At 47.5% G+C, this 226,130-nt stretch overlaps 5 protein-coding genes, 1 long non-coding RNA gene and 1 other non-coding gene across 18 annotated transcripts; 4 read left to right on the plus strand and 3 right to left on the minus strand.

Moving 5' to 3' along the window:
• The first annotated feature begins 528 nt into the window (after nt 1-528).
• On the plus strand, nt 529-22,237 carry PLCB2 (phospholipase C beta 2). 3 transcript variants are annotated; one of them, XM_043920559.1, is made up of 32 exons: nt 529-906; nt 4,495-4,572; nt 5,200-5,268; nt 5,845-5,982; nt 6,110-6,189; nt 6,274-6,327; nt 6,636-6,711; nt 11,035-11,135; nt 11,305-11,471; nt 11,560-11,706; nt 11,851-12,008; nt 12,294-12,376; nt 12,650-12,734; nt 13,305-13,467; nt 13,612-13,721; nt 13,810-13,906; nt 14,817-14,901; nt 15,011-15,135; nt 15,675-15,829; nt 16,370-16,534; nt 17,113-17,212; nt 17,933-18,037; nt 18,206-18,300; nt 18,424-18,499; nt 18,772-18,816; nt 18,927-19,158; nt 19,248-19,413; nt 19,612-19,688; nt 19,781-19,876; nt 20,416-20,473; nt 20,709-20,795; nt 21,159-22,237. In XM_043920559.1, the coding sequence occupies exons 1-32, from the start codon at nt 823-825 to the stop codon at nt 21,360-21,362; spliced, it is 3,561 nt and encodes a 1,186-aa protein (XP_043776494.1). In that variant the 5' UTR covers nt 529-822; the 3' UTR covers nt 21,363-22,237. The 3 variants fall into 3 exon arrangements, with proteins under 3 accessions (XP_043776494.1, XP_043776495.1, XP_043776496.1); XM_043920560.1 differs by having other exon boundaries at nt 18,775-18,816; XM_043920561.1 differs by lacking the exon at nt 18,772-18,816.
• Nucleotides 10,217-10,319, minus strand: LOC122706003. Its single transcript, XR_006344266.1, has one exon. It is a non-coding gene; the product is annotated as a U6 spliceosomal RNA (small nuclear RNA).
• Nucleotides 22,238-26,127: 3,890 nt separating the features above from the next.
• Nucleotides 26,128-31,718, plus strand: ANKRD63 (ankyrin repeat domain 63). The gene is given in 2 exon segments (XM_043920562.1): nt 26,128-28,126; nt 28,128-31,718. Coding segments are annotated over 2 exon segments (1,149 nt in total). The 5' UTR covers nt 26,128-27,547; the 3' UTR covers nt 28,698-31,718.
• An 842-nt stretch (nt 31,719-32,560) lies between these two features.
• Nucleotides 32,561-71,070, minus strand: PAK6 (p21 (RAC1) activated kinase 6). 7 transcript variants are annotated; one of them, XM_043920914.1, is made up of 11 exons: nt 70,374-71,070; nt 69,517-69,596; nt 59,709-59,826; nt 45,328-45,540; nt 43,785-44,438; nt 37,962-38,459; nt 37,722-37,855; nt 37,230-37,356; nt 37,015-37,140; nt 36,404-36,538; nt 32,561-34,108 (listed from the first exon to the last, which is right to left on the minus strand). In XM_043920914.1, exons 4-11 carry the CDS (start codon nt 45,529-45,531, stop codon nt 33,941-33,943), a joined length of 2,046 nt encoding a protein of 681 aa, XP_043776849.1. In that variant the 5' UTR covers nt 45,532-45,540; nt 59,709-59,826; nt 69,517-69,596; nt 70,374-71,070; the 3' UTR covers nt 32,561-33,940. The 7 variants fall into 7 exon arrangements, with proteins under 7 accessions (XP_043776849.1, XP_043776844.1, XP_043776843.1 ...); XM_043920909.1 differs by having other exon boundaries at nt 45,328-45,536; nt 70,558-71,068; XM_043920908.1 differs by having other exon boundaries at nt 45,328-45,536; nt 70,374-71,068.
• Nucleotides 71,071-82,946: 11,876 nt separating this feature from the next.
• On the plus strand, nt 82,947-86,566 carry LOC122705197. The gene is made up of 3 exons (XR_006344057.1): nt 82,947-83,063; nt 83,140-83,323; nt 86,426-86,566. It is a non-coding gene; the product is annotated as an uncharacterized LOC122705197 (long non-coding RNA).
• Nucleotides 84,617-135,758, minus strand: BUB1B (BUB1 mitotic checkpoint serine/threonine kinase B). Its single transcript, XM_043920431.1, has 23 exons — nt 135,514-135,758; nt 132,283-132,429; nt 127,250-127,309; nt 126,718-126,862; nt 122,751-122,947; nt 114,026-114,195; nt 112,660-112,874; nt 112,396-112,487; nt 110,496-110,725; nt 105,498-105,610; nt 104,858-104,973; nt 104,224-104,273; nt 103,008-103,068; nt 102,769-102,874; nt 98,560-98,834; nt 95,341-95,474; nt 94,907-95,047; nt 94,454-94,554; nt 91,942-92,091; nt 90,183-90,325; nt 87,473-87,644; nt 86,576-86,682; nt 84,617-85,167 (listed from the first exon to the last, which is right to left on the minus strand). The coding sequence occupies exons 1-23, from the start codon at nt 135,546-135,548 to the stop codon at nt 84,939-84,941; spliced, it is 3,189 nt and encodes a 1,062-aa protein (XP_043776366.1). The 5' UTR covers nt 135,549-135,758; the 3' UTR covers nt 84,617-84,938.
• A 26,612-nt stretch (nt 135,759-162,370) lies between these two features.
• BMF (Bcl2 modifying factor) lies at nt 162,371-183,155 on the plus strand. Of its 4 annotated transcripts, XM_043920101.1 has the most exons (6): nt 162,371-162,509; nt 162,892-163,021; nt 164,501-164,586; nt 165,139-165,435; nt 166,918-167,078; nt 179,266-183,155. In XM_043920101.1, the coding sequence occupies exons 4-6, from the start codon at nt 165,144-165,146 to the stop codon at nt 179,365-179,367; spliced, it is 555 nt and encodes a 184-aa protein (XP_043776036.1). In that variant the 5' UTR covers nt 162,371-162,509; nt 162,892-163,021; nt 164,501-164,586; nt 165,139-165,143; the 3' UTR covers nt 179,368-183,155. The 4 variants fall into 4 exon arrangements, with proteins under 4 accessions (XP_043776036.1, XP_043776035.1, XP_043776037.1 ...); XM_043920100.1 differs by lacking the exon at nt 164,501-164,586; XM_043920102.1 differs by lacking the exon at nt 164,501-164,586 and having other exon boundaries at nt 162,388-162,509; nt 162,923-163,021.
• The last annotated feature ends 42,975 nt before the right edge of the window (nt 183,156-226,130 follow it).

The raw sequence follows: 226,130 nt of genomic DNA on the forward strand, positions 1-226,130 counted from the left end.
GCAGAGGAGGGAGCCTGCAGGAGATCACAGTTGGGGGGTGGTGGCTGAAGGGTGCTCAGGGCAGCTGTGTGCCGAGTGGCGGCTGGTCAGTAAGGGTCCAGGCCTCGGCCACTCTGGAGGGCTGAGAGGAGGGAGTCATGTGACAGGTGAGGGGTGCCGTTGCCTCACTTGCACCTCATTTTCATGGGGAGGAAGGGTTGAGAAAGAGGAGCTGGGTGTTCAGCAAACTTTGCTTATTCAAAGCACTCAATCCCAGCTGGACCCTGCCCCACCCTCAACTCCCATCTTCAGGGGGGTCCCAGCCTCCTCCTCAGCCTCTGAGAGAGAGTCTCTGGTGCTCAGGACCCCACCTCTGTGGGGGTCCCTTCCCCCTCAGTGTCCACCTGGGGAAGAGTACCCCTAGCGTATGCCCCTGCCGCATCTGATCTGGGACTGAGAGGCCCCTGCTCCGAGGCGACCAGACCTCATGACCTGCCTCTCAGGGCCGAGCAGCACCGAGAAGGAAGCCCTGAGCAGGAAGTGCCGAGGCGCCGGGTGAGGGCGGGGGCTTTGGGGAGGGGAGTCCGGCCTCCAGGGGCAGGAGCAGTGACCACAGCCCCCCACTGCAGGCTGGCGGGAGGAGGCTGATTTAAAAGGCAGATGGGCCTCTGGCCGAAGCGCTCAGTCCTGCACCCTGCGGGCTGCAGGAGCACCCAGACTTCCGGACTAGCTGGGGCGGGTGCCATGTGAGCCCGGCTAGGCTCCCCTCCTGCCCGCCCTCCTTCCTCCCCTCCTCCCGGGCACTCTGCCTGCCCAGCCTCTCCAAGAGGGACGCCTGGCAACATGTCTCTTCTGAACCCCGTCCTGCTGCCCCCCAAGGTGAAGGCCTATCTGAGCCAAGGGGAGCGCTTCATCAAATGGGATGATGTGAGTGGGGCTGGAGAGGGCTGCTGCGGGGATGGGGTGGCGGATGGGCTGCTGCGGGCTTTGCCAGGGGGACTGGGTTGGTTTATGTCTGCCAGGATTCAGGCGCCCATGTGGCTTGGCCAGGCAGCTGATACAGCTGTCCAGATAAACAAACCTAGGGGTGAGGGTGCGTGCCCAAGCCCGTGTTCCTGGGCGGCCAGGGGCTAAGGTTCTGTGAGAGGAGGATAGCTGCTCGAGTGGTCGCAGGAGGAAGCCTCTTTGGGTCTGGGTCTTCCTTTCCCCCAAGCCCCCAAGAAGAGCAGGGTGTGTTTCTCCTGGTCTCATTGCGGGAGGGAGGAAAGGTGCCCCAGAGCCAAGGCCGGACCAGAAGCCGAGGTGAGCCAGGCCCTTGCTCCCAGCACAAGCACCGGCTCCTCCCCACCCACCCTGGGCTGTCCCGGGGAGGTCCCACTCCCTGCCAGCGGCTGTGGGGTGACCCTGAGCAAGTGAGACCTGGAGGCTCTGCTCCCCGGGGCCTGGGAGGGAACTGATAGACTTCTGCTTTTGCCAGCTGCTCTCTGCCTGGCTCCCTGACGCCTGCCTGTCTGCAGGGAATGGGGAAACCACGCTGTGTCCTGCACCTCTGTCTCCAGGGTGTCTGCTCCTTCTCAAACTGGGCTTGCTTCCTAGCCTCTGGTTCTCCTGGACCCTGAAAATGTGTGTGTCGCCACAGGCCAGGAGTTCTCCAGGAGGCAGGGGCAAGGGCTTGGGGTCCTCCTCAGGGAGTGGAGGCTGCTGGGCTGGCCTGGTGTGAGAGTCAGAGCTGGCTGGTCTCAGGGAGGGAACCTGAAGGCTGGGTGGTGGGGCAGGAAGGGTGGGCCCTTAGGGCTGGTTCCTCCTCCTCACAGGTGGGATGAGGGAGCTCAGTGTCCATGAGTTAAGGCTCTCAGGCCTTAGGGACTGGGCTCGGCTGAGGAATCTGGTTGCTATGACTAGGGAGAGGGGCCCATGGTAAGGGGTTTTCTGCTTTGACAGGAGTGGTGTGGGCACTGCGGCATGGTGGAGGTATATCCCAGGAGTCTGCGGGACAAGGGAAGTGGCTCAGAATGAAAAGTGAAGTGGCCTCTCTCAGTTCCTCTGGGAAATGTGTGTAACCTTAGCATCATTATGGATGGGGATGTGCCATGTGGCCTTCTCTGCAAGCCAGCCTCCGTGTACCCAGCGGGCCCGCTGCCCTCCCTGAGGCAGGGCACTGCAGGGTCCTGGACCCTGCCTCCCACAAGCAGGAAGCTCCCTGTCTCAGGGCACATGCACCTGCCAGATGAGGCTCTGGTCTCAGACTGCCTTTGGTCCAGTTGGCAGATGACCTGGGTATTGGATAAGCACAGTGCATGGGATGTAATGAGCTCCCAACTTAATTTTGTGTCCCAGAGCCCGTTTACAATGTATTCTGTGGGAGAAGCTCCCCTATGACCCCGGGAAGGACAATCAGTCAGTCATGAGACATTCCACTTGCTCGCTCTTGGGGAATAGACAAGCCTATGGACTCTTTTCCTCACAAAGCCCAGTCTAACTTCAGAGACTAGTTACCTCAAAACTCCAACCTGACTTAGAATGCCATCTTTTACCCCACCTCCAAGAGTAGTTTCAGGTGGGCTGCAGACCCTCTGCAAAGGCCTGTGGGGGGATCCCCTGCTCCTCCTCTATGCCTACTAGGAGTAGGGTGCACAGAGGGAGGGAGCAAAGAGGTACTGAAGCTCTTAACTGAGCAGCTGCTATCATGGACTGGGCCTGGCAAAAGGGTAAGACTTCTTTTTATTCTCATGATATTTTTGAGGATTCTTAGGAGACCCACCAACCCCCTTCCCAGAACTGGGGAATCTCTTTTTTTCCTTAATTAAAAAAAATTTTTTTGGCCCGTACCACACAGCATGTGGGGGTCTTAATTCCTTGAGCAAGGATGGAACCTCCGCACCCCACCCTGCAATGAAAGTGCAGAATCTTAATCACCAGACCTTCCAGGGAAGCCCCTGGGGATCTCTTACTTAGGGTCCTCCTGGGTTTGTGCTAAGTACTTCCGTTGTGAATGACTCTTTGCGACCTCATGGACTGTAGCCTGCCAGGCTTCTTTGTCCATGGGATTCTCCAGGCAAGAATGCTGAAATGGGTTACCATACCCTCCTCTAGGGAATCTTCCCCACTCAGGAATTGAACCCGTTGTCTCCTGCAGCTTTTTCATTGCAGACGGATTCTTTATCCTTGAGCCACTGGGGAAGCCCAGGGTCCTCCTATCATTTCTATTTCAGGAGGTCACTTGAAATTACTTCTTCAGCCCCTCTGAATCCAGTTACCACTTTCAGTTTCTTGCAACTTTGGCTTTGCCCCTCTCTCCCACAGGCCCATTTTGGACCCAGAAAATACGGATTCATTGCCCTACAGACTCTGGGGGTTTGGGCTAGCCATCACACCACTATGACTCTCTCTCCCCAATAGTCAGCCCATCTGTCACCCATTCGTTTTCCCAGGCAGGTGTCAGACCCCACAACCTTAGGGGGTGACAAAAGCTTTCCAAGTGCAGGAAGTTTAAGGTGAGGGCTCAGGCACCTCAACCCTCCCTTGGGGAGGGAAGGGAACGGAGTTCACAACATAGCTTTTTCCAGAATTAGCAGTGTTCTCTTCCCTCTCATATCCTAACCACCCCGGATTTGAGAAACTTTTTCTGGACCATTTCCTTTGTAAATTCTGCATTTGTTCTGGTTTGGTACGTAGCGACTACTGTGCCTTGTTGGAAACTTCATCTTTAGTATCTTGTTATTTGTGCATACAAAGACCATTAAGATAAAAGGTAACCTGTGTGCTCTGTGAGTGGAACAGGAGTTCAGAAGTGAGTTCATTCCTCATTCTCTCGCTCCTTCAGCAAACATGGTGCACAGAACTCATGGTCTAGTAGAGGCTTGTTTCCTGGCAGTCTGTGAGCCCTGGGGGATTTCTTAGACAGGCTTCTAGGTCTGAGAACTGGCTCTTACCCTGTTTTTGCAGCATGTCTCAGGAAAGGCTTTCCAGAAGCTAGTCTTTGATGATATTTTAGGCAAGAAAGTTTGGGTGCTTGTGCTGGGAGGTGGGAAGGCATGTGGGACAGTTGGGTGGTTGGGATCCATGGATGAGAGGACTGGGCAGCAAGGAAGCGAGGCTGCTTTGCAGGGATTGGGTTCTCGGCTCTCACTGTGTTTAGCTCTCCTGGAGGTTGCATGGAGTCTTGGTGAGGAACATTCTACCCCCTTGGTTGAGTTGTGGGCCTTGAACACAGGGTAAGGTGGGGACCAAGACTCTTGCTTGGGGTCTAAAGGGAGAACTTCTATTTGGGATTTAGAGGGGAAACCCTCTTCTCTTCCAGAAATGTCATTTCCAACCCTCTACCCCTTCCCACCCCTGGTTCAGAGCTTTTAAGGCTTATACCCTGCCCTTAGCTCTGGAGAACAAAGAGAAATACCCACAGACCCCTGAGACAGCCACCTCCTAGGCAGACAGTGAGCTCTGAAACCCCTGGCTGGGGCCAGGAGCACTCAGCCTGAAGTTTCAGAGCAGGGGGCTGACTCTTTCTCTCTGCAGGAAACGACGATAGCCTCTCCGGTTATCCTTCGAGTGGATCCCAAGGGCTACTACTTGTACTGGACCTATCAGAGTAAGGTGAGGCAGCCCCTGTCTACCATGGCCCTGAGCTGCTGCCGATCCATCGAATCCAAGCAGCTTCTTGATGACACAGGGGTGAAGGTGTGGATGCCAGCAGTATACAGTGACATGGAAGGGTGGCTCCACGCGACCTCCTGTGGGCAGGGTCTGGCTGTTTTGGGAGGGAGGACCCCAAGGAGGACCATGACTACCTCGGCCCTGATGCTCCACCCTTAGCATCCCTTGGAGAGACAGAATAGAATTAGAATTGCTGCCAAAGGCTGATTCCCTGTCTGGTTCTGGGTAACCTTGAGGGTCCAGAGAGATCAGAGAAGTCTCAGCACCTGGGCAGAAAGAAGGCGGGGGGACTCTGGGGAGAGTGCATCTGGGATGGAGGTGGGGAGATGAGGTCACAGCTCCCCAGTAATTTGAGTGGCCAGGGGAGGCATGGCTGTAGAGGAAGGGAGGAGGGTCACATGAGGAAGGCGAGCCTGCTTGCTGAGAAGGGAAGTTTGCAGTCTGGGAGACCCCACAGTCTTGGCATCCAGAAAAGGCAGTTGGCCAAGATGTGAAGGGGTGCAAAGCTTCCTGCCCTTCATCCTCGATCTGATGTCTCGGTCCACATCCCATCTTTGCTGCTACCAGGAGATGGAGCTTCTGGATATCACCAGCATCCGGGACACCCGCTTTGGGAAGTTTGCCAAGATGCCCAAGGTAAATGGGCCCGGAGGAGACCAGGTTCAGCACGGCCACCAGCTCCACGGGGCAGGGGTCCTTGTGGGGGCGGGGAGCCTGATCTCTGGAGCGAGCAGAGGGTCTCTTCCTGAGCCATGAAGGGGTGTGGCTGCCCCCTGGCTTGCTGGGGCTTTGGTATCAGGACACAGTGAATGGAGACATTGCATGGCCAGCTCTCCCTAGAGCACCCCAGGCTGTCTGAGAGATGTGGCTTGCCCTCTCTCCCCTCCCCTCTAAATGCTTTCCTGTTTTTGCCTAATGCTGGTAGGGAAGTTGGAAGAAGGGATTGGTGGGAAGCAAGATTCCCTGAATCTGGGGACTAAGAATCTGTCTTCAAATGAGAAATGGCAAACAAAATACACAGAACTTGCAGGCCCCACGGCCTTGGTTTGTCTCTTCCTGTGGGCCTCTCCTTCCGTGGCTCCCACGATGGGCACAGATGAGATGCCCTCCAGTGGGCCAGATTTCACGACTGAGAAGGAGAGACAGGGAGAGCCACGGTGCGGAAAGCCGGGGGTGCACTGCTGATCCCCACCGCGTCACCACCCACTGCAGAGCCAGAAGCTCCGGGAAGTCTTCAACATGAACATCCCCGACAACTTCCTGCTGAAGACGCTCACAGTGGTATCCGGTCCTGACATGGTGGACCTCACCTTCCATAACTTCGTCTCCTACAAGGAGAACGTGGGCAAGGTGTGTGGGGGGGCACAGATCTGGGTCCTGGGGGCTGCCCAGAAATCCCGAGGGACAGGCCTGGCTGTGGGGTGTGGTGGCACCTCTGGGGTCAGGGACCTGACCGCTGTGCTCTGGGGTCCTGCAGGACTGGGCTGAAGATGTACTGGCTCTGGCCAAGCATCCGCTGACGGCCAACGCCTCCCGCAGCACCTTCCTGGACAAGATGTAAGTGCCCCCTCGCCTGGCCTTAGTGCATGCAGGGCTAAGTGTGCGGGACTGGGCCTTAACAGGTTGCTTTCTGCCCACCAGCCTTGTGAAGCTCAAGATGCAGCTTAACCCTGAGGGCAAGATTCCCGTGAAGAAGTGAGTCTCCCCTATTCCCTCCCCATGCGTCCTCCCCTCCCCTCCCCCAAGCTCTCCAAAGCCTTCCCTCTCCAGGCCTGACACCCCTTCTTTGCCTGATGCCTTTCTCAGCTGGTAAAGAATCTGCCTGCAATTCAGAAGACCTGGGTTCGATCCCTGGGTTGGGAAGATCCCCTAGAGAAGGAAAAGGCTACCCACTCCAGTATTCTGGCCTGGAGAATTCCATGGACTGTAGTCCATGGCGTAGCAAAGAGTCGGACATGACTGAGCGACTTTCACTTTTCACTTTCACTTTCTCTGCTCCTCAGTTTTTTCCAGATGTTCCCTGCTGACCGCAAGCGGGTGGAAGCTGCCCTCAGTGCCTGCCACCTCCCCAAAGGCAAGGTGAGTGGTTCTCCTTCCCCAACCCACTCCCAGCATTCTCCTTCTCACCTGAGTTGCCTCTGGCTAGAGGGTAACTTGGGCAGACCTCATGGGGATGGGGAGGGCAGAAATGATGGTACAGCCCTGGCCAACAGCCCCAAAAGCCAGGTAACTCCAGAGCCACTGATTCCTGACATCAGGAGCAGTGACAGAATCAGGGCAGGCAGCTGAGGTGCCCGGATTCAGAGTAGGTTGGTCTACACTCCTTCAGCTCAGCACATGAAAGTTTCTTTCTTTCTACTGGTATGCTTGCGTGCTCAGTCGTGTCTGACTCTGCGACCCCGTGGACCATAGCCCATCAGGTTCCTCTGTCCATGGGATTTTTCAGGCAAGAATACTGGCGTGAGTAGCCATTTCCTCCTTCAAGGGATCTTTCCAAACCAGTGATTGAATCCAGGTCTTCTGTGTCTCCTGCATTGTAGGCAGATGCTTTACCACTTGAGCCATCGGGGAAGCCCCTTCTTTTTACTTAAGTAATTAATTTTGAATTACAAGTTGTATGTGGGGTCACCCATGAGGTACCTTACATGACTTACAAAAAGGAGCTGTCTGGGCAGACGTAGCCCTGAGCCAGGGTTCCTGCCTGGCAGGGTGAATCAGGCTCCCATCCTCCCTTGACTGGTGCCTCAGTATAGAGTACCACCTGGAATCCATGGAGTCTTTTCTCCTGATAAGAATTTGGAACGTTATAAATAAATAAAACTGAGGCCTCATTGATTACCTGTCCACATGAATTCCAGGAGGAATCCTTCCCTGTGATCAGCTCTATGGAGCTGGGAACCCCTTGGTGCCATGAGTCACAGAGGAAGCAAGCTGGAGGTTGGGGAGAGGGTTCGAGTGAGCTCCTGCTAGGGCATCACTGGCTGCTGTCAGCAACATCCACGCTTCTTTACTCTTACCTCCTGAGCTCCCACCTTGGCCACGTCCTCCTTATTGGTCAATTCTCCAGCATCATAGTAGGAGCCCCTGAGCCAGCTTTGCTTGTAGTTGATGGCTCCAAGATTCAGTCTAGCTCGTCTGCTCAGAGCCTCTACTCCAAACTGAGACCGATATTGGCTTTCCAGAGTGAACCTGGAAAACAACTGATGGGGTTTTTTTGGAATGAAATGCAAAGGCACAGAATTCTTGAATGCCACCAAAGCTACTTTCTGTTTCTATAGATTTGTCTATTCTGGACAATTCATGTAAATGGAATCATACAATATGTGGTTTTTGATCTTAAGCTTCATTCATTTAGCACAATGTTTTCAAGCTTTATCCATGTTGTAGCATCTAGCAGTACTTCATTCCTCTTTATGTGGAATAATATTCCATGGTGTAGATATACCACATTTTACCTACCTGTTCACCAGTTGATGGGCATTTGGGTCATTTTCACTTTTTGGCAATTATGAATAATGCTTCTATGAACGATTTTGTCTGGACATATGTTTTCAAGTCACTTGGGTACATACCTAGGGATGGAATTTTTGGGTCATATAGTAACTCTATATTTAACATTTTGAGGAAATGCTAGACTATTTTCCAAAATGACCATACCATTTTACAATCCCACTAGCATTGTACAAGTGTTCCAATTTCTCCACGTCTTCACCTTACTCTCTTTTTTATTTCTTACTTTACTTTAGTCATTCTGTGTGATATAGTATCTCACTGTGGTTTTATGCTCTTTTTCCATTTGGCTCCACCCCCTGGCTTGTGGGATCTTAGTTCCCTGACCAGGGATAGAACCTGTGCTCCCTGCAGTGGAAGGGTGGAGTCTTAACCATTGGACTGCCAGGGAATTCCCCTCACTGTGGTTTTGATTTGCAATTACTTCCCCGGTGGCTCAGAGGTTAAAGCGTCTGCCTGCAATGCAGGAGACTTGGGGTCGATCCCTGGGTTGGGAAGATCCCCTGGAGAAGGAAATGGCAACCCACTCCAGTATTCTTGCCTGGAGAATCCCATGGACGGAGGAGCCTGGTGGGCTACAGTCCACGGGGTCGCAAAGAGTCGGACATGACTGAGCGATTTCACTTCACTTCACTTCAAGGCTAAAGAGAAGGCATTAGCTTGGAGAAGGCAATGGCTACCCACGCCAGTATTCTTACCGGGAAAATCCCATGGACAAAGGGACCTGGCGGGCTACAGTCCACGGGGGTCGCAGAGTCAGGCACGACTGAGCGACTAAGCACAGACACACACAGTTTATCCAGATTTTCTTCAGAATGTTTTTTAAAAGTGCAAAACCCTTTAACATGTTTACTAGTTGTATTGGTTTCCCTGGCCGCTGTAATAAATTACCACAAACTAGGTGACCTGACATATCAGAAATTTATTCTCTCATGGTTGTTGTGGCCAGATGTCCAAAATCAAGGGCCACGCTCCTTCCAGAGGCTCTAGAGGAAAATATTCCCTTGCCTCTTCCAGCTTTGGGCGGCTATTGGCATTCTTGGGTTATGACCACATCTCTCTGTCTGCTCTGTCTTCACATTACTTTCTGCTCTATGTACTTAATCTTCCTATGCCTCTCTCTTGTAAGGACACTTTTGTTGTAATTTCAAGCCCACTGAGATAATCCAGGATAATTTCACATGAAGAGCCGAAACTTAATTACATCTGTAAGACCCTTTTTCCAAATAAGGAGACATTAAAAGGTTCTGGGGATTAAGATATGGACATATTTTTTTTGGAGGTGGCCTTTAGCCAACTCCAGTCTGCCTTCTGGATCCCCAAATTTATGTCTGTCCCCTGTGCAAAATATATTCACCCTACCCTAATATTCCCCAAAGTCTCAAGCCTAAAGTTTAAACTCTCATCCAAACATCATCAGTTCAAAATCTAGATCTCATCTAGATCATCTAAATCAGCAACAGGTCAAAACCCTGGGGCAAAATTCCATTACATCTGTGAATCAGTGAAAAAGACAACAGGGCTTCTGCTTCCAAAATGCAGTGGTGTGATAGGCATATGATAATAGTTATAAACATTCCTATTCCAGAAGGAAGAAAATGGAACATAGAAAGGAGTTCCTTGTCCTGATGATTTTCAGAATTTGGCCCAGCAGAATCCCCTTCTCTGGTGGCTCAAATGGCAAATACAGGAGACCTGGGTTTGATCCCTGGGTTAGAAAGATCTTCTGGAGGAGGTCATGGCAACCCACTCCAGTATTCTTGCCTAGAGAATCCCATGGGCAGAGGAGCCTGCAGGGCTGCAGTCCATGGTGTCGCAAAGAGTCGGACACAACTGAGTCACTAAGCCCAGCACACAAGGCTAATGACGTTGAGCATCTCTTCATGTGCTTATTGGTCATTTTCATATCGTCTCTGGAGAAATATCTATTCAAATCCATTGCCCATCTTTCAATTGGACTGTCTTTTACTGTGGCATGATCAATTATTGGATATCTGATTTGCAAATATTTTCTCCCATTCTGTGGTTTGTCTTTTTACTTTATTGACAGTGTCCTTTGGAATACAATTTTTAAAACAATATGGAGCACTTCATGAATTTACATGTCATCCTTGCACAGGGGTCATGCTAACCTTCTCTGAAAGAATATAAACATTTTAAATTTGGATGATGTCCAATCTGTCTATGTTTTGTTATCATTCCTTGTGCTTTTTGGTGTCTCCAACTATTGTTGTTGAACCGTCTATTTCTCCCTTCAATTCTGTCCATTTTGCTTCATGCATTTTGAGGTTCTGTTGTTAGGTGCATTGTTTGTATGCAAATTGCTTTCTTTTGAAAATTTATCCTTCACTTAAAAAGAAAAAGATAGCCCACAGCTTTGACAAACAGCCCTACTTGCTTCTCACCTCTTTCCTTCCCTGTTCTGGTCATTCTTAGTTCAAATTCTGTCTTAGCCAAGAGACTCATGCTCATTCACTCAATCGTGTTTGACTCTTTATGACCCCACGGACTATAGCCCTCCAGGCTTCTCTGTCCATGGGATTTTTCAGGCAAGAATACTGGAGTGGGTTGCCATTTCCTCCTCCAGGGGATCTTCCTGACCCAGGGATTGAACCTGCATTTCCCCGCATTGCAGGCGATTCTTTTACCACTGAGCCACCTGGGGAGTGACTAGCTGAGGTCAATTCAGGGGCAAAGCAAACCAGCTAAGATGCTGTCTGCTCAGCAACAAGGGCCTTGCAAAGCAGGGGCTCAGGGTGCCCTTGATGCTCTTCTGTCTGTCCCCTGAGCCGTCCCTCTCCCCAGGTCCCCGTGCACAGGGCTGGGCCTAGTCTGAGGTTCTTAGTGTTGGGAGGTGGACCCAGGAGTCATCAGTGACTCTCTATCTCCCAGAACGATGCCATCAATCCCGAGGACTTCCCAGAGTCCGTGTACAAGAGCTTCCTCATGAGCCTCTGTCCTCGGCCAGAAATAGATGAGATCTTCACTTCCTAGTGAGCGTCTTGGGCTGGGCTGGGCTTGGGGAAGGGGTGGTGGCTGAAATTCCCACCTGCCATGCTGATAATTAGGTGGTGTTGATGGAGAAGGGGGTTGTTTGAGCCCCCTCTCACCCCAGCCCAGGGGATCTAGAGGGGGACCCGTGCTCCTCTGTCTGGCCTGCAGCCACTCCAAGGCCAAACCCTATATGACTAAGGAGCACCTGGCCAAATTCATCAACCAGAAACAGCGCGACTCCAGGCTCAATTCCCTGCTGTTTCCGCCAGCGCGTCCTGACCAAGTGCAGGGCCTCATCGACAAGTACGAGCCCAGCGGCATCAACGTGCAGCGGGGTGAGGACGGAGGGAAACTTGGGCCCCCTGTGGACCTTTCCCGTTCCGGGGGCTAGGCTGCAGCCCTGACAACCACCCCGTCCCCCAGGCCAGCTGTCCCCCGAGGGCATGGTGTGGTTTCTCTGCGGGCCGGAGAACAGTGTGCTGGCCCAGGACAAGCTGCTGCTGCACCAGGACATGACCCAGCCGCTCAACCATTACTTCATCAACTCCTCCCACAACACCTACCTGACAGGTGGGCCCCGGCAACCTCACAGCCAACCTCTCTTCTTCTGGGCCCTGTCCCTGTCCCCTGAATCCCCTGCAGGGGGAGTGGGGCGGGGCGGAGCCGGACTGCCCTTGAGTGAAGCCCCTGCCCCTCACCCCTCCTCCGGCTCAGCCGGCCAGTTCTCAGGCCTTTCCTCTGCTGAGATGTACCGCCAAGTGCTGCTGGCAGGCTGCCGCTGCGTGGAGCTGGACTGCTGGAAGGGGAAGCCCCCCGACGAGGAGCCCATCATCACCCACGGTTTCACCATGACCACAGACATCTATTTCAAGGTGAGACTCGGTGTGCAGAGGCTGGTGGCAGTGGCACTAATGAAGGGCCCTGGGCCAAGAGCCTTTGTGGGTTGGGGGTGGTGAAGCAGGAGAGGAGGGATGGCTGGCAGGCCTTGGACCAGCGTGGGGACTAGAGGGGACCAGAAGGGACAGGGGCCAAGAGTCGCCCTCCAGTTCTGTATGTGTGTTGAAACTGGAGAGTGGACAATGGTGCCTTTGGGGGAGTGGAAGCCTGTAACACAGCACTGACTTCCTTCTTCCCCATGGGGTCCTCTTCTTCTCCAGGAAGCAATCGAAGCCATTGCAGAAAGTGCCTTTAAGACCTCCCCTTATCCGGTCATCCTGTCATTTGAAAACCACGTGGACTCGTGTGTATCCAGGCCACCCAGCCTTGTTCTCTACCCTGGCCCCATCTCCCACCTGCTGCTACCCTCCCCACAGTCATTCCCCCGCCTCTTAGCCATGCCTTCCAGCTCCCTCCCAGGTCTCCTCACAATCTCCTTGGGACTGAGGGCTCTCCTGCCTGTGTCCCTGACTCCCCAAATTCCTGAGCCTCTGATCTGGGTCATCGGGGAGCACAAAAAGATGGATAAGAGGGTAGAGAGGAGCAGCTGAACACCACCTACGTCTGCTCCCTGCAGACCCCGCCAACAGGCTAAGATGGCCGAGTACTGCCGGACGATGTTTGGGGATATGCTGCTCACAGAACCCCTGGAGAAGTTCCCGGTGAGCAGACTTCACTGTGGGGCATCTGGGGCTGAGGGCTGTGGACCCAGCGCAGGGTGCCAGGATGCTGAGGCTCACCTGGGAGGATTGTTGGGTCCTACTGTCTACCACATGTCAGACACAATGCTGGGCTTGAGGGACATGTTAGTGGCAAAGGGGCCAGTCCCAGCGCTCAGATTGCTTACTCTCTAGTTGGGAGGCAGACAAGTAACCATGCCATTACAACCAGTGGCTGCTTTAGGAGCACGTGGGGCTCCAGATCTGGTCCTGGGGATTAGGGAAGGCTTCCTGGAGAAGGTGATGATTAAGTTGTAACCTGAGGGAGATAATGGATTCATCTTGATGACAGTGGGCAAGGGTGTTCCAGGCAGACTGAATAAGGTGAGAAAACATCACTGAGGAGCTACAGTAAGTTGGGTCAGACAGAGGACTGGGGCACTAGGTGAAGTGAGGAGACACGAGGCTGGAGAAGTAGGCAGGGGGCAAGTGGAACGCAGCCTGGCCTGAAGGAGCTTAGGCTATACCCTGAAGGTAAGGAGATGGCTGAGGCCTCTCTCTCTTCTCCCACAGCTGAAACCTGGCATCCCCCTGCCCAGCCCTGAGGATCTCCGAGGCAAGATCCTAATCAAGAACAAGAAGAACCAGTTTTCTGGCCCTGCATCCTCCGGCAAGGAGCCGGATGGGGAGGCTGAGGGTAGCAGCCCACCCAATGCCCCTGTGGGTGAGGATACAGGTGAGTCAGCCTGGGAGGAGTGGGGGTGGGCGTGGGCATGGGGAAGCATCTGGAATGGGAGAGAGGGGCTGGGCCTGGAGGGGAGAGCCAGCCTGGTGTAGGGTCTCCTGGTGCCCCCAGCACTGACAGAGCTGTATGTTGCAGTGTGGGCTGGTGAGGAAGGGGCTGAGCTGGAGGAGGAGGAGGTAGAAGAAGAAGAGGAGGAGTCGGGAAACCTGGATGAAGAAGGGATAAAGAAGATGCAATCAGATGAGGTGTGTGCGGAGTCCTCCCGGCGGGGGTGTGGGGCCAGGTCCCTGGGCCCTCTGCTGGCCTCTCCTCTACCCTCCCCCTCCTCCCTAGGGCACAGCGGGCCTGGAGGTGACGGCCTATGAGGAGATGTCCAGCCTAGTCAATTACATCCAGCCCACCAAGTTCATCTCCTTCGAGCTCTCTGCCCGTGAGTTAGCACGGGGTGGTGGGAAGCTGGAAGTCACGATTCGATGCAGAAGAAGGCCCTTAGGAAGTGTGTCCTGACACCAGAGCAGCCTGATGGGTGGGGCTGAGAGCCAGGCAGGTCCTCCCCTCCCTTGGGCTGGGAGCCTTGTCTATAAATACCCAGCAGAGGAGCCAGGCAAAGGGCATGTTTAAGTGGCAGTGGCTGCCAGTGTGCTGTCACTGTACGGGAACTTGGCAGCACGCAGAATGCTCTGGAATGTGTCGGTGACAGGCAGGTCATTTACAACAGGCCACCTCAGCTGGGCGTCCGGGGCTCCTGCGGCCTCCAGGGCCCGAGAACTCCTGGGAGGGGGTGGTCGGCAAAGACACCAGCCAGAGCACAGTGCCCTGTCCCCTTCCCTCTCTGAGTGCACCCGTGCTGTTTACCTTTATCTTCTCCAGACATGCTCACAGTGAGTTCCTCTCACCCTCTATGCATGTCCCCATCACCAACACCTGTTTCTGTGTCCACTCTGCGATGCTTCTCATCCCTGAACCTCCAGCCTGCGCCCTTTCCTGGGCACCACTCTTGCTGTGGGCCTCTAACCCCTGCGCCCTGTACTTCATGGAGTGTTCCTGATCCCTGGGGTCATCTCTGTGTGTTCCCCACACCCCTCTGTGTGTGCCCAGGGCATGCACCCCACCCTCCAGGACTCTGGCACTCACAATCCACCCCTGTGTATATCCACTGTGCATACCCTTTACCCCAGGACACACTGCTACCCACAGAGATCTGCACATTTCCTACCCTGGGCCTGGCCCCTCAACCCTCAGGCCTCAGTGGTGAAGTGAAGTGTTAGCTGTACCAAAGTGGGGGGCAGGCCTGTGGGAGGGGACATCCTGATGTGGACTCTCGGTCATTCTCTATGCAGAGAAGAACCGAAGTTATGTTATCTCCTCCTTCACGGAGCTCAAGGCTTACGATCTGCTCTCCAAGTCCTCAGTGCAGTTTGTGGAGTATCCTTGAGACCTCTGTAGCCAGGGTCCCTGGTGGGGTGGAGGGGCGGGGGGCCTGGGATGAGGCTCGTGGGTCTGTGGTCCTCCCGGTTCCTATACTCCATGGCAGCTACAACAAGCGCCAGATGAGCCGCATCTACCCCAAGGGGACCCGCATGGACTCCTCCAACTACATGCCCCAGATGTTCTGGAACGCTGGTTGTCAGATGGTTGCCCTCAACTTCCAGACGATGGGTAAGAGCATGATCAGGCCCTTAAGAACATTCCCTTGCTCCTCCCACTTTTACCCCTTCCCTGGGGAGGGGGAGGTCTTTGGAACAGACTTGGGGGAGCTGATGTTGGGGGAGCTAACTTAGGCTGATGCAGTTAGGTGGGTGCACGTGCAGGTGTGTGAGTGTTGAGTGCATCAGCTCACACCTGTGTGACTGCAGGTACACCAGTGTGTATGTGGTGATGCCAGGGTGCTGGCAAGGGTTCTGGCGTTCTGGCTGCTCAGACTGAGCGGGTCTGTGGGAACCCCTGCTCCACTGGTCTCAGCTCCCACTCTGAGTGTGAGGTCCGGTCATGGCTTTTGCTCCTGCTGACTTCAGGCTGGGGGCCCTTCCTGAGAGATGAGACCCTAAGGAACCAATATGGGACATGAGAAACCCTCATCCTCACGGCCGTCCCAACCTCCCTGCTCACAAGATGGGAAAGGCGGGGAAATGTGGAAAGAGAGGCTGTGTGCAGACTCAGAGCTGGGGCTCCCTGCCTGACTGCCCCTGTCCCCCCAGACCTGCCCATGCAGCAGAACATGGCGCTTTTCGAGTTCAACGGGCAGAGTGGCTACCTCCTCAAGCATGAGTTCATGCGTCGGTCGGACAAGCAGTTCAATCCCTTCTCAGTGGACCGCATCGACGTGGTGGTAGCCACCACCCTTTCCATTACGGCAAGGCCCTGAGGTGGACAAGTAGCTGGGAGGGCTGGGGTCTTGAGGAAAAAGACACAGGAGCCCCACCCCTCCATTCCCAACCCCCTCCCCTGATATCCTGAAAACTTCAGCCCCAGCCAGTTTCGTGCAGTAGCAAGTTGCCTTGGAAACTGCCTCCTCCTCGGCACTGGAGGCTGCCTCTTGGTCCCCATGGAAACCAAGGGGAAGGGCTGAGGCCAGGTTGGGGGAGGGGAGAAGAGTGGGCAGAGTGGGGCAGCAGGAGCCCCAGGCCCTGGGGGAGGGCCCTGCTCCTTCCTCACTGGAGAGGGAGGTGGGGAAGCCCACACCTCTTCCCTGAAGGCTGGAAACACCCTGGATTCAGAGCTTAGCTGTAATCCTTGAGCCACACAGCCTCTATTCTGTGGCCAGAATTGAACGGGGCTCTTCCCAGTACCCAAGAATGGATGTTTCAGCCAGGGGGCTGGAGGACTTAGGTTCCGGGCATGGCCTGAGTGGGAAACTGATACTGATCTCCAGTGCCACACCCCACCCCTCCAGGTGATCTCTGGGCAGTTCCTGTCAGAACGCAGTGTGCGCACTTATGTGGAAGTGGAGCTGTTTGGCCTTCCGGGAGATCCCAAGAGGCGCTATCGCACCAAGCTGTCACCCAATACCAACTCCATCAATCCGGTCTGGAAGGAGGAGCCCTTTGTCTTTGAGAAGGTGGGGCGGGGCCCATGGCAAACAGGGGCTGGGACCTGCCCCTCCTTCTTGGTCTCTACTTGTAGAAGAGGAAATACATAAAGGGAGTTCTTTGAACCTCCTCCTCTCCCCACCCCTCACCTGTGCCCTCCTGAGTTTCAAGAGTTCAAAAACCAAGTTTACAGAAATTTACTTGGTGGGCAGGTTTTGTGTGTGTGCACAGGTGTGTATGCATATGCTTGTTCATGTTAGGATTAGAGGCAGAAATGTGCATTCCCAGACCAGGGTGCAGGGGCCCAATGAATCATGGGGGTCTTTTGCCTCCACTGGATACTTGCTGACAAAGCTGCCAAGGGCTGTCTGCAGCAGGCCCCTGGAGCCCCAGGCCACATATCCAGCTCTCTGCCCCGTGTGGACCAGCTATGACATGAGTTGTTAGGATGGCTATGTGTGTGGCTTAGACTGGGCCTTTTGTCCTCACCAAATCTGGTAACACCTGCCATGTTCTCACACTGACCCTAGATTTCTGGAGCCAGGAAGGGGGAAAGCCTGGCTGCCCCCTCCCCACTCCAGCTTGCCCTGTCCTGAACTCTCACCAGATCTTGATGCCTGAGCTGGCTTCCCTCAGAGTCGCTGTGATGGAGGAAGGCAATAAGTTTCTTGGACACCGCATCATCCCCATCAGTGCCCTGAATTCTGGTAAGGACAGGGGTCCTTCTTTGCTGTTCCCAGTGGGTCTGAGACCAAGACCAGTATCAGGATCCCATCCACAGATGGCAGCTTCAGGAAGGTAGCCCTATCATGTTATCAGCCTGAGAAAGTGCGGCAGGAATAGCACCTCTCCAGGAAACTGACAGAGGTTGAGGCCTCTGCCCACCCAACAGAATGTCTCTAATTTTCCAGAATTACTGGGGCAGTTTCCCAAGCAGCTGACGCTCACTGGGCACTTAAAATGCTTTAACAGCTTATAACACATTCTCACTTTATTTAGAGAATAACTACATGAAGTGGGCTTCCCCAGGGGCTCAGTAGTAAAGAATCTGCTTGCAATGCAGGAGCTGCAGGAAACACAGGTTCGATCCCTAGGTCGGGAAGATCCCCTGGAGGAGGGCATCGCAATCCACTCCAGTAGTCTTGCCTGGGAGTATCCCAGGGACAGAGGAGCCTGATGGACTACCGTCCATAGGGTCGCAAAGTCGGACACGACTGACTCCACTTAGCATGCACACAACCACATGAGGTAGACACTGTTACCCCCATTTCACAGATGTGGAAAGTCTCAGAGATTTAAAGTAATCTACTCAAGATCACACAGCCAGGAACCAGACTAAAGGCAGGAGTGTTGAGTACTGGGCTGCTGGTGAGCAGCGCTGGAAGCAGTGGGCTCTGGCTCACTGGTCACCTGGTCATGTCCCACAGGATACCACCATCTCTGTCTGCACAATGAGAGCAACATGCCGCTCACCATGCCCGCGCTGTTTGTCTTCCTGGAGATGAAGGACTATGTGCCTGACACCTGGGCAGGTAGGAGGTCCTTGGAATGCTGGGAGCCCCAGGCTGTCCATCCTCTCTCCTTTCTCCTCAAGCCAGCCTCCAGAGGAAGGCAGAACAGGGCATCCTGGGGCAGGTGAGGATGGGAGAGGCTCCGAAGGACATCTCCTCACCAGGTCCACCATGTCCCTGTGCACCCAGATCTCACGGTGGCCCTCGCTAACCCTATCAAGTTCTTCAGTGCCCATGATAAGAAGTCTGTGAAGCTCAAGGAAGCCATGGGAGGCCAGCCCGAGGTCTGTGTTGTCAGGGCTCCTGCCAGCGCCCCGCACAGGCCTGCCCCATCTGCAGGAAGATGAGGGTGGGGGCGACTCCCGGCTCAGGGCAAGAGGCACCTTCCCAATCCGCTCTTCCTACAGAGTCCCTTCCCTCTTGGGAATCACCCTGCCAACCAGGTCAATGGGGCATCGGCTCCAACAAGCAATGGGTCAGCAGGTACGCACTCGGGGTCCTCCCACCTATCCGAAGGGTCTTGACCTTGCCGCTGCACGCATAGGCACATCCCAGCCTGGCAGCAGCTTTTCATAAAAAATAATAATAATAATAAAAAAGCAAAGACTTTCACCTGGGGAGGGAACAGCTGCGTGTGAAGCCTCGGGCTGGGCAGTGCTCAGCAGGCGGCCCACATTGTCGCGGGACTGGGCGGGGAGCAGCCGAGCCCAGGGGCCCGCAGGGCACCCCAAGAGCCTCGCCTTTGGCTCTTGCAGCAGCCGGGGCCAAGGCCAGGGAGGAGGCCACGAAAGAAGCTGCGGGTAAGGCCTGCTGAGTCCGAGAAACGTGGGGGTCCAGTTTGGGGAGGGTCGGGGACTCTGTGGCGGGGGGAGGCTCCCGGGGGGCGCACGCCTCACCCTGGCCCCCACAGAACCGCAGACCGCCAGCCTGGAGGAGCTGCGGGAGCTGAAGGGCGTCGTGAAGCTGCAGCGGCGCCAGGAGAAGGAGCTGCGGGAACTGGGGCGGCGCGGCGTGCGGCGCTGGGAGGAGCTGCTGCAGAGGGGCGCGGCGCAGCTGGCCGGGCTCGGGCCTCCGAGCGCGGGGGGCGGCGGCGGGTGTCGGGGCCGCAAGCTCGGCCCGGGCAAGGGATCCCGCAAAAAGAGGTAAGGGCGGTGGCGACGGCGGCGGCATTCTGCCCTCGGCGGCGCGGGCGGCCTGGGGCTCACGGCGTGTTCCCACGTGGCCGTCTCAGGACCCTGCCCGGCGAGGACACCGCCGGGGCGGCATCGGCCGAAGGCCCGGAGGGCGAGGACGTGCGCCTGCGAGAGCTGAGGGACAGTCTGGAGCTGGAGCTGCTGCAGCTGGGCGAAGAGCAGTGCGAGTGTGTCCTGAAGCTCAAGGAGCAGCACGCGGCCCAGGTGCCAGGGGGAGGAGAGGGGAGGGGGAGGGGGAAGGGAGGGGGAGGGAGGGGGAGGGAGGGGAGGGGGAGGGGAGGGAGGGGAGGGGCGGGGAGGGGAGGGGAGGGGAGGAAGCGACGGCCCGACCCCACCTTCGGCACATTGCGCATCGAAGGGCTTCTCTTCTGCTTGGCTTAGCCGGTTCTTCCTTTCCCTCAGCAAATGACCAAGATGATGGAGCTGGCCAGGGAGAAACAGGCTGCAGAGCGGAAGACCCTCAAGGAGACCTTGGAGACGTACGGCCTGCCCTCCCTTCTACTCCTGACTCTTACCTTCCAGGAAGTCCCAGGCGGAAGGAAACTTCTTCCTGATGCCTGTTTCTCTGCAGTGACACCAAAGAGATGAAGAAGAAGCTGGAGGCCAAGAGGCTGGAGCGGATCCAGGCCATGATGAAGGTCACCACAGACAAGATGGCTCAGGAGAGGTGAGTCCTGGAGGGGAGGCACAGGACTCATCCTCCAGGCCCCCTACTGAGCAGGAACCACTCGGGTGGGAAGGGGCCTCCCTACAAGGGGGTCCTGACTTGTTTCCCGGAGTCTGCTGGTTCTTGAAAGGTGATTCCACTTCTGTCACCTCTGAATCAGAGAATGTCCTCCTTAGGCAAAACACAGATGCCACCACTATTTGAGCAGAGAGGAGAATTTAAGGGAAAATTAAACATGCCAAGAGGGAAGCAAAACCTTGGGACAGCTGATCTGCACCTACACTTTCCCATGCATACCTTAAGGAACAATGCATTTTAGTGAGGAAGCCCCTTCCCTCAGAAGGCCCCCAGGGCTCCCAAAGGCTCCTCAGGTCCTCTGCTTACCCCTCTGGCTGGTTCCCAGACCAGACATAGATGTGCCAGCCACAGATGATTCTATGACGAAGTTCTCATTTTGCCTACACACTGTGGAGACTTTGTCCCACCCAGCTCTCCTCAGCAGCCTCTTATCCCATCTGAAACTCTGATCACTCCAACAGGTTGAAGAGAGAGATTAACAACTCCCACATCCAGGAGGTGGTGCAGGTGATCAAGCAGGTGTGTGAGAGCTATGTTCTTCCCAAACACACTCTCTCTGAGGGAAGAGGTGGTCCCAGGCCTTTACTTTGCCCTTAGGAGCTGCACTGTCTCAGTTGGCCCATGCAGCTAGGGATGGGGCAGGTGGCAGTGCAGGGGTGGGGCTACCCCTTGGGCCATCCAGGGTTCTAGTATTTGTGCAGAGGTTGGGACACCAGCCTAAAGGGGTCTGTATCTGCCACTTACTCCTGCCCAGATGACGGAGAACCTGGAGAGGCACCAGGAGAAGTTGGAGGAGAAGCAGGCAGCCTGCCTGGAACAGATCCAGGAGATGGAAAAACAGGTGGGGGTGGAGGGGTGTGGACCACTACCCAGGCCCACAGCAGAGCTGGCCTGGCTCCAGGGTGCAAAGGGACCGGGCTCTGGGGAGCTGCCAGTCAGGAGGTGGGAGGAAAGGGATTGGCCCCTCTCCTGGGGGGGTCAGGGCTGTGGTTCCCAGGGGGTCATGAGGCATCTCTGCAGATGTCTTCGCTTGGTTGGCAGACCCTCCCCTGAGAAACCCCCTGATGGGCTCCACTTCCCACCCTGATTTTCTGGGCAGTCTAAACAAACCAGGCATCTCCCTGTTAGGTTCCACTGTCCTGGGGAGGGAGGCGGGGCAGGTGGCCCATCCTGAGCCAGGGGGTGGTCTTCACTGTCCCTACAGTTCCAGCAGGAGGCGATGGCAGAGTACGAGGCCAAGATGAAGGGCCTGGAGATGGAAGTGAAGGAGTCAGTGAGGACCTGCCTCCAGGCCTGCTTCCCCTCTGAGGAGGAGGACAAGCCTGAGAGACCCTGCGTGGTCTCCAGGGAGCTGTGTGAGCAGGACACACTCGCAGAGCAGGCAGAGACCCAGGAGAGCCACCTCTGATGCCCCCATCCCATGGGGACATCCTGCAAGGACATTCACTCTTTTCTGGGATATGGCTCCAACCCCTGGAGGAGAGGGCCCCTTGCGTTCTGAGGTGCAGGAAGCTGGGGCTCCCTCGGACACTGGAGCCCCTCCCTCAGCTGCAGGCTAAGGTGGAGGCTGGAACCATGTGGGACCCCTCTGAGGCCTTGAGGCCCTCTCCAAGCCAACATCCTGCTCCTCCTCCCCTCCTCTCTGAACAAGTGTCACATATTTGTTGAGGGAAAAAATATGACCTGTGAGGCAGAAAATGGGGTCCTGGCCCCCCACTCTTGCCTTTCCTAGTGAGCCACTCTGGACTCGGTTTCCTCTCCTGGAGGGTTAGACCTGGCCGCCTGGAACCTCCACTCCTGCCCCTGTAGTTCAAGCAGGGCCAAACTCCAAAAACTCCTGCCCTAAGGCAGGCGACTCAGCCTGGCTCATAGGCCCCATCTCCGGCTTGCCCTGAGTTGACCTCATTGTCAGTTCCCGGATACAGAGTTTGGCACTTCCTTCCAGTTCTTTGGGGATGGATGGCTGCTCCCAGGATCCCAGGCTGAGATGCCTTTCCTGCCTCCTGCCTGTGGGGGATGGGAGGCTGATGTGGAAAAGCTGCCTCAGCTGTATGACCCTCAGGCCGCTGAGACAACTGGGGCTGGGGGAGAGGGGAGAAAGACTGCCTTTTGTGCTCTCTCCCACCCAAAGCCTGATCACCCCTTTTCTGAGACCTGGGGGCACTTCCCAGCATGTGCCCCCGACTGTGGCTGTCTGATAAGGTCAGCACTATTTTCTCTCCTGACTGTATGAGGTTTATTTATTTTTCTTTCTAACTCCTACTAAAGAACCCTGTCCCAAGATTTTCTGCCTATGCCTGGCCTCTGTTCTCTGAGAAATGGGGGGCAGCAGAGTAGAGTGCCCCTCAACTGAAATGCGCTGGGGAAAAAGCCCTTAAGAGTTGAACTGGGCGCCAGGTTCCTTCCAGAGCACAGTGGAAAAGCCCTGCCTCTTGGTTTGAAGAGGATTCACTTCCCCTTCTGCCAGCCCTGATGCCATAACCACTGGAAAATGACATCACCCTTCTGTTCCACTCCCCACCCAAATGTGGCCATTCCTTGCCTCCGCCCTCAGGGCTGGGGCAAAAGAACAAAGGTGTCCCCTACCCTCTTGGGGAGTCAGAATCTTTCAGGCCAACTGGGCCCCTTGAGGCACACTTAGAGTGGTCACTTAGGGTTGACCTGTGGCAGTTAGGGTTGACCCCACCATATGCTGTAGGAGGCTTCTATGCAGCTATTCACTGCACCTATTGTGCTTGCATCTGTGCCAAGTTGCTCAGTCATCTCCGACTCTTTGCGACCCTATGGACTGTAGCTCGCCAGGCTCCTCTGTCCATGGGGATTCATGGGGATTCTCCACGCAAGAATACTGGAGTGGGTTGCCATGCCTTTCTCCAGGGGATCTTCCACACCCAGGGATTGAACCTGAGTCTCTGAGGCTCCTGAGGCTCTTGCATTTTGCTGGCAGATTCTTTACCACTGAGCCACCGGGGAAGCCTAACACCTATGACACAGTCTCAAATCCCACATGAAGACAGGCCCTGGCTTGGGAGAAGCAGGGTGGGAGGTAGATTCTGGGAAGAGGTTGTTTTCTTATCAGAGAATTATAGCAAATGCCATTAGCTATGAGCACCTGTGCCTTCGGAAAATAAACAGGAGCCCCCATCCCTCTGGGGGCTGATCTCTGAGATGCTAGCAGTCTCTGGTGGCAGGATGAGGCTGGGGCCCTGCTCATTCACAAGAGTAAGGCCTGTCATTGATCAGCCTGCATACACGCTGGAGGCAGCTAAGCCTGGGACATCTACATCCCAGGCTAGTGTCCCGTCTTCAGCCCTCCAGCTGAGCACTCAGCTGCCCCCTCTCCTCCTCAACCCAGGGGTAGAACTTCACAGGAATGAGCATCCAGGCCTAAAGGAACTCACTGACCTAGCCAGAGTCAGTGCCAAATAGGGCCCACTGGGCAGTTCCCAGTTTTGTCAATGGCCACTCACTGGAAGAAGACTTCCTTCTCTCTGCCTCTCAGTCACTTTTGGGCAGCATCCCTAAGCCTCCAGCCTGGGGCTAACATGCCCAGGAATGGGGGAGAGGATGCAATCCTGCTTCCTGGAGAGGCTGGGGGCTTCCCAGAAGGACGGGGCAAATATCCACCTTCCTGCTTTCTATCCTCTGGAAAAACAGCAGGTTGCCCCTGGGAACATGCCATATTCCTTGGACCCTAGGGGTGCATTAATCTCTGGCCCCCCAGAGATGTGCAGAGGAAGAACTGATGCCCTCTCTCAGGGCTCTGGGCCAGGGAAGGGCACCTGAGTTCCACTCCTGCTGCAGATCTAGGGGGCTGCGGCCAGATTCCCCATCAGCAGCATGCCTCAGTTTCACCTTTTTCAGAAAAAGAAAGGTCCCTGCCCCCTTCCCAGTCCCACTGCTGACTCACTGCCAGAGTCCCCTGCTGACTCACCCCGTCCCCTACACCCCCCTCCCCCCAGCTCTCTGGATCTCCCAGCCACGTGCCACCAGGCCCAACCCTGCTGAGCTGGTGCAACGTGACTGGATGAGGGGGCTGGTGACACTTGAGGAAGAAAGAAGGGAGCCTTCGGAGTGGGGGCAGCTGCAGACAGAGTGACAGACTGCAGACCCCAGCCGCCTCTGGGAGGAAGCCCTTTGCCAGCCTGGGGCCTGCAGTGGGGGAGGCTCAGCAGGTGGGAGGGGAGGGGAGTGTGGCATGCCTGCCTGCCCCCTGCCTGCCTCAGCTCCATCGCCTGTCAGCCTTCAGCTCCCTAAGCGACAGCTTCTAATTCCGGCTGTTGGTGCCTCTGTGCTCCAAAGCAAAGTCTCGGCTTTTTTTCATCGTTGCTATTTCTTTTCTGCTCAGAACATGCTGAGCCCACAGGGAAGTCAGAGCAAAGGCTTTAGGGCATGAGACCTGGCATCGCCCTCCCCCCCATCCCACCCCCCTCCACCCCATCCTAGCCCACCTCTACACCATCCCGCCATAGGCCTCGCTGGGCTGGAGCAACGGAACTGCTGCTCCTCCCGTAGTGTACCCAGCACAGCACACCCTGACAGGCCAGAGAGAGGCCTTGCCTCAACTCCCCTTCTTCCTTCGAACTCTCTTCATCTACCACAGAGAAAAAGGACGGAAATGAGGCTGGGTGGCCCAGGGAGGAGAGGCATGGCTCTTTGGGACCAGGGCCCCTTCTGTGTTCTAGCTGCTTCTCTCCTCCACCTGGGGGTGTCAGGGCCTGGCTTGTCAGGCCGGCCTGCCACACAGACTTCTGGGATACCTCCTCCCTTAGTCCTGGAAACAGAGAAAGAAGAGAAGACAGCAATTTCCTTCATGCCGAAGAAAAGGGAAATTGAGTCATGAAGAGAGGAACACCTTTCTTCTGCAGCCTGAGAAAACAGGGAGATCATTCCTGTGTTCTTGCTAGGGTTAGAGAGTCTATTCCTACCACCGCCCCCCAACCCCGCGCCCCGGTCTGGGGGTGGGATTGGACTTTCTGCCCTCTAACTGAACAGTTCTTTCCCTGACACTCTCTAGCTTGCTGTTGCTTGCAGGCAGGGCTGGTGTTGCAGATGAGAGTATTGGGCCTGGAGCCACACTGCTAGTGAATGCCTTCAAGCTGGGACAACTCTACTGTCAAATACTGTGCCCTTTCTGTGACGCCTTGAGAGAAAATCAGCAGATCCCAGAGTAGGGGGATTAAAAAATGCGAAAAGTAAAAGGGGAGGTTTCATGGTGTGTGCAGGCATACATCACATGCTCCCCCCAGGCAAGAGGGGAGTTGGGAGCCCCTGCTCCATGACTGGCCCCGATACCAGGTGGACATCTCAGAAGTCTGGGAGCTGGAGAGAGGTGAGATGCTTAGGGGGGTTCAGGGCCAGGCATCCACTTTGCCACTCTGCCATCTGGGACCATTGGCTTTTCCTAGAGACAAATCTTCTCCCTGCCCATACCTTTCCCCAGGCAGGTTCTGCTGCAAAGCTTCTAGTCACTGCTTTGCCCAGGCTGAGGACAAAGCAGTCTTCAGCCTGGACTTCATTCTTCCTTTATTTTCCTGTCTTTCATATAAAAGGACCCTGTAAAACAGCCCTCAACACTGTCCCCTAAAGGTGTTTTTCCTGTCTCCATGCCCTGGCCTCAGCAACCCCATCCGGATGTCTACCTCGCTTCTTAGCAGCCAGATTCCATCTCAGAAGGCCTATCCTGGGAAGACCCTAGGGCCTGCCCCTTCTCCACAACTCCCTTTTTTCCCTCAGGGACTGTCTCAGTTTTGTATTTTACCTGCCTATTCAGCCCCGGGGCCATAAACTCGACTTTTTATGTTCTGGTCGTGTCTTCCAGCTTGAGAGGGGAGGTCTCTTCTATCCGGGACCAAATTTCCGCCTCTGTATTTCCCACACCTGGGAACACACAATACTTGGCTCACTAAAAGTCTCAGTGAATTCTGTAGTGGATTCCTGACTCACTTCTTACCTCACAAATATTCATTCCACCCTACACACCTCCACCCCCAGCAGATCTTAGGCGCTCGGACTCCCCACCGCCGAGGCCTGCACACCCCTCCCTGGATGCCCAGGGTGGAGCAGCGGGCCAGAGGGAGAGAGGGAATGGTGGTTTCCCCACACTCTGACTCGTGCTCTCTTCCTCTCGGAAGAGGTCAGCTAGTGGTAAAGGTCAGAGTCCTGTGGTCTGGGGGTGGTTTTGTGCTCAAGAGGGAGACGGGGACCCTGGGACGAGGCTTGCATGTCCCTTGCACTTTCCCGGGTAGCGACGGGTCCTGAAGCAGCGGGGAGGCTGTGCCGAGGAGCTGCTAACGCGGTTGCCGCACTCTGGGATCTTAAGACGCCCGCTCCGGTCGCCGCGTCTCCGCTCCACCAGCTTCTCAGCCGCCGGGAGCTGGCGGGCGGGCGCTTTGTCGGGGTTGAAACGTCTGAGATTGGAGAGCGCACTCCCCCTCCCACCCCCGCGCCGAATGAGCGTGTGCAGGAGGAACGATTGTGTGCGTGCGCGCGTGATTCGCTACACTTCCAGTGGCCGTTCCCAGCCAGACCTAGCGGCCCCAGCCCCGCGCAGCGCAGGTACCCCCTCACCGGATTTGGAGAGTGATTTACTCCCAGTCCGCCTTTCGCCTCCACCCCCAGCTCGCTTATGGTCGAGTTCTGCTCTCATGGGGCTCCATTTTCTTCCACCCACACCGCTGGGGGTAGCTCTCTTCTTCCCCGACGGGCTCAGGGTCCCGCCAGTTTCTAAGGAGCCCAGGGAACCAACTCTGGTGGGGGCGGAGGGTGGGGATAGCAGACTGTGACACTGAGATTGGCCAGGTTGGGTGCACATAGCCCCCGACGAGCTGCCCCCGCCCCATCCCCGCTGCCGCAGTCCTGGGGAAGCGCGGAGGAGGTACTGCTCCCCGACATCGTGGCCCACGAAGGGGTGGGTGGCGGTCAGAGGCGGTCTCCCCCGTCGAGTCCGTTTCGGACCAGAGAGCTCAGCCCGCTTCCAGAGCAGCCATTGTCATGGACACCCCCAAGGCTATAAAACCAGGTATCCAGGCGGGCGGTAGCTCCCGCGCCGCCGAGCCCCCCAAGTAAGGAGCAAGCGCCCTGGCGTGGCCCGGCCCCCGCGAGAGGGGAGGAGGCGGAGGAGCGGCGCCAGCAGATGAGGAGCGGCGCGCCCCGCCAGGGCTAGAGGCAGGCGCGCACGGCGGGCGCCACCGTCTCTTCGGGGGAGCGGGGCTGCCCCGGGTGCGGGTGAGTGGCGCGGCTCCCAGCCACGAGGGACTGAGAGGCGCCGGACACCGGGAAAGCAGCGGGAGAGTCAGGAGGGGCCTGAGTTTCGGTTCCCGTCGTCTCGTGGCGGGCCAGGTGCGGAGCCCGGAGTAGCAAGCAATCTACACCTTCAGGCGGGAAGCTCAAGAAAGGAGCAGCGAGACACCAGGGGTGCAGCCCAGGAGCGGCGGGGCAACTGGGGACCGAGCCGGAACCTCAGGACCCTCGGCTGCAGCCGCCCACGCAAGGAGGGGGCTATACCGGAGCGCCCGGGAGCCCGGCGGGGCGCGGGAGCAGGGGCGCCCCCGCGCGGAGCTGCCGGGCCGCCTGGGCGCGGCGGCCGAGGCCATGCTTAAGCCCAAGGACCTGTGCCCCCGAGCGGGTACGCGCACCTTCCTGGAGGCCATGCAGGCGGGCAAAGTGCACCTGGCTCGCTTTGTCCTGGATGCGCTGGACCGTAGCATCATCGACTGCCGCGCGGAGCAGGGCCGCACGCCGCTCATGGTGGCCGTGGGCTTACCAGACCCCGCGCTGCGCGCGCGCTTTGTGCGACTACTGCTGGAGCAGGGTGCGGCAGTGAACCTGCGGGACGAGCGCGGCCGCACAGCGCTCAGCCTGGCGTGCGAGCGCGGCCACCTGGACGCCGTGCAACTGCTGGTGCAGTTCAGCGGCGACCCCGAGGCGGCCGACTCGGCAGGCAACAGCCCGGTGATGTGGGCGGCCGCGTGCGGCCACGGGGCGGTGCTCGAGTTCCTGGTGCGCTCCTTCCGCCGCCTAGGCCTACGCCTCGACCGCACTAATCGGGCGGGCCTCACGGCCCTGCAGCTGGCAGCCGCCCGCGGCCACGGGACCTGTGTGCAGGCCCTCACAGGGCCGTGGGGCCGCGCAGCCGCCGCTGCCGCGGCCCGGGGCTCCAACTCTGACAGCCCCCCCTGGCCGTCCGGTCCCCGCGCCCAGCCCTGAGCGCCGACGACCCAGCCCCCGCCGCCTACCGCGGCCTCTCCTGGCGCGCTTTGCCCGAGCGGCGGGCGGCCATGGTCACGGCGGCGAGGCTGGCTCGGGGGGTAAGGGCTTCGGTCGGCATCGGGCACAGGGCTGCGAGCGGCCGGAGCTGGGCCGGAGCATGAGCCTGGCGCTTGGTGCCGTGACCGAGGAGGAGGCGGCGCGACTGCGAGCGGGAGCCCTGATGACCCTACCGCACTCGCCCCAGTCCTCGGGGGCTGGGCGGTGGCGGTCGCAGGAGGTGCTGGAGGGAGCACCCCCAACCTTAGTGCAAGCCCCCATTGGTCTTAGCCCCCACCCCGAAGGCGATCCCGGCTCTGGCCGCTTGGGTTTGCGCCGACGCTCCACAGCTCCAGACATCCCCAGCCTGGTCGGGGAGGCATCTGGGCCAGAGAGCGGCCAAGAATTAGAGCCCAATGCTCTGCCACATTCGGTGCCCGGGCCTCAGCCTTGGCAGGGGGGCACGGAGGCCGTGGTGCTGCACGCTCAGCGGTAAACAGCCTCGAGGCTGAGTCCTGCTCCCCCCACCTCCCAATCTCTGCTCTACTGGGATTTCTTCTTCCCAGGCCCCTCACTTTCCTGGCAGTTTCTTACCCACAGAGCCTAGAACTTGTCCCTACTGCTGAGATGAGACCTCCCTCCCTCAGCCCTCTCTCTGAAAGGGACCCCATCTTATTTCTTTTTCGTGCTTGTTGATACTCCCTAAGTCTCACATTCTCTGAAGGCTTGCTGTTCCTGTTGTGAAAGCAAGGAGTAGAAGACTGGATCCATAGGCTACAACCTTCCAGCTGGACTTCCTTCCCTCCTTGCTAAGGTGCAGTCCAGAGTCCTTCTGGCTCCGGCAGGGTTTCCTTCCCCTTGGAGGGTTTTCTTACACCCGCGTCAGCCAGGCAGAGATAAGAGTTGACCTGTAGAACAAAGGCCTAGTCTCCCCACTCCAACTCCAATGATGCTGACAATAATGCCCCACACCACCTAAATCTCCCTTCCCCTTAAGTGCTGGAGTGTTGGAGAAGGGGAGCCCTTCTGGACAGAAGGGAAGGAATCTGAAAGTTTAGTTTTTCTGGGGAGAAACTCCTGCCTCAAGACACTGAAAGCAGCTTTTGAGGGTGGCAGGAATGCCAGGTGTCCCTTGAACCAGCAGCTGAGTAATTTTAGCTCCCTCTGCCTGAGCCAGATCCAAAGATTCAGCTTCATTGACAATGTGGGGTCTTCCGCCCTCTCCCCTTGCCCAGCCCAGTTCTGGGCTCTTGAGTTATTTCCTCTCACTTTCAGAGACCTGAAATGAAAAGAACGTAGCCCTTCCCCCGTCCCCACCGCCTCCCAGCTCCCCCGTCCCGCACGTGGGTGCTCCCGCAGGGTGGAACGGTTGCGAAGGCTTTGCTTAATTGTATTGCTTCCAATCCTCAAAGAACTCATGTTTTGAGTCTTTGTATGTGAAGCAGAAAGCAGCGGGTCTGATCCGAGGCTTAAGAACCTGACAATGTCTCTTTAAATAGAAGCTCCGCGAGGGGGATAATTGACTGAAGTGTTTGCCACGGTAAACGGCTGCGGCGCGAGGGAGTCTGAAGCCCACACGAGCCTCGGGTCCGGGTTTAAATTATATCAAACTGGCGAGAGCTAGAAGGAGGCTGTTAAACGGTTCCTGCTTCTTGCTGGGCCGTTAATGGAGGGCAGGGCAGATGATGGATGCTAGAGGTCGAGACCAAGGACCTCTGCCTCTGCCCCAACGCGTGGGACGCAGGCTCGGCCCAGCTTCAATACTGGGCAGATTAGTGAGTCAGAGGCAACTGTGGAGAGGTGGTTAAAGGCCTTTTCCTGGCCTGGCCCTTGGTCCCCTACATCCTCGCCCCCGCCCTCTTTGTGTCAGCCACGTGGGAGGGGTCCGGAGGATCTGGCGAATAGCGTGCCCTGCGGAAGCGCCAACACACGAACCCGCGCGCCCAGCGGTTCGTGGTAGCGGGGGCGTGGGGGAGTTTTTTGTGAATCCCTGAGGTTGAGTTTGCAGCCACTCACCCGCCGGCAGTGGGGGTCCTTTCAAGACGTCTATCTGTTCATCTTTGCAGAACGGAAGGGTTATCGCCAGTAACTCTAAGGAAACTGCCCAGAGCGAGAATAACCTGTGATGAGAAATTGGGCCTGCGGTGAGGGGTGGGTGATCAGAGGCCCGCCTCGTGTAGGTGTCAGACGCTTCCGCAGGGCTTCCACCCCTCCAGGGTCCGCGAGGCTGCCCGGGCCCAGACTCTGGACGTGATCTCTGGTGCCCCCTGGTGGCAACACTGCGCTCTAGTTGCCCCCTGGCTCGGAGTTCAGACTTCTGGTTTTGTTTGAAAGCAACGCTGTGTACTTCTCCGTTCCTGTGCACTTACCCGTGGAATCCTCTTCCTCTTGTAGTATGTTAAATCCGGATACTTGAAGTCATTTCACAGGGACAATGAACAAAAAACTCGCATGTGGAGTAGCAGGAGCCCAGACCCTTCACTTAGGACCCCAAGATCTTCCAAGGCTGCATGTGGAGAGCTCCTGCTGACTTCTGAGAGACTGAGAGCTTCCAAGCGGTCCCTTGTGATTTCTGAACCTACTGTTAAGAATCAGTGGGGCCTACTGATTCTGTACTGTTTTCTTCTGATAAGATTTGCTTTCGTTTCTGGGGTGTTTTGCCCTTTCCCCCACTCTTCTCTCCCTGAATATCTGCCTCTCCTCAGTCCCACTGTCTGAGTGGTGGGTTAGCTGAAAAGTTCTGAAAAAGCGCCTGAAAAGCCAGAGGGAGAGGATCTGGGGTGGGATGGGGGGGTGGTAACTGGATGTGCCAAGTGCAAACTCCTTTTTTCCCCTGATCCTTGCTTGCTCACTTATCCTTTTCCAACTGTGTTTAATTTTTATGAAGTTTTTAATGGTGTAAGAATATAAGTATTTTGGCTTCTTCAAAACACCACATTGAAGACGTGGGTCTGCGTTGCATGTTGTGTTGAAGGTGCTGTCGTGTTTTAAGTGTCGCTGACGCGGGGATTTCTGGTTGAAAGTCACCCTAGGCCCTCTCTATTGGGTAAACAACTTCGAGGGCTTCTCTCTGTGGAGTTGCCAAGGGTTTGATGGTTGAAAGTGCTGTTTCTAAAAAACCACAGCAGATCTTTCCTGTCTGAACTAAATTGTGTATTTTGACTGCCTTGCTGTTCTTGCAGACTTCTTACCTGGCCCAGCTCTGTGCAAAACTTTGACGTTTCACCACAATTCGCTCTCCTGAACTTCCTCTCATTGTCAGCCCCAGAGCATTGAGGCTGGGGTCCTCTTGAGCTCACTCTGGTCTAGCAGAGACTTTTTGAAACATTTTGCTTTTCCAATTCTTGTTGCTTTCATCGTTGTGAAGTCACCTGTGCCCCTGGAGCTGATGTAAGCTCAGAACTGGTCTGTGTGTGAGGCTAAATGACACAATGCACATGCTTTGGGAATGACACTGCAGTGGAAGGACTCTTAGAACTCAAAAGAACAGTTAATAAATCCAGTGTTCTTCAGTTAAGAGGACTGGTGTCTTTTTGCCTTGTCAACCACTCCTGACTGTGGGCACCCGTTGGGAGGGGGAAGGTCCTGCCTTCTCTCAGCCTCCTTCTCTGCCCAGCCCACTGTGGCTGCCTCCTGGAGGTAACAATCAGGTGCTGCTGAGCTGGTGGGACTGGGACCCTCAGACCAGGGCAGCTGTCTACGTGGGGTTGTGGTAGGGAGCTGTGGGGAGAAAGTCTGTGGGACTCCTTGCTCCTCCTAGGTAAGAGGTTTCAGTGACCCTGACAGAGGGTAGGATGAGACCTCAGGAAGGAAGTGCTAGAATCAGTGTCAGAGCTAGAAGTTTAAAGACCCAGGTTTCTTGATTTCCCGTTGTGTTCTTCACAGCTCCTCACGGTCTCCTTCCTCTCTGAGAACCAAAACAGAGACTGCTTTCTCACTAGAGGCATTTCCAGGCCACTTCCTGTAGACATCTTGAGGAGAGCCGCAACTGACTTGGGAGAAGCAAACGGGGAAACGGAGATGCTGCTCCAGAAAGTGGTCACTATCCCTGGTGGCTGCCCCAGAGCCCCCGTGGTGGCAAGCACGGCCCATGGCCCTGGCTTTCTGGGTTGAGTTCTTCTCCCCTGGGAAGGAGCCTTGTCTATTTTTCAGCTCATTCAGCCCCAAGGGCCTTTCACTTCCTGTTTCCCTCCTTCTCGGCCCTCGTTGCCACCAGAGAGTTGGATTTTCTGTGAATCAGAATGACCATTGGGGAACTCACATCAGGGAGGAGGGGGGACCACCCTGGACACCCATTATAGTGTGTCTAGTTTGAAGACAGCTTGGCTACACTCCCAGAGACAACAGGGAGGCCAGAGGTTTTGAACACTCAGTTTAATTTAAAACAGGCACAAGTGCAAACAATTCACAAAAGGGGAGATGCTTTTGTTTTTTAAAACTCTGACCCTTAAAAAAAAGTTCTTGCAATTTTTTCTTTTTGCCCCAAAGCAGGGCTCTAGGGACAGAGGAATCTAAAAATATTGTCTAGATAGGGTCCGGACACCTGGAGTTCTTCCCTGGGATTCCCTGTCTCACAACAGCCCTGAAGGCTGGGAGGACAAGGAGACAGGTGTATGAGGAGGAGTTAGGGGTGGGTGGTCTGCACAGGTGGGGTGCCCACTCCAGTGACATGATGGCCCCTGGGAGCTGGTTCACCTCCCCCAGACCAGGATTTTAAAATGAACCGGTCCCCTAAGCACACACAAAAAGGAGCGGGTCCCTGATGACCTGGTTGTTGAGATGAAGCTCACAAAGTCTGTTCTCTCACCATTCTGGTCCCTGGCTCTCAGACTCCACAGTACAGGAGAAAACTGCCAAGCACCTGGGTTATGTTCGACTCAATATAGACCTCTTCATTGGTCAGGTAGAAACCCGGGACTTAAGTGATAGGAGGCCAGGCAGGTCGCCTTCAGAGCAGAATTTAGTGGGGAGAAGATGGAGAAGCCCAACCGAAGCCAGCCGTGGGTGACCTTCCTCCCCGCCCACACGCACACCCTGTAAAGTGAGACCACCTTTACTGCCAGTTGCCTCCTTCCTCTTTCACCCAGAAAATTCCCCTCCCTCACCCATGTCCTCTGAGCAGGCTGTTCACACCCGGGCGCTAGCTGTGCTAGGGGTGTGTTGTCATCACAGGTGGGTCAGGAAGCCAGTGGCAGGTGAAACTGCAACTTCAGGAAGTCAGACACAAAGGGAGGAAGATGGATTCGGGCAATAAACGCCTTCCCGGTGGCCCTCTCAGACCCCAGGGTTTGGAGCTGGAGCTGAGAACAGCAAGCATCCTAGTGAAGACAGGCAGTCTGCCTCTTGGGTGACCTGGGATGCTCGATTACAACTACCGTTATATATATATAAAAAAGAACCACAGCAGCCTTTTCTGCTGTGTTGGCCACCATGGCCAGAAACGCTGGTCTCCATGTTTCATAGAAATATCCCTGTGCAAATAACAAAGGGTCATCCCGCAGAAGGGGTCTCCATCATCCCAAAGGCAACTGGGCACTCCTGGGAGGGAGAGTGACCGAGGGGCAGGTCCGGCCTGGCCCAGTGGGCTGAGGGGCAGGAGGGTAGGGTGGGGGCTTCACATTCAATCTTTGGAGAGAATACTGAGAGTGAGGCAGGCAGGCAGGCAGGCCTGTTGGCAAGCTGGCGGCCCAGTGTCTCCTGCCTGTGGGCACAGGTGGCAGGCGCACTCTGGGGCTGGGCTCAGCAGTTGGAGGTCTGCTTGCGGTAGAGCTGGATCAAGGGCACCAGGCACTCGGGCAGCCCGGTCTGTAGCAGGAAGGGGTGGTCCAGGAGTTCCTGGGCCGTGGCTCTCTCCTGGGGGTCCCGCACCAGCATCCGCTCCAGGAAGTCTCGCAGCACTGGGGAGACCTGTGGAGGCAGGGCAATGAGAGGAAGCCACAGCTGGTAGCCACTTGGGGGTGACCCAATTTGCCTGGCTCCACCACCATATGAAAGCCTTATATTCTCTTGTTTCTTACTTCCTGGTTCCTCCCAGGCTCAGCACTTTTTGGATTATCAGGTAGGTAAGCCTGGCAAGCTACAGTCCATGGGATCGCAAGAGTGGGACATGACCTAGTGACTAAACAACAACAAAAGAAAATCAGCATCCGTCCAGGAAAAGTGGCCAGTTCACCTACAGGGGTGCTGTTGAGCAATGGAATTAGGGTACCTGGAGAGCTGGGCTCCCAATACAGCCCATCTACCACGCTGCTTCTCAGGGCTCTCAGTGTTCAGACTCTGTGGAAAGGTACCAGTGATCCAGTTCTGGGTCTATCCCTGATCCCTTGACAAGTTGTACTTTTCTCTACAGCTCAGTTTTCTCATCTGTAGAATGGGCTAATGATAATATCTGCTTGCCTTGTCTTTCACATAGGGCTTTAGTGAAGATTAAAGAAAAAAACGTCAGGGATGAAGAAGTGTTTTGAAAACTAGAAAAGAACAAAGTGAGACCTGGAAAGAAGATGCCTTAGAGTCTAAGTCAAGGGCTTGCCTCAGTTTATTCTGAGAAATATTTTAGGATAAGGCTGAGTCTTAGGCTGCTTATTTAACTTATATGCAGAGTACATCATGAGAAGCCCTGGGCTGGAAGAAGCACAAGCTGGAATCAAGATTGCCGGGAGAAATATCAATAACCTCAGATATGCAGATGACACCACCCTTATGGCAGAAAGTGAAGAGGAACTAAAAAGCCTCTTGATGAAAGTGAAAGAGGAAAGTGAAAAAGTTGGCTTAAAGCTCAACATTCAGAAAACTGAGATCATGGCATCTGGTCCCATCACCTCATGGGAAATAGATGGGGAGACAGTGGAAACAGTGTCAGACTTTATTTTTTTGGGCTCCAAAATCACTGCAGATGGTGACTGCAGCCATGAAATTAAAAGACGCTTACTCCTTGGAAGGAAAGTTATGACCAACCTAGATAGCATATTAAAAAACAGAGACATTACTTTGCCAACAAAGGTCCGTCTAGTCAAGGCTATGGTTTTTCCAGTGGTCATGTATGGATGTGAGAGTTGGACTGTGAAGAAAGCTGAGCACCGAAAAATTGATGCTTTTGAACTGTGGTGTTGGAGAAGACTCTTGAGAGTCCCTTGGACTGCAAGGAGATCCAACCAGTCCATCCTAAAGGAGATCAGTGCTGGGTGTTCATTGGAAGGACTAATGCTGAAGCTGAAACTCCAATCCTTTGGCCACCTCATGCAAAGAGTTGACTCGTTGGAAAAGACCCTGATGCTGGGAGGGACTGGGGGCAGGAGGAGAAGGGGACGACAGAGGATGAGATGGCTAGATGGCATCACCAACTCGATGGGCATGAGTCTGGGTAAACTCCGGGAGTTTGTGATGGACAGGGAGGCCTGGTGTGCTGCGATTCATGGGGTCGCAAAGAATCAGACACGACTGAGCGACTGAACTGAAACTGAGTCTTAGGCTGTTACAGAAAGCTGTATCCTCTGGGGAATTAGCTAATTAGAACTATCCGCTAGTTTAGGGGTCAGGAGTGCAGGCTCTAAGGACCATTTGTCTCAAAGTATTTCCTGTCTGTCCTCTCATCCAGCTGGGCTATGAAACCATTTTGCCATTTAGGCACCCGGCTTCAACCCTCTGGGACATTTCTTACTCGGGCCACCAGAGGGCAGTGCCATTTTGCAGCTCTGTGTTGAGCTGGCCACCAGCAGGGGGTACCCACAGGTAAGGACTGGGGGTTGGGGTGGATTAGGCAGAAAAAGGTTCAACAGGCGCACGCGCGCGCGCACACACACACACACACACACACGCACACACACACACACACATGAACATTGGTTTGAAGGGGAAACTGGCTTAGATGTGGTTAGGATATACACTGACGGGGAGGGCAAGCCAATTCTCTGTGATGGACTGGGAACATGTGCTGTGGTATGGCTCCCCAACACATGGGATAGAGGGGGTTCCTGCTCAGTTAGCTTCTCTAGATTCTTTTCCAGGACATCAGGGTTTCCCACAGCCTTGCTTCTTTTTCTTCGGCCCCTGTCATTGCCTGCAGGTGGAAACTTGTCAGAGTGACTGTAAGAGGTTGTGACTAGGCTCCACACCCAGGTACAGCTGGTCCTGAGAGCCAGGCTCTGGTCCTTGAAGCCTCAGGAAGAACAGGGCCTGCAGGCTCACACCTGTGTGCTGACTGACCTTGTGAGAGTTCTTCAGCTTGGGTGGGGGGCTGTCCCGGAGCCTCTTCATGGCTTGCACCGGGGAGTCACTGAAGTAGGGGGGCTCTCCATCCACCATCTCAATCACCATGATGCCCAGAGACCAGATATCTACCTGCAAGAGGAGAATGTCCCTGATTCCACTGGCCGGAGTCTGGCCCCTTGGTAGTGAGCAGCGTGCTACAGGCGGAGAGGAGCGGCTGGTCCCAGGTCTACCTGTTGAGTTGCCTTCCTTCCTGGCCACCCACCCAGTGCCCTGCTTCAGTGACCACTGACTGTTAGGGTCAAGCTGTCAGCCACTCTCTTAGAAAGGCCATCACACACAGGGAAGCCTGGCCTGCCCTTGAGCTTCGGGCACACCCCGACCTGCCCTTGAGCTTGGGGGAGAGCATTTGGGGGGCCAGCTTGTGGCAGCAAAGTCATAGAACAGAGAAGAACCAACCAAAAGGGGCCAGTGGACAGCACTGACCAAGCGGGAACCTAAGAACCGGGGGCAATCTTTGGTGGGAGGCTTTGGGGAGGACCACAAGTAGAAGAACCATGTGTCTCCAAGCCCTTCTGGGAGGACTGGGGGCTGGAGAGAGTGGTTACCTCAGTTGCATACAGAGACCTGGAGATCACTTCCGGAGCCATCCAGTAGGGGGTTCCCACCAGGGACTTCCTCTTAGGGACATCTTTGCTGATCTGTGCACAGAACCCGAAGTCCGAGAGTTTCACCTGGAGTTAGGGTGACAGGCAGGAAAGGGAGTGAGAGGTGAGGGAGCCGGGAGGGGGGTGGTGGGTGTGCCAGGGTGGGCAGGGCTTACCCTGCCGTCGAGAGTCAGCAGGATGGAGTCGCTCTTGATGTCCCGGTGGATGACACCCTGGGCGTGCAGGTAAGCCAGGGCCTGTAGCACAGCCTCGCACACGGTGGCGATCTGCTCCTCATTCAGCCTGGATGTACAAGGCATGGCCACCAGCAAAAGAGAATGTTAGCTTTGGCAGGGCGACCGGGCAGAGGGGCTGGGCAGAGTGGGTGCCCCAATACTGGGCCCCATAGCTCCTGGGCAATGTGTGGGGGAGCCGAGTCAGGCCAGAGCCCTGGTGGAAATGGGCCTGGGCCCAGGCTGGAGACCCAGTGTCTTCCCCACTCCCCTAAGACCCCCCAGGTTGGTTTACCCAGGCTGATGGTCGTGGGGAGGGTGGCTCGGGACAACGTGACAGGTACCTCAATCATCTGGGACTCAGGCTACCTGACGGCCCTGCCAGGGCAGTAGTGGGGCAGCCAGTGCCGGGGTCCCGCCCTCCCAGCTGCCCACCTGACTTGGGAGACGATGTCCGTGAGGGCCCCGCCCTGCAGGAACTCCATAAGCACCCACAGCTCCTCGCCCACCAGGTAGCTCTTGTACATCTCCACCACGTTGAGGTGCTGGTAGTCCCGCATGATCACCACCTGGAGCCAGGAGGGGATGCCTGAGTGCCAGCACTCTCCCCAGAGCCCCTGCTCCGGGAGGTCCATCACTGACCCGCCACACGCCCGCCACACCCTCTCCTCCCACCTCGTTAAAGAGCAGCTCCCTGCGCTGCTGCTTCCTGAGGTCCATCATCTTGACGGCCACCTGGCGGCCCGAGTGCTTCTCCCGGGCTAGGCAGACGATGCCCGTGGAGCCCTCGCCAATCTTCACGTAGCTGTCCAGCAGCAGCCGCGGGTCACCCTGGTCCACCACCATCCTGAGCGCAGCCTTGAACTGCTCGTGCGTCACAACGCCTGTGTCCTCGCCTGCTAGGGCACCCTTGGCCACTGCGGGGTCTTGGGGCAGGTACAGGTTGCTGGTGCTGATCTGGGCATGCCGGGTGCGGGGGGACCCCGCCGGGGAAGAGCGGCCTGGAGGAGGGCCGGCGGCTGGGGCCGCGCGGAGGGACTTCTGGGGGCTGCTGGTATCCAAGGTGGTCAGAGGGCTGAAAGGCCCCACGGGCTGGTCTGAGGGCAAGGACTGGGCCTTGGCTACCAGGCTGGGGGGGCCGCCTTTCAGTGCCGGTCTGAAGGAGGAGCTGGGCTGTAGAAAGAAACAGAAAGAAATGTTGGCTGTGAGAGCACTTGGCGCACCGTTCCCAGGGACAGGGGGTGACCGCTGTGACCTCTGGACAAGTGTAGGGTCAGGCAGGGCATCAGATGAATATGGGAGGGTGCCTCAAGCAAAGATTTTCAAATGGAACTGCAATCAAACCATAGTCCTGCTTGAGAAGCCAACCTCCAGTGTTCCCAGGTGAGCAGAAAAAATAACAGCTGTTTATATCCACTTTACCCCTCCTGGGAAGACAAAGTCAGGTCCCTGGAGTGTCCTGGGCTGGGTGTTTCTTCCCTGGGTGATGGACAGTCAGACCCCAGGGAGGCCACCAGGAGGCCATCCCTGCTGTGTGCTATGGGGCTGCACAGGGAATCTGGGTCAGAGGCATCCACAGCTGTGTCTCTCCCACCCAAGGGCTCAGGTGGGCAGAAGAGGCCCTGGGCATCGGGTGGGGGACGCAGCAGTGCAGCTGTGACTGACTCCCAGGGCAGGGAAGGAAAGTCCCAGTCGAGGTCTGATAGTCCTGCTCATTCCTGACCATGCGGAGTCTGCGTGTCTGTGCTGTGAGACACACAGCACATGTTACCTGGGGGCGGGGGGTCCTTGGGTGTCCCCTGGACTGGGGATTTGGTGCTAGAGAGATGTGGAGTCAGGAGGGTAGGTCCGGCCAAACACAAGCCTTGGGGCCGGGGTGAGAGGTTTCCTAAGGGCCCCCTGGAGCAGCCCCTCTGGGTGATCTATACCCCTAAAAGGAAGAGAGGTCAGGGGGCCCATGTTTCTGATCTCTGGCGGGGAGGTAGGGAGAGAAGGTGGAACTGAGTGCAGACTGGGCCCCCAGTGAGCCCTTCACAGTTCCAGCCCTCCTGGCAGCCCCAGCAAGAAAGGGTCCCATCCTTGGGTTTTCCCAAGAAGCTGGTAAGGTACAACACAACACCTCCCAGGGGCACCTGGGAGGGTCATCCCCCAAAGTGACCTATTGGGGGACACTTGAGGAGCTGCAAAGGGACCTTCCAAGAACATCTCATAGTCCATCTCATAGACAGTTTGTCTAGGTGCCTAGAGGGTGCTGGCCCTCCCTCATCCTCACAACTGAGTCAGCGTCCAGAGAATCGACTTAAGCACTCAGCTTGAGCTGGGCTGTGTCAATCTGGGCCTTGGGTCCTATCAGGCTCAGCCAGAGCCTTCTCAACCTCTTCAGCCCCCACCCCAATCCCTAGCTTGGCCTGGCCTAGGGTTGAGCAAGTGCGCGATGCCACTGCTGCGGCTGCTCTGCCAGCCCCAGCCCCACGTGCCCACTGGGTGTGCTCCAGCCTCCGGCAGGCCATGCCTGGCTTCAGCTCAGTCCTTGAGGTGAAGGAGCAGTCCCTCCTGGGACTGCTGAGACCACTCCACCCCGGCCTGGGGAGCACGTAGGTAGACTGTCCCATGTCCCTGCCAGTACCCAACCCTCAGCTGCCTTTCCCTAGCCTGTTGTGGTGAAGCAGTGGGACCTCCAGCTGAGTTCAGGAAAGGACCCGGATTCTGGGCTTGCTCTGCTCTAACCTGCATGAATCCTAGGCCGGTCCCCCTCTCTGAGCCCCTGTTTCCTTCGATCTGGGGAGCTGGATAAAATGCAGAATCCTGGGCCTTGGGAATGGCCTCAGTAGGTTCCAAGAGCAGGGACTCTGCATTTTAACAAGGCCCCGGAGACCTGGGTTCAATCCCTGGGTAAGGAAGATCTCCTGGAGGAGGAAATGGCAACCCACTCCAGTATTCTGGCCTGGAGAATTCCACGGACAGAGAAGCCTGGTCCATGGGGTCTCGTTGAGTCAGACATGACTGAGCAGCTAACACACTAGAACTGGGTTTTGAGGTGGGAGGAACCTTGAACCGCAATTTGAGGTGCTCTGTGATTCCATGGCTGCAGGGAGCCCATGGGGGTGCTGGGACTCGGGGAGGGGAGGGCGTGGCCACCACTGAAGCTGTGGGGCCACAACCAGGAACAGAACTACCACACGCTGTCACCCAGAAGCAACGCCCAAGGCTCTGTAAAAAGGCTGCCTGCTGGCCAAGGCGGATTTAATATAGAAAATGAGCAGCATTGGTGTGGGGCTGGGCAGAGCTTGGGGACATGAAAAGCTCCTCAAGTTGCCCTCAACGTTATCTTCTCAGCCTTTGACCTCTCTCCACCCTGGATCTCTAAGGAAGGCAGTGAGACAGTTTCCCATTCCTTCCGGCCTCTCAGCCTCCTGCACAAGCTCTCTGCTCTGAGGATGTGTGGACACGGGGAGGGTGGGGACAGGCCACGCAGAGGGGCTGAGGAGGGGGTCCCAAGTGTCCCTTTGTGGGCTTTGCTGCCGGTCTCCACAAGGAGGGAGCTTCTACCTCACAGAGCCACCAGAAAGGACGGAGTGAAGCTTGTTAAAGCACTCCAAGAAAGCGAAAGGGCAACAAAACGTGGAATTAATTAAGGTCTCTGGATTAATTCTGGAATTACTTGTGTGAGGCCTCTCGCAGGGCAGGAAGCCACTAGAAAGAAGAGTCGTTCGTGGAGTTACAACACTGCTGCACGTTCCCTTCCCAGGCTGTGGTGACGGGGTCGGGCTCTCCAGCTGTGGGCTCAGGAGGCTGTTCTGTCAGGGCTGCACAGGCAGAGGCCATCTCATAATATTTAAGAAATAATAAAGCCATTTACAGAGGGCTTACCACTTTAACAAGGGCATTAAGTGCCTTATCTCATTTAATGCTCATGGCCCTGTGGATTGTTTTATTAAGCCATGGGTAATATTATTATCTACATTTGTAGATGAGGAAATAGGCTCAGAGAGGTTAAGTAACTTGCTTAGAGTCACTCAGTAGGAAGCCGACTTCAGCCCTGTGCAGTGGTGTGACTGGGGGACTTGGCATATAATGGAGTACATGATACACAGCAGCTATTTAAGCCAGGTTTGCTGATTGCTGAGGTCTTTCTGACTCGGCCTTTCTGCCACTAAGTGGGACCACTGCTAAATCGCTCAAGCTCTGTCTTACCTCCTTGGCCTCCCTGTCCCTTCTTGGGGTCCTCTTTTGCTCTCTGGTCAAAGTGAGTGACTGCAGGCCAAGTGTACAAGAGCTGAGGGCAGTAGTTCTCAACTGGGGGTGATTTTTTTCCCTTGAGGAACACTTGGCAATGTCTAGAGGAATTTGAGGTTGTCCCATCTGAGGGATGCCACTAGCATCCAGAGGGTAGAGACTGGAGATGCTCCTGAATATCCTTCAATACACAGGAGAGTCCCTACCACAAAGGATTATCTGATACAAACGTCAGCGGTACAAGGTTGAGAAGCCTGGACCCAGAGTGGCTCAGGGGCAGTCTTGGCCCTGCCTTTTAGGGGCCTGGCTTGAGAACATCTGTCCAGAAGGGTGTGCCCAGGGGGCCAGATTGAGAACTGTGGTGTCTCTGAGTGCCAGACAAGCGCCACCTGCCTCCACAGGTACAGGGGAGACCCTGCACCCCCTGCAGCAGCAGCCCACAGTAGGTGCCTGGTGAAGTGTGCAGAGATGGGGGATGGCCTGGCCCCCTGCTGTGGGGTGCGGGAGCGAGCCCTGGGCCATACATGCCAGTTTTGACACCCCCATTCTCCACATCCCTGAAACCATCCCCCTGCTCCATCAGGACCCTCTAAGTGCATTTTCTGGTGGTATGCACTGTCCTGCTCCTTCCTTAGTTTTCTGGGGAATGTCTCTCCTGGGACACAGCCTTCCACACCCCTCTACCCGCTCACAGGCACTCATGTTTTCTCACACAACATATCAAGCCACATCTCATCTGTTTCTCCCCAAAACAGAACCCTGCAGAGGATCCCAGCCCACTGTCCTTTGTCCCGGGGGGGGGGGGGGGGCCGGCTGGAGGGCACAAAGCCCAGATCGCCTCTGGCTGGCAGTGACTGAGAAGGGGTTGAGGGTCCAGGTCACTCCCAACCCCGCTGTCCCCCATGCTCAGGCGGGACACACAGGCGCCCTCTGGGAGGGGAGACTCTGTCACTCATGCTGCTGTGGTGGTTATTTCTTAGATCTGAACTACAACCCTCGTGGGCTTTGCTAGTGACTCAGGGCTAAAGAACCTGCCTGCCAAGCAGGAGACACGTTGATCCCTGGGTCTGGAAGATCCCCTGGAGAAGGAAATGGCAACCCACTCCAGTATTCTTGTCTGGGAAATCCCATGGACAGAAGAGCCTGGTGGGCTGCAGTCCACAAGGTTGCAAAGAGTCAGACATGACTGGGTGACTAAACAACAACAAGCTTGTGCTGCAGCCTAAGCTCATTTCTGTCTGTCCCTCAGGAAGGAGCTAAAAGATGCCTTCGTGAAAAGGCCTTCATGAGCAGGAGGTGTGAGCCCAGTGGGCCCCCCACCCCTGGCTGACTCTTTGAGTCAGTCTTCTCATCTGCCAAATGGGAAAGGATGTTACTGTCACCACGGACGGGGTGTCACTGGGTATGGAAGAAGCCAAAGCATTCTCCTCTGCCTGCCAAGAAATGTCACCATTAGGGCTTCCTTCACTGTTTCCTTTTTAACAAGAAAAATGTGTGCATTTGATACTGTCACACATGCTGAATGTTGGTTTTCCCGATGCTCCCAGACCCAGGCAAATTCAATCCTCTAGCTTTTCATATGGCACACAATATGAGAAAAAAATAATTATAGAAATGTTAAACAGAGCAACAACCACTAGAAAAAGGGTAGGCAGGAAGGAGGGGAGGAAGGGAGGGAGTGAGGAGGAAGAAATCCTCACTAGGGAAGGGCTAACGCGAGCATTTCTGAATGCCTATGGGAGAAGCAGCACAGGGAGGCTGTGCCTGACCTCAGGAGAGCCCTGGGACAAGCAGGGGGTTGAGGCCAAAAGAAGATCTGAGAAGAGAGAGCCAGAGAGACCCTGCCCCCTAAGTCCTAGAGCACCTACTTCTGCTGGGGCCTGGGTGGGGGGTGCTGAGCACTGGGGACAGGGGAGGGTCTGGGCTTGTGGTTAAAAATGCTGCTTTTTCAGGGGGCGTACCTGCCTCCCTGTGCGGTTTGCCTAGACACACCCCAGAGGGCAGGAGTGTCATTTGGGGCATCCTGGAGCCCCTCAGAAGCCTCTGCAAGGTGACCTGGCTTGCAACCTCTGACCCACACGTGCTAAGCCTTTGGAGGAGGAGCGCTCAGCTGGTTCAGGGTAGAATCCTCAGCTGACGATCTGTTGCCTTCCCCCAACCCGACCATGTAAGCAGGAAAGGCGGGCAGGGTCTGTGTCCCCAGTGGATGCAGTGGGCCCAGCTGCCTACCCTGGTGAGAGTGGGCGCCCCGGCCTGACCTACCTTGCTCTGCGCTGGAGGGCCTGGCTTGCTGCTGCTTGGAGGGGCCGTGGCAGGAGCAGACAGGAACATGCTTCGGAACAGCCTGCGCTTCAGGCTGCTCTCCTGGGTCTTAGGGCTGGGGCTGCCCTCCCCACCAGGCCTGCCCGTGGCTGAGGCCACCAGGCAGGACTGCGGCCGGGCCTCCTCGGGGCCACGCCTGGCAGTCTTGGTCCCACGCCTGCCCGTGGCCGTTGGGGGTGAGGTCCCAGTGGGGGAACTCTGCATACAGGTAGCCAGCTGCAGGCAGCGCTGTGTGGCACCCTGGAACTCAGCAGGGCCCAGGGACTGTGCTTTGGCGGCCAGTCCGTTGGGAAGGACCCGTGGGCTCTGCAGCTCGGGCCACGGCACCTGCCTGCGTCCTGCTGGTGCGCCCCCGTTGCAACTGAGGTAGAGTCCGTGGGGGTCGCTGCGCTCAGACTGGGGGCTCTGAAGGTACATGTCCGGGTCAGCAGCCCACTGCTCATCCCCCAGCAGCCCCAGGGACTGTGCCCGCCGCCGGCTGGTGGGGCTGCGGCCACGCAGGGTGTTGGAACTGATGACCGACAACTTTTGGATGTCGTTAAGCAGCCCAGAGATGTAGCCATCTGTGGGCACCGAGCTGCCCCGCACCACCGTCTGCAGGAGGGGTGGAGAAAGAGTGTGGTGAGCCTCCTGTTCATGGTGGAGGGTGGGGGTCAGGTTAGAGAGGGGGGTCTGGAGGAGGAGGAACACCTGAGGACCTTGCTTGCTGCATCATCTACCTGCTCCTTAATTTTTCAGTCCCTTACCAGGGCTCACAGAGGGCCAGGCCGGTGCTGGGGTGGGCATACAGGAAGAAAGTTCATTCTCATGGGCTCAAGAGCGCTGCAGTCTGGCAGGGCAGACAGGTGAGTAACCATAGTGTTTAATCCAGAATGCCTGATGGTGTGGGTGGCTGAGCCTGGGGAGCTGGTGGGACTTCAGACCCTGCCTGGGGCCCGCTGCCATTCTCCAGCTCTATCTGTGGTCTTCTGGGGGAGGCACACAGAGGTCTCCGGGGGGACAGGCTCCAGGCTAGGGCTCTCCTCCACACACATGGGCTTCGTGGCCTCCAAACCCCGCCAGGGCCCTGACCCCAACCCCCATCAGGCTCTTCATCACGTTATGTCCTGACCTACACAACGCAATAATCCCCTTGGCCTGTGAGAGCCCCAGGTCCAAACATTGCTTTGGGACATACTTAAAGATTGTTCATTGTTATCTGAAACTCAAATTTTATTGGGCCTCCTGTATCTTTATTTGCTAAATCTGGCACCCCTCCCACCCTGTGGGTAGGGATACCCCTCCCCCTTCAAACCAGACTCCTTTTCCCTAGGGAGAAGAGAAGAGGCTGATTAGCAGGGAAAGAAAACAAGGTAACTAACTGATAGCTGGTCATCAGGTGTTTCCTCAGGTGCCTGGGTGGTCCTGCCAGCTACCCTCAGTGGAGAGGGATGGTCTGAACCCCACCCTCCGCACTCACCCCCCCCCCACACACACACCTCACCTTCATGGGCTGGAGCTGCACCCGGGTGATGCGTGAAGGGTCTACCACGGGCTTGGGTCGCCGCAGTGTGTCCAGGATGTTCTGCCATTGTGGGGGGAGGCCCACGAACTTGCCTTCTTTGGGGTCGAAGGAGGTGTGCACGCGGTGCTGGAAGTTCTGTGGGGCTGAGATCTCAGGGCGTTTCTTCTTTTTCTTGCGGAACATGGTGCCTGCCTGGGGAGGATCAGGCTGAGTTCCGGCTTCACAGGGGCCTGGCCCCAGTGTGCTGGGGCCCCAGGCTCCCTTCCCGGGCACAGCCCCCCTGCACCGGCCCAGGCTCCCCCTACCCCACCTCGCAGGCCTCTTCCTCGGGGGAATGGGCTAGCTCCCCACAGAGCAGTCCCAGAAGTAGCAAGAGCCCCATAAATAAGCCAACACAGACTACAAACATGGAAAAGAGGTGTCTGTTTTCTTGTCTGCGCCAAGTCCCCTGCCAAGCACGCAGACTCTGGGGGTGTGTTTTTATAAGATCCAAAGCCCATGACAAATATCATTCCACCATCAAAGAGCTAAAAGAGGGGTGAGGAAGAAGGAGGAAAACCGGGAAACTCATCGTATGAAGTGAGCATGATCTTGATTCTTAAAGCAGATAAGACTAGCACAAGAAAAGGAAAATGTGAACCAAGTTCATTTATGAACAATGAAAGAAAATCCTAAATAAAATTAGCAAATTGAATCCAACTATGCATCAAAGGTTTTTTTTTTTTTTTCCTTTTATATCACAGTCAACTCGGGTTTGTCCCAGGATGGTTCTAAAACAAAAGCTGTCAATGTGACATGCACCTTCACAAAAAGGCAAGCTGCTGATTCACAGGCATGCTGCCCAGTCAGGGACCAAACTAAAAGGACCCTCGTGGTCCCCAGGTGCTTGGCCCTAATTCTGGAAAGGCCCTGAGCCAAAGGCACTGCTTGGGGAGGGTGAGGGCCACTATCTTAGGAGGGGGAAAAGACAGCCCACCTCAGCTTGGGCTCCTTTCTCTCTGGTCTCAGAACTCTGACTATACAAAACGTCCCCTACAGTCAAACCTCCATCCCTTACTTTGCAGTTGGGGGTTTGCCTAAGGCCCTAAGGGCCTTCCCTCATAGCTCAGTCAGTAAAGAATCTGCCTGCAATGCAGGAGATCTGGGTTCGATTCCTGCGTCGGGAAGATGCTCTGGAGAAGGAAATGGCAACCCACTCCAGTATTCTCACCTGGTAAATCCCATAGACAGAGAAGCCTGGCAGGCTACAGTTCATGGGATTGCAAGAGTCAGACACAACTTAGCAACTAAACCACCACCACCTAAGGCCCTACTTAGCTCCATCAACAGCTCTGAGTGACATGGGCATGCAGATGTGAGAGAGGGAGACTGGAGACCCAAGAGGCAAACTGCTGACCCTTCCAAGTGCTGCTCTGGCCTTGCCTTCAGGGAGCCCTAGGCTGGGACCACATGTGATGGAAGATACCGCTGGGGTACCCACTCAAATACTTTTATATCTGATGTGGCTCAAAACAGCTCAATGGGTTTGTGTGTATATGTGGGTGGGGGTGTATGTGTGCAAAAGACACTCAGTAGGCTCTAGTGTCAGATAGAAAGGTCACTTTCAACAAGACATGTTTTGTTTCTTGAATTGAATGCTTGGATCATTCATCTATCCACAGAATTGAATATGTTCATGGCATGCTCTTTTTGCTTCTGCTCTGGAGGCAGAATTTTCCTGGTGACTTTCACAGGTTCTGGAGTAGGTCACAGATCTAGGAGGGAGCTGGTGCCCACTTGGAGGGCAGGGGGCCCAAACAGCCATAGCCTCTCCACATTCACCAAGCATGAATCAGTCTGAATCCAGGTCATACCTCTTAGAATGGCCATTACTTTTGGGACCTTGAAATTCAGGAATCTATCAAACATTCCCACCAGGCAAAGCCACATGTGCAGAAGCTCCAAGAACCAAGGGCTTTAGAATGAAATATACCTTTGAGTTATAGGAGAGCAGCAGGAAGTCTGCCACTAATTTGGGGAGATTCTGAGTGAGTTATATAAATGCTGTGACCCTCAGCACTCTTCATCTATAAAGTGGGGTTAATAAAAGATAAGACACAGGTTTAGGGAATGTTAAGTGAGCAGATTCCCATGAAACAGAGGCTTTTTCTCTTGCTCTGTTACCTCTCTGAGCATCCTCTCAGTTCAGGGTCCTGCAGACAGCAGAACATGAGCAGATACAAGTCTGGAAGTGATGCTCAACCCCTGTCCTCTCCGAGTCACCTGGCAGGGGTTATGCGTGATTTCCGGTACTGGGGAGGCCCTTGCTACCTCTCCACATGGTAGACTCTTCATAGTTTGGTAAAACTTGACCTTCTCCTGGTGGTCTTTGGCTGCAGAAGAATCTCAGTTCTGCAATTCTGTTCTCAGAGCCTCTCAGACCCCCTGGATCTGTCCAGACACCTCTGAATTAGCTCAGCTGATGGCTTCACTCTCCTCTCCACTCTGTGAACTCTTCTAGATGTACAGGGAGCAGCCTAGAGTTGAAAAAGAGCTGGCTAATACTCCCTCCTGCAAGGAGATCAAATCAGTCAGTCCTAAAGGAAATTAACTGAATATTTATTGGAAGGATTGATGCTGAAGCTCCAATACTATGGCCACCTGATGGGAAGAGCTGACTCATTAGAAAAGGCCCTGATGCTGGGAAAGATTGAAGGCAGGAGGAGAAGGGGACGACAGAGGACAAGATGGTTGGATGGCATCACCAACTTGATGGATATGAGTTTGAGCAAGCTCCAGGAGATGGTGAAGGACAGGGAAGCCTGGTGTGCTGCAGTCCATGGGGTCGCAAAGAGTCGGACAACGACTTAACAACAACAATTTTCCCCCCAACCTCACCCAGAACACGCCCCGCCCTAACTTCTTGACCCCACTCATGGGCCCAGCATTTGCTGCAGGAATGTGCGGAGACAGCATCTTTAGTAAATGGTCTATGTGACTCTGAGATCACCCTAACAACGATTCCAGAATAAAGTTCTTCCCACAGGTATCAGGAAGGGCCTGAGGAGAAAGGAAGACAGTGTAGGGTCCTAGGGCCCAGGAGTTGGGGTGGGAGGTCAGGAGCTGACAGAAGTAATGAACTGAGCTCAGGCTTCAGGGGAGGGGAAGTAGAGATTTAGAAATTGGAGCCAGTCCCTTAGCTAGTGGGAAATCCACACCTAAAGGGAAGCTGCCAGGACTCATCCAAAATGATAGAAAGGCCAACACTGCTTGAGACAACACAACTGTGCACACAGAAAAATCTACACACAATCTTTTGGGATTAAACGTGAATTTTAAAAGTCCCCAAATCAAGATCAAAATTTTAAAAAATCAATTGTATTTTTGCATATCTGCAACAAACAAATAGAAAATGAAATTAAAAAAAAAATTCTATGGGACAATGGGAAATAGACCTTTGGGCTTTGTACCCCAACCCTCCCACCCTGCCCCCATGTCTGGTAAAGAGCTCTTAAAACTCTTGGAATCACACTGTTGGTGGGAATGCAAACTAGTACAGCCGCTATGGAGAACAGTGTGGAGATTTCTTAAAAAACTGGAAATAGAACTGCCATATGACCCAGCAATCCCACTTCTGGGCATACACACTGAGGAAACCAGATCTGAAAGAGACACGTGCACCCCAATGTTCATCGCAGCACTGTTTATAATAGCCAGGACATGGAAGCAACCTAGATGCCCATCAGCAGATGAATGGATAAGGAAGCTGTGGTACATACACACCATGGAATATTACTCAGCCGTTAAAAAGAATTCATTTGAACCAGTTCTAATGAGATGGATGAAACTGGAGCCCATTATACAGAGTGAAGTAAGCCAGAAAGATGAAGAACATTACAGCATACTAACACATATATATGGAATTTAGAAAGATGGTAATGATAACCCTATATGCAAAACAGAAAAAGAGACACAGAAGTACAGAACAGACTTTTGAACTCTGTGGGAGAAGGTGAGGGTGGGATGTTGTGAAAGAACAGCATGTATATTATCTATGGTGAAACAGGTCACCAGCCCAGATGGGATGCATGAGACAAGTGCTCGAGCCTGGTGCACTGGGAAGACCCAGAGGAATCGGGTGGAGAGGGAGGTAGGAGGGGGGATCGGGATGGGGAATACGTGTAAATCCATGGCTGATTCATGTCAATGTATGACAAAACCCACTGAAAAAATAAATTAATTAATTAATTAATTAAAAAAAAAAAAACTCTTGGAATCCCCAGAGTGATAAGACTGTTGAAACTTTTAGCCTCCCCCACTCCTACTTCCGCAAAGGGAAGAGGGGGCTGGAGACTGAGTTAATCATCAGGTCCAGTGGTAAAGAATCTGCCCTCCAATATAGGGGATGTGGGTTTGAGCCCTGGTAGGGAAAACAAGATCCCACATGCCACAGGGCAACTAGTCACAACTGGAAAGTGCACACCGCAAGGAAGACCTAGCACAGACCCCCCCCCCAAAGTCATCAATAGCCAATGATTTAATCAATTGTGCCTACTTAATGAAACCTCCATAAAACCCCTCCAGGATAGGTTTCAGGGCTGGTGAACCCAGGTGCTGAAAGGGTGTCTGGGGAGAGCATGGAAGCTCTATGCCCTTCCCCTTTCCTGCCCAGAATCTCTTCTTCCCTTTAGCTGTTCCTGAGTTGTCTCTTTTCTAGTGAACTAGTCATAGTAAAGTGCCTTCCTGACTTCCACCAGCCATCTCAGCAAATTATCAAATGTGAGAAGAGGTTGTGGGAAACTTAATTTATAGCCAGCTGGTCAGAAGTACTGGCTTTGGAGTGGGAGTCCAAAAGAGGGGGCAGTTTGTAGGGCTGAGCCTGAGGGGTCTGTGCTATTCTAGGTAGTTAGTGTCAGAATCAAACTGCATTGTGGAACACCCAGTTGATGCCAGAGAGTTGGAGAAGTTATCTTAGGAGAAAAAACTTCTCATTTGATGTCAGAAGTGTTATTAGGTAAAACCCTTCAGACATCCTTTCCCATTATACGTTAAAAATATCAGATTTTTATGAATAAATCTGATTGAAGAGGTACAAGGTCTCTACATGGAAAAATATCAAACATTAAAGATAATAAAGAATGTTCATAGGTTGTAAAACTCAATATTATAAAATTATCAATTATTCCCAAATTAACCTACAGAGTTATTGCAATATCAATCAAAATCACAGCATAATTCTGTTGATAGAAATTTATAAACTGTTCTATATTCTAACAATGAAAAATCAGAAAGAGAAATTAAGGAATCAATGTCATTCACCATTGCAACAAAAACAATTAAATATCTAGGAATAAACTTACGTAAGGAGACAAAAGAACTGTACACTGAAAATTATAAGATACTAATGAAAGAAATCAAAGATGACATAAACAGATGGAGAGATATTCTATGTTCCTGGGTAGGAAGAATCAATATTGTGAAAATGACTATACTACCAAATGCAATCTACAGATTCAATGTGATCCTTATCAAATTACCAATGGTGTTTTTCACAGAACTAGAACAAAAAATTCCACAATTCATATGGAAACACAAAAGACCCCGAATAGCCAAAGCAGTCTTGAGAAAGAAGGATGGAGCTGGAGGAATCAACCTTCCTGACTTCAGATTATACTACAAAGCTACAGTCATCAAGATACTATGGTACTAGCAAAAAAAAAAACAGAAACATAGACCAATGGAACAAGATAGGAAGCCCAGAAATAAACCCATGCACCTATGGGTACCTTATATTTGACAAAGGAGGCAAGAATATACAATGGGGCAAAAACAGTCTTTTCAATAAATGGTGCTGGGAAAACTGGACAGCTACATGTAAAAGAATGAAATTAGAACACTTCCTAACACCATACACAAAAATAAACTCAGAATGGATTAAAGACCTAACTGTAAGACCAGAAACTATAAAACCCTTAGAGGAAGACATAGGCAGAACACTCAGTGACATAAATCAAAGCAAGATCCTCTATGATCCACCTCCTAGAGTAATGGAAATAAAAACAAAAGTAAACAAGTGGGACCTCATTAAACTTAAAAGCTTTTGCACAGCAAAGGAAACTATAAGTAAGGTGAAAAGACAACCCTCAGGATGGGAGAAAATAACAGCGAATGAAACAACTGACAAAGGTTTAATTTCCAAAATACACAAACAGCTCATACAACTCAATACCAGAAAAACAAACAACCCAATCAAAAAGTGGGAAAAAGGCCTAAACAGACATTTCTCCAAAGAAGACATACAGATGGCTAACAAACACATGAAAAGATGCTCAACATTGCTCATTATTAGAGAAATGCAAATCAAAAATACAATGAGTTATCATCTCACACTGGTCAGAATGGCCATCATCAGAAAGTCTACAAACAATAAATTCTGGAGAGGATGTGGAGAAAAGGGAATGCTCTTGCACTGTTGGTGGGAATGTAAATTGATACAGCCACTGTGGAAGACAGTATGGGGATTCCCTAAAAAAACTAGGAATAAAATCATCTTATGACCCAGCAATCCCACTCCTAGGCATATACTCTGAGAAAACCAAAATTGAAAAAGACACACATATCCCATTGTTCCTTGCAGCACTATTTACAATTGCTGAAGAACATGGAAGCAACCCAGATGTTCATCGACAAATGAATGGATAAAGAAGTTGGTACATATACACAATGGAATATTACTCAGCCATAAAAAGGAACACCTTTGAGTCAGTTCTAATGGGGTGGATGAACCCAGAACCTATTAAACAGAGTGAAGTAAATCAGAAACAGAAAGACAAATATTGGATTCTAATGCATATATACGGAATCTAGAAAAATGGTACTGAAGAATTTACTTACAGAGCAGCAATGGAGAAACAGACATAGAGAATAGACTTGTGGACATGGGGAGAGGGGAGGAGAGGGTGAGATGTATGGAAAGAGTAACATGGAAACTTACATTACCATATGTAAAATAGACAGCCAAGGGGAATTTGCAGTATGGCTAAGAAATTCAAACAGGGGCTCTGTAGAGGGGTGGGATGGGGAGGGAGATGGGAGGGAAGTCCAAAGGGAAGGGCTATATGTATGCCTATGGCTGATTCAGGTTGAGGTTTGACAGAAAACAACAAAGTTCTGTAAAGTAATTATCCTTCAATAAAAAAACAAATTAAAAAAAAAAGAAATTGACAAACTGATTCTAAAATGTACAGAGAAACATAAAGAATCAGGAATAGCCAAGACAGTCTTGAAGAACACAGTTGGAGAGTTATGTTACTAGATATCAAGACTGATTATAAAGCTACCATAATTAATGCACTGTGGAACTGGCACACAGATTGATGAGCAGACCAATGGAACAGAAGAGAGAATCCAGAAATAGACTCACTCACATAAGGTCATTTAACTTATGACAAAGGTGACACTGCAATATGGTAGGGAACGATGATCTTTTCCATAAATGTAGCTGAAGCAATTAGATGTTCATATGAAAAAAAAAAAGAATCCAGAAAAATGAATTCCTATCATATCCCCAAACTAATTGGCTCTAAATGTGAAAGGTAAAATAATAAAGTGATGGTGAGGGGCTGGAGAGGGAAACCCATAGTCTGGCCATCCCTTGCCCTAGGTCTGCTCTGAGTGACTATGGGGGCCTCTCCTGGAGGCCCTGACATGCTGGGGCCCAAACCTGTCCATACCCATGGGTCCCAAGGACAAGTTAAACTACCTAGGTTTTCTTTGTCCAAAGCAGGCCTAGATTAGCAGTAGTAATTTCTTTCTAAAGATTTCACAAATATTTTTATAAAGATTTTACAAAGATTAATTTGTAAATGCAGCATGAACACAATGACTATCTGAAGGGAAATACAGCAAAATATTCATTATTGTGTTTGACTGGTGGGGCCCCAGGTGATTTCCTCCTACTCCATCTTTGTACTCTTCTGAATTTTCCTTAAAGACATTGGGCTGCTTTTCTAAAGAAAACAACATATTTTTAAATAAAGAAAAGAGTGATCCATGAGGACTGAGTACCTAAGAGATATGCACCCACTTAAGTCTCTGATGTTGCTAGGTCACTGGGTATCAATCACCTGAGTGCCTCTCTCCAGCTCCGTGTCCTGGACACACACACGAATGCCCAGACAGGGGCCCTCCCTTGCCATTCCTAGGTCTCCATCTTCCACCCAGTTTCCCACCTTCTGACAAGCCCAGGAGTCCCAGGGCTGAGGGAGAACTGGTGCTGAGTCAGCCTTGAGGTTAAATCAAATCAGTTTAAAATTGTCACCCAGAAGCTCCAGCTCTTTGCATCTATACTCCATTCACTTAGTGGAAGAGCTCTGCTTAAAGAAGATACTCTGGAGTGGGAAGCAGGAAGAGGGATGCTGTCCCCTCAGAGAGCCAGTCCCGGCCTTGCCTTCTGCCCAGCCTGACAGAAAATATGTGGGCTTAAGTCACAGAAGAAAGTGGGCAGAGGCAGGGCTCCCGCTCTGGTTCAGGGTGAACTCCATCTGACACCTCGCCAGACCAGGGGAGGGAGGGGTGAGGAGTCTTCCTTAGGCTGGGATGCATCTCTACGCCTGAGGAATGCTTTGAACATTCCTCTTCTGAATGGCCAAGTCACCTTCCAGCCAGCAGGCTGGCCCATGACTGGGTGGGAGAAGAATGCCCATCGCCAGGGAGGGGAGGGAAGGGGAGAGAAAGGGAGGGGAGGGGAGAGCCCTGCCCCAACCAGTCTGAGAAGGAAGCTCTGGGCACAGCTCCTGCCGAGGCTGCTCCCTCCAGTGGAGCCGAGCCTGGCACTTGGGGAGCCGGTCAGCTCCTGGCAGAGCCTTCTGGAGGAAGAGCTGCCACACCCAGTAACACTGAGGGTGGAGTTGGCGGGAGAGTTCAGGGAGCCACAAGCCCGGGGTCACTGAGGGGTGAGACTCTCATGTCAGAGGAGCAGGAGACTCCAGAGAGAAAGGGAAGTAACTTTTCTTGAACACCTATGTGTTAGGCACTTTCCAAGCACCAGCTAATTTAATCCTCACAACGACCCTGGGAGGTAGGCATATTATTATCATCTGCAACTCCAAATGGGGTTCAGGGAGGCTGAATAACTTGTCCAGGGTCACAGAACCAGGAAATGACCGAGTTGGGGTTTGAACCCAGACCTGATTCCCAAGTCCTGCTCCATCCACCATGCCCACCCAGAATGACTCGGGCTGTTGTTAGTCTCCTTCCCAGAGGCCTCTGTGAACAGGGAGGGGCTGCGCAGCCTGAGTAGAAGGGGGTGGGCCAGGGCCCGCTCCCTCAACCAAGATTGCTGGGTTCTTTCCTGTTCTGATCTGTGAGTCAGAGGCCAAGGGAGACGGGTGCTGTCCTGACTTGTAAGCTGACCCTTACTTTGGAACCAGGATTTGTTTTTGTTTTGCCTTGTAATGGTGGTGGTGCGGGTATTCTAAAGAGCTTGCCTTGGCAGCTGTGATGCAGGGCCTGGCACACGCGGAAAGACTGCAGAAATAGCAGGAGAGTATTTTCTCCAGCACAGGTCACGTCCCCTCGTAGGGTCTCAGCCTAAAGTCAGGCAACTGGCAAGCCTGGCTCAAGGAGGGTAGGCAGAGCTTTGTGGCTGATGCTGGGGTTCTATGGTGATGGGTGTTGGGGGCGGGGTTTGGGTGGTGGAGCCCCCAGACTAGGCACTGTGGCTCAGCTGGTCCAGGGTCCATAATAGGGATGGCAGACAGCTGCGCTGGGTGGGTCACTCCCTCAAACTGCTCTTCCTCTGAGTAAGGAGACATCCGTCTGCCAGGCCTGGGTGCCAGGACCATCCAGTTGTTGGGACCCCACCAACCCAAGGCAGAGCCATGAAGGCATGAATCTGCGCTAAACCTCAAAGCAGAGCACAGGCTTCCCAGTGAACACTGCCATTTGAGGCAGACCCTGGGGAATGAAACTGCCCGCTCCAGACGTGCTCCAAGACTGCCTTCCTGCCAGAAGTCCTCTTGGGACGTAACTCTGGGGCCCGTCTAGAGCCAGCGTCAACTGTTTTCTTAACCTGTGGTCTCTGCTTTTCACCAGAAAAGCTGGTGTCCAATGTGGCTGCCTCACCCCCAGACCTGGCTTCCAGTGGGCTCTGGTTGTTCCCACATGTTGAATTCTTTTCAAGGAAAGGACACTACTCCACTGAAGGGATTCACAAGAGCACACTACAGGCTGGGGAGGTGCTTTCCAGAAAGTGAGCCTGAAGGAGTTTGCAGCCACTCGTAGGGAACAGGATTTGGTTGGCTGTATAAGCTCTGGGATGTTGTAAGCTGTCTGTTAGGATGAGGCTGGTGGGATTCCCCTCCACCTCCAGACTACTGGGAAAAGAGATGGCAACTGCCCCCGGGGCCCCACTCCATCCGAGGGCTAGGGAGTGAGAGTGGGGTGCACACCTAGACACCCCCTGAGGGAGGCCCAGGGCCGGTCTGTCAGGGCTGTGTGCTGGCTCAGCGGGGACTGGGGTATGCGATCCCTAAGTTCCGCTTGTGATCCTGGCCCCCTCTTCCTTTCTAGGACTCAGCGTTTCTGGGGGCAACAGGGGAATGGATTTATTCACATCTGCCAGCTTCTCTAGGTACAGAGAGGCGAGAAACACCATCTGTCCCAGCTGGAGGGGCCGTTTGGGGTATTTTTAGTAATCATCCCTCAGGGAGTGCCTCGTGTAAGCACCAGGCTCTGGGCTGAGCATTTCACACACAGAATCCTCTCCACAAGCCCGTGAGGTGGGCCTATTATTGTACCCATTATGCAGATGAGGAAGCCCTTGCTCAGAGATTGATCTGGCCCAGTGAAGCAGCCGAGAAGGGAAAGCTCTCTGTCAACTGGACCCAGACCCTGATGTGAACGCAGCTGCAGTCAGCTGTCACCTCCGACCACCCCACCCATGTCATCTCAGAGTCACGCAAGAGGCTCTGTGACATCGAGGAGAGGTAAGCCCCTGAGTCCCAGAGCATGTACAAAGGTGCCCGACTGCTGCCACCGTCCAGTCACAGAAGGGCCTACGGGGGACCCTGGTACCTCCAGAGCTGGGCCCTTTCACCCCGAGATCTGCAGCCTGACCTCTTCATCACGGTCTGTGGGAACTGTCACCCCCCAACCCTTCCATGACAAGGAATGTGCCTCACCAGCCCCCTGGTTAAGAATACCCTGGACAGAAGCCAGTCTTTCACTGGAGTATTCTCATCCGCCAGCAAGATTATTCTCAAAATTTTACGTCTTGGAGTTTGTTTAAATATAAAATTGCATTATTTGTTCATTTATTCAATAAATTTCATTTGTTGTGCATCTGCTCTGCTCAAGGCTCTGGGGATCGTGGTGAACAAAACAGAATCCTTGCTCTTGTGCGGTTTAGCTGGCTTTTCCAAATAGATGATGCTAGTCCCCTGACCTGCATTGCCTGCCTGTAGGACTTGCTGGGGTCTGGCTTCCCCTGAGCCCCTGCCTCATTTTCCATCCCTTGGTGGCATTCTCTGTAGGAGCTCGCCCACACCCTGCTGGCCTGTGCCAATGCATTCAGTGATGGGGATGTCCCCCTTCCTAAGGCCCCTGCCCTCTGCCCCCTCAGAGCTCGTCATCCTTCGTGTACGGCTGAGCTCTATCCTCCCTCAGCTCACCAGGGGCCTGGGCCTCAAACGGCCCTCTTCACGTGACAAGAGAGGTGGCACCCCAGCACCCTTCCTGGCCCCTAGAAATGCACCAGGCAAAGGGCCTGAAGAGAATTTCATTTGCTCTTCTGCCCAATTGTCCCCTGCAGTGTAGGTGGGTCCTAGACCCAGGCTGTGCCCCTTACTGCCCCTGCCCGCAGGCTCTGTAAGATCTGCCCAGGGCGCTGTGCGGAAATGTGGACGGAGCATCCCCAGGATGCAAAGCAGTACCCTGAGGTTCTTCTGCTCCACCAGAGAGGCCCAGGGAGAAGCCCAGTGTGCAGGACAAAGGGCCTGTGCACAGAATGCACCAGAATGTCTGGGTTCCCCACCCCTGGCATCCTACCCACACTACAGGTCTTAGTGAATCCCCAAGGGAAAGATAATGGGGCTGCTGTTGAAAAGAATATGATAATAAGTCTCATTCAATCACTTGTGTCAACACTCCAGCTGAATGAGAGGCCGAAGAGTCAGGCTGGTCAGCCAGGGAAGGTCAATATTGACTCAGGCCTGCCTCCTGGGCCCAGCTCCAGCCTGCAAGTGCCGTGCTGCGGTCCAGCCACAGCTCAAGCCAGAGCGGCCCTCTGACCTCTGTTCACCATACTTAGAATCTCAACTGCTTCCCCAGTCGGCAGCGCTGGGATTTCATGGGCACAGGATTATCTCCAAGGGCAGAGGGAAGCATGGCAGGGCTCCAGGCCTGGCCCCTCTTTGCTATTCGATTTTCACCAGCTTCCACATAGATAGAGAGGCCCAAAACCTCATCACAGAGCCCTCGGGGCCTCGCCCAAAGAACCTCCAGGGTTCCCTAGTCACAGAAAGATTGTTTTTACAGTTATCGTTTTTTAACTTTATCTCTATGCTGTTCCCCTCCTCACTCCAAATTCACAAAACTGCAGTGAGATGGGCCAAACCTGTCTGACTGAGTGTATTTTTTAGGACAACCAGTGACCAAGGAGAGGAAGGCAGAGTGGAGAAAGGGAACCTACACATACACGTGTATTAAGTGCCCAGCACGTGTCAGACACCGTGGTCATGACGGTGACGACTCTACAAGGTAGATTTTAAGAGCTTAAATCTACAGGTGGAGAAACTGAGGCTCAGAGGGAAGTCACTGTCTGAGGTGGTGAGAGAGCAGCTAGGATTCAAGGCCAACTCCCAAGCTCTTCCATGATGCCTGGTTTACCCGGAGAAGCCAACTGACCTGCCCCAGATCACACAGCTCCTCTGGGCAGAGGTAGGACCAGAAGGCTCAAGCCAGAGTTTCTCTCTGGCCCAATCTGCACTGGTGGTAACAGCGTGTCCAGGGTCACCTATGAACAGGTGAAGCCCTGCAAAGTGTTTAGAGCATGCTATTGTTTCTGCCTCCAAAGCCAATTCCCTTCCAGAAATGGCCCCTGCCCAGGGTCGCCTCACTATCCACCCTCCACAGACCCTCGGCCTTGACTTTATTCCCACTGCTTGGCTCTAACATCCTCTACAATCTCTTGCCACATAGCCAGACCATTCTTCATGTTCTCCCAGAGAGGGCTCAGGTGGCTTAACCTTTTCCAAAACTAGAGGCAAGGCAGGTAGGCTCCTGCTGGGGCTGTCCTCCTTTATCAGTTATTATTGTCACTTCACCAGCTGCCTTATGAGGAAGGCACGATCACCCCCATGTTATAGATAACTACATTAAAGTTAGGAGAGAAACAAAGCAACTTGCCTAAGGAATCAAAGGCAAACAGAATTCGAACCCAGCTCTTTCTGGGTTCCAAATGCTGTGCCCGCCACCACTGTGTCCTACGTGTGACTGGGAAGAGCTCCCAGCAGAACTGACACCGTGGGCTTCCCTGGTGGTCCAGTGGCTGGGAATCCACCGTGCAATGCAGGTTCAATCCCTGATCTGGGGAGATCCCACATGTCACGGAGAAACTAAGCCCATGTGTCACAACCTCGAAACCCACATTCTAGAGCCCTCAAGACACAACTACTGAAGCCCGCACACCCTTGAACCTGTGCTTGGCGACAAGAGAAGCCACTGCAGTGAGAAACGCTCACACCACGATGGAGAGTAGCCCCTGCTCTAACTAGAAAAAGCCTGAGTGCAGCAACAAAGTCAACAAATAAATACATACATCTTAAAAAAAAAAAAAAAATAGCACACACCAGAATGGGGCAAGGTAGAGAAAATGCAGCCTACACACCGGAAATCTTCATGTCCTGGCCCGTGGTGTTCTCAGGGGCATCTCCCTCCCAATTGGAATCCACTCACTGGGTGTGGGTGAAGTTGGAGAGATTTTAGCAGGTTGGAGAGCTGGGGAGTGAGCTGGCAGGCTGGGATATACGGAGCAGCACCTCTGGCTGGGGCTCTTTCCTGACCTGCTCAGCCCAAAGGCTGGGCCTGCTTCACTCCTCCTGTTTGGGAACGTCAGTGCACTGGCCTTGGTGACATTGCCTCACCCTAGACAGGCATCAGACCTGGGCAGGAACAAGGGCGGGCCATGTGAAGCCCTGCGCCGCCGGCTGTGGGTGCAGGCGGTTAAGTAAAATGCACGCCCACTAAGGACCTGGAGGACCACTGCCTAACAGTACCGAAAATGGGCCAGCATAGGGGACTACCTGCCTGCCCACTGTCCCAGCCTGTGCCTCACGCAGGTCCCGAGAAGTCCCCTGGACACCCTCCCGGGGCTCACTCACCTCTGGGCCGCCTTCCCGGCCTCTTCTTTCTCCCGACTCCTCACTCTTTAGAGGGCAGAGCTCTCAGGCACCGAGGAAAGGGAAGGCCTGGTACCTTCCAGGGCCAGTCCTCCGAGGCCTGGGTGGAAACAGATCAGAAACTCATTGTGACTAAGGTAGTAAGTATCCCCGCGGATTTTGCGACTGGCCGGAATCCAAAGGCTTCGGAACCGCCCCTCATCCCCCTCCGCCCGGCCTCCGACCGAGCCACCTTCTCAGGTGCGAGGGGAGGCGGCGTGCTCCCCGCGGGGCGCACGGGGACAGGGGGCCGTACGCTCAGCGCTCCCTCTGACTGCCTCGCTCCGACCCAGCGCGGCCGCCGGCCCCGCCTCGGCCGCCCGAGCTGGGCGCTCTCTGGACGAAGCCCAGCCCCGCCAGCCTGGGAGCGAGCGCCGGGCGCACACGCGGAGGGAGGTCGGCTCCCGGCGCAGCCGAGTCCCCTCTGCCCGCGCCGGCGGCCCCGCACTTCGGGGAAGGAAAACCCGGGGAGCCGCGCGCGCGGGGAGGCCGGTCCCCGCCCCGGCGGAGCTCACAGCCCCTCGGCGGTCAGGACACCCACCTGCCGAGCGGGAAGCCCCCGGAGCTCTCCGAGAGGCCGCGGCAGCCCGGCCCACCCTCCGCCGGGAGGCGCCGGGAACGACGAGGAGAGGCCGCGCTTACATGTTTGTGCCGCGCCGGCTTCACCTGCCCCGAGTTTGATTTCGGGGTGTGGCCTCAGGTAGGACGCGGCGAACGCCGAGCCCTGGAAAAGTCGCCGAGGCGCGCCGGGGCCGCGGCCAGGGTCCTCTTCTCCTGAGGAGCGCCCTTTTCTCAACCCTTTTTCTCTGACCGCTCGGCTCCAGCGGCGGCCAACCCTTTGCCTTCGGGTGCTGGTCCCGGCCGCTGCCTGCCGTGACCTACACGTGGCCCCTCGGACCCTGGGCTGCCGCATAGAGGCCTGACCTGGACTGTCCGCCTAGCGCCTCTCTGTAATTAACTCCCTAATTTGCATTGAAGACGCATGCTCGGGCGGTGTGTGCCCACCGGCCCACCCTGGGGAGCCCAGCTGGAGTCCTGAAACTTGCCACCTTGGCCTGTCCTGTCCCATTGGGACGAGGTCCCACGACTGCCTTGGGGTAGCCCCCTTGTGTGGGCAGGAAAGTGGAAATTATAGAGATCCCAATGCCTTTGTCAGATCTTGCTCAGTTTTGAGAACCCTCTGGTCTCAGGATTGTAGGGGATCTCTGGGGAAAGAAAGCTTCTGGGAGCCCTGGACCCCCACCCCAACCCCCACCAAACAGAGGAGAATATATGGTTCTAAAGCCAGTATCTCCTAGCTGTCCCCAGCAGTGCCCTGGCTGAAGGTTAGGATGGCTATCCCAAGTGGCTCACTCTGGGCTGCCCTTTGCCCTGCCTCTGGATTGGATTTGTCCTGTGTTTATATGTGTAGGAGAGGAGCAGGGGCCATCTGTCTCTTCCCCAAACAAGGAAGTGAGAAGACTCCTCCTGTCCTTGGCTCCAGAGAGAGGGCTGTGTCCAACTGAGTATCCAGGGGATTCTAGCCTACAAATTCAGTATATCTGGACCCCAGATGGCTGCCCTCAAAGTAGTGGCAGGCACTGGGGACAATGCAGGGATTTTCATCACTTTGAGCACCTCAAACTTTATCATTGAGGTCACTGTTGCCATGTACATTTTTGCTCACGGATTCTTTAGACATTTGTGCAATTTATGGATAAAGAATTTGCATTTTAGGCTCAGTTGCTTATGCACAGTTTACTGTAGGCTCCCACCAAACAGAGCTGAGATGGCCAGTGGGACTTCATCACCCCAAACAGGCCTGCACCCTGTCTGGCTGCATCTCAAGGCCCCGATGTCCGTCCTCAGCCTCCCTGGGGAAGGCATGGTGGTGCCAGGTGGACAGGCTGGCTATGGGAAGCCGGTTGTGCTGGGTGGGAGGAGGAGGGAGAAGGGAAGATGGTTGTTGAGGATTTGAAACGAAGTAGGAACCAAAGCTAAAATGAAATGCATTACACTATAGAATCTAGAATCAACACCCTAAATTATTTTTTTAATTGACACACATGAATTATTTTCTTTTAATTCAAATACCTTATATTCCAAAACCACAGTTCCAAGCAGAACTTTTGAACTGTTAAGCTACACTAAAGTGTGAACATTATAGTATTATCAGAAATGAACTGGTATTTAATTTGGTTGGATACAGGTTTGGGTATCCCAGAAAGGCTACAAGCCAAGTCCAATCCTTACCCCATAGGGAGAAAGTCTAGGGAAACTTGGGGGGCCTTTCATCTTTGATAGCTGCAGTGGGGTTTGGGGCCTTAAGAGAGACTGGACTCCTACCTAAGTAAGACTGACTGAGGAAGTAATGAATCCCCCATCTATGGAGGTATTCAAGAAGCAGATAAGTGTCTGTCAGATGTGCTAGAGTAAAGGTTCCCATAGTGAATACCAGACTAGACCAGGGGGCCTCTTGGGCCCATCACAGCTCCACCTTTCTGCACTTCCAGGTGGGGTACAGATGGGTCAGCTGCAGTGGGTTGGATGACCCTCTGCATATCTGGATGGGGGAGGTGCAGAATGGATCCTGAGTGAGTCACTTGTGTGTGTGACTCTGTCCCCTTCCCCATCTTCCTCTCATCCACTCCCAACTCAGCCCTGCCCAGGAGGAGGAGGCAGAACAACAGTGCCGGAAGTGGTGGGAACAGTCTAGGGACAGCTTCTCCAGCATCTACAAGCCTCCTTCTGGCCTATTTCCAGGTTGCCACCCCAAGCACAGGGAGCAGGACCAGGCACACCCTCCTTTGAAGAGCCTTGGCAGCTGGCATAGGCCTTCCGGTCGAGGGAGTTGTCCATGCACTGCCATTCCACAGATTGGGCAGGAGTGCTGGACTGGGGCACTGGAAGCTGGCATTTCACCGTGGGCTGTGGCTCTCAGAGCCCTACCAGCTCTGGGGCACTGGTCAACCAGCCTGGTCTGGGAGGGTGTCAGGGAGGGCACATGGGCAGGGCAGGCACTCCCTGGCTCTCAGCCTGTGGCTGTTGGGGCCTGTTGTAACATCTGAGCTGAGAGCCCGGGTTAGGGCCAAGGAGGAGAGATACTGATCGACTTGTGGTTTGGAAACACAAACACATTATCCTTTCCCGGCACCTTTCTGCTCCGTGACTTGAAAAGCTTCCTCAGGGTCCTTTCTCTGGATGACTGCCCTTCTCTAATAATAGTAATAATAATGCCTACCGATTATTGAATGCTTCCGATGGGCCAGGCCCCATGCTAAGCTATTTACACATATCATCACTCAAGTCTTCACAACAGCCCTGAGACAGAAGGACTATACTGTTGTTATTCTCATTTTACGGATGAGGAAACAAATGAGGCCCAGACTGGTTAAGCAGCCGGCTCAGGGTCTTGTAGTTACTGAGTGGTGGAGCCAGAATTTCAACCCAAGAGTATCTGTCCCCGGCCCATTCTTATAACTCGGTACTGCTCGGAGTTCCCTGGTTGCAGAGACTGTCAGATATGATTGACCATGCGGATCAGGTCCATGGCAGCGGTTGGTGGGGGAGGCACTGGTAATTTGCCTCTTGGTGCCGGCCCTGACTACCACCCAGGAAGGGTAAGTCATGTGACACAGAGAAGTGTGTGGGGTAATCCCTCCTCCATTTCTGGTGAGGGGATGAGGAACCCCACATGGCCCTGGGTACAAGGGGCAGAGAGGGCCTCAGTTTCTGCCGTCTCTCACTGAGTCATGAGCTAGCACTCTGCCTGAAATCCCTGCATCAAGTCGTCTGTCCTTCACAGACCCAGAATGTGCCAGGTACCCCCAGGCCACATGGGGAGGTGGGGCCTTGCACCTGCTTGCTACCTGGCTGGAGAAACCCCTTGGGGCCGGGCTCTAGGAGGAGTAGTGGCCTGTTCACCCTGAGCCCCTAGTCTGAGGAGAGGAGGCATTCTTTGGAGAAGATCCCTTCCTTCCCATCTCTTGCAGGCTGCCCACTCCTGTCCCTTCCTGCTCTTGGGGTGGCCTGGATCAGTGCCCCTCAGCCTGATAGAACTATCCATCTCTCTCCTGATGGGCCTGGGAGGCAACCTCTGAGGGTCTGGGAGGATGAATTGAGAAAGTTGAGGTTGCCAAACCCTTGGGGTCTTCAGGCAGGAGGGAGGTTGAATCTAGCCACAGAGATCATGAGTTCCTACAGGATCGGAGCCCTTCTGCCTTTCTAGACTTCCAGCTAGTCTCAGCGTTAGTCTTGATATGTATAATGGGGGAGAGGGTTCCCTTCTTAGGGGGGATTCCCTGATGGCTCAGTGGGTAAAGAATATGTTTGCAATGCAGGAGACGTGGGTTCGATCCCTGGGTCAGGAAGATCCCCTGAAGTAGGAAATGGCCACCCACTGCAGTATTCTTGCCTGGGAAATGCCATGGACAGAGAAGTCTGAAGGCCTATAGTCCATAGGGGAGCAAAGAGTCTGACATAGCTGAGCAACTGAGCGTGCATACATGTGCCCTTCTTCCTTGGGAAGATGGTGGAATGATGAGGGCTAGAGCATTGGGGAAGAGGGGCCCCAAAGGACCAGCACTCCCAAGCAGGGTGAGAGTTCTTGGCTCTTGGCCCTCACAGCTGCTGATGGGTCCAAGGAGGAAACGCCCCCCCACACATCATGTATGCACAAGCTGCCACTGGGAGCAATGGAGCCCAGTTTGGTGCGCCACCAGGGCAGAATCCCAGGGTTCTTCCAGGAGACCTCGATACTAAATTGCTCCAAATCCCAGAGAAAGAACCCCAGCCCCCTCTGGCAGCACGATCTGGGCCCAGTTAGGTTTGGGGAAAGTCCATAGGACTCCCCAGCCTGGTCACTGTCACTCTGAACCTCAGCTGAAGGAAATGATCACACCTTGCCTTTTTATCAAGCATGCATCTGTACTGGGCTTCCTTTACCAACTAGAATACATAGGCCCGTCTTCTCTAAAAGAAAATTGACACTGAGGCTGAGCTTGCCTGAAAGTCCCAAAGGGACCTGGTGACCTGAACGAACCACCCGGATGCAGGGACCACTGTCCACCCAGCTCAAGGGGCTGAAGTAGGGGAAGGGCAGACTGCAGCACCCTTCCTGGGTACTTGGGGGCATGAGCTACGCTGGGGAGGGTGGCACCGGAAAGGGCCACCTCTGTGCTAAGGACACTCATGTTAGAGACATGATGAATTCCTTTAATATCTTCTCACTATGATCACTTTGCAGCCCCTGCTCTTAATGGGCTCCAAAGTTCCATCCAAATGTCTGTTGTTGGCAGTTTAGCTCTCTAGCTGGCATTTTTGCTGGCAGAACTAACAGCTGGAAGCTTCCTGAATGGAAACCCTTCATTGTCTTTTCATCTCTCCTAGGAACCTCCAGCAGCTGCCCCCAGTCTAAGGTCTGGGCAGGGTTCTGATGGGCACCCATGTCCTGGAGCCCAGGGCCTGACTTTTAGGAAGGACAAGTGAGTTGGAGCAGCAGAAAGCTTGTGCCCAGAGTAGGTATGAACTCCGGCCAGAGCCCAGGGAAGGAAAGAGTGAGGAAGCATGATGTTGGCTGCCTAAGCCACACCTACAACCCTCTGGGGGACACCTTAGCTCTAAATGCACGAAGTTCACAGACTCTGGCCCATGTGGCCTCTTGGGAGCATTAACCATCTTGCTATAAAGCTTGTGGCACTCCACCTTCTGCATCCGCCTTGGGTCAGTGTGAGAAGACATGACTTGCCACTTGGCTGGGCTGGGCTATGCTTAGAGGGTGCTAGGATGGGGGGTGGGCAGACAGCTACCATCATCTGTTCTCAGGGTGTTTCATTCTTTAGTCTCCGGACCACACCTCAACTGTCCTGGGTGGGCCTGTGGGACCTTTATGTGAACACTGAAATGAAGGGTCCTGGTGTGCACTGCCCTACCCGCCTCTCCTCCTAGCGGTTCTTGCTGACAGGCAGCTCCACCTCCTGTCTGACCAACCTCTCCTCTGTAGGAGGCCTGCATGCTTGTTAACTCCTGGCCTTGCATTCATGTCCCTGGGTCTGGTTCCATCCCTCCTCAGGGTCTGAGACCTCCACCTTTCCTGATCCCTGACATACCATCTCCCAGAAAAACCCACTATCGTGGGATATAAAAGCTAGCTTGGGCCTGGTGTCAGGGAGACAAATGACAGATGACAGGCCGCCTGCTCCTGGAATCTGACCTTTGATGGTGGCCACTTAAATTCCTGCCCGGGGTCATGGCATATAACCAGGGGAAAGACCACCTGAGGCAGAGGATCTCCTGTGTGCCTCCTGGTCACGGAGTCAGCTCCAGAATCTCTTTCCTTCCTAGATGCTATCACCATTACCCCGTCCTTTGGCTTTAGACATTAACAGGCTTATGTTTAAAATAGAAAATGCTTCCTGGAACAAGTAGAGCTGAGTCTGTCTATTTACAAATTAGCTGGATCTGTTTATCAGAGAGTGGCTTGGTCCCAGGAGGGGGTCAAGCCTGTCTCCTTGTGGGGAGCTGGCGAAAGAGCACAGGCTGAGCTGGGGCTCCAGGTCAAATGAGAAGTAGGGGCTGGGGAAGGGCAGGGCCCAGCCCTGATAGGGCAGGAAGCACAGAGGAGCAAGGGAACCGGTCCAGCCTCCTACTGTATCAGGCCGACTGCCTCTCCCAACCATTGTGTTACCTGGCAGCTCTCATCTGGCCCTGCTTGGGGGTGCTTGACCAATGCTCCTAATGTAAAGGCTGGGACCCCCAGGCCAGAAACTGACTCTGCTGCCAGTCAGTTCTGTGATCTCAGGACCCCGCTTTCCTTCTCTGGGTTCTGTTTCACTCTGAAATGATGAGGGCTGCGTTACTCTGAAATGATGAGGGAAGTCTTGGGGCTTCCCTTTGGCTTGATACTCTCCAGCGATCCATCCAGGGCGGCCAGCTCCTGCCTGGGGCAGCCCTTCCCTCCTCCACGCTCCTCCCCACTGACCTGGGATTGTGCTCTACATGCACAGCTGGTCCCTGTCTCCCTGCACCCTCCATGCCTTCTTGCACAACTCCCTAGGGAACCTCATTCGAAGCTGAAAGAAAATGGAGGTTGGAGGCGCCAGGCCAGGACTGAACCAGAGAACTAGTCCTCCCGGTTTTAAGGTTTTAACCCTGCCACAGCAGCAGCACTCAGGGGCGGGGTGGCGGGCAGGCAGTGGGGGCCTTGAGCAAGGTGACCGGTTCCTTGCTATTTGCCCTGCAGTGGGTGAGCGGGCTGGGTTCCTGCTGCATGGGATTCAGAGACCAGAATTGGGAACCAGCAGACCTGAGCTTCCTGGTCAGGCTTCTCTGAGCACGCGGAGCCCCTCCCCGTCCCCAGTCCTGGGCAGCCTGAGTGTGCAGGAGAACACAGCCCTGCCTCCCCCCACCATTAGCCAGAGGCCTGAGGCCCCCCAAGTCTTGGTGAACTTGGGAAAACCAGAGCCAAACAGAAAGGTGTCAGCATCGCTGACCGAGCACTTCAAGGGTGAAAAGTCACCACAGAGAACCCATGGGTGTACAAAAAGCCATCATTGTCCCTCTGTAAAGTCTCTGCCCTGCCTGGTGAGTCGTGATGAGGTTTTATAGAAAATGCTGGCCAGCATGAGTGTCCCTTTGTTGGGGTGGGTATGGTGCCATGGAGTTCTAAGGGAACGTGTCCCCTGCCCCACCCTCCACCCGCCTGTGCTAACTACCCCCAGGATGTGAAAATCCATCATGTTCAGCTTTCCTTTCCCCTGTCTGTTGAAGGGCTGTAAGCTCCCCAGGGCAAGGGTTCTGTCCTGCTCACTCTTCAGCACTCCCATCCCTCTCCCCATCCAGAATTTGGCTCCTCGCAGTCAGGCCATTGCTCCTCACTGCCGGTGATCCAGTGAGCCAGCACAAGGGGCCAGTGGCCATCACCCAGTGCCGCCTGCAGCCCACACCCCGCCCACCCCTCACACCTCTCACCTTAGCCCCCGTGGGCTCTCGGACTGAGCTTGGAAAGGGCGGCTCCCAGGACCAGTGGGCCTGTTAATCCCAGACAGGAGGGCCAGACCGCCTTGAAGAAGTCAGAGCTCTTCCGGCTTCCGAAGCTTCCATTTTCCATGATCTAGTCCAACCTGTCAGCTAGTTCTTCTTTTAGGGACAGGCTGCAGAGGGCCCGTTGTGAGGTTTACTAGCACGCTTCCTACAGCCTGAGTCTCCTTCCCACTCGGATGTGGGGGGCATCCAGCAGGAAGGACTCTGCTTCCGGCCACAGGTCAGCTTCCCCCAAGTCCTTCTGGCCTTGTGAACCCAGGACTGAGTGCACAGAGGGCCTCTGGGGCCATTTGTGTGATCAGTGTGGTCTCTCAGGGTCTCTGCCTCCTGCCTATCCGGCCCTCCCACCCGGCCCAGCCAGCTACCACCCTGCTGGCCTGCTGTTTGTCTGGTGCTCCCCCGCTGCTGCCACTCTGCCCCCAGCCGGACACCAGCTGCTGCTCAGCTCTGCATACGTGGGGCACTGCCAGGTGTGGAGTGGTCTTTTCCCAGGCAGTGGGAATACCCCTCAGCTGGTAATGCCACAGCTAGTAAAGACTCCCTTTTTCCTTGCCCTGGAGCCAGGTGTGGGGATTAAATGAGTGGGAGACACTTGTGTTCATCCTGACTCTGGTCCCGTGAGCTCCTCCAGGATAGGATCATTCCTGGTCATTTTGGGGGATTATGTGCAGCGTGGGTTTGCCCTGGTTGGAGGCCGCTGACCTGCCTGCCCCTCTGTCTGTGCCTTGCATGTTCCAGATTGCTCAGCTCACCAAGAATGTCTGTCCTTGGGGGGCTGAAATGTCCATGCAGACCCTATCTTCCTCCCTTGTAGCCACTGCAAGGTGCACAGAGCTTTCCACCCAAATCAGGGGCTCCCAGGCCTGCTACTGGGGCCAACTCCTCTTCACAAGGCACCCTGCTCACCAGGGCTCCCAGGTTTGTCACTCCTGAGCTGCAAAGGGGACCCCTTGCTTAGCCCAAAGGCCTTGTTCTTGGCTAGGTGAGCTTCTGTGAGGCTGAGTCCCAGGCCCACCAGGCCTGGGGACCATGCAGTCCAGAGCTCATCTTCTACTTCAGAAACCTGGTTCCCACGAAAATTACTTAAGGAGAGACCCCAAGCAGGACCCTCTGACCTTGGTGTGTGATATTAGGGAAAAAGCAAACTACACCATGTGAGCCTTGCTTCTTGCGGGGCGGGGCGGGGTGGGGGGCCTAGTGCTTTATAAACGAGCTCAGTGGGCCTGGTGTCCCTGAGCCGACTAGGTCATTAACCCTGCAGGGGGTCTGGGGCCTGCTCTCAGCCCAGCAGTCCCCTGAACTGGGCTGATGCCGAGTTTCAGAGTCAGAATCTGTGCCAAGTCAAGCTCAGCATGAGGGTGTGACTTGGATCCCAGGCCCCAGTGGATGCTCCATAAATATTTGTGGGATGAACACATGAGGGGAGTGTCCCAGAGGTGGTGGGGCCTCCCGCAGGGGCGTCCTGGTGGCAGTGAGCTGCCCAGCAGGAAGGGGAGGTGAAGGCAGGAGTAGCGGAAACAAGCATTTCTCTCTCTGGCTGGGGAGCCACAGGCCAGCTTGGAGAGGGTTGCTTCCAAATCCATCTGGGAAGCGGGGCAGATGGGGTGGGGTATGGGCGTGGGGCTCCTGAGCCCAGAAACCCACAGCTGCCGCTCCTGTCCCAGATGGTGGGCAACCCGAACACCTCGGCACCCCCACCCTGCCCGGGGGGCCCGAGCCACAGGGATCTTACCTGAGCTGTTCTTGGGCAGCTGGGCCCCGAGCTCCCCACTGCAGGCCACCGCTTGTCTCTAGCTCAGGAAGCGGCACTCCCTTCAGGCGAAAAAAAAAAGGAAAAGAAAAAGAAAACCTCAGTGCTTTTCTCACTCAGCTGCTTCTCCCTAAGGCTCCTGGTTGGTGTCGTCCTGCCTCTGTGGGCACACAGCCTCCTCCCTCCCAGCGGCTTACTCACCGGTGTGCCTGCGAGGCTGCCAGCCGTGTGGGGGAGGCAGAGGCCCCACGCCCCTCGGCCTGACACACACCGGAGCGTGCCGCGTGGGGTCGAGGGCCCGAGGGGCTGGCCCTCTGGGTCCTGAGTATGGCGGACCGGAGCCCTGGGCAACATCTTCCCCAGGGATGTTCCCAAACGAGCTCGGTGGGAGACACACGTGGGTGCTGACTGGCACTGCTGGAGAGGGACTGAATTCCTCTAGGAAGCTGAGTGCCCAGGGCTGCCAGAAGAGAGGGCAGCCCAAGCGCTGTCCGGCGCTCTGGGGTGTTGGCTTCCAACCTGGGACCACTCCCTACCCTGGCCCCCTGTGTGTCTCTGTCCTGTGGACTCAGTGGGTCCTGGGCCCATCTGAGCTGGAACTGCACCTCACCTGCTCAGGCCAGGTGCCTGGCATCCTTTTCAACACCACCCATCTTGGGCAGGCCCAGCATCGGTCAGGGTGAATGGATGCTGGATCCCCCACCCCCAACTCTCACTGGCCCCGCTGTGGTCTGCTCTCACACACTTGCTCCTCTCTCTCTCTCTCTCTCTCTCTCACACACACACACACACACACACACACACACACACGTGGGGCCACACCCAGCAGAGCCACCTACCTTCCCCAGGCCAGCCTAAGCCAATCCAGCCTCGATCTCCAAGTGCCACTCTGACCCTAGGAGCCGCTCATTTATAGAAATATCTCGTAGGAGGTGTGTTCAAAGCCGGGCGGGAGGACTCCGGTCGGCTGGACCAGACTCCCCTTCTCTCCCGACACATCCAGAGGACAGGCCGCCTCATCACCTTATCTGCTATTGCACTTTGCCGACTGACGTCTCTCCCCGGGCACCTTGGGCCCCCACAGCATCTTCCATATCCTTATGGGGTGGCGGCAGGCTTGTGGCAGGTCCCATCTTCCGTGGAGCCCCAGGTAGGGAGGGGAGAGCTGGAAGGGGCGGGACCCAGGTGCAGCTCCAAGTTTCCAGATTCCAAAATAATCAGATGCAAAAGGGAAGGAAGAAATCTCCAGGCCAGCGGGTGACTCAGTGCCCGTGGGCTGGCTTAGTCACCTGGATGGCTGCTCCTGGCTCCCAGCACCTCAGGCTGGGAGCGATGCCCTGCCCCCTGCAGCCAGCAGCAGCAGGCTGTCAAAGGCAGTGCGGCCACAGAGCCCCAGCTGGCCCAGGGCTCCTGGCAGGCGGGCTCCGGCTTCCTCCCCGGCCGCCTGTCCCTCCTCCACCGAGCACCCCGGCTCACTTTGGGATTTCTCCATTAAATCCTCAGGCAGCGACCTGCTCGTTTGGGGTGCTGAGCTGCTCCAACGTTGCTTGGCAATTTTGATATCGTCGGGGGTTGCCATGGGGAGGAGGGTGATGTCATTGACACAAAAAAACCCACTGAATTTACAAATCAGCTGGGGCTGGAGCTATTTATAAAAACACGTTTTTTCCTGCCTTCCTTTACTGAGGGGGAGGCGGGGGGAAGGGCTGCCTGTGCTCTCAGAGCGAGCCTCCCCTCCGCAGCCCCGGACCTCCCAGGCTCCCCGCCCCCAGGGCCGCAAGACCTGGCTGCCTGGCCACAGCTGGCTGAGCCCTGCTTTAGGGGTTTCGGTTGGTTTTGCTGTGAAGAGTGAGAAAGCGGCACATAGAGGGTGCTGGGCATCATGGGCATCAGCTTCAGGGCTTGGCAAGGACCCTTTGTTTCCCAGCCCCTGATCTGAAGTATCGGCCTTTGCAGGTGGGTGCTTAATCTCCCCTGGGGCCAGGGAGAGCTCAATCTTGCACAATGTCCTCCGGGTCCCCGAACCCACCCCATCTCCTCACTGGTTCTTTATCTTCTCCCAATGTCCAAGCCCAGTCTCGGGCCCCTGCTCCTCTCTCCCACACTCGCCCATGGTCCTGTTGGAAAACTATCCTATCCATGGTTTTGACCATCAGCCTGGAAATGCTCACTCCAGAGCCCAAGTCACAGCTGCCAAGGTGGGCACCACCCTCACCAGCCAGTTCCCACCCCAGTGCCCACTGCTGCTGATGGCCAGATGGAAACCCACCATTCCCCTCGATGCTTCCCCGCCCCCGCCCCCTACATCCAAGGCGGCACTAGGCTGCTCATGTTATTTTTGAAAACTCCTTCATGAATTTTCTTCCATAAAGAAACAATGTGGTGTTTGGTTAAAAGCCCAGGTTCTGAGTTTTCCATCCTGAGTTCACATCCCAGCTTTACCGTTCATCAGCTGAGTGACTTTTGGCATGTTATGTAACACCTGGACCTTGATTTCCTCATCTGTAAAATGGGGATGATTTCACCTGCCTACAGGGTTGTGGGAAATAAGTGAACAAAGCTCCTGGCACAGGAACTGCTCATCCTGAGAACTCAGAAAACATGAATGTTCTCAGCTTTCTGCTTCATGACTGTGCTGTTTGGGGCTCACTCTTATCCACCCGCCAAACAGCGGCAGGTTAATCTTCGAAACGATGACCCCAGTCTCCTCCCGTGTGAAGCTCTCAGGCTGCACACAGACATTTTGATTGAGCTGTGCAGTAGGGGACCACGTGGCCTGTATAGTCATAAAAACTCAATTAGGGTTTCTAATTACTAGTCATCTTGAGCAGAAAAGGGATTTTTTTGGGCAGCCATCAGGTAACTAGTTCCCAGCACTGATAAGAAATGTGGAGAATCAAGTCCGGGACAGAAGCCAGGCAGTACACTAGGCATCAGACCTGACTGCAGATTCCGTGCCTCCCCCACCTGGATGGAAGGTGCTCCCACCACGTGCTCCCCCTGCTGCACCTCTGGTCTGGTAGAGCAGAGGGCAGCCTAGTCACGGGCTCCCATTACCCACATGAGGTGGGAAAGAAGATTAGGGTGCAGGTGCTGAAGGAAAGGGTGCATGCATGAGTGCTCAGTTATTCAGTTGTGTCTGACTGTCTGCGACCCCCTGGACTGTAGCCCACCAGGCTCCTCTGGGATTCTCCAGGCAAGAATACTGAAGTGAGTTGCCATTTCCTCCTCCAGGGAGTCTTCCTGACCCAGGGATCGAACCCACATCTCCTGCAGCTCCTGCATTGGCAGGTGGATTCTTTACCACTGAGCCACCTGGGAAGCCCCAAAGGAAAGGGTGCTGGAGGTCAGAAATTAGTCAAGGGTCACCATGGGTCTTGGCCACTTTTGCTCATTCTTCCAAATTCCTGAGAGTAATAATCAGACATTGTTGATTCTGTTAGTCTTGTCTTCAGGGACTTTGGGAAGCTGATGCATGCACAGGCTAGAACTCATTCATTCCTCTACGTAATGTTGCATGGATTCTTTTTTTTTTTTTTTTTTGACAGAGATTCTTGATTTGGTGAGAATTGCTGCCAACCGAGACCCCTTTCCTCACAGGTTGTAGAAAAGGGGAAATCTGTCAGCCATTGGAAGAAACCCTACAAAGGCTTGGCTGCCTCTTGTAGGGGGCAGCCAGGCAGATGCCTGCATTCTTGGGCCACTGCCTGGGTACTCTGCACCCTTTGTTACCCCAGCGGGTCACCTCTGCTGATCCCAGCAGGCTGAGCTCTTGGGGGCAGGAACCCCAGCATGGTGCTCGGCACACAGGAGATGCTGAGGCACACTCGGTTGAGTGAACGAAAGCGTGAGGAGGTTCTGTGCTCTGGCCCCCCGTATACTTGGAACACAGTGAGTCATGGAGTTGCCCGGGACTCTAAAATCATCAGCCCTGCCCCACCTTCCGCAGGTGAGGAAACTGCAGCCCCCAGAGATGAAGTGACTCAGCAAAGCCACACAGGAAATTAGAGGCAGAGTCAGGACTGGAACTCAGCCTTCCTCCTCACAGGCCGGTGATGCTCCTTTTGCTGCCCACGCAGGCCCGTTCTGCTGAAGCCCCAAGAGTGAGGTATCTGCCGTTTAGTCCGAGGCAGCAGCGGGGCTGTCACTGTGCGTTTTTCTGCCTTTTACTCTTGGCTCCCAGGGAGTGGCAGTGTGTGAATCGGCCTAGATGGTATCCTTACAACTAATTATTACAGTCTTCCACTGTTCTCCATTTTACTGTTGAAAATGGTGATATTCTTAAAGCCTGAAAAGTAACTTGTCTGGTCGGCACCATTTTGGTGAGTCAGGTTCCACTGGATTGAAAGCTTACACTGAAATATCCCACCGACTGGCTTTAAACAGATCATCTGGGGATTGGTTTGGAAAGGCCCTGTAATAGCGAAGTCCTCACATTTTCATCGATGAATGCTTCCCAGGCTTTTCTTAAGAATAACAAGTTTCAGAAACAAAGTCTAGGGTTCTAACGTGTGGGAAAAAATGCCCTTTTACTGCCAGCTTTTTCTAGATCTTTAGCTTCTTTCCTACACTTCCCACCTCCTTTGTGCTGTGTGTATAGAGGGTTGCTTCACGTAGGCCTTTCTGACGGCTGTGTGGGCCTGTCTCCACCTGCCTACACTCGTCAGTACCTCTTGCCAAAGGGCCAGGAAGCGAGGAACAAATCTGCCTGCCTTCACCTCCACTGCTGTCCCAAGCCGGGGCAGGTTCCGGAAAGAAAGGGCTGGGACTAACGAGCCGGTGTTGTCATTGGAGGTCTGTATCCTCCATTCCAGGGCTGGTGTTACCTCAGAGGTGGCCCTCAGCCTGCAGCCTCCATGTCAGAGGTAGAGGCCCCACCTTTAAGAGATTTTCCCAAATGGCTTCCCACGGGGCGGGTGGGGTTCCCATAGCAGATGCCTCCAGAGCCCCCACTCACCCTCCAAGGTGCTGGTAGGGAGAAGGGCAAGCAGAGTCCTGGGGGTCCTGACTGGAAAGGAGCTTAAAAGGCCTTGTCATATAAGGGGGCCCTTCTGTGCCTCTCCCCCTGCCCTGCCCCGTTTCCCCCCTGTGGGGGTGGAGTGGGGCGAGGAGCCCAGGGTAACGGGCACGCCCTGGTGGTGGAGCAAGGTGTGTGGAGAAGGCCTGGCCGGGGGCTGTAAGCGTGACTGGTGGGACTCCCCACCATGCTCCTGGAGTAGGAGTGCCTGCTGGGCTGCTGTTAGGGACTTTCTCTAGGAATGCTTCTTCAACAAAAGCAAATTGGAACAACTCAATTTGACTCCAATAGGAATTACTATCGCTGCTGGCCAACGGCCTTGCTGCACGGCCACTGCCCTTCTGGCCTTGATAGAGGGCTCCGCAGCGGCCCTCTGACTAGAAGTAGAGAGGGGATGACGAGGCCTTCCAGAAGCCCAGTTTGGGCTGCAGAACCCGTCCTGGACACCGATGGGCAGGGCAGGTGGGGAGGAGGCTGGGGGGCCACGGCGCAGACTGAGGGAGACAGGTATTCATTCCCTGAGAAGCTGGTGTAACAGCTCTCAAGCTAGGAGCCTGGTGGCCACAGTCCGTGGGGTTGCAAAGAGTCAGACAGGACAGAGTGACTGAGCACACATGCCTCTACCACCGCCCCGCCCCTCCCAGCCCCTCTGCTCCTGGGAAAAGCAAGTGGGGAAAGCAAGAAGAAAGGGTGACAGGATCGTGGCCAGTCGGGAGACAGACCCAGAGCAGACTGCAGTGTTAGCACACGGCCTGGGAAGGCAGAAGGCAGACATCACTTTGTATGGCCTTCCCTTCTGGCCCCGCCTGTCACAGTGCTACTGGGGACACAAGGGAGGATTTGGAGTGAGTCTGGCAAGGGTGCCTGCTCTTGACCTCCAGGAGAGGTTTCCTCTCAGGAGAAATGGGATTTTTCAAGTAGGTGAATAGGGAATGGAATTTCTTTTTCTAGAATCAAGTTTGTGAAAATTCCTGGTTTCGTGAGATGGAGGTGGCCACAGAAGAGAACATGTTAATCAAGTATATACCATGTTCCAGGATAGGAAGGCTTGGCTCTCCCTGCTTGTTAGATCACTGAATCCTTAAAACACCAAGGGGTAGGTATTATTATCCCAATTCATATAGATGAGCAGTCTGCAGCTCAGAGTGTTTCAATAACTTTCCCTGAATCAGCTAGGAGGTGGCAGAGCCAGGATCAGCGTGCAAGCCCTGGCTCCTGCTGTAACGCCCTGTGCCAAGGCAGGAAGCTTTGGCGTGACTGTTTCTGGGGGACACTGCACCCTTCGGCTGAAGGGAGCCACTCAGTCAAGGTCTGGCCACAACCTGCTCTGACCGGGCTGAGTGCTGCCTTTGGCTGACTTTCATTGCTATGTGACAAGGACACAGACTTTAACTTAGAATTCAGGAGGGGGTCAGCCCCCAGTTCCCAGTTCAGTGGCTAGCAGTAGGTCCAGCAGATTCGGTTGCTGGCATTTCCCAGAGATGAGACTTCCTGGGAGCAGCCTTAATAGGAGGGGCTGGACCCCTTCTGTCAGAGAAGGGAAAAGGAGGGACTAGAGGAAACTTCACTTGAGACACAGCTGAAAAGAAAAGCCTTCTGTGGGTGATGTGGGTGCCCCTTCTCCACTCTGGCACATACAGCTTTAGAGGTGAGCAAGGCTGGTCTCCGGAGGCTTTAGGGGATTAACCCTGAAGTGTTAATGGTAATGTGGGGGCTGGCTCAGAAACTGGTCAGAGCAAAGTTGCAAACTGCAGAGTCCCAAGTGCACAGGCCCCTGCCATCCCAGGCCCATTGCCCCAGGAGAGCCTTCCAGACACACCTGAGCTTCTGCTCAATGAGCAAGGGCGAGTGATAAGCCTGGCAGCACAGGAGAAAGCGCAGCAGCAGCAGCACATGCATGGAGGGTTCCCACTGCATCAGTGACTGGCCAAAAAACCCATTTTCTTGAGCAGACATTAGAGACTATGCACAGTGCTAAGCCCTTGCCACACATTAACTCATTAAATCCTCCCAACAATCCGATTAACGAGTCCATTCAATAAATAGCTATTGAATACTTACTAGGTGCTAAGCTCTGTGCTAGGCGCTAGGGGTAACTTTGTGGACAAGTCCCTGTCCTCATGAAATTTATAATCTAGGTGGGAACTATTAACTATCTCATTTTAGAGGTGATGAACCTAAGGCCTCCTGAAGTTCTTGCTCAGGTCACTAAGTGACAGGGCAGGGGTTTGAACCCAGGCAACGTTTCAGAGTCCAGGGTGGTGTTTTCCTACCAAATTCTGCCTTTTTTTCCTTCCCAACACCACCCATGTGCAAGACACTACCAGTCGCCTCTCTAAATCTGTCTCATATCCCCTTTCTGACTTGCTGGAAGAAGCCCAGCTTATTTGCATGTATCCTTTTCCCCTTCCTGTGTGCTCACGGAAGGGCTCCTCCCTGGCACCAGCCCTGGGGGTAATCTCAATTAGTTTGAACCAATCTTGGTAATTCCCTTCTTTTTGCCAGGGACTGGTTTAGACCCTAGGCATGTGACAATCCAGACAGGAGTGCAAGTTTGCCTAAGAGTTTTTGGGAAGAATTTCCTTGCACTGCTCCAAGCTGTTTGGCTTGCTGAGGGAGCCAACTGGGTTCCAGAGGGGGACCAGCCTGAGGACAAAAGCCAGCATGCTGAGAATGGGGAAATCGGGAGCATGGGTCTTCTGTGAATTGCTGGGCTTCAGACTGTTATGTGAGATGACAGATATTCTTACCCATTATGCTAGTTCAGATTTTCTGATTTTCGCAGCTGAAAACTACCTGATACAGACAAGCTCCAAACCCTGCCATGCCCTGATGAACCCCCAGGACACTGTAACCCATGCTGGCCCTCACTTCTTCAAAGTGTCCTAACACATCTGCTCAACTCCTTAGCTCTTGGTCAAGCCTTACCTTGAGATGTTATAGAGATTCCCCTCTATATTCTCTTAGCCTTTAACCTATAATATCCTGTCCCAGTAACTAAAATATAAACTCTCTGAAGGGAGAGAGCATGCCTCATATTCTTTATATCCTTCATGGTGCCTGACATTAAAAGTGGATCCCCAGTAGAGTTTATATTTATTGGCTAATCATTTTTGCCACATCTCAAGAGATTATTTGCTGTCCTGAAGGGGGTAAATGAACATGTTCCAACAAAGAGTAGAACAGGATTCAACAGGTTGCAACTAGAAGCCTGAGTGAATAGGAATGTCAGGTATCTCCACTGTACTGTAGATTCCACGATGGGTTACACTGGCTCTGGCTGCCTCCTGTACCCAGCTCTGGGCTGACTGCTGGGCAGACAGAGATGAATCCACTGCTTGCCAGGAACCATGGAACTTTCAAGTTTAGCAACCATATTGTGTTAATTCTCACAACTGCCCTTAGCACTAGTTTATAGATGGCAGATTGACCCACCCTGATCAAGCAGCCAGCGTGGAGCAGACCTGGGGTTGCAGCCCAGGTTTTCCAGTTCATGAATCAAACTCATAGGACTTCTTGCATTCTGTTTCCTTCTTCCTATCAAGCAAGTGGTCACTTTTCATCCACTGGCTCAGGGGAGGGATGCAGCAGAAGGTGATATAGAAGTGGTTCTGAAAGCCTAAGCTTAGCAGCAAGAGTCTCAGGAAGACACTAAATATCTTGGCCTTAAATGGGGTGAGTAAGTCCTGTGCCTAAGCCAGAAGGGGTTTCCCCTGGTGAAGGAGAGAAGAGAGGGCAGAAGAGTGAGATACATCTACAGATGGCGAGAGGAGAGGGAATCCGCATCCTGCTTCCCACCAGTGCAGGCAGCAAGACCCTATCTGATATGTATCATCAGGGCAAACAGGACCCGAGGCAACATTTAAGATTCCTGTGCTCTGAACATGGCCAAGGAGCAGCAGAGAGCTGCAAGCCAGGACTGAAACAGCCTTGTGGGGTGAAGATGGGACTAGATGGACCTTCCTGATAGCTTAGAACTTGGCTGATCTTGAGATTGTTTAAGTACAACTATTTGGTTTCCTGAATGTCACTCCCAATAGAAGTAACTATTTCCCCTTTAGAATACAGAACATCATGTTTCTTTCAACTGCCTTTATTATATTACAGATTTAGCTGTACTCTGTGCAGTAAATTATAGTAAGGCCCTAATCTAGCTGAGGTTCCAATTTACTCGAGAAGTTTCCAGAGGACTTTAGACCACATTAGAACTAAACCAATACAAACATCTATAAACATCTGTACTAAAAGCTTCATTTAGTTCTAAATACTCTATAAAGTAACCTATCTTCACCTTAGAGGACAACACCGGCTTCAGAGAGGATAAGTAACTTGTTCATTGCCACACAGCCAGGATTTAAACCCAGGCATTCTGGCCATAGAGGCAGCATCTTTAAACGCCAAGCTAGTGGCACCATAGGCAGGGGGCCACCTCAATACTGAGGAGATTCTGGTAGGCCTTAGGCCTGTGAAGCTGACCCGCTATAATGTGAGCACCACATATAAGTTGTAACTCTACTATAAAAAGACACATGTACATGCACCTATCCAAGGCAACTATAATGGTATAATGCAGCCAGGAGCTATGGGGCCACCCCAGTGGCCTATACCACTTGTCGACATGCTAGGTAGGGTACTGGATGTGCCTGCTTGGGTGAGTTCTGAGTGAGTGGCTTCCTTATCTGTTCAGTGACAGTGTAGGTGATCTGGACGGTCTCTCCTAGCAATGCCAGCTAACTTCTGTCTGCTCTGCCTAGCTCATATTTCTGCCTGCCTGATTCCTTCAATTCGCTGGGACTCCTTGACTTGCTGTACCACACACTCACTCACCTTCAGCTGTCTCATTTCCTGGAATGAGCGTCTCATTGAAGCTTCATGTGTCATCCTTTTCAGTATTTTTATCACTTCATTCTAGAGTTACCAGATTTTTTCCAATTCTGTTTTAAAAATGCAAAGGCAAATGTATATTCATCTTTTTGTTCACAGATTTTAATGGGTATTTGTTTTTATGAAATGCCATCCTCACTTTGCTAATTATAGGACTGAAGCAATTAAATGTATCAGAGGAACAGGCCGGTAAGATTAAAGAAACATACCCAAAGGGACACACTAGAAATGAAAGTGAGGCAATTCCAGACACATCTGCAGCCTAGGAGAGATTTTTCCTCCTCACCAAGACTCTGATGTAACTAGCTTTTGAACTTGTGGCCACATTTTTCACATTTTAATTCACTATTTTTTTTTTAAACTCACTACATATTTAATTCACTCCTAATTTCTAGGACTATATAAAGTTAATAGACAGTCCTTTGTTCACAAGGGGTTTGAGAACTAGCAGTGTGATTGGGCAACCACTACTTCCCATGGAGAAGTCAATTTGAATTAGGGGACAACACTGCTCGGCAGCTGAGACTTTGCTATAGGAACCTCTAAAGAGCAAGACTGTTGGAAGTAGTATGCTTTGATGGAAAAAAGTATGCTTACAGACATTTAGCCTGAGTTTATTAGTTTGTTCTTTTCTTAATCATACTATGTCAGTTTGTGGAAACTCAATGAGCTTTTATATAAAACCTGTAAAATGCTTTTTGTCTTGAAAAAAGTCAAATTTTGTCATTCAAACCCCAGGTCAGACATAGGAAGTTGTAATCGTAGGAAGATGATAATTTTAGAAAGAGTATTTTGAATAGAAACATTATAAAATATTTGAACATGTATGGATTTTTAACATACCAAAGATGGAAGTTTAGATATATTATCTTCAATAATGTAAAATTGTTTTTACTCTCTCATTTTAATTCCAAATTAACCTTGTTTTTATATTTGGATGATAAAGTCTCCTAAATTTCCTGCTTAAAAAACAGAAACCCAATATTTATTAGGGCTTTTGTTTTTTTAATGTGGAGAAGGGAAAAGATGACAAAACCACAGCCCATAATTTTTTAGCCTAGATTATCCCATAGACATAAAAGAAGTGATCAGAATGTTCAAAGTGCTCAGAAATGCACAATTGAAAAGTAAAAGCCTTTTTTCATTCCTCTCGCTGCCCCTCTCCTCAAAGACAACCACTTTTTCCCCTTCAGTTTTTTTTTTTTTAAACATAAGCTGAAATGTGTGGAATTCTACTTTCAAAGTCTAACTCAGGTTCTGCCATCTCTACAGGCTCATGCCAAATTGGAAGACTTGGGCTTCAGCACCAATGCCCAAGCGCCACTGCCATCTACAGAAATGGTCTGATTTTACCTCTGCATTCGTTTCAGGCTCCTCTTCTCCCAGGGTTGGTTGCACTGATTACCCCTGTGGGACTCATGAGACTTGGAGGCAGGAAGGACAACTATTACAAACAGTGCTTGATCTTTGAGTATCTGTGCCAATGCTTCTTTAAGATAAAATCTTAGGAAAAATTTCTCAGATTTAAATTAAATAAATATTGCCAAATCACCTCCTAGTAGTGTACCAATCTGCACTCCCACTAATAACATCTGAGTGTTTATTTCCACTCACCCTCACAAATACAATGTTCAACCATTTACTATGTGAATGATGAAAATTTCACATTTATTTTGCATTTTATTTAATTAGGAATGAGAGTGAACAACTCACATGTTGGCCACTGAAATGTTTTTAGTGAATTGTTCATACCCCCTTTGTCTATTTCTACTGGTTTTCATTTTTTAAAGAGTTCTTTGTACCTTAGGTATAAAATAGTGCTTTGACTGTGCTCTAGGCACTGGGGTTAAAACAAAGTAAATCCCTGCCCTTAAGGAGTTTAAATTCTAGTAGTGGGATACAGGGGAAAAGGATAAAATATATTTCTAGATATGCTATGGAAAAAATAGATGATAGGTATGGAAAAAATAAAGCGGGGTAAAGAACTATAGAGAGTAACAGCAGTGTGTATAAGGGTAGGCATGGTATTTTGTACAGAACAGCCAGGAAAGGCCTCTGATAAGGTGGCGATCTGAGAAGACACCTGAAGAGGAGGAGGGGAGTAACGCATGTGAAGTAATGGGAAAGAATATTCCACGCAGAAGAAATGGAAAGCTAAAAGTTCATAAAAAAGGAAACTAGTTGGCATGTTTCAGGAAGAGAAAGGAGGTGGGCATGCTACAGTGGAGTGAGGAAGGAAAAGGAGTCAGGGAAGAGGCGAGGGAATAGCCACGTTAGACCTGGTAGGGTCTTGCAGGCTGTGAGAAGTCTTCCCATTTTGAGCTATGTGAGACTGGAAGCCACTGGAGGGTTCTGCTTTGACTGGAGGTGGGTGGGGGAATCAGAGAGACTAGTTGTAAGACCTTGAGATAATGCAAATGAAAAATGATGCAAACATGTGGCAAGTGATTATTCCTAGTTTGAGCTTAGAGTTTTTTTTTGGTGGGGGTGAGGGGAGATAGGTGACTATGTTAGATTTTGTTTTTTTATCTATTATAGTGATAAATAGCAATCTTCTTGGTTTATTCTTGGTTTTATGTCACAAACAAAAAATTACAAAGTCATCTAGTACATTTTCAGCTTTTTACATTAATGTTTTTGATCTTTTTTTTTTTTTTTTTTTAGGTAGTTGTGAAACAGGAGAGACTACTGCATATAGCAGTGCAATTTATTCATTGCACAAGGGTACCAGGTTGAGAGGATAAGTGGGGACTGAAATCCAGTCAAGCTATGGTGCTTAGGAAGGTACTGAATCCACTAGGAGGAGCCTTTTTCTAATGTGCACAAGGGTGCTGTGAGTTAGGGATTCCCAGGTGACTCAGTGGTAAAGAATCCACCTGGCCAAGGAGATCTGAGTTTGATCCTGGCTGGGGTCAGGAAGATTTCCGGGAGGAGGAGATGGCAACCCACTCTGGTATTCTTATTTGGGAAATGCCAGGGACAGAGAAGCCTGGCGGGCTACAGTCTGTGGGGTCGCAAAGAGTAGGACACAGCTGAGCTTGCATGCATGCTGTATGAACTAGCGCTGGTACTGGTTCATCCTCTAATTAAGTTCAAACTCTAATCCATGCTTCAATACCAGCTACCTGAACTGCCACCTTTATCCTATTAAATATTTGTAGCTTCTTATGTCTTTGGTGGAATCAAGAACCTCATTAAAATTGAAGTTTGCCATACTAAATTTTTTTTTTTTTTAATGCATTTTCCTCACTAGGGAAGTCTTAATTTTAGGGGCCAGTTTGGAAGCAAATTTGGTGTAAGAGTTAGTGAGGCTGGAGGAAGAATTCTTTTTCCAAAGCAATAGAAAAGAAGCATTTCTTTGCTGTCTTTGCTTAAAGATTTTAGCCTAAATACAAGAGTCATTTCAAAGAGCTTTCTGCTAACCCTCTGAAAGGCTTTCTTATCTATCTTGAGATAACAGCCCAACTAACAGCCTGAAGTCCTAATGCTATAGGAGCTCTTTTTATTTCCAGATTCAGGTTTGGCAGCAGAGCACTGAGACTTGGGTGGAAGCTTTGTTGTAGAGCTGTCCCAGGGGGTGAAGACTCGAACAGTGGTAGAAGATTAGTGGATGCACACTTTGTGAATGGTGAGGCACTATATTTCCATGGTTTCTTTTCAAACAAAAGTGAAAATCCTCTTTTCAACTGTGTTCTTTTCCTCAGGTCCATCGTTACACTATCACTGCCTTAGTGAGACAAGAAATAACCATTTGAAGGAAGCCAAAGAGAGGCTTCTTTCTCCCAAGACAAGCAACATAAACTATAAGGATGAGGCAAACGCGCCCACTTTATAGTTTTATGCTCAGGCTAAGAGAAAATGAAGACATCATAGGTCCTAACTGATCAGGTACTATTTTCTTCCCTCTACAAAGAAAGGATTAGAAGGGATGGGGAATGCAGGAAGAGGCGGCAAAACAGTTGCAAGTTCCCTAATAAATTAACTTCCTCAGATTTTCCTCCCTCTCCTCAGAGCAGACTTTCAGAAATAAAGCTTTATCCATAAAGCAGTGGTTTGTCAGTCATGCTGTCAAGGCTGCTGAAAAATTCACTAGATGGAAGCTAAGCCTATGTTAAGAAAGAAGCTAAATTTACCATCCAGCCTCAGAGTAATGACTTTACATGTCAAAGCGGTGGATTGAGAAATGAGAGAACAGCAGAGGGATAGATGGGTTCAGTTACATAAAAGATACAGTATATAATTTTATATCTTTAGTTGTACAAGAAACAAACATGAAAATGTATCAAAAGTCATATTTTGGTTAAGAGCAAAAATTTCTAAGTTGATTATCCTTCAGATGCAAGTCATGCTTCAGTGCTTCAAGTATATATGCTTAACTATTTTTATTTAAGATATACTTAGAATCTTCTGCTTTCCAGCAATTTTAGAGCAGTAACAGTGACAACTAGAGTAAAAAAAAAAAAAAATCAGGCGCCAACATAAGAGGAACATTTTGATAATTTTGATATTTAGATATGAAATAGTTAGTTTTCACTGTCCTTTTCTACTGATTTTCTTCCCTATCTCCAAACCTGATGTAATTCAAGCTTCTGTTTAGTGGTCTAATGCTTCATCTAGACCTATGTACTCCCAAATGATTCCATGTGTCAAAGTCATCTTTTTATTCTAACATTCTGCCTCTTCAAATTTTTCAAATGAAAAACCTTCTTCTAATCCTTCATTAACCTTGCCCCTAACAAGTCATTTTGCATGTAGCAGAATGATGATCATTCCACTTCTGAAAGGTTGCTAAAGTCCATTCAAAACCTTTTTTCCCCTAACTCACACAGCCCTTATCAAGAGGCCCAGCAGCAGCACCACTAGATTATATAAGGAGACCAAGGGGCGTGGTGGATAAAAAAATGAAAACATTAAGACATAATAAAAACAACTTTACCACTTGAAACTTAAGAAAATTCGGCCTTGTATAAACCATTTTATCTACTTTTCAATCTAGACCATTTAGTGGAAAGTCAGGAACACCTACAGGAATGGTTGGCTATTCTGTATTGTTATGATCCTATAATAATAGTTGTAAGTCTAGAATACACAAATTTCCATGGTAAAGTAGCTCCTGTCTGCATAATCAGGCTATTTATTATCTTAGTTGGCAAAAAGTAGATGAGATGTTAGAAGCACAAATTTAACAAATACTATTTTATTATTTACAAAATACATAGTGATCATAAGGATACATGTAACAAATTACAAATGGGAAAAGTACAGGGAAAAGTTGAGGCGAATGTGTTAAATGACAGCAAGGTACCCATTAATATTGAATCCATTTAGAATAAAACTGTTCTTTGTTCAACTTAGTCAAGGCCAAGAGTAGGTACATTGTTGAGCAGAAAATGCCAGTTACCTAGAAATATACTTCTACCAAAAAGTAGAAAAGTATTAGTAGTGTACCTAAATTAAATCGCAGCATATACAGATCCAGTGTTCCACAGTACAACCATTGGTTTTAGGCAGGAATCTGTGAGCTTGACTGCCTATCTTGCTGGAAGAGGAAAGCCCCAGGACTGATTAACTTCCCCACTTTCCAAAAAGCTTTGTTCAGGTGACTTTGGAATGTGGTGTCAAACACCCCATTCATTTCTGCTGCAAGTTCCCCCAGAACAGACACTGTGGACTCATCACTGGCATTCAGAATCCGCAAAAAGAATTTATTCCACAATTCACCATCTTTTAGCCTAAAAATATATAAAACCATTTTCATCAGGATTAGGCATATAGGAGTCTGAATTCTTTCTGTGTTTAACTCAATGGTACATTTATGCACCAACATGGTTTAAGGTAATACCTAACTCTAGGGTTAGAGATCACTCAAGTAGTGCCCTTTGAAAGTGCAAGGTGAAACTACAAAAAAAAAAAAAAAAAAGACTACCACAGTGGGAAACATTATAATACAATGAACATACATAAAGGGAAAGAAAATCTTTCATTTGAATCTATAAATTTCCTCCATGTACTGAGATGCAGCACTTCTCTTCTACAACTAGAAGAAAAACAAAATTTGTCTCCTCTCCTCTAACTTTCTTAACATCTAGGTCATTAGAAAGATGACAGCTTCCTCTCTCCCCTTGCCCAGTAGTTTATTATCTTTACAACCTTCTCAGAATCTCAAGCTCGACTGCAGTAACTACTGCTTAAGTCTATAATGTTTGTATTTAAAATTTTTTTTTTTAAAAAAAATCAGATAAGCTTCTATTATTGTATAAGGCAAGGTTGTTAGAAAATCCCATCTGCCCCTACCTGCTTCCGCTCATCTAGGACCATAACCAACTGGAGATACCTAACTCTTCTACATTATGCCTTAATTATATTTCAAACCTATTTTGAAAGTAAATGTTAGAGACAAATAAGACTGGCCAAATTCTGAGTAAAGAAAAATTGCTGGGAGGGGAAAATGGAAGTAAAGTGGTGTTAAAGTATCAATACTGATTTTTCTTTTAACTAAAGAATCTATTAGTAGGTGATAGATTGTTATACTTATTCTGGGAAGTTAACAGCTATGATAAGGTAAGATGGAACATGGGATATTTAGTAAGTATTACGAGCAGGCTGGAGGGAATACTAAGGTTCTGAGACCAAGCAACTCTTATTAAGAGAGCATTTACTTCCTCACCAAGGAGATTCAATTCTCTGCTTTGGTTTTATCCATTCATTAAATAAATAATAGCCTAAAATTAGTATGTAATTTAGAAATTTAACTCTCTTCAAGAGATGCTTATTACCTTTTCATAAAAGCAATTAAACAGGGGTATAAGACTAACACCAATTGGCTAGAAAATTATTCTCACAAAATGTTTCTATAAGACTTCTAAACTGAGAGACTTCCATACTCTAGTCAACCTATATGTCATATTTATATATCTAGGTTCAAAATAATGTCCTGAAGCTGAATCATTTGATTCCCTTTTTATTAATAATTCCTTTGTCCTGCACAAGGTACTCCACTGAAGAGCTAATGAAAACTGGTTAAAATGAATGAAAGCATGGCATTTGGATTAAGAAACAAGCTGTCAAGGCAGAGAGCGCACCGGAGACAAAGAGAAGATCATTTGGACAGGTAAAGACCCTGAAATCACCAGTACTTACTCAGAAATATTTTGGCTAAGTTTCCAGAGGGACCCATCCCAGAAGACCTGTAGGTGCTCCTTGAACAATAATAAATGTGCTAAATCTGCTATACCAAACAGATCTACCTGAAATCACAAAAAGCACTATCAGCTAAAATCATTCTCTGCTACTATGATGCCAACTTATTTATATAGGACGTTGACAGGCATTATAGTGCTTAGCTAAGTTTATTTTATGACATACATTTTAGTAGACTGTTCCTTATCCTTACAGTAAAGGGAGAAACTCCCCAAAGAAGTGAGCAGCAGAGCCAACTCTAGGAATTATCCTTAAGAACAAAAGATGACAAAAATACCTGGACTGTCAAATTGAAATTTGTATACCTACTAAATATGCATGGACTCCAGCTGTGATCTAAATGTGTTGCACATGACTAGTTCACGGTTATGCTATATATTGAATCAGCAAATGCCATATATCCAGAGCTGAGTCAGATGGGACTTTTGCATATAATGCCACCATATAAAACACTTTACATTTGTCCTAATGTTCTTTTTATATACATTATTTCATTTATTCCTCACAAGAATTCTGATGTACATACAGCAAACTATTGTCTTTATTTTACAGAGAAGATCACAGAAAATGATTTACAAAATACAACACAGATAAGTAGTAGAAATGGCCCTGACACTTAGGTTACTGAGTTAGTCATGTGTCTGCACGTGTGTGTGTATATTCTTCAGTGTTGTGACAGAAAAATGGTACATTTTGCTTGAGTTGGTGATATATGAAAACTAGGTCATCTGTTTCAGGAGAGATCGTATCAGTAAACACTAGCTTTCATGGCTTACTTAGGTAAGAAAGAGATTAAGAAACCCTCTCCATATTTGCTCTGGCTTATTTTACACTTACCTGGTAGGGAGAAGAACAGTTAGCCAGGATCTTTTGTCCTTCCAGGGTCTGCACAGTCCGAAAGCCACTGAGGTTAAAAACGTCTAGCTGTACCCTAAGGTCAACACTGTAGGAAAAGTCCACTATCTTCAAAGCTTGATTGTTCTTATTAAAATCATAGGGATCGTGGATTCTAAGCCCAGATTTAAGAGAAGGAGATAAAAAAAACAGGCCATGAAAGAAGCTGCATAGCTGGTCTTTTTTAAAAAAAAAAAAAAGCAAAGAAAAAAAGGAGGTACTGCAGGTGTGCTTTAGCTATGCCAATAGCTCCCTCAAGTGGTTAGTTATGAAAATGCACCTATAAGAGAAGTGCCTGTATCCACCCAACTGGGGAATGTCAAGAGTACTTTACCCGCATAAGCTGTATCGAAGCCAAAGTGCATGGTCACAGCAGAACATTTATCAAGTTTCCATATTATATAAACTAAGTACTAGAAGCAGAATGCAGGCCTCGGCCTTGTACTATAGATATTTTTTTTTTTTTGGTACTATAGATATTAACATATATACTAGCAATAATTCATACACTAACAAGGATTATGATGGAGGAAATGAAGCTTTTATAGGTGGCATAGCATTTCTTGTTTACTATCATAGATTAGGCTTTCTGAGTGTCATTCAGACTCCTTCCTTGAGTTTAATTAAAAACGTAAGACTGTTTTTTGGTAAAGTGACACCTTTACAAAATACTGTAAACTATCCTGTTTACATTAAACTAATACCATACTCTATCTTACTCTTATCTGTAATTCCAATCCTTATTTCCTCAAAAAATACACACACACACAACTTTATAGCACTAATCCACTACTGATTTTCCTTGGAATTACCTACTCCATGTAATAAAGCTGTTCTCCAAAGAGATAATAGGAACTATTTATATGAGGAAAAAATGGATTATTTTTTATGTGTTCCTTTTCTTTCTCTGCTTTCTCAGTTCCTGATTGATATCAATGGCAGGTCCTATATTTCTGAATAGAGGCTTTGATTAATCCTATCACATCTCCACAGCACCAGATTATCTATTTTACTTTAAAATTTACAACTGTTCCCATTTTTCATTACATTTTGGCCATAAAACTGTAATTCCCAAATATTTTCAAAACTTGGGAAAGGTAGGAAAATGTTTCTTAGAATAATGAAAAGCAGAAAGGTCTCCTAACTCTCTAATCATCCATTCACTGTTACCCTGGGCAAGACATTCCACTTTCTTGGATCTCATTTTACACACACACAATGTAGAAACTGCATTAAATGATTTCAAAAGGCTCCTTCAATTCCTTGTGAATCTACACAAACTTTCCTATCAAATTTGAAAAGCTGTGACGTATTAAAAGGCAATGTCCCTTGAACACTATGTGGTTTTCTGGAGTCCTCTGGGGACTGAGAGGATATCTAAATATACAGAATACAAACGCCCAATCCTAAAAAGGCTTAAAAAATCTCTTTGCCTATAATTCCTGAGAAAAGCTAGAAAAACTCCAGTACTATCCCTCTGAAATTTCAGTGCTGTGAAACAGAGTCAAAATAAAAACTATACCAGGGGTTTTCACATTTAGAAACATATGGGGAGATTTTTGGTGATCACAATGACTGGTTGACTGTAACTGGTATTTAATTGGGTGGGAGGTAATTACAGGGGAATAGCTATAAAAATCCTGAAATGCTTGGACTAGACCTGCACTAAGTACCTAAGGTACTCTGGATGAGAAATGCTGCTGTATTATGCTGGGGGAAGCCTTTAAGACTCCACCATCTCAGGAAGGAAGGTAGGATGCTCTAGTTCTTTTGGTTATGATTGCAGGAATACATTGGAGATTCTTTTAATTAATTTCCATGCCAACTATGATCTGGAGTCTAATTCAGTTTCTTCTTACAGAATAAGTAGTCAGAAGAAATGGAGAGAATGATTCCAGCTTTTAGTGTACACCAAAGACCTCAAAGAGAAAGTTAACTGCTTACCCAAGTCACAAGCTTGGGACAGAAAAAGCATCTTTAAACTACACTGCTTACTCAAATACCATAAGAACAATGACCACTAGAAGGGTGTGCTGGTCCTCTAGTCCTTTCCGTAAAACAAAAATTGTTGACCATCTTTGCCTTGTTTATGTCTCAATGTTTTCTATATTTTCTTAAGAGTATCTGGGCTTCATCTCTTATTTCCTGCTCTGTGCTCACCCTTGAACTTGATGGCTAAACTGGATTTCAACACTAAGCCCCTTTTCTTGGCATGGTTTGCATTCGCACTCTGGTTTTACTTACTTCTCTCGGCAATTACCTCAGCGTGGTATGATTTAAACTTTGGTCTCTGAAACTGAGCAGTGCCTCAACTTTGCTAGCAATCTACCTGGTTCTGCGCTGGTCCCACACAAAGAAACACTAGACAATCTACTTCACATTCCCCAGATATTTATCTTTTACATCTCTCTTAACAGGAATCATCACAATAGAGTTAATTCTTTTTTTCTGGATTATTTCCTCAATGTGTGTCTTTTTTTCCTTTGAATACTTTTAATCTATTCTCAGTGACTACTGACTTTTAGGAAGCAAATATCCTCTTAACATACAGTATTCTTTAATATGGTATTTATCAAAAGGCAAAAGAAAAGGGAAACTACCCATGTTTTAAGCTAAAGCTGACAGAATTATAAGGGAATGAAAAGGGACCAACCTGTTTCTAAGAATCAGACTCCTTGGGCTCAAGTCACCATGGACTATTTCTGCTTTGTGTAGTTTCTCCACCATTGTCAAAAGGTTATAAATAATCAATACTGTCATTTCATGGGTGATAAATTCACTGTGTTGAAGAAGATCCTGGAAATAGAAGGACAGAAAATTATTTAAATTGGGGTGACATATTCAATACCTTGCTTACTGCTGCTCTGTACTCTTCCTGGTTCTCTATTAGAATGTGGGCTCCTTTGTAGGTTGGTTTTTGTCCCATTTTTGACAATGCTGCTCTCCAGTAAGACTGTTCATACAGGGTAAGGCTAACCCATAGTAGGATCTCTATATAAATGGCAGTTTAAAATTATCTTCATGCCAAAAATTTTGGAGAATTCATATTACCATCAAAATTGCAGCAAAACCATCATTATGTTGTGTACCTGAAACTAATATAACATTGTATATCAACTATACTTCAACTTAAAAAAAGAGAGATGAGAAATGAAATAATCTCAGAAACATTAAAAAAATAATAAAAATTAAAAATAATAGGAGAAATAATCTCAAAAATACTTAAAAAAAAAAAAGCCGTAAAATTGTCTTAAGAACATTCCAAAGAATAAAATCACATATCGTAGGGAGTTCTCTGGTGGCCTAGTGGTTAGGATTCCAGGCTTTCACTCCCAAGGGTCCTGGTTCAATCCCTGGCTGGGGAACTGAGATTCCCACAAGCCCTGCAGCATGGTCAAAAAAAAAGATATCTTGTGTTTGGGTTCTAAAAATAATCCAGAGGGGTAGTACAGATAAAACAAGAGTGGCAAAAATAGACTCTGGTTTCCATTCCTCATGTAAGGAACTTGGAAGTTGCTACTCTGTCCGAACATGTAAAAAGCTGAACAAACTAAAACGTCAACAACTCTCCTAGGATCTGTAAGTATAGGGGCAGCATCCACATTTTTGTGAATTTTACCTCTAGGAGCAGATCAGGTTTTCACAGTAAATATCCTAGAAAACCCCCCCCTACTGTTTCCAGCAGGGGGAGGGGAAAAAGAAACATTTGAAATAGGCCAGAGCACTCTGTTCTTTTTAATAAGGCCTGCCTTCAGGGGACACTAGTTAACCAGAGCCTAACATACTGGGATATTATCAGAGTCTACTTGACCTTGGATAAGAGAAATACCCAATTCCAGCCCACTCCAGCTATTTTGTCCCACCTAAGCTGGGCAGGTGGGAGGTATGCGGGGTGGTTTAGGAAGCTAAGAAAGTTGTGAAGTTCCCAGTCCAAAGGCATATGCGCATTACAAAAGACGATGAATAATAGCACTGTACAACACTTTCCTTCCCCTCACATGTTATCATCAAATTACTAAAGGGCAATTCCTTTTACCTAGTACATCATGTCTGGCTATCAAGAAAAAATTACAAGGCATACTAAGACACAAAAAACACAATTTTAACAAGTATCAAAGCCAGACATGGCAGGGATATTGGAATTATCAGACCAGGAATTTAAAACAAAAGTGGCCATGAGCTGGTGATGATCATAAATGACCGGGTCATTACACAATTCTGTCTCCTTTTATGTTTGAAAACTGACACAATAAAGAGTTAAAAGGTGTTGGTCAAAATAACTTCGGAAAATAAATTAATTAGCCTATTTCTAGAAGATTAACAGGAATTGTATACTAAATTCCTTTGCCAAATGGCATACAAATCTCTCTACTTGAGGATTTCAAATGGTATGTTTCCATATTATTGCAAACCTGAAGGGTGAAGCAGTTTATATATTGATGCCAAACGATACAGCCATCTTGGTATTGATAACAGGTACACAAATTATCACACTCCTCATTTAAACGTTCCTTTAACTTGAAGTTGATATAAAAGTCCCACGGGACAGGTTGAGAAGACACCTGTAAGAAAATATATTTTTTTAAAAAAAGACATTAGAATCTATGGTAATGGTTGGCAGATTGAAAACATTCCCTCCAGCCCTTCTGATATCCTGACAGAAATAGTAGAAAAGGGATATTTTGAAAAGGCATAAACCTTTAGTAAAGAACAGAGCAGCAGGATATTCTGGAAGCTGGAAACAGAATATTAAGAGGTAATATTAATCCACTTAACAGACACAAGAAAGCTGATTCTAGCAGTGGAGAAAGCTGACAGCAACCAAATTTATATTACAAGACCATCTTTCTGTAATATAAAACTGGTAGCACTAATTATCTATAGAGGTAAGGGTGAATGTGGAGCTAAAACTGGAGCTGTTGAACTCTGTTAAAGAGAAAGTTAGACCCCTGACTACCCCTCCAGCTCCTGTAGCCCAGCCTAACAACTGCCTCTCTTTCATTCTTGAAGACTATTTTTTTCCCTAGAGAATATAAAACAGAAGGTCTCTAGACTAAAGGACACTTATGCACTGTTGAGGGTGGGAATACCATATGGAAAAGAAGAAAAAGTTTATTATATGTCAAATGTTAAGATGTATCTTCCTGCCCTTCTACTTTCCAGACTAATTTCCCCATGAACCTTTTAGGAGACTAGCAGCCAGGATTATATACCTTAGGTAAGAAACCAGAAGCTTTCTCTGAGGTATCTGATAAGCTCAAGAGAAAAGACCTAAAGATTGGGGGTTTTCCAACATGAAGGTCAAATGAGATCATTGTACAGTGAGGCCTACAGCTGTCAAGGTCCCTCAACATACATAGTTTTAACTGGTTTTCTACAGTCCCGTACTTAAATATGAAGAGAGAGCCAAAGACTTGAAGAAAGCCTCAAATATAAAAGATGGAGATCAAAACAGACAAAAGAAAATAGATGAAGAAGGGAGAAAGCAAAATTAAAGCACTGTTAATATACTCAGAGAGGTAAGGACTATTTCATCTCTGAAATGAAGAACAGAATTCTACAAAGAAGAAAAGTTTGAGAATAAAAAAGAACGTTTACAAATACATGATAAAAGAAATGAAAAACCCAGTAAAAAGGCTGAAAATAAAGTTGACGAAACATTCCAGAAAGTAAAGCAAAAATATAAAGAGAAAACAGGGGAAAAAAAGATAAGATTTTTAAAGAAATCTGTTCAGGAAACCCTTAATCCTAACAAAAGGAATTCTAGGAAATGAGGACAGCAAAGACTGAGAGAAGAAATAATCTTTTCTTTGAAGATAACTTCTCAGAACTGAAGGAGTTTCCAGATTGAAATGGCCATCAAGTGCCTAAGATTATGGGTGAAAACAGACTTTTACCAAAGCATGTAACTGTGAAATTTCAGAATCCTGGGGACAAACATAAGATCCTACAAGGATCTGGGGAGCAGGGGTGGGGCAAGTGGAAATCAGAGAATGGCAAAAGATTTTAAAAGCAAGGTTACAAGCCAAAAGCTAGTGGAGCTCATCTTCAAAATTCTAAGGAAAAAAGTCTTGAACCAAGAATTCTGATATCCACCTAAACTACCAATCAAGTAAAAATGTGGAATAAGAAATTTTCTGACATACAAGGTTTCAAAAATTTTACATCCTATGCATCCTTTCTCAGGGAGCTACTGAATTATGAGGACTTAAATCAAGAAAGAAAAAAAAAAAACAACAAGAGGGATCCAAGGTAACTAGGCAGTATAAAAAAGAGGTAATATGAATCCCTGGGATGATGGTGAATGGAAATTTCAAAGTAACATAGTGTGTGTGTGTGTGTGTGTGTGTGTGTGTGTGTGTGTGTGTGTGTGTGTGTGTGTGATGATGGTGAATGGAAATTTCAAAGTAACATAGTGTGTGTGTGTGTGTGTGTGTGTGTGTGTGTGTGTGTGATGATGGTGAATGGAAATTTCAAAGTAACATAGTGTGTGTGTGTGTGTGTGTGTGTGTGTGTGTGTGTGTGTGTGTGATGATGGTGAATGGAAATTTCAAAGTAACATAGTGTGTGTGTGTGTGTGTGTGTGTGTGTGTGTGTGTGTGTGTGTGTGTGTGTGTGTGAATCCTAGAATGTAACTTGTCCAGACTGAAGGAAGCCAGGAAATTTCAGAATATGTCCTCAAGGAGATAAAACTGATAGAATACCTAACATGTTTGAACACATTAAGAGATTTACACAATACCCTCTCATTTTTCACATCAGATCTTGGCATATAATGGTGAGTAATTTCTTGATACATCACTGACTTTCATATAAGGCAGCTCCTAGACTATCAGAGGGATTTGATGGTACCATGGAATCACAATTACTGCTTCAACTGACATTATTTATGAACTATATGAAATGACAAAGAATCAGTCCTACCTTTATTATGGTTAACTCGGCAGTGTTTCTTGGTGTCACCCAGAATAATTTGTAATCTTCACATACCAGGTATTCTTGTCTAATGTAATATTCCTCATTATCTGTTGAGAAGGTTTGATTCCATTTAAAAATCACTGTGAATGTGTATAGCCCCCTAGGTTTTATTTCCTGGTTTAAGGGCTAAAGGCACTTTATATTTGCCAGTTAGTAGCATCTAAAATACTTTTCAATATCATTTGTTAAAAATTGAAAGAGGGGGGAAAAAAATTGAAAAAGGGGAAGATATAATTCCTATTATTACTGGGACACAAACTTATCAATGTGTCAACTTCTATAATGCTGTTTCTAACATTCTAGAAATATTGATTGTGTTTAAGCATCAAATTGAAGTATAGTCAGTCACTTATTCATATACTGTCACACACAAAAGGCCATGCATTTGCTAATACTTACCTAATTCAATTTCCTTCTCTATTTCCAAATTAGGCATTGGTCTATCTTCTACAAAAAACTCTGTAGAGACACTCAGCTCTGGCAGGGACTTCACTAGTTGTCTGCGATACTGTGAACACCAGGGTGACTGAGTAGGGCTGTCTGGGTGAAAAAAGTTGAGAAAAAAATTACCTTAAGACCAAAATGGGTATTTTAACAGAGGAGGGCAAAAAAACCCCAAGACTGCATGATCAAACCTGTTAATCTAACAACACTCATCTATCTCAGGTCTTTATGATACTGAATCCAGTTTGTACTCATTTAGTCTAGTGATTTCACAGTTTATGGCAACTTCTCTAGAGAAGAAATACATATACCTCAGTTTGCTCTGATAAGTAAGTGCTCACTGGATGCAGATGTAGATATTTCCTCACAAATGGTATATATGAACCTACCTGCAGTCTCACTAGTGAGCTCCAGTTTCTCAGGAATTTGAAGACTTTTGATGGAGGAGGTGCTTGTAACTGAGGCAGAAGATCCAGAGAACCCAGAGGAGTGTGTGGCTTCACGGCTATCTTCAATAATTGGGCTGAAAGAACCACAAATGAATCAGTCTTCAAAGGGATAATTTATATCAACTTATTTTTGTTTTAATTTTATTTGCTCTTTTCAGGTAAGTGACCTGCATGCATGCTCAATCAAATTCAATTCTTTGTGACCCCTGTATCCCTCCAGGCTCCTCGGCCCATGGAATTTTCCAGGCAAGAATACTGGAGTGGGTTGCCATTTCCTATTCCAGGAAATCTTCCTGACCCAGGGACCAAACCCAAGTCTCTTGGGTCTTCTGCACTGGCAGGCAGATTCTTTACCACTGAACCACCTGGGAAGCATAAGTGGCCTGAGGTGACCTCTAAAAATTGTGTGCTATTCCTTTGACCCAGAAAACCCCACAAAATCATGCAAATCAAGAGGCTCAAATCTTCCAGGTCACTTTAGGAACATTCCTGAAACTGCCCAGGCCATTAAGGGTATGCATATCCAAAAGGCAACCAAGTATCTAAAGGATGTCACCTTAAAGAAACAATGTGTACCATTCTGTCAGTACAATGGTAGAGTTGGTAATGTGGGCTCAGGCTAAATAGTGGGGCTGGATGCAGGGTCAGTGGCCCAAAAAGAGTGCTGAATTTTTACTGCACATGCTCAAAAATGCAGAGAGTAATTCTGAACTTAAGGGCTTAGTTCATTCCAGGTGAGCACATTCCAGGTGAACAAGGTCCCCAAGATGCGGCACAGGACTTAAGAGAGGTCATGGTCAGATCAACCTATATGAGCTCTCCTTGCCACATTGAGATGATTGATTCTACTAAAAAAGAACAAATCATTCCTAAACCAGAAGAGGAGGTTGCATAGAAGAAAAAGATACCCTAGAAGAAACCAAAGAAACAAAAACTTATGGCCTGAGAATAAACGCTGCAAAAAGTAAATGTAAACAAAAGTAAAAAAAAAAAAAATGTATCCACTATTCAAATCACACTTTAAAGTCTACTATTTTCCTGGAAAAAAAAAAGGTTCATAATCAGAATCTAAGTAACTTTATCTACCTTGGTTGATGAGCAACACCAACTATCAAATTTGTGCTTTATCAACCTAATCTATCATGGAGAAGGAAATGGCAACTCATTCCAGTATTTTTGCCTGGGAAATCCTATGGACAGAGGTGTTTGGCCGGGCACAAGAGATCCATGGGATCACAAGAGAGTTGAACACAACTTAGCAACTAAACAACAATCTAATCTATAGCAAATGCCTTATTCTACACCTATTCTAAACTAGATTGAGAAAAACTGCTTAAGACACTAGCTTTCTTCCTCTTTATCTCTTCTTTGGACTTTTTAATTCTTCAATAAGCAAAGGTCAGGAAAGAAAATGGGAAATTAATCAAGGTGACTATGTGCTAGAAACTGAGAAAAGTTTGTTAGGGAGAAAGTTTGAAAATACAGCTTTAAAAGCAGTTTGAAAATACAGCTTTAAAAGCACAAACTGGCAAATTAAAGAATATTCCTAAAACTGGAATATGTTTAAATTAGGTGACTTTTAAATATGGATAGATCACAAGGCTATTTTATTAGTCCCTGGCTCTTGATGCCATTCCCGTTATTACTTTATTCATTTCTATCTATCACAAGATACTTTTGAAAAGTATATCTCTAACAGCCTATTTAAAATTAGCATCACCAGTCAGAATGGCTGCTATCCAAAAGTCTACAAGCAATAAATGCTGGAGAGGGTGTGGAGAAAAGGGAACCCTCTTACACTGTTGGTGGGAATGCAAACTAGTACAGCCGCTATGGAGAACAGTGTGGAGATTCCTTAAAAAACTGGAAATAGAACTGCCATATGACCCAGCAATCCCACTCCTGGGCATACACACCGAGGAAACCAGATCTGAAAGAGACACGTGCACCCCAATGTTCATTGCAGCACTGTTTATAATTGCCAGGACATGGAAGCAACCTAGATGCCCATCAGCAGACAAATGGATAAGGAAGCTGTGGTACATATACACCATGGAATATTACTCAGCCATTAAAAAGAATTCATTTGAATCAGTTCTAATGAGATGGAGGAACCTGGAGCCCATTATACAGAGTGAAGTAAGCCAGAAAGATAAAGACCAATACAGTATACTAATGCATATATATGGAATTTAAAAAGATGGTAATGATAACCCTATATGCAAAACAGAAAAAGAGACACAGATGTACAGAACAGACTTTTAGACTCTGGGGAGAAGGTGAGGGTGGGATGTTCACAGAGAACAGCATTGAAACAAGTATACTATCAAGGGTGAAACAGATCACCAGCCCAGGTTGGATGCATGAGACAAGTGCTCAGGGCTGGTGCACTGGGAAGACCCAGAGGGATGGGGTGGGGAGGGAGGCGGGAGGGGGGATCGGGATGGGGAACACATGTAAATCCATGGCTGATTCATGTCAATGTATGGCAAAAACCACTACAATATTGTAAAGTAATTAGCCTCCAACTAATAAAAATAAATGTGAAAAAATAAATTAATTAATTAAATAAAAAAATAAAATTAGCATCAAGCTACTCTGTCATTATTTTAAACTCAATATTAAAGGACAAATAAATGCCTCTTCTCTACCAATCAGGTACCCTTTCTGAGTTTCCTCAAAGATACCATAATCATCCCAATTTACTTCTTCCATGGGACTTCCCTGGTGGTCTAGTGGCTAAGATTCCATGCTCTCAATGTAGGGGGCCTGGGTTTGATCCCTGGTCAGGGAACTAGGTTCCATCTGCTGCAACTAAGAGTTCTCATGCCACAACTAAAAGATCCTGCCTGCTGTAACTACAGATCCCACATGCAGCAACAAAGATGGAAGATCCTACATGATTCAACTAAGACCTGGAGCAGCTAAATAAATAAATAAATAAATATTTTTTAAAAATTTACTTCTAACCCTCATATTCAAATAAATTACTAAATCCCATTAACACTTTTCTGAAGGAGCTTAATTGTCATGTAAAGCACTTAGCACAGTACTCGGCAGGTAGTAAAAGCTTGATAATTGATGGCTATAATTGACAAGCACACACAGAATAAGAGCCCTCAAACAATTTGGTTTGTGCGACCTATAATCACCATTCACCTCAGCTTCTTGATGCTGAGAGGTGGATTGTAGATAGTGCCACAAGCAGTTTGCTGGTCCTCAGAGGTCTTCACATCTAGATCCTCTTCCTGCAACAGTCTCTCAGGATCAGAAGGGAGATCCTTCAAGGATATTATTTCATGAAAAGGAGTGGATGCAAAACGAGCTGCTCTAGCAAAGTCACAAGTGTCTTCTGGGTTAGGACAAATAGTTACATTCCTGAAATCTGTGATAATAGCATCCTCACTCAAGGGCTCAATTCCTGTAAATTCATCCTGAAATAAAAACCACATAAAATTTAGCTGAAACATTTCAATGAGCATATGAATGGCCTATCTTTTTTATCGAAAGAGATGTTAGATAAGTGATTTTTAACACAGAATCTCTAGAGAAAGACAATTTTTAAAAGTACATCTTTACATCTGAGGAAAAAGGTTCTGTATTATGAAAACAGCAAACTATATTTCATCAAAAATACACTGTGAAGCTTCTCCACACAAAGGAAAAATACTGGACAATGTTTTCATTTTCAATTTCAATGAAATTGATTCCTCGATCAATTTCACCTAGGAGCCAAAGAACCACTACCATTTTTCTTCTGGCTTTGGCCTAGAATACATTCTGGTAATCGACTATCCTCCTAGCTTTTAAGTCTTATTCTGTAACAAATAATTAATTTTTATTTCTTAAAGGTAAACTCATGATCATGAGCTTCACTGGTGGCTCAATGGTAAGGAATCTGCCTGCCAATGCAGGAAACATCGATTTGATCTCTGGGCCAGAAAGATCCCCTGGAAAAAGAAATGGCAACCCACTCCAGTATTCTTGCCAGGAAAATCTCATGGACAGAGGCACCTGGTGGGCTACAGTTCATGGAGTCACAAAGAGTCAGACATGAATTAGCAACTAAATAATTCATGATGATAGAAAATAAGGGGAAAAAAAGTATAAAATAATGGAAAACACTTAAAATATGCCTTTGTCTTTAAAAGTAACACAAGTATATAGTTTTAAAAAGTCAACTAGTTTAAAAGAATCTGTAGCAAAAAAAATCTCCCTCCCACACTTGATCCTCCCACTTCTCCACTCCAGTTACTACTGTGTGTGTGCGTGCTAAGCCACTTCAGTTGTGTTGACTCTTTGCGACCCTATGGACTGTAGCTCACCAGGCTTCTCTGTCCATGGGATTCTCCAGGCAAGAATACTGGAGTGGGTTGCCATGCCCTCCTCCAGGGGGTCTTCTGGACCCAGGGATCAAACCCGCATCTCTTTTATCTCCTGTATGGCAGACAGGTTCTTTACCACTCGTGCTACCTGGAAAGTCCCCAGATGCTACTAACCAGAGACAGATGCTATGACCATGTACATCTGGTAGGAAACACGCACAAGCACATTTTATGCATTTTAAAAAGAGGTTTTAAAACAAGTGAAATTACAGCATATATGCTAGTCTATATTATTTGTTACCATTATATTTTTTACTTTATTTTCTGTGCTATTAAAAATTCTTTAAAAACATGTTGGTAACCCTGTGGGTCTATCAGAAGTTGACCAACTGTTTTAGGCTATTCCCTGTTTTTTGCTATCATGAAACTATTTTAAATATTCTTGTAGATTTAAATCTTTAGGAATATGTTAGTTTTCTCAAAATAATTCATAAAAATAGAACTATCAGGTCAAAAAGGTAATGGGACATTAAGGCTATTTATTCATACTGCCCAACTTCCCTCAGAAATATTGTACCACTTTATACATTTACCTGAAGTACACAAAAGTGCCTATTTCATTTAACCCTCATTGATACTAGATATTAATTTTCTAGATCATTACCAATGTGACATATACTATGAATTTCTGGCTAAACATAATTAAGTAGAGGGGGCAGGAGGAGAAGGGGACAACAGAGGATGAGATGGCTGGATGGTATCACCGACTCGATGGACATGGGTTTGAGTAAACTCCGGGAGTTGGTGATGGACAGGGAGGCCTGGCGTGCTGCGATTCATGGGCTCGCAAAAAGTCGGACACGACTGAGCGACTGAAGTGAACTGAACTGAACTGAACTGAGAGATACATCTAGAAGAAACAATAGATGAAACTAAAGAATTGTAAGATTAGAGTAAAATAGATGTCTGTAGTCTAAGGATACATTTTATGCAAATACTACTTATGGTCCTATTAGTTTAGACACTTTAAATATGATTTTTTTTTAGGGAAAAAAATGCTGGTAAGTACCTATTAACAAAATTCAAGTAAAAGTTTAAGACAAAAAAACCTAAGATATCCTTTTAATAATTTAGTCCATCCTTGAACATCTGAACCTAGAACTACTACCTCCAAATCCAGCCTATTCTCTGGTGGTATTCTCCAGAATACAATATGTAAAAATTACTCTTCTACATCATCATCTTTATTACCTACATTAGGATTACCTGGGCAAGTATTTAAAACAGACAAAAATACATGCTTGGATTTTATCTCTGGAAATTCCAATTCAGTATAGTTGGAATGGGGCCTCAGCACCTTCAGTCATACATGGCTCCCGAGGTTCTTCTGGGTTGCTGCAAATTTTCTGTATCTTGATATATGCGAAGACTGCATGGATATTCACATATTTAAAATTTTACCTAGCTGTACAATTAATATTTGTGTAATGTATCAATATAAGAGCTCTCTCTCTCTTTAGTTGCTAAGTCGTGTCCAACTCTTGCAACCCCATGAACTGTAGCCCGCCAGGCTGCTCTGTCCATGGGATTCTCCAGGCAAGAATACTGGAGTGAGTTGCCATGCCCTCCTCCAGGGGATCTTCCCAACTTAGGGATCAAACCTAAGTCTCCTGCATTGCAGGCTGATTCTTTACCAACTGAGCTACTGAGGGAGGTCCATTGGGTATAAGATATACCTCAATAAATAAGTAAACAAAAAGAAAAACATGTTTGATTCATTGGAATACACTGATTTAATACTGTTTTAAATCATTATAGATACTGATCATGTCTCCCCTTATAAGCTTCAGATTAAACATACTCAGTTCTCTTTAATATTAAGACAAGTTTCCAGATGCTGGCTTAAAACTTCAATGAAATGTCATTGATAAAGTTTATTTACTTTGACTTGAATGTCTGCAGGGTCACTAGTACACAGTGGTTAAAACAGAACATTACTAAAAAAAAAAAAAGGTTCGTTCACATAACTTTCATTGCTACAAAAATTTTTTTATGAAAGAAAAGATCCTGGGCTTTGAAGACAGTGATTTTTTTTTCCCTACTTAAAAAAATCGAGATATAATTAACATACAAGAAAATCCACTCTTTTATAATGTGCATTTCAGTGGTTTTTAGTATTATACCTTCATAAGGCTTTGCAACCATCACCACTATCTCACTTGCAACCATCACCACTACCTAACTCCAGAACATTTTCATCATCTTAAAAAGAAACACTATATCAATTTGTGGTCACTTTCCAATTCACTCTCCCTAATCCCCTGGAAATCCTAATCTATTTTCTGCCTTTATGAAAAGACTTCTGTTTATTTCACATAAACAGAATACAATATGTGTTCTTTTAGGTGTGCTTTCATTTTAGCAAAGTATTTTAAAGATTCACCCATGTTGTAGGATATGTCAATATTCCATTCCTTCTTATGGCTGAACACTATTCCACTTTACAGATACACATTTTGTTTATCTAAGCATCAGGTGATGAATGTTTGGTTGTTTCCTGTTATTGGCTATTATGAACAATGCTGCTATGAACATTTATGTAGTTTTTGTGTGATGATAATTCTTTTGGTTATCCTTCAATTAAAAATAAATTAATTAAATTAAAAATTCTTTTGGACATATTTACCTAGGAGGGAACTGCTGGATCATGTGGTAACCCTATTGTCAACATTTTGAGGAATTGCCAAATTGTTTTCCAAGCAGGTAGTACCACTGTACACCCTCATCAGCAACGTATGAGGGTTCTAGTTACTTCACATCCTTACCAACAGTTGTTATTTTGTCTTTTCGATTATAGTCATCCAAGTGCATGTGTATAGTATTTCACCATGATTTTGATTTGCATTTTCTGACAACAGTGTTGAGCATCTTTTCATGTGCTTATTTCAAGCCAATGATTTTCATTTTAACTCTAAACTTCCATGACAAATGAATGAACTATCCACTAGCCCATTTATATAAACTTAGGGATACTATTTCTTACACAAACATCTGGAGATACATCCTCATTTGAGGTGATGCTTTCTGAAGTTTTGAGAATTGCAAGAGGTCTTCGTTGGGCTAAAACCCGTGAGGGAGCTGCAGAAGGACTAGAAAAAGACATGTCCCATTTAGCAATTTTTCTCTTAGCATAGATAACAGTAACCTCCTATTTCACCCTTATTTACAATAATAGAAAACTTTTAATTTTTGAAACAAAATAAATTAAAAAACCCCTCAAACCTGACAGGCTTTTTTTCTGAAAGAAGAGACTCATCAAAAATGGAGAAAGGTACACTGGAACCTATAGAAAGAGAGACTAAATTTACACTCTTTAGAGTAAATGCCCTACTCTTCAAGACAAGTAAGTCAATTAACATTTTTGCTGTTTGAAAGCAGAAAAACAATTTTATCTTTTATAATAAATAATTTCAAAAGTACAAAAGATCATTTAATAACAATGATCTAAACATGGATGATCATATTTCATCTTTATTCCCCATCACTACTCCCCAAATCTAACTCAAATCTGAATTATTTTTGAAGCAAATACAAAACACCATATCATTGCATATGTAAATATTTCAGTACACATTTCTTAGAGATAGCATCTTTTTAAAAAGCATAATCTCAAAACATGATCATTATCTACAGAATTAACCAGTTCTGAATTCACACATCCAGTCAGAAGTATCACATTTTACCAAAACTTTTTAGAAAGTTTGAATCAGGAATGCAAAGTAGATTCAAACACTGTGACCAGTTGAAATAGACTCTTAAATTGCTTTTATTTTATAGGGTTTTTGTTTTTGCTATTAATTTTTTATTTTGGAAACAGGGTTGTTTACCCCATAATGCTGGATTTTTGGCCAATTATATTCTTGTTTCATATGTTCTTCTATGCCCTGCATTTCCTATAAACTGGTGGTTAGACTTAAAGGTTTATTTATTTATTTATTTTTTTAGACTTAAAGTTTAATCAGATTCTACTGAATTTTTTAAATTACTAGCTGGATATTCATGTTTCTACCACTTTTAACATGTTTCTGAAAAGAACAAATTTGAATATAAAATAGCTTTAATTTTAAGCTTATCCCCACTCTTTCTATCAAAAAAACCACTTTCTAGTCTTGGCTCCCGGGTGCTACCACTATGCTTAGCTAGAGTGTACTAACTAAAGTGAAATATTATTTTACAGTTAGTATAAATTTAAATTACATTTAAAATCAAATATTTTTAAGCAATGAGTTATTTTACAAAAATATTCTTTCAAATGTCTATCCTATCTTGAATTATATGCTAATAAATTGAATTCCATGATTCAAAGATTATAATACCTGAGTCCCCCTCTTTGCTTTCTTTTGCCTCCTTTTACTACAATCAGTAAAATTATTTATACTTGTTACATAATGCATTTGTTATCAGTAAGGTCTTCATGAGCTTGTCAAATACAACTCACTTTTAGAATGAGGTTGTTCTTGCCAAACGTTTTCTGCAAGTGATGTTTCCCTGTGAAGAAACTTGTTTTTAAACATGTGGCTTACTACCCACAGAACAAATAATTTAATTCTCAGAAGTCCAAGAGGCTTTTTAAAAAATTAAATATAATAAAAAAATTAAATATAATTTTCATTCTAAGATAAAGAAAATATTCTAGTACCATTAAACCAAATTCTTTAAGATAGAACATTCAGTCATTAGAATTGTTATAGAAATATACTTGATAGCAGACATCAAGTTACATTAACAATATAAGCAGATTACAGAATGATACCTTCATTTTTATAAACAAATCCAAAACAACACATAGAAAAGTAATAAAGCAATGTTAATACTAGTCATCTTTTGGTGGTAGAAATGAGTGGTTTTATCATTTAAAAAATTATTTGGTTGTTATCATAAGAAATACGTTATTTTTTTTAAATGGGAAAAAAACCTCCTTCATTAGCATCAAAGCTGATATTGTGACAAAGACTTGCAAAAATCTTGTCTCAATACTATAAAAGTTAAAGAAACAAGTCTAGAGAGTCAAAGGCTGGTTCTAAACACCCTCCTTCCTATAAGCATCATTCCTTCCACCAATGTGGTCCTACCTGGCAAAAGAGTTTACTGGGCAAACAAAATTGGACCCAGCTATTCCTGCTATTTCCTGAGACTCTGAAGCAATTCGCAGTTCAGCTGTCTCCTTTGTAGACATCTTCTCTTCTTGCTATTTGCATTAAATAAACAAAATTAGTACGTCCCTATCTAGAAAATGCTACCTATTTTCAAGTTTTAGTGCCAAAATTAGCTTCACTATACACTTTCCCAAGATATTTACTAACCATATAGAATGTCTGTCCCACAGAAGTTCTTTCCAGTAATTTATGTTCCCAGTATAAACTGGTACTGCTGTACTTAACTAAGTAGTGGCAAGCAAATACACACTAAATTTCTTTAGCTAATCTCATTTTAATGGAACATGACTAGAATGAAAAACTAAAGTCAGAAGTAACAGAATAGTAATTTAGAGTATAATTAAGATGTCAATAAATTGTATCACTTATATGCCACAAATTCCATTTGAAGTCACCTGTTAAAATTACTTTTCTGCTCAACGTCGCTGATACTAATAGCTAGGAAACTGCCAAAAACTGAGTGGGCACGGGCAGGACTTTCACCTTCTGTATTTTCATGCTGTTTACATTTGTTTCAATAAGCATTAGTTGTTATGTATTGAAAAGAGAAAATGACCTGCTCACTCGCTCTTTCTTGCTGAGTGGTTTGGATTTCTTTTAGCTTCTTCTCCATCTCTTCAATCTGTTTCTGCATTTCTGCTCTCTTCTCTGCACTGGTCAGTAGTTCAGCTAGAAATAGTAAAGTTGGCTGAGGCATTACTCCTCATAGCAATTTATCCTGTCAAAGACTGTCTTTGGGACAGTCAATATTACAGATAAGAATGATACAAATGGAGCAAAGTCCTCAACTTGAGGTCTCAGCCTCTATTATTTATTCAGTCAATAAAAAATAGAAATCTATTATGTGCCAAGCACAACAAGGTATTTAGGTTTTAGTGGCACATAATACAAAGTCCTTGGTCATGTGATGCTAATGTTCAATTTGGCAGAGACAAACACACAGAAATTAAAAGATAATCAGTACTAAAAATAAAAATTAGGTGATGTGAAAATGTGTCATTGGGTAGGGGAATGGAGGTCAGGAGCTACTAAACCAGTGATCAGGGGAGATCATCTAAGGCAGATACATTATAAAGCTGTAACCTGGATAACAAGAGGCCAGTCATATAAAGATCTGAGGAAAGTTTCTAGAGCAAGGGATTAGATGGCATAAAGGCCCTAATGGGGGAACAAGATCATTGGTACAAGGATTCAAAAGAAGGCCAACATGGTTGTAGCATAGAAATAGGGAGCAAAGTAAAAGATGACGTTGGAAAGGTAAGCAAGGGCCAAATCATGTAGGGTTTGTACGAGTTTGTACTGCATTCTAAGACAATGAAAAAACACGGGAGAATTTTTAAATAAAGGAGGGACATGACCTGACTTTCTAAAAATGATAATGTGCTGTGAACACAATGAATTGTGGGAAGGCCAGAAAGAGGGCAGAAAGTCTAACTGCAGCAGTCCAACTAAAAGACTGTGGTTTGGACTGAGGTAATAATGGGAATGGTGATAAATGAAGATGCATGAAACTTTTTGGTGGCAAAGTTGGTTTATTCATTTGATGTGGGGGAATGGTAAGGAAAGAGGGACAAAACATGCCTTTCAGAGTTTTCTGGGGGGACTTTGAACCAACTTGGTGCATGGTGATGCCTTTTGTTGAAATAGGGAAGCCTGTGGTACATTTGCATATTGGGGTGTGGTTTGTGATAGAAATCAGTAACTGTTTTTGGTTATGTAGAGCTTAAAATGTCTATTGGAGGGATTTCACTGGTGGTCCAGTGGCTAAGACTCTGAGCTCCCAAAGAAGGGGGCCTGAGTTCAATCCCAGGTCAGGGAACTAGATTCCGTATGCCTCAACTCAAGACCCCCAAAATGCTCAATGAAGATTGAAGATGCTGTGTGCCGCAACTAAGACCCTGCACAGCCAAATAAATACATATAAATTTTAAAAGAGGCCTATTAGGACAGCCAATGAATGCAGGCAACTAAATATCAGTCTGGGGATAAGGTGAAATGTCAGGGATGCGGATATGAATTTGAGAGTCGATAGCTTGTAAACAGTATTAAATACATTACTTAAAGATGGCTGTTGAAAGAAGAGATAATTGGGATATTTCAGAACTCTCCCGGGCCTCAGGAAGAGGCCCTGGATGAGAAGAACAGTAAAGGAAATGGTGCAAGAATACACCATCAAGGAAGAAGCCAAAGAGAAGCATTTCATAAAGCATTTCAACTGTACTCAATGAAGCCAAGAGGTCAATAAAGATCAGGACTCAGAAACAGCCATTGGATTCGGCAAAAAGGAGGTTTCGGGTCACTGTGATCATTGGAATAGAAAAGACACTTGAGGAAATGTTCAGTTGGTAAGTCATGTCTGACTCTTGGCGACCTCATGGGCTGCAGCATGCCACACTTCCCTGTCCTTCACTATCTTCCAAAGTTTGCTCAAACTCATGTCCACTGAGTTGATGATGTTATCCAATCATTTCATCCTCTGTTGCCCCCTTCTCCTCCTGCCCTCAATCTTCAGGGTCTTTCCAATGAGTTGACTCCTCGCATCAGGTGGCCAAAGTATTGGAGCTTCAGCATCAGTCCTTCCAATGAATATTCACAGTTGATTTCCTTTAGGATGGACTGGTTTGATATTCTTGCTGTCCAAGGGACTCTAAAGAGTCTTCTCCAATACCACAACTCAAAAGGATCAATTCTTTGGCACTCAGATTTCTGTATGGTTCAACTCACTTCTGTAGATGACTACTGGAAAAACCACAATTTTGACTATATGGACCATTGTTGGCAAAATAATGTCTCTGCTTTTTAATATGTTATCTAAGTTTGTTATAGCTTTTCTTTCAAGGAGCAAACATCTTTTAATTTTGTGGCAGCAATCTGCAGTGATATTGGAGCCCAAGAAAATAAAATCTGCCACTGTCTTCACTTTTCCCGCATCTATTTGACATGAAGTGATGGGACCAGATGACATATCTTTGTTTTTTAATATTGAGTCTTAAGCCAGCTTTTTCAGTCAAGGAAATAATAGGCATCAAGATTACAATTCCCCTCAAATCTTGCTGTGAAAGGGAGTATAAAAATGGGGTTGTAGTTGGGAGACGAATAAGGATAATGGAGATTTCCTTTCTTTATTTCTTTCTTTTTAAAAAATGGAGACATTATATTTGCCTAAATTAGTGAGAATGGCTTAGTAAAAAGGGAAAATGCTAGCGGGGGAAGAAATAAGGAACATTTCTTTGATAGGAACAGAGAAATGCTAATTTTAACAAAAAGAATGAGTGTCCAGATAGCTTGGCAGATTTGATGGAAGAAAATGGAGTTACCATTACATTCCTTCTATTTTCTCAATGAGGTTACAAAGGAGATTGTAGGTCAGGAGGGACAGGGATGTATATTTGAAAATGAAAGAAAATTAAATTAGTTGTTTAGCAGAAAGAAGAAATTCCCTATCAGGTAACTAGTAAGACTGTTGCCGCTGCTACTAAGTCACTTCAGTCGTGTCTAACTCTGTGCGACCCCATAGACGGCAGCCCGCCAGGCTTTCCTGTCTCTGGGATTCTCCAGGCAAGAACACTGGAGTGGGTTGCCATTTCCTTCTCCAAGTAAGACTGTTAGACACTGGTAAATGTTGTGGTCAAGAATTTAAAATGAGAACTTCCTAGGTGGTTCAGTGGTTAAGAATCCACCTGCCAATGCAGGGGACACAAGTTCGATCCCTGGTCCAGGAAAGCTCATGTGCCCTAGAGCCCACGCTCTGCAACAAGAGAAGCCACCACAATGAGAAGCTGGTGCAACACAACTAGAGAAAGCCCATGCACAGCAACGAAGATCCAGCAGAGCCAAAATAAAAAATAAAAAGGATTTAAGATGAGACCAAGTCATAGTTGCATTTTTCTCCAGCCACATTTAAACTATTATACTTGGATGCAGGTACAGAGTGTGAGGCGATAGCTCGATTTAACTAGGGTTGAGGTTTTGCCAGGTGAATACAATAGAGTGGATGGTGTAGGGATAGAAATAAGAAATGAGCCAGGTATGTAGAATACTAAGGAGGTTCAATGGGTAGGGAAAAAACTGGAAGACATGAATTGGAAAGAAACTTTTTGAAGGAGAAGGGGGAAAATGCTTTAGAAGTAGCAATGGGAAGAAAGGATAACCTGTGGCTTCCTCATTTCTCATATCCCTGAGAGTTGAATGTCAGCAATAATCTTTGAAGCTAGTTTTGAATATAACAAGAAACCACTTTCTTATAGGCATGAGGATTTCTTAAGAGTACAAACTAGATTCAGAGACAAGATTAGGGAAAGAGTATTACAGTATCCTCAGAGGTCAATACTTCTTTCAGAACTCAAATCCCAACTAACCCTAGCTCAGGTTCTTCTTTAGCTAGTTGAGAATAAATTGTACTATTTTACTTTTATACATTTGGTGTAGCTAGAGCCTTCCCTTTAGGAAGCAGTAGTTTCAACCTAAGTGCCTTGTTCCTTTCCCAGCTCATATTTGGATATCCTGCTAGCCTACTCTTTGTTGTGGCGATTTCCACTTTTAAAAAGCTTCACACAACTAGTTCCTTATCTTTTAAGCATTCCCTCTCTCCTACCTAGACACATAGATTCCATTTTTCCATATATTATTGAGGCCAGAGCACTTCTGTCAGTCTTGGAAGGCACTAGTTGATGTAACAAATAAGGCAATTCCAAACTTACTAACAGGCTGCTTTACAGACCTTTGCTTCTAACTTGTCACTTGAAACTCTGAAATGATTTTTTTTCTCAAACAAATTATAAGTGACAGTTAAGTTTCCCAGCTAGCCCTATGAATGTCACATCTCTTTAGGTGAGCTGAGCTGCAGGTTACTCTGGATGATTGCGTTTAAAAAAAAAAAAAATTTCTTCATTCTTGGTATAGATCCTAGTCAAAATGCCTAAATGGATAAAATTTATTTTTGGATTCCCCCCCACCCCCAAACCTCCTTTTCTATACTCGCACTCATCTTCTAATGCCTTAAATTCCAAATGCTAAACTTCCCTACTTTCCGCCTATTTGGGGCACCTTTTGCCCCCAGGTACTTCTAGGCTTCAGAATCAGAACCACTTCCTACTGTTCCCAAATTTCCAGTTTTTCAATGTATAAGCCTCCCTTAAATCAGAAAGAACACAGTGTCTCTAATAAACAGGACATACAACTATCATCTAAATGACAGAGTTTGTTAACCTAAATTAGCCCTGGGAGAAATTTCAGGCACAGTATCAAAAGTAAAGTGAAATATTTAGGAAATATTAGAAAAAGCACTTTTCTGTCTGCCTATTGCAGGGAAATATGAATTGGTCCAACAGTTTCTTTACTTCTGAACACAAACTTAGTTGTTTAAAATTTTCCCTCATGGGTTTCATAGAAAGCAGCAATGGAAGTTCAGCTTAAATAGAGAAACACAGAAGCCAGAGAAGCGTCACACAAAGGTACACACAACAGCAGTTACTTTCCTCAGGCTTAAAATAGCAACTCAGTCTTCCTACAACTAAGTTATCTTTACAAACTTGAGCTAGATAAATACACATACCTTCTCTTCGCTCTTTTAATTTCTTCCGGAAAACCTCAGCCCGGATCTCTTCAAAGGAGAACTCCCCCACTCCTGCATAAATCTTCTCCTTACAATACATCATCTTCTCCTTCTTCTCAGACTCTTCTTGCTGAAGACTTTGAACTCTCTTCAGGAGATCTCCTTCTTCCTTCCCAGGCTTTCTTGTGCTTAGAATGTGGTTTATACTGGGTTCAATTTTACATGGTGTCCTAAAAGAAGGAAGATAATTATTATTTATCATAGAGATCAAACGAGCTGTTTCTTACGTTTTGACAAAACACAGGGATGATGTCAGTTGTGAGGCTATATATGATGGATTCCAAAAAACAAAAACGATTAAGAGGCTAAAAATAATTTACATGGTCCATCAACAATTATGTTCTGAGTACTACTATGATGAGGAAGGAATTAGCTATAAGTTAAGAGTCATCAAATAGCTTATATTACTTATAGGTAAAAATAAATCTGAATAACATATCTTTTTTTCAAAGGAGGTAATATTTTTATTGAAGGGTAGTTGATTTATAATGTGCTAGTTTCACATGTACAGCAGTGATTCAGTTATATATTATATATATATTCCTTTTCAGATTTTTTTCCCTTATAGGTTATTACAAAATACTGAATAGAATTCTCTGTGCTATACAGTAGGTCCTTGTTGGTTATCCATTTTATATATAGTTATGTGTATATGTTAATCCCAATCCCCTAATTTATCCCATACCCTTCCCCTTTGGTGGGTTTCCCTGGTGGCTCAGACGGTAAAGAATCCGCCTGCAATGCAGGAGACCTGGGTTCTATCCCGGAGTTGGGAAGATCCCCTGGAGAAGGAAAAGGCTACCCACTCCAGTATTCTTGCCTGGAGAATCCCATGGACAGAGGAGCCTGGTGGGCTACAGTCCACGGGTCACAAAGAGTCGGACATGACTGAGCGACTGACGCTAACACTGTGCCCTTTGGTGACCATAAGTTTGTTTTCTGTGACTGTGGTGAATAACCAAATCTAAATAGAACCCAGGGTACAAAATGAAGCTAACTTATGCAATACAGCCCATTCTTATTGTTCTGCACCCAGAAGAATCAGAAATACAGCATTTAGAGAACTGATGATGTAAAATTCAACATTATCAGCTGCAGGGGAAGAGTCGAGAGTGGTAATACAGGTTTGAAAATGGAGCATAACTCAATCAGGATCTGGACTATGGATCAGGATCACTTATATATCTTTTATTTTTTTGTGTATCTTTTTACAACTAAAGATATCTGGTCCTCACCTCAGATACACTGGATCAGAACTTTTAATGGTCCAAACATCTACCTGCTTAAAAGGCTTCCTCAATTTGCTCAACTGATAAAAGACTTTATGAAAAAACGTACACAAACATCATACCGAGCATATAATGAGGGGTTACAAATTATATATGAAAAAACTCTTGCAACGGGACACAAAATATGACCTAATATTATCACTCCACAATGTTATATATTAGACTGAATCTTAGACTGCCTGATTATTTAATTAATCATATTTCATAGAAATGCCAAGAAAAAGACATCCAGAAAGAAAAAGCAGGTTATGAGCAAAAACTGCCATAATTCCTCACTACTGTCAATGATAAAGGTAGAACATCTCCCTTAAATAACAGTGACTATCTTTGACTACACCAATTTAAATATAAACCTATTGAGTTTATTCCTTAATAAGAACAATAAGTGGTCTTTTAGCCCTAACACACTAAAAAAAAAAAAAAAAAAAGACATAAAGGAAATAAAACTTTCGTTTACTTTCATTTCCACAAAGAAAATGCTTTAGGAATTAGATAGGTGCCCCTGCCCATCCTTAATAATTTCTACCTCAAAATATCTGTAAATCACTCACATAACTGGCTGTTGTGCAGTCTCTTCCACATATGGAGTAAAACTTGGAAGCATAGAGGGTACAGCTGTCATAGACGCTGTATTGCCACGAGGCTGGCGATGAAGAAGAAAACTAAAATTACCACGGTTTTACATTCTGACACACCATATGCAGACCATGCCTAATTATTCAAGAGGAATTAAAAGAGATGCTAAAAATACTCCTCTATTTGAACTCTGAAGCCTTTGTTATGTCAGCAAATAAACTGGATCTTAGAGTCCTTACCCTGTATTCCAAAGGCCTGCCTGTGTTCCAAGGGCCAGCTTGCAGCTCATTCTCTTTGCCCCTGGACACAGGAGGTGCTATCCATGGCTGGACCGTAGGCTTAGATGACTCTGCTCTAGAAGCCTCATCAGAATTTTCATCAAAAACAATAATTCTAGAATTACTTTGCATCTGTTGAGGAACTGGATTTTGGAGACCTCTGTTCTGGCTTGGAGCTAAGAGAAAAACATTAAACTTTCAAAATCTAAATTTAAAAATCTTTACCAATTTAGATGCCCAATAAGGTATATCTGATCATTTCCAAAATTAAGATTACTTCTACTACCATAGAATCAGAGATTTTTTAAAATAATAATTTAAAAAAACCTTAATGCATCAAATTATTAATTTTAAATCTATTCTACATTTGTTACTTATACCCTCCCTTTTCCCTCACCTGTAGTCTTTTACATATAGATATCCAAAAAACAAATTCTGTATCTTCCTTCAGTCATCATTCTAACATTGTCTAATTTTATCAGGATTAACTTAAATCTTAATATTCATTTTTCAGTTAAAATTTTTCTCTCAGCTGAAATGTATTGAATCTAAAAAAAAACCAAGTTAGCCCATTTATTATTGGTATTCTCTTTAGTTGGTGCTGCTTATGGAGTCAAGCTTCATCATGATCTGGATAAGATATTTTTTAGGACTGTATTCTCTGTACTCTAATTCTCAGATCTCCAAGGAACATTCTGAGTATTACAAAGTTGATATCAGGATAGGGATAAGAGATCTAAATATCTGGTCTACATGTCTAACCACTATAAATGTGGTTAATAAAAGCTTACTGCTCTCTGTAACTCCAGCTCTCTGTATCTCCTGCTCAATTTTGCTGGGAACCTAAAATTTACCTAAAAAAATAGTAGATTTAAAGAGAGCCCAATTTCTGACCCTCCAAAACTGAAGACCAAATTAATACATTCTTTGTGAATTTGGTACATGGAAGCTTTACTTTGATAATACTTGCTATATTACTGCATATCTTTCAACTAATAACTGAAACTCAGAAACTCTAGATGCTTATTACTCTAGATACATATTAGATTAGGTTTTTCTTTTTTCTTTTCCTTCCTGCTCTCTGTCTTTCCCTCTTTCTTTGCATTATAAGAGTCCCAGAATAGGTTTTTCTTAAAGACACAAAATGCTGATATGCTTTAGTGTTACTGCACACTGTGATCTCAGCTTCTCCTTAGACTTCTTTTTTGCTTCCTAGTATTCAGAACTGTGGGACAATGTTCATATATATATTTATACATGATTTCCTTACATAATTTGCCTACCACCCGAAACAAAAAGCTTCCCATAACAACACTAACACACTCACCCTTGAGAGCACCCCCCACGCGGCTGATTGGGGCTCTTGCTGTCTTTTTCCCTTTGCTCTTTAGTTCAGCCAGCGTGCTCCGCTGCGGTACAGAAGACCCCACAACTTCCTCCTCCTCTTCTTTCTCAAGTGCCAACAGAGTTTGCCGAGACACTCGAGCCTGGAATTGTCTAAAGTGAGAGAAGGGACAATTAACAGTTGGTGAGATGAACACTACTGTCCAGATTCAATTTCCTAATTTGCTAAACAGGAAAAAAGAGTAGGATGTAAGGGAAGAAATATATAGAAATAGCCAAAAGAAAGTGTTTATTCTCTCAGAAACAAAGAAAGCCACCTTGAAATCAGAGAAGGTCCAAATTTGTATGTCCAAATTTGACCAATCAAAAATACTCTGAAGAGCACCAGCAGGTTGCAGGATTAGATCAGTGTTTTAGATTAAGATTATAGAATATATTAAGATCAGAGTTTCCCATCAACTTTTTATTATGACTTTTTAAACTCACAAAATAGTTGAAAGAGTGAGTACCCATATACTCTTTACCTAGATTCACTAATTGTTAACATCTTGACACATCTATTTTACTGTCTCTCTTGCTACATAGAATCCCCACCCGACTACCTACCCCAACATTTTTCCTGAATGAGACGAATGAAGTTGCATTCAACATGAATTTTACTTTTTAGTAAAGCGGTAGAAGTTTGAAGACTAAACTTCTGTGGTGTTGCCAAAGTTTTAAGTATTATCAAAAGGGTAAAGAAACTGAATAAACTGCAAATGCTGGCCAAGATGGAATAAGCCCATATTAGTTTCTCTCTTTCTCACTGATTAGAATTAAAAACTCCAAAAAAAACCTTAAAAAAAAAAAAAAGAATTAAAAACTCCAGACAAAATACAAAAAAGCAACTGAGGTCTTTAAAAAGTAAACAAAAGCAAGTGGACTGTGGAGAGGAGTCAAACTTAAAGAAGCAACCCACTCAAGGCTGTTTCCTAATTTTTTCCCCCTTCTCTTTTCCATATGGTTTTGAATTGTTACATTAGCAGTGCAGGAAGCTAAAACTCCTAAAGAAACCTCATCTTTCTGTCCAGAGGAAAGGAAAAAGGGGACTGTGAGGGCCAGTGAGTATGGGAGAAATATTGGAGGGGATGAGCTGAAGAAGAGAATCTCCTGATTCTGTACATGAATTGGCACAAGCCCTGGACCACCCCTGAGTTATGCATACACAGAGCAACCCAAAGCAGCACCCAAAAGGCTCTGAGAACTGAACTAAAATATAAACCACTGTCCAAGCCCTAGACTAACCCTGGAGCAACAAATGGGATAGACCTAAAGGTCTCTGAAAATTGAACTGACATTAGAACCACTACCCACATAAGTTGAAAAAGAAATCATATCTGAAGGCTGGTTACCTAATAAGACAAAAGCATCAACATTAACTAATAGGACCTAGAGTCTAATAATACCAGTGTAAATGTCTAGTATATAATCCAAAATCACCTGACATATAAAGAACCGGGAAAATGTGACCAATTCTCAAAGGAAAAACAGAGATACAAACATCAAATGACAGCTTCCCTGGTGGCTCAGACTGTAAAGAATCTGCCTGCAATGTGGGAGAACTGGGTTCGATTCCTGGGTTGGCAAGGTCCCCTGAAGGAGGGCATAAAAACCCACCCCAGTATTTTTGCCTGGAGAATCCCCAAGGACAGAGGAGTCTGGAGGGCTACAGTCCCTGGGGTCGCAAAGAGTTGGACACAACTGAGTGACTAAGCACATTACAGCACAGTGACCAAAAATATAAATACAGAAATCACAGCACAACCATGATTGGTATTTATGAAGAAATTTTATACATAAAGAATAATATAAAATAAAATTACAATATTGTAAAGTAATTATCCTCCAATTAAAATAAACTAATTAATAAAAAAAATAAAAACATCAAATGACCCAGGCGTTGAGTTTTCAGACAGATTTTAAAGCAGCTAATACAATGATGCTCCATAATATAAAGGTAAAAATATTTTAAATGAATGGAAAGATAGAAATTCTCAACTGACACACAGAAACTATGAAAAAGAATCAAATAGAAATTTTAGACCTGAAAAAAACAATATCTGAAATAAACAATTTACTGGATATACTCATTATCAGAATGGAGAAGACTGAAAAAAGGGTAAATGAACCTGAAGAAAAATCAATAAAAATTGCCCACCCTAAAGAATAGAAAGAATAAAGTTAAAATTTTGTTTTAACTAGAGAATCTAATATGTGTGGAACTGAAGTCCCAGAAGAAAAGGTATAGAAAAGTACTTTAAAAATAATGGCTGAAAGCTTTTCAAATTTTGTGAAAGGCATGTCTTTACAAATTCAAAAAGCCCAGTAAACCCCAAATGGATTAAATATAAAGGCAATCATACCTAGACACATCATGATCAAATTGCTGAAAAGCAATGTTAAAGTAAAAAAAAAACTTCACCAGAGAAAATCAACAGATTACAAAAAAGGGGGACGAACCATTCAAATGACTGTAGATGACCCATCAGATATCAAAGAGTCTAGAAGACAGAAACATGCTAAAAGAATTGTTGGACCAGAATTCTATATCCAATGAAAATATCCTTCAGAAATAAATATGAATAAAGACAGTCTCAGGGGCTTCCCTGGGGGTCCAGTGGTTAAAATTCCATGCTTCTAAAACAGGGGGCACGGGTTTGATCCCTGGTTAGGAAATCAAGATTCTGCATGCTGTGAGGCTGGGGAAAAAAAAAAAAAAAAAGACATTCTCAGATGAAGAAAAACTATTGGAAAAGATTCACTCTAAATGAATGGCTAGAAAAAACGTCTTTTGTCTGACAGGAAATGATGTCAGAGGAAAACTTGGAACTTCAGGAATAAGGAGAACAAAAATGGAAAATATAACAGACTATTTTTCTTGTAAGTTCTTTAAAATACATATGGCTAAAAAAATAAATAAATAAAAAATAAAAAAAATACATATGGCTTTTGAAAGCAAAAATTATAACATTGTCTGATGGGATTTTCAATGTATGTAATACTAAACACCAGTATATCAAGAAAGTAGGGAAGATATAGAACCTATATGGTTATAAAGCTTCTATTATTTTACTTGAAGTGGTAAAATATTAACTCTAAGTAGACCGTGAAAGGTTAGGTATATGTATTATATACCCTAGAGGAACCACTAAAAAAACAACCACCAAAAATTCAATAAAATAAATTAAAATGAAATACTAAAAATCAAACAATCCAAAAGAAGACAGGAAAAGGGCAACAAAGGAACAAAAGACTGAGAAACTGAAAACAAATATTAAAATAACATATCTAAATCCCACAAAATTGGTGGTTCCATCAAAATGTTCTAAATAAACCACATAAAAAACATTATGTGAGTTGAGAAAAACACAACATCCAACTCTTTGCTGTGTATTAAGAACCACTTTTAATAAAAAGACACTGTCAGGTTAAAAGGGAAAAGAGAAACCTGATTTAAAAATGGAGAGAAGACCATAACAAACTGCTTTTCCAAGAGGAAAGGCAGATAGCTAAAAAGCACATGAAAAGATGCTTGACATCAGTAATCTTCAGGGAAATGCAAGTCAAAACCACAATGGGGTATCACCTCACACCTGTCAGAATGACCATCATCAGAAAGAACACAAATCACAAATGTTGTCGAGGATGTGGAGAAAAGAGAATCCTTATACAATGTTAGTGGGAATGCAAATCGCTGCAGCCAGTGTGGAAAAGAGCATGGAGGTTGCTCAAAAAACTAAAAATAGAACTACCATATTACCCAGCAATTCCATTCCTGGGTATATATCTGAAAAAAACAAAGACACTAATATGAAAAGTACATGCACCCCAGTGTTCAGAGCAGCATCATTTATAATTGTCAAGATATTGAAGCAACCCAAGTGTTACCAACAGATGAATGGATAAACAAGATGTGGTATACATAGTAGAATACTATTCAGTCATAAAAAAGAATGAAATTTTGCCATTTGCAACAATATGGATGGACTTGGAGGGGATTATGTTAAGTTAAATAAGTCAGACAAAGAAACAAATACTGCATATTACTTAAAAGTGGAATCTAAAAAATACAACAAACTAGTGAATAAAACAAAAAAGAAACTTACAGATATAGGGAACAAACTAGTGGTTACTAGTGGGGAGAGGCAAAATAGGGGAAGGGGATAGGAAGGTACAAACTATTAGGTAAAAACTAAGCTACATGGACATATTGTACATCACAGGGAATACAGTCAATATTTTATAATAACTATAGATGGAGTATGTATGCACACTGTCACTTCACTTGTGCCCAACTCTTTGTGACTCTATGGATTGTGGCCAGCCAGGCTCCCCTGTCAATTGGATTCTCCAGGCAAGAATACTTCAGCGGTTGCCATGCAAGATCTTCCTGATCTAGGGATCAAATCCACATTTCTTATGCCTAGTGCAATGGCAGCTAGCACTAGGTGGCAACTAGCACCACCTGGAGTATAACCTTTAAACACTGTGGATTACTACATTGTATACCTTTAACTTCTACAGCACTGCACATCAACTACCCTTCAATAAAAAAGAACCCCCTTCATTAATAAAAGGAAATCCACACAAAATCCTGTAATACGAATGTTTGTAGCAGCATTATTTCATAATTGCCAAAAAATGAAAACAACCTAATGCCCAATAACTGATGAATGGATAAATCATGCACTATATCTATAGAATGACATATTATTCAGCAATAAAAATGAAATACTGATATATGCCACAACTATGTTCATCTATAATGAACCTTGAAAATACACTAAATGAAAGAAGCCAGTCACAAAAGACCACATAATGTAGGATTCCATTTATGTACAAGCCCAGAATAGGCAAATCCAGAGAGAGAAAGCAGATTAATGGTTGCCTGGAACTGGATTGAGAGGGAATGCAGAGTCACTGCTAATCAGTTCAGTTCAGCTCAGTTGTATCTGACTCTTTGGAACCCCATGGACTGCACCAGGCCAGGCTTCCCTGTCCATCACCAACTCTGGGAGCATGCTCAAACTCATGTCCATCAAGTTGGTGATGCCATCCAACCATTTCATCCTCTGTCATCCCTGTCTCCTGCCTTCAATCTTTCCCAGCATCAGGTCTTTTCCAATGAGTCATTTCTTTGCAGCAGGTGGCCCAAGTAATGGAGCTTCAGCATCAGTTCTTCCAATTAATATTCAGGACTGATTTCCTTTAGGATTGACTTATTTGATCTCCTTGCGGTCCAAGGGACGTTCAAGAGTCTTCTCCAACACCACGGTTCAAAAGCATCAATTCTTAGGTGCTCAGCTTTCTTTATAGTCCAACTCTCACATCCATACATGACTACTGGAAAAACCATAGCTTTGACTACATGGATCTTTGTTGGCAAAGTAATGTCTCTGCTTTTTAATATACTGTCTAGGTTGGTCAGAGCTTTTCTTCCAAGGAGCAAGTGTCTTAATTTCATGGCTGCAGTCACCATCTGCAGTGATTCTGGAGCCCAAGAAAATAAAAATCTGTCACTGTTTCCATTGTTTCCTCATCTATTTACCATGAAGTGATGGAACTGGGTGCCATGATCTTAGTTTTCTGAATGTTGAGTTTTAAGCCAGCTTTTTCTCTCTCCTCTTTCACTTTCATCAAGAGCCTCTTTAGTTCTTCTTCACTTTCTGCCATAAGGGTGGTATCATCTGCATATCTGAGGTTATCGCTATTTCTCCTGGCAATCTTGATTCCAGCTTGTGCTTCATCCAGCCTGGCATTTCAAATGATGTACTCTACATATAAGTTAAATAAGCAGGGTGACAATATACAGCCTTGATGTACTCCTTTCCCAATTTGGAACCAGTCTGTTGTTCCGTGTCTGGTTCTAACTGTTGCTTCTTGACCTGCATACAGATTTCTCAGGAAGCAGGTAAGGTGGTCTGGTATTTCCATCTCTTTCAGAATTTTCCAGTTTGTTGTGACCCACAGAGTCAAAGGCTTTAGTATAGTCAATGAAGAATAAGTAAATGTTTTTCTGGAATTCTCTTGCTTTTTCTATGATCCAACAGATGTTGGCAATTTGATCTCTGATTCCTCTGCCTTTTCTAAATCCAGCTTGAACGTCTGGAAGTTCTCGGTGCACATACTGTTGAAGCCTAACTTGGAGAATTTTGAGTATTACTTTGTTAGCATGTGAGATGAGTGCAATTGTGTGGTAGTTTGAACATTCTTTGGCATTGCCTTTCTTTGGGATTGGAATGAAAACTGACCCTTTTCCAGTCCTGTGGAATAATAATAAGTATGGAATTCATTTTGGGGTATTAAAAATGTAAAATTAGATTGTGGCAATGGTTGCATACCTTTAAAACTGTTGGAAAAAAAAGTAAAGAAAAGAAAAGATGTATCACGAAAACTAAAGAAAGTTGGACTGGCTATATTAATATCAGAGCAAGCTCACTTCAGAAGAAGTATGACCAGGGATAAAGATGAACATTATATAATGATAAAGGGATCAATTCTAAATGTGTATATATTTAATAGAACTTCAAAATATATGTAGCAAGGCTGATAGGAGCTCAGAGAAGAAAGAGATAAATTCACAATAAAAGAGGGAATTCCCTGGTGGTCCAGTGGTTAGGACTCTTAACTCTCATTTTCGAGGGCCCAGTTTCAATTCCTGGAAGGGGAACAAAGATCCCACAAGCTGTGTGGCAAAAAAAAAACAAAAATAAAATCCCACAAAAAAACCACAATAAAAGAGACTTCAAGATTTATCTCTCAGTAATTGACAGAATAAGTAAACAGAAAGTCAGCAAGGATACAGAAGACCAGACAGAACTGACTACCAATCTACTTGACCTAAAAATGACATTTATAAAATATTTTATTCCAAAACAGCACAAAACACATTTTTCAGGTGTACACAAAACACTCACATATTCTGGGCCATAAAATGAACCTTAATAAATTAGAAAGACTTGAAACTATACAGATTATGTTCTCTAACCATAATGGAATTAAACTAGAAATCAGTAACAGGGAGATATCTGAAAAATCTCCAAACACTTCCTAATAATACACTTCTATATATCCCATGGATCAAAAGGAAGACATAAGGAAAATTAGAAAATATTTTGAACTGAATGAAAATGAAAATATAGTATTATTATCAAAATCTGTGGGATAAAGCTAAAGCAGTGCTTAGACAGAAATTTTTTATATTAGAAAAAAAAGCTCTATCTGGAAAACAGTGCTCTAAGTGTCACCTTAAATTAGAAAAGGGGCAAGTTAAACCCAAGGTAAGCACAAAGAAGGAAATAATAAAGAGCAGAAATTGATAAAATTAGGAGCAGAGTATCAATTAAGATTAAAAAAATCAATGGAAGCAAAAGTTGATTTCCTAAAAAGATCAATAGAAATTGATAAACTAGAGGACCAATATCAGGATTATCAATATGAAAAAAAACAAAGGAGGAAGGTCACTACCTAACCTACAGACATTTAAAAGATAATAAAGAAATACCATGAACAACTCTATGCCCATTAACTCATCACTTAGATGAAGTGGACCAAGTCCTTGAAAGATAAAAAACCACCAAAGCCTATTCAAAGAAATAAAAAATCTAAATAAATGGAGAAATGCATCTTGTTCATGCATAATACTAATCAAAATCCCAGAAAGCTGATTCTAGAATTTATACAGAAAGTCAAATGAACTAGAAGAGTTAAAAAGAACAACTAACTGATTTCCAGACTTACTCTAACTCTTCAGCAATCTAGATAGTGCAATATATACCAATGATAGACATAAAGACCAAAAGAGAAAACAGAGTAACAGAAATAAACCTACATAAATATGATCACTTGATTTTTGACAAAAATGCAAAGGTACTTCAATGGAGAAAATCTTTTCAACAAAAGGCACATGAATAAAAAAGGCTCATAGGCAAAAAAAAGAACCTTAATGCCTTCTACAAAAATTAACTCAAAATGGATCACAAATTTAAAAACAAAAAGTAAAACTATAACACTTCAAGATAAAAACACAGGAGAAAAATCTTTGTGACCTGTAGCTAGATGGAATTCTTAGATATACCAAAAGTACAACCCATACAAGAAATAATTGATAAACTAAACTTCTTCAAAATTAAAAACTACTGTTCTGTAAAAGTCACTCCCAGAATTAAGCTGGGAGAAAAGGTTTACAAATCACTCATCTGACAAAAGACTTGTATTCAGAATAAAGAACTCTTACAACTCAAATGTGTTATGCTAAATGAAAGCACCCAGAATCAAAAGACTATATACTATATGATTCCACTGACATGACATTATGGAAAAGTCTAAACTATAGGGCTGGAGAATAGATCAATGGTTGCCAGAGGCTGGGACTGTGAGTAGGTGTTGACCACAAAAGAACATGGGAATTCTATGGAGTGATGAAATTATTCAAATATATCTTAACTATGATAATGGTTACATGTTTCTATTTACTTCTGAAACATAGAGAACTGTACATCAGACTAGATTTTACTGTATGTTAAATAGAAAATATTTAAATATGTCTTTAAAAAAACTGAATAGTAATAAAGCTAACTTGCCAATCCACAGAGAGCACTATATTCAGATGCAAAACACCTTTTTGTATCTATTAAAGAGTTAAGAAAAGCTCCAGAGAGGAAGTTTACCTGTGCTGGGACTGCAGTCTGTCCAGTGGTTCAGCCTTCTGTTCAATACCTTCCTGAAATATCAGATCTGCTTTCTTAAAGTTTTCTCTAGCTTCATATTCTTCAGCCCATGAGATATAAAACTGAGCAAGTGAAATGCCAATTCCTTGGTTATGTAGATAACTGTACATATCCAAAGGCTCGTTGCATAAATGCCCCTGTAACAAATCAAAAGCATCAGCAGTTAACCAACTTTTCTTCACATATTGTCTGTTTTGTGCCAGTCATTGGAGATACAATATGTAGTCTCTGCACTGAAAAAAATATTATCTATTATAACACAAGATTATAAGGAATATATTGGGAGGACCTAAAACACATTTACACTAATCCTTTACCTGACAAAAGTAAGGAATTAATTTGTAAGAAAAAGAAATGGGGAAGAAAGCTTTCAAGAATGCATGACATTGGAGTGTGGCCCTTAAGAGGAAATAGACTTATATAAGGTAAAGGGTGGGAAATGAAGTGCACTCTAGGCAGAGAAAAAAGCATAAGCAAAGACACTGAAGACACTGAAGTTTGTGGAAGTGTAGGCTAGATAGAAGTTTGGGGAAAAAAGGTGTGACCAGGCTTGAAAGTCAAGCTCATCAATTATAAATATACCTGATAGTCAATGTTATATGTGTTGGGGTAGGAGAGGTATAAGCAAAGAAATGACATGGTCAAATCTATATTTTAAAAGGGAACTCTTTAAGACCAGCTATAATACAGATAATTCTAGCAGCAAAAAGGGAAAGGGAGGGGGGTCACTAAAAATCCCACACCACTAACAAGTTTGATATATTTTTTCAGTCTTTATTTTTCTCTTGAGTAAAAAAAAGGAACATATATCATCTTTCCACAGGATAAAAAGATTTTTGTCATTTTATAGTTTTAATCATAATTAAATATTTTTATTCCATTTAACTGTTCATCATTCATTTTTCCATGCTGCTACTTAATTAATATTTTTGAATGGGTGAACAATGTTCCATCTAGTAGATCTTTCATCATTTAACTATTCCCTTATTTTTTGGACAAACCACTTTTAATTTTTCCCAATTGTAAATAATTGTGTAAAGAATACCTTTAAGCATATTGCCTTTCACATTTTACATTATTCCCTTAAGATAAATTCCTATAAGTGGAACTATGTTAAAAAGTAAATTGCTTTCTAAGATGGCTATACAAATTTAAAATGTTAGTAGTTATTTCCAAATATAATTTCATAGCCAATACTTATTTTTAAGTTTCTGCTTTCATATAAAAGTAGCATTTCAGTGATCTTGTTAAGAGTTCTTTTACTACTGCAGAGGATAACATTTTCTCCTGTTCATTTACTACATGTATTTTCATTCATATCTTTCTGTTCCTGATTGTCTAGCCTTGGTTTAGTCTGCCTGGTATGTTTTACCATATATCTCAACACTTTCCCTCTTTCTCTTCTGTTACACTTACAATTAATTGCTTACCATCTGTCTTCCTCAATAAAATAAGTTCCACAAAGGCAGAAAACATTGCTCTCTACTACATTCCAGTCCCTACCCATGGTCTAGTAGAAAAAAATGAAATGTTCCATTTATATCTTTAACAAAATCTATTAGTATCTTATAGTTTAATTTCATAGTAATTCAGTAATGGAGTTTTTCTGCTTATTCAAATTAGAGATGTTTTCCCACATGTGATGATATTTCAAGCAAAGTAATAATTCTTAATGTTTATTACTGTAAGAGCAAGTCCTTGATATCTATTACTGCATAAAGTTTAAAATTGACTGCACTTCAGTAATGGTTTTCTGCATAGCTGTGGTGCAGCACGGGGCAGTGAATACAGTTTGGATTATTCCAGAGTGCTGAATAAGATCACTTAAGAAGTAACATAAATAAAAGGATAAGATGGTTAGATTAATCGATTCAAAAGTTAAATATATCTTTCTGGTAACTCTTAAAAAGCCAAATTAAAACCACTTTAAACTTTTAACTAAAAATACTGGATATTTTCTAAGAACAAACTTTTCCTTAGCTAGATTATAGTTATCCTTTATAAAAATGACTGGAGAAAACTTTCTGCAAAGCAAAAGAGTAGTGTGAGGAACCCATCTATACTCCTCTTCACTAAGAGAGCAAAATAATTTAATATGCACCTGTTTCCCAGGTACAAAGTTTAGATTACTGCTGATCACTCTAGGGCTAATAATTTGAATTTGAGGGTTATCTAGATCAGTGCTTCTCCAATTACCTGTGGTGAAGAGGACAGTTTTAGGCGCGTGTTTCTAAAAGTTTCCGTTGCATTGTTGACTGATATTTTTAAAAAATACAATAAAAATAGAAGCTACTAGAAAAATGATGCCCATAGATGTGTCAGTGTTAAACTGTCAATAAAATTTCTAAGTGCTTACTCTCAATTTTTGTACTTACCTAAGATCATTCTTTCAGAAGCATTGGTTTAATTATGCTTTTTACTCTATGATAACCATTGGTCTTCACTACAAACATTGGGTTAACACAAATGAACAGAGAAATTATTCCAATTACTACTTTTAATAGCTCCAACTAAATATAATCATAGAAACCTGGGATTAAATGTAGCTTTAGAGGTTTATTTAGTTCAATCTTCTAACAAGTCACATATAAGAATATTATATAAAATAGAATGAACAACAAAATCTATTAGTACACCATCAGGAACCACAGTCTCCATACCAACAAATCTGTTTTGCATTCTTTGTATGCCACCCTTTCTTATAAATTCCCATAACTTCTATCCCTAAAGGTAATGTCACCAACTTACACAAGGATGCCAAGATATGTCAAATGACCTGCAGAAATCAAGATAATATGTCTTCAAGATTCATTTAACTATATTAATAATTATTTGATTATATTTTAGCCAGAAATATAGAGATATATTTTAGCCAGAAAAGTTATTAATTTCCAGTGTTGGTATTTCATCATATTACAATGATTGTTGAAAATAGTCTATTATTTAGAATTACTTGACTACTTATTTTTAATTTTTTATATATTTTATTAAAGTTTTTATCCAATATCTATCACCTAAACTTCTATTCTAAATATTTATCACTTGCCTTTTTTCCTTTTTTTAAAAAAAATTATTTATTTATTTATTTTTGGCTGCATCAGGTCTTAGTTGGGTTAGGTGAGATCTTTTTTTGAGATGTGCAGGCTTCTCTCTAGTTGTGGTGTGCAGGCTCAGTAGTTGTCATGTGTGGGCTTTGCTGCCCCATGGCATGTGGGATCTTAGTTCTCCAACCAAGGATTGAAACTGTGTCCCCTGCATTGGAAGGTAGATTCTTAACCACTGGACCACCAGGAAGTCCCCAGTTGCTTTTTTCTAATCTCTTTTAGGATAAAAGAAAAGAGTTAATGTCTAAGAAACTCTGGCCGTCATTTTTATAAAGAAGATGTTTTCATAAAAAATCCTCAAAAGTGTTCTTAAAAGAACTACATGTCAAGTAAGACAGTACAAAGTGGTCACGTCAATAGTTTTAATTACAGCAACATACTAAGTGAAAAAAACCGAAAGACAGATAAAATATAAACAACACTTTTTTTATGGTGATGATTCAAAAAATGGAAGAAAGGAACAGCAGAACCACCTACAAAAGCTTTTCCCAAACAATCATACTACTACCAAGGGCTGGTTCCTATATGTCCTCCCCAAGTACAGCTGCACGGCCTAATGATGATTAAAATCAATAAATAACCCATTCCTACAGAGAGATATACAGTCTTATGATCACTTTTAATGGGTTAAAAAAATTATAGCAAAATGCATCTCTAGATGGAGACAATTTAACAAATATTGAGTATATATGGAATGTTTAGTATCTACTGAACAGCTTAGTTTTTGGATATATAAGATACCTATAGAGAAAAATCTCTTAAATTAATATTTTAAACTCAGATGGCACTTCAGAAAGACTTACCAGCTTAAGCCAGAGACTAAGAAATCGAGGATCATTATAATATCGTTTTTCTCCTTGTAGTGCTTCTACAGCTCTTTCTAATAACGTTGACATATTGCTTTCCTTCCCACCCTGAGGATAGTTTTGCTCTGTCCAGTTAATATATCTGAATGGGAAGAGAGGAAATGAATTATTTTTCAAGTTTAACAGGTCTTGTTCCAAGATCCATTCTGGACTTTTCAAAGCAGAAATATCTAATATGTTGACAATGTTTATTTAGAGGTTTTCAGTGACATGTTCTAAACCTGTATCTCTCAAACTTTTCTAAATATTGCTAATATGTACCTGTGAGAAATAATGAGGATGGTGGCAGATGGGTATAGCTCATAGTCACACCTCAGGAAGATACACTATGATTATTCTGCTTCTTTGTGTCTCAAAAACAGTACTCTCTACTCTGACACACTGCTTCACACAACCCAGTTTGAGAAGCACAGCTATAAGAACTCCATCTATTAAGTTTCTATTGCCCTGTTAAATAAAAAAGACTCACCTATCCCAAACATCCAGAGGGTCATTTCCAGCATAAAATCGAATTTCAGATTCAAATGCCCTGAAATTTAAACAGAAAATGTTAGCATAAGCAATAGTAGTAAGAGCCAAATGAACAAGTGTCACCTTTATTTTTATTCATTATTAAGTATTTAATATCAATCTAGATAACTGTACTGGAGTTTGAGGGCTTGTTAAACAGAAAGAAATAATCAGGATTCTGTTTGATAACAACTGGAGAGATAAAACATGAAGAAATTAGAGAAATTTCAAGACAACTTATAGAAAAGAAGTATTACACAGCATTTAAAGCTCTGGAACAAGACTCCCAAGGTTCCAGTGCAGCTCCACTAATCACTAGCTGAGTGACATTAGAAAAGCTATTTAAACTCTGCTTTCAGTTACCTCATCTGTAAAATGGGGATAATAATATGATCTATCTTATTAGGTTGATTAGTCTTAAGTGTAAAGTGTTTAGACAAAGTAAGTAGTTAAGTACTCAATAAATGACATCCATTACCTTTATATGCATATGATAGTACTGAAGAAGCTAAATACACACACACACACATAAATATATATATAGAAATAAGACTCTTAAAGAAAAATTCCATGGATAACATTAGTCAAAGAAGAATTAGACCATATAAAAATTGGAGGAATGTTTCAGAGAAAGTGTGAAATATGACTTTATAAAGTGCTTACAAAGGCAGAGGGGTAAGATGAAGTTAAACATTGACCAGTCAGAATAGAGGGGAAGTGCTATGTAATAAACCACAATTTAAATAAACAATTTATCAGTAATAACTGTATAAGGGATTATGTTTAACATAAAGAATAAGAATAGTCCCTGACACAAAAGACCCTTAAGCTCTAATAAGAAAGACAGTACATAAATGAAAAGTCAACTAACAATACAGAGGTGTATTTTATAATTGCCAAGAACTGATAGTAAAGGGTTCATGATGTCAACAGGAGGTGTTATAGAAGCAGTCCTAGAAGGTGGGACTCTGAAGGAAACATAAGATTTCAAAGAGAAAAAGAGTTTTCCAAGAGAGAGGGAAATCAGTATTGAGTAAAGTTGTCAAAGTCGGAGAACTTATCCAGAGAAAATTAAGCTATAACATAAAGTCAGTATTGGGAATAAATGGAGATATCTGGAGAGGTAAGAGAATGCTTTAAATGCAAATTTAAAGAGCTTGGATTCTGCCTGTTCAAGCCAGTAGTGGTTCTTCAATTGCAGAGTATCTTGAATATGGTAAGAAAAGATTTCAAAAAGATTAATCAGGTAATACTGAAAAAGGCTGGGACCTGGGACCCTTGGCTACAGTGCTTGCACCTGGACAAATGTTTTCTGGAGCAACAGAATATAAAGAAACTATAAGGGACTAAAAAATGACTGTGTACATGAGCAGTTGGAACAAATTTTGAACAACAAGATACAAAAAGACCAAAAACCCAACTGCTACTTCTAAGGTGCCCAGAGCAAAAGCAGGATACTGCAGTATGACCCCTGAATACAGCAAAACCAAGGGGGTGGGTAGATCACCCAAGCCACCCCTCCAGCCCAAACCTTGAACCCGCCCCTACCCCGACTCCCTTGAGGGAACCAGGTAGCCCATGTTCAGGAAGCAAGCAAGGGAACCTGTTACTTGTTTTTGCTCCCTGCAGCTCTAGTCCCAGTAAAGCCTTGCTTGAATGTCTTGTCTGGCCTCTTATCAATTTCTATTGATTAAAGAATCCAAGAACCCTGTTTGATAACAACAGTATAATAGGAGAAATTAGAAAAGGGGCCACAATTGTGTGACTAAAATGGTGATTTAAGTATGAGATAATGAAATAATGAAAAAAGAAAAATCAAGACACTACTGGTAAAAATCAGCAAACCTCCAAATTTATCTATGGGTTCAATGCAATCCAATTCAAATCCTAGCAGTCTCACAAACTGACTTTTATGACAGTCACACAATGATTAAAATCTCACAATGATTTTAAAATTTGGAAAAGCAAAAGACCAATAACAGCTGAAACAATTTTGAAAAAGAACAAGTTGAAGAATTTATTCTACCTGACTTCAAGTCTTATTATATAAAGCTAATCAAGACAACATACAACTGATGAAAAGGTAGACAGTTAGATCAATGGAACAGAATAGAGTCCGGAAATGACCCACACATACACAACCAAATGATTTTTGACAAAAGCTCCAAAGCAATTTAATGGGGAGAGAAAAAAAACTCTCTTCAACAAATGAAGGCAGAATAACTAGATAGGCATATGAGGGTAGGGATGAAGGAATAAGACCTTTTATTCTAACCTCACACCATGCACAAGGATAAATTTAAGATGAATCACAGACTTAAACATAAAAGCTAAAACATATCTACTAGGGAGAAAAAAAAAATCACAGGATTTTTTCCTTTTTTCAAAAAAAGGACCTTTCAGGCAGGCAAAGATTTCCTAGAGGAGATACAAAAGGTACTAAAAGAAAAACACTAATTAATCAGACATCAAAATTAAAAACTTCTGCTTGTCAAAAAATACCACCAAGAAAATAGATAGCCATGAACTGGGAGAAAATATTTTAAAACATATATTTGATAAGGGACTTGTATACTACATAAAGAACTCTTGCAATCCGACTATGTGTATGCTTAGATGCTCAGTCATGTCCAACTCTTTGTGATCCCATGGACTGTAGACCACCAGGCTCCTCTGTTCATGGGGATTCTTCAGGCAAGAACACTGGAGTGGGTTGCCATGCCCTCCTCCAGGGGAATCTTCCAATTGTAAAATAAGGCAAAATATCTGAACAAACACATCACAAAAGAAGATATATAAATGGCCAATAAACAAGTAAATAAGCGCTCACTTCAGTAGTCACCTGGGAGATGGGAAGTAAAACCATCATGAGATACTATTATACATCCACCAGAATGGCTAAAATGAAAAAAAAAAAAATGACCACACTAAATATGGGAATGGATCTGGAGCAAATGGATTCTAATATGTGGCTCATAGGAGTGTAAAATGTTACAACCTCTTTGGAAAACAAACACTTATTCTATGACCTAGCAATGCTATTGCAAGAGAAAAGAAAATCTATGTCCACAAAAAGTCTTACTCAAGAATGTAAATAGCAGCTTTACCCACAAAACACTTAACTGGAAAGAATCCATTTGTCTATCATTTGATAAATGGATAAACAAATGAAATACTACTCGGTAAAAAAAAAAAAAGGAACAATCCACTAATACATGCAACATGGAAATGCCTAAAAAACATATCGAAAGTACTGTATGATTCCATTTATATAAAAGAGTAAAATAAACAAAACTAACTTATGGTGATAAAAATGTGATCACTGGTTTCTTCATGAAGGAGGGGAAGATTGATTGGGAAGGTGCAGGAGAGAACCTTCTGAGGTAATAAAAATGTTCTGTCTTGAAATGTATATCAAAATCGGCTAAGCATATTTAAAAATCTGAGCCTTTCACTGCATGCAAATTATACTTAAAAAACCAGGGGCTTCCCTGGTAGTCCAGTGGTTAAGAATCTGCTTGCCAGCGCAGGGGACACAAGTTCGATCCCTGCTCTGGGAAGAGCCCACATGCCTTGAAGCAACTAAGCCCTTGCGCCACAACTGCTGAGACAGAGTCACAACTACTGAAGCCCATGAGCCTGGAGCTTGTGCTCAACCAGAGAAGCCACCTCAACGAGAAGCCTGCACATTGCAACGAAAGCAGTCCCTGCTCACCACAACTAGAGAAAGCCTGCACACAGCAACAAAGACCCAGCACAGTCAAAAGTTTAAAATAATAATAAATAGATCTTAAAAAAAAAAAATCACCAATCCCTAGCAATCAACTAAATCAATGAGTATGAGAGAGCAGTGAGGTAAGATCATTCAGATTAATTCATACCATCAAAATGGAGTAGAAAAAGGAAGGTCCTACATGAGGGAAGAGATTCAGTATCTCATACACTAGTGAAGTATTTATCTAATCATATGCTACAGGTAGATAAAAAAAGACATTTAGAAGGCAAGTAAGAGATGTAAACAGTAGTTAAATAACGCTGGAAAATTTGAATATGGAATGAGAACAGAGGGCAAAGAACAGAAACTTAGGTAAAATGAAGTAGGAAGCCAACAAGCAAAAAGGAAGAGTAGTTAGTGAAGTGGAAAAACTAGTACAATGTCACAGAATGTCATCAAAAAGATTTAAGAATAGAACACCATCTGTGAAACAAAACCATAAAATCCAGTGCTTTTAAAGATTCAAAGAGATGATCAAGGGTATTCATTACATTAGATCAAAATTATAATTTGCTGATAATACAGGAATTTTTTGGTCATGAGACTGCAGGTAGAAACCAATACTTTAGTTTACCTTTTTGAAAAAAGTGTATTTATCAAAACGTTTTTCAAAGGAGAGCAAGTTTTATTGTTCACTATATTGAACAATATAGTGGTATTTTTCAGCTTTTCATTACCCTGAGTTCCTTAAATTCAGTTTCTCCAAGTCTTATATTTTCTTTGGAGACCACTGTTTCTTTTGCACACATTCTCAAAAATACTTTCCTAGAACATTAATAATTGAGCACAAAGGATAAACAGATGCACTCTCCCTCAGTATTCAGAATACAAAGAAGCAATTTCATTAATTGATTAGTCTCAAAGAGTTAATTCTGTTTCAGGATTTAGAATGACATAATTCTTTTGGTAAATACTATAATATGATACTTGCTTTACTTATCAGTTCCCCCTGTATGAGAAATATTTCTATTGATACAAAAGTTTGGCTGCTTCACAGTGAAATGAAATCCTATAGCTCTTGTTCTTAAGTGCACTTGAGGGGATCTTTAGATAGCTGTTGTGTGATGAGAAAACAAGAGGGGAACAGATTCTCAGACTACCAGTTTTTGAAGAGTAGTTTAGTACTCCTTATGCCATCCTGCGTAGGTCCACACCCACAGTAACCACCACAGCTGGGGATGAATGATGACTGGTGGAGCTCCAAACACCCCACACACCGTTTTTGTTGCTGAAGAGCAGAGTTACAGGCAGAGTCCTGCTGTGCCAGCGCTCCCTGAAGTGTGGACATGATCCGCCCCTGCCTTAAAGGTTGGACATTTTCTTTACTCAGCTCCCATTCATCTCCCTCCAAGGACATGGCTTCACTGTGAAGAGAGAAACAAAAGTAAATCTCATACTAACACTGAATTGTTATAACACTGGATTATTGTAAATGCTTTCAGAAAAGTGATAATTCATGATCTTTGAGTTGAATACAGTGGGCTGGCACATTAGTTGTGCTATTAATATTATACTCCTAACCTTCTGAGCCTATCTGTGACCTGGTTTCCAAGTTCAGGGCTGCAGTATTACCTAATGGAAGAGAGACCATGGCTACAGTTTTGTGAGCAATATTCTAAGAAGAAAGTTTATGACAGGAAGAAAAAAGGGAAAAAATATTATAAATTTGGCAAAGTAGTCAAAAATCAGATTGATGTCTATCACTGAATGCATCACCTTGTTTAATTTAAAATTAGCAAAGTGTTCAGCAGACTAACCCCATGTTTCAACTGATTACTTAAAACTGAAGTTTATATATAAAGGTAGCCCAGAGTAAAAGCAGACAAAAATACAGTTTACTGGTCATAAATGGCTCCTCCAATTTTATTACTTCTATGGCGGGAATCCGGAAAAGCTTTTTGGAGGTAATCACCACAAAGGGTATATACTCTGAACTTCAGAACTTCACAATCCTCGCAGAGAAGCTTATTTCTGGCTAAGAGACGCTATTTCTGTGTTTACAATAGAGACTTGCTGCTGCTGCTAAGTCGCATCAGTCGTGTCTGACTCTGTGCGACCCCACAGACGTCAGCCCATCAGGCTCCTCTGTCCCTGGGATTCTCCAGGCAAGAATACTAGAGTGGGTTGCCATTTCCTTCTCCAACGCATGAGAGTGAAAAGTGAAAGTGAAGTCACTCAGTCCTATCCAACTGTAGTGACCCCATGGACTGTAGCCTACCAGGCTCCTCCCTCCATGGGATTTTCCAAGCAAGAGTACTGGAGTGGGGTGCCATTGTCTTTTCTGTAAAATAGAGACAGACAGGCAGGCACTATTTTTCAAAAATAAAGTGAAAGTTTTGTGTGACCTCAGTCTAGATGAGAGCTGAAAACTCCCTTCAGGAAAACAAACTATAAGTGATTAATAATGTAAGTTGTAACTACTCGTATCTTTTTAACTATTTTGTGTAAATATAAGGGCCATGTCATTTATTTTTTCTATTTTCATGATCTAACAGTAGTAAGCACTGAATAAATATTTATTGAGGTTTCTAGATTTTTTCTTTTAAAATAGCAATTAAAATATCTATTAAATGTCCAAAATTGAGCTGGGATTGCTTCCTCCCTCCCTCCTCCTCCTCTTGCCTCCTCAAAGACCTGCTTCTTCCCTCATCTCAAATAAATGGCAATTTCATTTATCCAGCTCTCAAGTCAAAAATCTTAATGCAACCTAGACACCCCTCTCACACCCCCCAGTCATCCAGCAAGTCCTGTTGGTTCCACCTCCAGAACATATCCAGAAATGAACCTTCTTCTCAGCATCTCCAGTTTTCAGCCTGGCTCAAGCCACCATCTTCTCTTGCCTGGACTATTTCAATAACCTCTAAACTGGTCTCTCTGCATCCATCCTTTTCTACCTTTAGTCTTTTCGATACTGCAGCCAAAGTGATCCTGTTTAAACCCATGTCAGATCATGTCTTTCTTTTGCTCAGAACCCTCCAATAACTTTCAACTACAAAGTAAAAGCCAAGTCCTTACAATGCCTGCCTCTTCACCTTTTTTTTACTTCATTTCCTCTTATTCTCTGGTTCATTCTGCTCCAATTACTCAGCCAGTGCCCCTGCCTCCCCCAGCTCTCACCCTCCAGCCTTTGTACTTCCCCCCAGATCAATGCATGACTAACTCTTGAGTTTCCTTCCAGTCTTGACCCAAATGACACATTTTCAGTGAGGCCCTCTCTTCAAAACTATAAAAAATTGCACCAACCCTCCTCCTCCCCAGTTTTGCTGGTTTTGTACCAACCACTATCTACCTTTTAGCTTATTTTTGTTTTCCCTACCCTCATCCCACCCAGAACTTAAGCTTCATAAGGACAGGGATTTTTGTGTTTTTGTTACACCTAGTACTTTGTAGGGGGTTAATAAATATATCTCGCATGACATCGTTATATTTAAAATGGATAACCAACAAGGTCCTATCCTATTGCACAGGGAACTCTGCTCAATGTTAGGTGGCACTCTGGATAGGAGGGGAGTTTAGGGGAGAATGGATACATGTATGGCTGAGTCCTTTGGCTGTCCACCTAAAACTATCACAACAGTGTTAATCGGCTACACTCCAATATAAAATAAAAAGTATATCTATCTTTTGCATGAATTAAAGAGCTCGTGAAATGACATTTATCTAAGTACTGTGTGGTGGTAGTGCTCAGTGGTGTCTGATTCTCTGTGACCCTATGGAGTGTAGCCTCTGTCCATGGAATTTTCCAGGCAAGAATAGTGGAGCTGCCATTTATTGCTTCAGAGGATCTTCCCAACACAGGGATCGAACCCTAGTCTCTCTAGTGTCTCTTGTATTGGCATGCAGATTCTTTTATCACTGTGCCACCTGGGAAGCCCGTAATTACCGTGTACCCCGTAATGAAAACGAACATAGACTCTCAATCCAGAAGAGTTTATATATGTATAAATAAGAACAGCAAGCATGCGGAGAAGGACTTTTTAGATTTCTAACTAAGCTACTAACTTAAAGACAACACCTATCATGTGCTAAGCACTTATTTGGAGGCAGTTACTTTACAAATACTCTGAATTCTCCCAGAACTCGGAATGGTAAGTAGCGTTAATAGCAGCATCTTCATTTAAAGACGTATCCAAAGTCACAGAGTTAGCGAATGGCTGGGCTGAGATTACAAACACAGACCACAAATTCCAAGCCCTTTAGACCCCCGGGGTCCCACAGCCTCCTTGGCTTTGCAGCTGGATGCAGCAGGATTCTCACGCGCCCTCAGCCCACCGACCTCGGTGCTAACCCTGTGCCTTCACCTCCACTCCTCGTGTCCAATTCCAGCAGGGAGGACGATTCGGTCGGGCCTGCTCTTCTCCTGGACTGCTCTGAGCGGAGCCTCTTCACTGCCAGGCACCCTAGGAGCTCGCAGGCCCAGCTCCCGGCCGCCCTTCTCCGGTACCTACCTCGGAGCACCCCTTTCCTTCTGCATCGCCGCCATCCTGCATTCCCGCCTCAGGGCCTCGTTCTCCCGCGGGCCTTTCTTCAGGGCCTCAGACCGCCTGGGCCTCCTTCTGCAACCTGCCCTTCCAGGTATTGAAGCGACCGGAGGGTGCTCCCCGAAAAAGCACGCACCCGATTTTCTCACGAACCAGCCACCTCAAGCTCTCACACCCAGCCGCCAAGTTTCAAATTTAACGGTCCCGCGCGGACAACGTGCTACGCCCCTCCGCTCCTCCGCGCTCGCGCCCAAGGAATCCTGGGACTTGTAGTTTATCCCGGGTTTAGTAAACGCTGTCGCGGTGCATAGTGGGAGTGGTAGTTTCCGAGGACTGTGGCTGTCCAGGTGCCGCAGGCTTAGCGGGTGTAAATTCAGCAGGTGTAAATTCTCTACAGGTGCTTTCTGCGTCCAGGCTCTAGAGCTAATCTTTGAGCCAAGCGAGGAACATTTTAAGCACCAGAATTCTCTGATATAATGAGCATAGTGAGATACCTCTGAGTGCTTGCGCTTGACCTGATTTTTGGACTGGCTGGCCAGGCTATGACCACCCCCTGCTGTCTGCCCCAAGTGTCACAAGTGTCCAGAGTTCTTAAGCGGCTCTGACCTAGCTGTGTCCTGCACCGCACTTGAGTTGAAGAAAGCTAGAATCTAATTCTGTCGAAATCGTACCAAATGTGCAACCTTAGGCAAGCGACATATTCTCTCTGACCTTCAGTTTTAACTCATCTGTAAAGTGGTAATGACACCGCCTTGCTTCTCTGCTGCAGTCCCAGGCAGAAAATATATGCTACAGCTATGCTACAGCGGAGCCATGCTACAGCTCCGGAGGTTTTGCCCTTTTCCGCTTCAGCAGACCAACCTCTACCAACACTCTTTAGTCCCAGTTCTGACTTCTTGAGGAAGAAACCATGGTAAGCTCAGATGTGGCTGGGGAGCAGGGATTTTGAACAAGCCTAGCTGCACAGCAGTCCTGAAAGATTCCCTGGAGCCTTTAATAGCTAATGCACACTCATGAATCTCTGAGAGAGGGAGAACATTCCGTTTTCTAATGCTCTCTAACAAACTTCCATAAACTTAGCAGCTTAAAACATCACAAATTTATTACCTTACAATTTGATAGGTCAGAAATTTGACTCAAGTCTCACACTAAACAAGGTGTTGGCAGGACTGTGTTTCTGGAGGCCCTTCAGGAGAATTTGTTTCCTGTTTTTTAGTTTTTAGAGACATTCACCAGTATTCCCTAGCTTGTGGCCCCCTTCCTCCACCTTCAAAGCCAGAAGCATCACTCTCCCTGACCCAGTATCTGTCACCACATCTCTTTCTCTGATCATAGTCAGGAAAATCTCTCTGCTTTGAAGGACTCATGTAATTATATCAGACCCACTCATACTATCCAGGATGACCTTTCTGTGTCAAGGTCCTAAACTTTAATCACATCTGCCAAGTTTCTTTTGCCACATAAGGTGACATATTCACAGGTTCCATGGATTAGGACATGCTCATCTTTGGGGACCGTTATTCTGCCTACCACAGGGGATGCTAAAATATGTTGGCATCTCTAGACTTATTTGACCAAAAAGAAGCTTTTTCACACATCTTTCAGAACAGAGTTTGGCTCTTTGTATTTTAACAGTAGGTCCCAGGGGGAGAAAATTCATAGCAGAATAAATCTTAATGATGGAATTTCAGGTTCAGTGGCAAGTGGTAGGAGTTGGGGACTAGCAAGCCTCTCACTTTCACACGTTTATGTGCAAAGTCATACCTATCTGCATCAGTGGCAGTTTAGTTTAGTTTAGTTGTCAGAAAATCTACAATCTCTTGCTTGGGCATGGGGGGGGATGTGTGTGTTCTTGATTGTCAAAGGCTGATATTCCCCAACTTTGCCTTCTTGAGTTATACAAAACCCTACTTTAGCAGGCTAAACACTGCAAAGTGAAAACCTCTGGGTCTCCAGGGAACCCTGGACAAACTGCTTGTTTACTGTGCAACCACAGGAGGAGAGAGGGACTTTCTGAGGATGGGAGGAAGGTCAAGAGAGACTGAATGGGGGTGTGTGTGTTCAGGACCTGAAGGAAACCACATCTGGCAAAGCAGCATCACCATGCTGCCCTTTACCCCAGCAACAGATCAGCCAATCAGAGCAGTGGTTGCATCTTGTATTTACCAGTGATGAGTTGTCCTGAGGTAGAAGAACCAATGAAGAGGAGGCATAATAATCCAAGCCATCTTTGTGTTGCCAGGAGGAAGGGTGAGAAGATGCATTAACCCAAGGGCTGGAAGCTACTGACTGCTGCCTAGTTGCATCTCACAGTAGCTGTTGTGACAAGGTATTAGGGAACTCTCCTAGGAGCTGGATTTCTCTCCAATTCCATGAAAACTTCTTTCTGGACTCTACTTCTGCTTTTTGGAAAAACTACCCTACTTTTCATGGATCTTCTCAAATCACTGGAAATTGCCTGATCCTGAATTTCCATATTGATATATGCGAAAAATACATATAGTGAACAAGAAGATACCAGTTATCAACTTTTCTGCATCTAGCAGAAAAGAGCTAAAAGGTCAGAATGGATCACAAGCTAAGAACAGAAGCATTCATATGGCAGGGCCATTAAGATACCAGGTAAGATACAAGCTATGTCATCAATAAGAAGTGCAAAAGCAAGCTGTTTTGATTTGGAACTAGCCCAACCAGAGTTTTACCCTACAGGAAGGTCTTGGAGAATTTAGAGAGTTGCCAAATATTCATCCTTGTACTCAATTTATACAGGAGGTGATCCAACCTCAAGGAAGTAAGTGGCAATGAGAGTCACCCATTACAGGAAGAACGGAACAGGATCTGAATGCTGCCAGCCTCTTACTTCTAGACCAGTGCTCTGGGTGCCACAAACCTCAGTTCTAAATTAAGGGATTCAACCTTAATTTATGTTGAATTCTTTCAACCCAAGTTTATGTTTAATTAACTTCAGCTTCTGGGTGCCAAATTCTTGGGGAGGAAACTAGTATCATGAAGAGTGGGAACCTCCACTTATTCCAACATGTTGCATATTAAAAAAAAAAAAAAAAAGGATGGGGTGCCTGGCAGGCAGTTTTGTTTGTTTTTGAGGAAGAAGAAGGGTGGAACCATAGGCTTGAGAAGAACTGGAATGGGGAGGGCCACTTGATATCTGTCTTGGGCAGTGGCCCTTCTTGACCTGGCCCCAAGGACCCCAGCTTTGTAGAGAGAGGACTGATAGGCAGAGGCTGTAGAAATTGATACTGTGTGATGCTGGCCTCCAGCAGCACTGTCTTCAGGCCCAAGTGCCAAGGGCACAACCCAGCTCCAACATTTCAATTTCCGGCCATTCTGAGAGCACTGGGAGGCCATTCCTGGACCCCGTTCTAGAGCCACATCAGCACCCTGCTGCAGGCTCCAGCAGAGGGGAAATATCCTCCAGTGGTCTCAGAGGTAGAGGCCTTCAACCAAGGAGCTAGAGCAAGAAGGGACAAGCATGGCAAATACTGGGTGGTGCCAGCAGGGAATGGACTGGTTGGTGAGCGCCAGAGCTCTGGAAAACACTCAGGTGAGCTGGGGGAGGCTTTGAAAGTGAGGTTGATTCAGGCCCTCACATATAATTGTCCAAATGATGCTATGCCCAAGAATGCCTGGCCCGAGGCACAAAAGGAGAAGCTTTTTCCTGCTTCATTCACTCAGAGTAGGCACTTTAAAAAGGAATATGCCTAGAGGGACCTCCTTTCTCTAATTCACACAAAGCACTGTATGTGTTAATCCATGACCTTGGGTCTGGAGAGCCTATGGAAGAGCCAATGGAATTTTCATTATTCATGTTCAGGTGGCTCCATAGCATTGAGACCTGAAGAATGAATTTCATACTGGTCCATCCTTATTCAAGGAAGTAGTGATGCCATGCTAGGTGGACAACAACTGGGATGGCTCTTGGCAGAGCCAACCAGTGTGGGAAAACTGACAGGAGGATGGAGTATGTAGGGCACCTCCTCCTATTACTTATACTTATATTTATATATACCCCACCTCCCATTACTTATCTACCTGGAAGGCTTCCTCACTCCCTTTCTCAGTTGTTGCCTCCTGGGGGCATGGTGCAGACTGGAACGTTTGCTTCTGACATTCTGAGGGGCCCAGCTGTAGGAGACATTCTGTGGATCCGGGTTATGCGATACTTTTCCAAGAAATAACCAGAGGTCAGAGGCCCCCAGGCTGGGACAGGATGAGATGATTGGAAACAACTTAGTTTGGCTGAATGTGGGAACCAAGGATGGAAATGTTTGGATTGCACAGTAAAAGCTGGCCATGGCTAGATGGGAGATGATTCAGAGAATTAAGTGATGTGACAAGTTATTTGACCTCTGCTCCCACCTCCTCTTGCTCCTCTAAAGGCTGTCCTTTTCTGATCAATCATTGCTTGGAAGTGTGGGTCCTCACAGGACTGGTCAACATTCTTCCTTTCTTAAGTCAATTCTGAGACTGAGAACCAGTGGGAAAACTGAACTTGGACCACTTCTAGAGCGACGTTAGAGAAATTCTTCACATTTCAGGGTCCCAGGCTCACTCCTGGGCTTGAACATGCCAGTGATGAGAACCCTAAGCTCTTGGGCCGGATCAGAACCATACAAACTTCCTTTCTCCAGGGAGATCTTCAGGACATGTTGCTTCTGGGAAGTTTCCATGTCTTTCTTTCAACACAGGTTCCCAAACTGAAGGAGAGAGAAAGAATCCAGAAACAGGCAGAGTTAGAAAAACCATCTCCTAACAGCTAAAGACAAAAGTAGATCAATCTGATCTTGTCTCTAATTTTCCATCCAGACCCTTTGTAAGGAGTTAGAGAAGGCAGTGGGCATTCCAAGAAAAGTGACAGGGACATCTGCCAGCTGTGGTCCTTGTGACTTCACCAGGGGAGCTGTGGTATTTGACAGGCTGGCTTGTACCAACTGAGAGCCTTGTGTCTGGGACAGACAGACCCTGGACGTGTATTACTTATGGCGGCTGTCATGGGGAAGATGCCGCCTCACAGACAGGTGTGAAAGAGGCTCAGCCCTCCCATCTGTGGGAGACAGTTTCTTCCTCAACTGCAAACAAAGAAATTGGACCAGCTGGCTCCTCTGAGCAGTCAAAGGCTCTGCGTTCTGCAGTGTGTCCCTCACTGGGGTGTAAAAGCCATGCGGTGCGGGTTCCCTGGTGGTCCAGTGATTGAGAATCTGCCTTCCAATGCAGGGGACATGAGTTCGATCCCTGGTAGGGGAATTAAGATCCCACCTACTGTGGGGCAACTAAGCGCAGGCACCACCACTACTGAGCCCATATGCCTTAACTCAAGAGAAGCCCACTTGCCACAGTGAAAGATCCTGAATGCTGCAACTAAAACCCAATGCAGCCAAAAATAATAATAAAATAAATATTTGTTAAAAGAGAACCATGATGTGAGGTGTCACAGTCCTGGCTCTTCCTTGAATTCCCAGACTGATGGACGTGCACATAGCTCAGATGGTAAAGAACCTGCCTGAAATGCAGGAGACCCAGCTTTGATCTCTGGGTTGAGAAGATCCTCTGGAGAAGGGAACGGGTACCCACTCCAGTATTCTTGCCTGGAGAATTCCATAGTCAGAAGAGCGTGGTGGGCTGCAGTCCGTGGGGTGGCAAAGAGTTGGACATGACTGAGCAGCTAAGCGTGAGCACGAGGACATGACCTTGGTAGACCAAGCACTCGAGGATGTCCTTAACTCATGCAACAAAGACTGAATACGCATTTCATGTTAGGTGCCATACCTGACAGGTGTGGACACATTTTCATATAAATATGAAAAATTGCATAAGTCCTGTACTTTAAAAAAAAATTCTATAATATGGCAGCTTATGAGCTAAAACCCAGCATGTGCCTGGAGTTAGGGGAACTCAAAAGAGAATGCAGTTTCCCCTCCTGGGAGCTGAGGGAAGGGGAGGTAAGAAGAGGGGTCCTAGAAAATGAGTAAAAGATAGGGGAAGGGGAGGAAGTGACTTCAAGGCAGAGGGAACTGCATACTTAACGTTTCATCCTAGGCAACAGAGAGTGCGCCAGGTGTTACAAAGGTAGGAGCTTAGAGGTGTGGAGACCTGGCTATGGATGCCCTCACCCCCTACACCTGGCAAATGGCAAGGTTGGAGGGCAAACCCAGCCCTCTCAGCTCCCGTTTAGGGCAGGAGTCCAGCTGTAGTCTAGAAGCTGGAGCTCTTCCATGGGGCTCTCGGATTTCCCAGCTATGGAACCACGTATTCCAGCCAGCTCTGGGAAGGGCCTGAAGATCCCTCTCCTCTATCCCAGGTGAGAAGCGGGCAGCGCAGGGCACAGAATGGGCACCTTGCCTACCTGGATGCATTCCCTTCTTCACCTCAGACACAGCTCTCGGATGCCAAACTGCTGTCATTTATTTGCTTTATCCCGACTAGGTTGCCAAGGCTGCCAGGACCAGGGGGGGCTGCCCCAGCTGGTCTGACTGGTTGGGCTGCAGTTGCAGCTCTCTCTCTCCAAGAGGGCTCCTATGTCTCCCCTGCTCCCCTCCTCCAGCTCCACCCTCCACCCCAGGGCCAGTGCTCGGCAGCCGGCACCCTCCCCCAACTGGGGCTGTGGTGGAGAGTTGTGATGTTTTAACTTCTGCCCTTCCTTGCCTCCTGGATTCATTTGTAGACTGAGGCAGCCTGCTGTTGGACAAACTGTCCATACTTCAGGAAACATTCCACTCCGGGGGTTTGTACCACGGGGGAGTTCTGGTCCCCAGAGGGCATCTGGAGGGTGAGGGTAACTGTGATCACCTAGGAGACCGAGCTCTGTGTGTGCATTTCATGGGGATGGGGCAAGGATGTCCTGCAAAGCAGGGGACAACCCAACAGAACAATGAACAAGGACATTGTCCCCTCAAATGGCAGTAACTTCCCTAGTTGGGAAACGGTGCATCAGAGCCCACTTTACTCACAGGGTGCAGTTTGTGTAATCTCTGCAGCAGTGTTCCTCCTCACACTTCATTGCACACAAATCACCTGGGGATCTTGTTAAAATGCAGATCTTGACTCAGTAGGGTCTGGGGAGGGGCCTGAGCATCTGCATTTCTAATGAGCTCCCAGGTGTTCATGCTGCTGTTTCAAGACCACACACACTTTTCAAAGCAAGGCTTTACAGCACAAAATGTGCATGTCTTTTCTTTCAGGGAAGGACATTTTACCTGCCGAATTTGTTGAACTGATGATTGCCAAATATTTGCCTAGGTTGGTGGTTTTCCGTGGGTAGTGATTTTGCCTCCTCCTTCAGGGGACATTTTTGACTTTGACTGTCACAACTAGGGGAGTTGGGGGTGCGGGGGAGGGGGGCTTGGGTGCTACTGACGTCTATAGCAGGTGAAGGCCAGGTATACTGCTGAACATCCACCAATGGGTAGGACAGCCCTTTACAACAAAAAATGACCCAGCCCCAAATGTCAGTATTGCCAAGGCTGAGAAACCCTGGCTTGCATAAAATTTTTAAACAATAGGAACTATATTTGTGGGGAATCTGACTTCATTGCAACTTCATTGCATTAGTGACTCCAGCCACGATGCTGTGAACACATGTCATCCACTGAGACTGGGGCTCCTCTAAGCATGATCACATCCAGCCAGTTAGACATCAGAAGCACTGGGTTGCGGTCCTGATGAGTAAACTTGGTAGTAAGTGTTACACTTCATCAGCCTTGGAGAGCAAATAAAAAGAAAGCAACCACAACTGTGGAGGGTAGTGGGTGGCAAGTAGGGGGACAGGATGAAGGAGGAGCACATAGGTAGAGGTAGCTGGAGTCCATATTTTGGTTCTAGCACTGAGTGCTCATGACAGTTTCTTATATTATTTTGAAATAAACAGTTAAACATAAATAAGCACAAAGATGGACCATGCATGGATCAGTGAAGAAAGGGGGCTATAGACCAAGGATTATGATTAATCCAGTGTACCTGGGGTTAAAAAAAAAAAAAGGTGATTTACATAGGGCAAGTGACTAATAATAAAGTGATACCAATGTATTGATGGCAAAATTATCTGCGAGGGGGAGAGAACGTGACTGCTTACGCAAATGACAAAAGTAGGCACCCTGGGAAGATGCCACTTGCCTTGGGTCTGACTCTTTCCTCGCATGTGCAGAGTGGAGGGGAATCTGGAAGGTGAGGGAGACAGGCTTTTTTATCTTCTGCTCAGTTTTAGCCATGCCAGGACTGTCCCATGAAGTGTTGCAGTGGAAGGTCAATGGCTCCAACCTGTATCCTGACAGCCTGCTGCCCAGAGATGCCTCCCATCAAGTTCCCTGGTCTGCCTTCTGGGAGCAAGCTATCAGCCCTTGCCCGCTCTGAGATCCACAGCCTGTCTGTTCCACAGCCTGACTCATCGTGTTCAGCTATTCTGCTAGACAGACACAGGCAGTTGATGGTGTTTTCTCTGGCAACTTTCCGTTTGACCACAATTCCCCAATGTCTTTATGTCCCCTATGTTCCAGTTACCCAGGCTCCTAGCCTCCTGTTCTTGCAGAATCTCAATTAGCCCCAGAATACACAGTTCACCTTGCTTCAGACTTCCTATCCACATCAACACAGACCTCTCCTATGGCCCCTCCCTCCAGACACCTGTCTCTGAGACCATCTAATTATAAACACCAGAGAATTTTCCTCAGTGATGTTGATGCACTTTTTATTGTAACTTCCTTATGTGGTGGATGTGCATTTTAACAGAGGATATCTGAATAGCTGGCTTCCCATGTGACGCTAATGATAAAGAACCCACCTGCCAATGCAGGAAACATAAGAGACGCAAGTTCAATCCCTGGGTTGAGAAGATCCCCTGGAGGAGGGCATGGCAACCCACTCCAGTATTCTTGCCTAGAGAATCCCATGGACAGAGGAGCCTAGCAGGCTACAGTCCATGGGGTAGCCAAGAGTTGGACATGACGAAGGCGACTTAGCACGCACGCATGCAAGTGAGCAGCTAACATCTCAAACCAAAGAAACACCTGCAGAGGCGGGAGTTTTTTGGTCTGTGGTGGGAGTTAAAAAAAATCACCAAATGTCAGAATGAGAAGAGATCTTGCAGGTCTTCCAAAGCAACTCTCTCAATTGACAGATGAAGAGACCAAGGTTCAGAGAAGTTATCTGCTGGAAGGTATGTAATGGGGGCAAATTTGAGGGCACAGTCCAACTCCCGTTTCTTTATTCAATCATTCAGTCAGCAAATCCTTATTGGGCATTTACTATTACATGCCAGGCACTAACTGGGGAAGGGGGTCCCAAATAAGGTGGGATCTTTGTCCCAAGTCACCCCCAGCCTAGCGGGAAAGAAAATTGCAGTACAGTGGGGTCAGTGATTCAGCAGAAGTAGCATACACAGCTTGGACATGTGGAGGAGAAAGAGAGAAATTCTGAGAAAAACTTGGCAGGGCAATTTTCTGATTACACCAAGGGTTTCTCTCCATAACTCTCACCAAAGTGGAGACCTAGACACTGGACAGAAACTCAGAGCTACTCCAGGATGACCAGAGAAATTATTGTCTAAAATAATAACAGTGGTAGGTAGTGAAAGGGGGCATTTTTAATAGTTGTGCCTGGGCAGCCATTATATATTACATGTTTGGACTATCCTAGGCAAATCTGGACACACGTCCTTCCTAACTCTGGGGTGGCACCTTTTGGACCCCCATCCTGCAGGCCCTCTATCATGCTTGAGACTGAATTACCAGGAATACAAACCTGCCTGCCGGCCTCTAAGGGTGGCCCAAAAGCTGAAAAACCAATCCTCTTGCCCTCCACCCTCCACCCCAGGCAGAGGATTTGCTTTTCTTCTCTTTGCCCTTCGTGCCCTGCAGAGGGGGTATAGGGATGATTCTGTGAGGACTATGGAGCTGTCCTTGTTCAGGCTGTCTCCTGCAGGAAAAGAGAAGCACCATGGACTCTTCCAGAGAACACTGGGGCTGGGTTTGAGTTTGGTGTTTGCTTACCTTAAAGGGAAGGTGTTGGGTCCAAGGAAGGAACTTCCATATCTAAAAGCCCACAATTCTATGGTGGTCCCACCCTGCACAGATACCGAGTGACGAGACTGATGGTCTCACCCTTGCATCATCAGGGTGTGAGTGAGATTTGAGATTGTACCAAAATCTGTACCCCTTGGAGCAGGTCTGATCTGAAAGAAGTGAGCAGGACTCCATGTTTAGAAATGGCAAAAATCCAAGACTAACCCATAGTGAGTTACACCCGGCCCCTTTCTGGGTCCTCTCTGTTTGCACCTCCCTTTACAAGAAGGATCCACATCTGAGTCTTCGCGCACCACCCTCTATGCCCCTTCTTCTAGCTCATTTCTCCAAGCCTCCCCAAGGCCCATCGTGGGCCCTCTTTGACTATGGGAAAACGTCTACACTGGCCTTGACACAATGGTGGTTTCTTCCTCTCCAGCAAATTCCATTAGAAGGGAGAGAAGAAAAGTGAGGACCCTAGCAGCATATTCCTCTGGATCACACAGGTGTCAGTTTCATCCATATTTCTCTATGTTTTTGTGCCTCCCAGCTCTCTCTCTTGTCAAATGTTCTTAGGCATTAAATCTGTCCAGTAGCTTGAGGTCTGATATATTGCACTTTTTGATTGAAACCAATGAAATCAGGAATGCCCCTGAGGTCCAGTGGTTAGGACTCTGTACTTTCACTGCTAGAAATTTGAATTCAGCAGGTCAGAGTCATAGTCTGCTTTCTTTCTTTCTTTTGTAATGTAGTGAACAGCCTACTTTCTTAACATAGTCTATATAGGCTCCTGTTTTTTCTCCACCTGTAATAGTTTTCTATATGTGTTTATAATCTCTTATCTGTACCCTTGGGGCCAGATAATATGGTGCATATACCATGGGTTTTTTTTTTTTTTTTTACCACACAGGGTCTGCGCCAGCACTCCATTTGTAAATACTTTGCTAATTTGGCAGAAAAAAATATAGTATTAATCACCCTAAGTGGGATAGAAATCATGAATAGCTTCACATCATTTTAATAGGCTTTGATGCCAAGTGGTTTTTTGCTTGTTTCTTTAAGATTTTGGAGCATTTCAGAATTTTGGATGAGAGGTTGTGAACATGCACCTGTCTTTCTCCTCCTTGTGGCTGTAACAACCATCCTTCTTAGCAGGCTTCATACCCCACTTGCTGATTCCTTTTAATCACTTACAAGGCACACTGCACTAAAGCAGTTTGTCCAAGGATGGCCAACTGAACACGTCGGGTGTGAAGCCCCATGTGGAAGTGGAGGGAAGTAAAACGGGAAATTTGGGTCTGTGGCTTTAGTCAAAGGAGGAAACAAACCCCTTAGCCCTCAGGAGGAGGTTGTGGCTGAACTTTACCCCAGATAAACTGGAGCACCTTCTATAGGGGAGGCCTCAGCTCTTTTCTCCAAGCCTTTCTTCTAGCAACTGCTGCATCTTAACTAGACCTTCTGATACTCCGGAAGGATTCCAGCTGTTGGATTTGCAGGCCTCTGAGCAGGCTATGGGAACCGAGAGCTTTGGGGACCCTTCTCAGGTCATTCTGCATGAACACCTAACTTCTTGGCCTAAGTATGGACAATCCTGTGAAGAGAGAAGGTAACTTTCGCAATGCTGTGTGGGTGGCTCTGGCCTGAGGGTCTTGTAGGATCTAGAGACACGAGTCGTGGTTGGGCTCGGCCCTCAGGAGATCAGGTAACTCAACAGCTTAAGGGCACAGAGCTCCTTGAGAGTGGAATTTGGGGCCAGAGTTCAGACTTCCTCCTTACCATGGGAGGTTCAGTCCCAGCTGTGGATGCAGCCACACATGCTATCCCCTCCTGCTTCCTCTAGGCACTGCCAGGCTTCTAGGACAGAGTTCTGAGTGACAGCTCATTAGATGCAGAGAGCCTGTGGAAGTTCAAACTTTAGAACAATCTGTCTGGCTTTGTCTGGAGCCAGGCTGGTCAGCAATGGCCAGAGAACAAAGGGCTCTGCAGGAGAAAACAAAATGCCACTGTAATAGTGTACTTTAAAGTCAGGTGTAATGGATCAGGGCCAAATCCTGCCCCCTCAACCCCACCCTTCAGCCCACCAGGATCTGCTCCTCTGCCTGCCTTCCAGGAGATTTCCTTACAAGGCTCCATGCTGCTGGCATGCTGCTGCATGTCTGCCCTACTGTAACTGCTGTGTGTATTCTCTTGGGGGGATGTAGGCACTGCCAAAGGGATGTGTGCTTGGCAGGTTCTCTCTTCCCAGACTGAGGCACTCCCTGCAGTCTGAGGTTCCATGGGGGCTCAGGCCTGCCTTTACTCAGTGCTTTCAGGAGGGAGTCACTGAGCCATGGCTTCCCTGGACCCGGAGGGAGAAGAGGGAAGAACAGAGGGATCTGGATCTGGAACAGGGCAAAGAGGGAAGTAAAGAGGGTAGAGAGGTTAACAGAGAACACTCAGTTTCTGTGGCACTGGGTTTCTGGCCTCATTTCAGGGAGCTCCCCCCCAGTCCAGCAGGAGCTTCTGGGCTGTGGCTCTGTCCCGCCCTGGCCTGTGGTCATGCCACCTGTTTCACAGGCCAGCTTGTAATATTAGGGTTGATTGCAGTCACCACTGGGTGCCCTGATTAATTCACTCTGCACGGTTGCTTATAAGTGTATGCAAATGTATGCAAATAAGAACAACATCTGGACTATCCCAAGAGTCTTAGTGTTATTTTTGTTCAGGTTCCTGGGCTGGAAATGTGGGGTTCACGTGGGGTTCATGTGGGTTGGGGGCATTTAAAGGACAGAACTGTTTCCTTTTTAAAACAGTCCATTCTCCCTCTACTTCCTTTTCTTCTTTCTATTAGAAATTCAGCCTTAGACTTGGTGAGGGAAAGGAGAAATGTGAACCCAAACCCAAAATTGAAAGTCCAGAAAAAAAAAAGCCCAAGTTTTCATGGGAATGGGTACAGCCTGGAAGCACTGTCTCTCCATTAAAGAAATAGGGTCCTAAGATTGTCATATTACTTTTGAATAACATCATAATCATTTTGGAATTAAAACAAAGTTTATACTCAGCTATTTGAGTCTCTAAATTATGTGCTGAGAATGTAGATTGTAACTGAAAGTGGATTAAACCACAGGTTTGCTGCAGCCCTGGCTGGGTAGTTACTGAAGAGGTATTTAACATGTAAATCTTATCCTGTTTTTAATGAGCAGTAGCTCTGAAAGACACAGATGCTGAGCTACAGGGACACTGGTGGTTCTGGGAGGTCATAGAGGAGACTCAGGCGACTGGCCTATCATACCCCTGCTGCTCCTTCCCTTTTCTGGGAAAGGGAAGGGAAACTAACATTTTCTGAGCATCTATATTATCGACACCAGGCTAAGGACGAGCATGTGCGTCATCTCATTTTTAATCCCCAGTTTTTAAAAACAGATGAAGAAACTAGGATGCAAAAATGTTAAGTAACTTATAAGGGACACAGCAGGATTTCTTCCTGTCTGAGATTCCAAACCCCACCCTTCTTTTACTAACTAGCTACTTCCCTAAAACTGCCTGTAGCAGAGGAAGCTTCTGCTTTACTGGCAAGCCCAACCAAGAAGACTGGTGGCTATCCTCATAATCGCTGGCAAGGCTAGGGGCAAATATCTGCTGCCTCCAGAGGCTGTATCTTGCACAACCACTTGTATAGGTTGATAAATGAGCTCTAGGCCACCCTGGCTTCCATTTCACTCTGATAGGCTGACCTCCATACCAAGTTCTCTTTCTGTCTGAGAAGTAGTCTTGGACTTTGGAAGCATCAAAGATACACCAGATCAGGCAAGGTGTACATGCAGCGTACATGCAGCCAACAGGCTACATGCTGGAACAATCTGGATCAGGCTTCTGTGGTGCACGATTGGGGCTGATGAAGGATTTTTCTGGTTTCATGAATAAGGTAAGGATTTGAATGACGTGAGACCCTCTGAGTTCAAGGCAGATGCCTGCTAGTCCTCCAGAAGGAATTAACACAGGTGATTAAAAATGAGCATCAGGTTCAAACTTGCAGTGTCTGTTCCCTGGGATGGCAGTCACCCTAAGGGAAAGGGGCAGTATACATTGTTCCACACCCACTAGCTCAACCTCAGGTTAGGGAAGTGGCTCTGTTTTCTCTTGTTTTTCTCTTCTTGTAGGGCATATTTGGGAGGAGGGGGCATAGATGAAAAAGGGGCATTTTAGGACTTTATCTACAACCTGCATTAGTAAATTTATTAATTTTGAAGGCTGAATCTTCTTTTCTCCTTTTTAATGCAAGTCTCTATCCAGAGTTGTAGCTCCAAATTTCAGATGTCTGTTTGAATAACCTAGAGTTTTACAAAATTCCAAGGCCTGGATCCCCTCCCTAGGGGGGATGGTCTGAGGGGAAGCATGCATGCGTGCTAAGTCGCTTCAGTTGTGTCTGACTCTTTGTGATCCCATGGTCTGTAGCCCGTTAAGTTCCTCTGTCCATGGGATTTCCGAGGCAAGAATATTGGAGCGGGTTGCCATGCCCTCCTCCAGGGGATCTTCCTGACCCAGGGATCAGACCTGCATCTCCTGCATCAGCAGACAGGTTCTTTACCAGTAGCACTATCTGGGATGCCCAGGTGAGCAGAGGCGTAGGGATTTTTTCAAGCTCCCCAGGTAATCCTACCATTGAAAACCACTGCATCCAAATCACCTGGAGGCTTTATTAAACCCCAGACTGCTGGGCCCACACTCTGAGTTTCTGAGTCAGTGAGTCTGAGAAGATCAAGAATTATTAGCTGGGCTTCCCTGGTGGCTCAGTGGTAAAAAAATCCACCTGCTAATGCAGGAGACACAGTTTTGATTCCTGATCCGGAAAGATCCCACATGCCTCAGAGCAGCTGAGCCCATGCACCACAATTATTAAGCCAGTGCTCTACAGCCCAGAAGCTGCAGCTACTGAAGCCCATGTGCCCTACAGCCTGTGATCCATAAGTGAAGCCACTGCAATGAGAAGTCCATGTATCGCTACTATAGAGTAGTCCCCACTTGCCACAACTAGAGAAAAGCCCATGCAGCAACGAAGACCCAGCACAATCGATCAATCAATCAATCAATATTTTTTAAAAAAAAGAATTATTAGCATTTCTAACAAGTTCCATGTGATGCTGATGCTGCTGAACCAGAGACCACACTTTGAAAAATCACTGTTCTAGAGAGACTCTTAAGGTAAAAGCAACTATTAATAATAACTACTATCATGTATTGAGTACTTATTATATGTCACTTAACACTTTGGTATTAAGCATTTTACATATTATAGCCTCATTTATTCCTTATTCTATACAATGAATTTTTAGGTACCTTATATGCTGTTTTTATAATGCTACAGTTATTTTATATGTGCTAGCTTGGACTCCCTAACTGGAACATGCACCTTCTGAAAATAGGGTTGATGACTTTTTCATTCTTCTTCTGGACTTTATTTTACTGGACTATGGTTGTCACACAGTACTGAACGCATAGTAATAGCTATGATTTGTTGAGCATCTAACATGTACCAAAAGCTCTCTGCTAGATGTTTCATATAATTTATTACAATTTCTACTTCCCAACAACTACCTGAGGATGAGTGCTATAATTATCTCCATCTGACAGACGGTGGAGCTAAGTTCAGAGAGATTAATATACTTGTTCCAAATCACCAGTAGGTGCCTTTGCTGGAATTTGAATCCCCATTTGTCTGACTCCAAAGCTTTGTTCTTACCCTGTTATTTTGGCTTCTTAACTGAGTCACAGCATTATCACTGGCCACCTAATTAAATCCCAAGGAGTCCTGGTCCTCTTTTCATCGGACCCTGAGAATGACTGGAGTGGAGAAGGGTAGGGAATGAGGGTCTTGATGACTTTGAAGATGCTGGCTAGAATGGCAGGGAGGCACACTCACCAAGGCCCCTTGGCCCCTGTAGCTTTCATCTCCCCAAACCACAATACCTGCCACATAGTTGGTACACAATAAATATTTACTAGAATAGCACTGGTGCTCTCTACCTTATAGTACTTGGTTATATACTGTTGGTGTTAATGTCCTCTATTTCTTCTTCTGTGTAAATTCTACCTCCTCAAAAGCCTATAACAAAGCAAAAGACAGGCAAGCTAATATTAGTGATATATAGAAATGATTATACGTGAAGTGGAATTTGTAAGGTTGCAAGGTTGGTTTAATACATGAAATCAATCAGTAACTAACTCAATATCAATAAAATAAAGAACAAAATCACATGAACATCTCAGTAGAAACAAAAAAGCATTTGGTAAAATCTAAAAAATTTTCATGATAAAGACACTCAATAAACTAGGGATGAAAGGGAACTTCCTCAACCCGATAAAGGGCATCTACAAAAACCCCACAGCTAACATCACACATAATAGTGAAAGACTAAGAGCTTTTGCCCTAAGATCAGGGACATGACAAAGATGTTCACTCTTATCACTTCTTTCTTTTTTTTTTTCATTTATTTTCATTAGTTGGAGGCTAATTACTTTACAATAGACTCTTGTCACTTCTGTGCAACATTTTACTAGAAGTTCTAGCCAGGGATGTTAGGCAAGAAAAAGAAATAAAAGACATACAGACCTTGAAAAAGTAAGACTATCTTTACTCACAGATGACCTAATAGTGTACGTAGAAAAGCCTGTTGCCTTTAAAATAAAAAAACTATTGGACTAAATAAATGAATTCAGTAAGATTGTAGAATACAAGATCAATATAGAAAAATTAATTATATTTCAATGCCCTAGAAATGAACAATGTAAAAATAAAATTAAGAAAACAATTGTATTTATAGCAGCAGCATAAAAGTAAAATACTCAGGAGTAATTTAATGTGCAGAAGCATACACTGAAAGCTATAAGACATTGTTGAAAGAAATTAAAAAATATATAAATGAATGGAAAGATATCCCATTGTCATGAATCGATCAGAAGACTTAATATTGTTAAAACAGCCATACTTCCTAATTGATTTACAGATCAATGCAATCTCCAATCAAAATCCCAGATGGCTCTTGTGCAGAAATTGACAAATGTATCCTGAAGTTCACATGGAAATATAAGAGACTAAGAATATCCAAATGATCTTGAAAAACAGGAGAACAGTTGGCAGATTCACACCTCCCAATTTAAAAAGTTACTATACAGCAATAGTAATTCAGATAGTGTGGTGATGGAATAAAGGATGGACACATACATGAAAGGAAGAGAAATACAACATAGTGACCAACACCATTCAATGGGAGAAAGAATAATCTTTTCAATAAATGATGCTGGGACCACTGGATATCCATGCATAAAAAAATGAACTTAAATCCCCTTTTGAACACTATATACAAAAGTTAGTTAAAATGGAGCTTAGGCCTAAGTGTAAGAGCTAAAACTTATAAAACTCTTGGAAGAAAACATATGAGTAAATCATTGTGGCCTTAGGTTAGGTAATGGTTTCTTAGATATGACACCAAAAGCATAAGCAATATAGAAAGAATAGACAAATTTAACTACACCAAAATTAAAAATGTTTGTGCTGTATATGACATCGTCAAAACAAGAAGTCAAAAGATAACAGAACAGGAGAAAACATATGCAAATCATATATCTGATAAGGGACTTGTATCCAAAATATATAAAGAATTCTTACAGAAAGTTAGAGTTAATTGCTCAGTCATGCAAGACTCTTTGTGACCCCATGCACTGTAGCCCACCAGGCTGCTCGGTCCATGGGATTTTCCAAGCAAGAATACCAGAGTGGGTTGTCATTTCCTTCTCCAGAGGATCTTCCCGATCCAGAGAGCAAACCTGGGTCTCCTACGTTACAGGTGAATTCTTTACTGTCTGAGCTACCAGGGAAGCCAGCCAATAAAAAGACACATAACCCAATTTTAAAATGGGCAAAAGATTTGAATAGACATTTCTTTAAGGAAGATTTGCAAATGGCCAATAAGCTCAAAGCCCATGAAAATATATTTAACAGCATTCAGTTCAGTTCAGTTCAGTCGCTCAGTCGTGTCCGAATCTTTGTGACCCCATGAACTGCAGCAGGCCAGGCTTCCCTGTCCGTCACCAACTCCCAGAGCTTGCTCAAACTCATGTCCATCAGGTCCATGATGCCATCCAACCATCTCATCCTCATCTCCTTCTCCTCCTGCCTTCAATCTTTCCAAGCATCAGGGTCTTTTCCAGTGATTCAGTTCTTCACATCAGGTGACCAAAATATTGGAGTTTCAGCTTCAGCATCAGACCTTCCAATGAAGCATTAGTTATTACTTAAATGCAAATTAAACCCACAGTGATTCTTCAAAAGATTAAACATAAATTTACCACTTGACCCAGCAATTGCACACTCCAGGTATACACTCAAAGAGATGGAAAACAGGTATTTAAACAAAAACTTCTACATGAATGTTAATAATATCAAATGGTGGATACAACTCAAATGTACATCAGCTAATGAACAGATAAACAAAATGTGACAAATTCATGCAATGGAATAGTATTCAGCCATCAAAAAGAATGAAGTACTGATACATGCTACAGCATGGATAAATCTTAGAATGACTGTAAGTGAAATAGACCAGTTACAAAAGACAACATAGTATATGATTCCATTGTTGAAGGGTCAGGAATAGGCCAATTTATAGAGACAGAAAGTAGATCAGTGGTTACTTGGTTACTTGGGCTGGGGAGTGACTGATACAGGGTTTATTTTGAGGGTAATGAAAATGTTCTTAAATTGTGAGTATTTTAAAGAAACATTAGATTGTATACTTTAAATCAGGGGTCCCCAACTTCTGGGATCTATTGCCTGATGATCTGAGGTGGAGCTGATGTAATAATAATAGAAATAAAGTACACAGTAAATGTAATGTGTTTGAATCACCTCGAAACCATCTGCCCCACTGCCTTGTCCATGGAAAAATTATCCTCTCTGAAACCAGTCCCTGGTGCCAAAAAGGTTGGGAACTGTTGCTTTAAGTGGATGAATTTTGAGGTAGGTGATTATAACTCAATTATATCTCAATAAAGACTATTTGGCACAGGCAATGAGAAGGCAGGCAGGAAATGTGTCTTATTCCTCAAAGCCTCTGTAACACTCATATAGTTAGAGGCACACAGTATGTGTTTAATAAATATTCAATGTAAAGGAGATAATTTCTTTGCAGAGAAGTAATAATGATTTCAGTCAAACCTGTTGGGGATGTGTAGAAATAGGAAGAGACCTCCCTTCATTAACAAAGAATCAAAAGAGATCAAATAAAACAAGATCTCTAAAACATAAGACTAATTTTTTAAAAATGATATTTCAAAGATAATGACACAAACTTTATTTCAAGCACAAAGAAATGGAATACAGAAGCTCTCTGCCTACAGGGAATATTTGAACAACAAACATTCAAGCAAAAACTTCCTTCCTGCAGACAAGGAAACTGGTAAACTCCAGGGATCCTTTTAGAGGAACTGCATTCTAAACCCAACATTGTTTTATTCTCCTCTTCTGGGAGCTTACCTAGTCCAAAGGCACAGTGAAGGTCATAGCCTGTGATCCTGTCTTGGAGCTGAATTAGGCTGGGAAGTAGTTTCTCCCTAAAGTCAATAAGAATTTATGCCTGGGGCTTTATACAGAGGTCAGTTTTGTATATTTTATATCCTCATTGTGAGAGCGATCAGGATGGAAAAAATAATTCTACTCTGAAGCATCTGGGAATTTTTGATATTTTTCTCCAGTTGTGAAAACCAGGATTGACCCCAATACTTAAGTTTCTTCATCATAAGTTTACATAGTCTCAGATGATAATGCTTAGAAGTTTGTCAAACTTGAAACAGGCTCCATAATCTGGTCTGATCTGGGGAAAGAGTTGAGGGTCTTTGGCTTCCCCCTTTATCCCTTAGAAGTTATCACATCTAGAACAGGTTCAAGATGACCCTGAATCCTTAGGAAAGAGACTGAAATGGCCCTATCGTTACCTAATTTTATGTCGCAGTTTGACATTTCTTTGAACAAAGTTAACCAGTGTTGGTAATTTAAGGCTGGGCTGGTCCTAAAAGAACAACCTGCTATTTACTCAAATCAATGATTTCTGTGTCCTAAAACCTGTCAAGGAGTAAGTCAGGTTTGTGTACAGAGAACATCTGAGAGCTGGGAGAGATCCATATAGTGATCACTGGTTTAGCATAGCTACCTCTCTGGGTAAAGAGACAGTAATAACCCCACTTGTAGAGCTGTTTAAAATGTCACCCAGACGGAGGCAAATCATTTTCAAATGGGAATGATAACATTAAAAGAAGCAGCCTCTAGCCTTTTCCATTCCTTCTCTGAGACAGACCAGCATTTTAGAACTGGAGACAACTCAGTGGTCTACATGAGGACTTTGGATGAATGCAGCTTAGACATATGGAAAAGAGTATCTTAGAGTGAAACAACAGATTAATTTTCATTCATTTTTATTTCAGCTTTGCTGTATTTTCTGCTTTTTTGTCTTTAATGACTGGTTATGAACATAATTAAATAATATATGATTAAAAGTAAAACAACATAAAATAAAAATAAATTTTAGAAAAGCAGTACACATCCTCCACACAGGATGTCTCCACTAAAATGCTGAGCATCTTATGAGCTCATGAAGGCTGACTGCTGTGGCTGTGACCCAAGGTGAGGCCAGAGAGAGGTGACAAATGCAGAAGGAAAGCAGGGTAGGACGAGGGATCAAGGAAACAGAATCTGCATGGCAGATAGAGAAAAGGAAGTTGGCGGAGAGGGAAAGGAAGTCCAAGATGGGCAGAAGAGGAACTTTGGGGGCAAGGATCTATCCTTAGTTCCAGAAAATTCCATAACCATTTAGAGAGAGCAGCAAAGCCCAGAGCCATGTGTCTGCCTGTTTAATGGGCCTAAGACATCCTAGCTGTGTTGGCAGGCTCTATAGCCCCTTCCTCTCTGGCCCACCTGAGAAGCTCACGTAGACCAGACAGAAAGTCAGAGGTGAGGCAACGGTGGCTCCTGGGACTAGTCTCCTGCATCCAAGAGGGCTTTTTCTTTGAGTTTACAGGATCTCTGATTGTTCCTTGGCTGGGAAAGCCCCTTCAGCCTGACTTACTTTCCCCCATCCAGCAGTGTTCAGAAAAAGGGTGAATGGCCCCAGTACATCCCTACAAACCCATCTGAGTAACAAACCACAGTCCCTTGTCCAGACATGCACATTAGCCTGAACCTACAGGGCCAGCGCAGGAGTAAAAGATAAGGTAGTGTGCTCGATGTACGCAAGGATAGAAGCAGGAACTGAAAATGTGCCCCAGAGCTGAGGCTGGGCTGCTGGACCGCTTCCTGCGGGTGATGCAATCGCTTCTGCCGCAGGTGGTGGCGGTGGTGGGAGTGTCTGCAACTGAGAGAGGCTGGAATTTACCTCGCTAGGCTGCCTCTGGCTTGGCCTTCCAGTTCTGGGGGCACTGGGGACAGTGTGTTATTGAGGGGGGAGGGGGATGAATCTTGCCTGTGGGGAGGGGCTGGGCGTGTCTTTTGGGCAGTAGATGTAGGGGATGTGAGCACTGACTTTCATGCCAGACAGATGTGACCTTAAATCAGGGTTCTATTGCCTGTCTTTGGAGAAGTGACCTCAGCTTCCTTGAATGTAAAATGGCACCAATGTTGATAGATCCCTCTTGGGATTGTTTAGGATTAAATGAACTGTGCCTGGCATTCAGTAGGTGCTCAACAGGTGAGAATTGTTTTGATTAGCGCCCAGGGACCTCAGGCAGGACTGGGATAAGAGGTTGGTGCTGCCCCAAAGTCCTAATCCCTACCCAGCCCGCCTGTTTACCTAAATTATGCCACCTCTGAATCTGTCGGGGCAAAGATGTAAATGTGAGTGCTGGAAGGTCACTTGTTGATGGCAGAGCTGGGAACTGAATTCTTTCTACTTGGCCTGATGATAGTGGGGCATCGGGCATTTCCCGGATACTCTGCATGGAAAGGCAAGACCACTTCTAGGGATGCTCAGCCTTCCTGGAAAGGCCAGTTTCCCTTACCTCGTGGTTTTGCAGCTCTTCCTGCCATACCCTCCTCCTCCCCCCAGTTTCTCTTTGAGCTCGTGTGTAGGTGTGCAGATGAGGGTTCATGTTTGGGATGAAAGGGTGCGGATATATTCAATGTTCCCCGCAGGGATTTATCTGCACCTCCAGCTCTTGGCGTGGAGCCTAGCACGTGGCAGGTGCTGAGCAAATGTCTGGTGAACTCACACGTGGGGAAGTGAACGCCTGGCTCGTTTTCAGATAGTGGCCCTCTCCCACTCCAGGACAGCGGGGGGTTGAGCGTTAGGCTGAGAAACAGCTGATCCAACTCATTTCTTGGCCCAGCACCTCTTGAACACCAGATTAAAAAACTGAGAGGCTCTGAGCTTGGAAAGCACAGGTCCCCGGTGCTTCTGGTGGCAGGTTTCCTTGATAGCAATTGATTGTACTCTGGCCTCAGTTGGAAATTTCTGAGATGTTCATGCCAGTCCCAAGGAGACGTATGTACTAATGTACTGATGTAACTTTGCCCAGAAAAGAGGATGCATCGTGGGAGGAGTAGAGTGAAAGGAAGAGTATTTTGATTGGATTTCTTCATTCCTTGGCAGGATAAAGCCAACTTTTTTCCCCATGGGCTGAGCAGGCTGGGTGCTGGACTGGGCAAGAGGCAAGAACACTTCCTGAGGGCCATGCTTATAGTTTTTCTGTAAATTTGTCTCCATAAGCTTAGTAAATTCCGTCATGTGCCAGATCTGGTGGAGGGTAGTCTGAGGGTATCAAGATGTTGATGGCATCAGCTGTGCCTCTTAGGGGGAGGCTCTGCTGGTGAGAAGAAACATTTAAGCCAAGACGATATAGATAGGGCATTCATGGAAAATCTTCCACTGCAGCTTTTTTCCCCACTCTTCAAACACAGGACTGTTTCTATTTTCTAGATGTGGAGAGGCACATTCATTCACTCATTCAGCAAATATTTTTTGAGTATTCCCCCAAACTAAACTGTGTACTGTCATAATGCATGTGATCCCAAACTTCACCTAATCTTTTAAGTTCCATTCGGCTTTCCCGTGGTAGCCTCAGTCTCTGCATTTGCGTTTACATCGGTCTTGGAATTCCTAAATATTTTCTCTTTAGCAACGCTTTTTTGATTTGAATCCCACTCTCCAGTGATTGGTAAGGAGGGAGTTCAGTGACTAGGAAATCAAGACTCTCCACTTGCTTACTCAATTAGAAGAAGCCACTCTGTCTGTTCTGTTAGGTTCCCCTCCCTCCCCAACCTCTTGCCCCTCCTCTGTGCCACGTGCATACATAAACACACACACACACACACACACACACATCTCTCTGCAACAACTCAGAAGAGACTTCCTTTGCACACAGATGGAATAATGCACAGAGGGATAAATTCACTCTGTTAGAGCAAGTCCACCGAGGAAGAACACCACGCCGTCCAGGTTCCTGGCCTTTCTTACACACACGATCCCTCCCAGAGGGAGTTAAGAGGCAAGAGGGTCGAGCAATATGGACTTCTCCACCAAGACCCCCACCTTACACATAAATCAGTTTCCAATCTAACCCCTCCCTAGGGGTTGAGTTACAAACCTCAGTAACCCCAGGGCGGCCTGCCTGGTAATTCCTATTATTCAGCTGTCAGCTGGTTTTTTTAAAAAAACCTCCTTTCCCAGTGATCCAGTTACTAGAGTTTTAGAGCCCATTCCTTGTCTCAGAGAGAAACCCTATAGCCAGGTGAAACAATGGAGAGAGCTCGGCAGCTTTCTATGGGGAGCTGGGTTTTCTCTTCTGCTGAAAGCAGCCTCCCCTTAACTCTTTGCATTCCCTCCCCAATCTTCTGTGTCTCCCTCTCAGGCGCCCAGCTGATGCCTTTCGGAGTAACTTGGCTTTTTTTCCGGCAAAATTTTGCTTCCCAGAGCCAGCATCAGTTAGCAGAGGAAAATATAAAAAACAAAAAACTGGGGCAAAGAATGGTTTCAACAGAGAAAGAGGGAAAGGAGATTCTGCTGCAGATGCAAGATGCATGTGCTCTGAACCACAAGTCCAGGGTTCTTCTGTTCCCAGGGTGCTGCTGTTGGTAGGAGACTTGGAGCTAAGACTAGCCCGGTAGGTCCTGGTGCTTTGGGCTGCAGAGTCTACCCTGCGCTGGAGGGGAGAAAGGGCGCAGGGAGGGGTCTGCTTTGACAGTGATGAGAAGTGGGGAGTGAGGCTTCTGACCTCCCTGACCCCTTTATCCCTGACAGTCTTTTTCTGGTCCCTCTAGCTCATAAGGCTGGGCCCCTGCTGCTTGACCTTAGAGGCTGAGAGCAAAGGAGGCCAAGTTATGGGTGTCTTCACAGGGAGCCCATGGGGGCAAGCTGGGAAGGCCTGGTAGAGAGGCCTGTGAAGAAATGTCACTACAGGGTATGACCCTTCTTCTATCTTCCAACCTGCTCAGACCCACTAAAATGATCCCCTCTGCTCCTTAGCTCCATTCCCCTACAATGGCGAATTTAAAGCTTTTACAGGGTCACAGACCCCTTTGGGAAACTCTTCTAAGCTACAGAGCCACCACCCCCACACAAAAATGCTTGTGTGAACCCACAAATACAATTTAGCAAGTTTCTCTCCTAAGGCTGAGGAGACTCTGGTGAGCCTGGTGAATACATGGACCCCAGGTTATAAGCTTTCTCTACCAGATTCCTTGCCTCGTGGACCCAATTCTCCCTTGCAGGGCTGTGGTAAGGCAGACAGAGCTTCAGCAGCTCAAGTGGGTCAGGATGATCCATGTACCCCAGGCCTGTGTTGTCCCAGAGGACAGACTCAGACCTGGTTTGTCCTTTAGTTCTACTCTTGACCCTAAGCCATGCCCTTAGGCCCAACTGGCCCACCTGAGATACGGGCCCAGAAGGCGAGCCAGTCAGAAGAGAAGGATGGACCTAAGGAGGTGTGTGTAGACTTAAGCAAATGTGGTGACGGCTCCTCAGTGTCCTGCATAGAGGCTGGTCTTCGCCTTCTCATCTGCTCACATATGGCATGACTGCTAGGTCACCCTGACCAGCTCTGACACTCCTTCTTGGCCAAGCCTCCTGGCAAAATAATATACCTCCTTTTGGCTCCAGCACCTCTTTCTGGACATCTGTCAACTTATGTGAAGACCAGGCTGATGGCCACGCTTGACTCTTGCCCTGTTCCCTTTTCCTCTTCTCCATCTTTTGGGGATAGAATTTTCCTACTCTAGCAACCACAACCCTTATTATGCCTGGTCCACTTTCTTAGGTACCCTTTGAAGGAGTTAGGGACAGAATGAGCAGCAAAAAGGGCCAAGGAGACTTTAGGCTCCACTGGGCTAAGAGTCCCAGCTCCACTAGGCTTAAATCTGAGTTTATAAACTCAGAGAAAGCAGCTTGGTGGTCCCCACTGCCAGTCCCCACTGTCCCCTGGGTCAAGCCCCATCATCCCTTACCTAATCTGTTGCAGGGACTGGCTCCCTCTCACTGATTTCTGGCCTCTTCATTTATCTTCCCTAAAATCCAGGCTTGGTCAAGTCAATCATCTTCTATGAAATCTTTGCTAGCTGACCTATGCCTCTGGAATAAAGTGCAGATTCCTCAGCTGCCATTCCAGGGACACCTCTGTAATTTGATCTGAACCTCCCTGCCCATGCTCACCCTTCCTCAGTCCAGGTGTGCACCCAATGATCCTATACGTTCCCCTGCCCTTGATCCCTTAACAAATTCTCCAGTTCAGCGCTTGGTCATGCTAAAGCTAGATCTTGGCTATTTTATTTGGTAATCCTGATTGAAAAATTGCCCCATCCTTCAAGGTCCAATTCAAAAGCTACCTCCCTAAAGCCTTCCCCAGCCTTAGCATTCTGAATTTTTCTGCATTCCCAGCAGTCATTATCCCTGGCATTACCACATTTCATGTTGCTTTCCATTATCTTCTGGTCTACTTCTCTAAGTAGATTGTAAGCTCCCTGAGGGCGGGCAACAGGTTTTTGGTACCTAACCCATTACCTCGCACAATGCGGGTGTTTAAGAGATGTTTGTGAACTAGCACATAGACTCCCCTGCCGATAGTAGGTGGTCTGCAGGACACGTTGCTTTCCTTGCAGCCCTAGCACCATCTCTCAGTGCTGCCATAAGCAGGATGTGTGTGTCAACTGCCCGAGAAGCCCCTGCATTCCTGATCTCTCCTCTCCTCAGCCAGATGCTAATTTTGTTTGATTGTCCATTCCCAGTCAAGAAGAGAGCCTGTGGGTCCCTTTGGATATGTCTGATCTGAATGTCACTCGAGGTAACAGTATCAGTCACACATGTTTTCAAGCTTCCTACAGCTCTGGGGGCTGGAGTTTGCTTCTGACCTGCCCAGCAGCCGGGAAGATGCTTTGCCACCAGGTGGCCGGGATCCACCGGCACTCGTATCTTTGGCCCTCTGGATACTGCCAGACTCATCATCTAAAATCTCCCCGCTTCCTTCTCTTCCTCTTCCTTTCTGGACGCGCCTAAATTATTCAGACCATAGCCATGAAAGAGAAGACAAAAATCACTCTGGCGCCCCCTATCTCCTTCTTAATAGGGAGGACTAAAAGGCTCTCGAGTGCTTCCAAAGTCCGTGTTAGGAACCGAATCTGCGTGGGCGACGGCGCTCCAATTGCGTTTCTGGCGGAGGTCGGAATTTGGCTCGGTCCCTTGCAATGTTTCCAAGGGAAGGTTCGTACAATCATGACAGTCCCTGGCAGCCGCTCAGCCCGGGACTTCGGGCTCCACTCTCCATTGGCCAGCCATCCGTGTGACGCTCCGGAGGCGGGGCCTCATCAGCTGTTTGCGGGATGCCCCGAGCGGGCGTATTTTGGAAACAATACCGCGCGGTGCAGAGTGGCCTCCACCCGAGCTTGCCCGCCTCCTGCCGCCGCCGCCCCTGTCTGCGCCTCCCGCCGCCTGCTGCTGCCCGGTGAGCGCCTGGGCGGCCAAGGGCCGGGCGGAGTTGGATCTCACCTCCTTGGGGAAGTGGGGAGAGGATCGCCCTGCGCGTGGGGGCCCGGGAAGGGTTGGGCAGCGGGTGCCTGGAGTGACCATGGACTGGGGCACTGTGGTGTGGGAACGGGGTACAGAACCCACATGTAGGTGCGCTGCTCCACGAAGGAATGTGGGGCTAGTAGCATTTGAGTCTCTAATGGCTTGGGTCCAGGTGGGCAGGGGAACCTGCGCTTCCCCGCTGAGCAGATCTGGGCGCCCGAGAATGGCCCGGTCTCTGGATCTGACATTGGGGTAGGGCAGGGAGTTGTGGGACGTCCTACATCCCTGCGGAGTCTGAAGGCTCCTCTCCTTAACAGCTGGGCTTTTCCCCCCTCCTTCCCAATTGAGTTTGGGCGCCAAGCCCCCGAGTGCTCGTCACGCTGGACCCTGGCACGGAACCCTGGCATCACGACTCGGAGGCCGAGATTCTCCCCTGGAGTCACCCAGGTCTGCTGTGTGTTGTGTGAGTGCGTGACTGTGTGTGTGTGTGTGTATGTGTGCGTTCCCAGATTTTAGCCCTCGAAGAGGTTCAGAATGTCTGGCTACTGCCTTCTCCTAGGAGGAGGAGGAGGAGTCTGAGTTCAGCATCCCTGTTAGCGTCCTTAAGGGCTGGGATGGCTCCAACAGGTTTTAGGTCTCCTTGCTAGGACTACTTCTCTGGTAGTGCACTTAGGAAGTGCCCTCCTGCTGCCTGTTTGGACATCACCTCTTCAGCTCGGGGGAAGGGGAGAAGTCTCTTTACTGTATCCCAGTTTGCACTTGATCTTGCCCAGCACCCCTCTGAAGGCTCCCACCTGCAGAAGAGCCATCTGTAGTTCCTGTGGAGAGTGGGAAGGGTCCCCCTAGGCTGGCAGACCCGCACCCTCTGGCTGCACCTCCCCCACTGTCCAGTGCAGGCAAGGGCTGAACTTTGGGGCTTTGCTGGGAGGGGGTGGGAGAGGTGATAAGCTTCAAAGGAAAAGCAAGACAATGACTGCTGCTTGCTATTGGCTTTGGAGGGCCCCATCTTAGGTTGGGATTGCCAGCTTGCATAGAAGAGGTGGAAGGGCAGGAGGGGAGCCCCTGCCAGGTGACTGAAAGGACAGCGTTTGGTCCTTTCTGCAGGATGCCTTGTTTCCTGGCACTGATAAACTAGTTCTCTCACACCTTTTAGGAAAACACTGTCCCAAGAACACCATGTGCCTTTTTTTGCCATCCAAATGCTCAGGGAAGAGGTCAGGATAGGGACCATAGATAGCTCAAGGACAGGATGGGATGGAGGGAGAGTTGAAGCAGGTGCCTTAAAGAAAGCTTGCATTTGAGAAAGCCATGATTCTTGAATTAACTGAGCTTCCTCTAAGTACTTTACCAACCCAAAGACCATTTGGCTTGTTCTTCAAGGGCAAGAGACTGGAAGACAGAATTCCCAGGGGACCTCTAATTGACTCTGGCAGTGACAAACACCATCTCTCCGTATCCTTAACCATTCAGGTGGTTGCTTTTCTGACTGCCCCAGGGACCCTGAGGGGTTCCTGGTGTGTGTAGGGGACTGACTTTGAGCGCAAGAAGCTGGGTGACTGCAAGCTCATACTTCCAAGAGCCATCAAGTGGCGCAAGTGGAACTTCTTTATCACCAAGAAACTCATATCAACAACCTGAGTTCAGGCCACAAATGAAGTCACAGAGAGAGGGCTGAATTTCACTTCCTTCTATGAGGCAGGTTGTACGCATCTCAGGTTCGGCGCTGGCAGGAATGGTAGGCTGTGGGGAAGGATTTGAAGTTGTGGAGATTAGTGACTCCACACTGAGCTGGGGAATTCTGGGCACTTTGCTGGATGCCGGACCTCTCCTCTCAGCTAAGCTGTGGTAGGCAGATAGATAGCTCTACTCTACTGAGAGGGCAGCTGCAGTGACTAACTTGGGTTTTTCTCCCCCTCTCTCTCCCAGGACACACTCTTACCACATCGTTGAGCCTGTTTGTTGTGTTGAGCAAGCAGCGGGTGGAGACTAGAGTCTTGGGCGGGGCTTAGCAGGTTTGGAGGGAACCTGGCTGGGCTGGGATTGCTGGCTTTTGTTTTTGCTGCCCAGCCTGGAGCTCTGCTCAGACTGAGATGAGAACTTGATGGTTACTCCTCAGGCCAGCAAGGGGGTGTGTGTGTGGTGAGCACTGTGGGTACAGCCAGTCACAGCACCCTCTGCCCTCCCACAGCCACTCACAGAGGCTAGTCTTGTTGACATTTCTCCAGGTACCCTCAGTGCTTGTAGCAGCTGACCATACCCCTGCTATGGCTGAGAGTCAGTAGCAGTCCAACTGTGCCTGGGTCAGAAGGAGGCTGAGGGGAAGGTGGCTCCAAGTGGGTGCAGGGAAGAGACATGGAGGATCCTGGAACTGCGAGGCACCCCACATTTGGGGGCGGGTTGTCACCCTTGGCAATGCTTTATCTGTAGGGTTGACTGTCATCAGTGCCTGAGCCCACTTCTCCACATAAGAAGGGGGAGCAGGAAAGAAGGAAAGGGAGGGAAGTCCTTCCAGGTAGAGCCTGGGTGGGGGCAGCCTCCCGGATGCCTGCATTGCACCCTCACAGGGGAGATGGAGCCACCCCAGTGTGTGGAGGAGCTGGAGGATGACGTATTCCAGCCAGAGGATGGGGAGCCGGGGACCCAGCCCAGGAGCTTGCTCTCTGCTGACCTGTTTGCCCAGAGCCAGCTGGACTGCCCCCTCAGCCGTCTGCAGCTCTTCCCTCTCACGCACTGCTGTGGCCCTGGGCTTCGACCCACCAGCCAGGAAGACAAGGCCACCCAGACTCTGAGCCCAGCTTCCCCGAGCCAGGGTGTCATGCTGCCTTGTGGGGTGACTGAGGAGCCCCAGCGACTCTTTTATGGTGAGTGCTCTTAGCCTCAGGACTCCTCCCTTAGAGACTGGGGGAAAAGAGGGGACTTTCCCTCCCCAAACCTGCTCTTTGCTATTTCCTTCCCCAAATTGAGCAGCAGGGGCTATTGATCCCTCAACTCTTCACCTGCTGTCTCTCTGCTCATATACTGCTTTTTGCCTGTGCTCCTCAGGCCACAAGCAGGACAGATTGCCTTGCCATTTTTCTGCTCATTTGTCCCTTCCTGGAGGGATCCTTGGGTCCCTGGTGTCTCCTTGGGCTGGAAGAAGGGCACCTGGGTTTTGGCTTTTACATATTGTGGCCTGTTGAGTGGCCCAGCCTTTTGTGTCGTAATAGTGATGTACCTTCCTTAAAGTGGCTAGTGTTGCCCTGGAGAAGGCTGGGGGATCTGTGACTCGCTGTTGACACTGAAGGGGAAAACCCAGCTTGTTCTGGGAGAGAAGTTTCCTGGAGGCAGAAGGTCCCCCGCCCCGGTTGTCACTTGGGACTTTCTGTGTTTGGAAGGGGAACTGGAGAAAGAGGTTGGGCCTGCCTAGGCTCACTGCCAGCAAAGGGGCTGTTTCCAAGGCTCAGTCAGATAAGACCCCTTCTTTTGTGGGCTTCAGTGGTTGGTTTTATTAGCAATTTGCCCTCCTCTGGCAAAAGGGCAGGGTTAGATAGCCAGTGTTCTTCATTTAGCACAAAGCTTATGGAGGGAAGGGTGGTTCAGAAGCTATCTTGCTGGGTCTGATGGAGCTGATTGAGGAGACGCTGCAATTATTCCCAGAAGGAGCTGCCCTGTAGGACAATTCAGGCAAAGTAGTTCTGGCAGGAGTCTGAGAAGATGGATAAGGCAGGCGGGCGCCCCTAGCGGCAGCTCGGTGACCAGCACTTGATCAGTGGGGAGAGCAGGTCTAGATGTCTGGCCTGGGGCTGGCTCCAGAGAGCAGCTTGGCTAATCTGTGGCTCAGAGTCTTCTCTCCCTATGTTTTTGTGCCACTGCCCAGAGCTTCAGGACCTGAAAACAGCCTTTCTCTGCTACACTAAAAAGTGAGGTTACTTTCTGATTTTCTTTCTCTGTCCCTTGCTCTGCTCAACTCAGGATCTCTGGAGAGCTGCCTCTTATGTTTTCCTAGAGAAGAGCTTCAGCCTGCTACTACCATATGAATAATGAATAATAAATTGTGGTCAAGCGTAGCTGGGTAAATAAGGACAGAAGGTTGGCAAGTTCAGCCACACTTATTACCTTTGCCATGGCACTGCCAGTGAAGGGAGGGCTGAAGGGAAACCTGGCATCAGCTTTCATACTCTCGGGCAGCAGGCAAGTCAGGCTGTCCACATTTGGCAGAGTGCCCTGAGAAAGGCAAGCTCAGTTCCTCTCCCTTCCCACACTAGAGTCTACCCTTGACCCCGGGTCTTGACCAGGGGTGGCAGGCATGGGGAAGATGGGGCAGTGGTGGAGCTTGCTGAGATGTGGGCCCTCTGTCTTTACAGGCAATGCTGGCTACCGGCTCCCCCTTCCTGCCAGCTTCCCTGCAGGCTTGCCCCTTGGTGAGCAACCCCCTGAAGGGCAGTGGCAACATCGAGCAGAGATACAGATTGCCCGAAAACTCCAGTGCATTGCAGACCAGTTCCATCGGCTTCATATGCAGCAAGTAGGCACTGGGTCTTGGCTGGGGGAGGTGGTGTGCATCTGCTGGGGCTATGGGGCTGGGGCCTGCCTCAGCAACTCTGTCTCTGCCAGGCCCCACGTTTAAGGCCCCATGTTACCGTGATTCTCGTGGACTGGAAATCGAGAATGGGCCTGGCTGGATGAGTGCTCTTGCTCTCACCTCTCAGATCCAAGTTGTTTATCTGCCCACTTTCAGCTCAGGCCCCTGGGAAATGCTCCGATCTCTTCTGGAGAATGGCGTAGCTTCTTGCAGCCGTGACTGACACACTATCTCTTATTGAGTTCATCAGTGGGAGATGGTCCCTTGCAGACCTCAGGGGAAGATTTTCATGGTGCTGAGGAAAACTGGACAGTCGGAGGTACCTGGCTGCCTTGCAGTGGGAAATGGGTAACCAAGGCCTGGACGGGTCTGAGTTGGGGAAAGTGGTGGAACCGGTTGTAACCCGACACTTTCCAGCTGGGGAGGCCGCTCCTCATTGTCTCTGTCTGGAAACCAGGGCCGGGACTCTGGAGAGTGTGTACCTCAGAGTCTCTCCAGACCAGCGACCGGGTGCTCGGCGGGCAGCCTGGCACCAGCCCGCCAGGGCGGAGCATCGCGTGTCAGTGGAGCTTGTGGCAGAGCCCATCAACAAAGGCGGCGGCTGGCGGGCTCGTGTGGAGGAGCCCTCCGTGCCTCCGGGCTGGAGGCTGCCTGGCTCTGCAGCGGCAGTCTGGCCCGGCCCCTGGGCGGGCACTTAACCCTTCCTCCCTGGGCTGACTTTCTGGATGGCTGCCAAGGCAGGGAGAGGAGCCTGAGGCTGGATCCCTGCTAGGACAACCACCACTGAAGCAATGTCATGCCACCTGGAAATGAACACATTCCCTGCCTCTGGAACAGTGTCCTTGTGTGTGTGTGTGTGTGTGTGTGTGTGTGTGTGTGTGTGTGTGTGTATCTGACTGTATATCAGGAAATCAAGAGAATAATTAATCCACCATGATTGGGCAGACCCTGAGGTTAGACAGGGAAATTCAGGTGACCAGAGGAGAGCTATTGATAATAGGTTTGACTTGAGGACCAAAGCATGGCCAGCACCTGGCAGGCGGTGGTGTGGGGAGACAGAAATTGAATTTAGGTTTCCTGAGATCCAGCCATAAGGGGTTAGTCTCTGCCAAGGTGAGAGTCTCTGCCAGAGGGACACGTGGGGCTAGACCTGGTCCTGGTGGGTCCTCCAGTCCCTCAGGAAGGGAGGGTGGCCCTATGCTTAGGTAATAAGGCAGCCTGGCTGCCTCCTCTGGCTCCAAGCTCCAGCCCCTATTCCCTCCTTTGATTGTTCTGTGGAAACTTGGCTTAGAGTTTTCCCTTCAGTCCACTCTGATTCTTGATTTCTGCCTCTTGGCCTTCTTCCTACCCATTCACTTTGGTTGTGTAGGCCTGTGGTTGGCCTGAGCTCGCAGCTCCTAGCCCAAGTGCTGCAACTGAGAGGACACAGTGGCTCTGGGTTTCCTGGACTCACCCGGGGGACTACCTGGAAGGCAGTTTTCTGCATTCCCATTAGACCTGATCTCTCTCAACAGTTGTTTCCCAGAATGTTCCGCCATCCACTGGTGAGCCCTTATAGGCTTGGGAGCAGGCTGGGAGGCCTCCTTTGCCCAGTTGAGCCCTGGCACAGGACTAGAACTCAGCCCAGGGCCATTTCTTCCGAACTCAGTCCCGCACAGGAGAAGCTGGCCCTGATCCCAAGGTCTGACCCTGCCCTTTGCTGTTTGGCATCACTGACCCAGTGCAGAGCTGTCTCTTTGAGGGCCTGGTTCAGCTTGGGAGGAGGAGGGGCAGAGCCACAGAATGGGAGGAGAACTAGAGGAGAGTCTCCCCAGCTCTGCACCTCCTCCACTGCTGGCTCCTGACTTCCCAGTGCCCCTCACCATCCTGCCAGCTACCTTCTCCTACTGTGCAGTGGCGGGAGGCCGGCCAATGAGACCTAGAGCTGGTTTTCCCAAATTTTCCATCGCAAAGAGCCAGGCTTTTTGTCCATGGGAGTCTTCTTACTTTTATCCCCCTCCTCCCCACTCACCCTGCTCACTTCCCTGGGAGCCCATCCTGTGGGAAGGACTGGGATCATGGCCATGGGCAGATGGAGTGCTGGCATGTTGTAGGGCCTTTTAGCAGCTAGTTTTAAGAAGTGAGTCATTTTCTGAACTTGATTACAGTATAAACTAACGTCTAGATATTTCATATCCACACAAAACTGTTGTCACTCTTACATTCTTATCCTTCATCTTCTTTCCCTATTCCTTCCCCTCATCTTTGCAAGCAGGACACTGAGGCATAGGCGTGGAAGTAATTTAGGGTTAAGTCTCGAGGCTTCAGATACAAAGTCTGAAGACCCAGGTTTGAATGCCTGCTCTGCCAGCTACCAGCCACTGGGAAGACACTTGATCTGGCAGAGCCTATTTCCTCTTCTGTAAATTAGACCTAATGTCACAGAATTTGATCATGAAGATTCAGTGAGAAAATACCTATCTGAGTTCCAGGCACACAGTAGGTATTCTTTAATGCTTGTTTCCTTTGTTGCTATAATCCTGATCATCCCCCACATTTGTTCTTGTCAGTTCAAAGTGCATCTTCCAGCCTACCTGTCCAGCTAGTCCCTAAGCAAAGCTGCCTCCTATGGGCTCCCTTCCACCTGCCCTGTTCAGAGAAATTGGCTTCCAAGCTATTCACTTATGGGCCTTGTCCTTGTACATTTCTCCTGGGGGAATGACGATCGGTCTCCATCATTGTGGATTGAGTTTAGATAACCAGGAAAGACAACTCAAGACACAGTAAGAAGGTTGAAGGGGCCTGGCCATCTCCTCTCTTCTCAGGTCTGGGATGGTGTCCCAGGGCCAGACAGTGGCCATGGGTCCCCGAGTCCTGTAGGGAAGGTGAAGCTTCTGCCTTTTGGCCCTGGTTAGGGACCTCAGTTATTCTTTTTTTTGGCCGCATTAGGCTTGTGGGATCTTAGTTCCCTAACCAGGGATTGAACCCATGCCTTCAGCAGTGAAAGCATGGAGTCTTAACCACTGGACTGCCAGTCATTTCCAGTTATTCTTTTTCTATATGAGGGGAAGCCCTAGGAGATGTGGAGCACAGGGAAGGGTGTGATGATGGTAGTGAATTATAGGATGGCATTATGGCAAAGTGAGTGTGTCAGCATGACCCTAAAGGCAACATGCTCCAAATTCCCCCAGTGCTGGTTATTGCGGGCTGGAAACTGTCCCAGCATGTTTCTCGAGGAGCTTGCTGGATGGAGGTCTAGCCTGGCTACCCATGTAATCTGTTCAGGATGGCTTCTCTGGACCAATGGGCAAGGATTGGAGACAGAAGCTGTGCATGCTGTCAATGCTTTGGGTCTCCAAAGCAGCAAGAGAGTTGGTGGCAGGGTGAGTGGAGATAAAAAGCCTTTCCAAACCTGGTCACACACCCCTAACTTCCTCTGGCTGGGTCAGGAGTGAAAGATTCCCCTCTTTGCTCCTTTGTGAGCTTGGTTTAGCTGCAACACGTGATCTATGGTGGTCTGGTGACCTTAGCGTACCTTGACCTTGGCTCTGTGATGGTGCCTTGGTGTTTCTTGTCTGTCCAGCTTCTTCAGGGAACGTGGCAGTACAGGTTTACTTCCTCCCTGTGCTCAGGGGCTGCTCTGGCCCAGAAGGTGAGTCCCAGCTTCTTTCCATTCCCCTTGCCGTGGTCTCCTCCAGCATGAGTCAAAGAATGGAAAGAAGCTGGTGTCCTCTCCCCTTAGGAAAGTCTCCTGTCCCAATGGCACCATCTTGAACTTTGTGGGGCATTTCTGGGCAGTGTTAAGAAGCCAAGAATCTTTGGGGGGAAAAAAAAAGTGGCTACTGGAGACCATTGAGTGAGTAAAGCTATAGGAGAATTGAAATTCTTGTTGGAAATGGCTTTTTCACTTGGACCAGGAGTGGCTCCATTCAGAAGAGTCAGATTTGGAAATTCCCTGAAGAGTAATTAGGCTTTATGGAAAATGAGATCTGAGAAAAATTTCAGCCACTCAGTGGAAACCATCTTTAGTTGCAAGGTCAGAGAAAGGATCCTGGAGTTAGACATAAAGTCTGGTTCAAGTCCCAGCTCTGTCCCTTACGAGTTCTGTGTTCATAGACAAATCATGTAACTAACTTATCTGAGCCTCAGTTTCTCATACACACCTTGCAGAATTGATGTGAAAGCCCTTTGGAAATTGTAATATGTTTAACTATGAATTCCCTGGTGGCTCAGTAGTAAAGAATCTGCCCACAGTGCAGAAGACCCAGGTTCAATCCCCAGGTTGGGAAGATCCTCTGGAGAAGGGAATGGCAACCCACTCCAGTATTCTTGCCTGGGGAATCCCATGGACAGAGGAGCCTGGTGGGCTACAGTCCAGGGGGTCGCAAAGAGTCAGCCATGACTGAGCAACTAACACACAATAACTATTAATGCCTAGACAATTTAACACTTCTGAAAATGGGTTTTAGGGTTTTGTTTGGACCTGGTTTTGGAGTTCTTCAGGAACTGTTTTGGAAGTTGTACCTGAGCTGGTGTTTTCCTGGTTTATTTAAACTAGTGACTTCTCTGCCAGCAGCCTGGATCTTTTGTTCAGGGAGCCCCTCACTGCTTCCTGACCCTTTGGGATGCTCTCCTTGTTGGTGAGTGGTTTTCTGAGTTCAGACTATGCCTAATAAAGTTGTTCAGGCTCTAGATGGGGAAGCCCGGGGCAGGAGCCCCGGAGATACTTTCTAGGGTGAGAAGGGTCCCTAGGAGCCAGCCCCAGAGTGGGAGGTGCCCCTGGGACAGTTCCTGGGGAAGAGTGAGGCTGGGGGAGGGGCAGTGGAGAGTGCTGTGCGTGAGAGCCAGTGCTGGGGCTTGGGGGCCCTGTGTTTGCTCTGTGGCTGGCTCTGTTTATATCGCTCGCTATATTTAGCTTCTGAGTCATCAGCGTGGCTGACTAGAGCCGAGTTCCCCACACAACTCTGCACCTGACTACTCTCTCTTCCAGGAGAAGGGCCTTGTAGTTCCGGACAGTCCATTCCCTCCCCACCAAGGCAAGCCATGGGGATGGGGTTGGCTTGGGGTTTTTTTTTTTTTTTCCCCTGGGGCAGGGAGGGTGATGGGAGGGAGGGCTTTGGAGGAGGCATTAGAAAAGAAAGACAAAGAAAAAAGTCTGGTTTGCCTTTTGATCTGTGTCTGGCAACCAAGAGGGCATGTTCCATGACCAGTACAAAAACAGCCAGTGTGTGGGGTGAGGAGAAAAGTCTGGCCTTAGGTGCTCAGCTTTCCCATCCTGTCCAGGGAGTGGCCCTGGGCGGGATGAGAACAGTCAGCTGCAAAGGCCTCAGGTCGGGAGGTAGAGCCTTGGGGGTTCCTTCTCCCACTCCTTGTAGACCCACAACGGGCCTGCCCCCTCCTCACTCCCCTCTCTCCCTCACTTTTTAAAAATAATTATTTATTTTTTAATTGAAGTATAGCTGCTTTACAATGTTGTGTTAGTTCTGCTGTATAGCAATGTGAATCAGCCGTATAGCAATGTGAATCAGCCGTATGTGTCTCCCTCTCTTGTGACCAGAGTGCACATACCCCTCTTCCTCTCTGAATTCTTAAGAAGCTGCTCAGTAGTTTGAAGGAGCTGTTCTCAGACTGGGGAGACAGAGCCATCCCTAGGGGAAGCTGGGTCAGGGCCTCGGTGCTTCCTGTCTCCAGGCCACGGAGGGGCAACCCAAGGCTCTGGGGCATGGGTGGCAAGCACAGCCGGATCCCCCACCCCCAGGGACTGAAGCTGGTGGCTCCACTTATGTTAGAGGAAGCCTCCTATCTTGGACTGAGCTGGGCCCAGGCTGCCCTTTTGGGAGAAGCAATTGGTGTTGCCATGGTGGCGACTGGTGGCTTCAACGTCTGTTAGTGCTGCTGGCTGAGGAAGCTCTTGGCGAGAATTTTTTTCCTTTTCCGTTTTGCCACGTTGCTCGTTCCTCGGTGTCTGGGTCAAAAGCAGTCTGGGACAGGAGGCCCACAGGGCCCATGGGGCTGCCCCGGGAGTCTCAGAATTCCTTGCCCAGCTTGGCAGCCTGGAATTCTGAACCCGGCTGCCTCTGGCTGCCATGGCCCATCTCAGAGTGAAAAGTCAGGGATTCCCCCAGAACTTCATGAGCCTGCCTAGAAGATAGTGCTCCTGGGGCAGGTGCTCTGAGCTGAGGGTGTTGAGGGAATTGCTCCACAAAGTCGAGTCTGGACCAGGTTTCCCTTGTCCTCACCACGGAGTGGGGAGCTGCTCCAGGTAGCCATTGGCCCAATGCTTTACAGATACTTCTCTCATTAAGCATCACAGCAACCTTGTACTTCGATACCTCATTACCCCCATTTTATTGGAAGCCGGGGCTCCAAGAAGTGGGGTAACATGCCCATGTGACACTGTTGATCCTAAAACCATGGTCTTCCCCTCACCTACCCCTGCTCCTCAGCAGGTGCAGCCCAGAAGGTAAGAATCTGATGGAGCTCCCACTCTCCACCCCGGCCCAGCTTTGCCTCCTGTGAAACTGAGTTCTTGCTTTTCTCCCCTTCAGACTGTAAAATAATTGAAGACAAGGCTTATACAGCTTGCTTATCTTTGTGTCCTTCGTAACTCTTAGCTCAGTTGGGTACCTGATAAAAGTTTGCTGAATCAAACAGAAACATCTTCCTGACTTCTTTTATGTGGAATTTTCCTGAAGTCTTCCTTAGCTCTGTATTCCTGTTGTCAACAGCAAGGCTTTGTGCTTCAGCCTCACCGTGGTCGGTTTAGAGTTGATGGGGAAAGGAAAGAGGTGTGGTGGGAAAACAGCATTTTATAGAGAGTGTATTGCCCTATATTTTAAAAGAAACTGAGTATGGTTTCAGACAAGCATCTGAAGTTAACATTTCAGGCCAGTTTTAGCTTTATTTCTGTTTGATCTTCAGTTAGCTCTGCCTCTGAAAGGTTTATTGTCTTTCTAGTCCACAGCATCCTTACTAGATAGTCAGTGATCTGGAAACAATTTCTTTAAACATACTAAGGGGGGGCAGTTAGGTGGTGATTCTCTTTGAACAGTTAATATCATTTTCATAATGTGAATAAATACACTGTAATATTTTAGTGAAAGAACACAGCTCTGGAGTCAGGGATCTGAATCACCCCCTCCCAACTAACATTAGGGGTAACTTTTCTGAGCCTCTGCTTCCCCATCTGTAAAATGGGATTGAAAATAATACCTGCCCTTCCTATGGCCCAGATTTTTGTGAAGAGCAAAAGAGATGATAAGAAAGCATTCTAGGTATGAGACTGTTATAAACTGATCTGTTTGGTCAATTTGCATTTTGCATGTTTGGTTCTTTGAAATCAGATCTACAGTGTAGCTTTGCTCCTTGCCCGAATTCTTTGGGGTGAATTAGCTCTTGCTGGAGCATCTGGTACACCGGTGACACAGAGTCCCCAGAGGGTGTGAATTGGATACGAAGCGGGGAGAGACGGAGGGAGATTCTTATCAGGGGAGGGCAGGGAACACTCTTTGTGCTTAGAGCAGGGGCCATGTGGGATGAAACAGAGTTTGATATGTGTAATACAACCTTGTCAGACACTGCAGCCAGCTCTTAAAAAAAAATAAAAAAGCCTTTAATAGTTGGGCCTCTCTCTAGGCAAGAGGCTGATCCTATCACTTCAAGTACATCTTCAGACCTGGCCAGACATCAGTTGTTCCTGGCTTCAGACAAGCAGGTTATCTTGGAATGCTGACTTTTCTATAGTCAGTGCAGCGTGCTTGTTGTATACCTACTGTGTGCCCTACATGTTCCCCGTCATCCAGGATGAATGACCGGGTATTCAGTCACAGTGCCTTGCGCACAGTGGGGTGACTCCAACACTTGTCAGCTGACTGCCTTCATCCGCTGACCACAGAAGGAAAGTGGGGCTGAAACGAGAACCCCAGGTCTCTCATCCTGGTTGTGCTCTCTTAACTGAAGAGAGCATTTTTATCCACCATGTGAGGACCCCTTCCTTTGGGGCATTCACCTCGATTCTTGCCTTCTGTGCCTTGGTCCTACCTTCTGGACCAAATTTGAGAGCTCTGGTGTACACTTAAATTCCCATCAGCTTCCCAACTTCTGAGCCCCAGTCTTCTACCCCTGAGGACACCCTGCATTCTGGGAACCCCCATTCTTTGTAGATTCCCAAACTCGAGGGGTCCCAAGCAGCTTGGGAGAGCTGAGCCTTGTGCCAGGTGGTTAGCACTCACTGGTCTCAGGTGATGTGCCAGGTGCCTGAGAGTCAGGGGCCAAGCGCACTCTTTCCTGGTTCCCTTTCCTTCTCCCTTTCTCCCCCACACCCTCTCCTGGAAGGATCCCGCTCTGGTGTTTCTCGGTGTCTTTGTGGACCTAATCCTGTTCAGTGAATGTTGGTGGCCTTTCTTCTTACTCTTTCTCTCCCTGGCCTCCCTTCAAGCCCTTTTCCTTTCCTTTCTAGTCATGTCCTTTTTTAAAATTTTTAAAAAACATTTTATTTATCATTGTTCTTCATAATCAGGGCATTCTTTGGTTCTCTTACTATGTGGCAATTTGATGTCCTTTCAGAAAAGGGCCTTCTGGGGCTTGCCCTGTGGCAGGAGAAGGCTCAATGGGGTATGTGTGGCATTGCTCATGCTCGCATAAAGGGCTGCTGGGGCAATAGATGGTTTCCCAGGCCCTGCTCTTGCTGTGTCTTACAGCTGCCTGGGCAGCCTGCTTGACCCTGTACTAGGCAGCCTGTTCTCCAAGCCCACCCAGACCCTCCACCAGGCTGGATTTAGTTGTTGGAGCTCTGAGTTATAATCCTGAAGGTGATTGTGGGTGACAAACTCCGAATCACCAAGCTTTACAGTTGGAAATCACCTCAGTGGTTTCCAAATGCCTGTGTGGCCTGGCTGCCTTAGAAGCACCTGGGCAGGATTAACCTCCAGCTTCGCCAAGTCATTATTCTGGTGGGAGGAGATTGAAAGAGACTAAAGAAAATACCAAATCATGAAATGTTTTCTTCTAGGCTATAGGATCATGAGTGATTTTATTTTCTCCTTTCTAATTTCTTGTATTCCAATTTTTCTACAGTTGTATTATTTTTATGACTAAAATAGACAAGAGATATTACTCTGATTTAAAAAAATGTCACTCAGGGAAGCATTTCAATATACAAATTCGTGGGCCCTTCCCTGAAGATTCTGCCCCAGTTGTTCTGGGCGAGACTTGAGGACTCTGTATTTACAATAGCACCTCAGTGGATTCTGTGACATAGCAGGTATGGGAACCACTAATACCATACCTGCACTTCACCTATGAGGAAAGGGAAGACTCAGGCTGGCTGGTGAGAGAACGCAGCAGACAGGTCCTCTGATTCCAGGCCCCCGGGAGCCACCCACTGTCCAGAGTGCCTCCTTCCTGATTCAGGAGCCCTGAGGCCTGTCCCAGGCAGAGGCACAGAACCTAGGACCTTCCTAAGGCTGGTCCCTTGTGGACCTAGGCCAGTCCGTGTCTCCCAGCAATGTCTCCACCTTCCAGTCTAATGCCACTGTCTTCTGGGTCCCTAGGACCTGCCATGATTAGAGTGAGGATTCTTTCTTGCTTTATCTGCAAAGACCATGGGCCCAGGAAGTTACCCAGAGCGGTAAGTGGCCTCCATTAGGGGAATGGGGAGAGACTGAGGCCTACGGAGATGGCATTGGTTCAGGCACCAAATCGTAGAACTGTGATCTCCCTTCCTTGGCCCTTGAGCTGTTTTGAGACGATTTAGAGAACAGGAAGATGGAGGGCCTGCTCTGGTATAAAGGTAAGTGGTAGCACTTGGAGCACAGTGGTAATGAGTAAGGACATTGCTCTAGGGCCAGGTGGTCTGATTTAACCCAGTCCCTGCTACTTACTAGCTATGTAGCCAGTTGCCTAACTCTCTAAATGATCTCATCTGTAAAATGGGCATGATAGCATATACATGTGTCATAGGTTGTTGAGAGGATCAAAGGAGCTTAATGTGTGTAGAGCAGTTCTTCTAATACTCTAATGTGTCTTAAAGTCACCTGGGGATCTTGTAACAGATTCAATAAAGACTTGAAAAATGGCCCATATAAAAAAAAAAATCTTAAAAAAAAAATGCATTCTGATTCAGTACATCTACGTGTCTTATAAGCTCCCAGCTGATGCTGAAGCTGCTGGTCCGTGGACCACACTTTGAGAACCAAGGACATAAACCAGAACCTGACACACTCAGTTTACAGTGACTATTTGGATTGTGGTTGTTATTGTTACTTGGCCTTTTCAAAGAGGCACCTGAGGAGCCTCTAAATTCCAGCAGACTGGCCTCCCTAGAGACCAGTCTTTTCCTGGATTTTCCTCCTGTTCCACCCATGACCTTTGCACCTGTCCTGGGTAGCAACTAAGGAGGGGAGACAGGAGGAGGGGGTGCTCTGTCCAGCTGCTGCAGGCAGGCCTGAGTCTTCAGGTTTGCAGCTGAGTCCGTTTTCACGCTGCTTTACTCTAACCAGATTTTGTTAAGCCTGGTGTGTTTCCTCTTTTTACTCGTCTTTGTTTACAAAACACAAGGAAGCCATCAGTCTCTGCAGTCTGCCAGGCCTCCTCTGTGGCACACCCTGCCTTCCCTCCCCTTCCTAGCAGGAGCCGTGCCTCCAGCTTTCTGGGTTTTCCAGTCTCCCCTTCTGCAGGGAAAAGAGCAATGCTGTTGCTACAGATGGGGGGTGTGGCTGTCGGGGGGGGATTCAGATACGTGACAGAGCCCTGAGGTCAGCCTCAGTTGACATCTCACCTCTCCTCTCTCTCTGTGGCCTCCGGCAGGGTGACAGGGAACCCAGCAACCTGCCCAGTTGCCTGGGGACAGGTCAAGGGGGGTCAGGGCCTGATGTCCCTGGGAAGCTCTGGGAATCCAGGAGCTCTGGGGACTTACTTTCCAACTCTGCCACTGACTTACTCTAGCCTCTTCTCAGCTGACTGGGAGTTGCCTGGTGGGGGCCGGGGCTGTGGTTAAAGACTGCAGGGGCTCCAGCTCCCCCTACACACGCACACCTCACATAAACGTGATTGCTGCCCGGGCAGCTGCAGCAGTCCAAGTCCAGCCTCTGTGCTGGCTCCCTTTTTGCACACTAGGTTTTTATTCCCCTGTCCACTGAGAACCCCGTGGAGAGGGCCCCAGCCTCGTCCTCCTGCCCTGGCAGATAAAGAGAGAACAAAGACCGCCTCTCCCAGCACCCCTCAGTCCCCTCCGGGCCTCTGCCAGTACCTGTGTGGGTGGGGCACCAGCCACAATCCTGTGAGTCACTGACCCCTGACCTTTGCCCCAAGCTTCCCTGCCTGACAGTAAGACCTGGGATAACCTCCAGAGAGTAGTGTGCATTCTTTGTTTTTGTTTTGTTTTCAAGTATGTTCTTGCTTAACGTTTAATTGGCTCCAGTCAGTAGGAAAGCGCTCCAAGAGGGATTATTTATGGCTTACTGTCAAGAGCAGCTATAAAAAGGGCAGCGCGGAGCTGAAGATGCTGGGAAGGGAGAGAGGGCAGGCGCCCAAGTGTGTGTGTGTGTGTCTGTGTGTCTGTGTGTGTCTGTGTGTGTGTCTGTGTGTGTGCGTGTTTGCACTGGATGAAATCAGATTTTTGCTGCCTCAGCAGTGTGGTTTAAATGGAAGATTAACCCTTTGACCTTCACAGTGTCAAATCACTTGCAGATGGAGGCTCCCCCCTTTTCCCCCTTGTTCTCTGTGTTACTTTGGAGTTGGGGGAGAGAGGGGGGCACTTCTTCTCTTTCTTTCTGAAGAAAGTTTGTTGTTCGTGCAGCTGAGGTTTGAGGAGCTCAGGAGCCAATCTGATTAAAAGCAGCACTTGGCTAAACTCTGGAAAAGCCTGCAAGCAGGGGAAAAAGTTTAATCCTCTTGTGCACAGTGCATAAAGAGCCTGGTCTTTTCTTTTTAACGTTCACACTGCAATTGTACATGGAGAACTCTGCTGTCTCCCCCTCATCGCCACTTCTCTCATCACTCCCCCAAATCCCCCATGTCCCCGAGTTTGTTGTCCTGATGGGATTAAAGTGCTGCTCTGGGACGTGTGGATCTGAACTTCTGCACTGGAAATGAGAAGCTGTCATCTAAGGTCGCATTTAGGAGTTACATCGTCTTTTTTTTTTTCTTTTAGCACCAGCAGAACCGAAATCGCGTGTGGTGGCAGATCCTCCTCTTCCTACACAACGTTGCTTTGAATGGAGATGAGAACAGGAATGGGGCAGGTCCCAGGTGAGGCTGGGCTGCCCCCTTCGCATGGGCACCATGGAAGGACATCGGCGAGGACTGATACTGCGTCTTGTGAAGTTGTTGTTTTGTGTTTTTATTTTTAAAATTTCTCTGTGTACATAAGACATACCCAAGCAGGACCTCTTTCCCCGTTCAGGGCCTCAACCAGGAGTGGGGGCCTTCGTCAAACACTGTTGAAATAGAGGCTGGTGTGTCTGTGACGTGGATCCTCCTAAGGGCTTGGACAAGTAGATCCTTCTGTCATCGGTTATTGAAGACGACCAGGTAGTGATCTCCCACGAGTGGACTGTAGTTTTCCCACAGGAACTTAAGAGATAGGAGCCTGGATTAGCCTTGTGGTTCCACCAAACCTGTCAGCCTTCCACCATGAATGGAGCCCCTATCCGACGGGTCACACTGCTTTAACCACCCCCCTGCCCCCCACAGGGCCTCAGCCAGGGGCTTTCCAGCTGTGCATGGCAACTTCACTAGGTCGGTCAGCCAGCTCCATGTCTGGGCTCTCACTGGACCCAGCCATCGCCCGCCCCAAGGGCTCAGGGATTCTTACCCAGCCCCTGTCATCTCCAGCAGACCTCAGGGAGGGTTGGGTTTCTCCATGGACCCTCAAAAAGTGCCGCAAAAATGAACCAAACTTCTGGGTAGGCCTCACGTCTGCCTTGGTCCCACTTGGAAGCCCAGGATTGGTCCTGAGGTGCAGAACCACTGCCCACTCTGGCTGCCCAGGACTGGCTGGATGTCAACCATGGAGGAGCCAAATAGCCAGTCAATGTGCTGTAGCCAGCAGCTGGTGCCTTTGTCGGGTCTTCTTTTCAAAGAGCCAGCCAACAGACTGCGTCCCACCCCCAACAGCAGCACTCTAGGGCCGGAAGAGACAGGACCGGACTGTGGAGGTGCTGGGAAACCAGGCGGCCATCCCACCCATAAGAGTAAGCCCTAGAGGAACCCAGACCCCTTGGTTTCCTTGGAAACCAGTTACCTCCTCCCTTTTATCCCCATTCCTTTCTCATACCTAGTGGGATCCAGGAAGAATCCAGCATAGTGGCTTTGTCAGCTGAAATCTGTCTTTTAGAGTAACAGACTGTGATCAGAGTGAGGAACTGTCAAAGCTGGGTGCACATTTCCCGTCTTCCTTCAGCTTCCAGCCAGGCCAGAAAGGCAAGCTCTGGAACTCAGCAGGATCACCACTGCCTCTGAACTCCTTCTTTTCTCTCCCTGCTGTGGCACTAATGGAGAGAATTTAAAGCAGCCTGCCTGGCAGCTCTGAGAACAGACACAGGGAATCTGAAAAGATGCAGGGAATCTGTTAACTAGACACCTAGAAATTAAATTATCATTTTTTCATATGTGAGCAAAGTTAACATTGGTGCTAACGGTGAAGCAAGGCCCGAAGAAAAGATGGCTTCCCTGGGCAGAGAAGGCCCCAGGGCTACCCAAGGAAACTGGAGGAGTCCAGAGCAGACTCTCATATCTGAACGAGTCCCAGCTCCTCTGATTGTGCAGAGAGGAGGTCTTCATTACCGTTGAAGGACGCACTGATCTGGATGTACGGTCAGGCAGGTTGTTCACTGCACAAGGGCACCGGCAGAGGAAGGGGATGGAAGCTAGAATCTAGCCCATGCTCTGCTCACTAAGTTGTATGCCCTAGTGTCGGGCTGTGTCCACTTACAGGAAGGGTGCCTTTCCTAATTTGCACAAAGGTGCCCTATGAGCTCACAGTGGCTCGAAGAAGGACTTCAATCTGTGCATCAGCCTTGGTTTTGTTCTGCTTGGATATTCTAGAGGTATTACCTACCTATTCTTGGCCAGAATTGTATTCTCAGGGTGTGTACCATGGTTTGTCTGCTAAGAAGATAGGTTCCTTCTTAAAAGAAGGAACCCAGGGAACAGGCATGGAAACTGGTGCTGGGATAGGCTGACCATTGTGAAATCCAGCCTTCTCTGTGGGTCTTCACACCATTTTATTGATGTGCATGGGACATGTGTTATTTTTCCCTCTCCTGGACCAAGGCTGTGACTGGCAGGGTGCCGGTATACCTTGAGTGGCACACATAAGAAAACAGGATTATTTTTACCAGCCACTTTTACCTCCTCTTAGCAGACTTTCCATGTGAGCTGAGTTAGAGCGCAAATAAATGGTCCAGGCCTTGGTGCCTAGGCAAAGCCATTGGCCTCAAGAGACCTTGCTGGGCTGAGCAGGATGTCCAGTGGCCTGTCCTGAGAACTGAGCCCACAGTTTGAGAAGCTCAGTTGAACATTGCACCTGGGGCTGGGTAGAGGGTGGTCTGACTGCACTGTCTCCATATTCCATGAAGCCAGGAGCTAATTCACTATCCCAAGCAAGCCAGAACCAAATGTGAAACGCCCCTCCTTGCCTTCCCGCCAGAACCCAGCAGGTAGAATAGGCTGTTTTTAATTGGTGTAGTGATCTAGACTGGCCTCTTCCCCCTCTGCCTGGTGACTTGGTCTGAACATTCCTCAAGTTCAACCTCAGGAGACCCGTCCCTGCCCCTGGGCTCCCTCTCCCCAGCCCCCACCCCCAGGAGCTTGGATGTCTCCAGTGAAGGGGTTTAGAATCAGTTAGAGGGAGGGAGAGTCTGACCTGGCTCCTGACCTGTAACGGACAGAAGACTTGTGGAGCTTCTGTGGTTTGCTGAGGGTGGGGTTCGGGAGAGGGACTGGAAACTTCCCTGGTAGGAATTGCCCTGGAGGGAAGGGAAGCCTGATCTTCAGGGTCAAAACAACTCTCCTCATGAAGAACCCCAGAGTAGGGGCTTCTGGAAGGTGGTAGAACTAGGGAGGGAACCCCCTCAGGCCAGCTGTCTGACTCACTCAGACAGTTCCTGGACTCAGCTGGGCCTCTATGTTTGCCTGCTTCAAAGCCTGGGCTGATGGAAGGCTGCCCCTGGGGCCTTTTCTTGCTTAGTCCAAGGATCACCTTCCTCAAGCTCCCAGGGCAGGGGGCTTATGTGACAGGCATGTCCTGAATGCTCAGAGGGGCCCAGCTGACTTGTCTCTCTGTCCCCAGTAGCCCAGCCTCATCCAAGGATGGGTTGGACATGGCAAGGAGGGACATGGTCCAACCAGGGCCTCCTCCACTTGGGGGCTGGGGAGCCACTGTGATTGTCCTGGTTAGCATGCAGAGAGTTCTGATGAAGTGGGGTGGGGCAAGTGAGGGATAGCAGAAGCAGGCACATTGGCTCTGTGGGGGCTTCTGCACATTGGTGCTGTAGGGTCCCTCTGTATGTGGGTGGGGACAACATGGTGAGAGACAACTCAGGCTGACTCCTTAACTCATTAGCCTGTGAAGCCTCCTGGGGACACTGAGCAGTGGGTGTCCAAGGCTGGTGGGCACTTTGAGCCTTGAGGGAACAGCAGAGCAAGCCATGCGCTTCACAGATGTATCAGCCTCTTGGGCTGAAGGTGCTGAAGGCTGCAGGCTCCTAGTCTGCGCTGCCCTTCTCTCTGCTCAGCAGACCAGCACCTCTCCCTGCTCTGTGAGCATCGCCCAGCAGGTTGCTCCATCCCTGGGTCCACAAGGTCTGTGGGGGGAGACCTAGTGAGAATGTAGTATTTTGTCCCTCCCAGGTTAGCTGTCCTGGGTTCACTGTGCTCTGCCTCTGGGAGAGAGACAACAGAAGAGAGGGAGGGGATGGGAACTCATTGTTTCTAAACCTGTACCGAATATTTGGCTTTGTGTTCTTCACATGCATATATGTGTATATATCTTTATCCCCATCAATTGGTACAGTTTTTAATAAAACCATTTAAAGCAAAGCTGGTCTTTTCCAAGGTGTAGTCAAAATGCAAGGGGGTCTGTTAACGGATTAGAGATTCCCAACTTGCTTCTCCCAACTTGCTTCTTACTGCCCTCATGAGTGACACCCCACCCCCACCACCCCACCCCCGCCCAGGACCCCAGCTTTTGTCAGGACTTCCTTTCCCTCTTAGGGTAGTGAAGAGACATTCTGATCACACAAGAAGCACAGCAGAGGCCCCATGAAGTGGAAAAACACAAACTTTGGATCCAGACCTGGATTTGGATTCAGTTCCAGCCTCCACCAGGTGAATGATCATAGGCAAGTCAAATAACCTTTCTGAGCCTTCAGTTTTTCTGTGTGTAAATTACTGGCGTGCCTGCCCTGCAGGATTAAAGGGGGTGTGGACAAAGGGTTTGCCCTGGGGCCAGCCCTTGGCAATGGCAGCCTTAGTGACCAGAAGTACCCTTTGTGGCCCCTACGCACAACTCCCCACCCCTGTCATCCTAGGCCTCGCTTTCCTTTTATCAAGGTAGCATCTCACAAGGTAGGCCAGTTGTAGGAGGACTTCCTGGCTTGTCTTTGAGGATTAACAATGTGTCTGACTCAAAGGGGTAGATTAAAGCGCTTGACAGAGTTCTAAAAATCCTTGGGAAAAACCACTCACAGCAGTAAGCTGTGAACCGAAGGGCCAACTCACTCCGCCTGTGCTGGGCCCCCCACGACCTGGGAAGGTGTTGACTCTCTGAGGACCAGCCTTGGACTCTGGTTCCTAGCCTGATAGAAAGTGGGCACTTGAAGTGATGTCAGTTGTCTTGTCTAACCTCTTTGTTTTAAGGAGGAGAAAACTGAGGCCCAGAAAAGGGATGCAGTTTTCTCTTGGGACTTTTTAAATGGCTGAGTCAGTCAGAGTGGGTCTCACCCCATCCATCTTGGTTTCCATTTGGAAATTGCAGTGCTCTTGCCCAGATCTGCAGGGAAGCCAAAACTCATCTATTTTTAATGCCAAATAACTGCCTCTTCTCCTGTAAAACATGGCACTTCTAACCACTCTATATTTGGACAGCAAGGTTTATTTTTACTGGAGTGTGGTAGAAGTGGGGCCTGGTGCCATATCCGGATGTTATTCTACATTTCACGTGCGGGGTTGCAGTTGCGCCCTTAACGCAGCTCCTCTGAGGTTCGTGGGGTATTAGGTGATTGTGACAGAAATGACTTTCTTTCAAGTCGTCTATGCTTGCTTTAGGTGAGGTTGCACTGAGGTGCCCAGCTAGAAACCTGATAGCTCACCTGTCCCAGCCAGGCCCTCCATTCTCTCTCTGATCCCTCCAGAAGTCCAGTGAGAAGTTAAAGGCACAGCTGCCCACGCTTGAACCCAGGCCCTGCTGTTTGTCAGCTGAGCCACAGTGGGCAGGTCACATAGTCTCTCTGTGCCTCGGTTTCCTCGTCTGTAAAATAAGATGATAATAATCTCATAAATTTGTTGTGAGCATTAAATGTGTGACTCTGTGTAACGGACTTAGAATAGTGCTTGTTACATGTTCATTTTTAAAAGTATATTAGCTATTAATATTATTATTTTTATTATTATGATTTGTAGGCAGATGACCAATAAGCTCTGACCATTCTTATCTGGAAATAGCCCCCGCACCTATCTTCTGTCTACCTCTGCTACCCTGTTTCAGGGTCAGCTTTTTCCCTGGACAACTGCAAGCCCCTACCTGGTCTCTTTCCCTATCTTGCCGCACCCTCAGCTCCTTCTCCGCTGCCAGGGGACCCTTCTAAAAGACAGACTCCATTCCACCCCTCTCCACTGGAAAACTTGTTCTACTCTATCCAGTTCATATTCATTTCTTAGCCTTTCCAGTCCCCCTTGTATGAGTATTCTGACCCATAGAAACTTGGGTTTCTATGGATCAGAATAGAATGGGTTGCCATTTCCTTCTCTACTGTATGTGTATTCTTATATGTGTATTATGCATGACAAATTATCCCTAAATGTAACTGATTAAAGGGTTTCCCAAGTGGCTCAAGTGGTAAAGAGTCCAGCTGCCAATGCAGGAGACGTGGGTTCAATCCCTAGGTCGGGAAGATCCCCTGGAAGAGGAAAGGGCACCCTACTCCAGTATCCTTGCCTGGGAAATCCCATGGACAGAGGAGCCTAGTGGGCTACTGTCCATGGGGTCGCAGAGAGTCAGACACAGCTGAGCAACTGAGCATGCGCGCACGTAAACCTCTTAAAGCCACCAGTCATCTCACAGTTATTTATTATCATCTCACAGTTTCTATGGGTCAGGAAGTAGCAGCCCAAGGAGGCAGTATGTTGAGAGGCTAGTATAAAGATGGAGATTCCTGGAGCACCCATTCAGTTTACACTACACAAGTTCAGTGAGGTGGGGGAACGGGGAGAGAGAAGTACATTCGCTAAGGTAGAGCAGCAGACAGGTCTCTGGCCCTGCATGCAGGGAACATGTGGTACCTGGAGTGAGTGTAACATAGGAACATAGGATGTGACATAGGAACATGCATGACCTCTTATCACACCAGCATCTTATCCCTCAAAGATGCTTTTTTCTGGTCCAGTCTGGCTCTAAATGTCTGGTTTCCTCGGCTGCTCAACCGAGGCAAGAGGACTCTCTTCCAACCTGAAGGAAAGCTGGCTGGCTGGGGTTTCCTGAGCAGTGATCCTGTTGTGCTTCATGGGTGTCTGACAGGATTTTCAAGGGCAATTTTCACTTCCTGTGATTTTGGTCTTACAGGAAGCCTTAGAAGCAGTCCCTGTGGAAATTGAGACTCCACTGGACCCTGAAAGCAGTCATTCTGCCCTTAACCCCCTGCTTTCCTGGAGAAGTTTTTGCCCTAAGTGGGAAGGGTCTGAATGGAATTAGAATTGGAACTGCCCTGAAAGGAGGGTGAGAGTCCTGATGTAAGTGGTATCCAGTCTGGCTGTGGCTTTGCTACCATTCAAAGGTGCCCTGGCTCCACGCTACTCTGTAGGCAGATCTCTCACGAGCATTTGAACTAACGCCGAGCCCTGCCTGTGAGACGACAAGGTTCATTGAACAAGTTGACGGCTCTGGCTGAGCCCCTTGCCAGGAGCCCTTCATCATGACGCCACTGTAAAGTCCATGCATAGATTTGAAAGAAACGCGTGATCCTTGCCCTCGACATTAGGTCCCAAAGAAAACCAGTTACTCTGAAGCAGTGAAAAGTTCACTTGGGTGGGATTAGGGAGACAGGTTTTTAAGTTGACTCCGTCACCAACTGGCTGAATGACTTCGGGCAGGGAAGTGACTTCACCTCTCTGGTCCTTGGTGTCCTCATCTGGACATTAGGGTGGAACCAGACTGCCTGTCTGTGACCTGCCCAGCATTTTCTTCTGCAGTTTCTTTGTTGGGTCTTAAGCTCTTTTAAAAGAGATTCTGCTGGAACTGTATACCAATCCTCTCCTCAGGAGAAGGCACAGAATGCACAGACTCAAGGATTTTTGTGTCAGATCCCAGGCAGGTTACTTGGTCTCTTAGTTTCCAGATTTAAGGACTCTAAGGACAAAAGCAAAAGAACAAGTAATGCAAAAACTCAGAAACCAAAGCAAGCTCTTTCCTCATTCTTCACTTGCCTTTGCTTATCCCACAAGAAGTGATCCTCCCTCCCAGACACTTCACCCTTGTGTCCACTGTGAGGGAGAGTGGCGTCATCGCTGGAGGGACTGTGTTTACTGCAGTCTTGATTTCAGAGACGCCCACTTCTCCATCAGCGCACAGGGGACTGAAGCTGTGACAGTGTTGTAGCCCTTCGATCTCATCTAGCTTGAAGCGGGGCAGTGAGTCTGGGCACCTTCCTATAAACTCAGGGAGGAAGGGGGCTTCTGATGAAGGTGTCTCGGAGGATCGTGCTGAAGGAGCTGGCAGGAAGCAACTGGACGCTGATGATGAAGGAAAGCATGGCCCGTGGCCATGGGAGACCCAGGAGCTGCCAAGGTGAAAGGCCTGGGAACTCTGGGCACCCCTGATAAAAGGTTCTTGCTTTATACCTGAGTGAGTCCAGGGTTCTGCCTGGTGATTCTGCCTTTGAAGTGGAGAGGGATCAGTGCCTGGCAGCAACCTCATTTCTGACACATCATTACATTTGCCCAGAGTGCCCTTGAGCGCCAGGTACAAACTTTACAGGGACTGTACACGTACACACACACACACACACCACACACACTCAAGTGGGCTGAGTACTGGCTTAAACAGCGACAATAGTCTGGTAGATCAGCCCTGAGTTTGGTAGATCAAACCTGCAATGAGTGAGCCTTTTGCTGGAGCACTAAGGCTGGATACTGCTCAATGTGCTGCTGGTGATATTTCCTCAACTGAGGAAACTGAAATTCGCCTGTAAGAATGGATGTCATACCATCAGGACCGCCTCTTGCCACTGGCAGCCACCATTTACCCAGAACGGGAACCAGCATTTTCTTGATTAGCATGTGAATGACTGTGTGCCTGTGTAGACAAGACTCCTGGTGGCAGGAACTGGTCTGTCTCATTCACCACTCTATCCCCACTATCCAGCAAAGAACCTGACACTTGCACGATGCTCAGAAACTTTTGTGGAAGGAAGGAGTGATGAATAAGAACAGAAGGAATGGAATGAGTACCAACGTGATATTCAGTGAGATAGGCCATTCTCCGCCATATTTATTTCTGAACTCCTCCTGAGTCCCATGGGTCCAGGTGTTAAGTGGCAAAATGAATCTTGTTTCCTTTTCCTCCCCTGCCGAAGTCTAGAAGTCAGATTTTTGCAGACTTTCAGGAAACTTGACTTGCTCACTTTAGTAAGATTGAATGCAGTGATTTCTGGGCAGAGGTGGGGTCAGGGAAAGGGCATGCTGGCACTGGGGCAGACGGGCTATGAGCAGTATAGGACGGTGGGTCAGGCTCAGTACTGGCTGTGAGCAGAACCCAAGCTCACCCAAGCCCATGGTGAATGATGCTGCCGTGGGCTGCAAGTGCCTGAGGGTACAGCCAGGGTGGGCTGAGCCAACAACCTGCCAGCCTTTCTCTGGCAGTGCCAACTCTCCTCCCCTGGAGGGGGGCATTGAGGGGAGAGATGTAGTCCAGGCTGCCGTGTCGCCCTCTCTGGTTCGTCCTGGCCATCCACAAAAAGGAATGGGAGGAGTTGGGGGAAGCACTGGCCCAGGAACAGTGTTTAGATGTTAGGATTCCAAGGAAGTTCTGGTGCCTAATTCATCAAAAACTCTCCCCCTGGACATTGCTCTTGCTTTCAGTTGCTTCAGCCTGCCTCTTCCCCATACTGGCTATAGGAGTACTTGTGTCCCTTTGCAGGCCACGGAAGCTCTATTCATTTATTTATTTTTGAGGTCCTCTGCTCTACCATGAGCCACAAATAGAAGCTCTCCTCACGGAAGCCTTGGAGCCTGACACAAAGAGTTAATCTCCCTCCAGTGGCATCCTGTCAGACCCCTGAAACCTGTGTCAGCCGCTCTCTTTCCCGGTTCCTCTGTGTTTAGCCTCAGGACAGCCTATTGCTCGCTTCTTGCACACAAAGGCTTCTCTGTTTCTGGCCAGGCTGGAGTCACATGCTTTCACTCTTAACCCCAGAGCTTTAAAACTAAACACCCACCCTCTTTGGCCCCGGATGACCCTGTTTACGTCTGCTGAGCCAATTCCAAACAGCAACGGTAGTGAAACTTCAATTGGGAGAGACTTCTCGACTACTTGGTGTAAGAGAGCAAATCTTCACTTTGTACAATGTGAGGACTTCAAGAAGTTTTGGGAAACAGCTTAGAGGGAAAAAAAAAAAAAAAAAACCAAAACAAAACACAAGGAAGCCGACAGCCTGCCCCAACTTCTCTATTTTCTGAAGTGTCTCTCACCAGAGACCCCAGGGGCTCAGGACAAAGCTTGCAAGAAACAAAATGGTGAGCCAAGTTTTAATGGTTGAGGGGAAGGACATTCTGAATTTTCTTATTGTGATCCTGCTTTTTTTTTTAACTCTTAAGGAAAGGAGTATTATCTTTATTTTTAAATTTATATATATATTTTTTTAAACAAAAGATGTTCTCTTCACTCCATGCTACTGAAAATAGGAAGGAAAAATTCCCTTTCTTGGTCTAAGGGAGTGACTTGTGAAACTTCAGAGGCTGCTGGAGAGGAGGTCTGGACCGATCCATTTCAAAGTTCTGGGTCAGAAGGACCTGAGTTTCTGTTTTTTCCCTAAAGATTTCTTTTCTTTCTGTCTTTGTGTTAGCCCATGTTAGCTGTGAAGGAAGTCAAATTTCCTTTGATTGTTTTTTACCCTGATCAAAGTGGTAGAAGTTGAAGAGAAAAATACCAGAGCCTGAGATCGCTGGTAACACAGGAGGCCCCAGATTAGATATCTGTAAACAGTATAGAAATCAGAAATAAGTGTCTGTTGGTCTCATGTCCATCCCCAAAGAAAGCAGTAGGGGACAGAGCCAAAAAAACCAGGTCTCTGTTCAAGGGGTCAGTGAAATTCCAACACAGGGAATGGCAAATAAGTTTCATCTCAAGTGATAACACTGACAAACTGGCAGCCACCTGGGTTGGGAAGGATTCTGATGGTGAATCTACACATAGCAGAAAAGAGTGCCTTGATTAATCAGTGCTGTCTGCTGGGCATGAGGAGGAAATGACAGCACACGTTTGCTGTCTCTGTCCTAGTGCAATCTCAGAAAGTTTAAGAGTGTTGTACGTACATAAAGATGACTAGAAAACAGGCAGTCCCAGAGAGGAAATGGCAGACAAGATGGGAGAAGACATAGTAATTATAGCAAAGACACTGGTGCTCACTAAACACTGTATTTAGTCCTGCATTGTAGGCGGGCCATGTCACAATTTCTGAGCAGTGAAGTAGAAGCAGAAATGCTGTGCATCACCTCCAGGTTGGAGCAGAAAATATCTGTGAGCCATTTTTTAACTCTCTTCCCTTGTTCCAGTGACTTGAGGAGGACTCTTATTCAGGTAGTGCCGCTACCACATGGTATAACCTTTGTTAACCTGGGTCCCTGAGGACTATGTGGAACAGAGCCCCTGGCCACCCTGGAATGAACACATAACATAAGAAAGAAAGAAGACTTGTTGTGTCCACTGTGTTCAGAGTTACTTTATTACTGCAGCATACCCTAGCCTATCCTGACTAACAGAGTTAACAAGGGGGAACAATTTTTTATTATTTTTTTTCATTATCTGCCCATATTTGAAGTTACTATTTAAAAAAAAATGAAATGATAGAACTTTGAATATCAACTCTGGTGTATATGAGTGTCACCAATCTGGAAGATACTGTCTGCAGTAGGGATTACAATTCTACAAAATAGTGAAAATGCATTTGAAAGTAATTTGAAAGTATTGGGTTGGCCAAGAAGTTCATCAGGGTTTTTCCATAGGATGTGACAGAGAAACCCAAATGAACTTTTTTTGGCCAACCCAATATAAGCAACATACAAATAAAGTATATTTTAGACATAACTTCCAGGACTAGTGCTTACTCTACCAATACTACCATCACTGCCTGGGGCCAGAGAGGATGGTGAGAAGGATCACTTGTGGGAAGGAGAAGAAAAGATTTCAGATTCCTGAAAACCCTAGTGTTGGGGTACTTGGGCTGGAAAACTCTAGATATAAAAGGTAAAAGATATAAAAGGTAATTTATTATACAACAAAGGATTTCTTAGGAAAAAATGTTGATTACCACCAATCACAATTAACAAAGTATTCCCATGCCAGAATTTGTTCACCAACCTCTTCCAAAATGTTTGCACAGATGGTTCAGTTTATGCACTTGTTATTAATAACCACCAGCCTTGTTGATCAGTTTTCTTATTTTCTTCTCAGCTGCTATTCTTCCTTCTTCCCACCACAGCTATCAGGATTTGTACTACAGTGCAATTGCCCAATCTATTTTTTTTCTCCTCAGCTGCCCACTTCCCATTCCCATATCTCAAAGTCCAATGCAGTATTCACTGAGATCATAACCATTTAAGGTTCTGCTCATTCTTCTTTGGCTCTTTAAATCTTTGCATCTCTGATGATTTCTATAAGTGTAATATCTAGGTCAGAGATATTAGGAATGCTAACTGCTATATTATATAGCAACCCCGTGGCCAAATCTCAAGGGCTTAACACACAAAAGTTTATTTCTCATACACAGCTGTCTAATGTGGGTACTCGATGGGTGATTCAGGGATCCAGACTCCTTCTAGCTTGTCACTCATCTAGCTTCAGCATGCACCTTAAAAAGCCCCTACTTATGGGTGAAGAGAGGGTGAAGAAGGCATGTCTGCTTCTTCACCACATCAGCTTGGAAATGATACTCACCAGCTCCATTCATTTTCTATTAGTGAGCTCTAGTCACATGGCACTGTACTTATGCCAGGAAAACTGAGGGATAGAGCTCCTGGCTGGGTGGGCACTTCCCAGCATCACCTGCATGCTATGGAAAGTAAAAGTGAAAGGGTTAGTTGCTCCATTGTGTCCCACTCTTTATGACCCTAAGGACTGTAGCACACCAGACTCTGCTGTCCATGGAATTCTCCAGGCAAGAATACTGGAGTGGGTAGCCATTCCCTTCTCCAGAGGATCTTCCTGACCCAGGGATCAAACCCAGGTCTCTGGTGATTTAGGCAGATTCTTTATGGTCTCAGCCTCCATGATATGGAAGGGGACATAATTTGTGCACAGCTAACCATTTCTGGCCACAAAGGGTATTCCAAGTCCATCTGCATTAATTCAGTGAGGAAAGTCCCCAGCACTGCCTGGTCACACGATTGACTAAAGTGGCTAAAATTCCCCCTCCCCCCCATACTCTATTCCCCTCCTCTCCTCATTAGGCTCAAAGTGAATCACTTTGATTCTATGGTGTGATTTTCCTGTCCTCTGGACCTCCTTCCCCTTCCACTTTTACCCGGCAGCTTGACAGTCCTGCTTAGAGGGAAGTTCCCACCTTACTCTTCTTCCTTTTCAGGCAAGTGACTTGCTGAATGCCCTGGTTTGCTCCTCTGTTCTTCTCCTACCCTCGGTGCTACCCCTCTTTCCCCGGAGCCCCAGCAGATATTCCTCTACTGTTTGAGTCTTCTCCACGAGGCTTCTCCTTTGGAACCTCTCTGGAAACCAGTTCCCTCAACTCTTAGGATTTTGATTTTCAGAGAGTGTTCCTGCTGATGCAGGCCTGCTGTTCACCTCATCTCCTGGCCTGCTTGCAGTCCTGCTTATTTAGTCCTGTTCCCATCTCCAGGGACAGCACACAGTTTGTGTCTGGCTAGCTTCAGTGCTGATCTGGAAGGGTAGACTCGAAGCCCTGGGCTTGTCCCTGGGCCTGGCAGGCTCTCCTTCTATGAGTGGTTATGGCTGGCATGGGAAGAGCAGGCAAGGCACTTCTACCCCCAGGTCCTGCTGACCATCTTAATAGATAGAGGAGGAGGGAGGGAGAACAGGGAAGGAGGCGTGGTGTTAACTGCACGTGGGCAGGTCCTGAGCACTGTGCTAGGTCTTCTGAGTTAGATTGGCCAAGTTCAGTGCCGAGCAGCACATATGCCTTGAGAGAACCAGGGAACTCCCAATCTGGGCTGGGAGTGCCTGCCACACATTCTGGGCCCAGAAGCCCCTTCCAAGACCCCTGGGATCCAAGGTTCTTCCCAGTGAATAACTTCTTTGCAAAGCTTCTCCCGCAGGAAGGACGCATGTGGGGCAAACTCCTGTTTGTCACTGGTCCCTAGGAAGTGTGAACAGGAGAAGCAAGTTATAAACAATCCATTACCTGCTTTCAGAACTGGCGATGCAAGAGCTCTAGGGAGAGGAGCTAATGCTCTCCTAGCTCCAGGTGCTCTCTCTTTCCCTCCTTTCTCTCCAGGCCACCGAGTGTCTAACTCTATAGGAGAGTGTTGGCAAAGAGACCCCCAAGCCAGGGTATTGACTGAACTCTGAGCTGCCTTGTGCTTCAGAACCCCCCCCCCCCAACATACCTGCTTTCAGTATAACCCTTAGGAATGAACCTTTTGCGGGGGAGGGAAGAAGTGGGAAAGACACCAATTTCCTTGAGAGAGGTGGGGCAGGGGAGCCGCAGAGAGAAAGCTGCTCTGTCTGCAAAGGAAGCCAGAAAGGAAGACAGAGTCTCTTTGAACTTCTCCCCTCCAAGCTGACAGGAAAAGTGCAAAAACACCATCAGACTGGATCAGGATGCAAAGGCAGCAACCAGGAAGACGTGGCTCCTTTGAAGGTTGCCCACTCTGTGCGAGGCATGCTTCTGGAGGGGAATCCCAGCTGGTGTGGTAAGCAAGCCTGGCTGCTCAGACTGACCCCCGGCTGGAAACAGGCTCATGGGGCTGTCGGCTTCCTGGCATCACCAGAGCCAGAGGAAAGGGGGATGTAAGATGTAGATGCCAAAGAGCTGGCCACGGACAGTGGAGGATCCGGCGAGGAATGCAGGGGCTGGCACAGAAGAAGGAGAGTTAAGCAAGGGCAAGGTCATCCAGGCCCCTGGGGAGATACTGTGCTGATGAGGCCCAGCCGTGAGGGATTGGGAAGGTCAGCACTGGCCTCAGGTGGGGGGACTGGCAGGATGTGAGCAGAACTTACTATGTGATTTGTGGGAGCCAGTGCAAAATGAAAATGCAGGCCCATTGTTAAAATGTGATGAAAAGTTTTAAGATGGCGACAGCAGACTATTAAACCAAGTGCAGGGCCTTCTAAGCACGCATGGGGCCCTATGTGGCTGCTCAGGTCACAGGTCTGTGAAACCGGCCCTGGATGTGGAGGTTATCCAGTGTGAAAGGCCTGCAAGCTCCTGGGCCAAAAGGATGAGTCCAGACTATAAAAGTGAAGGGCAGAGTGGGGGAAAAAAAAAAAAAGTCAGACTCCCTGAGGAGTCTTTTGGTTTTTAAAAAATACTGGGGAAAAATAAAGACTCTCCATTAACAACACATTTTTAACTTTTTAACAGGCCTTCTCATCTCTAAAACCATATAACAAAGGTGACAATTTTATGAGCCAAGTTATACACAGCACATTTTATGTTCCTAAACGACCTAAGTGATTTTTGTAGGTCCTCAAAGGACACTAAAAAAGTAAGTGCAGTGGTTGAGGGGGGGATGAATTGTATGTATTTCTATTTCTCCATCAAATGTCCAAACTTGTTTTACAGGAAAGTCATCTCTCCCACTACTCCTCCCTTTGTCCAAAATGCCTGGACACTTACCCTGAGTGCAGACCAGTGTGTCTCTTACTTGTCACTGCATCTGTTTTTCACAGTCCAGAGGCTGCAAGTCCCCAGCGTGGTGAGCACTAGATCACTAGATGGATAGCACATCCCCCTCCCAATCCCCCACCCCCCACTCCCACCCCATCCCAACCCACCCACCCTCAGCTAGTCAGTCATTCCACTATCAGATCCCTCTGAGAACAGGTCACAGAAAAGTAGAGGATCCAGTCCCAGAGCTTGAAGAGGGAAGTGAGGGAAACTGAGGGTTAGAAAGAGAACTCAAGATGGCATGAGAACTTGCTGTTCTTCCTCTGCTGTCAGAGGGCTGTTTCAAATGCCTCTCTCACTCCCTGTTTCAACCTCCCTCTCTGGGTCACAGTGGGGTTAGGGTTCCTATTACTGTGCTGGGATGCACTTTTGCGCCTGCATCTCTGAGGATGTGGGACCATCAGGCTGTCACAGGACCTGACCTCCCTGCTTTCCACCCCAGGCCTCAGGGAGCAGGGACTGTCACTCTGGGCACGTAGCCAGGTGTTTTCTCTCCTCCAGGTTTATTTTTCTGAACATCTCAGGGGAGAGATGGCCTGACCCCTCCCTAAAATGTAGAGACTCTGCCCGGCAGGGTGATGTCCCTGATGTCAGACCCAATCAGCAAGACTGTGATCAGCATAGATCTCCTCTGAACAGACTGAAGAGTCAACTTGAGATGGAGACACGTGTGGTGGTGAAGGGTTATACTATACTTCACTGCCCAGGGAAGTCTGGGAGCTAGAAGTAAACTTAAGAAAGCAAAGAATTTCCCTTGCACCCAGCCAAGCCCCCACTCATAAACTGCAAAGCGAACAGCTTCACAGCAGCCAGGCTTGGTTTCCCTGCCACCCCTCCCACTCCCTCTTCAGGGTGGGGGAGCTGAGGTGGAGCTGAGCCAAGTGGCCCTGCAGGGTTTTCGAGGGACAGGAAAAGCAAGCCTCAATCTGGAGAGCAGAAGGGAGGGCTGCTTCACCTGCTCTTCCTGCTGACAGACACCAGCCAAGCTTAGAAACCTCCCGTGGTCCTCCCGCTCTCACCGTCCCATCCCCGACTCCCCACCCCACCCCCACCTCCACCCCCATCCGCGGGGCCACTGTGAGCCTCGGAGGCAGCCAGGGACAGGAAGAGGCTCTATCAGGGCAGTCCCCTGGGGAGGACCAAAGGTCAGAGCCGGGGGTCTGGAGCCTCCACAGGCGGCCCTTCCCCACCGACAGTGACGCCGGCAGCTGGCTGGGGCCCGGCCAGCGGGTGGCAGCAGCCCCCGGGGCAGGCCTCATGCCCTCGTGGCCGGGGTGACTGAATCTGCCAGCTGTGGGGCCCGCCCGTGCCAAGTCTGCCCTGGCTCCGTCTAGGCGTAATCGATGCTGGCGCCAGGCCAGGCCCCCTGCCAGCTCCGGTCACACTCGGCTAACGCCAGAGGCCCAGCCCATTAACTCCTCGCCAAAGCCCATTGTCTGGGTCCCTGCCCGGTGGTTTATTTACTCCGGGGCTGGACGGCGGGGGCGGGGAGGAGGTGGCCCGGGCTGGCGGGCCGGGCGGGGCGGAGGGGGAGCGTGGGGCTCGGTGGCTGCTCGCGGGGAGGGGCGGAGGGCTGGCTGAGCCCTGTTGGCCCGGCGTCCAGAGCCCCGGGGCAGGGCACGCGGGGGAGGGTTTGGTTTATTTTTTAGTCTTTTTTTTTTTTTGGCCACATCAAAGATTCCCTGTAAAGGCGGAGCAGTACAGATGCATTTCCAGAGGTTGATCGGTACCGCAGGGTGGGAGCAGGCACTGTAGACGCTGGATTCTTAACTCCCAGACAGTGGCCTCCAAATCCTCTAAAAGAATTTTTAACATTACTTACCCTCTTGTATTTTTTTAAGTTCACATTTAAAATTTTTCATCTCAAGTTTAAATAGTCCCAAAGGATATCCTTTCTCGCATCCTATGAACATTGATTTTTTTTTTCACTTACCATGTGCCTTTATTTGATTATATATTATAGTCATGAAAATTCAAAGAAAAATGAATGTTGACACTTCAAAATAAAAATTTTAACTTCTCTTTTAAATGTTCAGTTCAGTTCAGTCACCTAGTCGTGTCCGACTCTTTGTGACCCCATGAACCGCAGCACACCAGGCCACCCTATCCATCACCAACTGCCAGAGTCTACCCAAACCCATGTCCACTGAGTCGGTGATGCCGTCCAACCATCTCATCCTCTGTCATCCCCTTCTCCTCCTGCCCTCAATCTTTCCCAGCATCAGGGTCTTTTCAAATGAATCAGCTCTTCGCATGAGGTGGCTAAAGTATTAGAGTTTCAGCTTCAACACTGGCCCTTCCAATGAACACCCAGAACTGATCTCCTTTAGGATGGACTGGTTGGATGGAATCTAAATGTCATAGCAATTTGATATCCTTCATTATCCATTAAAAAATAGAGAAATAGACAAATTTTTCAACAGTTGGAAATTTACATTGTTCTTTCTCTCCATGAGCTTGTATTTCTGTTCTACTCCTGTTATACATTTTATCCTAATACATTTTTTATGATTGAAAATCTTTTGAGTAAAAATATCAATAAAAGCTTTTAAGTTACAACTTCCTTAGCCAACAATTTTTGTTATGGTTTTAGTTGTCACAGTGATTAATACTAATTGATCATAGCCATGTAAATAATTATACAATTTGATAAACTATTAAACATAAAAAATAAACTTTTTTTGGAAATACATCTCTTAATAAGGTGGCAGGGGCAAGTTTTCTTCCCATTAGTGCATCTATATGTAAATGACTATGATTTACTGCTAGACTGAAAGTTCAGCATCTATTTCATTCCATGTTTTATTTTTATGGATTTAAACATTGTTCACATAAGTAAGAAAATAAATGGAAACCAATGAGTTTTGTTACAGGAATGACATTCAATTCTTTGAACGTCTTCCAAGTTATATGCTTAATATCTGACTCTTCTGCTAGGAGTGAGCTCCAGACATGATTTAGACACAGAGATACTTGTGGCCAAAACTCTAATTCATGTTTCCCAGTCCAAGCTCCTACTGCTCACCTCACTATAGGCCACTCATTGAGAGATGAGGTGTTGGGGCAAAGGAATAGCAGACTGAGAAGAAGCATCTTCCCAGAGTTAGAATTTAGGCTTCTCTTATACTAAAGGGGGAGGGGGTAAAGTCCAGGTTCCCCATATTTGGTTGGGGATGTGTTAATTTCTTCCTTCCTGCAGCCATTCACAGGTGGGTCTGGTTAAGATGTTTCCTGTGAGTTACACAATGGTATTTTAGCTTAACACTCATTACGTGGGAGACAGGGTTCCCAGAAACGGGCCAGTCTGTACAATTTAAACTGATGGGCAACATACCCTTAGTAACTGACTCCTAATAGAATACAAAGATTCTTCCCTGTTATATTCACAGCCCTCAGACTGCCCTTAGCAGAGCTCATCTCCCTCTAGTCCAACCTTCCTGAGGCTCCCACCTGAAACCTGCTATTTATCAGCATTATTTATCAAAGTTCCCCTGAACTGAGGGAATAAAGTGGCTGGAAGCTGAGAGAGACCTGGTTCATTAGTTAGAAGCATCAGTCTATCTCAGGGTCCTAGAGAAGCGGTTTCTAGACAATTGGCAAAAGCTGAGAGGCAGCATTCCCAGATATACAAGTTATGTACATATATGGCTGTCAGTCCCTACATTATGTGGATTACATTTTACTTTAGAAATTAAAAACATGAAATTTGTTTTAGTCCCCACCCTTCTTTGTAACCCAGTGCTCTAGAGCTTTCACTCTGGGGTATCCTCAAAGCCCCAGGGAGCGTGTGGGGCTGGGGTAGGAGGTGGCACTGGAATTTCTGCTCTGGCTTCTCAAAGCATGGTGTTTTTGAGTCCTTCAGCCAGTGTTCCCTAAGAGTACATGCCAGGTGCTGAGCTGGTGTCTGAGAACACAAAGTGATACGCCCTTTTGTTGTGCAACAATGTGAATATGGTAACAGTACTGCATTATACACTTAAAAATGATGAAGATGGAAAATTTTATGTTATATGGGTTTTTTTCCGTACACAAAAAAGGCGGTATCTACTCTTAAAGAGATTATAGAGTAGTGAGGGGAGACAGAATTTGCCCATTAGTTTATCTGGCAACTTTTCATTAAGGAATGCCAGTCACATTCCAGGCCCTGAGTAGGTGCTGGGGAGAAGCCTATAAGTAAAATGGGGCACCTTTGTGTCTTATGGAGCTGACGGTCCATGGCCAGGCAGCAACATACACCTGCATTGCCCAATACAGTAACTACTAGTCACATATGGCTGTTTAAATTAATTAAAATTAAATACACGTAAAATGCAGACTTCAGTGTCACTAGCTACATTTCAAGTGCTTGATAGCCGCAGGTGACTGGTACTACCATATTATATGGAAGCACAGAGAGACAACTTGCAGACGGCTCTAAAGCATGAAGTATGGTCACTGCAATGAATGAGATGAGCCAGATTATCAAGTAGGATCCTTATCAGCTGATCCAGTGCCTCAGGGGCAATTTGTAAGATGTTCTGTGTAGGGAGGTGCGGCTCTATGCTAGGGATAATATGGTTCTGGGCCCAAGTCCACATCTCAAGAACAAGAAATGTAAATCACCATGTGGTTACCAGGTTCCCACTTGGGAACTCTGAATTATGGCCTAATCTCCTCTCACACTATACTCTTCCCTCAGTATATCACATGACCTGGCTTGTGCTGTTTTGTCAGCCTTGGTCCTTTGCACTAATTAAGTTCTCTTCAAGGCCCAGGTGAAACACCACCTCCTTTCTCCCCACAGCCTTTCTTGAGCCCTGTATGAAGCTGATTAATATTTATTGAGCACATATTGTATGTGTTATAGGTGAGCATGGATGGTGGAATGTGGTCCTGTGGCCACAAGATGAAACAGGAGCCCTCAGATTTTCAGTGTGAGTGGTTTAAAGGTCCCTGAACCACGTGGCTGGCCATGGTGGCTTCACCATCGTCAGCACACATTCCTCAGCAACAGATGCTGTAGATCCCCCTGTATGGTTAGGCCACTCAAGATGGCTGTTCTCTTGCTCTCTGTACATCCCCTGCCTGACCAGTGCCTGTTTCCCTCATGTGACTATCCACTTTTCTTAATTATAGAGCTCAATTTGTCCCTGGTAACTGATGAGTCCATCTGATGTCAGTTCCCTCTAGAAATGGTAGCCTCCTTCTCTCCAGCAATGAAGTCTGCTGCCACGTCCTGCCTGCTATCTGCCACACATGGTGGGGTGTTGCTCCAGGAACCTTTGTGTAGGATCCCCCTATCCAATAGTTCATTAATGCTTCTGTCACTGTCTCCAGACTCTTTCTTCGGTCTCAAAGCTGGGCAACAAGTCACTACAAGGCTTGCAGGTCTGTAGCGTATGGCCCAATAATCCCTCGTCCGGCTCCTAAGCTGTGGACTCTGAAGAGCAGCAGCAACCTGACACATCCTGTCTCCACCTTCTGCCTCAGGTTATGCATAAAATACACCAGAAAAGGACTCTGTGAAGCAGTCTGCCCTTTCATGCCTCAATTATCCAAACTGAGAGATGGTGAGTTGAATCTTTACCAGCTGACCATGACTCCAGAGTCTCCAGAGATTCTCAAAGAAGTCCTCAGAGAAGACTGAGATGGGGGCCAGTCTGATTTCCTATGCATCAGAAAATCTACATCCTCCTGGTGAGTTACAAGAGGAATAGGCATTGGACTTCCCTGGTGGTCCAGTAGCTAAGAATCGGCCTTTCAATGCAGGGGATGCGGGTTCAATCCTTGGTCGGGGAACTGTGATCCCACATGCCATGGGGCAACTAAGCCCACAAGCTACAACTACTGAGCCTGCACACTGGAAAGCCTGTGCTCCACAACAAGAGAAACCCTTGGGCAATGAAGGAGACCCAGTGCAGCCAAAAAAAAAAAGGGATCGGTATTGCTGCCTGAGTTCTGAAGTGATGCAGATTTTGTTGTTTAGTCACTAAGTTGTGTCCAACACTTTGCAACCCCAGGGACTGTAGCCCACCAGGCTCCTCTGTTCATGGGACTTCCCAGGCAAGAATACTGGAGTGGGTTGCCATTTCCTTCTCTGAATGATGGAGATGTATGCTAGCAAAATGCTTCCTGCCAGCACCTGGCTAGCTACCTCCTCCAGCCTGCAGAACTTGCCTGAGTGAGAGTACAGTTTCTTTGTTTATACAGATGATGCCTTGGGCAGGGCAGCCTGAAGATCCCTGCTAATGCTGGGGATGCTGTGTGGACCAGTGACAAAAGGATGAGCTATGAGTCAGGCTTGGGTTCAAGTCCTGCTTCTGCCATCAGCAAGCCCACTAGCCCTGGGCAAATAACTCAACCCCTCCACGTCCATTTCCAGATTTGTAAAATGGACAATGATACCTGCTTCCCAGGGAACTAAACTGTGTGTGTTTTAGAGGTTGAAATTCTCTCTCTGCCACTTATTGGCTGTTGGACTTCAGATGAGTAACATAGATATCCTGAGTCCCTGTCACTCCATCCCTAAAGGGGGGATCAGACAGGGTGCTGTGAGGAGTACTTAATGCCTGATGCACAGAAAGTGCTTCATGCATGTTGGCCTTCATTGTTTGACCTTTCCTACAAGTGAGGTAAGCAAGGTGGATATAACTCTCTTTGCCCAGTGGGTCAGGGAGGATCACACTTGCTTTTGGGGAAGCCTGGATGAGAATATGGCTCCCTCACATCCTAGCTTCAAATCAAGCCCCCTGGCTGAAGCCTTGTTCTGGCTGTTTCCCTGGGCTGGGCCCCAGGTGCCCAGAGTTGCCGGATAGTGACCAGCCCATCCCTGAGCCAGGGCTACTGGCGCCGCTCCCTTCCAGAGGGTCTGGGGAGCCTCTCCATGTCAGTCTGTGGCTTTGTCACTTGTCCCTGCTTGTCTTCCCCGTGGCCTGGTGGGAAGTTCTGGCTCCTCACTCATGCCTGAAGTTCCCTCCAGTGCCCAAGGGAAGGCATGCCTACCTTCTTGGTTGCTCAGGATCAGAGCGGCATGGGATAGTGCAAGGGGCATTTTAGAGCCGGGGAGGAGAAAGAGAGCTCTCCTGACAGTGGGAATGTGGTTAATATAAAGCAAGGGCCCCAAGGAAAATAAAGCCTGGGCTAAATGGTGGGGAGTCTGAGAAGACAGGTGGTCAGGGAAAGGAGACAGAGAGAGAGAGCAAGATTTACAGAGCTGGGACTCACCTTGTCTCTTCTCCATTTTATAGGTAAGGAAAATGATGTCCATTTTGTACAGTTACACAACTGTTTGTGAGAAAGGTTGGGACGATATTGATATTCTAGCCTCTTAAGTGTCCACTCAGTTTCCCTTCCGGTACCCAAAGCTGCCCTCATTTTCCATTCTGAACAGTTGGTGTCTGGGAAGACTTCCCCTCCCCCAACCCCAACATTGCTACCTCAGGGTCACATACCACCCAAGGGACCAGGCTGGGATGAGACTTATGCAGCTCCCCCTGAAAGACCATCAGGATAATCCCATTCATGCCTTGCACCCTTGCCCAGTCACCTCCTGGAGTCTGAGAATCTTCCTCCAGACTTTTACTTTCATAAAGCTCTGTTATCATCCTAATCTGATCAATTCCCCAAATCCTTTCACTTTACTCTCTGGAACTCATGGTTTACCATCAGCAAAATCTCCCCATATACTCAACCTTCTCTTTGAGCATTTCTTCACCTTCCTGCTCTTAATGGAAACCTTCCTAATCCCCAGAACACAACTCCCTTGTAGCCATCTCCTGTGGTTGCTCTTTCTTATACATCCTTCATACCAATGAGTCTGGAGGTGGGGAGTTGTCCTCCTCGCTCCTCTTGGGGATTTCTAGGATTCTTCTCCTTCCTCCTCACCCTAAAACTTCATCTCCTTTGAAGGCATCAGAAATGCTGTCTCCTCCAGGTGAATTTCAGGAGGGCGAGATAGTGCCATCAGACCAAATCAACCACCTCCCCTTTGAGTTGAGGAAGTTTACCATACTCTAGGCCATTCCACTCAATCCTAGAATATTTTCGTGCCTGGCTCATGATCTTCCCCTCCACCACCACGCCTTCATTATTTTTTGAGACCTTAACAATCATCCTTTCATTCAACAAATATTTTTGAGCATTTACTATGTGCCCAGGAAGCATTCTTAGAACTGAGGATATAGAAGTAAACTAGAGAGAAAATGTCTCAGCCTTCAAGGTTTTTTACATTCCCATGGGAGTAAGGGTAATTAACAAGTAAGTACTGCATAAAATAATGTCCCCGGTGGCTCAGTGGCAATGCAGAAGCCGCAGGAGACACCAAGTTCACTCCCTGGGTTCGGAAGATTCCCTTGGAGGAGAAAATGGCAACCCACTCCAATATTCTTGTCAGGAAAGTCCCATTGACAGAGGAGCCTGGTGGGCTGCAGTCCATGGGGTTGCAAAGAGCTGGACATGACTGAGCAACTGAGCACACAAAACAATGTTAGGCAGAGATATGATGAAAGGGAAAAAGGCAGGTAGAGGGTTAGTGCAGGTGATGAGGAGTTGTCTTAGACACAATGGGCAGGGAAGGACTTCTACACAGATAACCGACCCAACACCTATCCTTGACGTCCTCTCTGCACCAGTCTTCCTCCTACCTCTGCCACATATGCCCATGCCCATAGCCTGAACTCGACACTTCTGAAGGCCCCACTCCCTGATCACCACTTCCTGTGTTTTTAGCTCATCTACTCTATCACCTCCGTTCTATTCTTTGTCCCCTTTGGGACACCATTCCACTGAACTCACCCTCTTTCACTGTCTGTCAGTCCCTTGATCTCCCATTAACCTCCTTCTCCAGCTTGAGTCTGTGGTCTGTGACAATAATCACCTTTTTGCACAAGCCCTTCACTCTCTTGGCCCTTTCCTTTCGGTTGGACTCTACTGACACACCTTGACCCTACTTAACCCCAACACCCTTCCTACTCTGCACCTGTGCTGAGTAGCTGAACATCGTGGGGAAAAATTCACAGCCATGCCGACTAGCTACACTCTACGTTTCTGACCACAAACCTCAAGTGGGCACTCAGCTTGCCCAGTAATCCTATTGTGTTTCTCTTTTAGATTCACTGCCCCACTTTCCAGATGAGTGTTTCACATCTCCTCTCTTCTCCAGTCCTCAACACCTCCTGTTTGTTCCCCACTGTTTGCTAACAGCCTTGCTCCTTATTTTGCTAAGAAAATAGATGCAATCATATGAAAAGTATTTGTCTTCTCACCATCAACTCTCCCAAGGTGCCTGCAACTATATTCTAGTCACTGCCTTCCTTTCTTACAAGGAATGGCCTCCTCTCTAATCCCCAGCCAGCCCCTCTTCTTGTTCACCAGATTCCAATCCCTTCGCTCCCTGCAGGACTTTGCCCCAAATCATCCTCTTTCCTGCACTACCCAACTGCCTTTCTCCACCAGATCGTTCCCTTCAGCAGATAAATGTGCTGTCATCGCTCTCATCCTAAAAGCAAACCCTCCCCTGACCCTATGTTCTCTCCAGCTCTGCCCTGTTCCCTCCCACCCCACATTCTCACCCCTCTGCCCTCTTAGCCCACTCCAGCCAAGATTTGTCTCTACCACCCCACTGAAACTGCACTTGTTCAAGTCACCAATGCTTTCCTCTTTGGCATCTCCAAAGATCAGTTTCCTGTCATCTTATTCCACCTCTCAACTGCATTTGCATAGTAGACAAATCGCTCTGGTTTCCTCCTACCTGCATAGCAGCTCTTTCCTGAGTTTCTTCACTGGTTCTTACTCTTCTTGACCTCTAAGTGTTAGCACGGTGTGGGGACTTCTCTCCTGCTTATAGTCTCTCCTGCTTAGATCCCATCTTGGCCGGTGACTTTCAATGCCATCTAGAAGTTGGAGTCTTTAAGAAGCAGTGATGGGGGGACGACTTCCCTGGTGGTCCAGTGGCTAAGACTCCATTCTCCCAGTGCAGGGGGCCCTGGTTGGGAAACTCAATCCTACATGCTACAACAAAGATCGAAAATCCCATGTGCCGCAACTAAGACCAGGTGCAGCTAAAGAAATAAATCAATAATACTTAAAAAAAAAAAGAAGCAATGAGGAACAGAGTAGAGGATGAAACAGCAGCTCCAGCTCAGGACCCGCTGTCTAGATATGAGTCCCACTCCACCCCAATGAACTGTGTGACCTTAATCCTCTGTGTCTCAGTGGGATCTCCCCCAAACAGAGTCTGAGACAGAGGCTTCAGTGTATTTGGGAACATGACCCAGGGAACAGGAGTGAGGGAGAGGAAGAGAGAAACACAGATAGAGGGTTGCTGGTCTAGACGTGACACTAGTTGGCTGTCTCTATGTGTGACTGCTGCTCCATCCTGTATGATCTTCTGAGAAGCTTTGTGAGATGTACTTCAGAACCTCCCAGAAGAAAGGGGGGGGGGGTCACTTGTACATCGGTTCTTATGAAGTTACCCCAGAGATATTAACTACCTGCCCTGCTGGGTGGCTCATGGGTCAACACCAAATGGATTCCATGGGTGTCCCCCACACCAGGATGTCAGGAGGCTTTAAGACAAAAGCAGAAGGATGCTGTTGGTGCTTTTGTGTCTTGATGCTCGTCAAGGCCTGTGCAACGTTGTTTACCACAGTGGGGTCAACTCTTCAGAAGGGAGGCCGAGGGAATCTGAAGTGGTGCACAAGACGTGCCCAGCACGTGCTCAGTGTGAGCTCAGATGCTCGGTCATGTCTGACTCTTTGCGACCCCCTGGACTGCAGCCCACCAGACTCCTCTGTCCATGGGATCATCCCAGCAAGAGTATTGGAATGGGTTGCCATTTCCTCCTCCAGGGAATCTTCCTGACCCAGGGATCAAACCGACATCTCCAGTGTCTCCTGCATTGACAGGTGGATTCTTCACCACTGAGCCACCTGGGAAGCCCTTGTGTCCAGGACAGATGGGGGTAATTGTAGAGCTCTCCTCACTGGACTGCTAACCCTCAGCTTGCGACCGTTGGCATGGTGGTGACTCTGATTCTGACATCTCCCTTACCTAGGGGACATCTCAGAGGCCTGTCATGTTCAAAACTGAGCTCTGAGCCCTGTCCCTCCCCCAACCCAACTCTTCCTCCAGTCTTCCCCATTGTAGTTTAAGAGCCTGGATTCATCTCTCTCCTCCTCCCCTTACATCCAATCCATTATCAAATTCTAGTTTCTAAATACCCCAGTCTGACCTCTTCATTAATTTCTATCACAAAGTGACCAGCCCAGGCCAAGTCACCATTCCCCCACGTAGCCCTCACCCCTGAGCCTGGCCCAGGGCAATAGCCTCCCAGCTATCTCTGTTTCTGCTTGTGCTCCCTTATAGTTTATCCTCCTGCAGCTCCCTGTGTGATAATGTTACTCCCTGATTAATGCAGGCCTCCAATAACTTCCCATTATCATTTTTTATAACAGCTTTATTGTATAACAGCTTTATTGATATATAATCCATATACCATGTAATTCACCCATTTAAAGTATACAATTTAATGGGGTTTTATTTTTAGTATATTCACAGGATCGTGTGAATGACCATGACTGTAATCAGTGTTAGAACATTTTCATCAACTGCCCCCACCCGCTGCGTTGTATCCATTAGTAGTCACTGACCCATTTCCTCCCAATTCTCCCAACCCTGGGTGAATCTACTTTAGAGACTTATCTACTTTTACTCTCTATGGATTTGCCTATTTTAGGTATTTTCCATAAACAGAACCATGTCTATATGTCTTTGTGACCAGTTTCTGTTTCCTGTTAGTCTTAAAATAAGACCCAAACTTCTCGCCATGGTCCAGCGCCCATCGGAGGCTCCCCAGCTCACCGCCTGTCTCATTGGCTGCCTCCTCCAGCCTCACTTGATGTCTCTGTGCTCACTCCTTCACCCTCAGGACTCCGACCTTGCTCTCCCCTTCATCTGTCCTGGACTCTCTCGGATCTGTGAATGGGCCACTTCTCTTGACTCGTGTCTGTCCTAATGTCACTTCCTCAGAAGGATTTCCCTCTTTTCCATCTCATCTGCAATCTCTAACCCTTCCCCTTACAATCTGAAATATTTATTTGTTTACCTCTTTGGCCCCTGTAGACCTCTGTAGCACAGAGTTTTTTTTTGTTTTTAATTTCATCCTTTTTTGGATTGTCCTCAAGTCATCCTTTATTGAATTGTCCAACTCTGAGTTTTTTTTGGACACACCATGCAGCATGTGGGATGTTACTTCGCTGATTAGAGTCAAACCCGCACCCCCTGGAGTAGAAGCATGGGATCTTAACCACTGGACCACCTGGGTAGTCCCCTAGAGCAGAGATTTTTGTCCTATTAATGTTTGTATCTTCAGCACACAGGGCAGTTCTGGGTGCCAAGTTAGGGCTTGACATTTGCTGCAGGAATGACTGGGTGGTGCTTCTGGGAAGTCCTACTGAGGAATTTCCACAATTCCTTCTACCTCCTCAAATAGGATGAGACACCTTCAAAGTTACAAGTTCTTCCCTGAATTCAGTTCAGTTGCTCAGTTGTGTCCAACTCTGCGACCCCATGGACTACAGCACTCCAGGCCTCCCTGTCCATCACCAACTCCCGGAGCTTACTTAAACTCATGTCCATCTCGTCGGTGATTCCATCCGACCTTCTCATCCTCTGTCGTCCCCTTCTCCTCCTGCCTTCAATCTTTCCCAGCATCAGGGTCTTTTCCAATGAGTCAGTTCTTCACATAAGGTGGCCAAAGTATTGGAGTTTCAGCTTCAACATCAGTCCTTCCAATGAATATTCAGGACTGATTTCCTTTAGGATAAACTGGTTGGATCTCCTTGCAGTCCAAGGGACTCTCAGGAGTCTTCTCCAACACCACAGTTCAAAAGCATCAATTCTTCGGCACTCAGCTTTCTTTATAGTCCAACTCTCACATCCATACATGATTACTAGAAAATGAAAACCCACAATATTATAGTTGTCGTTCGTTTTCTTTTTCTGCTGGGTCTTGTGATCCTCGTTCATGTACCATGCATCCCACATACCAGCTGAGCTCTCTTCCCTTGGGCTCTCTTCACGAATTCTCTTCCTGGAGTCCCTTGCTCTCCTAGGGACTAGGATGATCAGTCCTGAGGCTTAAACACAAATGAAACACCATGGCCTGGACCACACAGTCCTCTGCTATCTGTGCACCTCATCTGCCAAGTTGAGTGCTCTGGGCTTCGGCTCCGGACTCGGCCTTCTTCTTCCCTTGCTTCTTCGGAGCCTAGACATTGCCTCCTTCTTTTCGCTTTCAAAATCTCAGCCTGGTGGGAAAACAGGCCTTTTCATATATTGCTGGTGGGAATGAATGTGGCACAATCTCTAGAAGACAGTTTGCAAGTCTCTCTAAATTACAAATGTCCCAACCCTTGGGCCCTGTGTACCTATGCATATGGGAAAGGACAGATCCTGTACTGTCTGACAGCAAGAGATTAGAGACTATCCAGTGCTGTCAATGGAGGACTGGCTTAGAACAAAGAACACTTTGCTAAGTGTAAGAGAAAATGCAGAACCTTCCATGTGTGGATATAGGACAACCCCCAACATGTAGTATCAAGAAAATTTATGATTGTGATAAACTACCTCTTGAATAATAATGAGGAAAACCAAGGAAATATATTTATATAAAGAAATACTAGAAGGAGAAGCATTTTTTTATATCAGGGGATGAGAACTGTTAGAAAAAAATTAGAAGGAAGACTTCCCACTGAGATTTTTAATGTTGTTTTTGTATTTGAACCATGTGACTATAATTACATATTTAAAGATAAAGTAACAAAATATATTGAAAGATCACAGTCTTATTTGGGGGGTTCTTGTCTTCTAAGGACGCTAAGATTTTTCTTTCAAGAAATTGAAAGTGTTCAGTAGTCATGACTGGGTGCAGAGAGAAACCCCCTGTGTTGCTGGCTGTGATGTCTGGGGTGCAGCCTGTCAGCTCATCAAGGAAAGGCCTGGTTTTATTCATCACATGTTCCCAACACCAGCACAGGGAATCATACAGAGCAGGCTCTCACTAAATATTAGTCGACTGAAATACAGATAAAAGTGTGAATAGAAAGATTCCTAACTCAATAATGGAGAATTTCAGTCTTGGTAAACTGTCCATACTGATATAAAATTATCAAAATGGGTGACTCTGAGAAAGAAGGAAAAGGGCAATGCTGTTTAAGTCAGAAATCAGAAGGTGGCATTCAGACATGGGCTGCAGCTCTCCCAGCCACAGATTTACTGGAATTTTCTTGACACATGGGGTCTGGACAACCACAATGAGTAAATGCCCATGATAGTGTAATAAGAGCAATAAAGCAAAAACACATAAATCAGTAGCCCAGTGAGGCAGGACCACCTCGTTGAGGGCCTCCTCATCAAGGCCCCTCTTCTCAGGAGCTCAAAGTGCTTTTCACGGGGCTTTGCCTCCATACCCCTGAGGGCAAACCAGGCTCAGTGGTGACTCTCAGCCAGAGCTCCGTGCTTGTGGCCACGTGGCACTGCTGCAAACCAGCCAAGCACAAGTCTGGAGCTCACACTGGACTCTTGGCACTGGCCTAGGTGGTTGGCATCAGCCCTACCCGCTTAGGGGTGTCAGTTTACGCAGGAGCCAAGACTGAAGCTTGCCCAGTGCCCGCCCAGCACACACCCTCACCTCCTCCAGCCTGGCCGCCTCCCTGCAGCCGTCCCTGTCCTGAGGCAAAGGAGTGAGGACCGAGTTTGCGGCTGGTGCTGTGCCCTCTGTCTCCCTCCTCCCCACTTCTGACTCAGGGGTTTCTGCAGATGGGTAGATCTGCTTCCTCTCAGGCCTTCTTTGCCAAATCGCCTGCCCCGCTGCTTATCCTGGGTGAGGGAGCTGTTTCTGAGGGGGAGCTGGGCTTTTTCTGCAGACTGGAGGCCACAATAGCCCTGAGCCCGAGGCCATAAGGTCTCAGAGGCAAAGTGCTGAGCTGAAGCAATTTGCCCGGAGCTGAGCGTGAGATAAGCCAGATCCCTGGGCCCTGTCACCGCCTGTGCCTGTCAGACCCCAGCCTCCCCATCCCTCCATCTCCCAAGCCTCTGGACCCAAGTGAACGTTGCTCTGTTGGGACCTGGGCAGAGCACCTCATGTGGCACCAGTCACATGTCCCCCTGGGATATGGGTGTGTGCCCAGCAGCTGAGGGCAGGGCAGTGGGCAGGCTGTTAGCATGGGCTGAGCCTCTGGACCTCATTCACTCATCCCAGGAAGGTGGGGGGCGGGAATGTCTCAGCAGAGAAGCTTCCACATTTTTTGCTTCATTGCTGCAGAGTGAGTAGTGCTCTGAGGTCCCTTGAGCACACTGGTCTGCCCCAGAGGGCAACTGGGGCAACTTGCCCTTTTCTAGGCAAGACAGAGAACAGCGCCTGCCAGAGTCTAGGGTTGTGGGTTCAAGGCTGCCTTGACCAGCAAAGGCCTGGCCCTGCCAAATCTCACTTCCTCCTCTTCCTTCCTGTCCATCCCACTCACCTCTCACACTCAACTCACCCTCAGCTTCAGGAGCCCCCCTCCCTCCACTCCTCCTCTCCTCATCCAGGGGATGCCAAGCCGGCACTAAAAGAGGCCACCAGCTTCTTCCAGAAATCAGTGGAGTGGAGCCAGGGAAGAGTTGAGAGGCCCTGTGGAGAGGGTCTGCGGTTGCCTCTGAAACGGGAGTCTCTGCCTTTGGCTTTAGGGAAGCCTGGTAGACCCCTCCCAGGTTTGGTCACTCAGCCAGAGCGCTCCCTGTGGCGGCTCCAGGTCCCAGGGCTGCCAGACTCTGCTCTGCCACCCCCAGCAGCTGGACCAAGGCTGAGGCACCCCTCCCAGGGGCCTCAGGCCTGGGGCCTCTCAGGTTCCCTCAGCGGGAGGGACGGGGCTGCCGCAGAGCCAGCTGCAGCTGTGGGAAACCACACACCACAGCCTGCAGGTGCAAGGGGCCTGGGGGAAGGGGAGAGGATTCATTAACTATTTCTTGGAAGCAGGCCTTCTCCATTCCTTCCATTCCCAAACTGTGGCTTCCCTAAGATGCCAGGTATCATGCTCGGTGGTGTAGGGTGGGTCCACGGCCAAAGAAAAATCAAAAGACCTCTGATGCAGGGAATTCAAGAGACAAGCCCCCACCCGAGACGTCCAGAAGCCTGCAGAGCGAGGCCAGGGGACTGTCACTGACTCTCAGCTAGCTTTGGGGGCCACTGAGAAACCTTGATGTCATTCCCTTTTCCTGTCTGGTTCCTTGGAGCAATTCCATGTCATGGGACACTGCCTGGGGGGCTGGACTGGAGCCTCCTCCTCAGGGATGGTACTCACTACCCACCCCCCACCAGCCTGCCCGCTGAGGACCCCTTAGGGGGCTACCTCAGGGGGCAAAGGGCCTATTCTCAGAGGAGGGATGGATGGCCAAGTAGGTCTGCTCACACCCAGCCCAGGCCTTGGGGTGGGAGCTATTACTATTGAGTAAACTGTGGCTTGGACGCTGCTTGGGGTTTCCAGGGGCTGGAAGCCATTCAAGGGGAAAGCTTTCACACAGTCCCCGGAAGGGCTCCTTTCTGCTGGGCCTGCCCCCAGAGCTTCATATGGTGCTTAAAGCTGCCCATCTGCCTGCCTGCCTGCCTGCCCACGTCGGTCTGACTTCTCATCCTGCCCGTCCAACTGCCTGCCGTGGAGCACCCATCAAGGTCCGTCTTCCTGCAGGGGGCCCAGGAGGTGCAGGACCCTGTGGGAAACGGCAGTCTTGCTCTTGTTTAAGCTCCACTCCCCTTCTCATTCTCCCCAGTATAAGTCATCACTCATCCCCCTACTCTCTTGATCATTCCTAAATGTGAGAAGGGTGACATTTTCTAGGAGGAACCAAGTTCATTCTGCACACCTGTCTGAGCGCCCACTGCTTGGCAGGCTGTGCTAAATCTTGGAGTGTAGAGATACGTCTTTGCTCTGCAAGAGCTCACAGTCTGGCAGGATAGACGTTCACAGTCTATTCAGAGAGAGAAGACTCTTCAAGGGAAGGCACCCCATTCTTCAAGGTCAGAGGAGGATCAGAGGAGAGGCTGATGATGACAACAGATGTCTGCAGAGAGCTCGCAACTGTTATACAAAATGTTGTCTCTACTACTTATCCTCTACCGTCACCTCCTTGGGAGGGAGGCGGAGATTGCCATCAATTTCTGACCTTATCAATTTGCCCCATCCTACCTGTCTAACCTCAGCTTCCTCCTCTTTGCCTTACAGGGAACATCCATTACAATTGCAATATAATACAAAAATGTATTTGGTCTTGATCTTATCTGGCACAGAACTTTAAAAAAAAAGCATGCTATTTCCTAAGTAATGTGAATTTTTTTTGGAGTTGGCAACCAATCCTTTTGGTCACAATTGAGTTCTTTCTAATGAGGAGACTGGTGGTGGGTCCTTAGATAGTTTGAAGTGGGGGGGACTGGCCCTGCCAGAAAGAAGGTGGGAAATTTCATCCCCACCCCACTCCCAAACTCTGGGGAGAAGAGGGCAACTGGAGATGGAGTTCAATCAATCATGTGGTCAGTGGTTTAATTAACCGTGCCTGTGACATGAAACCCCACATAAAAACTCTGGACATTGAAATTCAGAGGACCTTCCTGCTTGGTGAACACGTTGATGTTTACCAGGTAAGGTGACACACCTGATCCATGAGGACAGGGCACGGAAACTCTGCCCCCAGACCTTCCCTGTATGTCCTTTAGTTTGGCTCTTCTAGAATTAATTGTACTTTATAATAAAACTCTAAGTTTAGTACACTTAGTAAGTTCTATGAGTGATTCTAGCAAACTGTTGAAGCTGAAGGGAAGTAGTGGGAACTATTATAGCCAAATCAGACAGAAGTGTGGGTGGCCTGGGGACCCCATTTGCATCTGTGATCAGAAGTAAGGGCAGTCTTCTTGGGGCCTCTGCCCTTTAATTTATGGGATCTGAAGCTAAGCCTGAGTAGTTAGTTTCAGAATTGATCCTGAATTCAATTGCAGGACTCCTGGTTGGTGTCAGAATGTACAACTAAAGAGACCTGCGTATAGCCTTCCCTCTAAATCACATGCGTTCCTAATCCATCCTCCTGTCTGAAATGTCTCTCTTGGCTCCCATGTTCACTAGTCCACTAGCCTCAGTTTTTCCAAATCGTTCCTATCCTTCAAAGCCCACCTCCTTCACAACTGTTTGGCAGTAGAGGTGCTATCCTGAAGCTCTTCCTTGTAGGCAGAAGTCTGACCCTCTGCCAGGTGGCATGTCTGGGGAGAGGGAGCTGGTGCTGGGGAGTACTTCAGGTCAAGGAGTGAGTGAAAGTCACTCAGTTGTTTCCGACTCTTTCCGACCCTATGGACTATACAGTCCATGGAATTCTCCAGGCTAGATTACTGGAGTGGGTAGCCTTTCCCTTCTCCAGGGGATCTTCCCAACCCAGGGATCATACCCAGGTCTCCAGCATTGCAGGTGGATTCTTTACCAGCTGAGTCACAAGGGAAGCCCAAGGAGCTGCTCTTTAAATGCTCCTGGTCAAATAGAAGGAGAGGGCTGAGTCAGAGTAAGGGGGGCTGCTGGCCTGGCTGAGCTCTCCTTGAAGATGCAGCCTCTATGCAGGCCTGTCCACCTCTCCCCTTCCTCTGATTCTGGGAGAAGCAGTGTCTTGGGGTAGGCAGGGGCTGGGAGTTCTGGCTCTGCTGCCCCCAGCACCACTGGTCCTGATGGTAAATACAGGGTTTTGTCACCTTCTCCATGGTGGCGCTAGTGGTAAAGAAACTGCCTGCTGATGCAGGAGATGTAAGAGATGCAGGTTCAATCTCTGGCTGGGGAAGGTCCCCTGGAGAAGGGAATGGCTACCCACCCCTGTATTCTTGACTGAAGAATCCCATGGACAGAGGAGCCTGGCGTGCTACAATCCATAGGATCGCACGGAGTTGGACATGGCTGAAGCGACTTAGCACACACACTAGTGATGGGCAGCACTCACCCAGGTCAACACACACCTTCTTGTGCATGTACACTTGGGTGTGTGTGCATACACACACACAAACATAGACACACAGAGGAGCATGCCAAGCCCATGTCTGCATCGCTCTGGGTTACATCTGGGAAGCACCACATGTCGGCTTGGTCTGGCCCTGCTCCTCTCTCCCTTTGCTTTTTTGCCAACACTGGTCTTGGCAGAGCACGGCCCTGCAGGCTAAAGGCCAGTGGAGACCAGCATGCTCCCCTCCCCCACACCCTCTAGCTCTCCTCCCATCCTACACACTCCACCCTGTGCGGAAGCTGCCTCCAAGAGCCTAGGGTTGTGACTCCAAAACAGCTCAGACAGCATCTGAGTCACGTAGGTGATCTGGTGGGAGGCCAGAGAGCAGTGTCATTCAGTCTCCTGGCCCTTACACTGGATAATGAACAGGTAGTAGATGGATGAGAGCTAAACTGCACTCTTCTCTTAAGGGCTGCTGAGGCCTGGGAAGCAAACCGGGAGTGTTTCAGAAAGTGATCCAGAACCCCCAAGGCCTTCTGCCTCATCACTGCCCACAGGGAACAGGTCTGAGCTACCAGACCTTGGTTTGGCTTCAGAAAAAGCAGGTCTCCTGTGATATCTGGACTGCCCCCCTTCTCTCCTTTTTCCAGCCCCTACCCTGCTGAAAGTCTCTCCCAGTATACCTTGGGTCCTAGAAAGGCAGAATCTTAGCCATTTATTTTTAGCTTGACTGTGGTCTGAAGGGCTTGGTCCCCAGTTGAAGGAATTTTAAGGAGCAGCTTCCATGAAGAAGAGCATTAGGAAGGCTGGGTTTTTCCTTCTTTGTGTTACTGCTCCTTGTTCTGCTCTCAGGTATGTTCCTCCTCCCAGCTCATTGTAAATTGGGGGTGGGCAGCTGTGACTGATGAACGACCTCAAACTATCTAGAAGGAGTCTAGCTCTTCACTAAGTGTTGGGGAGCCTTCTATAAAATGAGCTTCTCTTGAGGTGTTCTCAGTCCAACAGATCCACTTCTCTTTATCATGGGGATCTGGGGGAAACAAAACTCTACCATCTCAGGTCCTAAATTGAATCCCATTCCTTTTCTTTTTAAAATTTATTTTCTTGGCCATGCCATCTAGCATGTGGGGTCTTAGTTCCTGGATCAGGGATCAAACCCACCTTCTTTGCATTGGTCTCAACCACTGGACCTCCAGAGAAATCCCGAGTTCCATTCTATTTTATCTAGCCCTCAATCAGAGTCTCATCCTAACTTCTCTCCATTACTCAAGCCCTAGTTTTCATAGCAGCCCCAAAGTGTCCTCAGAGCATGGGTCGCTCACATTTTAAACTGGAAGTCACCCAGACCTCATCCATCCCAGCTCTTCGTGTTACAAAGAAGGAGACTGAAGTCCGCCTAGGGGAAGTGACTTGTCCAAGGTCACACAGCTTTTCCCTGGCAGGATTAAGATGAAAAATCCTGCATTTTGATTTTGTGCTCTTTCTGAAAAGCCACACCACTCAGCATCTCCACTCAGTTTGGAGTTTGGGACTTGGAGTTTAGGTCCTATTTTCAGAGACATCATTAGAAATTCAAGGGTGAGGTCTTTATGAAGAGACAGCGCTTGTTCCCCTCCCCGAAGCTCTTGTTTTGTGTTACATTGCATCATGCAAGAGAGGGGGTGAGGGGGGCTGCTGGGCCATGGCACGCCTCTGCTGACTTGTCCAAACCGACCTGGGGAGCAGGTGTGGGCCCTCTGTCCCCAGAGCTTCTCGAAGAACAGTTTGTTCTGCGGGGGCTGCTGCCGGGGCAGAAGGAGAGTGACAGACACCGCACACAGCCCTGGAGCCTGCTGCAGCTGCTTCCTGTTGTCAGATGCTCCCCGGCTGAGGGGGTGAACTCCCTGGCAACCCCCTCACCGCTGCCTAGCTCTCCACGTGGCTACCTACCTCCCTAGGCCACTGACGTCCCACGGATTCAGAGGAAGACCAAGTTCAAGGAGTGAGAGCTCAGAGGAAGGAAGCGGCCTGGGGCCAGGCACACTTCCAGTGTCGTTCTGTGCACTGTCCTGAGAATATGCCTGTTCACGCCTGCCTTGTCTCCCCTTCCCCAGTGGAAGACCTTTTTCATCATTCCTGCTGAGCCAAATTCTTCCCAGGGGCGTCCCCTGGGCCTGGTCCACAGTGACTCCCCTGTCCCCCTCACCCTCCACTGGCCGTACTGGACCGTCCAGTATGCAGTATGAGTGTGTGGGCCCCAACCTCACACTGCCTCGTCTTGTGGTTTGACTTTTCACCCGGGTTTATTTTGTCTCCTCTTTAAGACTCAAAGATAGGAGAATCTAGGTCCCTGACCACTGCCTCCTACTTCAGACAAGATCCCGCACAGAGCTGAGCTCATGCTAACCCAATTGGAGGAACATGATGAATCCTCATTGAATGTCCCAATGTCCCTGCCCTGGTTCCCATGTGAACCACAGTCACCCCAGCCTGGGGTGTGTGTGTGTGTGTGTGAGCGGGGGAGGACCATGATTTCGGCTTCCCTGCCCGGAATTTTCTGTTTGATCGTCACCATGCCTCATTACAGGAAGCTGCCCAAGGCCTTGCTCCAAGCTTGCTTCCAGATTCCTCTCTGACTCATAATGAGATGGGGCCGACCGAGTGGACCATCTCCCGTCTGCACAGGGTCCCCCAGTCTGAACGCTGGTAGGTGGACAGCCAGGGAAAAGGGAGAATGGTTGGTGCCTGCAAGACAGCCACTGCTCACCTCAGGGCACCGCTCAGAACACTGCCAGGGGAGTTTTCTGCTTTATCCTACTTCATCCCCAATCTCAGGGAGGGCCTGGCTCATTGTGCCCGGGGGTTCTGAGAGGGGCTGGGGTGGAGGTGGAGGGAGCCCTAAGCCCAGACTCTCAGCCCAGCGCTCTTCACCGTGTTGTGAAATGGCCTTGGATGAGGGCCAAGCAGGAAGCCGTCTCCTATAGCCTTTAACCCAGGGGTTAACCTTGGGGTGTAAGGCTGGGCCCCAGGCTCTTCTGTCCCCAGGGGATGGCTGAGCTTGACATTGAGCCCACCTGCTAGGAGACAGCCTGATCTGCCCTTGGCTAAGCAAGAGGGTCCGTGCCTCCCTACACCTACATGGGACATTCAGAGGGGTGTGAAAGGCAGTGCAAAGTGCGTGGGCCTGGGGCTCAGGGTCTCCAGCCTTTACTCTGCCTTGAGGAGCTTCATGACCTTGGGCAAGTCACTTTCCCTCTCTGGGCCTTACTCAGTTTTCTTATCTTTGAGCAACTAGAAGGGTAAGCGCTGGACTAGAATGATCTTGGAGGCCTCTTAACAGCTTCATATTGTGACTCACTAAGTCAGTGGTCTAGTGATGTTATTTACCAGGACCTGGCTCTGATCTGGCAAGGGGTCAGTTCATTGTGTCTGTCTAGGTTTTGCCATATAAATCTGCATCTGCTGGTCTCTCAGAACGCTGGAGTCGGCTTCCCTGGACAATCAAGGATGTATGATGACAGAAGACAAGAGGTGAAGAGCATCTGTTACTTTGGGGATTTAGGACACCTGGGTAATTTGCACAGAAACTCTGGCTACATAATTTCCTGTCCTTCACTTCCTGGCAGGAAATTTAAAAATTTAGGATCCCTAATCGTCATGAATAAAGGGGCTCCTTGTCCCACTCACTAAACTCCTAAAAGTAGGGGGAGGAGGAAGGCAGGAAGAACACAGGGTTCTTCATACCCTAGACCTCCAGCCTGCCTGGGATGACTTGAACTATAACCACGCTGGCTTTCCTGGGTCTCAGTTTCCCCTCATACAAGCTGGGGTGTGGTGGCCTCCCCTTCCTGAGGTTCAGCAAGGAAGGAAAGCATCGGCGAGAGGGGGTAACCCTGTTAAAGGTCACATGTATTTCATGAGGGCCATTACCCAATTCTGCACACTCTGACCTTCCAGAGGCGTGTGGCAAGGTGCCCATGGGGTGTCATCTGTGGGGTACTGGGAATTGCTTTGAATCTCCCCAAAGCCACAGCACCTGAAATCCTACCATTAGAGTCTTTTCTTTGTCTAACATTGCCCAACTTGCCTCCAAAAATGGAGTGTGTATGTGATGTATCTAACCATCTGTCGTGAACACGTTAGCATGATTTAGCTACCAGATGGGTGGCCTGTGCACCACTAGCTGAGGTTAGTGAGAGACTGGGGTTTTGGTGGGGGTGGAGGGGAAGGTGTTTTGGAGGATTGAGGGCTTGTACTGGGGCACTGCTTGAGTAGGAGGGGAAAATAACTGAAACCTGGCCTTCCTGCCAGACTTTCTCAGGTCCTACTCCACCAAAACAGTGTGAGCAGAATATTCCCATTTTACAGTTGAGGAAATGGAGGCTCATGTAGATGAAAGAAGTGACTTTTCTTCAGAAACACAGCCAGAAAGTGCTGAGTTGGGCCTAAAGTCCAAACATTGAGAACCCAGGAGGCAGGATTTTGTCTGTGTGGGGGGTGGGAGCACGGTGGGAAAGGGGATGGAGCTTGGGAGGGAGGCAGGGGAAGATGAGAGATGGAGAGCAGAGTCCTGGGTTTTACTACTGTGCCCAGAGCTGGCCACCTTTCTGACTTCCCTCCCTTCTCACCATCTCCTACCCCTTTCCCACCACTGTCTCTGGTCTGGGCTGCCCTCTGGCTGCTCCATTTACCCGTTCTTCACCCTGTCAGGGGCAGTGCAGCGAGGTGGCTGGCTCTGAAGTCGGTGAGCCCAGGTTCAAACCTCCACTCCACCTCTTACTAGGGTTGTGACCAAGTCACATCTTTCTACTTGCTGGTGCCTCAGTGTCTTCCAGAACCTGGGCGTCAAACAGCACTCACCTCACAAGACTATGAGAGTTCAAGAGATAATACATTGGGTTGGACAAAGTGGTAAAGAATCTGCCTGCAATGCAGGAGATGCAGGAGACCCAGGTTCTATCCCTGGGTTGGGAAGATCCCCTGGAGTAGGGCACGGCAACCCACTCCAGTATTCTTGCCTGAAAGATTCCATGGACAGAGGAGCCTGGTGGGCTACAGTCCATGGGGTCATAAAGAGTTGGACACAACTGAGTGACTGAGTACACATGCAATATTTGAAGCAACCAGCAATAAGCCTGGCACTAATAATTTCTTAATAAATATAAGCCAGGTATTGTGTAGAAAAAAGGAGTTCCTCCTCTCACAGAGAATTCGGTCCACTTCCCATGACCCCAGCACCTAGAATGGTGCCTGCCATGAGTGGTTGCTTGTTTAGTTCACATTCAATGATTGAATGAATGATATCCATTACAGAGAAACTCCTAGCCTCAGCAGAAGGCTGAATTTTCATTATTTTGAAAAATAATGGGAACATTCTTGGATTTTTTTATGTTCTAAGGTCATGCGACAAGATCTGGGAAGGTTAGGGCTGCCTGTGGCCGCACTTGTCCGGTGAGATTGGGGCGTCCCCTACCGGCCCCAAGGAGCACTGCAGGCAGGGCCCAGGGAAGGCCACTCCCACCCCTGAGACTCTTGCCGGGAGGGGGCCCCTGGTGGCAGCGCCTACTTCCCTTACCTTGCCACGCGCAAGGGGGAAGGCCAGTGCTAACCACAGGCACTCATGGGCTCTGGAAACTTCCCTTGGGCTCTCAGGTGGGGCTGCGGCAGAGAAGCATTAGCTCATAAGTTTGGCAGTGGAAGTGACTTCAGCAGTTTAGTCTAAGTCCTTAACGTAATGATGAAAAAACAAATTATTAATAAACACATCTGTTGAACACTTACTGTGAGCTCTTTACATGGATTATCTCACTGAAACCTGAAAACAACATTTTGAGGTAGTATTTCACAGAGGAAACTATAGATAGGCACCTTGCTCAAGGTCCCACACAAAGAAAGGGACCAATGACAAACCCAGGTCCCCTGACTCCCAGTCCAGTGCTTTCATGCTGTCTTTCCAGGACATTAAATCCAGGACTATATCCTGGGGGCACAGTTGGGCAGAAGGCTCTGGAGGCTTGAGTCTCCCAAGAAGACACACAGCGAATACTTGTTGACGGACTGACAGACAGAAAGAATAAAGGAAATGGTAGCTCCAGGTGGTTGGTTGGATTCAGCCCAGGGCATGGTGATCAGGAGGTTCTTCTTTCACTCTGGGGACCCAGACTTCTAGAATACATCTGGGGGATGTCTGGCCATCTCCCTCTGGTCACCTCTCTCTCAGATGCCCCCACACCTTCTGTCAGATGCCCCACCAGACCTGAGCACCTCTCACAGACTCAGGAGGGCTCCCATCACCTCACTTAGGACCTTAGGACCTCACTGCCATCACCCTGAACCCAAACCTCCCCAACATCACTTCCTATTGCGTTTTGCTGCCACCCTCCCTCCTTTCTTCTCTTAAGCTGATCTTAAAGTCAGCACACTGGGGTTAGAGTGAGGCAGGTCAAAACCCGAGATGTGGTTCCCCTCGGTAACTGGAAATAGTCAAACTAGCACAGTATCTGTCAAGATGGACACTGATTTATGCTTGTTGTCATGATCTGTTTCTGTAGAATGAACCTACCTTGACAAACAGGAAACGGGAATAGCCAACTCCCATCCAGGTGAGTAGGATGTGATAGTGCCCACCTTAGCTCATTTCCTCCTCCCCATGGCACTTGAATCTTGAACTTCATCTCCATTTTACCAGTGAGGAAATTGAGGCATAGAGGATTTAAGTAAATTTGGAATAAGCAAAATAGATTAGTGGGTGTCCACTAGAAAACTTTGCAGTGTTTAGAGCTCATCCTCTGGGCTGATTAGAGCCTTTGATTGCTTCTGAGCTTGTTTGCTATTCTAAATTGCAGAGAAATGATAGCAATGCAATGATTCCTATCCTTGGTTACTCAAATTCTGTTTGTTTGAGGGACAGTACCCTCCTCTTGTGGAAAAGTCAATTTGCTTCCATGTACATTGATTTCAATATTCCTGTTCTATATGTGTGTTTGTTCTTTGGAGTCTCCTTTGAATGGATTGTGACACCTACCTGGTTTCCTCATTATAATGCTAAGGTAAATAGCTCTTAAATACGTGTATGAGAGTCATGATTTTACCTTTTAATTTTTTAGATTATCTTTTAATAGGGATAAAAGGTAATTTGTTTCTGGTCATTTAGACAAGGAGAGGAAGACCTGGGGTTCAAAACCAGACAGCTAGGATGCAGCATCTGTGTTTATAACTGTCACTCTATGTTCCAGGTACCTTAATTGCACTAGAGTGGCTGCAGCTGAAAATTAATCAACCCTTGCCTAAATTAGACCCTTGATCCTAAGTCAAACCCTAGCTCTGATTAAAAGCTAATAAAATAAATGGTGGACATGTGTGACCCCAGCATTCGGGAGAGACGACCTTAGGTGGTATAAGCAGGACACTCTTCCAGGCCCTACGGCTGAGGAGCACTGGGTCTTTCCTGCCAGATTTTCTGGTAGTGGCCTTGCACTTGACCTCAAGGAGATGGTGGAGTTCCAGGCTGATCTGTGTTGCCCATGCTGATCTGTGTGCAGGCCTTTGCTGAAGACCAGGATGTGGGAGGGGATTTGGGAACAAGTTTTCATTCCCCAGGTCTCCTTGGGTGAGGGAAAAGGGGCCAGCAGCTGTCTGGATTGTATAGCTGGGAGACAGTGACCCAGCTTCCTGCCACATATGCTCCAAAAGCCAAAAGTCATCGATCTGATTGCAAGGTAGGATTTCAGGTGCTTGACAACATTAGAATTTAACCATGCCTTATTGACAGAGACTTTCAATATTTTTGTTCACTGAGCAATCTTTACTCCTAACTGGATCATAAACGATTCCATTTTTTCTCATTGGAGAGTTTATTTTCAGGTGTTTGTTTTTATAAATTGATTCATTTCCTTCTTGTTTTTATTCATTATTTTTACTTTTTGTAAGTTTTCAAATTTAGCCACATTATCTTGTTTCATAGTACTTGCTTTTATCATCTTTTATTTATGGCAAAAATACATGGTTTCCGTTTACAATAATGATTTTTTTTTACTTTTCTATTTATTTTTAATTGGAGGATAATTGCTTTACAATATCTTGTTGGTTTCTGCCATACATCAACATGGATCAGCCATAGGTATACATGTCCCCTCCTTCTTGGACCTCCCTCCCACCTCCCACCCCATCCTACCCCTCTAGGTTGTCACAGAGCACCGAGTTGAGCTTTCTGAGTCATACATCAAATTCCCAGCGGCTATCTACTTTATATATGGTAATGTATATGTTTCCCTGCTGCTCTCTCAATTCATCCAACCTTCTCCTTCCCAGATTGTGTCCACAAGTCTGTTCTCTATGTCTTCATCTCCATTGCTCCCCTGAAAATAGGTTCATCAGTATCATCTTTCTAGATTCCATATATATTCATTAATATTCAATTTTGTTTTTCTCTTTCTGACTTACTTCACTCTGTATAATAGGCTCTAGGTTCATCCACCTCTTTAGAACTGACTCAAATGCATTCCTTTTAATGACTGAGTAGTATTCCATCATATGTATGTACCACTGTTTTTTTAATCCATTCATCTGTTGATGGGCATCTAGGTTATTTCCATGTCCTAGCTATTGTAAACAGTGCTGCAGTATACACTGTGGTACATGTATCTTTTTCAATTATGGTTCTTTCAGAGTATTTGCCCGGTAGAGGGATTGTTGGGCCACATAGTAGTTTTATGATAATGATATTAAATAAACTTTATATATAAAATGAGTCAACTTAAAAGTGTTAACTAATAATGCAGGAGGTAATTGGATAATGGCAGAAATCAAGATGGTGGTATCCAAATGATGGAAGGTGACTGTGTGTGTGCTCAGTCATGTCTGACTCTTTGTGACCCCATGGACTGTAGCCTGCCAGGCTCCGCTGTCCATGGAATTTTCCAGGCAACAATCCTGGAGTGGGTTGCCATTTCCTCCTCCAGGGGATCTTCCCAACCCAGGGATTGAATCCTAGTCTCCTGTATCTCCTGCATCTCCTGCATTGGCAGGCAGATCCTTTACCACTGCCCCACCTAGGAAGCCTGGGTAGGAAGGTGGCTGGGCTATAAATTATAGCAGTGCTTATTACTCTTTACTGAGCATTCATTGCATGCCAGCCTCAATGTTATCCACAGCAGCGCTGTCCGACAGAATCTGTGCTAATGGAAATGCTGATCTATACCTGCACTATCCAAGCTACATGGGGATATTGAGCCCTTGAAATGTGGCTAGTGAAACGAAAGAACTGAATTTTTTCTTTCAATTTTTTTTTTTTTTTGGCTGAACCACATGAGCTTGTGGGATCTTAGATCCCTGACCAGGGATTGAACCTGGGCCCACAGCAGTGAAAGCACTGAGTCCTAACCATTGGACTGCCAATGCCTGATATTAATTTAAATGCAAATATCCATGTTTACTATATTAGAGCAAGCTGAAGGGTCAATGGACATGAGTTTGAGTAAACTCTGGGAGTTGGTGATGGACAGGGAGGCCTGGCGTGCTGTGGTCCATGGGGTTGCAAAGAGTCAGACACGACTGAGCAGCTGAAGTGAACTGAACTGAAGGGTCTTAAATATAGTATTTTACAAGCTCTTTATAACATCTATGAACTGAGTGTCATTATCACTACTTTGCTGATGAAGAGATTTAGACTTGAGAGGTTGCCTGAGGTCACATAATTAATAAGTAGCAGAGATGGCCATTGAACCCAGACCCATTGAACTACAGAACAGGTGCTGTTAATCACTTCCCACAGAAAAAGCCCAAAGAACATTTTGTTGGTAGTTGAATTGTACTGGGCCACATGTGATGCAAAGCTGGCAGACTATGGTATTTCTTTTACTAAGAGTGGCTTGTTCTGTCACAGGATGGCCTTGGGGTGTCACACAGGATGGCTTGCATGACTGTTGATTCTTGAGTGGAACTGAGGTGTGACTGAGCCCATGGGAAGCAGTGAGATGTGTCTACCTTGATGGCTAATCCTGAGAAGGCCCCGGATGGATCATGGCCTCTAGGCTCTGTGCTCCTTGAGCACAGGGTTCTTTCCTTCACCCTGGTATCCCCAGCACCAAGCCCATACCTCTAAAATACATTTCTCAATGTCCAATGAATAATAGAGGGTCAAAGCACAAGGGTCATCATTTAAGCCAACCTTTGGATCACACAAGTCTGTAACTAGTTTCATGACCATAATTAAATTCATGACCACAAATATCAAGTGAGCCCTCACATTCCCTGGCAGTCTACAGCACAAATATGTTCAGTCTCTGATGATTTCACAGTTTCTTCCAAATATCCAGCACCTTGAAGATCTTGTGTAGCAGATATATGCTGGTTTTCAGTTCTCCAGGATCTGAACCTATTTGTAATCCTCCATTGTGTGGGTCTTGGTGAAAGGCAAGGAAGATGAAAGGGTCAGAGAGTCACTCCCTCATCCACCCCAGAACTAGGGCTCAAGCATTGTTGTTGTTTAGTTGCTAGGTCATGTCCAACTCTCTTGTGATCCCAAGGATTGTAGTGTGCCAAGCTCTTGTGTCCATGGGATTTCCCACGCAAAAATACTTGAAGTTGCCATTTCCTTCTCTTGGGGACCTTCCAGACACAGAGGTTGAACCCAAGTCCCCTGTATTGGCAGGCGGGTTCTTTACCACTGAGCCAGCAGGGAAGCCTGGGCTCAAGCATATAATCTATAATTGGCCAATCTGGTGCTTACAACCAGGACTCTGCTTTCTGAGCTAGTGACAGCAAGGCCCAGGGATCTTTAGAGGCTATTTATAGTGGTGGGCATTGCAGAGTGGTCTTGTGCTGGCAGCTTTATAGGAGGGTTTTTCACCAGACTGTTCTAGTGCCATGGGCCTATGAAGATGCCTTCCCAGTTTTCAGTTATAACTTTTACCTTTTCACTGAACTCCAAACTTGTGTATGTAGCTGCTTACTTAATAGTTCCACTTGGATATGTAATAGGAATCTCAGATATTACAAGACCAAAATAACCCCTTTCTTCTTCTCACAAAACTTTTTACCTCTCACGTTTTTCCTGTCTTATTAAATGGCATCACCATCACCTAGTTGCTCAAATCAAAAGCCTACAAGTCATCCTTGATTCCTCTTCTCTTCTTAATGTTAACAGCCAATTGTGTGTGAGTCCTATTGACTCTACTTTTGAAGTATACACTAATCTGATTGCAAATGTTGCAAGCACCTAGAGTTTTGTAATAACCTTTAGGGTCACCCCCATCGCTCCCCCAAGTTATTTATGTCCCAATACTGGGAACTTGTAAATATGTTATCTTGCATGTTTAAAGGACTTTGTGATTAAAGATCTCTTGACATGGGGAGATTATCCTGGGTTATCTAGGACAGCCTAATATAACCACAGGGTCTTTATTAAAGGGAGGCAAAAGGATCAAAGTCAGTAGTAGGAGACGTGACAATGGAAATAAGAGGTTATAAAGAAGTGAGGAAGGGATGCCATGAGCCAAGGAATGCAAGTGGCTTCTAGAAAGGCAAGGAAACAGATTTTTCCCCTGAAGCTTCCAGATGGAATGTAGCCCTGCAGACACATTGATTTTAGACTTCTGACCCCCAGACCAGTAAAACACTAAGTTGTGCTCCAATTCCAACCACAGTGCCTGGCACAGGCTAAGAGACCCTCAGTGAAAACCCATTGCATGATTTCATACTTGACTTTATTAAGGGCTTAAGGTTCAACTTGGCAACAGCAGGGTTGGACCTAGACCCCAGGTCTCCTGACTGAACTGAGGCGAAACTAAGACCTGGCTCCGAGCCTTCCTGCTAGAGCTGGGGCCACCGAGCCCCTGGTCAAAGAGGAATAGTTCAGAGGTAATACAATGGCAATTTGATCTCTGGTTCCTCGGCCTTTTCTAAAACCAGCTTGAACATCTGGAAGTTCACAGTTCACGTATTGCTGAAGCCTGGCTTGGAGAATTTTGAGCATTGTTTTACTAGTGTGTGAGATGAGTGCAATTGTGCGGTAGTTTGAGCATTCTTTGGAATTGCCTTTCTTTGGGACTGGAATGAAAACTGACCTTTTCCAGTCCTGTGGCCACTGCTGAGTTTTCAAAATTTGCTGGCATATTGAGTGCAGCACTTTCACAGCATCATCTTTTAGGATTTGAAATAGCTCAACTGGAATTCCATCACCTCCATTAGCTTCATTCATAGTGATGCTTTCTAAGGCCCACTTGACTTCACTTTCCAGCCATGAAATTAAAAGATGCTTACTCCTTGGAAGGAAAGTTATGACCAATGTAGACAGCATATTCAAAAGCAGAGACATTACTTTGCCAACAAAGATCCGTCTAGTCAAGGCTATGGTTTTTCCAGTGGTCATGTATGGATGTGAGAGTTGGACTGTGAAGAAAGCTGAGTGCCAAAGAATTGATGCTTTTGAACTCTGGTGTTGGAGAAGACTCTTGAGAGTCCCTTGGACAGCAAGGAGATCCAACCAGTCCATCCTAAAGGAGATCAGTCCTGGGTGTTCATTGGAAGGACTGATGTTGATACTGAAACTTCAATACTTTGGCCACCTCATGCGAAGTGTTGACTCATTGGAAAAGACCCTGATGCTGGGAGGGATTGGGGGCAGGAGGAGAAGAGGATGACAGAGGATGAGATGGCTGGACGGCATCACCGACTCGATGGACATGAGTTTGAGTAAACTCCGGGAGTTGGTGATGGACAGGGAGACCTGGCATGCTGTGCTGCGACTCATGGGGTCGCAAAG

Source organism: Cervus elaphus, chromosome 12 (genome assembly GCF_910594005.1).
Source record: "Cervus elaphus chromosome 12, mCerEla1.1, whole genome shotgun sequence".
NCBI classification, from domain to species: domain Eukaryota; kingdom Metazoa; phylum Chordata; class Mammalia; order Artiodactyla; family Cervidae; genus Cervus; species Cervus elaphus.

Coding starts and splice junctions, on each gene's coding strand:
- BMF (XM_043920101.1), top strand. CDS start 165,144: ATGGAGCCACCCCAGTGTGTGGAGGAGCTGGAGGATGACGTATTCCAG. Junction 165,436..166,917: donor GCCCCAGCGACTCTTTTATG/GTGAGTGCTCTT, acceptor CTGTCTTTACAG/GCAATGCTGGCTACCGGCTC. Junction 167,079..179,265: donor ATCGGCTTCATATGCAGCAA/GTAGGCACTGGG, acceptor TTTTTCTTTTAG/CACCAGCAGAACCGAAATCG.
- PAK6 (XM_043920914.1), bottom strand. CDS start 45,531: ATGTTCCGCAAGAAAAAGAAGAAACGCCCTGAGATCTCAGCCCCACAG. Junction 44,439..45,327: donor TGCAGCTCCAGCCCATGAAG/GTGAGGTGTGTG, acceptor CCCCTCCTGCAG/ACGGTGGTGCGGGGCAGCTC. Junction 34,109..36,403: donor AGCTGAAGAACTCTCACAAG/GTCAGTCAGCAC, acceptor CTGCCTCCACAG/GTCTCCCCAGTGCTGCGAGA.
- BUB1B (XM_043920431.1), bottom strand. CDS start 135,548: ATGGCGGCGATGCAGAAGGAAAGGGGTGCTCCGAG. Junction 132,430..135,513: donor AAGGAAAGGGGTGCTCCGAG/GTAGGTACCGGA, acceptor CTCTCTTCACAG/TGAAGCCATGTCCTTGGAGG. Junction 92,092..94,453: donor CCGAGTTAACCATAATAAAG/GTAGGACTGATT, acceptor ATTTTCTTACAG/GTGTCTTCTCAACCTGTCCC.
- PLCB2 (XM_043920559.1), top strand. CDS start 823: ATGTCTCTTCTGAACCCCGTCCTGCTGCCCCCCAAGGTGAAGGCCTAT. Junction 16,535..17,112: donor AGCCCTTTGTCTTTGAGAAG/GTGGGGCGGGGC, acceptor AACTCTCACCAG/ATCTTGATGCCTGAGCTGGC. Junction 19,159..19,247: donor AAGGGATCCCGCAAAAAGAG/GTAAGGGCGGTG, acceptor TGGCCGTCTCAG/GACCCTGCCCGGCGAGGACA.